Source organism: Notechis scutatus, chromosome 1, assembly GCF_049901735.1.
Source record: "Notechis scutatus isolate UNSWTSFEM ecotype Mainland chromosome 1, rNotScu1.2, whole genome shotgun sequence".
NCBI lineage: Eukaryota > Metazoa > Chordata > Lepidosauria > Squamata > Elapidae > Notechis > Notechis scutatus.
Genome location: NC_142009.1, coordinates 259,780,415 through 260,035,927, shown reverse-complemented (window position 1 = coordinate 260,035,927; position 255,513 = coordinate 259,780,415). Strand labels below are relative to the sequence as shown.

Below are 255,513 nucleotides of genomic sequence, written 5' to 3'. Positions count from 1 at the left end.
CCCAGGTGTTGTAGGGAGATCATACAGGCACGTGGAGGCCACACACACTACTGAGCCTCATTTTGACTTGTTTTAAGGACATTACATCAAAGTTGGATCAGCCTGTAGTGTTTTTTTCCACTTTAATTTTGAGTGTAACTCCAAATCCAGACCTCCCATGGGTTGCTATATTTGATTTCCATTGATATTTTTTGTGTGATTTTGTTGTCAGCACATTCAACTATGTAATGAACAAAGTATTTAATAAGAATATTTCATTCATTCAGATCTAGGATGTCTTATTTTTGTGTTCCCTTTATTTTTTTTGAGCAGCGTATGTATACCCGGGAAAAGGAAAATTGATTGTTGCAATTGATTGTTAAATAATTGAATTAACTGATCTAATTGATTTATTAATAATAGTGATAGTTATACTTTGATTAGATATTTAGGAAAAATAGTAAGAACATTAAGTATTATTTAATTAATAACTATAGAGGATTTTATATATTAATATTACAATTCATTGTGCGATCACTTTAAATATTTAATTAATCCACTCGGGGATGAATGTAATACTGTTTGTGTTTAAGAATGTTTAAAATAAGGTTATATAATACATATATTTATTTATAATATTTAAATATAGTTGGATCTGGGTATAATACTTATATATTTTTTCTATTACGTGGAAGTTATGTATAGAGGCTGAGCATTGAGGCCTTATAAAATTATATATGTGATTTAGAATTTGGATTTAAAATAATACGGTGATAATATTTTTATCTACAAGAACCTATACTCCAGTAAATTGGCAAAGAGTACAGATATCCAGATAAATAAAGTAATAAGATACCAGTCAATCCTAATATAGAGATTCTATTACTGAATGTTAATTTGGGATAATATAACTAATATACTACAACAACAGAAACAAATCTTAAAAGAAATGACTTCCACAACAACTACAACTCTGAAAACTGAAAGAAAGGTCACCACGACGTTACAACCACATCGGCAACAGCTTCGCCTATGGCACAAAAAACAATTGAAGAAACATTACCAGTGGAGAAACATGCTAACACCTCAACTGCCAATATCCAATCGATTCTGCTTACTTTACAGGAATCGATGATGAAGCTGCAAGAAACAATGATGAAAAACCATAATGAGACGAGAGCAGATATAAATGAATTAAAAGAGGAGATGGGGAAACTAAAAGCAGAAATGAAGGCGGACATCTCCAAAGTAGAGGACAAAGTTGGATTATTATAGCAGGCCTTGGAGAAAAATGAAGCAACAATAAAAGAGATAGAGAAAAGGACAGAACGAACTGAAAGGAAATTAGAAAGGGTAGATGAACAATTAAAGAATGTGAGTAAAGAAATGGAGGACTCACTGGTCTACCTAGAGATGGATAAGGCTGCTATATACTTGAGATTCCAGAATATAGTGGAATCAAAAGAAGAAGACCTGGAACAACTAATGGCAGGAATATTGGTGGGACTATTGGAAAATGATAAAGATGACATCTTGAGGGAGTTTGATTACAGGATTAGCACTAATTATGCGAGATGCCACAAATGCCCAAGAGAAGTCTATATACGATTTGCGAGAAGGAGTGTCCGGGACATCATATATAGGATGTCAAGAGATGTATCAATCACGTATAAAGGCAAAGAAGTCTTGGTTCTCAAACAAATACAAAGAAGAGTAAGAGAACAAAGACGAGATTATAATTTTTTAGCGACTTACCTAAATCAGAAAAGAATTGTATTTAAATGGCTAATCCCTGAGCGGATGTTAGTTTTGTGGGATGAGAGGAAAATAAAATAGACTCCATGGAAAAGGCCCAGGAATTTTATGAACGGTTGGTAGACCCGGAAGATCAGAGCAGTAAGGATGAACTGGAAATGAACTCCCAGGAAGATCAAGGCTATCATAAGAACAGAGACAGAACTTTAGGAAATCAAGAAAATACTCAATTACAACAGGAGAGAGAAGAAAGTAGGACACAAGGAGAGACCGGAGCAGTCATAAGACTAAGAGTGAAACAGAACTGATTAAATGGAAGAAGAAAAGAAACTACTATCAATTAATATGAATGGTTTAAACTTGACGATAAAAAGGAAAAGGATAATAGCCAAATTAATCAAACAAAATGCTGATATAGTATGTTTACAAGAAAATCATATAAAGAAATCAGATGAAAAATACTTAGAATGCCCGAAATTAGGGAAGCTATTCACCGCACCAGCAGACGCGGGGAAAAAGAAAGGGATTGCAGTGTATGTTAAAGAGGATATGAAAGCAGATTTAATATGGTCGGATCCTGAGGGAAGAACTCTGGTTTTGCAGATCTGGATTAATGCCATCCCAATTCTCTTAGTGGTAATCTACACCCCGAATGGAGATCAAAAAGAGTTTTTTAAGCATCTTTATGGAAAAATAGTAGGATTGGAAAAAAGAAATACTTGTATTATAGGGGACTTTAATTCTATTGCTGATTATCAAAAAGACCACAGTAATGGGGGAAGGAATAAAGGGAAAGAGAGAGAGATGTCTGCATATTAATGGGACTAGGAAGAAAAGTTTTTCTGCCCTCACTCCCTACAAGGTGAAGTTACCCCAACCCTATATGCCTTCCAGAAGGCCCATTAAAACATGGTTTATCAACTAGTTGTAGAGTGGAACCTGTTAGATGTACATTTTACAGGTACAACTTCCAACCATAATTGAGTCCGGAGGTACAGTGATAAGTTGCTGCAGTTCTTTTTTAAAAAAACAAATTTTATTAATTTTCAAAGACAATACACAAACAAACAAAACATAAAACATAAAAAACATAAAACATCTTTTCTGAAAGCTACTTGGTCCCGGGTTACATCTCTTCATACAGACATAAATTCAAATTCATGTTCATTTTATATATCATTCCATATCTTATTACCATTTTACATTCTCTATATAGCTTCTCCCGTCTTTTGAGTTTCTTAAATTTATTTTATTTATCTCATCTCAGTTCAGATCATTATGCTTATTATTCTTTGTCTGTTCTTTTTCCAGCTATCTATTTATCTTTTCTCTTTAAACAAAATTTCTCCTGTACACTAATTGGAGTATGACGCCTTTATCTCTTTCCCCTAAATTTATAACACTTAATATAGTACATAACTTCCATTTGGATTCTGCTTAGTACATTCTAAAGTTACACATTATATTTTAAAGAAAGAAAAAAATTATAAATATATAATATAATTAAAACAACAATCCATACCAATTCAAATCTATCATTAATATTAATATTCCTTTGAATCTTAAACATTTTACACATTACTTTTCAATTGAATATCATGCTTTTATGGGAACACTTATAGACTTTCCATAATTATTTCACCCCCACTTCACATCACTTATATTTTAAAAACATTGTATCATTAAAATGTTCCCATTCCTTCCTACTTTAATTCTCTCATTTATTTCATTGCCTTCCTTTTATTCACAAAAATTTCACTAAGTTACACTGAATATTTTATCCCACTTTTTAATCACATGTTGTTTCTAATTTTCTAACATTATTTCTAAATACAAATATAACAATACAATCTTATGTACCTTTGCAGAATCCCTTCAATTAAGTTTTTACCCATTATCTCTAAATGAATCTTGTTTCTTTACATTTTGCTCCACACCATTGAAGCTTCTCATCCCTTCCTTCCTCCCTTGCTTCTTTTTCTCCCTGCCCTTTTTACCCCCTTGTCTCTCCACCTCTCTTTCCCTCTTCTGTATTCCCCCTTTCTGTTGTTTTCTAACATTATATCCATTTTCCATCTTATTTTTCTCTTTTTTGGTTGTTGTTTTTTTAAATCTTAAAGCCTCCTTTTTCTTTTCCTCCTTTTCCCTTTCTTCCCCAAGTAAAGTTACTTGTTCATCAAAGATGGCTTCTTCTTTGTCCCAATCATCTTGTTGCGCAGTCAGTTTCTCATAGGTACAAATCGCCATTTCTAAGAATTGAAAAAGAGAGCCAAGAGAGCCCTTCCCTTCTTGTTCCTCTTCTTTGTATTTTTTGAATTTAGTTTTCAATTCATCCACAAGTGATGCCATTGTAGAAAGAATTTTTTTTTCAAAACAACCACCCAAGTGTTTTAGTCCTTCAAAGATAATTTCCAAAAGTCCCAAAGTCACCAAACAGTCCAAATAAGCTGTTTCTTTTAGCACTTTCTTCTTTCTTCACTTTCTCTTTCTGGGGTTACAGTTTAGTTTCAAAATTCCAGTTTAAATGTATCTTTTAGAAGTCTTGTTAGTATTTAATAATTCTTTAAAGTTCTAGGCAATCTCCTCCTTACTTCCAAATCCTGCTCCAATTCTTTTCCTCTCCCTTCCCACTTACAGCAAAAAAATATTTTTTTAAATGTTCAGTAATCCTTATTATCCCTTTCACATTTAGTTATCCAGTTTAGTTACCTATTAATCCAAAGCGTGTTTTTCCGATTTCTTTCTGTTCGGTGTCAACGTTAGGAAGGAGAGTGAAAAAAAAGAACTTTCTCTTTTAACTTTCATCCGCTGCTTGTAAGTCTCTGGGAACGATGTATCTTTTGCAAATTTTAAGTTCTAGGGTACCTTCATTGTTACTTTGTCCCGGTCAGCCAAAAAAACCTTTCACTTCTTGACTTCCTCCTGCACTTTCTTTCCCGGCTGAGCGCTTCTTTGTGGCAGCCATTTCTGACCGCCGCTCATACCGCTTTCGGAAAAGAGAGTTTAGCTGGCTAGGGAGGAGAGGTGTGATCCTCTCGACCCTGCCAGATCCCCCCTGTCTTCACCACCTTCTAAGGAGGTGGCTTAGCCCTGAAGCCGGATGGCTCAGGGCACTCCAGCGGTGAGCGCAGGTGAAAACCGTGCACGATCACGGATTCCTGCCTGCCCCGAAGCGCTGCAAACCGGAACTTCAAGTTGCTGCAGTTCTTAATTGTAACAACTTACCACTCTGGGTGCATGTGATTGCGCCCAATTTTATTACTTTTTTGAGGTGGTTGTTAAGCTAAAAACTGCAGTCATTAAGCTGTTTTATTTAATGGGCTTTTTGCTGCATATTGGAAATAAATGTGGCAAACCAGGAAAAAAAACATCAAAAATCATAGTCACATGATTGTGGGAAGCTGTAAAGGTGAGCTGGTTGCCAATAGCCCAAAATGTGATAATGTGACTGCAGTGTATATGCGTTCAGCCTTTGGAACTTTAAAATCAAATCATAAGTACCTTTGTGGGTGATCCATTGTATCATCTACAGTCACTAAGTGACAACTACCTGTATGACATTCATGCAATACAGTCTTTTCATGTTTTACTGCCATTATGTTTTCCATTTGTTTTCATTTTAATTTTAATTGGTTGTTGTAATGATTTTTACATAATCTTCATTATTGCTATGTAGACCAACTAGAGTCACTATATGACATAAGTGGCTATATAAATGTAAATAAAATAAATGAGTACACCCTCAATTCATCAGACCTCAGTTTAGCAGACTTCAGGTGCAACCAACAAAACCTGTTTGCTATTTCTGCATGTATAATCCTATATATTGCAATTAAAAACATGTGACTTCAAAACAAATTAATGTGATTGTATGATTATAATGTGAAGAACTTGAATATCTCAACTTAACGATGTGAGCCAATAACAAAATGATATGTTTGCATATTCTAACATGGTATAACATAGACTTACAATATTATAAAATTATCTCATATTTCTCATATAAGTATCTTTAAATATTGGATTTGCATTACTCTCGTAATCTGTGCTTGTGAATGACTAATTTGTTACCAAATTCATGCCTTTAAGCAAAGGGAAAAGATTCGAGGTAATATCCAGCTGTATTTCCATATTGCTCTGTTCCACGATCAAATATTGTACATGAACTTATTAGAATAAGTAGTAAAGCAGCAATCAAAATCATTTATCAAAACTATGAGGTTGCTTTTTGAGGAGTAGTGTTCTCACATATCCCTTTTTCTTGTTGTCCTGAATTCTTGCCAGTTGTAAATTAAATATTTCCCAATTAAGATCTTTTATTAATGCATATGAATACAGTGCATGCATTGTCTTTGATCTATATTTTACATACATTTGATCTTATTTATTTATTTAATCATATTTATATGCTCACTGTCCTGAGTGATCCTGGGCAGCTTACTATAGAGTAAAAGCATACATTTCAAAACATTAAAAATGTTAAGATTAACAATAGTTAAACAACAAGTTAAAATCAAGAGCAGATAGCATGGAGGTGGACTTTTGTCTATCATTTAATCAACCACCACCAGCATAAAACACCCTATTGGGGCCCCAAACCAACAGACAAAGCCAGATTTTAATGCTCCTCTGGAAGGCTAGAAGGGTGGAGGCAGGTTTCACCTCCAGAGACCTTTCCATACAAAACGTGCTCTATTGAGCCATAGTTCTTGCATCTAGATATATAATTATCTCTTTCATGGGATTATAATTAATAACAGACTCTTTGCTACATGATATATCCACAATATGATATGATAACATAAGAAAGCCATAGGCTGGAGGTACCAATTCACAATCAGAAATCAAATCTGGCATGTCTCATGTTAGGCATATTTCTTTTTACCTCTGCCTCATCACCTTTTAAATCCAAGCATGCTGACAACTGAAGGCTGATTTAGAATTGCTCACAACTGCCCTTAGGTATCACCGCATACCTACACTGTGGAGGGCTGATTAAGCATAGAATGCAGATGGCTGCAGATAAGCCAACACTAACATCTTCCAAATCCCAAATTGGGTGGAGGTACGTATCCTGTGTGCAGGTTGGTTAATCCAACTTCCTGTTCTGTGCTTTGCTGTTTGAGTGCCCTCTAGCCAGAATGTTACATTTGCAGAAATATAAATGGAATAGCTATGCAACTGTCCCCAAATGAAAGGCACGTACCGTACGTTCTCTTCCATGCAATTCTGGAGACATATGCTCACCCCTTGACTCAGAATGCATTCTTCCTAAAGACATAACTCAAACACTATTCTCAAGACTTGATAGTGAATAGTGCTAGTATATAAGGCTCCTCACCTCTTCCCTCAATAGATCAGGTTTCTTTAACTGATCTTCCAGTCATAAAGTGGAAAAGTTACTTTGTACTGAATATCCATCCCAACATAGGGTGAGAGAAACATGTTCAAATTTCTGTTTAGGAAGTGATGATGTTCTTTTTTACCATCATTATTTAGGCACACATGTTTCTCATCTACATAATTTACTGGATTAAAATTGTACCTGCTCCAAAGCTTAATAAGGTTTGGGTTTTTCCTTTGATAATAAACTTCCCACCCTATTAAAACCCCATAAAAGAAGAAAAGACATTCTCTCCAGGTAGAATTTGATGAGTAACAGAAGAAAAGCTAATTAAATGAAAGTACTTCCTCTGTTTACTCAGCATCTTCACGCCTTTTCAGTAATTTGGGTTTGTACACATGTGACAGATTATGAAATACTGTATATACCTATGGAAGAAACTCACAAGATGTTTACAAGTGTAGGAAAAGTACTTAGAAATATTTAGAAGAAGCAGATTTTTGTAAGACAATCCGCAAATAAAGGAAACACAAGTACTATAAAATCTGACTACTGGTATTTTCCTTCAGCAATATCTACACAAGCAGCTGCCAGAAAAACCAACACAATCTTAGGCTACAATAACAAAGAGGTAGAATCAAGGTCACATGAAATGTTAGTACCACTTTATAATGCCTTGGTAAGACCACACTTGGAATATTGCATCTAGTTTTGGTCGCTACAATATAAAGATGTTGAGACTCTAGAAAAAAATGCAGAGAAGAGCAACAAAGATGATTAGAAGACTGAGGCTAAAACATACAAAGACAGCTGCAAGAATTGGGTATGTCTAGTTTAATGAAAAGAAGGACTAGGGATGACATGAAAGCAGTGTTCCAATATCAAAGGGGTTGCCACAAAGAAGAGGGGCTCAATCTATTCTCCAAAGAACCTGAAGGCAAGACAAGATGCAATGGATGGAAAGTAATCAAGGAGAGAATCAACCTAGAATTAAAGAGAAATTTCCTGACAGTGGGAACAATTAATCAGTGAAATGACTTGCCTTCAGAAGTTTTGAGTGCTCCAACATTGGCAGTTTTAAAGAAGAAATTGGATAATCATTTATCTGAAATGGCACAGGATTTCTCTCCTTGAGCAGAGGCTTGGACTAGAAGGCCAAGGTCCCTTCCAACTCTGTTGTTCTGTTATTCAAGTGCCTAAGCTTATGAACTCATTGATTTCTGAAGTCTATTCAGAATAAACAAGGAATATTTTTAGGAAATCCAATGTGCCAAGCAATACATTTGGAACAGGGGTGGTAATCTACTGGTTCAGCCCAGTTCTGCTGAGCCGGTAGCAGCGATGAGCAGCGGAGACCGAACCGGTTCTCTCCACTGCTCTGCTGTTGGGCCCACCTGCCCGCCAAAGCTCCATACTCACCTTTATCTTCTGAATTTGAAGCACAGCTGCTTTGCGCAGCACAGAAGAGTGCCGTGTGGCAGCTGCTGAAGTGACCAGGATTGTGCAGGCTTGCAGGAGGTGAGATAGAACGCGTCTGCACCTGCGCGAATGCCTCTGCACCTATGCAAAGCACACCCACCAAGCCACGCCCACCGAACCGGTGGTAAAAATATTTGAATCCCACCACTGATTTGGAATAGCCCTTGTGTGTGCTCTCATAAAATGATTGTCATAGATCGGGGTGTCAAACTTGCATCGTCATGTCGGCGTCATGTGACATATCGTGACGTTTTCCCTTTCACTAAACCAGGCTTGGCTGTGGCCAGCGCGTGACGCACCTGGCTTGCAGGCCAATGGTTTGACAGCCCTGTCATAGATGGTATCAGAGTTCATTTATTTTAATTTAAAAAATCTAAATAAATCATATGGAGCAATTTTTAAAGAAATATACATGTATTGGTATTGTTCAGGACAATACTGCCGATCTCTGAACTACATCAGCAATATGTATTCAGGCCTGCAATAAGACTATCTTTTTCATATCAACCACACCTATTTCAGTTTTTCACAAAAAGTCCAGAAATCTTTTCCAAGTGGAAATAAAAATTTGTCAAATTTTTTCTTTCATCAAGGCTACCATTTTGCCAATTTTACCAGTTTCACCATTCATTCTTCTGTTGTAAGTATTTATAAATTCTTCCACCTAGGAGCATATAAAAATCTTGCTATTACTAAATATAAAATAATTAATTCCATAAGATGAATCCATTTGCTTGCCTATTAAGTCTAAAACAAAGACTTCTGGTTTCAATTGTATATTTTCTTTTAAAATCTTCTGCATCAAAATACATAAGACTCTGCCTAACCAACTTGTTCGGACTGAGGAAGCTGCTTCAATGAGCAGCGAAATGACTCAAATTAACAAAAATAAGTTCAGTTGCCACATGACTCAATTTTCAGGCAACCCTGGATGACCGAGAATCTTCAGCAATATATCAAAATACTTATTTATCCGAATATTTTCTAGCTTTATTACATGTCCAGGAATAATGAAAAAGTGTTCTGTCAGTTTGACTACATTTCAAGCAATTATTTGAAATCCCCTTTTACTTTTTTGACAATTTATGTGGTATCATATATCAATGGTACATCATTTATTTCAGTATTTTCTTCCACAAGCTCTCCCATGGTTCCAACTTATATCTACTTTTGCCCATTTTAATCATACAATCTTTAAACTTATTGATCCTGTCTACATTTTTGGTAAACACACACACACACACACATTTTGGGAATAAATGATCATAATTTACCTTTCAATGTAATCATAATTTTCCCCTTTCAAAGTCATAATCATAATAAGAGATATCTTAGTAAAACAGGCTCAGGGAATGTTTGCATTCCCACTGACATCACTCCAAGGGAATACCTCAACCTGGAGATGAGGAAGAAAAAAAGATTTTAAAAAAGTATTTATGACCTTTGCGACTTCCGGTGGTAAGGCAAGGACGAGCAGAGGTGCAGAAGCCCGCCCGTAGTTTCAGTTAACCTCTTTTTGCGGTTGGTGCGATCCTTTGAGGGTGCATGAGTCCTGGAGAGATCCGTGCCAGTGTGGGGGAGACTTGAGCTGCAGTGTGGGGAAGGCAACCCCCCTGCAGCGAAAAGGAGCCCTCCAGAGCCCAACAAGCAAGAAACAGCCACTCATCAATGACGGCTCCAAAGTCCAGACTGCCACCGATGTAAAGAAGCGAGTGAGTGACAGTTTGTGGGATCATTGATGAAGAGCGTGGCAGAGAAAATTAGCGGCAGAGAGGGTGATTGGAATGCTATAGATTTTTATAAGGTTGCTACAAGAGTCTGTCCAGAGCCCTAAAAGGAAGCGGCCAAAAGCGGATGCGAGGCAAGTGAAAATGAAGGGGTTTGGCAGACAGAAGAAAGATAGAGGACAATAACAAGTAAATAGAGAAGCTTACGAGGTCGGGAGATATACCACACTGATATTAATAGAGGGGAATCTAGTGTCTGGAAGGTGACTGGAAGGTGTGGGGGATTCAAACTATTTCATTCGATTTTTACTCTGAAAGACTTTATTAAATCGGAGACAGGAAGAAGATCGGAGCCGGCAGAATAGGGACAGTGTGGCGCCACAGGCAATATTTAGAAATCCTGAAGCTATTGTAACAATATAACTGATGTAAACCACATAACTGCTCTTTCGGGAGTATATTGATTTAACTGAGGAGGTGGTTCCGTCTGAAGAAAATCAGGAAAATTGAACTTAGGAATGCTAAGACGAAAAGGAAAAGTGGAAGCTTCCGAATGTGTGGAGATCCCGTGTAATTACAGTCACTACTCAGCAGTTCTTACCTCCCCACTTCCGGTGCGTTTGGAGTGTAAGCTCTTAAAACTTAAGACACACAAAGTTAAAAACTTACTTTAAAACTCCTTTCCCCCCTTCTTTATTCCCTCTTTCCTGTATACACCTGGTCATTTTTCTTTACTCCCCCCACCTTCCAGCACTATGATGAACTATCTCTCCTTCAATCTCTCTTTATAATGTTCATAAATACACTGCTCAAAAAAATAAAGAGAACACTTAAACAACACAATGTAACTCCAAGTCAATCACGCTTCTGTGAAATCAAACTGTCCACTTAGGTAGCAACACTGATTGACAATCAATTTCACATGCTGTTGTGCAAATGGAATAGACAATAGGTGGAAAGCATAGGCAGTTAGCAAGACATCCCCAATAAAGGAGTGTTCTGCAGGTGGTGACCACAGACCATTTCTCAGTTCCTATGCTTTCTGGCTGATGGTTTGGTCATTTTTGAATGCTGGCGGTGCTTTCACTCTAGTGGTAGCATGAGACGGAGTCTACAACCCACACGAGTGGCTCAGGTAGTGCAGCTCATCCAGGATGGCACATCAATACGAGCTGTGGCAAGAAGGTTTGCTGTGTCTTGTCAGCGTAGTGTCCAGAGCATGGAGGCGCTACCAGGAGACAGTACATCAGGAGACGTGGAGGAAGCCATAGGAGAGCAACAACCCAGCATCAGGACCGCTACCTCCGCCTTTGTGCAAGGAGGGACAGGAGGAGCACTGCCAGAGCCCTGAAAAATGACCTCCAGTGGGCCACAAATGTGCATGTGGCTGCTCAAACAGTCAAAAACAGACTCCATGAGGGTGGTAAGGGGGCCCGACGTCCACAGGTGGGGTTTTGCTTACAGCCCAACACTGTGCAGGACGTTTGGCATTTGCCAGAGAACACCAAGATTGGCAAATTCGCCACTGGCGCCCTGTGCTCTTCACAGATGAAAGCAGGTTCACACTGAGCACATGTGACAGACGTGACAGGGTCTGGAGACACTGTGGACAACGTTCTGCTGCCTGCAACATCCTCCAGCATGATCGGTTTGGCAGTGGGTCAGTAATGGTGTGGGGTGGCATTTCTTTAGGGGGCCGCACAGCCCTCCATATGCTCGCCAGAGGTAACCTGACTGCCATTAGGTACCGAGATGAGATCCTCAGATCCCTTGTGAGACCATATGCTGGTGCGGTTGGCCCTGGGTTCCTCCTAATGCAAGACAATGCTAGACCTCATGTGGTTGGAGTGTGTCAGCAGTTCCTGCAAGACGAAGGCATTGAGGCTATAGACTGGCCCGCCCGTTCCCCAGACCTGAATCCAATTGAGCATCATGTCTCGCTCCATCCACTAACGCCACATTGCACCACAGACTGTCCAGGAGTTGGGGGATGCTTTAGTCCAGGTGTGGGAGGAGATCCCTCAGGAGACCATCCGCCACCTCATCAGGAGCATACCCAGGTGTTGTAGGGAGATCATACAGGCACGTGGAGGCCACACACACTACTGAGCCTCATTTTGACTTGTTTTCAGGACATTACATCAAAGTTGGATCAGCCTGTAGTATTTTTTTCCACTTTAATTTTGAGTGTAACTCCAAATCCAGACCTCCCATGGGTTGCTAAATTTGATTTCCATTGATATTTTTTGTGTGATTTTGTTGTCAGCACATTCAACTATGTAATGAACAAAGTATTTAATAAGAATATTTCATTCATTCAGATCTAGGATGTCTTATTTTTGTGCTCCCTTTATTTTTTTCGAGCAGCGTATGTATACCTGGGAAAAGAAAAATTGATTGTTGTAATTGATTGTTAAATAATTGAATTAACTGATCTAATTGATTTATTAATAATAGTGATAGTTATACTTTGATTAGATATTTAGGAAAAATAGTAAGAACATTAAGTATTATTTAATTAATAACTATAGAGGATTTTATATATTAATATTACAATTCATTGTGCGATCACTCTAAATATTTAATTAATCCACTCGGGGATGAATGTAATACTGTTTGTGTTTAAGAATGTTTAAAATAAGGTTATATAATACATATATTTATTTATAATATTTAAATATAGTTGGATCTGGGTATAATACTTATATATTTTTTCTATTACGTGGAAGTTATTTATAGAGGCTGAGCATTGAGGCCTTATAAAATTATATATGTGATTTAGAATTTGGATTTAAAATAATACGGTGATAATATTTTTATCTACAAGAACCTATACTCCAGTAAATTGGCAAAGAGTACAGATATCCAGCACATAGATAAAGTAATAAGATACCAGTCAATCCTAATATAGAGATTCTATTACTGAATATTAATTTGAGATAATATAACTATTATACTACAATAACAGAAACAAATCTTAAAAGAAATGACTTCCACAACAACTACAACTCTGAAAACTGAAAGAAAGGTCACCCTGATGTTAACAACCACGTCGGCAACAGCTTCGCCTATGGCACAAAAAACAATTGAAGAAACATTACCAGTGGAGAAACATGCTAACACCTCGACTGCAATATCCAATCGATTCTGCTTACTTTACAGGAATCGATGATGAAGCTGCAAGAAACAATGATGAAAAACCATAATGAGACGAGAGCAGATATAAATGAATTAAAAGAGGAGATGGGGAAACTAAAGGCAGAAATGAAAGTGGACATCTCCAAAGTAGAGGACAAAGTTGCATTATTATAGCAGGCCTTGGAGAAAAATGAAGCAACAATAAAAGACATAGAGAAAAGTACAAAACGAACTGAAAGGAAATTAGAAAGGGTAGGTGAACAATTAAAGAATGTGAGTAAAGAAATGGAGGTCTCACTGGTCTACCTAGAGATGGATAAGGCTGCTATATACTTGAGATTCCAGAATATAGTGGAATCAAAAGAAGAAGACCTGGAACAACTAATGGCAGGAATATTGGTGGGACTATTGGAAAATGATAAAGATGACATCTTGAGAGAGTTTGATGAAGTTTACAGGGTTAGCACTAATTATGCGAGATGCCACAAATGCCCAAGAGAAGTCCATATACGATTTGCAAGAAGAAGTGTCCAGGACATCATATATAGGATGTCAAGAGATGAATCAATCACGTATAAAGGCAAAGAAGTCTTGGTTCTCAAACAAATACAAAGAAGAGTAAGAGAACAAAGACGAGATTATAAATTTTTAGCTACTTACCTAAATCAGAAAAGAATTGTATTTAAATGGCTAATCCCTGAGGGGATGTTAGTTTTTTGGGACGAGAGGAAAATAAAATAGACTCCATGGAAAAGGCCCAGGAATTTTATGAACGATTGGTAGACCCGGAAGATCAGAGCAGTAAGGATGAACTGGAAATGAACTCCCAGGAAGATCAAGGCTATCATAAGAACAGAGACGGAACTTTAGGAAATCAAGAAAATACTCAATTACAACAGGAGAGAGAAGAAAGTAGGACACATCTTCAGGCACAAGGAGAGACCGGAGCAGTCATAAGACAAAGAGCGAAACAGAACTAATTAAATGGAAGAAGAAAAGAAACTACTATCAATTAATATGAATGGTTTAAACTCGAAGATAAAAAGGGAAAGGATAATAGCCAAATTAATCAAACAAAATGCTGATATAGTATGTCTACAAGAAACTCATATAAAGAAATCAGATGAAAAATACTTAGAATGCCCGAAATTAGGGAAGCTATTCACCGCACCAGCAGACGCGGGGAAGAAGAAAGGGATTGCAGTGTATGTTAAAGAGGATATGAAAGCAGATTTAATATGGTTAGATCCTGAGGGAAGAACTCTGGTTTTGCAGATCTGGATTAATGCCATCCCAATTCTCTTAGTGGTAATCTATGCCCTGAATGGAGATCAAAAAGAGTTTTTTAAGCATCTTTATGGAAAAATAGTAGGATTGGAAAAAAGAAATACTTGTATTATAGGGGACTTTAATTCTATTGCTGATTATCAAAAAGACCACAGTAATGGGGGAAGGAATAAAGGGAAAAAGAGAGAGCTTCCCAAAATATGCATGGCAATGATGAAGGAGTCAAATTTGATTGATATATGGAGAAGATTAAATCCTGAGAAAAAAACATTTACATTCTGTTCAAATCCTCATCAAATATGGACACGAGTTGATATGGCATGGATGAATGGGGAAATAGAAAATGAGATAAAATGGATTGAAATTCTACCCAATGAATGGGCAGATCACAATCCAATTCAGATAATATGGAAGGGTAGGGAAAAACCCAAGAAAAGATGGACGTTAAATACTCAGTTAATAAGAGAGAAAGAATATACTAACAAACTCAAGGAGGAATTAAACTATTTTTTAAAAGAAAATAATAATGGAGCAACTACGAAACAAAACATTTGGGATACAATGGAGGCAGTAATAAGAGGTATAACAATCTCTTATAACGCCAAGAGGAATAAGGAAAAATACGCCCAGCAAAACAAATTACAACAAAAAATGTAGGAATTAGAAACTCAATTACAGAGTACCCCAAAGGATTCAAAATTGCAAAATCAGATAATAACTAAACATAAATTGAATTTAATTGAACAAGAGAGAATGATTATAAATTTGAATACAACTAGACAAACTTATTTTGAGCATGCCAACAAGCCAGGGAGATGGCTATCATATAGACTTAAAAAAAGGAAAGAAAAAAGATTGATTTATCAGCTAATAGATGGAAAGGGGGATATACAACAAGGGATAGAACAAAAAAAAGAAATTGCCCATAAATATTTTGAAGAGTTATATAAAAAGGAAGAAGTTAACGAAGATAGGATAAGAAACTATTTAGATGAAATGAAGGATAAAGCAATTGGGGAAGAAATGGAAGAATTATTAAACAAAGAAATTACTTGGTTTGAATTGAAATCAGCAATAGAGAATCAGAAAAACAACAAATTCCTGGGACCAGATGGGATCCCAGGGGAGCTGTACAAGGCAACAGCAGAACAAATAGGACCTCTTATGGTGGAAGTTTTTAATGATGTCTTATTGGCAGCCAGGATGCCGGACTCATGGAGGGGGGCATTGATTTCGCTGATCCCGAAGGAGGATTCGGATCCCCGATATATACATAATTATAGGCCGATTTCACTGTTAAATACTGATTACAAAATATTCACTTCTATTATAGCAAGTAGACTAAAAAGAATTTTAAATGAGCATATACATGAAGACCAAAATGGATTTCTCCCATCCAGACAAATCAGGAATAATTTAAGAATAGTATTAGATCTTTTAGGATTTTACGAAGCCCACCCCAAAAAACAAATAGCACTTAAGTTTTAGATGCAGAGAAGAATGATAACTTAAATTGGCAATTTTTAATCCAAACAATTTATAATATGAATTTAGGCACCAAATTTGAAAATATTATAACAACCATTTATGATACACAACAGGTGAATATTATAATGGGGAATATACTCGCCCAATAAAAATAGAAAAAGGAGTCAGACAGGGCTGCCCATTCTCACCCCTGCTCTTCATATTATCACCAGAAGCATTATTAACGCGAATTAGACAGAACCCAGACATAAAAGGATTAAAGGTTAAGAAAAAAGAATATAAGTTGCAAGTGTTTGCGGATGATATGATTTTTTTCATTGAAGAACCAATAGAAAGAGTACAAAAACTGATGAATGAATTAAAACAATTTGGAGCAGTAGCAGGACTAAAAATTAATAGGAAGAAAACGAAATTAATGACTAAAAATTGAACAGGAAAACAGAAATTGGAACTAGAAGAAGTTATGGGACTACAAGTGATAAAGAAAGTTAAATATTTAGGAATATGGTTGACAGCACATTGTAAGACACTAAAGGAAAACAATTATGACAAATTAATGCAACAGGTAAAGAAGGATTTAGAAACATGGGGCAAACTGCAACTTTCACTATTAGGCAGGATTGCTGCTATTAAAATGAATATTCTTCCAAAATTCCTATATATATTTCAGATTATTCCAATTAAAGTACACAAAATGTTTTTTGAAGAACTTAACAAAATAACTGCAAAATTCATCTGGCAAGGGAAAAAACCTAGAATAAACTTAAAGGCAATGCAGGATATGAAGAGCAGGGGAGGGCTGGCACTTCCAAATTGGGAGTTGTATTATAGTGCAGCCTCTTTAGTATGGTTGAAGGAATGGGTGAATTTAACCAATAATATTAATCTTAGAAGGCCATGACTTACAGAGGGAGTGGCATGCTTTTTTATGAGATATTGGGAAAACTAGCCAGAAATATTTTCACAGACACCTAATCAGAGATTCATTATTGACTGATTGGAAGAAAATATGGAAAAAACACTACTTAAAGATACCAATCTGGATCTCAACAATGGAGGTGAAGATCCACCCAAATAATCTGGATATTACTAAAATGATTAAATATAAGGACCTATTGGATACGCAAGGAAACCTGAAATCGTGGCAATACCTTCAAGATCAGGGATTAAAAATGGATCGGTGGGCATATCTTCAAATTCAAAGTAGATACAAACAGGACAAGAAAGAATTTGGAATTAATAGATTAATAGCAATTAATCTATTACCGTGTTTCTCACATAATAAGGCCGGGCCTTATTTTTTTTTGACCCCCGAAAAACCGGCTAGGCCGTCTTTTCGGGGGTGACTTAATTTCCCCCCCCTTGCATCCTCGGGTGGGCGGGCGGCGACAGCTTGGATGTTCGGGAGACCTTCCGCCACCGTTAATTTCCCTTCTCCCTTGCTGCCGTGGCGTTACAGCAACGCCGTGGCGTTTAGGCGCAGCCACGTGCAGCCAGTCAGGGCTCCTCCTGCAACCGGAGCCCTGAGGAGACACGCTTCAGGCGCTCCTGTGGCCGCCTTCCCTTTGCCTTCGAAGGTAAAGTGAATTATTTTAAAAACCTCCGCTCATCCTATCAGGGCCGCGCCGAGCCGTGCGAGCTGAGCAGAGCCGGGAAAGCAAGCCGGGGTGTTTCCTGGTTCTGCCCAGCCTGTACGGCTCTGCCGCGGCCCTGGCGGGATGAGCGGAGGTTTTAAAATAATTCACTTTACCTTCGAAGGCAAAGGAAGGCGGCCACAGGAGCGCCTAAGCAAGCTACCAACAACAAAGGCAAATCCTCAAGGTGGGCTGGAGGGAGGTGGCTACGTGCCCCCGGGCTGCTTCAATGCAAGGTCCTGACTTGCAGCATCCTGCCGTTGCCGCCGCGTCCTTTTCGCTGCTGCCTCCCTCCCGACTGCGAAACTGTGTGCTTCGCCAAACGCTCCGAGCGAGGCGAGCTCTTTCATACATAGAGAGAGAGGGAAAGACGCCGGCGTGCTCCGAGAGGCTGGCTCTTTTCTCTAGCCGAGGCTGACAGGAAGTGCCTCCAGGGCCGTGGCAGGCAAGCCGCGGGTGTTTCCTGGTTCTGCCCAGCCCGCACGGCTCTGCCACGGCCCTGGCGGGATGAGCGGAGGGCCCGGCGGGGAGGCACTCGTTGCCTTGGTGACATTTCGGGTGCCTCCGCTGCCTCCTTGCCCATCGCAGGTGGCGGTGGCGGCGGCAAGCGGCGGCGCTTTGCTGAGGGAAAAAGAAGACAGCGCAGCCACCTTGCTTGCTTTCCCACCTGCCCGCCCCAGATGGCCTCAGGAGCGGCGGCAGTGGCAGCAGGCGCGCACACTCCTGCCGGCGAAGGGAGGAGAGGCGAGGAAAGAGAAGGGAGTGCGGCAGCAGCGGCTGTCACAGTATCATCTCATAGCGGGGCAAGGCTGGCAAGCTGAGGTGGCCGCACCAGAGAGCGTCACTGCCGACCCCGTCGTGAGGATAAAGGAGTGGGATAGAGATTCAGTCAGATGTCAGCCTCGGCTAGAGAAAAGAGCCAGCCTCTCGGAGCACGCCGGCGTCTTTCCTTCTCTCTCTATGTATGAAAGAGCTCGCCTCATCCGGAGCGTTTGGCGAAGCACACGGTTTCGCAGTCGGAGAGGGAGGCAGCAGCGAAAAGGACGCGGCGGCAACGGCAGGATGCTGCAGGTCAGGACCTTGCATTGAAGCAGCCCGGGGGCACGTAGCCACCTCCCTCCAGCCCACCTTGAGGATTTGCCTTTGTTGTTGGTATACTTGGCTTCAGGCGCTCCTGTGGCCGCCTTCCCTTTGCCTTGAAGGTAAAGTGAATTATTTTAAAACCTCCGCTCATCCCGCCAGGGCCGCGGCAGAGCCGTACGGGCTGGGCAGAACCAGGAAACACCCCGGCTTGCTTTCCCGGCTCTGCCCAGCTCGCATGGCTCGGCGCGGCCCTGATGGGATGAGCGGAGGTTTTAAAATAATTCACTTTACCTTCGAAGGCAAAGGGAAGGCAGCCACAGGAGCGCCTGAAGCCAAGTGTCTCCTCAGGGCTCCGGTTGCAGGGAGGAGCCCTGACTGGCTGCACGTGGCTGTGCCAAACGCCGCGGCGTTGCTGTAACGCTACGGCAGCAAGGGGGAAGGGAAATTAACGGTGGCGGAAGGTCTCCCGATATGAAGTGCTCCACCAACGCAGGCAGCACCATATCCGGGCATGCAACAAAGTACTTCCTAACGGCAAGCCCCCCCCCGCCATTTCCCCCCCCCCATTTCGCATGTTTAATATGGGCCTTAATTTGGGGGGAGGGGCTTAATTTGATTTTATGCCAATAAATCATGCCGGGGCTTCCTATTGGTGGAGGCCGTATTGTTGGAGAAACACGGTAATTAGATAAAATTTTATTAGGATCAGGCAAAAAAATATAACAAAATTTTATAATTATTTATTAGAAGTAGAATTAGAGGAAGAAATTGTTAAAGGGAACATGATAGCCTGGAGTAGGAATATAGGACGTAGTATCACCTTAACAGAATGGGAAAAGGTCTGGGGTAGAAATAATAAAATCACAAAATTGGTAGCATACAAAGAAAATGCCTATAAAATGTTTTACAGGTGGCACCTTCTTCCTTCGAGATTAGCATAGATGCACCCCAATATGAGTCTGAACTGCTGGAAATGCAAAAAAAAGGGGGCGGACTTTCTTCCATATGTGGTGGTCTTGTACAGAAGCTCAAAAATATTGGCAGAAAATTAGAAATTGGCTGGAGGAAATGACAAGAGAACAGGTCGAATTTAAGCCAGAGTCCTTTCTATTAGGGATCTTTGATAAACAACTACCAAAAAAAGTGAAATATATTTTGACAGCGGCCAGATTGGCTTTTGCACAATGTCGGAAACAGCCTCATGTTCCATCAGAGGAGATGATTATTCAAATAATTTCAAGTTGTGCAGAAATGGACAAATTAACCTTGGCATTAAAAGATAAAGACACTTCAATATATTACGACAGCTGGAACTGGACCAAAGATAGATTTCACATTAAAAGGCAAAAGAAGATATGATAGAATCGTAGTAGTGATGTAAAGATATATGTAAGGATCAATTGTGTATATAGCATAAAATAAGGATAAAAAGGAGGTCTCACAAACTGTTGAAGATGAAAATGTTTTTAATTGTTTTCTATCTTTTTTTTTATTTTCTTTTTCTCTCTTACATTTATGTATGTGTTGTTGGTCTATTTTAATTGTAAAATCAATAAAGTGTATTTTAAAAAAAAGTATTTATAAACTCAAATCTATTTATAAATGAGATGTAATGCTGCCATGGTCATCTGAGATAACACTATATATGAAGCCTTCGTTATATTGCAGATCAGAAGTTTTACAAATTTTGGAAAGTTAAAAAACAGTCTAAGGAGGTCCAGAAGGATTTGGAATAAAAAATGTAAATTAATTTTAAAAATCTTTCCTGTGTTTGAGTTCTTTGGGAAAATAATGATAGAAGGTTGGACACTAGAGGGAACTAAACAAAAATAAAAATTACAATTAAAAGAGAAGAATACGTAACAAAGAATGGAGTAAAATAACAGTGGGTGGTTTGAAGAGCAGTTTAAATATGACAAATTGCAAGAAAAATATGAAGCAAGATGATATATCGGATATACAAATGAAACCAGGTGATGTCTTAACATTTAAAGGGGACAAACAAGTATCAAACTAGCAGAATTATTTGTAGAAGTGTTTCTTATTGGATCAATAAAAGAGATCTGTTGAAGTCTTGAAGGATTATCTGAAAAGGGATAAAAAGAAAATGAAATAAATCAATTTCTATTACATTATTTAATGGAATTAAAAACCAAGATTATTGGTTTTTACCAAGAAAATAAAAATATGAAAAATAAAACAGGGAAGGAATATAGAATTGATTTATTTCAGCAAGGTTAAAAGAGATATGAAATTTTGGGTAATCTTTAATGGACTTTTGCTGATTTTCCTGTGAATTAAATGCCATCTGCTGGACAAATGTAAAACTATTTTTCATGTCCTCGTTCTTCAAGATGCACAAGAATGTTTCCTAAGAAATTAATACTCATATAGATTTTTAACAGCTGATGTGGGAACACATTCTCTCTCTCTCTCTCATACTGTATATGATTATTATAGACTATACGGAATATTAAAAGAGAATTGAGGCATCAGATATTTTATGAGAATTTTATTGTAGAATGAGCATTATAAAAATGTTCCATTTATTTTTGTTTCAGAAGTCTGCTGTTGAGATCCATCTTGAAACAACGAAAGAAACATTTAGTCCAAGAACAAATAAATTTGCACTTAACATAATCCATCAAGTATTGTAACAATTCTTAAGGGTATCATATGAATGCAGATTTTATGTTAAAAACATTCATATATAATATTTATTTAAAATTGCTTTAATTGTTAATATTTATTTAATAAGGGTTTTATTTACTTATAGTACTGTCAGGATTACCAATAAAAGAAAGACATATATATTCTTTCAAAGAATGTAAGATTTATTATAAGAATACAAATTAGGTTTGATAGACAAAAATAAGCACAAAATTGTTATACTATTTCAGACATGCCATTTCATAGTTATCATCACAGATTCAGCATAAGTTATCTATATTGTTTTTCTTAAAGGAACTTCAAATTTAAATGCTTTTGTATTTGCAGCTAACAGTTTAGAACTTAATACCATTGTATACGAACTTTTCATAGCATAGGTAATTTTCACATTTAAACATAATTCTCCCTCAAGTACTTAGTATACATTATAGTTTTATAATGTACTATGTGGAGATTTGCTTTTAAAAAGAGTTACATTTATATAATTCTTTAAAAATGTTTTTTTATTTTTAATACTCATTTGAAAAGGATGTGTCGTTCTATCACTAAAATATATCAATCCCAGCAATTTGTGTTCTTTTGGTAAATAAATGAAAGATCAATCACAAGAATAAAACATGTTAATAAGCAAAATTAAATACAAAGTTATTATTCTTGTATATTTCAGACCTAACATTTCAAAGATATCATCAGGATAGATTCCAAATTAATGACCTATATAGATAATTCAATTTATTGTTAAATTAAAATGACACTTGGTTATATATTGCAGTTAACAGCAATATGTAAAGCTTTTCATAGCTCATTTTCCAGTTGGACGGATTTCAGATGATGATTTCCAATGTGACTGGTAATCACATGCCATTTACAGATGAGATTTCTCCTTTCCAGAGAATGAAGTTTGTGTATAAGTATGAATTTGATCCTAGAAATGACAAAATTAAAAATAGAAATAACTTGTTTTAATATAAAATTAATAACTAATTTTAGTTGTACTCATACTTCTTTAAATACATTTTAGAGAAATGGATAACAGATCATTTTCTTTACTGCTCATTGGTACTTTCTTTGCTAACTATCTGTACTATCACACAGCCATAGGGATTCTGACAGCTACTGATTTTTTATAGATATTTATTTATTTATTAGATTTGTATTGCCACCTATTTGCCATGGCAACTCAAGGGGGCATACAGCATATAAAGCCACAATTTAAAAACAATAAAACTCATAAAATCAAATAAATTAATATAGTAAAATCACCCCCCCACCTCCCCTACCAGCGACAGCAGATTACATGAGCCATTTAATGGGCTCCATACGGCTCTGGGTTCCATAGGCCTGCTGGCAGAACCAGGTCTTCAACGCCTTCCGGAAGAAAATCAGAGTGGGGGCCAGTCTAATCTCTGGGGGAATGATGTTTCAGAGGGAGGGATCCTTCTTCTGGGTCCCACCAAGTTATCTCCCTCAAGGATGGGACCCGCAATATTCCCTCCCTCCCTGCCTAGATACTTTTAACTTCACTGAAATAGAATCTACTTAATTCAATTAGGAATCCAGATATTGCACAGGTAGTCCTCGACTTATGACTGGTTGCTTAACAAGTCAAAGTTTTGATGGAGTAAAAAAAAGTTATTTATAACTCTTTCTTAAAGTTACATAACCACCATCCTTATGGTCATGAGATCGCACTTCGAGGCTTGGCAACCAGTGTCACATGCTCATGTGAATATGTTTTGCTTTTTTACCATTTTCTGACAAAAAATGCCAATTGAATAAGTTGAATTTGGACTTATGACTATGTGATTCATTAAACAAACCGCTATTCAATAACTATCGTAAAAAGTCATAAAATCAAATCTTGTCATGTGGTGACTCAACTTACAACCACAATGATTTTTAACGAAAATTCTGGTTATCAGTATAAGATGACTTGTAATAACTTGTTTGTTGTTTGTTTTCGACTTACGTTGTTCAAGATCCTCTCACTCCTCCTTTGAGCCTATCTATTTATACCATTATGACTTAATCCATTTTCAACTGCTTAATCTCTATTTACTTTCGACAATCATCTGAATTGATAATGTTTTCTTACCTTTCTTTTTGCTTTAGCATTGTGTTTATCCAGATGGGCTTGAATGCCTGCACCATAATCAGGATGAACATCCATAAAGTTTTTCACCTGGATTGAAAAAGGAAGCTTAGGTCATTTGTCTGTTTTTCTAATACCTGTTCTTATAAGGACAAGTCAATTGCTTTTGACACAAAGATCTGAAATTTCAGCACATCTGGATTGTACTTATTTCAACTACTGGTAATAGCAGAGGTACCATTTTTCAATTTATCATACATAATTGGTCAACTAATCAGGCTACAAGGTAAATATTTTTATAAGAAATTATTTACCTTTCTATGTCACATTTAACCAAGTACATGCTAAACATCATTAATTTAAACTTTAAAAGGCTATATCATTAAGAGTTTACTTTTTTTAGTCAAAGTAATATTCAACACTGAACTTGGTCTGGACTACAAACTGAATACTTATATTTTCAGTCGTTTTCAAACATAAAACATTGAAAAGGCTCCAACAAAATATTATTCAGAAAGAAACTTAATTACGTTCATCTTAAGAAAAACCTTAGGATTGCAATCCAAAGCAATTACTACTAAAGCTAATTAATTCCAACTAAAAAGTAAAAGTTCACTGATCAAGGATCTTTATACAGTTTGATATCGCCAAGCATAAGGCTTACTACTACAAATCTTTCTAGGAAAAGAAACTGGCAAATCAGAATCAGTCTCTCTGTGCTATACATTGTTGATTGACCTATCACATAAGACTTAAGTGGAAGAAGCATGCTGAATTGCATAGAAATCAATACGGATTTTTCAGCAACATGCTTTTGAAGTATTTTCTTTAAACTGTCAGCAGCTGTGAGATTTTGTACCTTCCAGAATAGGGGTCCCCAACCTGTGGGCCATGGCGCACTACTGGGTTGTGGCCTCTTGGCCACCAGTGGCTTGTCAGTGCATGCTCATGGGCATACGCACACCCCTCACTCGCGATAGCATTACTGCGAGCATCGTGCAGGCACAAATGTTGCCATGAGCATCACGTAGCGCACTTGCAGCTAGGTTCGCGCATGCTCATGCACGCGTAAAGGCACCTGCCTCTCCCCCTTTCCGAGCCTCCAACCCAGAAAGGTTGGGAAATTCTGCTCCAGAACACATATCCATTATAGTAAAAGAAACATTTAAAAGAAAACAAACACAGTGACCATCTATATTTTAAGAAATATGATATTGCAGAGAATGCATACATACATAATCCATCACACTAACTTTACAAGAGATTTGTAGATGTATATTTATATAAAAATAAGTTATGTGTAGTTACCTAATACATTTAAATATATGTATATATTCTGGCTGATAACATAGAAAATACATATGAAGATATATTTATGTTTATTTTATTCATATTTATGGTATTTATAGATATTTTTACAAAGAGAAGGCATAAGAAAATGCAGAAGCATGTCACTCCCTGAATGTGATAAATTGCTAGAACTTTGCGGTCAGAGAAAAATATCATGGATTAATTTCTTTATTTTGAACCACTCAAATAACACTTCCACTTTGAGCCATTTTATACCTCTGGGAGTAAGAACTTGAAACTACAGTAGAAAGCCTATGTTTCAACTAATGAATTTCATGATATTTCCATCTCTTTCAAAGCAGTTATTGGAATAACATATAATAATCTGAAGACATAGATGACTTTGACCTGAAGTTCTTCACTACTGAATATATTAATATGCCATGTTGTTTACATAAAAGTTCTTTGTGAGAAGTATCAAAAGATATTCTTTAAAAATCCTGTGGGGGGCAGGAGGCACAGTTCTTATGTATTGGAGATACAATTTTGTATAAGATTTTGACCCAACAATTAGAATATTCACCATTTACTCATTTATCAATTGCATTTTTACAGCTGTCCATATCACATAACAAATCTAGGAGCCCAACATAATAAAACAGTACAAATACATGAAAAGAAAAACAATTACAATGCAGCCAGATTAAATTAAAAACATGAAAAATAAAATGGTTAAAAAAAAGCAAGCAAGAGCATGCATTCCAATTAAATATCTTATAATCATCTAGAAGGCTGCCACTCTATCATAGCATGCCTAGGCCAGTTGACAAAAACATGTTTTAAGGGCTCTCCAGAAGTCCAGTAGGCTTGGGACCAACTTTACTTTGGGAGGGATGATGTTCCATAGGTCATTAATACCACTTTAAATTATAATTACTCTGGACTATCTAATTCTGTTCCAGGTTTATTTTTTGTGGCAAGATGGAGCACAGCTCTAACTAAATCACATGACAGGTCTTCTGCTAGGTCTTCTGCTATATAATTGATATTTTTCATATAATTTTATTGTCACATTGCAAAAAAGTTCCATTCTTAATTTTTTAATGTTATCACAGCAAATAGAGCTTACAGCCCATGCTGTACACTAACTAATATGGTAGGGTTGTAGAGCAATTCAGATTCAAAAGGCAGCATATGATTTGGAGGGCATGTATGTCTGCACAGAACACCTTGAAACTGAACATCTTTATCCAGAATTGTATGCCAGCAGATATGTGAGACCAAGAAAAGACACAGCTGCTTTATAACAGGTAATATATACCGTCCTTTCCTTTCTCCCTGAGCGCAAAACCGTCTGCCTTCTTCTCTCTTGGACGGACCGAGCAAGGCTAATAAGATAATAAGATAAGATCCTAAGCGCGTTGTGGAAACAGATCTGGATCTCGTTGGAGAAAGGTAGCAAATGAATGAACTGGACTTTTGGCAAGTCTCGGGGTAGGAACTCGACGCTTTCTGGAAAGTTAATGAGCAGGAAAATAGACATCCTTTCCGCTTTCTCCCAGCATGGGTATCTCATTATCCCTCCCTGTAAGAAGTAACAACCACAAAGCCAAGGGAAAAAAGGACCAGTTTCTTGTGCCTGATCAGTGGCGGCCCTTTCGCACTCAGAACTCTCTCCTTTGCGCTCGTCCACGGTCCAGCGACCGAGCCTCCCGCGTGGAAATAAGGAGGCCTTCTCTCCCCCCGCGCCCCCAGCCCCCAACGGTGAGCTGCACATGCGCCAGACTGCTCCGCCAGCTCGCCATCCGAGTGCAGCCAGAACGATGCGCAGGAAAAAGCCACAGTAGGAAGTAAAGATTTCTCCCCCCACCCTCTCTCTCTGAAATAATTAATGTCGCAATCAGTGTGGTGCACCCTTGGAGACAAATTGGTTGGGGAGGTGGAAAGATATTAAGAAACAACTCGACTGTTTTTCGTCCAGTTTTATTTTTATTTATTTATTTTCCCTGAAAAAAGCAGATCGCTCAACGGTGTCACAAAGAAAGGGAGAGGAATTGAGTGCCAGCCTGAGAAAGGTGAAGCTGCCTCTCTAAAGCATTTTGGTGGCTTTGTAAGTTTGGGGAAAGGGCGGGAGTGTCAATCAAGAATTATATCCAGAATACCCCAAGTGTTACAACTTACCGTATTTGCCGGTGTATAAGATGACTTTTTTGCCCTGAAAAACATGCCTCCAAGTGGGGGGTCGTCTTATATGGCGAGTATATAACAAACTATATTTTGAGTGGAAATGTTGGGGGCTCGTCTTATACGCCCAGTCGTCTTATACGCCGGCAAATACGGTATGTACCTCTGCATGCTCCAAAGTTAATGTTGCCCTTCAATCCGGAATCTCTATACAGCTTGAGATATATCATGTTGTTACTTACAGCTTTCTTCTGGATGAAAATCTGAGCATCCTTAAGATGGTTAGCAATGTTCTCGCAAAGCCTCATGCGCTCTTCCTCATTCAATACTTTGACAAAGAAATCCTGTACCTTTCAATAAATAGTGAAAGCAAACATTAGATATACCTTCTGCTGGCCAATAGAAATGTTCTATTTCATTAACAGTATCAACCTTAGTTATTACATAAATTTGAATAAATTGACAGCTATTTATGATTATCATGGAGTTCTCTCTGCTGTTTAGAATGTGAAAAGTTCTGCCTTCTTTGTGAGATTGTTCTTATATCTCATGTTCATATGATTGTGATCTGTGATGCTGTTTCCTGGTTTCTGGTGAAAAACACCCATTTGAAAAAAAAAATGAGTTCATTTAACAACTGTAGGTTCATTTAATGATCAGAGATTTGCTTAATGACTGCCATAAAAATATTTTAAAATCAGGTTAACAGATGAGAGTGCCTCGACTTATGACGATAAACTCGGTCCCAATTGTGTTCCTAAGTCAAGGACTACCTCTAAATATTTTTTTTATAAAAAGGAGGGGGGATATTTTTGAAAGATCAGCAGTGAGGATTGGCACCTTACTGACCAAACCAGGAAAATAATGGGACTGCTCCAAGAGACCAAATAATCTCTCTTTTATACCTGGCTCCACTTGTGGAGAAAATTGAGTAAGAAAAGTTGAGAACAAACAGGAAACCAAAGCTTAATTACCTTAGGACAAAATTATATCAAGCAAGTGCTCTCAAACTTTTGATTTCAATTAGGTGCTTGGAAGACAAACAAAGAGAATGTTCATGATAAATCTACCTTGTTTAAAAAGAGAGAGAAAAAGAAAAGGTGTCTTTACAGAGACATTTCATTTCTAAAATAAAATAACAGGGCATTTCTAATTTATTTACTTGAGAGACGTTATCCTCAACTGAACTATTAAAGCGCTGTACATCGCCTGAGGTACATATACGGCTCTCCTTCAAAGCGGGTTGATCCTCAGGGCCAGTAAAGCTATTTGGGTAATAATTTGGAGCACCACCTAGGAGAAAAAATACAATATATTAGGAGACAGACAGAAGCAGCAAAGAATGCAAGAGTTTCAGCTCTGAAAAGTATATCACAATGTCTCATAAACCAAAAATTTGTTTTAGCAAGCTAATGACCTTTATACAATGCCTGCCTTTCTTCATAGTAAATCTATTTGTAATAGATACCCAAAATAAAAAACTGTTTAGGGCCTGTTATTATCTTGACAACGTTAAGAAAAAAAGCTTGAAGGTGAAATTACTGTGTGAGTTTGGCTGCTAGGCTTACTGAATGAGCCTTTGCACAACATCCAGATCTAAACATTTTTACATGTCCATATAATAAAAATAAGGGAGAAATTAATATAAAACAAAAATTAAGAAATAGTTAAGTTGTAGTGTCAATGTAAATGAAGAAAAAGCATCTGCAAGGTTAGTTTAAATTGCCACCACAGCCTAGCTCCCAAATGTTATTCAGATTTACCTTGGTTATCACTTATGCACATAAACCCATCTCTCTGGTAGTGGGCCAATCTAGCTCGATATGGACAATTTACAGGAATTTGCAGGTAGTTCGGTCCCAGGCGGTGTCTGTGGGTATCTGGATATGAGAAAAGACGACCCTAGAAAAATATATTACAGGGGTAAAAGTGAGGAAGCAGACAACTTTTTCCCTAGGTTTATTCAGATTGCTTTTCAGTGCTTTCTGCCCTGCCTATGTCATCACTGCTTTTTTTAGAGAGAGAGAGACTATTGCTTATCCTATCCTACATGAGGGGAAAAAGTCTTGATTTCAAAGGACCCAAGAACATGGCCCAGAAGCAAACCTGTAGAATCAGATCAAAGGCATCTCTTCAATATAGCAGAAAGAGCCAACACAATTACAAGGATGTTTTTGATGCTTTCATTAATGCCCCTCCAACTCTTTAAGTACTTTACAACCTGACAAGCCCAGAGACCCTGAGACTGAAGCTGTGAAAGAGTCACCTCTGTTCACTTAAGTCCAGCTTTCACAGGACATTTTCAATGGCTTCACATATTAATCATATACATAGATACATACATATATATATAGATACATACATACATACATTGAAACAATGTAATTAAAGCAAAAAAATCTTATAAGCCCTGGCAGCGCAGTAATTAGAATGCAGTATTGCAAGCTAACTGCCCACAGCCTGAAGTTCAATCCTGACATTCTTCCAAAGACAGTAAAAGGAGCACCCAGACCGTTGGGGGCAATAGGTTGACTCTGTAAACCGTAATACCGTAATACAGATTGAGGTTAACATGTTTTCATTATTGCAAAAGTTATCTGATTGAAAGATTGAGTTGCCTAGTCTAACAATTATATAAATAGGAAAAAAAAATCTATTTGGTTACCTGTAACATTTTATCAGGGCTAGGTTCAATTCCTGGAGGCATGTTGCTTGGGTCAAAGGCCAATTGTTCCACTTCAGCAAAATAATTGACAGGATTTCGGTTTAAGACAATTTTTCCCACAGGAATGAGAGGATAATCTTTGTGAGGCCAAACCTAGAAAATATAACAGGGGTATTTGATAGGAATGATAGTTACCTAACAGTTGGGTTGGCAATATATAAACCAGGATAGTCATTTAATACTGTTGTATCTTTAAGAGAATGCTGTAATTGTGATTGGCTGAGGTTCCTCCGACGGCCATAAGATGGAGCCAGAAACCTGGTTTGTTCTCTTCTTGCATTTTCCTTGTTGCCTTTTGCCTGAAAGTTGTTCTGCTTGACTTGCTGTGAGTCTTGCAAACTGTTAGCAAACTCCATTTACTGAACTTTGTTTATGATACTGGACTTTGTTTTTTGGATTATCCCTGGACTGATTGTATTGAATACTACCTGCTTTAACCGTGTATGATTTGGACTGTTTGTTGGACTTTGTTTACCCATTTACTGGAAGTAAAACCTACATTTTACTATTCAGTGTATCTATATGCTGGTTGTGTGTTATTCAACACCACTCTCACTACATTTCCCTGAGTGCACTCATTCTCCTAACGGGGAATACCTCAACAGTATTTTATTTTACTACATTCAGCTTGGCCTTGTAAAATATAGAAATTTACCTTTTCTATTCTATGTTGTACGTTGGAGAAAAGGTCACAAAAATATACTCACCTTTGTAACATCAAAAGGATTAAATGGAAATGTCTCAGCTTGTTCAAATGTCATAACTTGAATGTAGAAAGTCCAAGAGGGGAAGTTTCCATTAGCAATTGCATTGTAAAGATCACGCAGGCCATAATCCGGATCTTCAGAAGCCAGTCTTTCTGCGTCTTTGACAGAAAGGTTTTTAATTCCTTGATCAGTCTAAAATATTGGAAAGCAATCAAAATGTTAATAAATAACTTGCTATCTATAATTATTAATGTAGAAATAGTTAACCTTATTCTTAACCCTAACCCAGTAACAGTAATATGAATTATAACAGAGCAGTTTAAAAATCTACTGTAAGAGAATGTTTATAAAGCTTCTATACAAAAAACAAGTCTAGGTCCAAAGATGTATTGTGAAATTGCATGTAGAAAAGACAGTATTATGGGTGGAAGGAGTAAAAATTTCCATATACAAAGGGAAACATAAACCTGTTGCTAAAATAATATTGTTATTATTTAGAAATCGGAACTGATATGGATGCAAGTGGCTTTGCTTAGCAATTAAAAGCATGGCCAATATAGATTGAAAGAAGAAAGATATGTGGAATCATAAGGCACAGTTGGGGACAGACTTTTGATGGCTCAACATTGAGCAGGAAATGGTATCAATAGACTATTATTACCTTTGCATGGAATTTGCAGTACACTGCATTGCCATAAGCATTGACTAGCTTAAATGTATGTGACCCATAGCCATTCATGTGACGGTGCCCATCTGGAATGCCACGATCGCTGAACAGGAATGATACCTACATGCGCCAAAATAATGTACATAGCCATCTTTAATGAGAATTGAACAACTGTCTCTTTTCACACAAAGATATATTCCAACTGTATGCATATTCCCATTGAGACCTACCCAGTATCTATAATATCGTATGGCAGTTTCATGACATTCATTCAAGAAATAAGAATAATAATGCTTCTTGTGGAGAGTGTTTTTCTTCATTTCAGCAAGAAAAACAGTGTCTGTGTCAGTCAGCAACATATTAAGGAAACAAACAATCATATACTCTGTTAAGTAAAAGTTATATAGAAAAGGCAGTGTGGGATAGTGATTAAGTCACCAGGCTAGAATCAGGAGAAGATGAGTTGTAGACCTGCCTTAGACACAAAGCCAACTGGATGACCTTGGGCCAGTCAATCTCTCTCAGCCCTAGGAAGGGGGCAATGGCAAACCACTTCCAAAAAAACATTTCTTTATATAATACATACATACATACATGAACAAGATCAACAGTACTTTTAATAGTGTCTATTATTCTATTTCTTAGAACAAACCTTTTTATTTGGATTTCTGTAATTACTATCTTAAACACTAGTGGTTTTATGGTGATGATTTTATTTGAAGAATTTATATTGCGTTTATATTTATACTGTTCCCTTGGTAAATTGTAGGAAAAAGAGCAGCACAATAAATAAGTAACACATCTACAACCGAAGCACAATTACTTTGGAAGTCTCTGAGCTGTGTACAACGAAGAGTTAAACTTAAAACTCAGGAATTAATCAAAGAAAAGTGTTACTAATATCTCCCCAAGTTTATTTTCCAGCCCAGAAATAAATGAATTGGAATTGGCTGCATGAAGCTCAGTATTTCAGATATGAGCTTATGTTGCTGAGCATTGATAACAAATTCTCATAATTAAACATTCTTTCAGTATAAGCATAGCCACATAGTGGTAACAAAGACTTTGCAAATCTTTCCATAGGGAAATTTTGCAGTTTCTTTTATATTTAAGCAAACTTTGAAAACAATCTAATTTTTTGAATGGCTTTTTTTTTTGCAAATACAGAGTATCAACAGATAAATAAAAATATGTGTTCTGCCATTTAATTTTTGGCTTTTATACATAATGTACACTACAGGGCTGGGTTGCTACCAGTTAATTTAACATCGCCAAACTGGTAGTTGCAACAACTGGCTGGCCCCACCCACCCACCCACCCCTCCCACCCATCCCAGGAGTCTCCATGCAGCCCGTTTTGGACCCCAGGTAGGTGCAGGGCCCACGCGGAGGTTCGGGGAGGGCAAAAAATGGACCTCCTGGAGGCTCCGGAAGGCCAGAAAAGATGGCCTCCGGAGACCAGGGAGGCTGTTTTCGCCCTCCTCAAGGCTCGACGAAAGCCTCCGGAGCCCAGGGAGGACAAAAACGCCCTCCCCCTGCTGTGGTGCAGGAGGCCAACTAGCCCACGTCCATCATGGCCATAGCCATGGCTACCCAGCAACCGGGCAGAGAACCAGTTGCTAAATTTTTTGAAGCCCACCCCTGTGTATGCACATTTCTAGCTCCGTATTTTACTGGCAAAGACAAACAAATGAATTTCAAGCAATTCTTAGGCATCTCCCTGTTTTTCTTCCCTTCCCTTCATGTTTGCAAGAGTGGAACTAGAACAAGAAAGGGTTAAGAGCAGCTTTGACTATTTTGGCTTTTATATAAAAAAAATCTAAAAATATCTTTAAAATACCTAAGAAAATAAAGATGTCATAGAAACTCAACCCAATTTTCTTCTTTCTTGACAACTTTTTCTATAAGAAGATATGTAATTTTATGTAGCAGCCTAACAATAATCAAGTTTTTAATTTATATCTTTGATCTTTGGCATTTCCTCTGACTAAAAGTAATTAAAAGGGGTAAAATCTTACCTGATGCAAAGACTCAGGGCGAAGACTCCAGAAGTCCCATACCATGTCTGCATCTTTTAGATGTGTCTGTGGATTCCTCTTTTGACTATGGATAAAAGATGGAAACTAACAGAGTACACAAAGAATTAAAATATTATACGTTTGCATTAGAGTTAAATCTACTGCCGATTTCCTGGACAGGTTCTGAGCTTGCTTTAAAACTATGCATTTATGAATCATAAACAATCCGTTTGAATTTATTGTGCCAGCTACTAAATTATCAGGATGCAAATAAAATGAACAAAACCCACTGAATTTTTATATACAATCATTAAGACTGTAATGATGAAGACTTTTGTTTCCTTATTTTCACTTTCAGATACTCATTTTAGTAGGAGAACTCTTGTGAATTTAAAATGTGCATCAAAATTCAGATACTTGGCAACTAACTCATATTTATGTTGGTTGTAGTGTCCCTGGTCATATTTGCAACCTTCTGACAAGCAAGGTCAATGGGGAAGCCAGATTCACTTAGTAACTTAGTAATTTAATAATTGCAATGATTCACTTAACAAATATGATAAGAAAGGTCACAAAATGGGGCAAAACTCACTTAACAACTGTTTCACTTAGCAACATACATTTTGAGCCCAATTGTGGTCTTAGGATGAGGTCTACCTGTATTGCCATACATTTTCCCCCAATTTAATTTGCCTTTTCTAGATAGGCAAACTAGAACCTCTGTATTCTTTTCCCTTGCAACATGTGGTACTTCCTATCACTATTATTGCTACAAATCTATGGAAGACTTTTATCCCATTTTGTGACAGAAAACACCCAAACCTTATAGGTTTCATTCTAAAATAAAGATTTCTTTCCCACCTCAAACTGGAAATCCTAGTTTAGACTCATCAATGACCACAATGCAGCCCTTTCTATAAGATTTATTGACTGATGGATTTATGCCCACTGCAATAAAAAAACTATAGCCATTTACAATATGCCATCAAACGGCTATAGGTGTCCAGAAGGAACTATAATGGCAGATTTCAAAACAATGGCCACATTTAATATGCTCCAAGGCTTTTGACAGAAACCTGATTAAGAACACATCTGTTCCAATTTACCAGTATTGCATCTCTAATGAAGAAGATTGGAGTGTTGTTCCCTACAAGATCCCAATTTCCATCTTCACTATAGAATTTCATTGCAAAGCCTCGGGGATCACGCACTGTGTCAGCTGAGCCTGCTTCTCCAGCTAAATAGAAAATAAAAAATAAAAATTCCCATGATTAAATCCTATGTACATAGTCTAATGCCTTGACTAACTTTGTCTATGTATTTACTTCCTGTGGAATCTATAATCTGTACATTTGACATTTAAAAGATAAATACAGGAGGTTTGGATGAAATGACTTAGAGAAATGGAAAAAGTACTTGAAGATTATCTTTTAAATTTAAATAATGTGCAGTATAAATTCAATGAGTTCCTGTAGGAAAAACCTATGTTTAAATTAATTCATTTCTGTAAATTTATTAGGGACGCTCATTTCAGGAGACTCTAGAGAGCTTATAGAATACAGTGCCACATTAGAACAATTAGAAATATAGACAAAACATAACGAAGCAGCACAAAATAAATATAACATCTAAAACAGGGGTGTCAAACTCGATTTCATTGAAGGCCGCATCAGGATTGTATTTTACCTCGGAGGGCCAGAGTGGGCGTGGCCAGAGTGGGTGTGGTCAGCTCAACATCACTCGTGTCAGGGGTGCCTGTGGTGGCCTGAGAAAACAGGCTCCTGAGCTCCGTTTTCGGCTGCAAAGGCCTCCTGTAAGTAACCCTCTGCCAATGAAAACAGAGCTCAAGAGGGCTGTGTGTTCTGTTTTTGCTGGCAAAGGCACTGCAGGCCAGTCTTTCACCGTTTCCAGGGTGGCCCTGTGGGCCAGATCTAATCACCCCGTGGGCCGGATCTGGGCCCCGGGCCTTGAGTTTGACACCCCTGATCTAAAACAAGCTGACAAATATCATTATGCAGGTAGTCCTTGACTTACAACCATTCATTTAGCAGCCATTCAAAGTTACAACAGCATTTTAACAAGTAGCTTACAACCAGTTTCACACTTATGACACTTGCGCTATCCGTGATCAAAATTTGGGTATTTGGCAATGACCATGTATTTATGATGGTTGTAGCATCCCAGGGTCATGTGATTGCCATTTGTGATCTTCCCAGATGGCTTCTGACAAGCAAAGTCAATGGAATCAAGATTTGCTTAAGGACTGTGTGATTCACTTACCACAACTGATTTGCTTAACAACCATGTCAAAGAAGTTTGCAAAATTGGGCAATGACTCATTTAACAATTTCCTTGCTGGTAACAGAAATTCTGGTACCAATTATGGACATAAGTCAAGGACTACCCATATGTCATTACTCTTTTTCAAGTGCAGGCAGCAATAAACACGCCTATGTTTCTGCTATTCATAAAACCTGTTCAAGAATACACTGCTATTAATCCTAATATTCTACTAAAAATTAGGAAAATATAAGGGATCAACATTTCATACTAAAGGTGTTACTTATTAAATGACTTATTGCCCAGTGTCAATTAAAAACAGTACATAAAAATCCATCAAATAGATTAAAGTATTGAATTGATATATAAATAAGCATGTATGTTCAATAAAACCCCTTTATGTATAAAGTAAATAAATAAGATACACTGAAAATCTGCAAGATCCTTACCAACAGTTGAAAATCGAATAGCCATTGGAGTTCTTTTGCCTATGTGCTCAAATACCTTTGCTTTGCAGAATTTGGTGATATCATGAGTCACTTCAAAAAAGCCAAATGCTCCTGTATAATTAAAAGAGGTTAGTTTATTACAATTTTAAAAAGATTGTTCCAAAGTTAATAGATTTGGAAGGAATATGTCATGCCCCTGGTGGAGACTGACTCTGAGGGAGAGGAGGAATAGCCAACAGGGAGTGGAAGTGTGGCTTCGGAGGTTGTGGAGGAGGCTGGGGAAGGGCAGAGGCCAGCTGAGCAGTCAGAGGAGGACCCAGGCCCATCCCCTATCCATCCTAGGGCATGCAGGGAGGAGAGGATAAGGGAGACGTGGTCTACTCGGGAGGAGAGGGCCTTGAACCTCTTCATGGGCTGCAGGTGTGAGAACTGCATAAAAGTTTGGACCTGCATTCTAGCAAACGCTGGAGACAAAGCGTGTTTTATTTTGGTTTGAGGTTATCTTGGTAAGCATCCTTCCAACAGACTGTGCCATTATCTCCTTGAATTTGGTAAATACTTCTCCTGTTCCGTTGTGGAAATTTCATCATTGTAGTTTGTTTGATTTTTATTTTCACCTCTATCTGCTCATTAAATTCGGCCTGCATTGCTTTCTTTTGAAGACTAGTTCTGAGTACTTTTTATCTCCAACTGAGAATTATTGAACAGTGGGGCCAAGTTGGAGGCATTAAAGGACATTTATTTACGTTTTGGATTTTGTTACGTTTCTGTTACACTCTGGGTCATCACAGAATATCAGTTATGGTAGATGAAGCAGAAGATAATATTTTCTTTATTATTAGCAGCTTATATGCACACATTTTATGCTAATTTTTTTGTTACTATAAATATAGCAGTGCCTTTTAATGGAAATCTGATTCAACAAAGGATTCTGCTAACCAAAAGGAAGGCATCAACTTTGAACGGCAAATGGACAACATATAAGTTGAATCCATCAATCAACTTTCATTGATTTTTTTCCTTCTTTTAGATAGATACATAACCTTTATTGTCATTTTTACTGTGGACACACTGGTACACATTAAAAATGAAATTCTGTTGCTTGCTCTCAAAAGTGTACACATACATAACATACATATACACATGCTATACACACAGACAGACATCACTGTCCATCTTGAATACATAACAGAATGAGGAAGCTTGAGAGTTCACAAGGTTGATACTATAAGGAACGAAATTGTGACTGAATCTGGATGTTCTGCTTCAGATACCAATAGGTTGTGAAGACGATGTGTATTGTCCCAGATAATACTGGGGACCCTGGTCAAGCATTAATTATTTGCTATGTCCTGGATAGAAGGAAGTGAACTAGCAATAATCTTTTCTGCCATCCTCACCACTCTCTGCACCGCCTTCCTGTCCGAAGCAGGAATGCTTCCAAACCAGACAGTAATACCATATGATAAGATGCTCTCGATTGTCCCTCTATAGAAAGTGGTAAGGACAGGGGGAAGGAAGATGAACTTTTCTCATGCAATGCAGAAAATGCAGATGCTGCTGTGCCCATTTCAGTGTCTCACTGTTGAGCAACCAAGCCAGCCTACTGGTTAGCTGCACACACAGAAACTTGATGCTCTAACCATCTCCACAGGTGAATCATTAATACTTAGAACTGTGTGGCGGTGCCTGCCTTTTGTGAAATCGACAACAATCTCTTCAGTTTTACCAACATTTAAAATAAGGCTGTTTTTATTCTCCATATCCAATATGGACTGAAGATCATACAAGCAGTTTAACATTACAACTCTGCTTTCTTGTCCCTATTCTTAGAAAGTCATTCAATCTGGATGGCTCATTCTTTTCCAAAACCCCAACATTTTTGAGAGCTGAAGCAGCCATAGCCAAGCAAGGTGCCACCTCTCATACATCAAGCATACCAATTATTTGATCCTGAGCCACTGCACACAAATGGACTTTCCAGATTGAGCAATGGTATTTTTGGAATATTTCTGCACGTAGCTTATTCTTTATTAGATTTGTGTGTAGAAAATGTGCATTACATGTAAGAAAAAAACCCCAAATTAAACATTAAAGCATGATATGGCTACATCAGTAAGAAGCTCTGAATCGTAATAATGTTTCTGGAGTAATAAATGCAAAGTAATTATTTCTCTAGAGAATACTTATTTCTTCATGTCCATTTAAAAATTATGAGAAAAATGTTATGAATCAATTAAAAGTTGACAAGTAAATTATGTTTATAAGTCCTTGGCAAACATAACATAATTAAGCAAGGATTCAGCAGAGTATATTTAGAAAAGAATGCACTATTATAGAACAAAGTGAAAAAAAGTTATAAAAATGAACTCTTTTTCAAATCTTAAAAAGAATGTTAATCTGATTCTAATATTTCCTGGTTACTTCTGTTTACAAATCTAAGAGCCATGCAAAAGAGTAAGCACAATTTTAACACTTAAGTTTTTTAAAGGAAAAAGTGTTATTAACTTGTATCAATTAGCTAAATAAAGGTAAATAAAAACAAGACAAAACATAGCAACTTCAAATATCTCACAAGTGGAGAGATTACAGATCATTCAAGCTCCTAATGAAGAAAATCAGTAGCAGAAATCCATGTTGCTATAATAGCAATAGCACTTAGACTTATATACCACTTCACAGTGCTTTTACATCCCTCTCTAAGTGATTTACAGGGTCAGTCTATTGCCCCCAACAATCTGGGTTCTCATTTTAATGACCTTGGAAGGATGGAAGGCTGAATCAACCTTGAACCTGGCAGGACTATCATTGACTACCCCTCAGAATATCGTATAAGCATCACAGAATAAAAATAGACTCCTGAACAGAATGATTAAACCCATACAAGACACAGTTTCAGTGTTGTCAATCACAAAAACATACCTACAGTCTGTAAGGCAGGGGTCCCCAACTCCTGGGCTGCAGCCTGTTTGAAACCGGGCTGTGTGAGCAATGGGCAGGCGTGAATCACCACTTATGTGAGTGATAAGCCCTTATGCTCACATGCACAGCTCCACTTGCATGAGCGGAAGACACTGCAGTGGAGGGTGCTTGTGCTCACACGCAAATGGAACTTCATGTGCGAGTACTCTCCACTCGTGCATGAGCTCAAGTGCTCTCCATTCATGCGAGTGGAGCTTTGGGCACTAGTGCCCGCTTTCGCACAAGTAGAGCTTCATGTGTGAGCACAAGTTTCCTCTGCTCACATGCAAAGCTCCATTGACACAAGTAGAGGGCGTATGCATCTGCTTTTCTCACCTATGGAGCTGGGAGTGCATGCATGCGCCTACCATCCACATGGCTCCCCATACTGAGCCGCCAAGGTGGAAAGGTTGGGAACCACTGCTGTAAGGGACACTGTAACAATACCACACTAACTAGGCTAAAAAGAAAGACATAATGCAAATTCAAAGACTAACCGGCTCCTTTGGCATGGACAACTCTCTCAGGAATCCTTTCTCGGTCAAAGTGTGCCATCTCGTCAGTGAAAACCACATCCTGAACCAGGAGTGGGCCTCTTGGACCAACAGTCAGGACATTCAGCTTGTCTCCCACTGGAATTCCAGCTCCTGTGGTTAAGCAATTGGCTTCCTAAGTTCAAAACAAGAAACACCTTTTAATGGTAACTTGAAAACAATCCCAGATTAATTTGATAGGTATCTGATGAAATTTACTTCCTTAAGCTACAGGAAAATGTTTATCTTGGACTTTATTATTTCATTTCATAATATGAATAAAGAGATTAGTCACGCTATATAACCCAATAAAATTCCAACAATGGAACAACAACAATGGAAGAAAACTGCACTATTTAAAAACATTCTCCTGGTTACATAAATTTCCAGATTGAAATATTAAAAAGTAAAGCAAATAGTTATTAGGGCTAGTTCTGTAAGAAAGCCAAGACTGTATTTATTTATTTAATAAATGCATAGGCCATTAGTCTTATATGCATGACTCTGGGTGGCTCACAATTAAAACAGAAGAAAAAATAATATAAACAACCAGAATTAAAAAAAAAAAAAAAAAAAAGCAGATGAGAACATTCATACAATGGCTCATATAAGCCATTTAGCAGACTCACCCAAGCTGTGTCAGGGTCCAGGCTCAACAGCAAAGCTAGGATTAGTGCTTTACAAATGGCCAGTTTTTGTACAAATGTAATTCCTAGAGGAGATGATGCTCTCAAAGACAGATACAACTGCAAAAAGAGGCTATTCTTTAAATGAAGCTATGCTGACACCAGAGAGGTGGTGTTTTTTTTCCCTTGAAAGATGTTCCTCTGAGACAGCAAAAAAATATAGCCACAATTCTTAGAATGACAACTTTTTTCAAAGATGTTTTATAATAAAAGTCTTCAGTTCAGGGGTATTAGATTTCCATGTCACAAGATTTAGGAAAGCACATTTCCTATATATACACCTTTGTAATGTTCGGTATCTGTATCCAAAGACAATAACAATACTTCAGAACCAACAATGGCATCTTGCTCTATTGTTGGCAGGCCCATAGTGGAATCGCATAGATTCTTGCTTGCATAGGTGCTTGCAGGCTCAGGAATATATGTGCTTCACTTAAGGAAGTTTAAAGGAACCCACATTACGTATCTGATATTAACACAGTTGAGAAAGTCCAGAAATATTTCATAAGAAGAGTTCTCCACTTCTCTACTCATTGCAGAATACCTTATGCCACTAGACTTGAAATTCTAGACCTAGAAAACCTAGAACTACACCGCCTTCAGTCCGATCTTAGTATATAAAATCATACATTGTAATGTCCTACCTGTCAATGAATACTTCAGCTTCAACCATTACAATACAAGAGCACACAATAGACACAAACTCAAGGTAAACCGCACCAAACTTGATTGCAGGAAATACGACTTCAGCAACAAAGTGGTCAATGTCTGGAATACTCTACCTGACTCTGTGGTTTCTTCCCCTAACCCCAAAAACTTTAACCTTAGACTGTCTACCATTGACCTCACCCCTTTCCTAAGAGGTCTGTAGGGGGCATGCATAAGCGCACCAATGTGTCCACCATCCCTGTCCTATTGTTTCTTTTTATTTTTCTTATATGTATCCATTTCATGTATTCATAACTATGTTTATACTTATACCTGTTATCTTATAATCGGTTGACAAATAAAATAAATAAATAAACATGGCAATAAGGCAATGACAGAGGGTTGCATCTTGTTGCCACCTCTGCAATGTTTCCTGAAGTCAAGTACTTTCTTGAGTAACTTTTCCTGCTTTGGAGGAAAAGTATTGCACATGTCTATTCACTCATCTCAAAACAAATGCTGCACTCAATAGACCTCTGAATTAGCTAGAGCACAATCAATAGAGCAGCACATGACTTGAGACATGCATGCATGCAAAAAACATTCAGTTGGATGGAAGTTGAATTTTCCTAATCTTTTCACATGCTTTGAAAAAAGTCTTCCCTATTTTTAAAGAGGTTTGTGAAACATTCAAACTGATGAAAGTTTAATTATAGGACCAGAGAGTGGATTAACATTGTCACTTCTGTTACATCAGTAACATGATAAATTAAGGTTCGTCAAGCAATAGGTATACAGAGAATCACTATGGGTTGTGTGGATTAATGCATATATATCAGTTGCATGTTTCAGGATGTTTCATCAGCAGCTCTCATAAAACAAGAAATATTCCCACTTCCAAGCTCTTGACAAATCTTATGACTCTGCTGTACTGGTAAATAAGTCATTAAATTATCTTCTTAGGTGGTCTCATATGTTATATTTTTGAATGTGCTTCCTGCATTTCACTCAAGTGAAGACACCATTTCAACCTAGGCTTCACTCTTGAGTTAAAGAAACATCATTGTGGAGTTGCAAATGGGATTTCTGCACTTGGTTTCATATCTTGGAAGACTCACACATGCTTCATTATTCATGATTGACTAGGGTTGTATTTAGGAAATGCCGATTTATCTAGGTATTCAAATCATCCAGTTGTTAAATGGGATAGTCCAATGCATCCCACTCAAAAATGAAGAAAGATAAGAAAGGGAATATGCAAAATGAAATTCCATAGGAATTACTAACAAACTGGAACCTACTTTTTTACCTGAGTAAATTAATTTAAAATGTATCCTATTTAGAAACAACATGGATAACACATTCTGACTAAATTTTAAAGAAGAACCTACAGTAATATTTTTTAAATTATGTTTTTAATGGAGGGCACAGAGAGAGAAAAAGTTAAAGTAATAAAATATTTTTCTTTAGTAAACAGCAACCTGAGGATTTGTTTTTGTTTTTTTTAAACAAGTTTTATTAATTTTCAAAACACACAAGTCATCATTTTCCATTACATGTTTAAACCTTTTTCCATTATAAATTTAACAAGTCAGGTAAACTATAATTCTATTTTAAACCATTTCCATATAGACATACAAAAACCTCTTATCCAATTTCCCTTTATTTCTCCTCACTCTTATTCAATTTTATTATTATTATTTCATCTGCTTCTTTCTGACTTAGTTACCATTATTCTCATTCTGTATTTCTACAAGGTTTTATTAATTTTCCCCCAAAAAAACAACATAATCACACCACTCACAAAACATATAAAAGATCTTTTTGGAAAGTAACTTGGACCCAGGTATCTCTCTTTTCATGGACTTCAATTATATTCAGGCTCATCTTACATATCATTACTTATTTTATTTACCATTCTAAGTCTTCTATATTAACTTCTCCACATATTTCACTCTTCTTGATTCTATCTTAATTAATCATCTTAATTTGAATCATTATATTTATATCTTTTGTCCATTCTCTATTATACCTTTGTCTCATTCCTTTTAAAAAGAAATTTCTCCTGAAATCACTAATCAGAGTATGATGCCTTTCTATCTCCCCACTAAATTAATCAAATTAATCTTTAAAATACCCAATCCGATTTTGCTTGGTACATTCTAACTGAATAATACATCTAAAACAATTAAATACATAGTTAAACAATAGATTAAAATATTAAAAACAAAATACTATAATGAAGGTTTTATAATAACATCAATACCATAATCTTAATAAACTCTTTAATTAAAGTTTAATATTCTGAATCTCCCTCATATTATATTTTCAAACCAATCATTATTAACATTCCAACATTTTAATCTCTTATCAACTCTCAAGCCATTTAAATTTTCTTTTTCTGATACAATACTACAATATCATCTTATGTACCTTGCAAAATCTCTTTGAAGAAATTATACTTATCCTTTATCTCTAAAAAAAATTTCTTTTTCTCATTTAATTTCAAAACTTTGTAACTTTTCTCCACCTTTTCCCTTTCTTTCTTCCCCCAACAAACCTTTCTAGCCCCCTTCTAGCCCCCTTCTTCTAGCCTCTGCCTTACTGGCTTCCCTTCTCTGTCGCATTCCTCTTCCCTTTTGTTTACCATCCTTATATTGATTTTGCACTTTGTTTTTCCCTTTCTTAAATGTTTTTTAAATCTTAAGTCCTTTATTTCTCTTCTTTTTCCTCTTCCTTCCCTCTTGGTCGAGTTCTGAGATTTATTAAAGATGGCTTCCTTTCTTTGTTCTTCTTCTGCTGTCTTCATCTGTTGTAATGTTTGTTGATAATTAATAAGCGCCATTTCTAAAAAAGGAAAGCTTCTTTCAAACCAGCTTTACCATTTTGTTTTGCTTGCTCATAGTCTTTTCTCAGTTCCTCGATAGAAGAAGCCATTATAAATCTTTTCTTTTCTTTTCTCTTACAACAGCCAGAATATTCCAAAGGAAAAATAAGACAATCCCAAAGTTCTCAGTCAGTCCAAACCAAGACAGAGATCCCACTCTCTCCTCCTGGGGTAATATCAATTAAAGAAAAGGAAAGTCCAAATCTGTTTCTTAAAGTCTTATTACAATATATTTTAGTCTTTCAATCCTTAAGGCATCTCCTCCAACAAAGTCTTAGCATACAAATATTTTTTTTAAGTCCCCTCTTTTCTCACTCACCGCTTAGAGCCAGTTTTCACCTAAAGAAAATAGGTTTCTTAATGTTCACTTTTTATTCCGTAAAAAAAGAGGGTAAGCTATCCTTTCAGCACCATTAAACTGCCGCTTTTTCCTCTTCTCGAAGGTATCATTCAGAAAGTCATGCTTTTCAGGAATTTTGTTAAATATGTCTTAGAGTCCTAGGAACCAAGAAAAACTTTCTCCTCTCAAGCACTTTCTCCACTTCCTCCTGCGCATTCTTACCCGGCTGCCAGCTTCTTTGTGGCGGCCATTACGACCGCCGCTGCACCGTCCTGGGAAAAGGGGGTTCTGCCGGCCGGGAGGGGGTCTGCAACACCCCAAACCCTTCTCCGGATCCCCTACCTTCAGCTGCCCTGCAGGCAGCCTATCTCGTACCCGTCTGGGTCGGAGCCCCAAAAACGGCTAGCGCGGCAGGGATCGCGCAGCCGCAAATCCTGCTGCCGCCTGAAGCCGACAAACCGAAATCCCCTGAGGATTTGTTGTAGTTAATAAAATAACTGCACAAAAAGATTTCTGGATTCTATTAACAAGTTACTCAATGTTACTATTTCAGTTGGAGATAAAAGAAATGTGAAAGGAACATGTAGCAATGCAAAGGTGATATTTGGACAAATTTATGCTACTGTTCTTTTGCTCCTTGTCCATTGACAAAAATCAATCAGGCGATAACTTACCAATTAATTCTATCATCCTGTAATACAATTCAAATGTTGCAGTTCAGGTAATAGAGTGCACTGTGCTACTCAGTAACAAGTGTGAATTGTTTTGAAGCACCCACACTGCTTGATATTGTCTTTTTAGACCCAATGCAAAGTGATGGACCTGACTACTAAAGCTCAACTGTTTGTATCACAATTGTCCAAAGGCAAGGATGTCAAAGTCAAGGCCTGAGGGCCAGATCCGGCCTGCAGAATGCTGGAAACAATGAAGAACTGGCCCTCAGTGCTTCTGCCAGTGAAAACAGAGCTTGTGAGGGCTGCGTGTGTCCTTCCTGAGCTCTGTTTTTGCTGCCAGAGGGTTGCAGGAGGCCATCACAGCCAAAAACGGAACTTGAGAGCCCATTTTCGCTGGCAGAGCACTTGGGCCACCACAGGCTCCCCCGACATGAATGACATCGAGCTGGCCATGCCCACCCCAGCCCCCCAAGGTCAAACACAACCCTGATGCGGCCCTCAGTGAAATTGAGTTTGACACCCCTGTCCTAAGGCATTGATAATTCTTTAACGAGACTCATGTGACTAACACAGGTTTATCCTCATATAACTAGGTTTTTTTTCTCTCTTTAAGGATTCTGAACATTAGGAAGGAGAAAAGCAGTGGAAAACAATTTATTAATGTTGCCTTGTTGTGTGCCATTAAATTCACATTTTGCCTAGCTGTCATGGAACAGTGTAATCTTTGGCACAGTTTTTCACAGATTGTTCTTATTCTCAGCATTTGTGCAGTTCAGGAACAAATGTCATACACACAGTTTTTAAACATTTCTTAGGATCATTTGACTAAAATTTACTGCGTCCAACAATATGGGAAACTTGAACAGAATTTGATCAAAATTTACTGAGAAATATTATGTTGTGATTATGTAAAAAAAAAAGTAGTCTTTCTCAGATTTCTTGACTTCTTGTGTATTTTCCCAGATAACCAAGTTGACTGATCTGTAGTTTTCTGGATTCACCTTTCTTTCATTTTATAACACTGGCTCTTTCTGCAAACTTCAGGCACTTCTACTCTCAAAGATTACAGTCAGCAGCTCCGAGATGACAACCTGCAACTTTAGCAATTTACTATCTATTTATTAACTAAAACTTCTGAGCACAGACTGCCAGAAGCACAGGGAGGAGAGAAGTTCAATGGAAGCAGAATTCTTGTTAAAGATAACCACATGAAAAAGCTGCAGAAATCTTGAAATCAGGTTATACTAAAAGTCCCTCAAGATCTGTTTTGGTTAAAAAAATAAATGCTTCTCTGAGATTTAAAATTGAGCAAAATCATGGGGATATATCTGTAATCTTTATGATAAGAACAATTCTTAAAAATAGTGTTATAATAAAAGTTTCAAACCAAGGTTGGTAGATATACTGCACTCAAAGAGTACTGAATGCATAATCTTTTCTTGCATTTTGAAAAGTAGTTTTCCAGTATAGTTTACTTCTATGAAACATTCAAAACATTGAGAGGAGCTTGATTATAGGACCGTGAGAAAATGCTCCAATGGCCAAGAAGGTGGATGATATATCTCATACTATAGTGATGTGACAAATTAAGGTGTGTCAAGCTAAATGTGCAAGAGAATTACTATGTATTAATGCACATTCTAGTTGCATGCTTCAGGGAAGTTTCATCACAAGACCTCATAAAACAAAAAATATTCCCACACTTCCAAAACTTTTGATAATATGTCTTTTATTTAATGATGTGCTGCATGGATAAGAAAGCCATTAAATCCAAGCCTTCGGGGCCACATGCAATATCAGAAATCTTTAAGACCTTTTATTAAATTGTAATTTTTTAATACCAAAATTGGTGAAAATAACTATAGCATATAAATTGCTAGAGAGTAATCAAATTAACTACTTTCAAATTTAATTGTTTAAGTATATTATTGTAGTAGTAGTAATTTGATTTGTTATGTGCTTATAAGAAAAGACAGTACATTAGTAGAATAAAACAACAAATCTAACCAAATCAGTTTTGTCTTATACAAAATCTGAGTTTTAAAATAAAAAAGATTGAATATAATAAAATATCCGATTTCTATGCATCCTCATTAAGGCAACCTTCCAAATTTGAATAGGGGACAGTAAATATTCAGCTGCAACAGCAGAAATAGATACGACTATCTTCATCTATATCACCCTCTTAGACAGGTAGCCCTTGACAGTTCATTTAATGACCATTCAAAGTTACAACAGCACTGGGAAAATGTGACTTATGATTGTTTTTCACAGTTATAATCTTTGTAACATCCCCATGATCATGTGATGAAGCTTCCAATGCTTGGCAACTGGTTCACATTTATGACTGTTGCTGTGTTCCAAAGTCATGTGATCACCTTTTGCAACCTTCTGACAAGGAAAATCAATGGGGAAACCAGATTTACTAAACAACCAGGTTACTAAATTATCAACTTCAGTGATTCATTTAACAACTGTGTCAAGAAAGATCATGAAAAGGGGCAAAACTCATTTAACAAATGTATCACTTAACAGCAGAAATTTTGGGTTTGAGGACTACTATGCTAACTGCTATGATTTCCCCTGGTATTTCAATGGAATTAATTCAATTCAATGGAATTAATTCCTACAAATTGTTTACTCTCCTCTTTTACCATTTGTCATGGAGGATAGATTAAGTGGAAGCAAGCAGGTCAAGAGTGTTAGTCACAAGAATGCATTTTACCTCAGCATGTAAATTAATCTTCAAAATAAGTTCTACGTGCTCAAGCAATTACTGTACTAAATGGAAGCAACACTTGAAATAAATTTGAATCTTTACTGAATTGAAACTTTTAATAATAGTGTATGACCTCCTAGACTTCCTAGGCTGTGTCAAATTATTTTTATCTGATTTAGAAGGATAACTTTGACAGACTGAACTATCCTCCCAAATTCCATTTTTTGCACATATTCCATATCTGCTTTGCAGGTTGCAGGCTAGGAAGGGAGCAAAAGAGAGAACAGCAGAAGAAACTTATCATACAAACTGAAGAGCAATCACGTACTGCTATATAAGCCATCTTTCATACAGTTTAGTTAGAATTATAAAAAAAATACTAAATAATGTTTGAACTGAAGAATCATCTGCTTGTTATTCAGGTTAAATCTGTTAATTATGTATCAAGGTTCCTTTGAAATATGCTTTCAAATATAACTTTCAATTTAGTAAACAAATGCAGTCAAATTATTAAACTTATTCTATTACAGAAAAACATTAGAATCAAAATAGCGTAAAATAAACAATTAGTATCTCATTATTTAATAAGTAATTTTCCTGGTTAATAAATGAAAAAATAAAAACAGAATAAAAACTGTTTGCTATCATCTTAAGTTTTCCCTAGCTATATTTATGCTTGCAGTTTATTGTATTAAAATAATAATTACTAATTGCATTCATACTTTTAGCAATTCTCAAAAGTATGACCCAAAGGACCACAAATAAACTGATATTCCCTACTTCCATATTCTAATAATTCAAAATTGAAAAATACATTTCAAGTCAGAATGAAATATATTAATTTGAGCAGATTTCCAATCAACTTAGAAAATGAAGAATAAAGTACAAACTAGATCCAGATAATGCCATAAATCACATTAACCATAATCTGTGGAATAAAATGAGTTCAGATATCACATTATACAATAAACTTTGAATTATAATCCAAGATGGTTGGTTCACAATGCTAAATTACAAACCAACTCTATTATGTCTTAGCCCAGAATTTGAACCCACCCACATCTGTTTTGAAGGCTGACAAAGTTGAGTAATGAAAGAGAAACTGAGTAGGAGAGAAGCATTCAAGCCTACCTAGATCTTTTCTGATAACTGAAATACTGATCTGATTTGAATTACTAATTAGACTTAGTAAACTGCCAACAGTTCTGCAAGAGTATACCAATTCTTCTTTAAGATTTCTTTCAATCCAACAGATACCAGTGTTCAAGTTAAGTATACATTTATTTCATTTGAAGATAAGCTTCAAAAAGCTTTAGTACGGATGGATTGCACCAGGAACTTTTCCTTTTAAGGTGGTATATATTGCATATCATTTTTGAGAGAATATGATAGATGCTGAGAAAGGATTTTCCTTTATTTTACTGTCACGAAACAAAGTCATTAAACTGCACTCCAGGAGAACATGAGTAGTACCACGGATAATATAACTACCGTTATCAGGGTAAATCCAGTTCCTCAAATGTAGACTAGGTTAGATTAATTTGCAAGAAAAGGACAAAGTGCTACTTTTTTTCAGAGTTCTCCCAACAATCCACAATATTACAGGACTCTTTGGTCAATCTTTATCTACTTGATTTTTTTTTAGCTGAATTGAACTTAGTACCCAAATAACAAACTGCTTAGCTATTGCAAAAAAAGAGACACGCAAATGAAAAAGGTACGGTATTACAAGCCCCAAGGTACGTCACAACTTTTGAGCACCCTAATGTTTGGAAATTCACAGTTCAAAAATTTGATACGCCCTAATGCAGAGTAACGCAAACAGATCACATTTTGGGCATTAACCTTAGGATAAATTATTTCTGAAACTATTCCTTATAGCCAATCTACCCTCCTCCTGAAGACCGAAGTACAGTTCCCTCTTCCCAGTTATTAACCGCACATCTCCAGTCCGTTTTCCCCCCCGGCTATCCGTTCACCCTTAAAAAAACCCACAAAAGACTCTTCTTTACTCCAGTAACAACATACTGTATTAAATTACGCTATTCCAGATTGATGTCCTCGGCCCCCTCCCCGAATGAGCTGCCCGACAGATTTTCCCGGGCGCGCCAGAAACAAGACTCTGCCGACAGACCCATCGGTACCTGCGAGCCCCGCTGCTCTTGCCAGCGCTTCAACTGCTCCTTAGCGCAATCTCGATTGTCGGCCATTTTGGGAGAACCGGAGACCCCGACTCGAGAGATGGGACGCTGTCGGCTGGGGAAGCGCTTCTATCAAAGATATTGCGAAAAGCCAAAAGTGCAATGTTCCAATCACTATGGTTGACACCCAGCTGCACCCGCCTAATAAAGCCAGCTGGTGAAAGTTCAACGCCCCCGCCCCTGTGGTCCCGCCCCTTCCTTTCTTCATTGGATAAGTGCGCCCCCATCATAAAGTTCTTTCTCTGATGCTTATTGGATGGAAGAGTGAGTCTGATAACAGATATTCTTTTCTGCTTGCAAAAGAATACTGGGAGATAGGCTTGCTGGCCAGCGAAGGGATGGAGAAGGAAAGGGCTGAAAAGAAACCAATATGGTGGGACCAGGTAATATTTGAATCTGATATTTGAATCGGTCAGATAAAACAGGCACAGTAGCGTCCCTGAACTTGGTGCTTGCCTGTTTTGCTGAAACTAGTTATCGATATTTCCAACCAACATATAGTATTTGTTTCCCATCTTGGTGGAATTCAATTTTCACTGCCCAGAGTACCTCAATCAATCAATCTTTCTTTCTTTTCTTTTTCTTTTCTTCCATCTTTCTATCTTTCTGATTACAGCGGTTTCATTTTATGGCATGTTTCTTTACACTTCTGCCTTATCATTTTTTTAAACCAAACACATTTCATAACTGACTCAGAATGCAGTTTGCATAAAGATTAAAAAACACACTGTCAAGACTTGATAGTAAACAGTACAAGCACATAGGGCTTCTCCCTTAATACATTCAGTTTCCTTAACTGACCTCAATCTTTCTTTCCTTCCTTCTTTTTTCTATCTCCTCCTTTCCTCCTCTTTTCCTTCCTCCCAAACCCCACTAAGAGGAATGGTAAAAGTCATGATTTTCTGATCCAAATATGCTTGCAAAGAAGTTCCTCAATCTGCTTCTCAGATACTCTATCCTCTCTTTCAGTAATGTAGGGATGTCCTCATCCTTGTGCTATCCACAGACGGTAAGAAATAGAGGCACAATTGCTGACAACTCTTTCCAAATATATACTCTGTGCCCCTTGTTTCATGAACTAGGTCTAAGGGAGGAAGAATGGAAGGTGATATATAGCATTATTTGGAAACTAAGCAAGGAATTCCATTCCTGCTCCCTACAGCTCAAATATCTTGGGAGGGGGAGGAGGAGATGGCTGTGCTTCAGTTTTCTGTGCTTTCAAAATCCTCAGGATACACAAAGCCCTAGAAAGCCATATCCCTGGCTTTGGGGAAGACTATCAGACAAATGTAGGCCTGACTACTGTAGGATTCTATAGAAGAAGCAATAATGGCAGGACCCTCAAATGCATGCCCTTCCACTGATGGTATGCAGCCAGTTTCCGAGGAAGAGGCAGTTGAAAGTAGGATAGCAGAGGTTGATCTCATCTAGGTTTACCAAACCTCCCACAGACTAAAGGACAGTATGGTTCCATATCTGAACAAGGCAGGCCAAGAGGTTCTGTATTCCTACTCTTACCCTAGGGTGCCAGCACAGGCCAACCCTCAATAGTTCGCTATTGATAGTACTAGTAGCAGTGTGCACTTAGATCACTGGTCTGTTTGCCTGGGAAAAAGTCATTTCTTTCTAGCACAAGATCTGCAAGATCAGTAAGCTGGCTACTACCTTACTGTTCTGCAGTAAGTGAATTTATTTTTGTTTTGGGCTGCCACCCACTTTAATTCTGTCTTAAATCTGTGAAGTCCCCAGGAAGTCAGCTCAACACAAATGACCTTTTTCTTTTCATTATTTGATTTGGATACACTTTTTCTTATCCTTATCAAGGTGATAAACATACCTAATATTCTTTCTCCTATTTTCCCCACAACAACCCTGTGAGGTGGGTTGGGCTGAGCAAGTAGAGTAATCCAACCAGCTTTCAGGCCTAAGATAGGACTAGAAATCAGTCTGCTAGTTCCTAAGCCACCAACTTATCCACTAGGTCAGACTGGCTTTTCTTTGACATTTTAGAGAAAGTATATAAACACAAATAGAAAATAGAAAACAAATTTAAAAACTAAAAACATAAAGCACAAATGAGTGAACATTTCTTATCTAAAATCAGAACAATGTCAAAGAGGTTGTAGTTGTCATTGTTTAAATTACTTTGATTAAAATCATGATTGAGGTTTAAGCAAGGATAAATATCAAGATCAAGAACCATGGCAAACACAGTACAATTCACCACATAAAATTATAAAACAGATTGAGTCAAAACTGAGAATCAGTTCTTTAAAAAAGATTGTTTTGTTTGTCCTATGTTTGTCTTAAAAAACAATAAAACCTTATTTTAAAAAAAAAGAGCACATGAAACTGAAAAATGAACTTTTTACATAAAAGAATCAGTGTTGGATGGGGTATAAATATATGAAGGTTTGGTCCAGCAATGTTTTCATTTTGAATTAAATTCTATGTCAGATTTACTTTTAAAGTAAAATTATTTTGGACATTGAAACATACTTCCCCAAGTTGATTAAAAAAAAGTTCAAAGAGGGAATTAGATCTCCTTTTCCTTAAGAAGCATATAATATTCCTGTGGTAATTAATGAGAATTTAGTTTTTAAAATTTGCTTCATTCTAATCGAATGAGACTTTATAGTTTCCTAGGTAATCTACACCATCAGTGTCAAGAATACAAGTACACTACACAGTACATAATGCATCTCAGGATAAAAAAAATAAGGCAAATTATTTTCATAGTGGTGCAATAATTTTTTGTTAGAATTCAAAAAAGGCAGTACATTTCATATTCTCATAACCATTTCATCTTTGATTCATGCCTTTCATTTCTAATGTTTCTTTGAGAAGGAGAAGTTGTGGTAACAGTAGTGATCTAGTGTAAAGATGATTTTAAATATTAACACGGATATGGCTAAGGAAAGCCCAGAGAACTTTATCCCTTATATGTGGTCCAGGAGGAAAAAGTGTGATTTGTTATATAACCCATCTTCAACTCAAGTTATTTTGTGAACCATATCTTACCTATGATTTTATGTAGAAGGTCAGATGAAACCAGGCAGGTAAGCACAGAAGAGGAAGAAAGGAAAGGTTAGTAGCAGATGAAAGATCAATGTAAATGAAATTTAGAACCCAGAGACAAGTTTCAGTTCAACCATGAATTATGTTCTTTCTCTTTATGTAGGATGACTTCAATCAGAGCTGAACAAGGATACTAAAGTGAAATGGTGAATAGTTGCTGCTTTTTAGATTCAACTATGGTGAAGGAACTAGCAGTGAAGAAATGTCATATTTTAGAATTTGGTGGGGTATCAATGAAGGCCTTCGAAGAGAGATTCAGATGTCCTAAACATGTTTTACTAACACAATTCAGAACTGTGCAGACAATTATATTCCCTGTGACACTCTGTGGAAATGAAAGCTGAACTCTGAAGAAGCAAGATAGAAACAGCACTGATGCTCTTGAATTTTGGGTGATGGAAAAGATTCCTTGGATTACCGTGGATAGCGAAGTAAACAAACAATCAGATCATAGAAGAAACCAATCCAGAGTTTTAGCTCAAAGCACAAGTGACCAGGCTTCAATTATCATATTTTGAATACATTATGCAAAGACCCAGCTCCCTTGAGCAATCTGTGATGCTGGAAAAGCTGGAAGGAAAGACAAGATAATGAACAGGAGTAAGGGGAATGAATTGAATTATGGTAGTTATGGGTACTTCCTTGGAAGACCTGAAGGGCCACTTTGGGCAAAGATAATTTTAGAGAAGATCGATTTATGAGGTTGGTAAGAGTTGACACAGATTTAATGACACATAATCAACCAATCAAATATTAGTACACATCTATCATTTCCTTTTATCTCAGACTGCAATATGTTTTCTGTGGTAAATATTTCACAAAAATCATCCAGCAGTTCTCATCCTCATCAGATATTAATCTTTTCCATACAAACTACATGCTCTACTATTGAGACATAGTTTCTTTATCTAATTATAGAATAATCTCTGTCATAAGATTATAATTAGAAACAGACTCACTATGCTAACAAAACGTAGATATACTTGTTCCTGACACTTACATTGGCCTTTAATAAACTTGCTTATATCTACCATAAAATATAAGGTATAACTTTTATTTTTCATTTATTGTTATTTTAATAGCATTGAGAGCCCATTACATTTGCTATTATGCTTGCAAATCTCATAAATTGAGCTTGAGCCAGAGAAGTCTTATTATACCAAGTCTCTAGACATACCCAGCCAAAGAGGGGACGGGAAGGGAAGGGAGGAGAGATTGGTTAGTATTTTGATGTGTCACTATCAGTAAGCTAGACTGGGAAATCTTGAAAGCAATTACAATTTTTTACCGAATTATTATCAAGGAAACTGCAGGGATTATATCCATGAAGTCATCAGAACATGATTTACTACAAATAGTAAATCCAGAAAGTCCTGGATTTACTATTTGTAGAATTATATTATATAAAATTACTAGGAGTTCATGTAGTTCAGGGCAAAGTGCTTAATTCTTAAATAAAAATCCAAATGGTGGTAAATAAGAAATCTTGAAAGAGAGTCTCTTTCTGGAATATCTAGTATTTCAGGAAGCAATCTGTATTATTATTACCCTAAAATAAAGTTCAATCATTAATAAACTTTTCTGTTTAGTTGCTTATTTTCCTGATGCTAGGATTGAGTCCTAAAAGTCTTTGTTCCTCCCTATTTTGAGTTGATCAGACTACATTCACAATAGGCTATGATAACATGAGAATGCTCTAGTTTGAGTGTGCCAATTCACAATCAGAAAGCAAACCTACAACTATACTCCACGCATCTTCTCAAATTGCCTGAAGCCAGGGTGAAGTAACAAGGTTTACTGCAAGTCATTCTAGATGACTCCTTGCCAACTCTCTTGCTATCTATTACAAATATCTGTTCTTCAATAACAGGTTGCTTCTGATTACAGCAGTTTTGTTTTATGGCATGTTCATGCTAGGCATGTTTTTTTTCCACTTCTGACTGAATTTTTAATCTAGCACATTCATAACTGACTCAGAATGCAGTCTGTATAAAGGAGATTAAAAAAAAAACACTACCTTCAAGACTTGATAGTAAACAGTACTAGCATATAGGGTTTTTCCCTTAATACATTCAGTTTCCTTAATTGACCTCCCAGTCACAACGTGGAATGGTTGCTTCGTATTGAATATTCATCCTAACATGAGATAGGAAAAGCAAATGTTTAAATTTGTTTTGGAAAGGTGATAGTAAACGTTGTTTCTTTTCACCATCTTCATCATTCAGGCATACATTTTCTCATGAATGAAGGCGAATGTGCGTGTTCCAGGATAATGTTGCAGAATCCAGTATGAGACAGTCACCGGGACCAGAGGTTTTGTCTTTCGGACTAGTCCCGGAGCCCATCTTCAGGGAATTTCCCTCTAGCAGGGCATGTGCTGTTCTGTGTGTGATATTTATTGTAAGTGCTTTTTACATGTTGATTGGGTATGTTGGTGGCTGGCTTTTAAATCATTAGCTGTCATTTGCTTGTGCAGCCCAGCTTTCACTTTCTAAATACTTGATAAGCTGATGGTAAATCAGCATTCCTGTTGATTGATGAGGGGCCTGTTTCCCAGGCTTCAATCATTTCCCTGATTGTTTTTGTGCCTGCTCGTCCAACAATCTTAGTAGCTAAAAAGTTAAATGTATGTCCTTGTTCACTACAGTGTGAGGCTACCAAAGAGTTCAGATCTCCTCATTTGACCACTCACTTGTGTCCTTACAATCTGATGGTTAGCTTCCTCCCCCTCTATCCTAGAAAGTCACAAGGGCAATCCATGCAGGGGATTTGGTAGATTATATTGGAAATATCTTCCAGCAAGTGATCTTTGCAATGTGTAATTTGTCCTCGTATAGTAGCCTCTGGGCAGTGTGTGATGCCCACTTGCACATCTCAGAAGCTATGTTCTACAGTTTCCTAAAATTTTTTGAACTATGGCAGGGTGTGCCATGTGGTTGGTCTTGTACCTTGTTTCTTCCTTTCTCTCCCAACTGTGTAGCACAGACATCTTGTGATGAATGATTGTGGGTACCCATTCTGCTTGAATTGTTCATATGGGTATCTGCTCTCCAGTTGTTTGATTTGCTAGGTACTACAGTGGGTTCTCACCATGCCGTATAGTGTTCTGATGTAACTCTTTTTGGTGGCCTTGCGATAAACTGTGGTTTCTAGGCTTCTACTCTCATCTATTGACAAGTACATCTAAAAATGACAATTGCCTAGCTGCTTCTTCCTCCATTATGAACTGTATGTCAGGGAAGATGGAGTTCAGAATGGTATGGAAGTCTCTAGGTGTATTTCTCTTGATGGTGACAAATGTATCATTCATGTAGCAGTGCCAGAATTTAAGGGTGTAGTTCTGAAATGCACAGTGTTCTACTTCATGCAGGACTGTTTTTGCAATGACTTCTGATATTGGGGATCCCATGGCTGTCCCTTTTATTTATTTATGCATTTAGCTTTTGAATATGAAGAAGGTGCATTGACAGTATTAAAGGAGCTTCATGTGTCCTGGTTAGGGTGTTCTGATCTGTGTTGTATTCTTTCTCTAGTTTTCCATCTATTACATCATATGCTAAGTGGGGACGGAGGAATGTAAATAGGGACATTACATCAAAGAAGATCATGATCTTATCAGGAACCACATTTAAGTATTGTAGTTTTGTCAGAAATTGTGTGGATGATGATTGAGGATTAGGTTAAGAAGCTTAAGCAATGTGATAGCCATTTAGACAGGTTTTATGTAGGGGTGTGTCATAGACTACAATTGGTCTGAGAGGGACTTAAATTTTGTGTATCTTGGGAAGTCTGTAGACTCTCGCTGGGGGTGCATCTGTTCCTCTCATTTTTCATCATTCTTTCTCTGCTATGCAGTTCTTTTGTTTGAATCAGCTGAATTAGCTGAGATAAGCATTCAGTTAGGTGACATTTTTCTCATCTGCACTCCCAATCCACATAATTAAAATTCTGTACTTGCTCCTAAGCTTAACAAAATTTGGGTTTTACTTGGATAATAAACTTTTCACCTATAATAATCCCATAAGAAAAAAAAATAATTTCTCTGTAGGCAGAATTTGTTGAGTAACAAAAGAAAAGCAAATTAGAAATAGAGAAAAATATTTCATCTATTTATTCAGCACCCTCAAGCTTTTGCAGTTACTTGAGTACACCTGTCATACATGAGACAGAAATTATGAAAGACTGCCTTTTTATGCTTGTGAAAGAAATCCATGAAATGTTTTAAGTGTGAGAAAAGTACTTAGAATAAGCAAGCTTACTGTCAAGCAAACTGCAAATAAATGAAGCACATGTTCTGTAAAATCTGTTAATATTCCTTCAGCAATCTCTAAACAAGCACATAAGCTTATGAACTCGTTGATTTCTGAAGTCCATTCAGAACAAAGCAGGGATGCCAAGAGACACATTTGGAATTTTCATAGTTATTTGTGTGCTTTCATGAAATGGCTGTCATAGTTGGCATGACAATTCATGTATTTTAATTAAAGCAATCTAAAAGAAAATAGTCAGATGGGGCAATTTTAGAGACATAGACACAATCATATTGTGGGCTGCCAATCTCTAAACTACATGCAGACCTGCTTAATAAGAGATATCTCAGTAGTACAGGTTCAGAAGATGATCATTCCAAGAAAACAACTCAGGAAGAAGGAAAAGGATAAACATTTGTAACCACTAAAAATGAGATGGTGCAATATACATCTGGGACAATACTTTTCTGAGACTATTATATTTGAGATGAAAAATTTTGTAAAATTTTAGAAAGTTAAAAGTAAACTTCTTTTAACTTTCAGATCCTGAGGTGTCAGGCTCAAAGCAACAAGAAAGACGCACGGAGGTTTTTCTAAGCAATTTCATGTATTGTTCCTCACCTATAAACAGAAATCTTGCCAAATTAAAGCAGACTATTTACATTATTAAACATATACTCTGAGAATTCCTAGGAGGGACTGTTTTGACTCTCTTCCTCCAAGACCATCTAAACTTCACTGACTTTTGCTCCTCTGGATTGCACTCCCTCCCTCCTGGGAATCCAGACGACATTCCCCCACAAGAAGGATTTGGAATAAAAGTTTGAAATTAATCATAAATGTCCTTCCTGTGGGACACTGGTTGTTTGAGTTCTTTGTGAGAATAAATATGATAGGATAGAACTTTGAAGTGTGGGCAATAGGGGGAAATAAAAAAAAATAAGGATTACAATTAAAGGAGAAGAATCCTTAAACTCCACATGTTAACAAAGAATGGAGCAAAATACTTTAACAATGGATGTTCTGAAGGACATTTTTGAACAATGGACTCAGAAATTAAGAATGTCTGATACTATATATAGTGTGTTAATGATGTCACAGAAGAAGAATAAGCTATACCGGATAAGATTGAAATTGATTTGAATGTGGATTTAAATATGACAAGTTTCAAGAAGGATAAGGAACATGGTATATATTGGTTACACAAATGAAACCTGTTGATATCTTCATATTTTAAGGGGTCATACAAGTATCAAGCTAGAAGAGTGATTTGGATAAGTTTTTCTTGTTGGATGCACAAAAGAGACTTGTTAACGTCTTGAAGAATTCTCTGAAAAGGGACAAAATGAATAGAAATAAAGGTTTGGATATTATCTGAAGGGATTAAAAACCAAGATTGTTAAAAATAGAGGAAAGGAATATTGTCAGCCCACCGGGTGAACAGAAAATACAATTAGATGAACTAATTCTACTTTATTGCAAGGCTACGTTAACAGAATTTTGCAAGTGTGACAGTACAAACTTCCAGCTACTGTTTTCAACAGTCTGTTAGGAAGGGTTTTTCCTAAATTTCTTCCTCTGACTTTTAAGCCTTTGGGAACTCCTGCCTTTTTTTGTCTGATTGTTTCTTGGACAGTATCTCTTCCCTCTGTCATCCACACTTTCCTTTACAAATATAGAATTTATTTCATCATAGTTAAAATAGATATTTCTGAACTTTTCCTAATAAAGAACAAATTATGAGGTTTTTATATTTTAATTTTAGTTAACAGGTGAGATATGGGATGAAGAGTATATTTGTTATATTTTAAGAGTTGATCATAAATTTTTCACAGGTGAGATATGGGATGAAGAGTATATTTGTTATATTTTAAGAACTGATCATATATTTGTGATGAGGGAAAAATTACTTTTTTGTAAACTTTTTATTTCTTTTCTACACTTTTTATTCTTTTTTGTACTTTTGCATTAGTTTTTATATCTTCTAATTGTAATTTTCAATAAAATTACAAAAAAATGAAGCTCTGAGAGGAATCCACTAATATGAAAGTAAGAACTTAGCACAGTGTATGTGTCTAGCTGCTTTCTTTTAAACCATTACATGTTTAAGGCTGGTATTGCAGTCTATCTATTATGAATGAAATGACATGGAAATATAAACTACAAAAATATTGGAAATCATGGCTTCAGATACTTACTTGCTTCCACAACTTAAAACCACATTAATTCTTCTAGGAGTTATCAGCATATGGAAAATGCTACCTTGAATAAATTGTAGACTGAAGCCAATAGTAAATTATGGTGGAAGACCAAACCTTGCTACACTATGAATGACACATTCTCCCTTGCATTCTCTACTTAATACACACAAAATTATTTCCCACTTATGACTCTAACAGATACTCCAATAATTAGATCTACCTAATGCTTTCTGATTTAGAAGTCAAACCAATTGAGCTAGCTTTTGCAACAGGAGGGGAAAAAAGAAAACAGGTTTCAATTGAAAACTTTACTGCTTATTTGAAAGTCAATGACAATCTATATTATCTGGAGAACCAACATGAGAATGTTGGACTTTTTTTTTTTGGTGTATAGAAAGAAATAATGAATGCTAAAAAATAAATAAGAGGAAAAAACTACACACAGACACACACAAACACATACTCCCGAGTAGAGAACAAGCATCCAATCAATTCAACATTGAAAAACTTGAGTGGCACTTTTTTTTCTGTATCCCATGCTTAATAACTCCACCCTTCTTTCTGTATCAATAAAATCCAAACTTTTGGTATATAATTCAAAATCACATTCACAACTTTAAACCATATTATTTTTCTAAAACCAGGTTAACAAACTTACAGGTATTAAACCAAACCAGATCATAGGAACAAGTGCTCATGTTGGATGAGTGATTGAAATTTGGCACTATATCTAAAGCAAGAGTGTCAAACTCATCGCGGCATCATTATGTATCACAACTTTTTTCCCCTTTGCTAAACTGGGTGTGGGTGTGGCCGCCATGTGATCTATCTGGCCTGCGGGCTGCGAGTTTGACAACCCTGATCTAGAGGTTAGCAACATCTTTTACCAGGGAGTGCATTTGGCCTAAGTTCCTATTTGTAACAAGCCAGCAATAGTAATTCATTTTTAAATCACTTATTGGATACTATATTTTCACAAGGAAACTATCATATACTATCATATTACCCTATAGTGCTAATAGGAAGGCAAGGAAAATGATACCACTGAATTACTTGCTACTAAATATTTGCAAATGGAGAATATAATGTGCCTTTCTTGTGTATTAAATGCCATCTGCTGGACAAATTAAATTATTCACTGAATTCCTCATTCTTCAAGTTGCATATCAGGAATATTTTCTAAGAAATTAATACGTTATGACAGATTCTTAAAAGCTGATTTGAGAATCTATTTGCCAGGATGCTTCACTTTGCATTCCTGAATTAAGATTGACCTCAATGGCTAAATAGCTACTTCTCAATTTATGCCACCTTTGAAAATGAGTTAACTTCTAACATTATTTTACTGTTTTATCTAAGCATTCATTTTGTTTGAATAGATCATTTGACAATGGATTCATTCATTTTATTAGCAATGATGTAAACACACCTCATTTTCACCACTGGAATTAGGTTTTATAGAATAAATGTTTTTCAACAGCTGAAAAAGTTGTTTCACCAATGGAACTGGAGAAACATATATTTACTTTATGGTAAACATAAACATGTTGGTTAAATCCCCTTTTTAAAGTGTGTCAACACTTTAATGATGTTGATTTTATTTTCCTTCTTCCTTTGTCCATATAAAGAATGAAAGTGTATCTCAGTGGTGGGATTCAATTTATTTTTACTACTGGTTCTGTGGGTGTGGCTTGGTGGGCATGGCAGGGGAAGGATACTGTAAAATCTCCAGTCAGAGGTGGTATTTGCTGGTTCTCCGAACTACTCAATATTTCCGCTACCAGTTCTTCAGAACTGGTCAGAACCTGCTGAATAACACTTCTGGTGCACCTCCCAAACATCACCTGGAATGATAAATGATGAGCTAGTAAGGTGATTTGTTAGCTGTAATATTATAAGGTGCCAAAATTGTGAGGAGTTCCAAACCTGAGCTGCAGCTATCAAGTGTTGCCAGAGGGTCTGGGTTGCTTCCCTTTTCTTCTTATGGAGTAATTCTTTGCATTGCCTTTTCTGCTGTAATAAATCGTTAGTAGAATACAGAAAAATGGCTTTCTTATCAGTTGTGGAAAAATGTTATCAAGGCTTTCTTAGCTCTGAGGCAATCCGATTCAAAGTAATTTTGTGAACAGAAAACCTGATTTCTATGTTTTAGGGGAACATCTGATGTACAATTTGGTTGTAATAACTGTATTAAGTTGGAATGATCATTTAAAATGGACTCACCTGTACTGCTGTTAATAATAATAATTTTGTCTTGAATTCACAGAGCTTGGAGAGGTCAGTTTTTGCCTGAAGCAGACAACCCTGCAGAAACTTGGATGCCTGGTCATAAAGGACTTTATAGTTACAATCAGAAGCCCATGGCAATCCATGCAGTTTCATAATACCACTGTTATATATCACTGGAAGCTCTCTCCCATCACTAATGCATTCTGTACCATTACACCTTCAAAGGGACATCTTCAAAGTCAGTCTCTCCACAATTCATAAATTGCCTCTCCACCCTTCCTCTCCGACTATTATCAAGTGAAATGAAGCATCTCTGACTTCCAGACTCACAGGAAAGATTCCAATATTGATGAATGAAAGAGCAAAGATGCTAATAATGTTGAGGCTTTACTCCCACCTATTTGTATTTTGATTCAGGTCCCCTCCTAGGGCAGTCAAGATAGTTTGCCTCTTATGCCCAGATTTCAAACCAATTGAATACGATCTAAAAAATTAGCTTCCTCTACAACAGAATTCAGTTGAAGCACATTCTTCCTAAAAAGGGAAGGTTTAAAACAGGGCGAAAGTTATCAATAATTACTGGTTCCAGGGAGAATCTCTTCAGGAGAGGGGACACCACCACCTCCTTCAAAGCAATAGGCATAACTGTCTTACAAAGACAGGTACTGACAATCCCCAAGATTCAGCCCCTTATATTCTTTTTGACTTTCCAGTTGGTGTTTGGGCTACAGTAGCCAAACTTCTCACAGATATTACCCTGTTCATTTCTCTGAAGTCCACAAATTGGAAGGACTTCATTCTAGCAAATATCACAAGATGTCAGCCCAGTCACCTTCTCTGAGCCCATCAATATAGAGTCAGAGCAAATTTGAGCTATTTTATTTGCATAATGTTGTCCCAAGATCTCAGCTTGTCCCTTGGTAAAATCTTCCTATCTCCCACATCTTAATGGGGGGGGGGGGATTACTCTAACATAGAGACATCATACACAATGAGCCTGTTTTGATGCCATTATTGCCATGATATAAGCATCAACATGAGGCTTACCCCTGTCTAATCCAACTTACTTCTAATCTTTTTCAGTGACTTTCAGGAATCTCTTTTGTTACTTCACCTCCAGAAGTTCCTCAGGTCCTCAGTTAACCAAGCAGCATTCCCACCTCCCACTCTAGAAGCAGTATATATTTTAATTGGCCCTTCTGTTCTGCACAGCCCTTTGACAGCAACGAGTTTCAGAATAATCAAGGAGGGATGTGGCATGGCTAGCTTTATGGCCTCCCAATTCTAGACCACTTATTAATGTTTGGAACTGAATATTAGATCTGAAGTAGATCCCTGCATGCATCAGGCCAAAGGTTATATTGTAAAACAAGTCATAAATTACTAAATTCTTCTATAGCTATCTTTCAAGGCATGACAGTTGCAATCCCTCAGCACTTAAAGCCAGGATTTACTAACTGCCCCAGGATAAATTTTAGGAGGTGAGGTCGGGACTGGCTATGCAGCAAGGTGGACACTATCTATACATGCAAGATTCCCAGATTTTCCAACTGACCCAATGACCCAAACAGACATTCACAGTCCATCACCTTTATAATATCCATGCTCTTCCATCTTCTATGATAGTAGCTTTGTCCTCTGAACTCCTAGGTCAAGTAGAATGCACATAGGTTTTCCAACAAGGAATTATTTCTCTGTATGAATGCCAGATATATAAACAAGCAGAAAACCTCATCCTCCCATGCATTCATTGATAACAAAATGTCTGCAGGAAAACAACCACGCTCAGAGAACACCAAGAATCCAATGATATACAATTTGTCCTTCTGCATCTCAGCCCAGTCTCCTGGTGTTATCAAAGCCTGCCTATGGAATTTGTGACAGCTCTTCAAACACCCTAAGGTGGGCTTCTGCCTAAGTCCCCCAACTCCAGAAGTGTGGTTCCTATTCAGAGCACTGATCTAAGCAGGAATATGGTCCCTCAAATCCCCTTGCTGTCTATGTCTCTCCCTTTGGTTATTCAATAATTCAACTAGTTACTAAAGTTTTCTACTGCTCTGTACCTGGATCCTTTATAGCCCTTATTATTCCACAAAGCAGAGACACTATGGAATGCTAGAAGCCTAGGGCAGCTCACTACCAGTAGATGTAAGGTGAGTTGGGCTAAGAGAAAATGGCTGGCCCAAGGTCACCAAGCTGGCTTTCATGGCTAAAGTGGGATGAGAACTCATAGTCTTCCACTTTCAATCCTGGTGCCTTAGCCACTAGATCAAACTGGCTCTCTTTAATCCAACTTCCCTCTCTCTTTGCCCTTTCTCCTCCCCTACCTACCCCTTCGAAGCTGGCATTTTCCATGCTGGTTGGATATCCCATTTGTTCTATAGCAAATGCGAGCATAAATGCTCTATGAAGTTGGCCACCATAACCACCCTATGCAGAAATTCCAAGACAGAGCCCAGAGTGGTATGTGACTAAGAAAGGTGCCTCTAGCATGTGAAAGGCTGCACCATGCTGCATCAGCCTCTGATCTTGGTCTGTTCAACAGAGCCTCCTTACAGGCGAAGCAGAGACACTATGGAATGCTAGAAGCTTAGGGAAGCTCACTTCTAATAGATATGCACTATGACATCCAGATGAGTGTCACTCTGCTGTTAAATCTTCAAGTGGAAGCAGACCTGGACAGTGGGATAAGTTCAGCAAGGTGAGCCCAGGCAATCAGGAAAAACAACAAAGGCATGCTTTAGTTCATTCGTCCTCCATTCCTTCAAAACATTTCTTCTACTTCATTGAGTGCCACCTTTATTTTCAGTCAAAATGGTGGTAGGTAGGAATCATCATTCTCCAGCATTCCCTATAATATTCAGAGTAATTATTTTCTGTTTTGATTACTGAAGATAACCTGTTTGTTATCATCAAAGCCCTGTTGTCATATTTTTCCTCTAGTGAAAAAGCTACTGTGATGGAATTTCCCTATTGATTGACAGCATTTATATTTGGAATATTATTTTGAGCATTATTCTGAGTGACAGTTAGAAAGAAAATGACAAAGCAATAGGATTAAGGCATTGCCATCACAGTCCTGAACTGGTTCATCTTATTACCCTGTATCTGTTTTTAAGCAAAGAAATGAGAAACGACCAGAAAATAGATTAGATCTCTTTGCATTTGTTAATCTCATCACAGAACTTTAAATAATGGATGGATAACAAAAGATTTTACATTAACTTGTCTTTTTATAAGTGCAAGAATTGCATTAAATGAATTAAAATTAATTAATTAAATTGCTACGGTGATCTGCTGTCCTTGGGGCAGAGGGTGGGAGTTGGGGAGTGATTTTTATTTTTATTTTTTCCAGATTTTGTTCTACTGTACTTTATTAATTTATTTGATTCTTTTTGTTAGCTTTTATTGTTTCTTATTTTTATTTTTGGTTTTAAATATGGTTTTACATTGTGTAAGCTGCCTTGAGTCGCCATGGGCGAATAGGTGGCAATGTAAATTAAATAAATAAATGGTGCCTATCAGAAGAAGAAACTGCTTGTAGAATGGTTTTCCATCTGTAACTCTGTAAATGTGTTTTGAGTAGTTGGGAAGCATGCAACTTTGATGATAAACTGTTTTTCTGAGGAAGAAAGTAGTAGCCTAACCCACCCCAGAAAACATCCTTTCTTACAAAATTCTCATCTCTAAAGGTGAAAGTATTTGTAGAAAATTTCAAGTGAAGTTCTCTGTAGTCAGATTAAAGGCTGAGAACAATCCAGGAATAAAACTTTTTCTTAACCAAACCAGAGCTATACTACCTGAGTTGCACAAATCTGGACAACTACTGGAAGGTAGCAAATGGGATATTTTCTGCATTTTTTCTAGAGATGTTTGCAGACCAGTTACAGCAGCCCTCATAACCCAACTAGTACAAGTATTCCTTGTTCAATGACCACAATTGGGACTCACAACTCTGTAGCTTAGCAACAGGGTTATTAAGCAAGACATCAGATGACCGCAATAGGTTTACAACCTCACTTTGCATCATAGTCATCAAGCCAATCATACACAGCCATTAAGCAAGAAACACCTGACTGCAGCTTGTGATTTTACTGCTGATTTCTCCATTGACTTTGCTTCTCAGAAGCTGGCTTTGAATCATGTAAATGGCGATCACATGACCACGGGATGCAACTATTTGGTCTGAACTGCCCAAATCTCAAGGGGATGCTGCAACCATTGTAAGTGCGCGGACCAGGCATAAAGTTATCTTTCCAGCGATGTTTTATCTTTAAACAGTTACAAAATAGGGCAGCCATTAAGGGAAGGCTACTTTTTAATTATACATTGAAGATTCTTTAGCATCTTCAAACACGGGTAAAAGACTTCTTTACCTGAACAAGACTTTGACCATTTCATTGACTGATTTTGAGATACCAAATCTCTATATATTCTTGGAATATAGATATTAATAAACCAATTTTATCCAATTATAATTTAAGAAATTAGCAGAGCTCTAGGAATGTGCTGCATGCATCAAAGTAAATATACAGTATTAGTTTTAGGAATATTCTCAAAATCCAGACATTTTTTTAAAAAGACAGTAATTAAGTTCTACACTGTAGTTAAACAGTTGATCTACAAATTATTTACCTTTGGGGCAAATTACCTAAAGTCTGTAGAGGGCCTTATGCTAACAACTTTCTCTTGTCTTTTGTATTTCCTTTTATTAGTTTAATTACAGTATAGCTTGTTTCTTAGCCAAATATTAAGATAAGAGACTTATTTAAATGTGTATTCTCGATTTGCAACCAGAATTGAGCCCAAACTTTTTGTTGTAAATCATTGCGGTCATTAGGCAAAAGTACCCATGTGACCACATCACACAACAGGTGGAAACTTGCCCTGGACTGGTAGGCATCAGTTAGCTAGGTCCACTAGTGTGCAAACCCTCTCCCTGCTCTGTTGTGGTTCGCCGGCAGCAGGTGCGGATGGCTGAGGTCTCGGAGAGCGAGGACTCAGATGAGGGGCCTGCGTGTGATGCAGGGATGGGGCCAGGACCATCAGGGAGTGGAATGCTGCCTTCGAGATTATGGAGGCTGGCAGCGGTGATGAAGAGGTCCTCAAGGAGCCTGTGCCCAGTGTGCGTGCATGCAGGACTACTTGAAGGAAAGAGCAGCTGCAGCAGCATGGACAACTCATGAGTAAGGCTGTAAGGTAATGGCCCCTCCCTTAAGAGACAAAAGCCACCTGAGAAACTGGAGTTCTTTGCAGGAAGCAAAGTTTTTGTACTCGAGCCTGGTGAACGTTCAGAGTATCTTGGTTGGTATTTGAAGACTCTTTGTATTTGAAATATTTCTTAGTAACTTTATCAAGAGTTCTTGGCAGCCTTGCACAACCTTGGCAAGGGTCCTTCTTATCAGAGACAATTAGTTTGAAACAGCCTTTTAACTGTGAAGGAATGGAATTTGTAAAGAATCATTAAAAGGTTTTGCTGTTACCTCTGTTTCGTGCTTGTTTCCTTGGAACAAGGTTTGGGTCAGAACATGTTCTGCCATTGTCTAGGTTCACTTACCATTCCATCACCTCACTCCATTCTGCACTCAGGCGCCATTCTTGGCGATGGTTTGGAAGGCTCTTTCCAAACTATTGTAAGAACAATGGCATTGAATGGCTAGTGTTTTCTCCTTTTTACTAACACTAGTAAAGCCTACGTTCTAAAAAGCTCTGCCAGATTCATAGCTGTTTTTGCCAGATTTGAGATCCATTTCTTCAGGGTGGCAACCTTCTGTCTCCTCTGTTTGCAGCCTCCTCTGACACACACACACACACACACACACACATTGACTTTCTGCAGAAGCTGGCAGAGAAGATTGCAAATCACAATCACATAATTGCAGGGTAATTAAGAACAACTGGTCGTAAACGTGAGCAGGTTGTCAAGCATTCTAAATGCATTGATGTGACCCAGGGAGGGCAGCTGTGATGTTTTACAATGCCTGGAATTGCTTTATGGATGTGGACATCATGGTTGCAATCTATCCTTAAACAACCAGTCGTTAAGTTGAGGACTACCTGTACAATAGATAAAAAATATATATGCAATATTGAGTTTACAAATCCCGCCAAACCAAGTTTTTAAACTATAATTTGTTGCACTATCAGTAGTGGTATGGCTGGCTTATTTACAAGATCTGAAGATCTATCCAAAGGTTCAGTGATTCCAGTCTTACCATAAGATGGCACTGTTACATAAATAATTATCGCAGCAAGTTACAATAAAAAGTACCTACAGAGAGAGCCAATGCCTTTTTTTTTTCAAATAGCCTACATACAGAAAGAATAAAAGAAACCAGGCATTTTTATTTCATAACTAGTTTGTCATTCAGGGTAAAAAATGTTCATCCTCCCATACAAAGACCTTTGTCAGATTTCAACATGTTATATTAACTGAACAGACTTAAAGGGAGGGGAGGGGTCACCATCAAGATATTATTGACTCCTGGTACCTGCCTAGACTAGTTCAGCAACTGGCCCTAGGTCCCACAGCTGACTTTGTACCTAATGTGGGACTTGAATTCACCATCTATAAAGCCTTATACTATTTAATACCACTCTATAAAGCCTCAGTAAGACCACACCTAGAGTACTGCATCCAGTTTTGGTCATCACACTATAAAACGATGTTGAGGCTCTAGAAAATGTGCAGAGAAGAGCAACCAGGATGATTAGGGGACTGGAGACTAAAACATACGATTAACAGCCGCAGGAACTGTGCATGGCTAGTCTAGTGAAGAGAAGGATCAGGTGAGGACATGATAGCAGTGTTCCAGTATTTGAGGAGCTGTCACAAAGAGGAAGGGGTCAAGCTATTTTCCAAAGCACCTGAATGCCGGACAAGGAATAATGGATGGAAACTGAACAGAGAGATTCAATCTGGAAATAAGGAGAAATTTTCTGACAGTGAGAGCAATCAACCAATGGAACAGATTGCCTTCAGAGGTTGTGGGAGCTTCATACTGGAAGCTTTCAAGAAAAGACTGGACTGCCATCTGTCAGAAATGGTGTAGGATGTCCTGCTTGGGTGGGGGGCTGGACTAGATGACCTACAAGGTTCCTTCCAACTCTGTTAATCTGTTAATCTCCTGCAGCACCTAGCCAATCTTGGCAGGACTCTGCAGTTAAGCAATAAAAAGATCTGAGACCAAAAATCCCAGTAATGGAAATAAGAGTAGATATTGAAAAGCCTATGTGGAAAAAGTAAAGGCAAACCTCATCTGTACTACTGCCAAGAAAAGACAGACAAACCTCTATAGTAACCAAATAAACCTGCAGTTGATTTGATTAGTGCTGCAGATATACTTAAATAAGTCTGCATATGCCTAGACACATCTATTTAATGGTTTCAAGAAGACTATAACCTGTGCAAGCCTTCACTTGTAAAAATTTATGCAATCTGACTGGAGAGAAAATTATTTTGAATGAGGTTTCTTTTCAGCACTGTAGATTGTAAATTCAATACAACCCTGTTAAGTCCCCAAAATAATTATTTAAACCTCATAAAATAACGAAGTGTTCTTTGGCTCTATTGCTAACTCTTATTATTCTATTACAAGTGAGAAATGAAAATTTAATTACCAGTCCACATTAAAAAGACACTTTAAAAAAATCTTTAAAACTCAGGGACTCTGTGTAAGGTTGAATTCATACACTGTGGGTGGTTTCCTTTTGGCCTGCAGTTTTGCCTGATTGGAATATATTGAATCTTGTTTAAAAATAAGCCATAGTTTATCATGTATGAACCCAAACAGTAGTTAATCCCCCTTTTTTGGTTAAACCATTAAGTACGCATCTAGACATACATGTGCTTATTTAAATATATCTAGTAGCACAAATCAAACCAACTGCAGCTTTATTTGCTAGAATTGGAAATCTTGGTTTCTGCTGGTCAATTTCACAAAAGAATATAAAAGTTTCCCATTAACGTAACTTTTTCAAAGACAATTTCTAACCTATCTCCTTATTTTCGCAGTTTCACAACCCGACAAAAAACTTTGCAGAATTTTGTTGACTGTAATTTCCTTAGCCTGCTGAAATCCTCATCAGTTTATTTATTTCTTCTCAATGTTGTTTCTTCAAAAGGAGAACACATAAGCTATAGATTATCTGCCTTAGTTTAAATTGACACAATTTCACTGTAATTAATTCCTTTTTTCCAAATTATGAGTCAAAAGAATGTCTGGAAGAAGACTGCAGAGAAGTCTAACAGAGCCATAAGCATTATGTTTATTGGATTTTTCTATTCCCAGAGAAGACTTGGAAGACAAGAAAATGTACAAAACTAGCTCTACAACCAGCACACAATACAAAACAGACTGGAACAACTGACTTAATGCTACAACATTTTCCCATCTCCATGTGGAAAACTGTACTATTGCCCTGTTCTATCTCTCCCATTACCAGATCTTTGTTCTTGAAATAATAATCATGTTTTTCTATTTATCACATCATCAGAGTCATTTTGCAATGAAATGAGTGGCAAATAAAGTTAATAAATAAATGTCTAGGCTGTTACATAAAATATGTGGATTGAAAATGGTGATTCCATAAAAAAAGCTTTACGCAGTACTTTGCCTGCTGTCACTTTGAAACAAAATTGCAAGAACACCATGTCCAAGCTTCTGGGAACAATAGTTTGACAATATCTGGCGGACCATAAGTTCCCATACCTTACTTTATGGCCAATAACTTATGATATTTTGTAACATTTGTAAAAACTCCTCTTTCCCTTCTTTGCCCCCAACCTAGGGCTTTATAATGTACCCTTTCCGAACTATGAGGTTATTGCAAGATTGTTGAAGGCTTAAACATTTGTAGGATCCTCTGTAATGCAATTACAAAATCTACATTGACAGGCACATTTCATTTTGTTTTATTTTCTTACCAATCTCATTTAAACCTGGGGGCGGGGTGGGGGGAGGGAATCGCAAAGCTCTCAACCGGTTTTCACCCTCATTACGTAAGAATGTTCTCCGGAAAGGCAGACAGACAGACGTAAAGGAGTTTTGAAATCCGCTTGAGAATGCATTTAATAATTTCCATTCAAAATGTGCATTTTAAGCAGTATAGACTTTATAAAGGGAGCTATTCCAACAACACAATATAAGATTTGTTGGAGCCTTATAAAACACACACAGAGAGACACCCCTTTTGGAGGTTGCTGCTTATTAAATAAATCCCCATTCCAAGTTTGCACAAGCCAGCAAAAGTTTGCATCTGCAGCACCCTTTCCTAGGAAGCAGGTCTCGTTCGCCGCTGGTGCTGGCAGTCACCCACGGGCGGGAAGGTTAGACGTACATCTGCAAAAGGCCAGAGATCGGCCCTAGGAAATCTCCAGCCTCCCTCGGCAAGGTTACCTTTACTTTTTTGGCTCGGCTCATGGTGCCCACGCAGCTCTTTTTTCCTCCAAATCGCTCGCAATGGCTCCTTTCTCTTGTCACCTCCGCTCGCCCAGCTTGCCCCACCCTCTCCGCCACTTGTTTTTGCAGCCCCGCCCCGCCTTCCTGGTTCCGCCCACTCCCCGCCCACCCTTGAAGGATGACGTAGACTTGGAGGTTGCCCACAGCTCGCATTTCAGCGGTCGGCCACGCCCCCCCGGGCTCTCCCGGAGCTCCTGATTGGCGGGCATCCCGTCGGGTCATTTGCATGTCGCCTCCCAATCGGCGCGAGCCAGAAGAGAGCAGCAAAGAGAGAAGTTCGCGCAAAGCTTCTGCGAAGTGTCTCTCGGGGTGGGACGTTGGGGAAGGGGGGGGAGCGCGGAGCTGGGAAACCCCGACAGGCAGCAGCAGCAGCAGCAGCAGCAGCAGCCTCCACAGCAGCAGCAGCAGCAGCGTCCGTTCTGGGCTGCTTTGGGTTTCCTCTCGTTCCCTCCGCGTGTCTCGTCTTCTGAATTGATTCTGGAGGACTCTTTCCCCCCCCCCCCACTTCCACCAATTAGGCGGTAGGCATTAGCGCTCCTCAGAGCTCTGCTGGATCCTCCGCATCCGCTGGCCCAAGATTTTTTCCACCCAAGACGGAGAAGAAATGATCTCACTCGGCCCGTGGAATGGAGACAGCTGGCAGGCGTAAAAACCTGAAGGCAACGCGGGAGCTCCAGCACCAACCGGACTCGCATCCCGACGCCTAAGCCCCGCGACCGTCCTCGGTCGCCTTCGCCAAACCGCGCGGGGGGGACTCAGCAGCGGCGGTGCCTCGGAGGAGGGGACCGCCGAGGTCGGTTTTTTTTGGTTTGGTTTGTTTGTTTCCCCCCGCCCCCATGGCTGGGCTATATAGCTCGCCTTTGAAGACCCTGGAAGACCTCACCTTGGACTCCGGGTATGGGGCAGGGGACTCCTGCAGGTCCCTCAGCCTCTCGTCCTGCAAGTCCAACAGCCAAGCCTTGGCCTCGTCTCAAGCTCGGGGCAACTGGTGGTACTACTCGGGCTCCATGAACAGCCGGAACAACAGCTGGGATACCGTCAACCCCGTCCTGCCGGAGGATCCCGAAGTTGCCGACATCTTCGCCAAATGCGCCAAACTGCCCGACCTGGAGGAATTCCCTTGGAGCGAGGAAGACGTGGAGAAGATCCTGAGGAAGGGGCAAGAGAAAGAGGGGACCAAGGGAGGAAGAGGAGGAGGAGGAGGCTTCAGCCCAGAAGCCGCGAGGAGGCTGTCGATGCTCCTCCGGAGGCCGCTGATCCGGATCTCTCGGGAAGCGCAACGCCTGAGCGTCATGCACGCCAAGTGCACCCGCTTCGAGATCCAGAGCGCCATCAAGCTGATCCAGAGTTGGTCCCTGTCGGAGAGTTGCGTCCTGGCCACCGTCAAAGCCCTTTCGCTGTACAGCATGAGCGCCGGCGACGGCTTGAGGAAAGGCAAATCGGCCCGCTGTGGCCTCACCTTTTCCGTCGGGCGCTTTTTCAGGTGGATGGTGGACACCCGGATCTCGGTTCGGATCCACGAGTACGCGGCCATCGCGCTTGCCTCCTGCATGGAGAACCTGGTGGAGGAGATCAAGGGCCGGGTCCTGGCCAGCCAAACCCCAGACGGAGACGGGGCGGGGAGTGAGGTCTCCTCCGAAGTTCTCGAGGCGGTGATCAACAACGACGCGGAGCTTTGGGGCGTCCTGCAGCCCTACGAGCATCTCATCTGCGGGAAGAACGCCAACGGTAAGGAGCGGTGGGCGCGCAAGTGCCTTCTGGCCCTGTTGGGCGAAATGGTTTTTTTTCTTGAGCTGTGAAGACTCGTTTTGCGTGTTTTTAACATCTGGCTCTGAGCTATTGTGAGACTCGGGGCGACAGGAATTTGCTGCAGATTGAGCATACCGCTTGGGGAAGTGTCTTGGTGGCCTATGTTTCAGAGGAACTGCCCTTCTTGATGGGGATGCTAAAATAGTGTGTAGGTCTGCGAAAGACGCAAATGGTAACGATTGGGGACAAAAGCAAAATAATATAGTTCTAAGTGATGCTGCTTCGTGCTCAGCTTTAAAAAAAATAGCCAACTACCAATGGAAGAGAATATTGGTAGCTCAGGGTTGAGCTGTGAGATCCAGCACTGATTATGTTACCTATTTGGGTAATGAAATGTCTGCAAAAAAAACAACCAAGTTCAAAGAGCATCAAGGACCCCACAAATAATGATCTGAATGGTTTCTAAAAGTACTACTTACAGTGAAATTGCAATATCCCAAACAAATGCACTTAAAAGTTTAGTCGCACTTTCTTTAGACGTTTGGGAATACATTTAGACAGAACTGCAGTCTGTTAAGCCATTCAAACTATGGTGATGTCCAAGCTATACCATACAGAATATTTAAGTCTTTGAAGGTAATCCATGTAGTTAGTATATGCTGGCCAGAATCTCAAAAACGGAATGAGATGTGCTAATTAATGGAGAGTGAAAATAAAATAAGACCAGGTCAACTAAGGAAAGTAAATGCTAGGTAGAATCAGTCAGTTCAAATAGTATATGTAATTAATTAATGTTAATTACCCAGATAATCCTTGACTTATGACCACAATAGGGAATAGAAACTCTGTTGCTAAGTGAGGCAGTTAAGTGAGTTGCCCAATTTTATGAACTTTCTTGCCAAGGTTGTTAAATGAATTACTGTAGCTGTTAAGTGAATTACAGGGTCATTAAGCGAATCCAGCTTCCCTCACTGAATTTGCTTGGAAGATGGGTGGGAAGGTCACAAATGCCCTTGACCACAGAGTGCTGCAATAATTGTAAAGACATGCTTGTTGCCAAGCACCTGAATTTTGATCACACAACTATGGTGATGCTAGGATAATCACAGGTGCAAGGACCAGTTGCTTGTTCTTTTCAGTGCCATTTTTAATTGTGAGCTGTCACTAAATAAGTTGAGGAGTTACCAGTACATCATAGAATATGATTGAAATAATGAGGATATTACAGAAGCAAAGGCTGGCTTCTAAAAGCAGGTTACAAAGGGAATTTTTTTGTATTCTTCACACTTTTGTATTAATCGCTCTTTGTTTTTAAGCCAAGATGGGTCACACATTTTTCACCAGTATGCCAAAGGCTTTGTTTCAGTCAAGGTTACTCATGGGAAAGTCCTGTTGAACAAATGGTGGGGCTTAAGCTGGTCAGAGCTAATTCATTCTTTTGATTTGGGAAGATCCTGCTTTCTTAACACAAGATTTTCTGAACAAGTTTCCTTTTCAGTTCCATGTACAGAAGCCAGATGACAGGCAGCTGTGTCTTACTTCATTACAGCAATTGGACAGCATCTTCTATTATCTTTGAAAGCTAGTTTAAAGGTTCTGATACAATTATTACAGATTTTACACAATACTCCTTCCTTTTATTTTCCTCACCACAATTGTGTCCTCTCATCACTTCCTGATTCTGAAGATTCTCATAGCACAATTCTTTTCCGAGGGATCTTTTGGAAAATAACAAGAGCAGCGACAACACTATTTTTCCTTTATTTTTTAACTGAATACTCAACCTACAATCCAAAGTGGTTCAGGACAGGCATAGGTTGCCATCTCATTTACATTCTCTATGTACTAAATCTTAAACATAAGTAACCTTAGCTGGATAAAAACCTAAATATGTCATTTTTGAGATGGGGATTCCTCTTATCCCTACTCAGAATATAACAGCAATTTGCTGAGTGTCTTTTTCTCATAATATTTATTTCTGTATGTCATAACATTTATTAGAGCCACCCACTCTAGAAGATTCTGATTGGCTGTATATTGCTACCAGCTGGTAGATAAGGTGTAGCTGCCTGAACTTTATGGAACTCACTATATCATGTCTGACTCACAGTCAGTCTTTCAACTCTCTCACCCATCCCTATGTTACATTCTGTCTAAGTTCCTGGGAGTGTAACGATAATATTAAAGAAATGTTCCTGGAAATAGTAAGGAAAAATGTGAAAATTAAACAGAGAACTGTCTGGTTTCACCTTGGTGTCACTAGTGCTGTATTGCATCAGTTTCACTTAGGGTGCTGATACGTTATGCCAATTACAGTTGTTTTATTTTGATTACACAAGTTGATAAGTAACTTTAAAGCAGGAAATGACTAAGGTCTTTCATTTAAGGCTGGGTTGTCATAAGCATATGACACCATATATTGGCTGTGAGAAAAAGCTCAGCCTGTTGACAATTCCCATTCACAAAATAATAGTGCTACAGACGGAATTTAGCCCCAATCAGCTTCTTTCCTTCGCTAGCAAAAGAATGGAAGAGTCCTCCTGGATCACACAAGATCCTTTTAGTCTCACTAGATGCCTAAGGAAAGCACAAATATAGGACGTGTTTCTCTTTCTGTTTTCCTTCTGCCTTTCTGTCTTTATTTCAAACAAGTTTACATCCCTTTTTTAAAATTCTTGTTTAGCTAGGAAATCTCTTTTTTGCTCTAACAGCTTTCTTGATGCCATTTTTAGCCAAGCTGAACAGTAATGGACATAATTTGACCTTGTTTTACCTGCAGTACATATTCTCTTGAGTTTCTGTTATTGTGGTTTTGAATAGCTGCTATTATTGAAAGCTTCAATCTGTTGACTTTCCCCATCAACTTTAGTAATTTGTTTCACTTCTTGTTCTTAAATTGTATGTTTTGAAGTTAGAAGTGGCACTTCTGGATCTGACAATCTGCCTCTGATAAATTAAGCTTGACAGCAAAGCTATTACCATGTGATCTGATGCTCCCCTATGCAGAGGGAATTGCAATGGAAGGCAACGATGGAAAGGCTGCTGGAAGGAAGGAAAAGACTGGATTGGGAAAGAAAAGATGGTCTGTGGTTACTGTCTCACTGAGGCTGTGCAGGGAAGTGAATTCCAAAACCAACCCTTGCCCATGTTTTGCAAGTTACAACAGTTTACGAGAAGCTAATTTTTCTTTCTGACTCTGTGCAAAAGCAGATGTCAGGAATTATGTAAAACTAAGCCTCTGTACTGAAATTTTTTTTTTCTTATTTCCAGTGAAACAGCTTTATTTTATAAAGTTGCACATTTTTAAGATTGATTTATTTAATTCAGAAAGATGTAAAAAAAAATAGGTGGATTGATTTTTGTCCAATCCTAGCCACACTCAAATCATTACTTTTATTGGAGGTTGTACAAATTCATTTTAAGTGGTCACTGGTCACAACAGTTGAGAACTCTTGCTTTAATCTGCTTCCATTACATTCCGGTCTGGTTGGAATGCAATATTTTCACCCTCATTCTCTACAAATGATTGGTCTTGAATTGAAAACTCCCCAAGACTTAGGTTATTTTCTTCCTGAGGTCAGCTTATGCCAGACACTTTTCAAAATTAAACTTATTATCTATTGGAAATGTACCATTTTTTAATATTTTTATTACCTACACAAACTTTTATATCACCCCTTTCTTTTTACAGTCCACTTTATTGGGAATAAAAGCAGTGAATGAACAGAAGTATCATTATCCCATTGCTACATGGTGCTGTTGGTGCACAGCTTAAAGTAGCTGGAGTGTCTGACTAACCAAGATTTAGAAAATAGCCAAAGAAAAAGATTTCTTTCTAAATGACCAAACTGAACAGACAGAGGCTTGTATTATATGAAAAGTTAAGGAGATATGAAAAGAAATATTTATAAGGATTCAAAATGTGAAGTAACTGTGTTACAATCATGAATTGGATACAAAGCTTTGATTTGTCATGCAAAGGATGGGTTTCATTTCACAGTGTTATATGCTTTTTTACATCATTCTATCAAATATATTTATTTATATATAAATTCTGACTTCCTGTGCCCACATGTGCGTTTAATTTAGTTTTAGAAATGCATTTATTGTGTTAACAAGGAACATGGAATGCAAGACACAGAGTCTGTGGAGTGCACTTGATTATTTGAACTTTGCAAAATGAAACTGAGCAAGTGTTACTTAATTGGGAAAAAATGGAGCTTGATTTTTCAGTAGAAATTAATTTATTCTTTCAAAGATAAGGTAGCAACAATACTGGATGGTTAAGTAGATTCAAATTCTCATAGCAGGAATAAAATTTGTTTCAAGATATACAAATTCTGTACTTTCGATTTGAAGAGTAAAGACTCAGGTATTTCTTAGATGGTCAATCATTTCATCCAAGCCAGTTTTTATCATCTGCTACCTGTATCCATTACTGTGTGATAGTGATTTTTCTGATAGTTTATCTCAGAAGAAGAGATCTCTGAAACTTGAATGACTGGTTCTAAGAAAATTTCTAGAAGTGACCTGTTGCCTCTTTTATTAGTTCCAGATCTTTTGAAGAGAAATATTCCGGATTTTGAGTGATAACATTAACCAGAAAGATACTCTAACCCAGTGGTTCTCAACCTGTGGATCGCAACCCCTTTGGGGGTCGAACGACCCTTTTACAGGGGTCGCCTAAGACCATCGGAAAACTTATATTTTTGATGGTTTTAGGAACTGAGCCATAATTTTATGGTTGGGGGTCACCACAACATGAGGAACTGTATTAAAGGGTCACAGCATTAGGAAGGTTGAGAACCACTGCTCTAACCTAAGGAGACTCTTTAGACCAGGGGTGTCAAATTAAAAGCCTGGAGGCCGGCTCCAGCTCATAGGGAGCTTAGTTCTGGCCTGCGGTGCTGCCCTGGAAACAGTAGACTGCCCGTGGTGTCTCTGACAGCAAAAATGGAGCTCGGGAGGGCCACGAGCGGTCCTCTTGAGTTCCATTTTCGCTGGCAGAGGGTTGCAGGAGGCCATCAACAGCTAAAAATGGAGCATATGAGGGCAACGGGCTCTGTTTTCACTGGTAGAGGGTTACAGGAAGCTGTCTCAGCTAAAAACAGAGCTTGGGAGCCCGTTTTCACTGGCAGATCTCTTGGGCCGCCACAGGCACCCCAAACATAAGTGACATTGAGCTGGCCATGCCCCTGAGGTCAAATACAACCCTGATGAGGCCCTCAATGAAATCGAGTTTGACACCCCTGCTTTAGACCAACAATACTAGAAAATAGCACTTTACACAACATGAAATTTGGCCCTGCCATATTTTTTTTAATGGTGACACTTTTCAATAAAAGCTACTATAGATTTGGGCGGGGGGAGAGAAATAGATTGTTGTTTGTAAAAGGAAGAAAAACTGAGTGGTTTTTGCATGGTTTCTCAAGTTTTTCAAAATGTAAATTATGTGTAAGTGGAAAAGTTAAATATAAAAATATAAACTTCTTTTGGATGTTGTAGAGATATCTATTCTTTGGATGAAAAAAGGAGATTGCTGGCTCAGCATTTTTCTAAACTGTATACTTCGCACTAATTGTCACTGCTTAGAATCACTGGGGAAATCTTCAATAATTAATACAAGCCTTCTGCTACTCTCAAGTCTCAGGTAAATATCTTAAAATAAATCCTGGCTGTTGGTGTAGCTTTACGCCTTAATTTAAAGGCCAAAAACAGGCCTAAAAGTTGCCAGGAAAGTAACTGCATTTATTACCCTTGGTGAAGATTACGTTGATATCCTAAAGTTGCTTTAGCCATGATTCAATTTAGGTATGACTTCACAAGGTAGGTGGTCATCAGCCATTCTTTCCTATCTCCCAGGAATAATAATGCTGATTTATCTCGCCCAAAGGGAAAATAAGTTGCCAGAAAATCATGAATGTGAAGCACTTAAAATGTTCAGTAGCATTTAATGGTATCTAGCTTTAGGTGGACTTCCTAAAATAAAATTTGAGATTCTAAAATCTGGATCAATCAATTCCTTTAAAAAAGAATACATTTAGTTGTGTAGATGCATGCTTAGAAGACTGGAACCATACACTTACTTCTTTATCAATTGTCCTTAATCTAAACAAATGTCTGAATGGTTTGAGGAATTAATGAAATCAGTAAAGATAGTACAGTCCAAAACATGAGACTGTAACACGAATACTTGTTGCACCCTTTGCCATGTTGTGAATACTTTAAAAACTCCAGTTGTGCTTGATTCCAAAGTATGACATGGATTGATATATATGTGTGTCTGTTGAGTTTTGGGCAATACAGAAATCATTTGCAACTGCTGATTTCTGGGAATATTTTTTAACTTCTCAATCTAGTTTATAGTTCTGGAACCTCCTAGTGATGATCTCTCATGGTCTTTCTTACTATTCTCAAGATCAGTGAAGCATTGCTGGAAGAAGCATAATAAGAATATTTGTAGAGATTCTCAGTCATCCAGGTCATGGTTGTCCCAAAGATGCTTTTTTCAAGAGGCAATTGGACTTTCTGGTTTTTCTTTGAAGATGTTTCGCTTCACATCCAAGAAATCTTCAGTTCTGACTGGATGGTGGGGAATGGAAGGAATTATAAAGCAAGGAGTATCAAATTCCACCCACCCCCCATCCAGTCAGAGCTGAAGAAGCTTTTTGGATGAGAAGCAAAACATCTTCAAAGAAAAACCAGAAAGTCCAGTTGCTTCTTGAAAAAAGCATCTTTGGGACATAAGAAGAATATTTTTATAGAAGTATATAATAAGGATGTATTAATCCACGGATTAGGCAAAAAAGTGATAAGTAAATAGAATTAATTATTAATGATCATCACTTTAGTAGATTACCTCTGGTTGTTTGAATGCAGAAATACTGCAAAGCAGAATTTGTTTCCGTATTGTTCTATACAATGCAAGTTCTGGTTACATAATTATTTCAAGAGTGCTGCATAAAGGAATGCTGCATTTCAGGCTGTGGAATGTTGGATTTGGCATTCAGCCTAACAGCTACTTGTTGGGTGTATAAGATGCTGAATATTTCTGAATCATTTACATCTTACAAGAGATGCATTATTTCTGTAAAGACTACAGGAGATGCCACATATTGTTTTAATTAATCATTTCCATTGAAATTTTATTGAAAAAAATGGTTGACTGTGTTTAAAATCTTTATAAAAGAAGCTGTGAACAATTGGTAAAAGCGTACTTGTTAATTTCACAATTCTACTTTATAAGAAAAGAGATGCTCTGTAGAGGACATTGGAATCTTTTGGGGGAAGCTCAGAATGTTTTGAACGGAGATGTAGGGGAAAAATTCAATGCACAATATTGGATGAATAAATAAATCTGCAAAATATGCTAGAGTTTTGAAAATCTGATTTGACAAACCATGTTCAAGTTCAAGCTTTTGTGCTTGTGAGAATCTGTTAAATATAATTGTACCATTACCCATTAAGAAGCTTTTTAAGGAAATGTTACACAGAGAAGTTTGTAGATTTGTATGGACATCACACAAACAAAAAGACAGCATTATTTACCCATGAAAAGCCATATGATGGTTCTTAACTGAGTTCTTATAACTTGGTCTCTTAACCAACTGATGAATATTATCATCTGATAAAACTAATATAATAACTTTATTACACTAAAATAACAGTTTTGTCAGTTGCAGTGGTGGATAGTTTTAAAGTGTTATAATACATCAGTGTGTTTTGTACTTTCTGAATGTATTTTGATAGGGAATGTAGATGCTTTTTAAAAAGCTACTGGAAGAGACTTGAAAACAAATGTTATTTTTAACTGGAAAATAATGACTACACTGGAATCAAGTTCTAGCATCAGTACCTTTTTATTTTATTGATGGTGATATTTTTAAGAAGTAACAACTATATAAAAAAGATGAAAACTGGATAACTTTTGTTTTAACCATAAGCTGTCAATACTCTTGAAAATATTCTGAATTGTAGATTGGAACAAGGTAACTGGAGTTTGTAATGTTCATCTATTCGTTGTACTGATTTAATAAATGCACCTGAGCTATGAATGTGGCATATATTCACCAAGCATCATACTTCAGGAAAGATTCAAGGGTTTATTTGATTATGTGCCCACTTGTATTTATTTTCCTTCTCTCCTTCATTAGTAAAGAGCATATTACAGCTTTGTTATATTCTTAATGTATAGTTTATGACTTCAGTGAAAACCCCTGGAAAGCTGTGTGTTTCATTATCATTCAAATCTATGTTCTAATTCTTTGGTGAGATGCATGTCCTGAACAGCAGAATTACCTTGTAATGGGTGTTCTGTATTCCAAAGACAGTAGCACTCTAAACAGTTGAACTGTAGTAGCCAAAGTGTTTGGAGAGTAGCTCATTAATTTTAATAAGCTATTAACTTCATTGCTGTGTTCTGTGGAATTACGTCTGCATAAGAAAATAGCTGGAAACCGTCAGGCTGCAAAAACATTGATAATCTACAGTTCTATTTGCCTGAATACCAACATTACAGTATTATAAAACAACTCAAAAAGTTGAATCAGAAGACTCAGTTGTGCATAATTGCTGGCAATAAAATGAATCATGCTTTTAGTTCTTTTGTTTGTAGGAGAGTCTGCCTATATGATTCAAGCTAATATGCCTGAAGGATTCTTCCCCAATGAAATTGAGGACTTTCCCTGATAATTACCATAAATGCCATAGGCAACCGTCATAAACATAACTGAATAGATTCCCACACAAGCTAATATTTCAATGGCAACGAATGTGTCAGGATAACTTTACATAGCCAAGTCTGTCACTGGATGACAATTTCAGGTGCTCTTTTGTTGATGCATGTCAGAAAAATACCAAGAGAAGATAATGAGAACATAATGTTTTTTTTTTAAGTCAATTTTTACATTTAATAGACTGTCTTCAGATTTAAAACAACCTAATGTGAGAAAAATAAATCATATCCTTATTTCTGTAAATTGTTTAAATCCTTGTCTCTAGCTGATGTAACACAATTAACTGTTTTTACAAGACAACTTAGAGTCTAGCAAGATGTCCAGTGCATCACTTGGAATTGAGCATGGATTCTAATCACTGACATCAAACCAAGGTTACTTTCTCTGATGCAATGAGGATTTTTCACCAATAGTCAATCCTTGTAGTCTTTTTTTTACACAAAAAATGCTCGCAAAATGCTAGAAAATATGCAGTTGTTATTCGTTTACTTGCAACAATTGTTTACATTCCCAATAACTATATAGCAGCCTGCCATTGACAATGTTTTTGCCAATACATAGATTTTCATATATAGCCTATAACCTATGGCACGCAGAGTTGGAAGTGGCATGCAGAGTCATTTCTGCCAGCACTCAAGAGGTTGCCCGGAAGAGCCCCACTGCGCATGTGCGTGTCCCCCACCAGCCAGCTGATTGCCAGGTATCTGCCACACATGCGTGGTGGGAGACGCATGCGTAGGAGACGTGCACACATGCACAGGGGGAAGGGGGCGCAGGGGGAGCATGCACATAGGTGCACGACATGGGGAGTCGCATGCGCATCCACAGAGGCACGGGGTACATGCGCAGAGGGCTATGTGTACATGCGCAGGGGTGAGGGTAGCCTTGCACATATTGCGCTTTCAGCATGCAACATGGAAAAGGTTAGCCATCACTGATATATAGTATTCCAAAGGACATTCTCCAGTCTTGAAGAATGGCAGATAACCCATATATGTGGATCAATCAGTCCTTAATTCCCTATGCTATCAGCAATTAAAACTATTTTCAAGTACAGTATATCTTTCTAATTCCAATTTAACTGAAAAGGAATTCAAAATAAAGCAACGATTCCTTCAAACTGTCTTCCATGAATTGTTTTCCACTGTTAATCTTTTGAGCAATGAATTAGTGTGTATGTATGTGTGTCAGTGCGACTGTCTGTGTGTGTATTAATATTAAATGTGGATCAGAAGTGAAGAGACAATCATATTATCTTTGTTCTTGTTGTACATAATATAGCATTCAAATAGAATTTTTGTAAATAGTATTAAATTAAGTTTAACTAAATGGTAAACTAACCAATATATAGCTAATGTGCCAAGGAAAGGAAGATAACACAGATCAGTAGACTTTTAATTTAATTTCTGGTACAAAAAGTGAAATAAGAAAATTGATAGACATGAAATTAATCTTCAAATTGGATTTTTTTTACCATTTGTTACTTGGACTAGGGACACAATAGCTTGACTTTGAATGCTATTCATAGTGAGACCAAGATCCAGGCTCACATTCTCTTTCTACTGCTTTCTCCATACAGTATGGCATGATAGGACTTATTTGTAAATTAGATTTGCCTGATTATACAAGGGGAAAAATCAGTTTTCTAGGAGGGTATAGAATGCTTCTGCACTTTGGATGTAGGGCCTGGGAGTGGAGAACAGAAAGGGATTCTTCCCTCCTCCCTCAAATTTGTCAATTTGTATTTTTCCCTGTGGACCTTCACATCCTTAAATTGTATCTCAGAGTGGATAATTTAAAGTGGGGCATTTTCATTCAAGTGGTGTTTTCTTAAAAGAATGGAGGATGGAGGAACAAGCAAATTGAGGGCAGACTGATAATCTCTGACTGTGGGAAGTTTCAGACACAGAAGCTAAGAGTTTTTGTTTTTGTTTTAAACCCTTTTCAAGTAAAACAGACATGGGATTTGAAGTATACAGCACTAAGAAGCATGTTACACTATTTCCATAATTTATTTTCTTTTTTTAAAAATGCTGGTAGGGCAGATCTGAATCCAGCCTGAGGAATAGACTTAGACCTTTGCCACACACTTTGTTTTCCCTTTCAAATATATATCTTCTAAATCTATTAGACCAGGAGGGCAGACTAATACTATATATGGCCTCCTAGCATTTTCCCTTCCCTAGTCACAGCCACTTTTAGGGATGGTTTTCATAAAAAAAAGAAAAGATTAAGGAAAAGGGGTTATACACCCTCCCCTTCTTCCTTCTCCTGTGCCATAGATATAGTCTGGATTGGTGATCTTTGCAGTTATTATTTTTTTTAATGCTAACAAATATAGCCTTGTATTATCTTGAAATGGATGATTAGCCCAAGATTTTTTGCTGTTTGAAATGAAGGCTAAAGGGAACATTTTGGGTGTATCCTGTTCCATTTATAAAGCAACTGATCAATGAATGTTACTTCAGTGCCAGCAATATTATAATTGAATTCTACTATTTGGACAAGCATAGTAAAAACTCCAGTACTTCATCCTCAAGCGTTGTTCCCCAGCTTCTGCAGCCTAAAATCATTTTACTTAATCGTGCGTTTGTGGTTGACTAACACCACTTTTAATATTGAGTTCATACAATTTTCTGAAATCAGGATTGTATGAAAATACCATGGGTCTCTACCATTATGGAGTGGAAACTAACAAAACAATAAACCCAATTCGCCCATACAGTCACACGTATAAGAAGAAACAGAGGAAAAAGTGTGTTTCCTCAAGGATGTTTCTTGTTATTGTCCATTGGCAAAAAAAGGAAAGAAAAATAAAACTATATTGAAAGAGTTAACATGCCAGAAAAATGCCTATATCTATGCTGGAACTCTTCACTGAACTCTAAATCCTGTTTTTAAGTTTTATGCCTAATGATTAAGAAGACTGCTCTGTTCTCCCAGTAGACAGGTAGGAATATTTTCTTCTTAGGAAATATATACATGACTAATTACTCTTGGCAGTCAGTATTATGGAATGACTTAAACCTGGAATAACACCTAAGCTGTTCTGTAACTCACTGGGATTTCCTATAGAAGAGTTGGGTTTATACAGTAGCATGTAGTGATTTTTCAACCAGCACTAAATTCAGAAACAGTAAATAAGCTACTTGGGTTACTTCTTTAAAAAAAGATACAATTTGCTTAATATATCCTCATGTTCTGAAGATCAGACCTTGAGACTCAAGGTAACAATATTCAGAATCAGAAAAGACAAAGAGTTGTTATAAGTGAAACCTCTACATTCCGTGAGGAAAAAAAAAATCACCTTTGTTGTTGTCAGTCATTAGAATAAGATTTGTTTAGCTGAAACTCATCAGAACAAATTGTGGTATACTCTTCTCTTCCTGCTGAGCATCTCAACACAATTTTAGATGGTTCCCCCATTTTGGCAAACTCTCTTTATATTGGAAAGAACTGAGAGCCAAGATGGTGTAGTGCTGGACTTCTTAAATTTCCAGGATATAGTTCATCCTCAGCCCAGGAAGTTCATCAAGTGTTTTTGGGGCAGATGTTGCCTCTTATCACAACCTAATTTACAGGGTGGTAGAATTGGGGAAATTAGAAATCTTGGCTGGTTTGAGGTCTCAAATGAAAAATATAAGTCAAATCAAATAAAGTGGTCTAGAATTCAGAATTGATCGAAATTATGAGAGCCTGGTGTAGTGATTAGGGCATCAGGGTAGAAACTGGGAGGCTGAACTCGCCTCACCTTGGACACAAATCCAGCTGGGTAACCTTGGGACAGTCACTCTCTCTCAGCACTAGGAAGTAAAACAATGACAAACTACTTCTGAAAAACCTTGCCAAGAAAACGGCAGGTATTAATTACTTCAAGCAGTCACTAGGAATCAAAAATTGACTTGTGGGCACACATTATTTAAAAAAAAAACAACCTCTGCATTTGACTTAGCACTGCAGTTTCTTTCAAAATCCCATGCTGTTAGAATCAGAGGATAAGATGTAAGGATATATCATCAACTGCTTTCCATAGCACTGTAAGAGAGTGAACGATGGCTATTATATTGCCAATTGTCCACACAGTTCAGATATATAAGGGTCTAGTAACGTTTAACATACAAGGGGCTTTTCAAAAGATTTAGAACATTTTATTCTTTAAGGAATGAATGCCTTGCATCATGATCCTGGGGAAAGATGTCTTTGATTTAAGTTCAAACCTGTGTGTATATCAGACCAGAATGCAGGCTTCTTGGATCCCACTAGTTGACCAGCAGGAGCCAGGAATCTATGAGGACCCATAGATTGCACATCAGCTATGTCTGGAGGGAGTCCTATATCACCTAGAGTTAAAAGATGGAAGATCTTTATATCCAGAGGGTCCAGTGAGTTTTCCTAGGATTGAACTACAATCTGTTCTTCCCCATTCAGACACTCACAGTCTCCCGGAAGTGCGGGGGGAAACCAAATGACATTATTTGAATAGTATGGGGCAAAGGTATATAATCTCATGCTAACAAAGGTCAAATAGGAATGGGATGAGAGTTGAGCCCTGAAGCAAAACAGAGGCCTAAGGGTTGACTTCTCTAACTGGAACCAGCCTCAGGAGAAAGAGGAGAACCACTGCAATATCGTGCCCCTACTCCCAAGCTGGTCCAAAAGTATACCTTGATAAAAGATATTGAAGGTCACCAAAAGGTATGTAAAGGCTTGGAGAGATAGATCTCCCGCATCCTGATCCAATCAGAGGTCACCCCCAATGTAATCTCAGTATTACAAGCCAGACCAATTACATGTTAAATCAGTCTTGCTTTTATTCTCCAAAGCATGATTTCTGGAGGTGGCAAAGAAAAGCACCAAATATGCTGTACAAAAAAAGGCAAGTGAAATGAACAAGAACAGTTGTTGTGCAGAAATACAATGCATATTTTGCATGCTATATCTGCTCCCAACATTGAACTTAATATTCTGTATGCAAAATAAACATCTTATGTTTATAGGTCTAATGTTTATTTTTATTTTATTTTAAAAAAACATGAAAACAATCAGATCCGATATAATATGAGGTTTCTGATAATTCCATTTTAATTCAGCTACTTTTTAACTTGCCTGATTAAAAATAAGTTTGTATAAATTTGTGTACCTTGACCAAATTGTAGAATTACAGCAGTGTATTCAGTAATAATGATCCATGAGAATTTTATTTGAAAGATATTTTCCATATAAAAAATAAATTTTAGGTATGATGAAAAGAACATTGAAGGAAGCAAAAGTGAATGTGTAGCTCTTAAAATTCTGAATTTGATTTCCCTGTGTGTTCAATCAAGTTCCTGTCAAATTCCATATCTATGATGGTATATGGCAGGCTGATAGAAATACTTAAGGAAATAGAGCCATTTACTGAATTAGATCAGAAGAAAGATTTTTTAAAAAAATTATCAGAATTGACAAATTTCTTCAGATAAACTTCTTAAGAAAAATCAAATCTGGAAGAAAGATTTGATGGCAGTTTCTTCTATCCTCACCCATACAATATTTTGAAAGGGCTGGCAACATCAGCAGTATTCCCAGTGCTAAGTAATGTATATTTAAGATTAGTAGGGTGTGCCTCTGTTTACTCTTGCATCATAAGAAATGCTAGATTATAGTAAAATCAGAACTGTGTGAATTTGGTATGTCACATTGCACTGTAATCCTGTAATCCACTAATGATAGGGTGTTTGGCCTGCTGGTGTTGCTCAAAATTGTGAGGTACTCTATTTATGTGCTTTAAAAAAACCATTATCCCATAATTTTTCTTGCATAGATTTGCCTTTCCAGATTTAAAACCTAGGATAAAACAGAAAAGTGGTTACTCTATAAAGAAGGTTAGAAAGTCATGTTATTTTGGCATCTATACAAATGCCATTAGCCTTGCTTCCTAGTAAGGCATATGTTAACAATAATTCTATTAGCATGCATACAAAGCCATTATTTCACTATTCTATCGGATTAAGAGTAAGCCAATTCACTGGCGAGTTAATGTTCAGTGAGTTTAGCAACATCTGATTCACATGGTTAATTCAAATATATTAGATGTGCAGATGGTTTAATTGGATAGATACCCAGGAGCAAGCAATATCATGACGGACAGGGCTCAGCCCTGAGGTCTTAAATTCAAATTATAACAGGGGCCACGGGAGGTTTTGTTCATTAGTCTGAGGGTTGCAACCCTGAAATCTTTAAATATATATTGATACAATATGAAGTCAAAAGGGAAGAGAATTGCGATATGCAACTTTATTGCAAAAAGAAAGTACAGGTAGTCCTTACAACAGTTCATTTATTGACCATTCAAAGTTACAACACTTAAAATGCCCATTTTTCACGCTTAACCCCCATGGTCACATAATCAAAATTTAGATGCTTGACAACTGACTCATATTTATAATGGTTGCAGTGTCTCGGGGTCATGTGATTTCCCTTTTGGCACTTTCTGACAAACAAAGTCAATGGGTAAGCCAGATTGACTTGACAGCCATGTTACTGATTTAACCACTGCAGTGATTCATTTAACAACGCTGGCAAGAAAGATCGTAAAATGGGGCAAAACTCACAACAATGGTCTCGCTTAGCAACAGAAATGTTGGGCTCAATTGTGGTCGTAAGTCGAGGACTACCTGTAATTTCTTGGCTTTCTACTTTTGGCCACAACAAAGGATCTGGGTTAGTGTTGCCATTGGAGTTGGGCCCCTGATGGAGCACCCTTGTGTGCAGAGCTGCTAGGAGGAACAAAAGCTGTTTGCTCTGTACAGGAGATCTTGAGAACAACACTGCAATGCAAAAGGGATGAAATCCCAGGCAGAGGCACCTCCCTGCTCCCCCTTTCTTTGCACTAGGCACGCAGATCATGCCCACCTCCCCCCATACTTGACCTCTCCTCCACCTGAAGGATGCAGAGAGAGGGACAAAGGAGCAAGGTCATTGCCATTGTGACATCTTCTCGCTGCAGCTTTATATGAGAAGCAAAGGCAGGGTTGCTGCATCCCTAGCCAGCCCCCACATTACAAAATGGGATAAAAGGCAAAAACAAAGAGCACCCTTAATTAATTTTACTTGAGTGAGCAAGTGAAAATGCCCTGGATGGCTGTACGTGGCCTCTGACATCACTTTGTGGCCCATCCAGGACATCTTCTGATTGCATGGTTGAAATTCAGCAGCCAGGTTTTCTCTCTGGTTTCACCAAAGATACCTTTTGCTGCCTTTGGCTACTTAAAGCTTGTATAAAGAATTGATTTTGATGATAAGTGTGGTGCCAAAAAAAAAAGTATTTGAGCCTTAATGAAAATATTGGCAGTTACCAACATTGGTGCACTATTATTAGTTTTATGTAAAATGTAGTGCTATGTTATATTAAGTAAATTAAAAGGATCCTGTTAAAACTTTTGAAATTGTCCTCACTCCTCTTCCCTGTGGTTGGATCATGATCTTTATGAATCCCCTACTTTCTAAGCACATGCATATACAGTAATTTAAATATCTGTTGTTTTTAGTTAGTGGTGATTACTTGAAGTTATTATTGCAATGCATGATTTATAACTCCAATACCAGCAAAATACCTTTTCAGAAAATTAATTCTAGCAAGTGACATGCTGGGGCTACCCAGAGTGCTAACTTACATCCTCCCTTTCAAAGTCTTGTCTTTCAACCTTTCTTCATTGCTCAAAAGGTCAAAGCCGCCTTAAGGCAAACAACCTCTTCTGAATTAAGATAGATTGACTTTCTTAGCAGAAAGCTAACACTTGAGGTGCAGCCAAGACTCAGCAATGGGCTTGTTGTGGAAGAAGATGCTAAACTGGCAATTTTAGGGAATTGGGCTGGCACCATCTACAAAGCAGAAGAAATTTTCCTCAGTTGCTACGGGTAGCAGACTCAGACAGAAAACCAGGGTAGGATGGAAAAAGACCCCAAACACACTGAAATAGTAGAAGGGCTTCAGTTAAAGAAGTTGAGCCTTGCCAGTGCTACTAATCAAGCAATGCCAAAGGAGACTGACTTTTCCTGCTCTCTTCATATTTACATTTCTGTTTTCAAAATCTGAATATTTTTCTCACTGAACAGTAGTTACACAGTTTTTACTATGTGTGGTATTTGCACTGATCTTCCTTTACTGGGGCACAATTCCTCTGTTCCTACATAATTTCAGGTCATTGTCATTAAGAACATTTGGATGTTTGGGAAAATGAATAAGGAAACCAGTCTTTATTATCTTACCTTCTCCAGGATTTGTAGGAATTTACATTTGCCTGCTTTTAGTGCCATTTATTTAGATCCACGCACATCCAGGGCCTAGTTTTCTCTTTGTTCACAACACACAATGCCATACAGTATGACTTGGGAGAAAGAAGGCCGTACTGTCTTGGTGTAATCTAATAGCTTCCCAGCCAGTGAAGAAGGACAAGGGAGTTGCTGCAAATGCATAATAGGTGTTCCCAAAAATCTAATTATAGGAAATAAAAATACAAATCACACGGAATGGAGTTTCTGTTGTTTTCACAATGCACAGAGAGTTTTGAGGCTGTACAGCAACCTGGCGTATCTCAATCATACCTGGTATGGAGGGTGATAGGTTTTTTTGGTTTGTTTATTTTATTTTCTGTACTGTGTTTTTACTGCTTGTAAGCTGCCTATGGACGCTGTGAGCCAGTAGGCAGCCATATAAATTTCCATAAATAAATAAATAAATTTAAATAAATAAAATGTATATTATGAAATGTCTCACTAACCAAAGTGACTCTGCACAACTCACAATGCAGTAAAAACATAAACATAAAAACATTAACAAGAATTAGATAAAACTAAGAGCACGAACTGCTGAGGTGGGATCTTCTCTATTACTTTACCAACTATTTCCAGCGTAATGCCCCACTGAGGCCCCAAGCGAAACAGTACAAAGGCAGAGGCAGGTTTTAATCCCGTCTGGAAGGCCAAAATTGTGGGGGCAGACCTCACACTTCTAGAAGCAAAATTTCCAAAGAGCCATGGCAAAAAAGACTCTTCTAGACCAGGGGTCTCTAACCGTGGCAACTTTAAGTCTGGCGGATTTCAACCCCCAGAATTCCCCAGCAAGCTGGCTGGGGAATTCTGGGAGTTGAAGTCCGCCAGGCTTAAAGTTGCCAAGGTTGAAGACCCCTGGTCTAGACCCCATCAGCTGAAATTCCTTTACTGACATGGTCTGCGACATACACTTTCCGCCAGAGCAAATGGGTCTTAGTGCCTGAATCATACTGAACCTGCTCTGTTAAATTGGAACTTGCACCAAATAAGTGATGTTCACTGGCTTGGCAACCCAGCCCCAAATGGAGGCTGGGCCTGATGAAAGGTGGCAGTGGTAAGCTGGCCTTGTGCAGCATCATAGGGGACATGAAAGAAATTACAGTCCTAGAGGTTTTCATCTGAGTTTTGCCCTTTAATACTGTAACTTTGATCCTGGATCAAAGGATCTAGTAAAATGTGACTTTCAGTTTTGCCTGTTCATTTTCACCTAATACTTGCGGACAGTCTTTCTTCTCTCAGCGTCCATGGCAAACCACTTCCGAAAAGGTTGCCAAGAAAAATGCAGGGGCTTGTCCACAGAGTTGCCAGGAGTCAAGACTCACTCAAAAGCAGAATGGATTGGGGTTTGTTCTGAATTGCAGTGAATAAGATTGTTTCCCCTGCCTTCTAGCTAGAAAAAGTAATGCTTAAGGCAGGCAACTGGGTTTTTTTTAAAGTGTAATTCATTGTTCTGTAGTTACACAACTGCAGCCTCCATGAACAAATATACTGGAGTTAATTTTCCACCCAAGCTGACAGTACTCAGCATTTGGAAGGGTGTAATCAATGTAAGTGTCCTTGAGTTTTTTTAATTTTTCCAGAGTAGTGGTGGAGAAAAAGGGAGGGAGTAGAGTTTGTTTTCCCTGCTTTACAGATAGAAGTCTGAAAATACATCACATGTTAGTGTAACTTCATGATTTATGATACTTGAACAAGACATCATTTGACTTGTTTAAAAAGTTTCATACATTCCTTGATTTTTCTTCTTCTTCTGGACATGCAGGAACTAAAGTTTCCAATTCATTTGCTGATCTCCTACAGGAATATTGAGAGCTCCTACTTTCACAATGCTTCCTGATTTTAGTTTAAAATCTCATGTTTGAATGTAATCTGTAAATCCATAAATGTTGTGAGTTGTTGGGAAAAAGCTAAAGACAAGGACTCCTTGGCTGCAAATGATTGTGGAGTTTTGTGCAAGCAATTGCAAAGCCACTAGACTTAGCCAAAACTGTAATTAATGTTTCTCTTATTGGGGGGAGGGGGGGGCTAAGGACATGCTAGAGAAGGAATTTTAGGGAGGGCTTTTTTTCTCACCAGCAAGACTCTCCATAAGGCTGCTCTCCTATTATTTATTTTGAGAGTAATTTAAAGTAATATGACTTGTTTCTAAATAAACATAGGTAGAAGGGCCTACCTGCTATATCCAAAATCATATAGATAGTCGTCATTTGGACCATAATTTGGACCAGCAACTCAGCAATTATTTTATAATTTTACATCGGACAATGCATACTAAATGACTTTAGTGGCAAACACATGATTAAGAGAGAGGAGGAGACATTGCAAAGGTCATAGATGTGGACATATGTCACACAGTCACTTTCTCAGCACAGTCATAACTGCAGATGGTTGCGGTTTTAAGCAGTTGCTAAGCAAGAACTACTGCTACACAAATATTGTTTAGTGATGTTTCCACAGATGAGGTGGGAGAGGAATATTCTAAAACACTTGTTAAAAAAATAAAATTAATGATCATTTTTAAAATTACTATTTAAATTTACATTTAATCATAGACATTTATCATGGCTTATTTAAAGTAATATGACTTGTTTCTAAATAAACATAGGTAGAAGGGCCTGCCTGCTATATCCAAAATCATATAGATAGTCGTCATTTGGACCATAATTTGGACCAGCAACTCAGCAATTATTTTATAATTTTACATCGGACAATGCATACTAAATGACTTTAGTGGCAAACACATGATTAAGAGAGAGGAGGAGACATTGCAAAGGTCATAGATGTGGACATATGTCACACAGTCACTTTCTCAGCACAGTCATAACTGCAGATGGTTGCGGTTTGAAGCAGTTGCTAAGCAAGAACTACTGCTACACAAATATCATTGCTGTTTAGTGATGTTTCCACAGATGAGGTGGGAGAGGAATATTCTAAAACACTTGTTAAAAAAATAAAATTAATGATCATTTTTAAAATTACTATTTAAATTTACATTTAATCATAGACATTTATCATGGCTTATTTAAAGTAATATGACTTGTTTCTAAATAAACATAGGTAGAAGGGCCTGCCTGCTATATCCAAAATCATATAGATAGTCGTCATTTGGACCATAATTTGGACCAGCAACTCAGCAATTATTTTATAATTTTACATCGGACAATGCATACTAAATGACTTTAGTGGCAAACACATGATTAAGAGAGAGGAGGAGACATTGCAAAGGTCATAGATGTGGACATATGTCACACAGTCACTTTCTCAGCACAGTCATAACTGCAGATGGTTGCGGTTTGAAGCAGTTGCTAAGCAAGAACTACTGCTACACAAATATCATTGCTGTTTAGTGATGTTTCCACAGATGAGGTGGGAGAGGAATATTCTAAAACACTTGTTAAAAAAATAAAATTAATGATCATTTTTAAAATTACTATTTAAATTTACATTTAATCATAGACATTTATCTTATAAACAAACTAAACTCCTGGAATAATCCAAACATCTCTGCTTTTGTAAATTCTTGCAAAAAAAAAGTTTTGTGGCAAGATACAATATTTTAACAACTGTTTTATTACTTTGATAAAACTGAAAATCATTTGGGTGTAATTTGTCACAGATCCTGCCCTCTCTAAAGTATGCTTTTAGTAAAGAACAAAATAGAACTATTTTCTTTGTACATAATTTTGTGCAATATTTCTTTACGATTACTGCAGATTGATTTCTTAAGTTTGGAGCAAGGGGAACACTTTGATTCACAGCTTGATAAACCTATTAATGTTTTAGATCCAACATTGTAACTATAAACATTTCTGTATAAAGTTCCTCTCAATATAATTAGAAAGCATTCCAGATCCAAGACCATGTCTCTATGACGGACACCTCTGGCTGAATAAAACTGGTGATTCAGAGGATCTGTCCAGTTCAAGAAATTACATGTTATTTGGCGTGAACATGAGAAGCAAGATTGGGCCAAATCACGTTTGCTTGGTGAGCTCATATTTGTCACATGGCTGGAAACATGCCTCAAATTTTCCCATTTTAAATGCAATGTATTTCTGTCCATTATTTGTTGTGTAAGCAGAAATATAAACATGTTGGGGGCAATACTATAGCTACATTGCTAAACCAAAAGTCTGCTGGGAAATTCGAATTTAATCAGCCACTCCTAACAAGTTAAACTTTTGGAGTAGGCAGTTGGCTCTGTTTAAATTAAACTTTGGGGTATTTTTGTTGTTCTTTTGATGTACTTTTTAAAAACAACAATGACTTCTTTTACAGAAAACAGGAAGATCCTTCATTTAATAGCCCACATATTCACCCACTAATATAGAAATATGATGCAGCTTTTACTTGAGTCATTGCCAGAAAGTTTAAGTCGCTTTGGCAAGATGGGCAGCATATACGTTTGTTAAATAAATACATATTTTGTTGGTCCCGGTTATTTATACAACTCAATCAGAATTAAATGTTCAGGATAATGCATTTGTTTGTCTTTACATTGGAAATATTATTTAGTTGTGCCCTGAAAAATAGCAGCTTATCAGATCCAATAGTGAAATTCAAGAACCAGCACAAAGTATCTCACTTCAGTGCAACTGACTATCAGATGATCTGATGCTTCATATTAATGTCACAACAGATCAGGGTGAAGAAAAAACATACACTGTAATCCTATCTGTGCCTATTCAAAAGTAACCTCCATTGAATTCCATTGTGAGAATCCACTTTGAAGAAAAGACAGAATAAATTTACAGGAATGCATCAGATCCCTGGGTGTATATATATCCCTGGGTGTATTTAGAAGTAAAGGTGGGATTAAAATCTAATAAATAACATCTGAATCTATTCAGTGGGATTCACTGAGGAAAGTATCTACTGAATGCAAGGTAGGAGTAAATCACTCATGACACTCTCCAGGAATGAAATGGATAAACAGCTACATAAATTTAAACAAATACCATAGAATTGCACTGCAATTTTTTAAAAAATAGTCACAGGGTGAATCAAATGGAACAATGCTGCAGTGGCATCCAGGATAGATTTTGAAAAATTTCTCAAACCGGCTTCCTTATATGAACTTGCTAATTATTACCTGTAATGTAAATGAGTATATATCAGTTTGTTCTGGACAGAAAACAATGACTTTAAATCCCTCAATATTTCTTGACCTAGAAAGGACTTAAGGCAGCTTGCTCTATTTGCTAAAAATTCCACTCAGGGGAAAGAAGAATACAGAATACAAAACTTACTACTGCAATTGTGCCCAAAATTTCCATAGCTAAGCAGGACAGCTATTAAGTGAGTTTTGCCCCATTTTAGGATCTTTCTTGCCACAGTGGTTAAGTGAAATCACTGCAGCTGTTAAGGTATGAAAACAGTTGTTAAATAAATCTGGCTTCTCCATTGACTTTGCTTCTCAGAAGGTCATAAAAGGTGATCACATGACCTGGAACACTGTGTGACCATGGGGATACAGCAATAGCTATATGTGTGAAAAATTGTCCCAAGTCCCCCTTTTTAGCCCCATTGTAACTTCAAATGGTCACTAAACGAATGGCTGTAAGTCAAGGACTACGTATGAAAGATGTTTTTTTAGTAAATGGATATTTCTGAATCTGTTCTTCCATTAACATCTTCCAGTATGAGGGGAATTATCATGCCCCTGGTGGAGACTGACTCTGAGGGAGAAGAGGAACAGCCGACAGGGAGTGGAAGTGTGGCTCTGGAGGTTGTGGAGGAGGCTGGGGAAGGGCAGAGGCTGGCTGAGCAGTCAGAGGAGGACCCAGGCCCATCCGCTATCCATCCTCCATCCAGAGGATAAGGGAGAGACGTGGTCTTCTTGATACTCTTCATGGGCTGCAGGTGTGAGAACTGCATAAGAGTTTGGACCTGCTTACTGGAAAACGCTGGTCTGAAGTTATCTTGGTTGGCATTCTTCCAATAGACTGTACCTTGTTATCTCCTTGAATTTGGTAAATACTTCTCCTTTTCCGTTGTGGACATTTTGTCATTGTAGTTTGTTTGGTTTTTTATTTCACCTCTATCTGCTCATTATGTTCGGACTACATTGCTTTCTTTTGAAGACTATTTTTGAGTACCGTTTTATCTCCAACTGAGTATTATTGAACAGTGGGGCCAAGTTGGAGGCATTAAAGGACATTTATTTATGTTTTGGATTTTGTTACGTTTGTATCCCACCCTGGGTCATCACAGGAATCTTTAGTAATCTAGTCAGTCTAGGCTAGGTTTTCTTTTTCTGTTTTTAGCTTATATTATTCTTTTCTTCTGTATAATTTATTATATAGCAGCTATATGCTCTTCTGGTTTAATTCATATGTTTCGTTTTCTGTTGTGATCTTTTGAGAGTCTTCTACAATTACAACAGAATATGCATTCGAGAGAGAGAGAGAGAAAAAAAACACAGAGAGAGAAGCACCCACACATACACAGACAAAGAGAGAAATCTGGTCAATTCTTACATTATTATTATATATTCTGTTCCAGGAAATTTATTGTAAAACTTTTAAAACACAGCAAAATATATAAATAAAAGAGGTATGAGGGAGGGGTGACAAAAAAGTAAAAGGGGTTACACAATCCAGTTCTTCTCTTCCTTTTCTGCAAGCCTCAATATGAAACTATTTTGTAGCTTTTTGTTAATATGATCCATATTACACAGAAAGGAATCCAACCACCCTCGTTTTGAGTCAAATGCTTCCAGAGGAATTCCAGTACATTAATGGAGCAAGCATATTTTTCACAGAAATTAAAAAGAGTGCCATAGTGGCACTCATTCCAATGATTGCTAATAAAATTATTGGTAAGGAGTGAATAAATTTACATAGTAAGCAAGGCTGTGCCTTTCTTCATAAAAAGCTAGCAAGGCACGAAAGTTTGAGAAGTGTCATTTCAAATACCACATGGTTATGCTTTTAGAATGTGGAATTAAAATTGAATTGTGGAATGGTGCCTTAATTCAGGTTCTGAAGAGTGATGCTAATACCCCAGTTTTTTAAACAGATGTAGCTCTGCTACTCTCAAATATATGCATGGAGGGGTGGAAGAGGCAGAATGATGATTTAAATGTATTTTCATTCTGCTTTGCATTTAGCATTATTCCCTAAACAACAATGAAATGCAATCAGTAATGAAGTATAAATATTATATCCTCACCACCATCACTAACCACCCAAGCTCTCCATGGCTTTCTGAAATAGCTTGAAATTAGACTGAGTAGTCATCTTCCTGTCAAACAGAAAATTCATGCCTTATTAGGTTATTAGGTATCAATCAACACAGATCTCTCAACTACAGATATGCCTTATTTTGAATGGAAGTGACTCTCCTAGTATAGGCAAAAACATTTGTGAGAAGTGAGATTGAGGCCTAAGATAAGCCTAGAATTCCCACAATTTTTCTGCTTCCCACCCAGGTGTTCATAGGTAGCTTGCTGAATAAACAAAACACAATCTACCACAGGAAACTCATGCAGTCTATCTCTAAAATCTGTACATTGCTCAGTTGCCATGGCACAAAACTGCACGTTTGGTCTCACATACCTTTCCTAATTCTCCCAGCTGAATTCCTCTACATAGAATGAGTTATTCCTTGCAAGATTTCTATGCATGCCTTCATTTAAGGCGGTGTCAGTTTTTCCCTGGCTGGGCAGGCATACACTAAAACATGTCAGGCTTTGCTTGTTTTGGCTACTGAGAAGTCTGTGGCTTGCAAGCTGGTCTTGGCCTCATAATTATTTTTGCCTTCTGTAAAACTTACTTGGCTATATGTAACACAGGAATAGGAATCCTTTGTATTAAAGCAATAGATGCGAAACTCGCAACTTCCTTAGTCCATTTACACATAACACTGTGCCAGTGATATAAAATATGATTCCTTGCTACTCTTCAATTTACTTTCAATTTACTCAGCTGAAAAGAAATATAAAACTCATTTCCATGTTGGGATCAATGTATTAATACGTGAAAGTCTGAAAGACTGTTGTCATTAGTTTCTAAGTTGACATAGAACTGAGCTGAAAGTTAAAAAAAATAGCAGCGTTTTTTAATTTTTAAAAAATGCCCTTGACATCAGGATAGAGAAGCTACCTCATGCCCAATTGTTCCATTTAAAAGGCTCTTTCAAAGTGATGCCTTTGGATGAGATATAATAGGCACAATAGAAGAAGATGGATTTTGTCCTGAAATTCCCACGTAATGTCTTTTGAGACAAAATCCTGATTTTACATTTAGATTTATGAATCCAGAGATGGCATTGATTAACCATTGAAAAGATTCAATGCTAGTATTTTTTTAAAAAGAAATGAAGAAGAATCACACTGATTTCGCCATGTAGATGAATTCAGACTGGATGAACTATGAATGCAACACATTTAACACATAGCTGTTAAATGAAACCCCAGTAGAAGTCATGGACCAATTGTTAGAAGAAACAACACTAAGGGTGTTATATCCTGTTGTGGAAGCAGAAGATGCTGAACTGAATAAATTCTTTGTATTCTATGGGTTTTTGTTATATTACATTTCTTAGATCTGCACTTTCAAACATGTTTATGTGTTTGTCTGTTTACACCTTCAAGTTAGTCCAAATGATGCCTTATACTGCAACAGTTTTTGAAACAAGGTACCTAAAATCTGCTGACTTAAAGAACGTGTTAAAAAAAAACCAAGACAGATTACTCCAGTGGAATTGATGTTTTACTTGCTAAATTGGGATTGTTGCAGCATCCCCACAAACCCATGACTGTGATTTCTGACATTTCCTACCAGCTTCCCACAAACAAACTCAATGGGGAAGATGGTAGGAAGTCAGAAATCTTGATCATGGGATCACAGGAGCTATATTTCTCTTGCTAGACATTTTCTTCTTTAATAAACTGATGTTTTCTTCTTTATTTTTTAAAGCAAAGTGATAGCAATACCATTCAGGAAAATTTCATGTTCATTCTGGAAATATCAGACTGCAATACATTTTTTCTCACAGGATGATCCAAGAGTCACAGAGTTGTCCAGTTGTACATAAAGCTGACAAAATGTATGACCAAGATGTCTGCCTGGTATATAGATTGCAGGCCACAGAAAACATTCTGACATGTTTCAAAATGCACAGGGACACAAATAAAGCATCCCCCTTTGTGTAGTTAAAGTCAACACATATTTTGTGAGGCTCATTCAGTTACTTTGGAAGTTGATTCCATCTGAACAACTATTTTGATGCTGGGGAAAATAGGATTTTAGATAGCATACAAAGCTATCAAGAATGATAAAATGAAAAACACAAGACACTGGCCTCATGAGCTTCCAAGCAAGAACATCTGTATTCTATTTTCCAGGCTTATTGAGCTCTTTATTATCTGTTCCATTTTTTCATTATCATCATCATTATTACTAACAGTAGTAGTAGTGCCCCTTAATAATATCATTTGCAATCCAATCTTAGGGATTTTTTTTACAGAAGTTTCAAAATTTCTTGGTAACTGGTGCCTAAGTTACTTTAGATAATTATAGACTCTGATTTATCTGTCTTATTGGATAATGAAGACTTCAGAGTGTAATAATTCTTAATTTATTTCAAAATGCAGTAAATCAACCTTGATTTCATTTAGCTGCTTTCCTGGTAAGGAAGTAAGATCCATGATATCTGCCCCAAAAACTTGTTTTGTTTGCATCACGGATTGTAATTCTTCATGGCTTTCTGTTTTAAAATGATAAAACTATGTTAAACTATGCTGGTTTGTTAATTCAGTGTAACATTTAAGGAAACTGTTTATATAGATGCCTTAAGAGAAATGGCATTAACCCTATTTAAGAATTCATTATGATGCAAGCAATCTAATAAGCTGCTTAAGTGCAACTGAAAACAAAATATAGGTGAAATCCTGGATTTGTCTAAGCACAAATATCTACTGCATAACTTTAAAAGCTGGTAGTGGTAACTTTATGCACATGGGATTAGGCATTAACTCCCCCTTCCTTTTCAGTAAAGTAATTGTAAGACTGAGCTGGGTATATTTATATAGCTAAATTCAGGAACCTGGTTCTGGTGGCTTTAATCATAGCCTATACTATGTGATAAATTAAGAGTTCTTTTTCATGTCCCTGTTTTGATTTAAACATTAGAATATGCTAGAAATTGAGGTTTTGAAAGGCGTTTGTCATTAGCATAGTAACATTAAAACGTGGCTGTCCCACGGGAGACACATTCATGTATTCCAGCTAATATTTCAAACCCAATTAAAGGCAAATCCACAATTTCCATTGGAAAGCACCTCTGTGCAGGAATTAACATGCAATCTATATGTAAGTCATCTGATTTACTAAGCCCTGCACATACACTGTATTTTATTCCTTGCTAGGACTCACAATATAATCATTGGAATTTATAGCCAAAAGCAAATTAAGAGTACAGGCACACAAAGCCAACCTTATAGATACAATTACTTTTTCTGCTTCCTTGAAGGGCTTTTGTAAATTTATGTGCATTTTCTTATCTGCAGAATGATTTTAAGTCTACATCTATTCAGGGAGCAAATCCAGCATCATTAAAATGTAACCAAACTGAATACAACTAAAATGCATCTTTAACTGCAGTCTATCAGTCCATCCCACAATTAGTCATAATCAACCCCAGTGATAGCATACACATAAAACCTATTTTTGCCTATTTTTCTGTCAATAACTGTTAAGATTACTCTTGAATTCTGAAAAATGAACAAAAGGACCCCCACAAAATGGAGGACAGATGACATAAGTCAATGTTTGGGGAAAACATTCATTTGGGAAACAAAGTGCCCTTCCTGTGTTCAGGCAGAATTATTCCAAAATAAGTATATAGGATTGGAGCTTTAATTACAAATCTGCTTTAGCTGCATTATAAGACTCTTCGGGAGGTCACCTCTGTGTAATCAAAAGTCATATTTCAAAGGAGCCTGGTAATATCAGTGGAAAATATATATGTGCCATATGTTTGTTTGGTGAAGAAAGGAACAGCAAGGAAATATCTGCCTTTCTTTGTGGCCAACTATGCGTGCCAGTTCCATAGGGTAGAAGTGAAAGGGTTTGCCTCATGGACTATGACAACTCACCTTTAAATGATCTTGGCTGAACATTTTTGCTGATCTATCTGGCTTAAAATGGACGAATGAAGGGAAATGTCTTCTAAACATAACTGAGGAATGAAGTCTTGATTTCGCCATCTTTCTCTAAAAACTGATTTTGTTGGAGTACCAACTGGAAATAAGGGGAGAGTCAAGAAATGAGGTTGTTAAGTTTTTAAACGTTATTTTCCCCGACCGTGATATAAATACATGTGTTAAGCAAAAGACTTTGTATTGATTGAAATCTTATTGCTGGAAACTCAAAATGGTCTAATGCAATCAATGATTCTAATGCCTATCTTTTTCTAATTTCAGAGTATAAGAGGGGTATTTTGTTGGTGTGGCTTTATTTTATTGTAATGAAAATCAATAGCCCTGTTGACTTTGAGCATAAAACCTGCCCTGAAATCAGTTTCTTCTTCTTTTTGGCAATTATTATTATTATATTTTTTTTGATAATGAAAAAAAGTAGACCTTGGGGGAAAAAATGCTGGGCACAATCCCTTGTTTATTTTTATTTTTTTAATTTCTGTTTGTGTGCTTTCTTAATGAAGGTAGTTTTAGGCACAATATTTATATCTATAGCCAAACGCAAATAATTTGCCTAATGTATTCCTGACTTATAAAGCCACTCAGTTCAGCCCTATTTAAACTTTGAAAGACGGGGTGCAACTCTCATGGATTACTTTCCGCATGTAAGTGAGGCTTTCATGGTATTTGATTACAAGTCACCATGCATGAGAGTCATTATCTCAGCCATTTTCATTCAGTTCACCACAGATCCATTCCAGCCACAATCTCTGTGTAACCCTTCCTGTGACAAACAGTTGCTCAACAGAGCAAAGCCATTTCTTTCTGATGGTAAACCAAGGTGGCTTCCTGTATTGGAAATGATGGGGAAAATCTCTCCCTCGGTAATGATAGCGTATCTCTTTTGGTTTGGGTGGCATTCTTACATTACTCTGACTAATACGTACCAAAACATTACTACTCCGCCCATTTCTTCTTTCTTTCCTGCAATTAGATTAAGTTGTTTTATTGTTTTAAAGGATCACTAAAGCTTTCTCGGCATACCATCAGAGTGGGGGGGAAAATCTGTGTAGATGCATATTGTTTATTGAATTTTAAATCAGTTCAGCATTAGATTTTATGCCCAGTACAGTGCAAGGTAGTGTCTACCCAGGTCCCTGAACGATTTGAGACTTCAGCTGTTAAAGAGCAGTGTAAATATTAATGCAACATCCCTGCAGAGAAACTAGTGTACGCTACATGAAACAGGCAAAGATAAATTGTAATCCGGTATTCAACTAGAGATGAGGGGAAAGCTATGTTAGTCTATATGGCAATAAGACATAAAGTCTGGTAATACTTTTAAAAGTAACAGGTATGCAAGGGAGTATGAGGGCATAAGTTTTTGTGACCAACAGCCCACTTAATCAGATGCATAGAATGGCTTTTTATTAGAGGAGTTTAATGTAGAGAATTAAAAGAGTGGGCGGGAGAAGGGAAAAGAAAATACAAGTAGATAGTTTATAGGTTTATACAATACAGTAGGTGAGATTGAGAGGAAAATCTCATAAGTGAGAATTACTTTATTGGCTAATGGGCAAAGAACCCATTGTCTCTGTAAGGCCTTTTGCAATGCTTTGGGATTGTCTAATGAACTGTTAGTCAGTTATCTCTCTGTGCAAAAGAATAAATGAACACAAACAGGCCTCAGAAACCCGAACAGTTAAAAGACAAGGACACAGCATTTTGACTTCCCAAGACCTAACCTCAAAGAAGCAGTTGTGGAACATAAACTTTGCCACCACAGAGCAACCACAATACAAGGAGAGACAATCAAGCTACAATAAGTTAGGTCATCCCAATCCATTTATACAGCAATGAGTTCTTAGTATATTATAATTTAGAAAGCTACACTCAGTCCCCACACACGCATGTCAAATCTTTCTCTCAGTCTCTGCTATCTCTGAGATAACAGGCCCTGGAGGTGGGCCCATAATTATATATAGACAACGACCCTGAAAAAGATTCTCACAAGCAATGAGAAACAATGATACTAATGTGGAGACTAGATTCTGCAAAAACCTCAGATATATACTTTACCCCCACATTAACAAAATGCCATCACAGTCACTAATAACTTCACACAAAGTTTAGAGGTGCCTTTACATGCTCATCCTCTCATGTGATATATGGTATCATCTGTCAGGAACGCCCCGTGGCGTCTATGTAGGACAAACGGGACAAACTTTAAACAAAAGAATTAAGTTTCACATCAGGACTCAAAAGAAGGACAAACTAATATCAGTCAATTACAGATTTCAAGGTGGCTATTTTAGAACAATGAAATTATTGTAGAGCAAGAGGCAGGACAATTCACATATATCAGAGTGTCATGCTATCTCAGAAGGTCTTAACACAATGGGATTTTAACACATTACAATTGCTAATTGAAGAGATACTTGTAATCTGTCTCATGTGTAACTGCACACAACTACCATAGCTTCTCCTCTGACCCCATTTCCTTTGTAAATCCTATATCAGTTTAATCACTCCATGGATCTTTTGAAGTAAACTACAGCTCACAAAAGCTTATGCCTTTAAATAAATTGAGTTAGTCACAAATGGTGCAATCCAATTTGTCTGATTTTTGGCTGCCATAGACAAACAAGACTGGCCTCCTACAATCTATACTGTTGTGTAAACCCATTAACTTATCACTTTGTTCCCTTAGTCCCTTTAATTATTTGTATTTAAAGTCTGCTAGACAACTTGTGATCCATTGGGTCATCATTTCAGAAATATTCCTTCCCTAAACAGAGAAACAGAATAACTACAAGCAGACAAAAAAGTCACTGTTGAGTAGGAGCAACGTCCTGTTGGCTTCCCCCTGTAGTGTGTGTCATTGCCTCATTGGAAGCTGTAGGCAGTGTTGGAATTACTCCGTTCCCTTCCCTTCCCTTTTAAAGTCTATCTATATCGTGAAGCCACAGTTGGAGTGAGTGATTGCTCACAAAAATTTATGCCTCAGTATTGTAGTTGGTCTTGAAGGTGCTACAATATTCAGCTCCCTATTCAGTTACAGCAGGGGTGTCAAACTCACATCGTCTTTTCCCCCCTTTTCTAAACCAGATGTGGACATGGCCAGCGTGTGACGCATCCAGCCTGTGGGACGGGAGTTTGACAGTCCTGAGTTACAGTATCTAAGCAATAATAGTACTATAATTCTGTTAATAGCAAGGGCACTTGAGACAAGCAACTTTCCAACTCTCCAATTTGAAAAAAACTTCTAGTTAAATGTCTTCTTGTTTGGCTTTGTAAAAAAAAGTTCTGTTAGAGAGTGGTATCTGCAATCCTTGCATCAGCGCAAGGACTGGAGGATTTCTCTACAGTCAGTAGGGTAGACCATATCTTACCAGTGCAAAGGTTAAGTGCAGTGGGGGAAAAAACTAAAGTTCTTGACAATTATTTATTTTATACATATTCCTAAAATATTCTGGTTTGGAATGGCTTTAAAGGCACAGCTGTGATAGCAGCTTCCAGAAGCACCAAAACCAAGACTGGCAGTAGAGCAATTATGTTTTCATCTGCTTTGGATTAGCAGGGATGATTCAGCTGGGTCACTCCAAACTAGTAATGGGCAGGCAATCTCTTCCCTTTGCAAAGACATGCCCACTCGCCTTCTTCCTTCCTCATCTGGATGTGAGTTGGATCTCTATAGTTAATTCCAGCTGGAGATATTTGCTTATGTTTGGCATGCTTGAATTTGGAATAACTGGGAGTAGAAAGCCAGAACACGATAATGTTGATCTCCAGAGTAATAAACTGATGATCTAAATAGATCAGCAAGAGGTTTTAGTGGCCCAAAATAGTACTTTTGTATCAGTTAATGAAATATTAATGGTATACATCAGGGGTCGCCAACCTTTTGGACCTCAGGGACCACCAAACTCATAATTTTAAATCCTGTGGACCAGAGACCCTGGAAAGATCCCAAAAAAAGTCTGCAGGAAAATTCCCCACCCCGTTTTCCTACTGATTGATCATTCTTTATTTGGGATCTCAGGATACCGTCTCCAGCTCCTTTCTTGGAGGGGGGGGGGGAGAGACTTTTGGCTTCATGCAAGGGAAGCAGCAGAAGTCTTTCTTTCTCTCCCCCAAACCCTGCCAGAAATGAGTCTTTGTGAGACTGGTCGCACCAGCACTCTTGAAGCAGGATGCCTTGCAGAGTCCCAAAGACTCATTTCTGGCGGAGTTTGGGGGAGAGAAAGAAAGACTTTTGCTGCTTCCCTTGCGTGCGGCCAAAAGCAGAAGAAGAAAGAAGCGGAAAGAAGCAGCCTGGTGGCCAGGCGAGGCACCTGGGGCAAGTGGAGCAAGTTTCCCCTGTCTGCCCTTTCCCCCCTCCCCTCACTTCCTCATGTTGTTTGCAATGCAAGTGATGCAAGCCTTGTGTTTCCACGGGCCATGTGGGCCTTGTGTTCCTGTGCAGCCTGGATTAATTGCTTTGGGGGGTGCTTTGGGGGTGACATTTCTCTGCAGACCACCAAAATTTTCTTGCTAGTGGGCTCTGGCCCACTAGTTGACGACCACTGGTATAGAAAGCATGCCTGCCATATTTAGACATATTTAACGAAGACTTTTATGCTAGGAGCAATATGTGAGAAGTAGAGCACACCTGAAAGTCTGCATTGCCACTTGGCACTGATACAAAGGCAGGTCTTTTCCATGGTGGCAGCTGTTCTATGGAATGATGTCAATCCTGCTGACATGCTTCAGGGATGGTTTTAAAAGGCCTTACAACTGTTCATTTAGTGATGGTTCACAGATACAACAACACTGAAAAAGTGACTTATGACCATTTTTCACGCTTATGACCATTGCAGCATCCTCATGGTCACATGATCAAAATTCAGGCGCTTGGCAACTTCACATTTATGACGGTGGCACTTTTCTGGGCTCATGTGATCCGCTTTTGCGACCTTCTGACAAGCAAAGTTAATGGGGAATCCAGATTCACTTAACAACCATGTTACTTGACTTGTTAAATGCAACGATTCACTTCCTGTGAATCACAACTGTGGCAAAAAAAGGTCGTAAAAATGGGACAAACTCACTTAAGAAATGTTTTGCTTAGCAACATAAATTTTGGGCTCAATTATGCTCATAACTCGAGTACTACATGTACTTTCCTATCTTTACTAAATAGCTGTGAGGTTCTTTGTAATAACATGATAGATAGATGGATGGATGGATGGATGGATGGATGGATGGATGGATGGGCGGGCAGGCAGGCAGGCAGGCAGATATCAGACATAAAAGATAGAAAAATATGTTCGAAAGTCCTTCTATAACGTAAAATGGCTTGCTGAGCTAGACTACGGGTAGAAGAAAACAAGCACTACTTAGCGTTCTAAAAAACAATTTGCACAAGCATTCCTAAAATATCTCTAAGCATATATTGCATTTTTAAAAGAGAAAATACATTTGTTCTACTAACTTCAATCTGCATATCCCACTTTGAAGCATGACTGCTTCTTTAATTCCAATGTATCAATCATACAGGTTCTGCTACTAAACTGTGCCCTTAGTAGTGTCAGGGTAACTTTATCATTGACTAATTAAGCCCTTGGGGAATCTTTGGGCAGTCATGTATAGATTCTGAAGCTTAGCTGGTCATTTTATTGATGCTTTCTGTGCAGGAAGGGAATAGTATCTATTGTTTTTCTCTTTTAATTGTGTCAGCATTTAGATGAGTAGAGTTGTCACCAAGGTCAACAGATTAGACTGCACATGCAGATATAGAACAAAGCCACATGGGTAAGGAAAAACTCACTTTCATGCAGTTTCCTAAAACAAAACATGAAATTATTGAAATCACATGAGGCGATGTAATTAAATATCTTGGTTTTTAACCATGAGGTTGCTGCAAAGTCTTAAGTTTAGAAATAAACATAAAATTTGGCTTTGATTTTTGTTAACTGTGATGTTCTATCAACTGCTGATTAATTGATCTTCACCACCTCTCCTTGGAAGACAATGAAACAATACATTTTTAAGTAGCATGGAATAAGCTTTCTACATCAGACCAAAAACACTCTTGAAATCAAACCCCTAACACAGATGTAGGTTTGGTTTTAAAAGCCCCAAGTGTGCAGTGAAAGTGAAATACAATAAAAAGGGTGTAGAGGTTCTGCTGCTATTAAAAATTGTCCTTCTGTTCACATCATGCAGACCATTGTATTTGTCACTTACATCAAGCAATTTGCAACAAATTAATTTTTAAAAAGATGATACCAGTAGACTTGATGGTATTTGAAAAGCTTAACAAACTATTTGTTAGTCATGCTCTTAAGTGCATCAAACCACGTTATCTCATAATCCAGGGTACAGGTAGTCCTTGACCTACAACAGTTAATTTAGTGACCGTTCAAAGTTACAAAGGCACTGAAAAAAGTGACTTATGACCATTTTTCACACTTATGACCATTGCAGCATCCCAGTGGTCATGTCATTTACATTCAGATCAGAGGTGGTATTCAGCAGGTTCTGACCAGTTCTGGAGAACCGGTAGCAGAAATTTTGAGTAGTTCGGAGAACCGGCAAAGACCATTTCTGACTGGAGATTTTACAGTATCTTTCCCAGGGCTGGGGTGCTACCGTGTCATGCCCCTGGTGGAGACTGACTCTGAGAAAGAGGAGGAACAGCCAACAGGGAGTGGGAGTGTGGCTCCAGAGGTGGTGGAGGAAGCTGGGGAAGGGCAGAGGCCGGCTGAGCAATCAGAAGATGATCCAGGCCCATCCCCTATCCATCCTAGGGCACGCAGAGAGGAGAGGATCAGGGAAAAGCGAGGTCTACTCAGGAGGAGATTACTATGATCCTCCTTGTGGCTTGCAGCTGGGAGCTATGTATATAAGTTTGTAACTGCGTAGTCAGAATTGCTGGAGTCAAAGTTTAGTGTTTCCTTTGAAAGAGGTTTATCTTTGTTGGTGTGCTTCCCATGGATTCTCCCTGTTATCTTCCTGGAATGTATGATTAATTATCTGGCTTGCTTCGGAACTCTCGTCAATGCGGTTTGTTTTGGTTTCCTTTTGCCTCATTATTTACTTTTGTGACTTTAAACTGTGCCTAATAAAACAGTGAAGTTAAGTTGAAGGCATTACCGGATTTTAATGTATGTTTTGGGGTTTGGGTTATTTTGAGAGACTACGGGTCAGCACATTTTGACTCCAGCCACCCCTTCAACTTATTTTTGCTTTTTGTGGGGTGACCATGGATCAGCTCAGAGCAGAGATTGCCCAGTTAAGCCAGCAAGTGGCTCTTTTGACTGCACAGGTGGCACAAATGCAAACTGCCCAGCGACGCCGAAAATGCCCAGTGGCAGTGCCAGATAAATTTGATGGTTCGCTGGCCCAATTTCCAGCAATTTTTGGGCAGTGCCAGCTTTACATGAGCCTTCGGCCTGAGGACTTTCCCACTGACCGGGATAAGGTGGGGGTTTTGATTAGTTTGTTGTCAGGCTCTGCAGCACCCTGGGTGATGCCTCTGTTGACCCAGCCCAACCAGGTGTTGGACAATTAAGCCGTGTTTTGCCGCCAGTTTCAGGCCACGTTTGAGGACCCTGTTCGAAGCCAAACAGCAAACAGACGTTTGAGAGAGTTGAAGCAGGGGCGTGGCTCACTCATGGATTATATTGCTAGTTTTCGGGTGGTTGCTCAGGATGTACAATGGAATGAGGCAGCACTATTAGACCAGTTCCAGGAGGGTTTGTCGTTGGAGCTCCTGGATGAGTTGGTGCTCACTGAATGCCCTCGCATCCTTCAGGAGCTCATGCATCTGTGTCTTGGTACCGATGCTAGACTTCAGCAGCAACGGGTGCGATGATGGACAGAGACCGTATCTGTTTCCAGCAAGACGGTGCCCTTGGTGGAAGTGCCTTTGGAGGAACCCATGCAGTTGGGGGCTGGCCGCCCTCGCCTGACTCAAATAGAAAAGGATAGACGTTGTCGTGATGGTTTATGCCTCTATTGTGGCAATCGATCAGTCAAACCATGTATTCTTGTAATTAAATTAAGCTGTCTTAGTAAACAGCGCCAAGTGGACCGAGACAAGACCATAAAAATTTATGAAATTGTTGAACTGAGATACCTTTTAAACCTAAGAAATGTGTGGGGTTTTTTTTTTCCCTTTGGGGACATTACATATGTTTTTAAATAATTCTGCATGTACATTTATTAAGCAGTGTAATTAAAAAGTTATTGGTATAATGCTTCAATTTCAAGTGAGCAATGGTATCATTGAACAGAAACCCATAAACTGATTTGTCCTGACTTTAACACAGGGATCCCCAACCTTTTCGACGCCGCGGCCCGGTTCCGGCGTCAGCTGGGCGCCGCCATCTTTTTTGACGAAAAATCACTTCGGTGACGTCACGGAAGTGATTTTTCGTCAAATAATGGCGCCAAGCGCTTCGGTGAGCTTTTTCGGTAGAAATGGCTTTCTACCGGAAAAGCTCACTGAAGCGCTAACGCCGCCATCTTTTGATGAAAAAATTGCTTTTTTACCAAAAAGATGGCGGCGCCCAGCAACCAGCGGCCCGGTAAGGCTTGTTCCGCGGCCCGGTACGGTCCGCGGACCGGCGATTGGGGACCCCTGCTTTAACATACAGAAAGAGTTCCAAGATAAACAATAGTAAGTGAAAGGTATAACACTCTAATATTAAAGAATATAAACACCAGAGAAGTAAGAAGCTAGCAAAAACATTTTCGAGAATGAGAAATTCCCTTGCTCGTTTCTGAAAATATCTAGATACTGAAGATATCCACTGGTTAATCTCAGCTCAAAAGTGGTGTGTTTTTTAAAAAGACAAAACTTTGACATGATGAAAAGTAAAGATGACAAATTTTTACAGGTATTCAATGCACTGTATAGTATTTATGATGCAATTGTTTTGTTACTTTCATGCTATCGGTACTGGTTGCAGGTGAAACCGAGGCTGATGTCAGAATATGTATTTAACTGGGGTCAAAGTAATGTGGTAAATAAAATCCAAAATCCATAGAGGCTAACTAAAATTCCACAAAATTCATTGCAGGGTTTTGAGTTTCAAGAAGTCATGATTAAACAAGCATGTTAGAAAAAGGTTTCCAAGAAAGAAAGAAAAAAGCCTGATGTTGGAACCATATCATATTCTTAGCTCTAATTTTGAATCCTAGATCTTCACTGATGTATAGGCATTAAGGCTTCTCACAAGTTGATATCAATAAACATAACTTGTGAATGAACTTCATGGATTATTCTGCCAGGGAAACAGCTAAAAGAGGTATGGAAGCATCTTCTGCTTTTTATTTATCCAAAATGCTTGAATCAGGCTTACTATTATTCTCCAAAGCACCTGAGGGCAGGACAAGAAGCAATGGATGGAAACTATTCAAGGTGAGAAGCAACCTAGAACTAAGAAGAAATTTCCTGACAGAGCAATTAACCAGTGGAACAACTTGCCTCCAGAAATTATGAATTCTCCAACAATGAAAGGTTTTAAGAAGAGATTGGACAACCATTTGTCTGAAATGGTATAGGGTTTCCTTCTTTAGCGGGGGGTTGGACTAGAAGACCTCCAAGGTCCCTTCCAACTCTATTATTCTATTCTACTAGTTACTCTCAAACAAGCTAGGAATTGGAAACCACGAAAAAAACACATGTTTGTTAATGCTGGATCGTTAGCAGGAAACTTTCTGGTATAAATTACCAAGTTTATTTCTGGTAAATGTTCTGTGACTGATCACCTCCACTATGATAAACATTTTGTGAAGACTGAGGCTAGTTGTGAGATCACTCTTGACAAATCCTCTGCATTCTAGAAGTGCCCTCTAATTCAGAAAGGTTTGCCTACTCCGGGTTTACTGGCAGCAGAAGCAAAGTACATGTGATTAAGGTTTCCTGCAAAAATTTATTCGCATGTTATACGAACTAACCTTAAACATTTTTAGTCACAGTGATCTTATCCTCTTGTATCTATATAATTTTTTAAAATGGATTTTAAAAATGGATAAGAAGTCAAATTAAAACAAATGAAAGAAACTTGAAAGAGGAAGAGCCATCCTATATAGAAAGATAATGACTTAGAGCAGGCTGTGTATTTGCTTACTACTTAAATGGTTTATTATAGTGTTCCTCCAAGGCCCTTCCCACTTTATCCTGGCACTCAATTCAGGAGTCTTTTGACAGTCTATATTTACAGTTGTGACTCCCAGCTGCCTCTTAGAATACTTTCATTGACATTCATAAGAATCGAGGCTATTTTTGCTTTTGAAATGGCTAACTTGCCTTATTGTGTCCCAGGTGGGATTATTGCCAGACTTTTCTTTTTAAGCAGCTCTGCCAAATGAGAAAAATTGACATGCTAAGAAATCTTGGCTCAGAGATCAGATTATTATTAAAATGTATTCTTTCAACAAAGCACTTCCGTACTTTGCACTTAATCAAGACTGAAGCATTTGGATTGCACAATATTTATAAATTTAATGGTCATAATGTCCATTTTATTTTTGGGATAATTTGATAGTTTGGTTGGTCACTCAGAATCAACATATGTTATAGTTAGTAAATATTAGAAGAAGCTGGAGTGAGCGAGTTAGATCAAAGGTATTACAACTGTGAGCACTACATGAGCTTCAATAAATGGAAATCTGGCAAAGCAAGTAAAATTCCTGATAGATACTCTCAACTGATTTTAGATTTAGAGAGGTTCTTGCCTATGAAGCAAAGAAATAGATGATTAAAGCCAGGTGACATAATTCTGTTAAAGAATATAACTAAGACAGATAAGAGCTCATAATATCACCTACCATGTGGCAGTATTAATTCTCAACCATCACTTTATCATTTGATAGCTGGGCTAGTCAGGTGAGCACAGCTGGCATTGCACAGGATATGATATTAGATTTGTAAATAGAATTCTTTATTGGCCAAATGTGATTGGACACACAAGGAATTTGTCTTGGTGCAAATGCTCCAAGAAGCAAATCATGATAAACACACAAACTTAGCGTTTACTTCTGTCAGGCTGTTATATGCAAATGGGGTTCCTTTGAAACTGTACAGTATAACAATGTCTGTTTAAGTTATATGGATACCCATTTAACATCTCTGTGAGATGTCCTCTGTCAAGCCTATTTTTGCAGTGCCATATTCTGGACCTGAAGAGGTGTAAGAGAAGAGACATGATAGGTATTTCATTTATTAGACACAGACATTTTTAGAAAGGTGGAAGCAGGAAAAGTACTTATGTGAGATGCGACTTCAAGATTGCTTGAACGAACACTTTAGAATGATGTTGATACTCACTTTTTCTTAGTGCCTTGGAAACTAGTAGATATTAAAATAATTATTTTAAGAGACATCAACTTTTTAAAAATAAAATATACCCAAGTGTTGATACTGACTTCAAAGAACCTGAGAGGTTAGCCTGAGAATTAACTATTGTGTAAATGCCATGGAAACATACCATAAAACTCAACTAGAGTTCTGTATGTCAATCTATTGGAAGTAAGTTTCATTGAATTCCTTCTTATTAAACAAATAAAGATTTGCACTCCTAGAAAAATTTGATAACCTTGACCGGTCTTTACCTATTGTTATAATAATACCTTAAATCTAAGTATAGATTTATAGATCTAAGTATAGTATAGTATATAAAATCATACATTGCAATGTCCTACCTGTCAATGAATACTTCAGCTTCAACCATAACAATACAAGAGCACACAATAGATACAAACTCATGGTTAACCACACTAAACTTGATTGCAGGAAATACGACTTCAGCAACAGAGTGGTCAATGTCTGGAATACTCTACCTGAGTCTGTGGTTTCTTCCCCAAACCCCTAAAACTTTAACCTTAGACCAGGGGTTCTCAACCACCGGGCCGCGGACCGGTCCCGGTCCGTGGAGCACTCTGTACTGGGCCGCAAAGAAAAAAAAGAAAAAAATGGCGGCTTTCTTTGCCTTCGGTGAATGCTGCTGAGATCGGGGATCAAGGACACAAATGAGAGAAGGGGAGGGAGGAAGCAACCAAAGCCTGTCCTGCTCTCTGGCTCAGCAGCTTGGTTTCCTCCCGCCTCGTTCCTCTCTCAGTCGCTCTCTCGCTGCTCCACCAGCCCAGGAAGAAACTGCTTCAAAGAAGCGGGGGTGGTGGCTTTCCTGTCGCAGCGCCTCCAAAGCACCCGTTTACCCCCACCCCGCCCGCCCGTGCGCGCTTCAATTCAGTGCTCCGTTCTGCCTGCCTGCCTGTTTGGTTGTTTGGGAGCAGCTTCGGCTGCGAATAATAACTATTCGCCTCTTTTTATCAGCCGAAGCTGCTCCGAACGAAGAAGGCAGGCAGGCAGAACGGAGCACTGTGGATTGAACCGCGGGCGGGCGGGCGGGGGGTAAACGGGCGCTCGGAGGAGCTGCGGCGACAGGAAAAGCCACCCCAGCTTCTTTGAAGCAGTTTCTTCCTGGAGCAGCGAGAGAGCGACTGAGAGAGGGACGAGGCAGACACCTGAGGGAGGGAGGGGAGACACCTGAGGGATGGGGCTGAGGAGGCAGGGCCGAGGCGCTCCTGAACTTGGTGGTTTGCTGGCAGACGCGTTTATTACCCGACTAGGTAACAACATCAGATGTTACCTAGTCAGGTAATGAAACGTCTGCAAGCAAACCACCAAACTCGGATTCTTCTCTCTCCCCGGTCCTTGAAAAAGTGTTTGTGCTTGAAACTGGTCCCTGGTACAAAAAGGTTGGGGACCACTGCCTTAGACTGTCTATTATTGAACTCACCCCTTTCCTCAGAGGTCTGTAGGGGGCGTGCATAAGCGCACCAACGTGCCTACTATCCCTGTCCTATTTCTTTTATTTTTCTTATATGTATCCATGTATTCATAACTATGTTTTTACTTATACCTATTATCTTGTAAGCAATTGATAAATAAATAAATAAACAAACAAACAAACAAATAAATAAATAAGGTTGCTGGGAAGGAAGAGGAAACAGAGTCCCCCTGTCTCCCAACATTTCCAAGCAGAATCCCTGCTTTAGGAATTCATAGGCCAAAGAAGAAAGACAGGAAATGTTTCACTTTCCCATGATCCTTAGGGCAAATTGCTGGTTTCCAATATAGAATACAACACAATTTTGGTGCTATTGTTGAAAAGGGTGGACAATCCACCTTCTTTTTTTTAACAGCAGGAAATGAAGTTCTCTGTTTCAACGAATAAGGGTGATCAGCTAGCTAGCTGGTGGGAAAAATGACAATTCATTGAGCCTTTGTGACTGAGATGCTCCCAGTCCATAAGTCAAAGTTTGCCTATACATACCACTAAGATGATTTTTTGTTCTATTCACTTATTTTAGAAAAAGAAGATGAATCCACTGCCAGGAAAAATTAAACACGATTTGTAATAAAGCTACCTACAGAGCAAGTTGTTTCCTGTCTTAAAAAGGTTCCCTTGGTGAATGGTTCCATTGAATGCATCCCTCTTAATTAAATCAGTATTTGGAATAGAAGGACCATTCACTCCTTCCCCCCCTCCCGCCGTTTCCTACTTCCTACCCTGATCCCTCAGCTGTCTTGATAGTCCTCCAAATATTTGTCTTTAATCTTCATAGGATTTTGAAAGTTTCCACATTAAACTGCAATTTGTTTAGACTTTAATTATTTTGTGTATAATGCAATCTTGCAACTTTTCTGAGATATATAAAATTGTGTTTTACCCCTTATTGGAAAGCAATTGGAATTACTGTTTGCAAATCACTTATGTGCAAAAATGAATTTTCTTTTAAATTACTGCTTTTATCATTTTGAAGAGAGATCTTGTAGAACCATGATCTATGCAGATTTGATTCCTGTCAAGTTTTATTTCAAAACAACTTCAAAGCAGTGGGATGTCCTTTGAATTCTGCATATTCATCCCTTATACCCCAGCCACCTTTTCCTCCCAAGTATTCCTCCCAGTTGATTCACCTGAACACAGCTGGTGGGGGATTTTGGAAGAGAACATGTACTAATCAAGTCTTGAAACCCTAGGAAATTAATTACCTATTCTCAGTGTATTCCAAAACAAAAACAAAAAAGAACCCATCTCAATGTATACTGAATGGGGGTTGTGGGTGGTTGTATTTTATATTTATTTATCTATTTAAAAAACTTACATGGCTGCCCATCTCAGCATGTGACTCTAGGCAGTTAACAATTTAAAACAAGAACAATACACTAATACAAATAAATAAAAAGTGACAACAATCAATAGGATGCCATGCCAGTACGGTTTGTCTCAGAACTCCCCCAAACAGGCCTAGTTCACCAAACATCCTGGCCCAAGATTGTGGGAAGTCTTTTTAACGCACTACAGAAGGCCAACATGGTTGAGTCTTCTGGATCTTAGAGGTAAGATTCCATAGGGTAATGCTGTGAAAGAGAAGGCATGTCTCTTGAGTCCCATTAGATGATACTGCTTCCTAGGAAGGACCTGGAATATGCCCTTTTAGTCAGATCTGATGGGATGAGCAGAAGTAGTTGGAAACAGGTGGTCTTGGTTGTGTTAGGGTATCAGATGCTTCTTTGCTTCCCTGGTCCCTCAACATAGCTGACAACATAGATTTCTGTTATTTAACGTGTCATGATTGCAGCAATTGGCTTTAATCCAGCCCCTTCAAATTTCTGTGTTTCTATGGTGAAATTTGAAAAGTGGGTCATTCTTGATGCCATGCTACCATTAGCATATGTTCTTGAAAGTAAAGTTTTGTTGGGAAAATATTGTGGTTGAAAAAAACAATCTTTCTGGTGCTGGAAAAAGTAGACTTATGTGCATGCAGGCCTAAGTAATTGTTTTGTTTTGTTTTTGCTTTAATTTGTCACAGATGTCAAGAAAGTTAAACCGTTAATGTATTCCCCCTTACCCCCATTCATTCCTCTCTCCAATTATCCATGTTCTCCTTTGCCTGTTCATATATCTGGTAAACTGTGCATCATGAAGAACTTCATGGGTGATATTGAGGACCTTGAATTATACCCAGTACTTACTGAGAGCCAGTGATGCTCACAATACAATGATGTCCAAATTATCCATATCATTGTCTTCTGGACCAGTTAAAACTTCCAAGTATGCTTCAAAGTAGAGTGAATTGCAATTGAACAAGCAAGATGGGGACTAAAATGTAATTAAGAGGTCCATTACTGGAGTTAACCAGCACTGAAATCACTGAACTGAATATTAAATTACAAAAGAATAGAATTCAATAAAGGGATAGACAGAACTTTAATTAAGGAACATTTTCCTTCTTGTTTTCTTGTAATGGTGTACCAATATGTCATTTTATTTAATGTCATCGTCATTTTATTAAGGCATTTCAAATAAGTTGCAACTGCAGTGTTTAAATAATCTTGTAATTTTTTATAGCACATTCCATTGGTGGATATCAAAAAGCTGCAAGCTTGCCATTTAGATTTTTAAACATCATTACAATTCTTTTATTATACACTAATCTGTGTGATAAAAGGAATATGTTGCCTCATTTCAGCAAAGGAATATATAAGCGTGGTTATGTTTCTTTTCTGCCACTATATCTGTCTAGTTAGCATTAAATGTGTTATGTGGACAAGTTCACTGTGTGAGGTCAGCCAACATCTGAAAGCTGGTCCTTTTAAGCTAAAAACATTAAAGCATCTTCTTAGCATAGAAATAATATTATTGTTATGTTAATGGCCTAGAGTGCATATTTGTGTTATAAAGTTAAACTATTCCTTGTAAGACATGTGAGTTTAAATCAGATTTTGAAGTTTGTTAATATGAAATTTATCTTGAGAGATTCTTTGACAAAGAAAACTCCAGAAATATTGTCAAAAAATGAATCTTTGAACCAGATTAATTTCCAAGGATTATTCTAACTAGGAATTGCTTTCACCCACCCAAACATTTAGTATGGAACATTGGCCTAACGTGCCTTGCAAAATAGATTATAAACTATGTGGATAATTTTTAAGAAAACATTTTTAAAAATCAGAACAATTTTGAACTGCACTTTTGACTTGCACTCTGAAATATATACCAGAAGAGTCAATGTGATCTGATAATATTTCTAATCAAAAATTAAAGCTGATTGTTTTGTCTGGGTTTATCCTCAGTAGCCACCGCTGGGTTTTTTTAAAAATATTTGTTATTGTTTTTAATGTGAAGTGGGCTATCCAGAATCACATTCCAGAGATGGACAGTTCTATAAATCGATTTAATGAAATAATTAGATAAACCTCATTGAGCTTAGTGGGATTTATTTGTAGCTGACTATGCACAAGATTTTATTAACATAAAATTCCTCTAAACCCTTGATAGAACTGTTCTGCATTAATTTATCTAGTGGCTTCCTATAGTTTTGAAAATGGGAAAAATCCGTTTTCTATTTTCCCTTGATTTTATAAAATTCAACTATTTTATAATTTTTAAGCTAAGAAGTCTTAAATATTCTAGCTTTTGTCCACTGGATAGATATTCAAACACTCTCATTTTGGGGGGATTATCATTACATATCATGTAATTACATCTCCCTTCAATTGTTGCATAGGTAACCTCCCTGATATAGAAATATTTTGCTATAGAGAGGCACCTTCATCACATGAGAGGTTTAGGAGAAATAAACTCAGAGGTAGCACTACATTTGTTGTTATGCTGCATCTATATTATTATTTGAGGTTATGCTTGAATATTCTATAATGACTGAGTTCATTTAATGTACTCATGCCCTGGAACTGTTCCTGACTGGTTTAAGTAAGCATGTCTGCTTGTTTGGCAAAACTTTGTGACTGGCTAATTCTCTTTCCTGATTCCAAAATCCCCCACACACCTGGACTCCTAAATAAACAGATGGTAATCTATGATATCAACTCTTTGTCATAACAATTAATGAGTCAGTTGGTTTCAGTGGGTCTAGTAGTTTACTCATAAGGCTTTGTGAATTCTTTCCACCCAGATAAAGTCTTGCCACTGTGATGGCTGTATGCCCACTATAACTGTGCCCAAAACTCTGCTGAGCTTTGCATTATATGACAATCAAACTTTCGTAAGATTGCCATCCTTCACTACAATAGCTTGTGAGTAGTGCTTGATCAAGATATTGTGCTCCAGGGAGGGTGCTCACATCTGCCTTTGTGAAACTCTTCCCACTGCAATATTCATCTTTGCTATGAAAGAGCCAAATCAGAAGGCTTTCGTATTACTGTTATGGATAGACAGCAGAGAAGAGGGCCGAAAGCACTATAAAAGAAGATTGCCATGGCAATTAAACCTCTATTTCAAAACTAGGCATGTTGCCAATTTTTGCACTGGTCCACTTTAAATGTTTCAGTGAATCACTTGACTCTGTCAATAGACAATGGAAGAATATTCAAAGAGTGGGCAGTATTTAAACGTGGGTAAAGAGATTCAAGCTTGTCAGCCCTTCTTATTAGACTACATCAGAAAACAGAAGTCTCTAGAAATCTTGGAATATGCATTAACGTACAATGCTGCAATATTCTAGCAGAATTTTGAAGATCTGCCAAAGTCTTCTCTACTTCAGCTTATACCTAACACAATCAAGGAAAAGTTGTTTTGCTTTTCTTTCTTACGCTTTCTACTTTCTCAAGACTCCTCGAATAACTTTTTTCTAACACATCAGCATTCTCAATCTCACTCTGAGTCAAAGTGACATTCCACACAAAGCTTTAGTCCTCCCTGAATAGCAAAACTCTATTAACAATGCAAAACTTTCAGAGTGAGCATCATTCTAATTTGGCTATTTTGAAGGGAGAAGCAAAAATTGCAATGAAATGTTATAGCTTCTTTCCTAATCAGAGAACCAGGTTGCCTGCTCAGGGTTTCAATCAGTCATTCTGTTCAACCAGGGCAAGTCATTTCTTCCTCCTGGTGTTTTCATTTCCCAACTAACTTGCAATAGTCTGTGGGTATTAAGTCTATCTTTTTAGAAGAGTTTTGTCGTGTGTGCTTGCAATCTTCAGGGATTGCCTGAGCATAAGAGGATTTCCCTCTTGTGTATGAAGTCTCTTCTTGGCAACGTCTTCATGAGTTCTCTTTTAACAAGATTATGACTAAAAGTTTTGCTAAATAAAATGTCATGTTTAAGTTAGATTCATTCCTTGGTTTAGCCAAGTTTCCAGCAACAATTGGTTATATGGACTCCATTTTAGATGTAGTATTATGCAGTATAAGGGACTTTAGAAGGAGGAAAGAACCTTTTAGAGTATGATCTTCTAATAGTTTTTTTAAAACATTTTTTAAATAACTTGGTTCATGGAACAGCAACTTTAGCAAAGAAGGGGGGAGAGAGGGAAGAAAGGAAGAAAAGAGAGCAAGCTTAATTCCAGGTGATTATATCAACAAAGACATGTAATTTTTTTTGCTCCATTGCTATTTTATTCACACTACTGCTATTTTATAGTGTTTCATAATTAAACTGTCTGTTAATTCTATTATTGCAAATTAGAATCTGTCTTATGAGGGTAAGACTCTGAAAGGCAAACTAAAAATCATAAAACATTGCCTTTGTCTCTCAAGTTAACATTCATTCAAATTCCCATTCATTAAAATCAGATAACTGTTAAAGCCTGTTAAAAGAGATAAGTTTTGGGCACTCTCCTAAATATTTGTTGGTCAAAAATTTTAAACTCCCCAATGTGAGTGGTCGCACTAAAGTGCAATTTACATGGAGACATCTACAGTAAAATAAAACCAATATAAAAATTAGGCAGTTGCAAGGAGGTCATTCAAAACTAAAATAATATGAATTAAAAGGCAATTAAAAAGCATGGGAAAATAGAAAGGTTTTCACCAGGTTGGCTCGTAGGTAGAGAAACAGCATTTGAAAACCATTTCAAATTCTATTTTGCTCTTGATGTTAAGATCCCCGGAGAGTCTTGTCACTTCTCTGCTATTCTCGCTAGCCCAAAAAGGTAGAAACAAGAAGGTCACAGTGTGTTCTCCCGATCACTTTTCCTTCCTCAGTGAACAGTGAACAACCTAACCGATTGAAATGTGTATCCTGAGCTTCATGTTTTATTCTGAACAAACTACAGTGCTCAAAATTCTCCAAGTGATCTCAGTTTACTATATTTTGGCTTCATTTGAAAGGAGCGTGATGATTTTCCTTAAAGTACCTCAGATGTCTATAGGCAGTATTTTTGGCAGGAGAAATTTATTGCCCTCAATCCAGCCAAGAGTAACAAGGGCTTCTTCCCAGAGGATTTAAGTGGTGGACGCCATTGTAACATGAATCTACTGTGTTCAGCTCTATTTTGTGAAAAGTCTAAATTCAATATGAATTAGAGCAATACATGAGCAAGACGTAGCCCATCACTGTTCCTTCCACAACTATCATACTCCTTACCTTAACAGAATGACTCAGAAGAAAGATGTAAAACCAGTTTCTAAGCCAGCGAAGTAATATCAGGAACTGAACACTTACCTTTCTCAGTGAGATCAACAGGAGGAAAAGTGCTTTATTTTGGCTGAACAGCCTGCCTTGCCTCTCTGCACAATCTAATTTAGGCCTGTATCATACATATTTCACTTAACTGAAAGTTAACTTCTTTGTCAGATTGTTATTAAAATTAAGCACTTAACTGACTGGGAGAAAAAAAAAACACGAAAAGACCAGTATATTAAGCATTAGGTCCTAGCATCAACTTTTAATCCAATAAAAGAAACTCTAGGTAAATCTGAGTTTCATTAAAAAAAATGAACAAGACTTGTTTCATGATAGAATGTTTAGGAGGAAAAAATACTGTTTTAATTCAATATGTTCTAAATGAGCTTTTTATATGCCCCATTTTTTCCTCTTAACTCGGTTACCTACCGTTGTTAAAGTTATTGAAATTGCATTAGCTAACCCAACATGTTTAATTGGGGCAACATGGGGGCAGTAGATAAGCCCATTGTACAATCTCTCTTACCCATACAAAAAAGGAAGCTAAATTTATAAGTCTTAACAGAGCCAGTCTTGTTTAAGGTTAAACTAAATCCATCCCCCGTAAACTAATTCATCCCATGTCATGCACACTACTTCCTAAAGAGTAATAAGACTGAGACAACTGACCTTCTGCCATTCTTTCTTCAGTTTCTTTTTTCCCAGTATTCATGGGATACCTGAAAGAAGGTCAGGATGTCATAGGTTGGGGTGGGCCTTCTTATGTGTCTATCCCTGGTTCTCCAACCCAGATATTTGGCTATATACTGCCTACAAGATACACATTGGAAAACACAAGGCAGAAGTAGAGCAGTAAGGACATTTTATAATGGCAGGGATGTTCCCAAAACTGCCATCCTGGGACTTCTGCAAGGATATGACTATTGTTTTAGGAAGGAAATAACTGGGTATATTGTGTAGTGAAAATGATACAAAAACTAGAACATTCATAAATCAGTTGATTACTGCAAGACATATAATAGGAGATGGTGCAACAATTCCCAACAAAATACAGTAAAGTTTTTTTAATTTGATGTCCAGGCTTATTCCTAATGAGGAAAAAAAATCATTTACAACCTTGTCCTGCTCTATTCCCATTTCCACAAAAATCCAACTGTTTTTGTTTTGTTTTGTTTCCTTTTTTTCTTGGTCCTTCAAGTCAGACTTGTTTTCTGGCAACTATCTGGACACCTCCCTGCAGTTTTCTGGCTAGATTTTCAGAAATGGTTTGTCATTGCCTCCTTCCTTGGGTTGAGAAAGAGTGGCTGGCTTAAGGTAACCCAGCTGATTTTATGTCTAAGGTGAGACTAGACCTCATGTTCTCTCAGTTTCTAGCCTGCTGCCTTAAGCACTATATCAAACTGGCTGCTTTTAGTTTTCTTTTAATTTAGTTTAGGATGTTTTCTTTTGTTTAATAAGTTGGTTAGACAGAAGTTGCCAAGTTGTGCAAGTGATTCTGAATCCATTTCCTATATTGTAAGGGAGTAGGGTAAAAAGGTAACAATATTAAATACTATGGTGGATAGGACAATTGTCCTAACATTCTCCCCCAACCTAGGTTTTTTTTTGGGGTGTGTGTGTGTGTGTTATATTTTATTCCCCAAAATGGCCAAAACTTTTGGAGGGCATCAGTGGGTGGGGTGGGGGGTTGTGTCGGGTTATTTGTTAGCATAATTCATTATGATCAGAAGTGGACATATTTTATGCTTTGAAAAACTTTGTTTTAGCTTGTAGAAAAACAACAAAATCTTAGATTGCTTTAAAGCAGGGGTCTCCAACTTTGGCAACTTTAAGACTTGTGGACTTCAACCCCCAGATTTCTGGAAGTTGAAGTCCACAAGTCTTAACGTTGCCAAGGTTGGAGACCCCTGCTTTAAAGCATTAACCATAATGACTGGAATGCATGTGTGGATTTGTTTAAAAAGCATTGATATATCTTATTTGCCCCAAATTGGTTATTTCCAGCTTACAATGTATGTGCTGTATATGTGCCGCAGAAGAGAAGCAGGAGGAAAGTGTTTAGAAATTACTATTCCCAGTATGTCTCTCAGCACTGATACAAGATGTGCAAAGGTAAGCTAAAAGTTTACAGGCAGTTAGATGGAAGCTTCAGGGGAAAGATTGGAAAGTCCTGATTTGGGGTTTTAAATACCTATTTATACAGGCAAAGCCTCAGTGGGTGGTCATAGCTGGCTGACCTTGTCAAAAGCTAAGCAGCCTCAGAAACTAAGCAGCACCTTGTAGCAGAGACTACAATGGAAGTGAATGAGAAATAAAAAACACACCAGCAGAAGGCAATTGCAAAGTCATTTCCATAGTGTTTTCCAGAAAACTGAACAGATCTGGGCATGAAGTCTCCAGAAGTAAAGCTTGACTTGAAAGAGACTTGACCTATTTTTTTCAAAATGTATCATATAGACTGTATGATCTTAACAGTATGATATTTCCTAGCAAAAAAACTCTGTTTAGACGTTATAATGCCCACAGTATTTTTCTTAACATTGCTAAGGGATATATCAAATAATTTAAAAAGAAAATAGAATTAGTATGATAAATTTAGGGTATGGGGAGCAAGGAGGAGGATTCATAGTTTAGTAGCAGAATATAAGCTGTTCATGGAGAAGGTTTTCAATGCAACTCATGTGGCAGAAGGAAGTGGGGTTTCTTAAACTATGTTTCATGGAACATCAATTTTCCTCACACTCATACTGAGCTGCTTGAAAGAGTGGGAAATATATTTTTTTTATGTTTTCCCTCACAGAATCTATGAATGAAAGACAAAGGAATAATGAATATTATTATTTTTCTCAACTGATATTATTATTAATCTTATAAAAATACTGTCATTATAATTCAGGAGTATATTTTCCTTCAAAACCAGATCCAATATGCTTTTGTGAGGGTTACATTGAAGCAACACAAACACTGAAATGTCTGTGCCTTCAGGATGATGTTAACAGTAGCGTGAAACCAAGTAGCCTTTTGCCACTTATTTCTACATGGGAATTCAGTATACTGGGTAGCTTATTATCATGTTCCTAGTTTAGATTGGGAACTCGGAAAACATCCAATAAAAAGGCAGTGACAAACCACCACTTTATAATTGCCAAGAAAATGGCATGGATTTGTCCATGAAGTTACAAGCTGGTGGGTTAAACCATCATTTCTTGGAAATGAGATAAGTTTCAAATAAAGTGTGGACAATTACTTGTGCTATTTGCTCATCCCCAACACTCCTGAAATATCAGTGGGATTTCTAAAGGAGGCTTATATCTGCTGACCTTATTTCCATGGATGGCATTGAAACCATTCAGTTCTGTAGCAACATTTAGTTGTTCCATTCAAAATTGTTCCCTCACCAAACATTAACGCAGAGATTTCATTTTCCTGGCCTGGGAAAATTGTCTATTTAAAGGCTGTTATTATATTTTGGAACAGTGCTCTCCAATGTTGTCTAGGTTTTGAAAATAGTTTTCTCTGAATTAAAAATTACATATTTGATCCCAATAACTCTTAACATTTTTACATGTCTACCATAGTTGCTTCCACTATTAATGTCATAAATCAACTTATAACTAAAAATTGAAAAGCAAACAGAAGGGGAGATGGTAGGTCCATTAAGTATAAATGAAAGCAAGAAAAGTCATGACTGACTCATCTAGGGATAATCACTTCTGTACAATATGCTTGAATGGAAAGGCCAGCTGGGCTCCAGCTATTTTCCACATTGCTGGTTAAAGAAATAAACATGGTTCTGACCATTCCCACTAGGGAGACACTGGAGCTTCCTTTAGTTATATTTAACAGTCACAGAATATTATTCCTCAGTATTACAGGACAGGTTCTAACCCAAGCCAAAATCATGTGAAAGAGAAGAGACACTGTACAATGTGATGGTCCTTTAAGTTTATAGGAAGTGTGTGGGAAGGTGAGAAGCTGGCAGGAAGAGGGGAAAATCAGCCCCCCAGCATGTCAGTTAATGGGAAAAAAGCAATATATGAATAGAAGTATTGTATTCAACTTTTTTTTTAAAGGAACCTCCCGAGAAAGCTTTAGGTTGTAAAACAAATGAAATACCTTCTGATGGCATGAGATCTCACACAACTATAGAATGATTACTTGTTCACACAGGGGTGTGCGCACGCACACACACAGACACACATTGCTAGTATAAATAACAATATTTAAAGTTTGGTATGTAGAGAAGAAAGGTTAGGTTGCATTTCCTAATGCATGCCTTTGCATTTCCTAATGCATGCATGATTTTTGTTAAATTTTCCTGTTAAGTAAGTATGCTTAGTGTTACTGTGTATGATATTGGACATTTTGAATCTTAAACATATGGATTATCTCACTCTTCTACTTAGAAATACTAATTCTTGTTTATAAGAAGTGAATAAAATAGTGGTTGAGTTGGAATTTGAGAGTAATGTGATTTTTCCCACTAATGACTCCCATGTTATGCAAGAGTAAATTCCAAATAATATAAGAATAAAAAAAGACTGAAATTTATTTTTACTATGGTTTTGCGTATATTCAAACCAAAGAGTCGATCCTGTCTGTTCTTGGACCCCTGGCCGTGCACACCAAGTCCTCTCTCCATCCCAGTTGCCCAATTCTTTCGCTGCATCAAGACACTATTTACCATCTCCTCTGCCTCCCTTCTTTTCTCTCTTTCCAAATCAGGAGCTTTTCCCACCAGTCCCTCTCTTGTTCAGTATTTTGCAAGCTCAGCTCCAAAGATAAATCTGTTATTGTCCTTCTCCAAGATCCTGATTGACGTCCAAAACTTGCCTTGTCGTATTCTGCCCGCTCGGCGCGGGGCCGGGGTGGGTTGACTCCCCCATCTGCTGCTGTACTAAGATATAAAAGCCAGCCCCGGAAGAGACCCCAGCTTTTGACTCAGCTCCTTTCAGTCAGTAGCTGTGTCTCTGAAAGCTTCTGTTAGTTAACACTCACCAGCGATCTTCAGTGCCGTTTTTCCTCATTTCAAGCAAGGTTGGGAGCAGCGTTGCCAGAGCGCTGTTCAGGCAAGTTGGGTAGCGTCTGTAGACCTCCCCCACGCCTGCGGTTTGTGCGGTCGTAAAAAGCGATCGGCAAACCGATAACAGCTTCAGCCAGCTGAGGTTCTGTAGATAGCACTCACCAGCGATCTTCAGTACCTTTTTTCCTCGCTTCAGCAGCTCCCAGGATCTGGGCAGCTGCTCTTCCAGGAGAGCAGAGCTCTTTCTCTCCTGCAGCGTTGGGAGCAGCGTTGCCACAGTGCTGTTCAGGCAAGTTGGGCAGCGTCTGTAGACCTCCCCCACGCCTGCAGTTAGAGCGGTCGTAAAAAGCTATCGACAAACCGATACCAGCTTCAGCCAGCTGATCATGTGGCCAGAGGCTGCCCTTTCCTTTGGTGACTTCACTTGGGGCTCTTTATAGCCTAAGGAGAAATTCTTCGATCTCGGAGCCTGTTTCCCATAGTCAGTGACCATCTTGGATTGAAGCCTTCCACCATGAGGTGAGTGGCCATTTTGTAAGCCCGGGGGCCAATTTATACCCTAAGGGGCTTAATACAAAAAATTTACAAACAGTTTCTTTCCATCGTAAGAGCCTTTATTCTTCAAATGGAGCAAGATAAGAGTCAGGCAGAGTCCCCCCAGTGGAACAGTCTCTTAAGCCAATAAGAGAAAAGTTGTAGCAACCCACCCAATCAGTCCAGAGGGAGGTGGCTGCTAAAATCAGAGCTAAGGCTCTAGCCCCTAAGAAGGCAACTCAGGCTGAGTTGAGGGCAGAAAAGCACAGACATGCAAACCTAGAGAGGCAGTTCAACAGAACTATTCAACAGAAGGGAGTGCAACTACAGCATGTTTCAGGTGATACCTGTGGGCCCCATCCAAGCCCTCCCAGGGGATGAGAAGTTATCTATTGAGCCTGTCTCCTGAGGCTTTTGCAGTACAATGATCCTCAGGATCTAAGCAGATCTGGGCCTTATTTCCAACAGGCTTCTGGGCCCTATGCTCCTCCCCCTCCCTCCAGGCCTCGAACCTCTTCTCAATCTAGGCCTGAAGCCACCTTCACTCCCTCAGCAGTGGGCCTTCGGCCTTCTGCCCCTACCTTTGAGCATAGACCAGGGGATATCCAAGATGTTGTCTCTTTGGCCATTAGGCAGGGATTGGCTGAAGGCTTCAAGCAAATCCTTTGACCTCCAGAAAGGGTTCAGGCCCTTCTCCCTTCTCAATCTATAAGTTGCCTCATCATCCGGATTTACACAGGCCCCAGGACCTCAGGGTCCATTCTTCTCTATCAGAATGGGAGGAGGTTGATGAGGAGGGAAGGGCTTCACCATCTGAACACAGTTACTCCTCTCGTTCAGAACATGAAGAGGGTGAGACCTTTGACCAAAATCTTTCAGAGGAAGAGGACTCTCGCCCAGAGCAGACATCCTCTGCATTGGTCTTCAATCCTTCTCTCTTCAGGCCATTACTCAGCATGGCCTTGGTCACTGCCAAGTTGTCGCCAGAGGAAGTGGCTCCCGAGCCACAAGGAATTCCCTCTAGCCAAGGAGACTCATTCTTCTCCAAGCCTGTAGTGCATGCAGGGGTTTTGCCTTCTCCCACTTTGTTCCTGGACATGGTCAAGGAACAGTGCGCTTCCCCTTCGGTTGGTCCTCACCCATCTTCTCTGGATAAGCGTTTCTACAATGTCAGCGCCTCATCATCGCCAGTTTTTCCGTTTCTGTTATCAGAATACCCATTACCAGTATCGAGCACTTCCCTTCGGCCTCTCATCGGCTTCAAGGGTCTTCACGAAGGTTCTGGCAGCATTGATGACATCTCTGCTTTCTGTTCCAGTGAGGATCCAACGCTACTTGGACAACATTTTTGATTCTGTCCTCCTTCATCCATGCAGCCCATCGGGACCTGTCATATCTTCAGAGCCACGGATTTTTCCACTCCTGTCCACTCTAATGGTTCCTGCTTCCCTACCAACGAGCAGGAACCAGCCACTCATCCATCAAGGTCCCGCTCCCGCCACAAATCCGGAGATCTCTCAGTTGGTGGTGTACCCCGTTAATCTGGAAGGGACTCCTTTTCAGGGTCTCAGACAGGCTAGTGATAACCACCGATGCCAGCCTCCCGGGTTGTGGTTCCCATATGCAGGGCTGGATAGCTCAGGACCTTGGTCCAGGTCAGAGCAGGCCCTTCCCATAAATTGGCTAGAGCTCAGAGCCATTTTTCTAGCTCTCAAGCATTTCAGGTACTCAGTGACCGGCTCTCATGTTCTAGTCCTTATGGACAACATGGCTGCCATAGCTCATGTAAACCGGCAGGGGGGGGAATGGGGTCCAGAGCCCTCATGGGAGAGGCTCTACGGTTGGGGTTATGGGCAGAGCAACACCTGTTGTCGATCTCAGCAGACCACTACTCCGGGATCAACAACTCCCCGGCTGACTGGCTCAGCAGGAGCCTAGTCGACCAGGCAGAATGTACCAGGCAGAATGGTGGGCTAAAAGTCCTCAGTACTGTATTATAGGAATAGGAAAAGTATACAAAGGCAGTTCCTGCAAGTAGATCAGGGACTGCAGTGCAATGGGGACATGACCATGTTAAAAATGTTTTTAAAAATTGAGGTTTGAGAAAAATCGAATTGCTAATTGGGCGTGAAAGGAGAATATAAGCAAGAATGGGATAGGGCATCTTAAAAGATTGTATGCTTTGGGTCAAAGAAGACAATAAACAAAGGGACAAGGAAGACAAAATGCAGCAGTGGATATTGAGACTGGCAAGAAAGCAGAAAGTGATGGTAGTGACCAGATGAGGCAGAGAAAGACAATGGCTGGTAACAGTGAAGGATGGGTTGATAATATCAACACTCAGTGACAGATTCTGGAGGTGAGATCAGGCACAATATCTGACACCTGGTCTGCAGCTTGAAGCTTGTGCACAAGGGGAAGGAAATGGTGATGCACCAAGTCAAACTATATTATTCTGCATTTTCCAGTTCTGCCTTCAAGAGCAGCAGATCCCAGAAAGCAGAAACTTTTCTCAAGCTTAATTGGAGGGGCCAAATATTAAAACCAGGATTTCAATTCATTATCCTTCCTCCAGGAGTTATCTGCCATATGCTTTTTAAAAGTGATTCATGTGAATTAATTGTGTCAATGCATTATGATGATTTGTCACACATTCAGCCAGATGTTTAGACTGCATTTGGCATTTTACCCATCTATTGAATCCCTCCCAAGGAGCTCGGATAGGCAGATGTTATTTAGTGGTATTGTTATTGTTAATGTAACATTCTTGTGGGTTTTTATAGCAAAATGTGAATTTCTGTGAATTTCTCAACTCTTGCTGCTGCAGAATCTTTGGAACCTAGCATAGTGTTAGCCTAAACAGATGAGTATCTGCACAGTATTGGGATGCATATAATACCCAGTGGCCTTTTTGAGAGTAGATGTTCAGAGAAAAAGTATAGCAGTTGTCAAAAAAGACAGGAGGCAAATTGAACATACTGGTCTGTTTGGTGTAATAACCCTATGCACATCCTTTGTTGTTATTTTTCCATTTCTTAATATTCTCACATACTTCAAAGCATACAGATTCTACCCTGGTGGTTTATGCTCAATTATTGGGCATTGGCCAGTAATTTGCTATTATCTTTTTTCTATTTTTGACAAAATATTTGTGAATGTTGCCTTAATACTGTAATGGTGGTGAAAAATCCAAGTAATCCATCCTTCTTAATTTCTTTGATTTACAAATCAATTACTTGATAGTATATATGGATTAATGGAACTAACTAAAATAATTTATGATAGTATAGGGACCAGCTTCTACAATTGGAAGTCTTTGGATGTTCCAAAGATTTGGCATGACAGCAAGCATGCACTGTAACTGTTACCATGGCAATAGGAGACAATCGTATTTTTGAACTAAGAACTACCTTGGACCAAGGATTAAGTGCTTGGATTAGATCAAGCTCTTCCAGCGGTGGTCTTTCTCATCACCTGCTAGCTGACCATGAAATTAGAAATTCTAGAGATGGATTGAGCAAGGGAATTCTTACATGTGCACCCTATGGCTTACCATTAATTGTTAGGTCTTCCTGGAAAGAGAAGCTTTTGTTCTGTTGCTGCTGCAGGAAAAGATGGATGTCACCCTATCTTGACCCAAGGGGTTGTAATTTTATTTCATTCTTTTCTGAAAATTGGCCACAGGCTCCACTTTTTGCAGCAAAATATATCAAAGTTGTGTCATCAAAAATAGAATTAGTAATAAAGAAAACCCCAAGGAACGGGTAAACAAAAGTCCAGCTTTGTGAAAAATTACCTTCATATTAAATGTTCAAAGATTGCTTGGCCTTTGAACCCAGAGAAAGTTAGCCAAGTGGCATCAGTTAAGATCGTCTATATGTAGTATATCCCCAAGGCTCTATTGCTCTAAGATATAGTGCTTCCTTCTTCTGTGGGTTTAATTTTCCTGACAGTCATTGATCTGAATGCTGGTTTACAAGTGAGATAGTTGATGGGTGGCTGAGCAAAAGACACCAACTCCATGTTCTCAGCGTAATCACTAATCCTTTGCTCTTTTCTTTGGGCTAGAATTGGAGGACAAACAACAGTAAGGACCAGCAATAGCTGTAGGATCTGGACATTTTTAGTAATGGGATCCTGCTAGGCAATGGTGAATATGCCAACCCTTTGTGTTAGGAATGGCATGGCTGCACAGGTATTGGGATGCAATTAATATCCAGTGATATTCTTGAGAGTAGAAATCCAGAGAGAGAGGTACAGATCCTGTCATTAATATTAATGCGACATACACTTAAAAACCTGCTCAAGCAATGGAATCTGTGTTCATCTAATTGTCTGTAGGTTGTAACCATTCATCTAAGGCAAAGCTGATGATATTAGTATTGTTAAAATAATGATATTGGTATTGTTAAAAGACTCTATGAGGATAGACTAAAGCACTCTTCAGATGTTTCCGATCTAATGCCATAATTCTTTGCCAGTTTAACTGAAAGATTCACTGCTGCACCCATCCAGAAGATGTTCTGCAATACATTAACTAATGATCTGCACCCTTTCTCACATTCAGTAATGTAGCTGCTAAAATGCAATCCATTCTGTTTAGTATTCAGACTGAATGATAAAGTTGTGCACAGTGTGGAATTATTGATGAGAATGTTTTATATTAGATGTTAGAGTTTCCAAAATGAGACTCTCTGCTGGAAATGTTCCAGATACATTGATATTTAAAGTTCTTTTCTCCCAGGATTTCAGGGAGAGTTGGTTGCAAAGGGTGGGAAACTGTGAATAAAGTGTGTTTGGTTCTGATTTCCCCTTTCACTCCTCCCATCCCTGTAAGGCAGATGTGAACACATTTGTGTTTTAGCTGTGCTTAGACCAGCCCTCTTGTCACACATCATTTTATTTTTCTTTAATATCCTCCTGCCCTTCACTATCTCAGCAGAAATCAAAATGTATTTCCTGTCTTTATGTGGTTCCTGAGAGGGGAAATACCTGCTTTAATTTCTACTCTTTTACAATACTCCCTAGTTTTTCTAAATGTATAGACTACTTTATTTATTCCAGGTGATAAAACTGTGTCTGATAAGAATATACATTAATTTTAAGACCAAGGGTGTGATATCAAAGCTAAATTACCTTCATCATGACTCCAGAATGGTTACTGCCTATGCATATTCTCTGTAAAAAGAAACAGATTTAAAAGTTACATGTTCTGAACTTAACATCCTTCTCAATAGCTCCAAATAAGTTATGGATAACAGCTATGCCTGTTGATGGTGAATTCTGAATGTTTTAAGATTACAACAGCTGATAAAATAATACAGTATTGCACAACAATACTATAGGAATATGGAATGGTTAGTTATTCAACCAAGATATAGATTAACATTTTTTTGGATCTAGTCTTGTCTTCTGTCAGTATAATGCATGTAACTGTACATAAAGTTGTATGCAAAGAAAGTCCCACAGAGCAAGATTAAAATAAAATGTATATGTTATGTTCCAGGCATAGAACACATTTTCTGCCCCACTGCCAAGTGCTGTGCTTCAGCAGTCATTTTCTAACTACTAACACATGTTTGGGGGCAGGGAGCAACAGCAGCAAGGAATGCTTCAAGGAGTACAGTAGCATTTTGCATTCAGTAAGTTAGCCTTAAGATAGAGAAAAGGGATTGAATTTTGAGGGAACACAGTGCATTAGTGGAAATCATGAGAACAATTGTAATGAGGTACCTGTTAGATTTAACCCAAGATGTGAATTTAAGAAACTAAAGAAACTAAGAAAAAACCTGCCTTCTGTTCCAAGACTACAAAGTAGGCCAAACCATCCTTGGTTTTGATATCATTTTTAGTTGGGATATATATTAAATGTAGTGCCATGTCTCTTTTTCCTTAATCATTTCTTCTTTCCAATCATCTTTATCAGGGGCGAAAGCATTTTCTCCGTTTTTCCAAGCTTGACCATTCATCTTATGTGCTTGGAATAATGAGCACTGTAAACAACAGAAGCAGAAATCCAGCCACTTTACTGATGCTTCTTTGAATATATATTTTCCTCGCCTTATAGATCATCATCACAGTATGAAAATAAGCCATCCCTGAAGCTGTTATAAGATCCAGACAGAATCATATTGTTCATCTCATGCTTTACAGAGCTATCAACTAGCCATTATCCATGGACTAGATATGAAATATTCATTTTCATACTTGACTCTCAACAAGTTATAATTAACTGCTTTCAAATAAAATAGAAATTAGCAATCTTTCTGAGTTGGGGACACATTTGAAATTTGGAGATTATGTAGTAGATATATTCACAGAATGACCACCATGAGATGCTGGCTTTTTCACAAGATGGCTACTATAGTGGCATGTCTAGGCACCAAACATTAATTTACCAGAAGATTAACTAGCATCTCAGAATGCTGTCTCCCATCAAAGTCAACCCGATTGGAGCGCTGAGTATTTTCCTGCCAATAAATATGATGCTAGAAGCTAATGCTTTGCTTGGCTGTGTGATATGTCGTCCTTTTTTCTTTACTTGTTTGTTAAAAGAATATTTTTTTAAAAAATCAGAGAAGACAGAGGTGGCATATATAAATACAGCAGAGCACTTGGGCCATGTCAAAATCAAGGCCCGCAGGCCAGATCTGGCCTGCAGGGTGCTTAGAACTGGCCCATGGGCCCATCCTGAAAACAGCAAAGGATGGTCCCGCGGTGTCTCTGTCAGCAAAAACAGAGCTCAGAACGGCCATGCGCGGCCCTCCTGAGCTCCATTTTCAGCCATGACAGCCTCCTGCAGCCCTCTGCCAGTGAAAACAGAGCTTGGAAGGGCTGCACTGGTAGAGGAATGCAGGAAGCCATCATGGACAAAAACAGAGCCTTGATGAGTGACATCAAGCTGGCCAAACCCATCCTGGCCAGCCCCCCCAGCCCCCTGAGATCAAACACAATCCTGATGTGGCCCTCAATGAAATTGTGTTTGACACTCCTGGGCTAGAGGTCTTCTCTCTCAGAAGCTTCTTTGTCCTTACAATCTGGGCCTCACTCTTGCAGTAACTCCCATTGCTCCCATTGCTCCCATCTGTTTTATAGACAATGGCATTTTTTCTGTATATAAATGAATTAAGGCTCTTATACCTATGCTGCCTTTCTGGCCAGTAAAATGTAAAGTGATAAAATAATTTCTAAAATGCCTGTTTCTGGACAACTAGCGCATAGATATACTCTGTCCAGGAAAATAGATGAATCTCACAGGAAACAAACAAAATCAAACTTTATTAGAAAAAAGGTAAAATAAAATATAAAAGCCCAGTCTAACCCAAAATATTATAATTTAGATAATCAATATAAATAAAAGATGTTCACATCACAATACAGGTAGTCCTTGGCTTACGACCTTAATTTAGCGCAACATTTTTGTTGCTAAGCAGAACATTTGTTAAGTGAATTTTGATCTACTTTATGTCTTTCCTTGTCACAGTTGTTAAGTTAGTAATACAGTTGTTAAGTGACGCTGATATCTCTATTGACTTGGCTTGTCAGACGACCGCAAAGAGAGATCACAACACCCAGAACACTGCAATTATCAGAAATACGAATCATATTTATGATGCCAAGCATCTGAATTTTGATCACGTGATTGTGGGGATGCTGCAAAGGTTATAAGTGTGAAAAATGGTCAAAAGTCACTTTTTTCAGTGCCTCTGTAACTGTGTCACTAAATGAACTGTTGTAAGTCAAGGACCACAATATGCAACTTTAAAAAAAACACAAAAGAAAATGCAGTGCTATAGGCAGGCTGCAACATGATGCTGATCTGCTGAAAACCCAGCAATCATAACTGATATCTCCAGAGTGGACTCTACCAAAAATTCCAAATTATATTACAAAAATAGTTTAAAGAAAATACTATTGTTTCATTTACAACCTGGGCTATGTATGCAAATGGATATACAGTGTGTGTGTGTGTGTGTTCCTAAATTTGTATAAAAAATAAAATATGATTTAGGTTTGATTTACCACCACACTTGGGGCGGGGGGGGAGGGTAAAGAAAATCTAATGGAAATGCCCCCTTCAATTACTCTGCTTCCTCATACTTTCCATCATTTGGAAAGAAAACAAAAAGTAACAATCTGTACCTTTTTGTATCAGTGCTTGTTGCCTATTTGCTCAGTTCCTCTGGCCATAGTGAGAAATAGTTGAGCAAACTCCATGGCAGATTGGTTCTCTATTTCAACCAAAATTAGAAACTTTCCAAAACAATCATTCTTTGCTTCAACTTTTGGAGGAAATTCCTTTTCAATCAGAGGCTGATGAGAAGAAAGAGTTGGAATCATTTGACATTATCCATAAGCATGTCTCTTACTTGTGAGAAAAGGAAATGGGAAATACCTGAATTTAGCCAGCTAGCAAAATAATTATATTTATAACAGTAAACAATTTGTTTCCACATAAAGGATTTAAATTGATGTCACATTTAAACACGTACACATTACATGTAAAGCTAAAATAGTTACTGAGTTCTTGGTGTTTTTTGAACTTCTATATGGTTGTTCTGATGCTTTATTACCAGCCTGGAAAGATCATGAACACATGAAGCAAGACAACAACCAAGTTCAGAGAATGCCAAGAATGCAAGACTTTAACACTGAGCTACAGATATTCTTTACTGTTTAAAACATTTGATTTGCTGTAATGCCCAAGGAACGCAAAACAAAACATTTTCCTGATGTATTAACATTCACCTTTTAAAAAATTTATTCGTTATCCATATTAATTTTCAGTCAGCAAAGGCGAGCATAATATAGAAATGGCACTGACAATGAAGAACTATTTTAATATGTATTCATTTCTCTGGAATTCATCATTGGCCATCTGTCATGCCATTGGTTAGCAAATAGAGTTTCCAAGCTGAGCTTGACTTCTAATGATTCTATGATTAGATTCCCATAATTCCGCTGGCAATAGAACAAAAGAGATTTGTCATTGCCATCTACTAGATTTTTTTCAATGGTCTAGTCTATGCTACTGCCATGAGATACCCTGGAAAGTTTATCTCCAACTATCTACTATGCTTGCCCATTCTTAGCTACTAAACTGAGAAAAGTTCAGGCAAGTACTATTACCAGTTGAGATAGTAAATCAATTAGCAAATCACTTTAATCTGCCTGACTAAAACTTAATTTAATGTATACAGTTCAGCATCAGACTTAGTTTTGAGATGGAGATAGCTTTGGACATTGTGATAGGGAACATCTTTACAAAAAGTTACAGCAGGTGGAGTATATACGTATTAGATCTGCTAAGCCTCCTAAGGATCTATGAAATCCTTTCTGACTTTTCTTTATACTAATTTTCCAGGCTAGTTGATATTGCCTGCTCATTTCCTTTAATTCTTTAATTTTAATTCTTTCATAGAATTAAAGTCTTTTTATATGACTGATACTTTGTTTTGGATGCCACATCAAGAGAGAAATATTTAACTCACTATCTATAGACAGACACTTCCATGAAATATGGAGTATCCCACGATATAAAATGATCTGTTACATGCAAATCAAATATTTCTATATGTATGCTTATGTATTTTTTAAAACTCATTATTTTATTGGAATGCATATTTTTTAATGTAGGATTGGTCAAACTGTCTTGTTTCTCTTTTTTCTGACGGAAACTTCTTTCCATTAAGTTGACCAAGTGAAAAAAACAGAAAAAGCTTTTATCCAAATACTGACTCAAAAACATTGATATTCAATCAGTCTTGCCTTGCTTAGATTGTGATCTCTCCAACTAAGAGTGGATTTTACAAAGCACACTTAACAGCTTTCAAGTAAGTCCACTAGGATAATGAAATCCAGAACATGGCAATCAATCCCCAATTCTAAACACAAAAAGCATATTTTAAGAATCCATTTTGTTGAAAACAAATCTGAGATATCTTAGTGAACCAGATTAGTATAATTTCTTAACCTTCTTATTTTTCCCATGTCAAGGACTTTGGCATGACACTGTTATATCTTGCTCTGCACAGAAGGCATTCATAGTTAGTGGCTTCTGGTTTTTCTGGTTTCAGCCAGCAATTTTGAGCATTGGTTAAGCACAGTCTATCAATAGTGCCCCCTTCAATGACTCTGCTTCCTCACTTGCCATGCATTTGGACAGGAAACAAAAAGTAGCTATTTGTACTCCTCTTGGCAGGTTTGCTCACTTCCTCTGGCCAACATGAGAAATAGTTGAATTAACTGCCAATACCTCAGTAAAGTCTGGGAACTCAAGAGTATGATCATATCAATCCTTGGTACCTTTACACCTAAGAGGCTTCATACTATTGATTTTCATGGACTATTAATTAAAAATAGTTATTACTTAATCAGATCTAGAATGAAAAAGAATTAGTGCACAGAGATGACACATTATGCTATTGACATACAAATTACTGCGGTGGCTGAATTCTAAGTTGTATTATGAATTTAGTACACGTGTAAACTTAGAGTATATATTGAGTTGCTCTGTGATTTTAAATAAGTTATTTCTTTCGGTCATGACAAATGAATTGCAAATATTACAAGTTCATTTCTAACCATTCTCAACTTAAAGGCTGAAAACATTAAAATAATGATTTGTACTCTGGATGCTTTATCATTCATTCATTGAAAGTGCATCAATGATTACCGTTTGCCGCGTATAAGACGACTGGGCGTATAAGACGAGCCCCCAACATTTCCACTCAAAATATAGAGTTTGTTATATACTCGCCGTATAAGACGACCCCCCACTTGGAGGCATGTTTTCAGGGCAAAAAGTCATCTCATACGCCGGCAAATACGGTAAGTTGTAACACTTGGGGTATTCTGGATATAATTCTTGATTGACACCCCCCCCTTTCCCCCAAACTTACAAAGCCACCAAAATGCTTTAGAGAGGCAGCTTCGCCTTTCTCAGGCTGGCACTCAATTCCTCTCCCTTTCTTTGTGACACCGTTGAGCGATCTGCTTTTTCAGGGGAAAATAAATAAATAAAAATAAAACTGGACGAAAAACAGTCGAGTTGTTTCTTAATATCTTTCCACCTCCCCAACCAATTTGTCTCCAAGGGTGCACCACACTGATTGCGACATTAATTATTTCAGAGAGAGAGGGGGGGGGGAGAAATCTTTGCTTCCTACTGTGGCTTTTTCCTGCGCATCGTTTTTCCCTTGGCTTTGTGGTTGTTACTTCTTACAGGGAGGGATAATGAAATACCCACGCTGGGAGAAAGCGGAAAGGATGTCTATTTTCCTGCTCACTAACTTTCCAGAAAGCGTCGAGTTCCTACCCGAGACTTGCCAAAAGTCCAGTTCATTCATTTGCTACCTTTCTCCAATGAGATCCAGATCTGTTTCCACAACGCGCTTAGGATCTTATCTTATTATCTTATTATTATCTTATTAGCCTTGCTTGGTCCGTCCAAGAGAGAAGAAGGCAGACGGTTTTGCGCTCAGGGAGAAAGGAAAAGAGCCTCTCACTCACGCTGCACACTGCCCCCTCCACCCCAGCAACGCTTAGGAAAAGAGTTACACAAGCATCCTTTCCAGAAGTGAATCGGGGGGATCGAGCAAAGGCTGAAACCGGGAAGAGAAAAATTCCCAAAGAAAATCGCACGAGCAGCATCCCATTCCTGGGAGAAAAACAAAAAAACAAAAACACGAACTCTTCCCGAAGCACAAAAGCAAGGATGGCGCTTTCTCAGCTTTGAGCTGCGTGCTGCTCTCCCACCCCCTCCACTCATCCCCACGTGCGGCGGTTTCTGCCACTGGGGGGTGGAGGGGATGGAAGGAGGTGAGGGATGGGGGCAAAGCTTGGAGCCTGCCTGTCGCTCGCACGAGCGGAGTGGGTGGGTGGGTGGGTGGGGGAGGAGGAGGAAGAGAGACTCCGGCTGGGCTTGAAGGGGCTTCGCAAGTTGCGGAGCTCCGCCCGTCGCTCTTGCACCGAGTGACAACAACGTATTTGCCGGCGTATAAGACGACCTTTGTTATATACTCGCCGTATAAGACGACCCCCACTTGGAGGCATGTTTTTCAGGGCAAAAAAGTCATCTTATACGCCGGCAAATACGGTAGTTCAAACCTCAGAAATCAATGTACTTAACTGCATTTCTGAATCATTCAGTTCGTGGGTATGTTTTAAAGTTGTAAGTAAACACATTTTCATTAATTATTTTCATAACTGGGAGAAATTAGGAATCTATTGATAGATCATTTAGATGAGTTCAATGGCTACTTTACATTGTTAAATTACTAGCTTGTTAAAAACAGCTTTGGATGTGACACAGGTGTTAAAAGCAAATGTTTTTCTAATTTGTAATATCCTGCACTGATAAGTGATTCTTTTAAATAATTTCTCCCAAATGCAAAGCATAACATGCATATAAGCTTGACGTTTTTGGTATAAAATGCAAAACCCTAGTTGGACTGGTATGATCAAATAATTATGTCTCAGACTAATCAGGAATCAAGGGTGGGCAATGAGAGTTATTATATACCCGTGATGGTGAACCTATGGCATGTGTGCCACAGGTGGCACGCAGAGCCCTCTCTGCAGGCACGCTAGCTGTCACCCCAGGTCTGCTCCACTGCGCATGTGTACGCACCTCCCGCCGGGCAGCTCATTTTTTGGTCTCTGCCGTGCATGCATGGGGGCAGGGGGCATGCGGGAGATGCATGTGCATGCAAGGGTGATGGAGGGGAGCATGAGGGCGTGTGGCGTGCCCCTCCATGCTTCCCATTTTGGACCTAGTAGGCCTCCCTGCACCCTCCTAGAGCAAAAATGGGCCACAGAGGAGCTGCGCTGCAACCCCCCGCGTCCCTTTTTTGCTCCCAAGAGGCTGCAGGGAAGCCTACTAGGCCCAAAATGGCATGGGCAGGATGCCCGTGCATGTGGGGGTGGGGGTGGGGAGAGCATGGGGGGTCGCACGTACATGTGCAGGGGAGCAGGGGAGTCGCATGCACGGGGGGGTTGGAAGAGCTGGAGGGGGTCACACACACATTGCATTATGGGTGCAGGCAGGCATGCGCATTGTCACACATGCACGTGTGCACTTTTGGCATGCAACGACAAAAAAGTTAGCCATCATTAGCCATCAAGGTTAGCCATACCATTAACTTATATAATAATCAACAAAAATCCCCATCCTTTTATGTTCTTTCCATTCCATGCACCTATATGAAAGAAATCCATAATCTGGATTACCAGACTTGCTTTCTTCACTAATACTAACAATAAATAGTTTTCCCTGTTGTTTTCTTGGACAGAATAATTTATTGAGCCAGTGGGCACAATTGGACTTTTGAAAGTAAATTGTGTATGTTGTTACAAAAGGACATGTTGGGCATGAGCGGTAGATTACACCCATTGATAGAAAGCAGTTTATGGAACTGATCATCCCCATTCATTCTAGGCTCTTAGAGTGCTCTTTACCTCTTAACCTTAGATTTTTTTCCAGGTAAGCAGGTAGGTACCCTTCCAAAGAATCTTCTGAGCATTCACCCACACTTTATTTTTAAGGAAAGGCTATGAAGCATAAGCAGGACCATAAGCATTCTTCTAAATAAATATGTATAGCACTACAAGATGGCTCTTAGCTTTGGAGCATCCTATCTTTTGTGTTATTTTTCACATAAAAGAATATACATGATATGCCAAGTTTCTTTGGAAAACTGTGTTGCTCGTTAACATTTTTTAAAAAAATAACGAAGGCTGACTAGCCCTTCCGAGACTGCATTCCATCTTCTCCAAACTCCTGTTGTCATCCAAACCAAATTGGGAGATGTCTAACCTTAGAATAATTTTTAGAATAACTTAGAATACTTTACAACATGCCTTCTTATTCTCACATCCTAGAAGGGCTTAATGTTGAGGTGAGCAGAGGAGAGCAGATGAGGAATCCAGACCTATAGAAATCATCATTGGCTCAGTGGCTTTTTACAAGTTCAAAATTTAAATTACTGTATACTAGGGGTGTCAAACTCAAGGCCTGGGGTCCAGATCCAGCCTGCGGGGTGCTTAGATCTGGCCTGTGGGGCTGCCCTGGAAACAGTGAAGGACCAGCCTGCAGTACCTCTGCCAGTGAAAACAGAGCTTGGGAAGGCTGTGTGTGACCCTTCTGAGCTCTGCTTTCCCTGGCAGAGGGTTGCAGGAGGCCATTGCACCTGGAAATAGGGCTCGGGAGCCCATTTTCGCTGGCTGAGCACTCGGGTCACCAAAGGCACCCTCAACACGAGTGACGTCAAGCTGGCCATGCCCACCCCAGCCCCCCAAGGTCAAATACAACCCTGATGTAGCCCTCAATGAAATCAAGTTTGACACCCCTGCTGTATACCAATAAAAATATCTGAGCAATATTTAATAATACTTATTGATTATTGTGCCTTCTGTAATGAGTAGGTTACACATTTTATAATCAAGTTTATATTTATAATTTTTAATAAATATGTCATCAGCCATACCTAGTATGCAAGGTTCTTTAGACGGCAAACTTGGATAGAAATATTATCCCCTTCTGAAGAGATACATGTCATCTAAACAAGCCTACTGTCCCACTGAAACTCAAAGTGCCATTTGATCTGGGGAGAGGGGAGCACACATTAATTCTCTATGCGCTAGTTGTGAAAGCTCATGCTGACTAGTAATGCCAGGAGAGACTCTTATTGAATTTCATCTGTTTTCAGTGCAGAGCCATGTATCATTTATTAGCTAAAGAACTGAGAAGGAACATATTTGAGCTTTTACTCCAGTCATTTTCTTATCCCAAAGAAACCTTGAAATATAATAGAGTCTTTTTCTGCTAGTTACATCTTATTTCCTCTTTCCTCTGCTCCAGCAAATACCTTAAGAGAATTATGATTTAGATGTATTCTTTTACATCAAAGGGGTCAACCTTCAGGGGAAATTGTTCTTCTCTTTGGTGTCATTCTGGGAGTTGCATTCTTCAGTACACAACAACCAGGACAAAGAGCCTTCTACGGAGGAAAAACAGGTTAAAGGACAGAAATAATGAATACATGAACAAAATAGGTGGATGAAACGAAGGCAAGAGATGTGTTTTATTCCTTTAAGTTTACATTCCATTAATTAAATACAGAATTTAATCACTCCCTGAGTATTTAATAATTTCCCTTTCTTTCACACGAAACACGGGTAGCAGTTTTTCAAAGGTTTTGGAAGCTGTAGTTAATCCTCTGGCAAGCCAGGTGTCTGCCTAAGGCTCCAGAGTATCCCTGTTCTGCGCTATTATTAGAGAGTAAGGCCCATTAAAAAGTGAGATTTACTTCTGAGAGGACATGAATTGGTTTTCATATATAAGGATGGTAGGCTTCTCCAAAGCTGTGCATACCTTTAACTTTATAAATATAAATAAATCCGGTGTGGCTTTTATATGAAAGTTGTTAGGCAAGGAAGCTGTGCAGCCTCAGGCACTGTGATACAGCTTACTCCCACAGCATATGATTGTCAAGACATTTAGAGCTTCATAGAAAAGATTGGTAGATATCGTTTCTTGCAGTATGGCAGTGTGACGAATCAACAACTTACACAAGGATACTGCCAGAGCTGAAATCCAGGACCAGCAAAATCCAACAAAATGAATGGAAAAGGAAGAGATAATTAGAGTGGTGCTGGCTTACAATATATTACATCCTTTAAAAATAAGTTTAGTAAAAATAAACATTTTTTTTGTAATGGCAACTGCCACAATAGCTCTGAGATCCAAATGTGGACTGGGCCATCTCCAAAGTATTCTTGGCCTTTGATATTAGTAAGGAATTAATTCAAGACAGTAAAACTAATTGGCTTGAACATCACACGTAATATTTATTTATATTACATGGCTATCCAACTCACAAAAATTGGACACTTTAAACAATTATACAATAGACCCCATGAATCAAGAATTATAACCATGAGCAAACTTGACACCATGCAGGACAAGTAGGTCTAACATCCTGGCTCCAGTGGCCAAGGCAGCATCCAAGTCTTCAAAGCCTTCATAAAGGCTAACAGGGTTAGATTTGTCAAATCTCACAGGACAAATCATTCCATAGAGAAGGAACCATAACAGAGAAGTCATTATTTAAAGAGTTATGTCGATAGTTAGGTTTCCCTCAGTGTTTTTACTTACTGAGTAATTGATTTCAGGAGGGGAAAAAATGGGGAAAGATTACATTGGCAATGGATGCAGAGAGCAAACATGGTGGGAATAGGTTAACATTGTCTCTTCCCTAAAGCTTCTTAGAGGCTTCAGTGTAAGCCCAGACACTCTCAAACTGCATCACTAATTCAGAGCAAAGGTTCAGTGGTAATGAGTTTTCCACTGAATTTTATATACTGAGCAGACACAGCAAACTAGTTATAGCTTCATTGGTCACAGAGCATAATCAGCCTGTCAACATGTATGTATTTTTCGTTGGATCAGGATTTTTGCACTCATTCAGTTTCTGAGGGGCCCTCAGAAACTTAATATAAATAAAATGATATAACGCTTTAAAGGTTGAGCCTTTGGGTGGGTTTGGATGTAGCAAAGCCTCAAAGATGAAAAATAGTAAATGTTAAATTAAAATGGGGAGCCTCTGCAGCTTTAGATTTGTAGGATAAAATTCATTAAGAAAAGCCTTCTGAAATCTGAAGCCAATACAGTTCACCAAATCTCTCCTTTCTCCTTTCAGCCATCTTCTCTTGCATTATACAAATCTCTAAAACTGCTACTTATTTCTGATCCCTTTTGAATATCCCCACTACCATTTCCCCCACCCGTTTGCTAATATTAGGAACTAAAAGGTCAAAACAAAATCTGCCTTGCTTATAAGCATTTATCATGCTCTGTTTTCCAAAGGAACCTCTCCTGGTACAGATATGCTATTATTAACCAGGACCTGCTGAGGCTACAAATAGAGGGCATTACAAAACTGGTTTTGTTTATCTTTTCAACAAATCATAGATTTTTATATTCATGCAACCATACTTCCTTGTCTCTCATAGAGAACCTTTTTATTGGTCCTAAAGTAAGATTTATACTGTGACACTCTATAGGGGATATTTTAAGGGAAAAATAAATATTGCAAACTGGTCATGAGTGACAAAACCCATTATGTTAGGCTTTAGGCTTTTCTCTCTGTGTTCTATTATATTGCAGCACATGAGATTTATTTAAAGCTCCTCACCGTTCAAAATTGGCATATTTTGTAAGTTACCTTGGTATATAGTTTCTCTTGGAGAATGGATGGCAATCCTAGAGAGGTGTTCAGGGGGAAGAATATGGATAGATATGTCCAGATATTTTTTTAAAGACTTCATTGAAGATGACTCAATGTAAATAAAAGGAATCATTTTCTTCTTTGGAAATCATCAGCCTCTAATGCTAGCTTCATTTATGCTTCTCCCTATATATTGGTATATGGGTCATATCAGGTATTCATATTTATTGCTAACTTCTGTTGTTGATTTCTATTTTTAGAAGAAATTTTCACCTTCTTGCTAAAACTGCAGGAGATTATTTTTTATTATCTATTATTTATCCTACCTTCATTATTTTTACACAAATAAGTCAGCAAATATAGTCAACATACCTTCCTTCCCCTATTTTTCCCAGAACAGCTCTGTCAGGTGAGTTGGGCAGAGAGAGAGTGACTGGCCCAGAGTCACCCAGCTGGCTTTCATGGTTAAAATGGGACTTGAAGATGGGTCTCCCGTTTTCTAGCCTTAATCACTGAAGCCTTAATCACTAGACCAAACTGGCTCTCTTCAGGAATCAACCTCACCAGTCTGTTCTACCATTTCAGCATTTTACTTCTTCCTACCTTATTTATCCAAATATAGACTTACATACAGAAGTCAGCTATGAGACAGAGTAGCAGAAAAAGCGTTTTGCTGATGTTGCAGTTGCATTCTTACTCACATGGGCTAGGTGAAAAGAGGACTATTTTGGTGTGCATTTTAAGTGAACCAAATATTCTAATATGGACAAGTAGTCCTTTACTTCCATGAACCCCCATTGAGAAGTCCAGAAGCTCTCCACTGTTAAATTTGCATTATATTTTCAGTTTGTATTTGTCCATATCCCTTCCATATCAATCACATGGCTTACACCCATCCAGCAATGACAGTATACAACTATATTCAAACACTGAGAACACTGTCTGAGCAGGAACTTCTTCCTTCCTGAATATCTCATTCATAGCTTAAGTCATTTGTATCTTGATCTCACACCCACAGGGTTCACTCACTACCCTTTTTGTTGTTTTGTTTCAGTTGTAATAAAAATGAGTGTCTTGGAGGTTGGTTGTGGAGAGCCTGCATGATCAGAAATGACAAATGTTTCTGGCTCAGTTCCCTTTCCATCCTCCCTTTGCTTCAAGCGAACAGAGAATGGCATTGTCCTCTCTGGTTAGAGACCAAACTGCTATGCTTCTTCTCATAATGCAAACCATATTAAGCTGTTATCCTAAGCACACTTAATTTTTTTTTTTGGTATGCCACTCAGACTTTCCAGATTAATAATCGCTTATAATAGCACATGATATAACAAAAATCTACCTGCAACAATAATTGCAGTGGTGCAACTTATTAAACAATAGGGCTAACCTTCTTTGCTTGTAAATATTCCAAAGGATGTTTGAGTGATCCTTGTTGTTTTGTCACTGGAGCCTGAACGCTGGTTAGGGGCCTCCTCTATATCTGAAGTAAGCAAATAAGCAAATTTACTGATAAAGCAGATGGTTCTGTAGCCTCAAAATTCTGCAGCTGATTTGAAGCCTAGAGCGTACATTCTATATGGTGGCACATGCAGATTTGAAAATCTACATTGAAAAAGAATCTCATATGAGTCCAACTACTGTGTGATACAAAATTTGGCCTTCCTGAGGATCTCATATTTATTAAGAATGTGTACGGATTTTATAATATTTTTTTCCTTTGGGAGTATAGTAGTTATTTAACATGTGGGTTTTGACAATTGCATTAAAAAGTAGAACTAGGGCTACTCGATTTATTCCTTATTTTAATTTCCAAACAGTTCTCCATACCAGCATTAGATTAAAAAAGTGAACAATGAGTTTTCAAAGATTCAGAATTTGCCTTGGACCAAGCGTCTTAGCAGGTGAATTTCAAAGAGACGTAGTGCCAGGATGATGAAGAGAAGAGTTGTATGCATGTCCTGTTCCCTTGCGGATATTATAGGATGATGAAGACTTTCTATTTGTCAATGCAGAAGGCAAGATGAAACTGCCAGGCAAAATGTCTTTTAGTTAGTGGACAAAGTGACAGACTGCCACCTTTGCTTCAGATAACAAACGTGGTATACCAATTTTGTTAGGGTGACTTTGTATCTTTCCGTTTCCTTCATTGGACATGATTAAGATTTTTAAAATATTGCTGTAGATGTGCAACATGACACATGAAGCTGCTATTCCAGAGAGGTTGGAACTGCAAATTCCAGATTTTTTAGTTTGTTTGGCTAGAACTGTGAGGGTTTAACACCAATACATTGGATGGGGAAGGCTGTGTTAAGGTAGTAGGACTTTCTCGAGTTGGCATTTTAAGAATAAAAATAAAAACTATGCGGAATGGTTTATGCGTAAAAAGTGCCAAATACATGCTATTGAGCATGCACTGAATTTTCTTCCCAAATATATCTATTATGGCAACTCACAGGGAGAACCCAGGGAACAAAATGTTCTTCCAGTTTCAGCTTTAAAAGGCAAAACTTTCTTCCCATTCATTCATATAATCTACTATTATAGATGTCTTCTGCATTTGACGTTTAGAGAAGCAGAATACAACAACAGAAATTTAGGATTTTGTGTGTTTGTTTTCTCAGCCCATTCAATTAACCTTTCCAGTCAGCACAGAGGGTATTTCTCAATGGGAAAAGAAACATGCTATTAGCTTTGTTCAGGACCATTTACAAAGATATAAAATAAAATTATTTCAACCTTCCCAATATTTTCCTGGAAATCTGATTCTTTAAGACCTATTCACCAAAAAGGTGAATTTTTGATTTACAAAAAGTCAGAGCAGAAAACCTTATCTGTTTTTTCTAGTATAGTGCATGTAGAATTAGAAAAAATAGATAATATATAATACATAAGGTTGTTTATAATGAAAAGCCTTTTACAGAATTTTAATTTATTTATTTGATGAAGGTTTGTCCAAAATAATTTTGTGTGCATTGTGGAAGCATTGTGGTTTTGTATTCTAAGAACATATTTCTTTTAAATAACCGAAAAGTATAATAGGAGCAAGCACTGCTTACTATATCAAATAAAGACAGTACAAGCACTGAAAAGCAATTACAGGGGCATTAAATCAAGCCAAGTTGCTGGGTTTTTAAAGAAAATAAAACTTTATCCATCAGCACTTTGCCAAAATGAGCTTCTATGCTGTACACTAGTCAAGACTGTACTACTTATGGAAATTATTCAAGTTGAATTACTAGCTTATTTCTCTATTTTATCAAGCTATGGAAATACTGAAAGGATCGCAGATAACCTCATATAAAATAAACTGTTTTTCTTCTGTTATTATCTTCAAAAATGATGACTTTACCCTGCCTTGATAAATGAATTGATTTAAACCTCAAACCTCAGATGGGATAAGTACCCCAGGAGCTAATAATAAATAAAGCTGATTTCCTAGAGTCATCAATAGATGTGGTGCCCAACCTACCATCTTAAAACTTCCAATGTGGGAGAAAGAAGAAAGAAATACTGGATTCCATTTTCATACTGCAGTGAGATTAAATTTAAAAAAGAAGATAACTGGTTTCCTAGAAAAGATTACACTAAGTACATCAGCAGGGTGACGACTGAACTGCTGTAGATAAGAAATGAATAAAAAATAGTTTGCAAGAGGAAAAAAAGGCAGAAATAAAATAAAACACATTTCATGCAAAGACATCTCCATTTGTAAAAAAAAATTCTGTAAAAATAAGCAGAAATAGAAAAACCAAACACTGAGCAAACTATTAAGCTTGTAATTGTATTGGACAGCTTTCACTGGATTTTTCCATTATTGCATTAAGGGGGGAAAAATAAAGGACGTTGACATGATAAGGTACTGTGGATGATTTAGGTAAAAAGCGTGCAGTTGTGTGGATTATGAGATGTAAACACAGTGTGGCAATTAACAAAATATTTTGAAAGCACTGTGACAAATTGCCTTTTCCAGACTTATCAACTTTCAAAATAATCATTTTCTTCTGGGAGGAAACTCTTAGAGTCTCGGGTATCACCTCTCTTTCCAGAACAGTCAACTCCCTAAAGACATCTACAATTCTTGATTCTTTCTTTCAGTGTTTTGTAAATGATTATAGCCACATGGCTGCTGAACAGTATCTTGAAACAATACAGGTGTATCCTGCTCCACCTGGTACTCCAAATTCTATGTTTTCATTATATCCTTCCTTCAAGGAACTCAGAGTGGCTCCTTAAAGCCATAATAACCCTGTAAGTTAAGCCACAATCAGAGAGAAAGAAAAACTAACTTGTCCTCGATAATTAACAAATTTGTCGATGAGAAGGATGTGAAGGAAGATGCGGCCCAATACATCTGACCGTGATTTTTCATTATTCTTCCCATCAAACTACTAGGTTTGTTCCTGGTACTCCTGGTCTCTCTAGATATTTCCTTTCTGGTTGCCATAGTTTTATCTTCCAGTTTTCTTAAAAATATTAAAGCTTGGGAAAATTATGACAGGCTGTAACCTTTTTTTGGTAATTGTTGTGAAGATAATTATTCACTGTATAATGCATATGATAAAATGTCTTTCAAGAAATCTACAGGGGGAAAAATGTCCCCATATAATAATGAGCAAAAGAAGACGAAAGACAAGGCTGAATGTTGCATGTGTTCCAATCCTTGCACTATTTTGTATTTGCTTTTCAAAAGAGACCTTCAAAATTGTTTGAAGTTTCTTTTCTGTACTGCCTTTTGTGCTGTCTAAATACAAGTTGAGCACGTTGGTTCTAAATCCTCCTGTCTTCTTTCAGTGAACAGGAAATTCAGGCTTGTAATGCAAAAGTGCTGAGAAACCTTTTACTTACTTTCCTGGGTGACATGAATTGAGATGCACTTTGCTGAACCACTGTACTTGTTGAATGAAATGGAGACATGTGTCAGGTTCCTGTTCTGGCTTGCTAGTTTGGGGCATTGACTCCTGTGTTCTCAAATGTTCGGCTATTTTATATACTGTGGGAATCTGTTTGGTGCTTTGAATGTCTTAGAGGTTGCTGAGAAGGACAACCACAAGTGGGGCCTTTCAACTGGCTATCGCTTGCCACATGCAAGTTGTAGAATTATTTCTTATGGCATGAAGTAACTTTTAATACACATGTCCTTGCTTCTGTAAAGAAAATGGATGTTTGCCCAGTTTCTGTTGCTGTATCAAATCCATCCCTTCCTAGAGTTGCCAGGACTGGCCATGGGCCCTATTTTAATCATGTCATATCTGGAAGCTGGCCTTGAAATCACAAGTCGTGAAAAATCTAGCTATTGCATGGTATGCTTTTTAAAAAGAAATTTAAAAAAACAGAAATAGGATATTGTTCTGCTAAGCTTTTAATTATTAATTTCACACACTGATTTTAGAGGTTTCAGTGTTTATTGCAATGTATTATTTATTTATTTATTTGATTTGTCAATCGCTTACAAGATAATAGGTATAAGTATATACATAGTTATGAATACATGAAATGGGTACATATTAGAAAAATAAAAGAAACAATAGGACAGGGACGGTAAGCACGTAGGTGCACTTATGCACGCCCCCTACAGACCTCTTAGGAAAGGAGTAAGGTCAATAGTAGACAGTCTAAGGTTAAAGTTTTTGGGGTTTGGGGAAGAAACCACAGAGTCAGGTAGAGCAGGGGTCCCCAACCGCCGGTCCGCGGACCGGTGCAGGGCCAAGGAACAAGCCTTACCGGGCTGCTGGTTGCTGGGCGCCGCCATCTTTTTTGGTAAAAGCGCTTCCGGTGAGCTTTTCCGGTAGAAAGCTCACCGGAAGCGCTTTTCGTCATAAAAGATGGCGGCGCCCAGTTGACGCCGGTACCGGGCCGCGGCGCCCAGCTGATGCCGGAACCGGGCCGCGGCGTCGAAAAGGTAGGGGATCCCTGAGGTAGAGTATTCCAGACATTGACCACTCTGTTGCTGAAGTCGTATTTCCTGCAATCAAGTTTGGTGCGGTTAACCTTGAGCTTGTATTTATTGTGTGCTCTTGTGTTGTTATGGTTGAAGCTGAAGTATTCATTTGCAGGTAGGACATTGCAATGTATGATTTTATATACTATACTTAGATCAGACCGAAGACGGCGTAATTCAAGGTTTTCTAGAATTTCAAGTCTGGTGGCATAAGGTATTCTACAATGAGTAGAGGAGTGGAGAACTCTTCTTGTGAAATATTTCTGGACTTTCTCAACTGTGCTAATATCAGATACGTAATGTGGGTTCCAGACTGATAAGCTGTATTAAAGTATTGGTCTAGCAAATGTTTTATATGCTCTAATTAGTAGTGTGATATTACCAGAGAAAAAGCTACGTAGGATTAGGTTAACAACTCTTAATGCCTTTTTGGCTATGTAGTTACAGTGGGCTCTAGCACTTAGATCATTAGAGATGAGTACTCCAAGGTCCTTGACAGAGTTTGGATCATCAACAAGGCCTTGACTATTCAGCTTGTATTTTATTTTCTGATTTTTTTTGGCCAATATGTAAGACAGAGCATTTATTTGTTGAGATTTGAAGTTGCCATTTGTTTGACCAGTCTGATACATAGTCAAGATCTTTTTGAAGGGTAGCAATATTGTCTGTGGTATTGAACAGCTTTACATCTTCAGCGAAAAGAACGCAGTTGCTCTTGATATGATCACAGAGGTCATTTATGTAGAGTATGAAGAGAGTTGGTCCTAGAACACTGCCTTGGGGGACACCACTATTGACAGGTACATATTTTGATAGGACACTCCCAACTTTGACCATTTGTTTGACAGGAATGCTTCTATCCAGTTATGCAGTTGTCCAGAGATACCATAAGATTTTAGTTTTAGGAGTAGTTTGTCGTGTACAACTGAATCAAAGGCTTTACAGAAGTCTATGTAGATTGCGTCTATTGTTTTGTCCTGATCGAGTTGTGTAGTCCATATGTTTTTGCAGTGTAAGAGTTGCAGATTACAGGATAGTTTTTTTCTGAAACCAAATTGTTTATTGGAGAGTAGGTTGTTTGTTTCTAAGTGGAGGATAATGGATTGGTTAATCCATTATAGTATAACAGGATGGTGTTAACACTTTTTTGGGGTAAAAAAATGTCCTCTTTTATTTTATTTATTTTGTGGTTAGTCTAAATCACCACAAGTCCTCAATAGTGGGGTGATTCAAAAGGCATTAACTAAACAAGTAAAGTTTGAAAGTGCTGATGTGTAACCAACTTGGGGTAAAAACAGGATAGGAGGGTAAAAAAAAATGCATTGATAGTGTCAGGCAATGCAAAAAAGAAAGTGCATTGCCCAGATATGCCTGTTTTTTAAACTAAGCTGAATTTATTAGATTCTGCCTGCATCAGTAATTTTTGCTTATTGTATGTTTCGTTTTGAAAGAACTTCTCGTTCAAGAAGCTTGCTTGTCCTGTATCTTTTTCTGCCAGTGAACATCTCCCATCTGTTTTGCCTTTCCAGGAGTAGAATACATCATATTATGACTCCTTCCAGGCTGCCTAATTATTAAAGTATTGAAGTTGAGAGAGATGGAGGGACCAATAGTTTTTCTCAAACCCTCAAAAGTAATTGCTATATCAGTTTTAGCACACACACTCGCATGGGTTTTTTTCAGTGCCATTGTAACTTCGAACCAGTGGTGGGATTTTTTTACTACCAGTTCTGTGGGAGTGGCTTGGTGGGCATGGCAGGGGAAAGATACTGTAAAATCTCCATTCCCTCCCCACTCCTGGGGAAAGGTTACTGCAAAATCCCATTCCCTTCCCAACCCACCCCACTAACCTGCTTTCCAGCTCCATTCTCCTGTGCAGGGCAACAAAAGAAGACCCAGCCAATCAGCTGGGACTCGGGAGGCAGAGAATAGATGGGGACTGGGCCAGTCAGAGGTGGTATTTGCTGGTTCTCCGAACTACTCAAAATTTCCGCTACAGGTTCTCCAGAACTGGTCAGAACTTGCTGAATACCACATCTGCTTCAAACAATCACTAAATGAACTATTGTAAGTCAAGGACTACCTGCATACAGACACACAGACACACTCTTTCTCTCTCTCTCTCTCTCTCTCTCTCTCTCTCTCTCACACACACACACACACGCACACACACCTATGGCTATTATTCACTTCCTCATTTCAGGTAGTGTGTGTTTGTGTGTGTACCTGTACACACACACACACTCATACGAGTTTTTTTCAGTGCCATTGTAACTTCAAATGATCACTAAATGAACTATTGTAAGTCAAGGACTTCCTGTACGCACACTCCCTCTCTCTCTCACACACACACACACATACACACCCCTAAAGTTATTATTAATTTCCTCATTTCAGGTAGTAGCATCTAGCTGATTTCAAAAAAGCAAAGCAGGTTCTGGTTTGTTCTGTACTTGGATGGGAGACTATCACAAAATGTCAGGGCTGTAAGCTAGATCAGGTTGTTTTTTAATCAAAGGTTTAAAAAAATCATCCTGGTGGAAGGCAATATTAAATTACTTATATATTCTTGCCAACAAAACTATATGGGAAGACACAAAGAATCTTCCAAGTTTATGCATTATTCATCCTGATTGTCAGTGGCCCAATGTATAATTTTCCTTATTATTAGTAGTACATGCTGCATAACTATTAAGCATGAGATTTTGTACAGGCAGAACTGTTGCTCTCATGAGCCAAACCTAAAGCTTTGTGCTCTTATCATTAGGAATCTTTAAACAATATATGGAAAGTAAACATAGCAATACAGAAAAGGTTATTATGACACACACATATTCATTACAGTTAGCATAAATTGTACTATATAAGGTTTTTGCATCAAAGAAAACAATTTATTACAGTAAACAATGTGAGAAAAATGCACCTATATTTTGTTCATCATTCTGAGAAGACAGAAAATCTAATATATTGGCATCTCAGTTATTATTTAGCTTCCATGAAGACAAAGGGGAAGTTGCTGTTTTAAGCACATGTCACCAAAACAATGTATTATTTGAGGGAGTTGGATACAGAAAATTGGTTTGAAATTGTCAGATGACTCACGAGAATAAACTTAAGTAACATGACTGAGCACATGACCTTGTTTGAGGGGGCTTTGTCCTCTGGCTAGACCCCTATTAAGGGTTGCCAAGCCAAACTCCCACAAGCCTCCTACTGGTTCTCTGTCCCACCCCAAGAACAAAGTAACACTTTCACTTTCCTGTTAAAATTCAGCAACTTTTTGATAGAACTTTATAACCTCAACCTCAAACTCATACTAAGAGCTTCTATGAGAAGTTGGAGAAATAAACCTTTGATCATTACAAACCGAACTAGACAGATATTTTTTATTTGTATATGACTACTGTATTGCTAATTTATAGAGAATAATTGTGGTTGTGGTTGTTTTCACTGGCAGCATCCTAGTTTGTGGAAGTCCTTTCTAAAAGAACCTATATTTTAAAAAAATAGAAAAAAAACTGGCAATCTGATAGAGCTGTAATTAGGTTAAGGCTTCTGGCTGTGATTTGCATGGTCCAATTTGCACTTTAGTTAATTAAAATATCTACAACATGGGTATGTCTTGCTAAATATATATTGCAGAATCCTGTTTGCATTCTAGGTCATAGATTCTAAGAGCCTTTGTTGCTGTTATTAACTTTAAAAAGCATTATAAACTAATAATTCTTCACTTTTAAAGCACAATGCAAAGTCATGAACATGTCATCTTGATTCTGCGCTCTTCAAAGATTCAGTTCAATCAGAATATTGCTAAGAAAATAGCTTTCTCTCATGTCTTTAAAAATGATTCTGCAAAAGATAAAAAAAAACAATAATGGCCATGACCATTGACATTCTTCTAAAAACAAAAGTCAAAGTGACATTGTTGTGATCTGAACTGTGCATTCAGAGAGCTATATATTAGTTGTCTGAACTACTATACAATCTAAAATAGAACTAAAATAAGTGTGGCCCTTCAGCAGTGGAGTATAAGTCATGCTTTTTGTGCTTCTGTAAATAGCCAAAGGCAAGCAGGCTAGTTCAAAACAATCTTTTGTTTCGGGTGGTATAAGCAGAAGAAATTGTAACATCAATTAACTGGAGGGCTCTGAACCCACTGCTCATCCTATGACTACAGGATCATTATTGAAAGCTGTAAAACAATCCTGCTTTTCAGAAATAATTTCAGTATGTATAGTGTGTTGTGGTGTTGTATGTGTAATACAAATTCATATGAATATGATCACTAGAAGGAAGATGACATCACAGCTAAAGTTATCTGCTATGACTAGTAGAACAATAATGGAATGGGAAAAGACTTCACTGTGAAATGGGAAGGACACGGTGCAGAGAAGTAAACCATGGAGAGCAATATTTTATGAGAGATCTGTAATACAGAAGAGGCAGAATGTACATGTAATAAACAAAATAAATAAAAGGACTTTTCCACTGGCCCAGCTAAATCAATATCCTGGGCAGTATGGGATAGCAACCCTTCACAAAAGGCTTGGTTGGTAGCCAACTTTGAATATTAAAAAGCATTTACTTAAAAACCTCTAATATTGGAGCAACCACTGATTTTGCTGGTTTGTATCCTGGATTTCGCCTCTTAAGAATGTAGATCCTGCTTATCAGTGAAACCAAAGTTGTTTTTTTAAAAAAAAACCAAGACTTTCAAGTTTTGAAGGGCATTTGAACTCCCTCCCATTCTTTTCATTGCATTCTCTGTTGATGTAATTGTTTCTTCATTTGTGTTTGTTGTTATTGTTCATTGAAATCAGTGGACCAGCAAATGGGACTGGGCAGAGAACCCCACATACTGAAATAGCTGAATTCTGTCTTCATTGACTGGTTGCTAATAATTTTAACAAAGCTAGGCTCCAAATGTATGCAGTCTGAAACAATTATCTTCTGTTTAAAAGACCCTGAGGTAATAAAAAGATAATTATTGTCTTTTTCATATGTATGTGTGTGTGTGTGTGTGTGTGTGTATATTTTCTTAAGTTTGCGGTACTTCATGTATGGCCTTCAGCTTTGTTCAGGTATTTTCCACGTCATTATAGTTGTGCTTTTAAAGTTGTAGCACGTTTCAGCAGAATCTCATCTGCCATCATCAGGCTTCTGTATTCAGACGGACACAATACAGAAGCCTGATGATGGCAGATGAGATTCTGCTGAAACGCTGCTACAACTTTAAAAGCACAACTATAATGACGTGGAAAATACCCTGAACAAAGCTGAAGGCCATACATGTAAGTACCACTAAAACTTAAGAAAAAAAATATATATATATATATATATATATATATATATATATATATATATATATATATATATATATATATATATATATATATATATATATATATTTTTCTGAGGTTCTCGGGTATTTGTATGTGGATCTTTGGTTATTCACTCTCCGCGTAAGATTCAAAGTATCTAGGCAACGTTGGCGAGGTCCCACTCGCCATCTTCAGGCTGGTGCTTCGGCTTAGTGCCAGTGCAAGCAGTGTGTGACCGGAGCTGCCATCTCTCTATATACAAGTGGTGGGGATGGTGTGCTGGGCTGGTTGGCTGTGCTGCAGCCTCTTGATTAGTTGAAGGAGTTGATGTTGGTATAATGGGCTGTGTAATGGCCTTTGTTGTGGAGATATCCTGGATCTTGTGCTGTCATCTCCTGGGTCGTTAGCCTCTTGTGTTTTAACGGCTTGGGTAATGGGTTGTGTGATGGGCTTGTGAGTTCTTTTGTTGTGGTATCCTGGGTCTTGCGTTGTAATCTCCTGGGTCGTTTGTGTTTTGATCTCTTTTCCATTAGCCTCCTGTGTAGTAACAGCTTGGGTAATGGGTTGTGTGATGACCTTGTGAGATTTATTGCTGTGGTATCCTTGGTCTTGTGCTGTGATATCCTGGGTCATTTGCTGTGTTGTGACTTCTTGAGTTCTTGAGGTGTAATTTCTTGAGTTTTCTGATGTGATGTCCTGAGCAGGTGGCTGTGATGTAGCATTTTGGGTTTTTAATATGGCTTTGAGTTTGGGGTCTGGGTCTGTGTTCGTTTGGCTTGAGTTCGTGGTGTGCCACATCTTCATGGTGAGGGTCAGTTCGCTTCATGTATGGTTCAGAGGAGTTTGAAGTGGGTAGTGATGCAGCTGCAGTGCGGCTTCTGGTCTGTGGTCGTGTCTCATCTTCTGTGTGGGTGTGAGTCTGATTTTTACGTGGAAGTGTGGTGGTGGCATCTTGTGTGGCCCTCATGGGTGTGGGTCTGGTGTCATTTATCATGTTGGGTACCATTTGGAAACCCGCCCTCATGAACAGACGAGTACCCAACATGATAAATGACACCAGACCCACACCCATGAGGGCCACACAAGATGCCACCACCACACTTCCACGTAAAAATCAGACTCACACCCACACAGAAGATGAGACACGACCACAGACCAGAAGCCGCACTGCAGCTGCATCACTACCCACTTCAAACTCCTCTGAACCATACATGAAGCGAACTGACCCCCACCATGAAGATGTGGCACGACCACGAACTCGAAGCCAAACGAACACAGACCCAGACCCCAAACTCAAAGCCATATTAAAAACCCAAAATGCTACATCACAGCCACCTGCTCAGGACATCACATCAGAAAACTCAAGAAATTACACCTCAAGAACTCAAGAAGTCACAACACAGCAAATGACCCAGGATATCACAGCACAAGACCAAGGATACCACAGCAATAAATCTCACAAGGTCATCACACAACCCATTACCCAAGCTGTTACTACACAGGAGGCTAATGGAAAAGAGATCAAAACACAAACGACCCAGGAGATTACAACGCAAGACCCAGGATACCACAACAAAAGAACTCACAAGCCCATCACACAACCCATTACCCAAGCCGTTAAAACACAAGAGGCTAACGACCCAGGAGATGACAGCACAAGATCCAGGATATCTCCACAACAAAAGGCCATTACACAGCCCATTATACCAACATCAACTCCTTCAACTAATCAAGAGGCTGCAGCACAGCCAACCAGCCCAGCACACCATCCCCCACCACTTGTATATAGAGAGATGGCAGCTCCGGTCACACACTGCTTGCACTGGCACTAAGCCGAAAGCACCAGCCTGAAGATGGCGAGTGGGACCTCGCCAAACGTTGCCTAGATACTTTGAATCTTACGCGGAGAGAACCCGAATAACCAAAGATCCATATATATATATATATATATATAACATTTATATATGCCTTCATATATAATCTTTATTAAACAAAATCATGTTAGTAATTGGCTCAGAATTCACACTCTTAACCATTACATTATACCAATTCAGTTTTGGCTGACCAGTTGGAATTTCTTATTATCATGAAGTTAGAAAGATTATTCAGAATTATTCAGGCATTATGAAAAAAGTATTTTACTTTGTTGCAAATAACCCAGCCTACTAAACAGTTCCAAGTGTTTATCTGAGAACATGGAAATGAAGCAGCAGATGGCTTCTTTTTCCAGTGCACAAACTTACACGGAGCTACATCATTATTCAGATTATAATAAAGAGTAGAAATAACACTGTCAGGAGATAACATGAATTTTATTTGCAACACAAACATTTTTATTTGTTAATCTGATTAATCAAATGGTACTCCACAAAAACTAGTATACCATATCAACCTTATCTCCCTGGAAACCTAATAATTTTTAATCTTTGGATTTTTAAAAATAAGCTGTTAACTCTAGCTTTTATTAATGTTTTAAAGTATTTAAGTTTCTGTATACAGGTGAAACTCAAAAAATTAGAATATCTTGCAAAAGTTCATTTATTTCAGTAATGCAACTTAAAAGGTGAAACTAATATATGAGATAGACTCATTACATGCAAAGCAAGATAGTTCAAGTTGTGATTTGTCATAATTGAGATGATTATGGCTTACAGCTCATGAAAACTCCAAATCCCCAATCTCAGAAAATTAGAATATTGTGAAAAGGTTCAATATTCTAGGCTCAAAGTGTCCCACTCTAATCAGCTAATGAAGCCATAACACCTGCAAAGGGTTCCTGAGTCTTTAAATGGTCTCTCAGTCTGGTTCAGTAGGAATCACAATCATGGGAAAGACCGCTGACCTGACAGTTGTGCAGAAAACCATCATTGACACCCTCCATAAGGTAATTGCAAAAGAAGTTGGATGTTCCCAAAGTGCTGTATCAAAGCACATTAATAGAAAGTTATGTGGAAGGGGAAAGTGTGGAAGAAAAAGGTGCACAAGCAGCAGGGATGACCATTCAAAAGGGTTGGAGACTTTCACAAGGAGAGGACTGAGGCTGGAGTCAGTGCTTCAAGAGCCACCACACACAGACGGATCCTGGACATGGGCTTCAAATGTGGTATTCCTCTTGTCAAACCATTCCTGAATAACAAACAGCGTCAGAAGTGTCTTACCTGGGCTAAAGAAAAACAGACCTGGTCTGTTGCTCAGTGGTCCAAAGTCCTCTTTTCTGATGAGAGCAACTTTTGCATCTCATTTGGAAACCGAGGACCCAGAGTCTGGAGGAAGAATTGAGAGGCACACACTGCAAGATGCTTGAAGTCCAGTGTGAAGTTTCCACAGTCTGTGTTGATTTGGGGAGCCATGTCATCTGCTGGTGTTGGTCCACTGTGCTTCATTAAGTCCAGGGTCAACGCTGTTTGTAGCACTTCATGCTTCCTTCCACAGACGAGCTTTATGGGGATGCTGACTTCATTTTCCAGCAGGACTTGGCACCTGCCCACACTGCCCAAAGCACCAAAACCTGATTCAATGACCGTGGGATTACTGTGCTTGATTGGCCAGCAAACTCGCCTGACCTGAACCCCCTAGAGAATCTATGGAGCATTGCCAAGAGAAAGATGAGAGACATGAGACCGAACAATGCAGAAGAGCTGAAGGTCGCTATTGAAGCATCCTGGTCTTCCATACCACCTCAGCAGTGCCACAGGCTGATAGCTTCCATGCCACGCTGCATTGAGGCAGTAATTGCTGCAAAAGGGGCCCAAACCAAATACTGAGTACATATGCATGCTTATAACCTGTTTCTTCAACAATACGGCCTCCCCCAATAGGAAGTCCCAGCATGTTTTATAGGCATGAAATGAAATTAAGCCCCACCCCCCAAAATTAAGGCCTATATTAAAACATGCGAAATGGGGGAATGGTGGGGGCTTGCCATTAGGAAGTACTTTTGTTGCACACCTGGATATGGTGCTGCCTGCGTTGACCCCGATCCGAAGTGCCCCACCAACGCCGAGGTCAACATCCAAGCCGTCGCTGCCCGCCCGAAGATGCAAGGGGAATTAAGTCACCCCAAAAGACGGCCCATTTGTTCGGGCTCAAAAAAAAAAAAGACCCGGCCTTATTATATGAGAAACAGGGTGCTTTCCAGAGGTCCGATATTGTTCTATGCACAATCCTTGTTTTATTGTTTGCATGTAATATTCTAATTTTCTGAGATTGTGGATTTGGGGTTTTCATGAACTGTAAGCCATAATCATCACAATTATGACAAATCATGGCTACTCTTGCTTTGCATGTAATGAGTCTATCTCATATATTAGTATCACCTTTTAAGTTGCATTACTGAAATAAATGAACTTTTGCACGATATTCTAATTTTTCGAGTTTCACCTGTATTTGGATGGATGGATGACAGATTTTTCAAGGAGAATTTCACCCCTGAAGTTGCTATATGAAACTTTTAAGAAATAAAATTATTAGTTATAAACCTATGATATTTGTAGAAATGACACAAAGTGGCAGGATTTCTAAGACTGACTTTAGCCCTATTCAGTTTTTTATACTAATAATGGTTTGTTGAATTAATACTGGTTTGGGTAATTTTCTTTACCCAAAGAATTGCATGCACAGTGCTATTAATAAGTAATTGAAAGAAACTACTTTTTGCTTGTTAGTGTAAAATTGCAAAGGCGCCTTCCCATTCGCTGTCCGTTTAGGCTTGTCCTTTGCTCCAAGCAGGAGAAGAGGGAGGATTAATGGTTCCCCACTGGCATACTATATGTCCAGGATTGCTCACATAAGGCCATGTTTTAGACTATAAATTCTCCCTCGGGCCAGGAATCCATAAATACTGTAACCAAAATGGTTTCTTTCCCCTGTTTTCTTCCTCTTTCTGAATCTGTACAACACCCATCCCTCTCCTGTCTCTCTATTCTTTATATTTATCCTTGTTCTCTGTTATTTCTTTCTACTTTATCAGTCCACCCGCCTCTTTTAACTCTACCCAGCCATCATGCTTCTTCCCAACCCTGTTCTTTTTATTTCCCGGCTGCCCTCTCCCCACCCTGATTGCCAGCTCTGGCTATCCTCACTTTTTATCAAGAGCTACCATTCTTCAGTCCAGAATTCTAGCTTTCTTACCTGTCCCCATCAACCTAATATCAAATCATCCTGCTCCCTTTCTTGCTATGCAGTCCAAGATCTAATCCACCACTATATCTACAAGTGGTGCATAAGCACACAATCGTGCCTACTATCCCTGTCCTATCGTTCCCAATTATTAGTTCCTATTTCTTATGTTTAAACTTATGTTTATTCTGGTGTCTGTTGTATTGTAAGCTTTTGACTAAATAAATAAATAAAAATAAATAAATAAATAAAAATAAATATAAGATAGTGATGTAAGCAAGAACTAAGGAAAAATTTCCTAACAGTGAGAACAACTAACTAGTGGAACGACTTACCTCCAAAAATTATGGTGCTCCATCATTGGAGGCTTTTAAGAAGAGACTGGACAGTCACTTGTCTGGAATGGTATCGGATCTCCTGCTTTAGCAGGGGGTTGGCTTAGAAGACCTCAAAGGTCCCTTCCAACTCTGTTATTTGTTACTATCACTAGAGGAGATGACAGCAAAGAGGACAGGATACAGGAGGAATTCAGCAGGGATATGGCTGTGTGCTATGCTGCCTGTCTATAACTATTTCAGTGCTGAACTTTTCTTAGGAATATATGTGTATATGAATGTTTTTGTGCCTAACTTCATGAATTTAACTGGGAAACCCAAGTTCAAATCTCTACTTGATCATAGAATCCTTGATGCATCCTAAACCAGATATTCTGTCTGAATCCAACTCACTTCATGGGAGGTTTGCTATTATGGAGATAAAATGAAGGATGACCTTGTTGTAGGTTGATTTGATTGAACTACAATTAAAACCAAAACTGATTTTTAAAATGTTTTTCTGAATATAGAAAAATAATTTTTATAAAAAAGAAACAGACATTCTGTGCTGAATAGTTTGTCTGAATTGTTGACTCATTCACTAAAATTTTAACAATTGCTTAATATCCTGTCTCTGTCATATTCTTACAACAGATTATGACATCATTCATGGCACTGAGGGAGTTACATAACTTTGGGAGGAACATTGCAAGATCTTAACTCTTAACTTAGTAGCTAAGTAGCGATCTTACAAATAACCTATATATTAATAGGAATTTTTCATTCATGACATGTAAAGGCAGAAGGGTGCATTACATGCACACATGAAGCGTTGGGACAATCAAAGATCTTTCAGAAGAGAGCCCTTATTGCTGTCACTCAACAGACAGCAGGTAATTATTTCCTGCTTGGTCATTTGCTTTTGGATAGTTAAAATAAAGAAATAAAGACAGATAAAGTAAGGAGCAGAATAGTGGTAAATATCTGTAGCTCGGGTATAGGATGAGGGTGAAGGTTCATTGTCTGAGCTTATGGATTGGTTTCAGAATGTTTCATTACCAGACTAGTTAACATCTTCAGCAGAGTTTAGGGGATGTCAGTGTCAGTGCTTTTCTGTTTTATAAGGGCCACACCTGAAGCTGTTATAAACAAAAGAACACCAACGCTGACATCCCCTAAACTCCACTGAAGATGTTACCTAGCCTGGTAGTGAAACGTGTGGAAACCAACCCACCAGCTCGGAGAACAAACCTTTACCCTCAGATATCAGAATGTTACAGTGGAAACATCTGCAAAATTTTGTGAAAGACACAGCAATATCACCCTCAAAATATTTGGAAATTCCCTGATAAGTAACTATTGCTTGCTTGACTTTATGCAGAAAGGACCAAATAAATTAGCGCTGTTTTAAGGCTAAAAGGTATGCCTCAATACATGCCATTGAAAACTATTGCTAACGTAGATGTTAATATTCTGCTCCATTTAATAAAGAAGCCTTTATTTGCAGAGAAGATTGGGTTCATTGAAGGGCTGTTTTCTAAGGAGCCAGATGTGTCTTCAATCTAGGATCTAAGCCAGTGAAATTTTTTTTATGAGTAGACATATATAGAGTCGCAAATCATGGAGCAGCAAACTAAAAGGTGATATAAAATAAATATAGTAAAGAACATAAAGATCATTCTTTTCTGTCTGAGATGGTTTACATAATCAAGTCAAACCCATACCTGGCAAGACAGCCATTTATAACACTTAGGTCTATCCCTCCCCCCCGGAAAGTCTGTATTTTGTCAATACAGCTGCACTGAAACTTATAGACAGAAAACATCTGATTGCAATATGGAACCTCTCTTTGTTACTGTTTTGTATCCTCATTTTCATTTCTTTGATATTATTCAAATGATAATTGTCTAAAAAGTTGTAATCAATGTAATTATCACTTGATTTAAAGAACTTACACAGAGGAATCAAAATCAAGATATCATTTATCAAAGATCAAATCACTTTTTCCAAATTTCCATACTAAAGCTGTATTACATAAATCAGCTTGAGTTTTCTCTATACAAGATGTGGAGAATCTCATATATTTAGTTGAATTACAATTCCAGCACCCTTTTCTATGCTGGTATGTCATCTGGAAAGTTGTACCAATAACAGCAAGAAGAACAAGATTTGCAGGAAAGCTATGTATATAGTCTTAATTTTATATATATACGTGTGTGTATGTGTGTGTGTGTGTGTGTGTGTGTAAAAATAAAATGCCTGGACTTTTAGATTTTTATAAGATTTCATTAACTACAATTGAAATTTCATCAGAGTTCATAAATCTACCAGAGTTTAAGTATTTGCTTGAGAGAATTCCCATGGAGGAAGGAATGAACTCCAGGAAGTGGGTTTGATGAGCAGGTGGGGTTTCCTGCCTCAGGACACAGTACTGAATTAGTATTTCAGCATTTCAGAATCGGCTAGTAGGACAATGTGCTTTTGGTGTGATGTGAAAGGCACATGAATGGAAGCTCTGACCATTTGTGGTCTCTTAAAATATTTTGGCACACTTTGTATAAGGGTTTCATTCTTGATGGTTTGGCCAAATTCCACAATGGAGTTAAATTTTCAATTGGATTAGAATATTTTATTTGCTACAAAAAAATTCCTGCTCTCTGTTAAATAGCACTACCCAAAGCTCACTTGTAAATGCCAGCATATAATGATCATCTTCACTTCTCATCTGGAATATTGAACATGTATTTTCAAGATGAGTATAATCAACAGTGGTTTGGAGGCCATTGAGACAAACAGTTGGAAGGTGAAGCCATCACATTGAGGAGTATCAACTGTCCTTCAAGTAATAATCCTAAAGACTAAATCAGAATTCCAATATAAGTGTTAAATTCATAGAGGCTGAAGGAAGAGTGGCTGCTTAGGATGAGTGATAAGTTTAAAAAAGCAGCAGACTACAATTGTTCTATAAAATATGTTGGACTAAAACTTCCATTATCATAAAAAGGTACGACTCTAAGCTGTGGATTATGAGAGTGAGAATACTATACAGATCAAATTAGGTCAGTTCCTTGTACTGCGCATTTTCACCTTTTGTAGACTATTGATGAAATACAAAAAAAATTAGTATGTGTGGGGGTTCCTGTTTCTTGTCGTGACCAACTCTAGGCAGCAGTGCTCCTCTTGGTTTTCTAGCCAAGGAAGCCAGCATTGTCCAAAGGTCCCAAAGATGCTTTTTCAAGAGGCAACTGGACTTTCAGGTTTTTCTTTGAAGATGTTTCACTTCTCATCCAAGAAGCTTTTTCAGCTCTGACTGGATGATGGGGAATGGAAGGGTTTATACTCCTTGCAGACAGCTGGTCATTTGCATTCTTTTAGAGAATTGTTGAGGCCACTTGGAGGTTTGTCTGTGCCCTCAGGGTCACCTGAGTAGTGCAAATGGCTATGGAGCCTTCTTGGGACTGTTGAAAGGACTGTATTGTGAAGATGAGCTTTCTGCAGGTTGTTTTCTGCCCTGTGTCCCTTCACTGTTGAACATAGGCACGGGTTGTTGAGGATGAGTCTGTGTTGTTTACATCTCAGACTGAAACGCAAATGGTTCTTGTACTCTGCAATTTTTCTGGAAATCCATTCATACTCCTGCACCATTCAAAGGATGTTCATCCTAAAGTGCATAGCTAAATGTCTATGGAGATTCTCAATCATAGCTTCTTGGATGAAAAGCGAAACATCTTCATAGAAAAACCAGAAACAACCATGACCTGCATGACTGAGAATCTCCATCGACATTGTATGATGATGTTTCTGTGGTCATATGGCTGACATGACTCTAACAGCCTAGAACATCTTCCCACCTATTGGGATATATTTATCTGTTTGCATTTGCATGCTTCCTAACTGCTAGATTGGCAGAAGGTGGAGCAAGAATGGAAGCTCACCCGTCACATGATGCTTGGGGCAGACCTGCATAAGCCATTACATAAAGCAATGGTTTTCATCCTTGGCAGATTTAAGATGTATGCTGGGGAATTCTGGGAGTTGAATTCCACACATCTTAAAGCTGCAGAGACACTGACATAGAGAGAACGTTTGGATTATGCAGACTTAATTAACAAGGAACTTACTAAGACTTGTATTCTCTTGCTGATATTAATCTGTAAGGTAGATGACTTCTGCAAAACAGAGTTACAGATGGTGTAAAAATGTTGAACGATAATTACCCAAGACAAACCTCAGAGCCCTCTGTAGTTATACTGATTGTATTTCACTGGCTGCCATTTAAATTGTCAGGCACAATTCAAAGTGCTGTTTCTTACCTACAAAACCTTTGGACAAAGGCTGTCTAATGTCTTTACTTTATGTCCTGACATTCATCTCAACTACAGGCCTTAACAATTTCTTTAGGCTGGTGAATACAGTTGGAATACTAAAGCAAATATATTTGAGAATAGTGTGAATTTTCTCATAAAATGGCTGCTATGGGTGAGTAAGGGAGAGAGTTACCTGTTTATAAAATGACTCCAAGACGTAGCTATTTCCCCAAAGGCCAACTGCTCCACATTCCCTCTAACCTTTGGATCTTTTCAATCATCCAACATTGCATTTTTTTTCTTTTCTTTTTTTCTGAGCATGCAATTACACTTCTTGATTAAGCACTTTTCTTTGAATCTCCCCTCCCCCCCGCTTTTACTTTTCTAAGTCTGTTTATAAGGCATATCCTTGTAATTCTTGTGCATAGACAGTCCATAGTCTGCAGACCACATATTGTCCATAGGCTTTCTGCATTTATCCCCAGTTAGCTGGCAGAGGTAGCTCATCTTCACAACACCTGCCAACCCCTAAGGGGTTGAAGGCTAAAATATATGATACATGTTTTCCCGAACTCAATATGTCTAGTCTAACAATGAGAAGTTCTGATAGCAGTCTTTCAATATTTGAGGGGCTGTGACAACCTAAACCTAACCCAAGGACAAGAAGTAATTTATGGAAACTTACCAAGCAGAGATCCAACCTAGAACTGAGGAGAAATTTCCTGACAATGAGAATAATTAATCAACAGAACGGCTTGCCTCCAAAAGTTATGAATGCTCCATCACTGAAGCTTTTTAAAGAACAGACTGGACAGCCATTTATCCAGAATGGTATAGGTCTCCTGTTGGATTAGAAGACTTCCAAGGTCCCTTCCAATTCTGGCATTCTGTTTTCTGGGAGATAGTGATAACTTTTAGGAATAACCAGTAGGGTTATCAGCTAATACATCATGCCCATGTATTAGCTTCAAGAAAGAGATTTTCATCAGGACAACAGTATGGAAAGAAAAAATTAAATGCACTCTCTGCATCTCTAATTATCAGTTCACACATGAGAAACATTTTACAAAACTGAAAATTAAATGTAAATATGCATTAATGTTTGCCTCTTAAAATGAAACTGCTGATCCCAAAGGTACGGAATAGTTCGCTTTCCCTCAACTATATTTCAAGCTCTTTATTTGAAATAACCGAGTATAGTACTGTTAAAAGAGAAGAACGTTACAAAAAAGGGGAACCCATTTTTTTCTTCCCGCTGAGCTGATTTTGGCTAGGAAAATGGAAACATGTTGGCTGTTTTAAAAAGTATCACGTTGTATGCAATTTTATTGTACGCAATTTTATTTTTTAAAAAAGCTAAATCATTTCATTTTTTAAAATGGGTTATTGGAAATCCACTCTGTGCACATGTTTTTTTACGTATGCTGGAGAAAGAGTTTCATGAACAGGTTTCTTATATTAAGATAGAATAAACATACTTAATTCTCAACTGCTATTTCAAAGGCTTTGGGAATTGCCAGAAAGTATTTTTGCTCCATGTAGTCTTGATGGTGATATTACAGAGATGTACAATATGCTGTATACAGATATTGCTTTGTTAATCATCAGTTTAAATGATACATTTATAGCCAGAATCGGTGGACCTTAGAGGAGATGTGAGAGATAACAGAGCACTGCTGGCATTAGTCTGGATATGAAATGTGTAGTAAAAATAACCACAATCTAACACAATTTACAGCCCTCGGGAACATTTCATTCTGTGCTGTATTTTAGTCAACAAATTCCTTCACAGTACAATTTAGCGTAATTTATGAATCCACTTCTGGTTGGCACTAGTACTTTTTTTAATTTGATAATGCTGTTAAGGGTAGAATTTTGAATGACTTTCTCTTGAAAAAGAACATATTCCAAATATCCCAAAAAATCCGGTGGTGAAAAAACTGACCTAATATAATTAATATAATATGTTAATATAATTTCTATTAGTTGGAGCAATACACAATTGTAGCCACAATCTAGATGAGGTTTTTTGCCCCTATTTGGTGTTATGAACTTCAGTCTTAATCAATAAATAAATCAGTGCATTTTTATTTACCTGGTTCATTTGAATCTTCCCCATTTGGCAACTAGCAGTAGATTGTCACCAGTGCTCTTATCTAATTGCAAACAATAGCCAAAAAATGTGAATTGTTAACCGTGTAACTTTGTACAATTGTAATCTTGATCATTGGGATATTTTTGTCGGATGTGATTTGATAACCCAAAAGGGAGCCATGGCAGCTCTTCTGCATGTTGACAGAATGAAAAAGAAGTAGGCCCCTTACTAATCATCTGCTAAATCTATGTTCCCCCTCATACTTCTAACTTTCTGTGTGAGGGGTAAATGGTCCATTTAAAAGCTGTGTCATCTAAACTTCGGGCAAATTATGAAGAACGGATATGCAGAACACATATAGGTACCTAGGAATGATAACTCAATTAGTAGTTCAAGGTTCATTTCTCACTTCTGACTTATCTTCAGTGTCCTCTGAAGTTCTACCACACCAATTGTAAAGCACACTTTAAAACAATTTCTACTGAATTCAGCTGAGCCAGCAATAAAGCTCATCAATCTGACAAAGATGGTACTGTTAGACAAATTAAGTTAACATCCCTCATATCTGTTATGTAAGTTTGAGGTTTTCATGACTTTGACTCTGACATATTTTAATCAGGTTCTGAGGCCTTGGCTTTTTCCCCACCAGGTTTTGGGCTAAGATGGCATTTAGGCTCCCTTTTTTGAGGGATATTATGGGCTTTTAATGGATGGTTTGCTTCACCTGAATGACTTTTCCCCCCTCTGATGTTTGATACCTTGATTTTAATTATGTACATCACCCAGAGTTGTTGATGAATTGGGTAGCATTATAAATATATGATAATTACATACATATAGAGTTATGCATATTGGGTTTTAACACATACATACTTATGGGATTCTTTCCCCCCACTCCTGTATTGTTTCTATCCATTCTATCCAATCAGATACCATCAAATAGGAAGTATTGTCTACTGGGGACCAGAATGAGGGCCTTTTCTGTTGTAGCACCCACTCATTGGAACAGCATTCCCCTCAGATTAGATTGGCCCCATCCCTGTTGGCCTTTAGTAAGGCCTTCAAAATTTGGTTTTGGGCTTGGGCTTGGGCTTGGGACTGTAGGTATGGATTAGAGCTTACTCTTGGTTGTATGGATGTTAGGTTAGATCATATCCAGCTGCTGTGTATTTTTATTTTTGTTTTATGTTACATGTGTTGTATTTTTATTTGCTTTATTCTAAGATGTCTAGAGTCACATGAAAGTGAAATGGGTGGCTATATAGATCAGATAATACCACATAATGGCAGAAATCAAATGAAAGGTGTAAAGGGTATCCTGGTTCAATTAGTTGAAAAAACTCAGAAGCATGAAACAAAGCCAGTCCATTAAGTCTCTATAAAGGAATTGTTCTGTGGTATAAGCCCTGGCAAACTCAGAATCCCCCTTTTTAATTTTAATAAAAGTAAAAGTTTAAACATTGCAATAACTGTGTAAAGCGCTGAAAGAAGAGCTTTTTGTAGCTTGTTGGCCAAGCAAAGCACTCTTCACTGAACTATTGAAGCAGCATCCACTGGCAGTTGCAGAGGTCTCGTGGGTAGATGCACACACATGCAAAGGTAATCCAGGAAAGCTCTTGCAGACGTGCCAGGTATCTGGATCAATGGATACATATGGCCTCTCTGCTTAGAAAAGGGATGTTTCACTTATGCCAATAGGCTTCACTGAGTGTTTCTTGGGATGCTCTGTAGAGCCCCAATAAACATAAACCCATGGTTTTATGGTTATCATGAGACTCAGAGTTACAAATGTTAATTAAATATATATTAACAAATGTTTTTATATATATATATATATATTTTCAGCTTTGTTGGGTGTTTTCCTTTGTCATAGTAGTGGTGCTTTTAAAGTTGTATGCAACGTTTCAGCAGAATCTCATCTGCCATCATCAGACGAACACAATACACAAGCCTGATGATGGCAGATGAGATATGCCGAAACGTTGCTACAACTTTAAAAGTACAGTTATAATGATGTGGGAAAATACCCGAACAAAGCTGAATACCATACATGTAAGTACCCGCGAAAACGTAAGAAAACAAATATATATATATATCTCCTTGGAAACTAATTAGTTGGGGCATTGGATTTACTTGAGAATGGCAGATGAGCATGGGTATCGCACTGGCTAAGGGTTGCTAAACTTCAGAGACACTGCTCTGCAAGTCAATTCTGACCATTGTCTGCATGTATTACGGAAGTCATGTAAAACTGCATTACATTTTCAATATACAACAAATGTATTTATTTTGTACTAGTGTTTTTCCTAATAGGCCCGTTTTCTCTGGCTTTTTAAGGTGTGCTTTCTCTGCCCGCCTACTTCAGCCCTTACAACGATGGATCGATATGCAGCAATGGAAGAGCCGATGCTTATGCCCAGCTAGAACTTCGGACTTTAGAACAATCTCTCCTGGCAACCTGCGTTGGAAGCATCTCTGAACTGAGTAAGCAACATAAGCGTCAATGTGGTATTAATTTACACAGCATATGGGACTTTTCATGAAAACATTTTGCATTTTACCTTTGTTTTGCATGTGATGACACTGGAAAATACGTTTCAGGATGTTTTTCAGGAAAATAAAATCGTCTTGTTGGATATTTCAGAGTTTAATACAGTGTCACAGAGATTAGCTTCTATCCCCATCAGATTATTAAAACTGTCATAATTTATTCAGGGTTATCAATAAATATGGTACTTTATACATGAAGCATATTCTTGCACCAAGAGATTTAGAATCTAGAATTCTGTATGTGGAAAGCAACAGAAGAAAAGGAAAGGTAAGGGTACTTTCAAGTGAAACTCACTTCTTAGAGTCTGCATCTATGTGGGGTTTTTGACAGTTCTGCAGAGATTTACTATTCACTTCCTCTGTATTGTTGTTTCAACATCACATGGTGGCTAACAGCCAGTGGTGTATTAACCATTAAGCAGACTAAGCATGTGCTTAGGGCACTAGGCCCAAAGGGGCAACTTTTATGTAGCCTAAGCTTGGCTTTGTTTGTATAGCATGTACAAAGGAGGGGGACACCAAGATTTGTCAGTGCTTAGGGCACCAGTGAGCCTTAATCCGCCATTGCTAACAACCCTAAAATTCCAAGGTGCCCCCAAGTTCCAATCAAGGCCAATCCTGCCTAAGTTCTGAAGTTCTGACCAGGTGCTGCCAACGGGTAAAGTAAGCAATTCAGTAAGAAGAAGAATGAGATGTAAGAAAGAATAGTGTTGTCAAGATATTAGAAAGAACATGCCAAGCAGAGAGAAATGGATTATCCCAGGGGAAGAAAACATAAAAGAGTAAAAACTATCAAGGATTTTGAAGCCAAAGATAAAAATCACAGCATATTCTGTACACAGTCTAGCAATGGATAGGAATCCATTAATTTCACAGAATTGGAGATATTTAAACATTTAATGATTGATATCAGCTGTATGCTGAAACTGTATACCTAGCAGGAGTGCCTGCCACCTATTTTGGCACCAGTACAGTACTACAATTGTTTTGATAAGTAACAAACTAGTTGAAATGGACATCTGAAAGTAGCAACTGTTTATGCTGCATTTGCTTTGCCAGCCATAGATTACATCCCACTTAATGTTTGAAGGACCAGCTTGTTTTCCACTCCTGCTGAAAATTCCAGAGAGGAACTTGTGGGCCCCAGTATTTGGCTAACATGCCACATCCATCCTAAAGCCCATGAATTTGGCAAATGGATGAATCATACTCAAATGCCAAAAGGCAACTTTCCAGCCTAAGAGCCAGTTAGCAAAAACGAAATAAAACGAAATAAATCAATAAAACTTCTAATGTGTGTTCTGTGTTTTTTTTTAAAAAAAACACAGACATAACAAATTTTTATATACAAGTAAGCTATGAAAGTCTGTTTATATTTTGATTAATGTAAACTATGTTTTAGGGTGTACTGTATACTACTTAAAGCAGAGGTGGTATTCAGCAGGTTCTGACCAGTTCTGGAGAACCAGTAGTGGAAACTTTGAGTAGTTCAGAGAACCGGCAAATACCACCTCTGATTGGAGATTTTACAGTATCCTTCCCCTGCCACGCCCACCAAGCCACTGCCACAAAACCGGTAGTAAAAAAAAATTGAATCCCACCACTGACTTAAAGGATGCTTTGTAGACTTATTTCCCCCCCGGAAAATGTTTGTCTTAGCACATCTCCTCTTGTTTATCATCATCATCTGAATGGGACTATCAGAAATCAATCCATGCCTTACAGGCTTCAGCATTTATTTCATGGCCTGCATTAATTTGAGGTTTTATTTAAAAGGCTTAGCACATATGTACAGTATATTCTGCAATGCAAGAATGTTCTTAGGGCATCAATCCATGATTAGATACAGCTTTCTTGGTTTCTATATCTACTCCCCTTCCAGGTGATTTGGTCTCACGAGCAATGCACCACATGCAGTGTTTGACTACCCTTCGTCCTGGCATGAGCCCTGTTCGGCAAACCAGACAACAGCAACCACCCATCACCTGGTCCCCCGACGCCCTCCATACTCTCTACTACTTTCTACGCTGCCCTCAGATGGAATCCATGGAGAACCCCAATCTGGATCCACCAAGGATGGCCTTGAGTAATGAACGGTAGGTCTTCCTGTTTGTGCTCCAAAATGACGTTTCAAGTTAACAGAGCTTCACTTTGCAGAGCATTTTAAGTCTAGTTTGCTCCGTGAATTCCACAGGATCAGCCTTCTCCAGTCGTTTCTGTAGCTTAGCCAGGACATTTTCTTAACTTGGCTAACATATTGGAACTGGAACTAGAGTGTTACAGAGGAATGGCCGGAAAGAACAGAAGTTTTATTTTCTAGTGTTCCAGGGTTTGTTTGCTTTTTAATGTTTGTTTCTCTGTTCCAGACATGTACAACTTTACTTCCCATAGTAAAGTTCCTAGCAAATGTTTAAGGTGCATAAATAGCTAATATTTTTATAAGAAAACTTTGTGGATCATTTAAAAAATGAGGATATTTTCACAGATTCAGTACTTGTTATAATTTTAATAACTGCTCATTTGTCACTTCTAATTTCTAATTTTCCCCTCTTGCATACTGTTGAGAGTTGTTGATCTAAGCAGATTTTAGATACAAATATTAGATTTTAAGCTTCCCTGAAAAACTCTTCTTTTAGTTGGAGTTGAAACAGAAAGAGGAGAAGGCTTAGTTTGTTTTTTCAAACGGGGTCTCTGGAATATTCCAAAATCAATATATATGCTGCAAAAATATTGGTTGTTTTTAATAAACGTGATATGGAGAATCTTTAAAGCAATGCTTAAAATGGGCATTGATTCAACAGATCAAGTATAATATAATTGTGGGTGTCTTAAGAAAGCACTGTTTCAAAGCATTAATTCTACTTATGCTGATCAGAGCAGGCGCATGTGGGAGTGCATTGAATGTGCCCACTGTTCTACTTCCAAGGAATGGATCAATAATATTCCTTTTTTCCTTGTCTGATGTTCTTGGCTCCTGATGCACACCAGAGAATTTCACATGCAGATCCATTTCTCATCTACATGTGGAGCCCTTTCTACATGCAATATGATTTTTAAGCTCAAATACACGTGTAGGTAAATGCAAGCTGGAAAGTAACAAGTTCAGAACAGCATGACTGTTGCTGAATAAAAATCTAACCAGCCTTTGAAAATGGTTTTTAAAAAACCTGTGCTTTTTCACAATAAATCCCGTGCTTTCCATTTGATGTGGCCAGTGGGATATATATACTGCAGAGGATACTATATACACAGATTTCTGTTTGTTTATTTCCAGCAACAGGAAAAAGTAAATTGAGGTTATTTCTGAGTATGCCAGACCCGCAGCATGCTGCATAAAGGCACTGATTCACATACCCTTTCTTGGCAAGGCTATAAGAGCCAGCCTTTTCTTTTTTAACTCTTAGTGCTAAATCAGCTGCAAATTCTGCATTACTCCATTGTGCCTCATTGAGCTTATGAAGTATGCTTTTGAAGGCATTGCAAAACTAGGGGGGGGGAATCTCAGTTTTAAAGCAAAGGAAATAACACTGAAGATCAGCTGCGCTGTGATAGTTTTTTTTTTTAGATGCCTGTGAAATCTATTAATGATCAACATTAATATTAATGAACATTAATACAGTCATTTTAAACAGCAAGAAAAGTGATGCACATTTTTGCCATTCCTATCTTTATTTTAACTGGTGAGCATTAGAACAAGCTTCCCCAGTCTGCCACCCGGCAAGGGTATTGGGTTTCAGATCCTGAAGCCTTTCAGAAGCCCAAGACTGCTTCTGATTAATTTTGTGAGAACTTGCTTGCTTATTGCTCTTTCAGTTGGTTATTCATCTTCAAATTCTTTTCAACCTTTTTTTTATTATTTCAGACAGTGGTGCTACTAAATTTGAGGAGAACAGGCAAAAGAGGCCATTAATTCTCTTCTTTTGTTCTTTCTTTTATTTTAGTCTCCTCCTTTTCACCGATTCCAGATCTTTCTTGCTGCCTGTAAAATGATTTCTGTGGACATCTTATCTCTTATCCTTTCCTCTTCCTCGCTAGACACACTCATACACCCTTTGGTGCCCAAACACACAGTGCCAGTTTGAGAAAATAAATATAAGTGACTAAATATATAAAGCCCAGGCTTTATTATGCTATTTAATTGTTACTGCATGGAATCACAGGACTTTCCTTAACTATCTTTTATATTGGAAATGGACATTCTATGTTAAAATCTTCATAAGTTTCGTTAAAAGCCAGCATGTTATAGTAATAAAAATGGCCAAATAAAAATTGGGAAATTAAGCTTTCAAAGCCCCATTCAATCATGAATTTCACACATCCCACTAAGACCCAGTTTGCAGGTCTAAGCCATACTTTGCAAAGCCATGACTTCTGAATTCAAATGTAATACTAAATGTCAAACGATAGTTTGGATGAATGACTAGGGTGACTTCATCCAATAAGCAAAACAAAGAATCTACATTTTGTTTAATGCACTATGAAAACCCAGCCACCTAATAACTTTCCATGAAATGCATCCTCTCAGCCTGCTTTACTTCACAGAGTTATTGTGAGGATAAAACTGGAATGATGAAAGGACCACATAAAGCATCTTTGGCAAAAAGACAACTTTTTAAAAAATGTCATAATCATGCCGGACATTGGTTAATCCCAAGTCTTGTATTTGTTGCATTCATACCCCATCTTTCCTCTAGAAGGTCTTAGTAGTATTGTACTGTATAATCACTTTCAGTTTCAAAATTATATTATGAGATATTGTATATACAGAAAGAGACCATAGTCATCCAAAAACCTCCTAAAAGTGGGGATAGATTTCAATTTTGAACTTCCAGCCCTGAATTTCAAACTTTACTGATGTAGCATATCTACTCACTTCTTATTCCCACCTAACATTGACTTTGTCGTGAACCAAATGGTCTGAGAAACATACATCTGAAATCATGCAGAGTAACTCTGTTTGTAATTGCTGAGATGGACCTTTTATTTATTGGATTATTTTGTTAAGCAACTTAAATAAGATATATAGGCCTTCACTCCTCAAATCCTTTGAGCTCATTTAGCATAAGTGCTAATACTAGTTACTGAGCTTCATGGCTAGATTGATATTTAAACCATTGCATTCCCAGTTCAACCACATTGTCTTCCATGTCACTGGACCATATATGGAAAAGTTTCTGAATATAGGGATGTGTTAATTTAAGCACAGATACTAAGAAGGCTGTCTACCACTATGGCTTGTACTCATCTGGAGTGGTATTTTGCAACCTGCTGGAATGCTGCACCTGTGTGCTAAAATGTGACCCATTGAACAAGTCCCTTCTGCCTAAGGGTAATAATATATATAAGGTCCCATCATCAAAGAACATATGTTGGCAGAATCCATAGGTATATGTGTTTCAGTGCCTCTTTGATTTCACAGAGATTCATTACATAGCGGTATATTTTAATATACAAAAAGCAAACAGGTGTAGTTACATCATTCAGTAATTTTGTTACTTTTCCATCACTAATTTTAGCATTATTACATTCTATACAAAAAGAACCTGAATTCATTTTAGGAAATACCAGAAAAGGAAATCCTGTTGTTTTCGGAATCAATATTGACAGAAGTTTATGAGCTATCCAGTTTGACAGTATCTAACTTATGTTGTACTATAATCCTTTATGGGGTTCTATCAACAGCAAAGAAATAAGACAAACAATTGTAAGCATATATTGATCTGACTTGATACCCATTAGATTGAGTGGACTGATTGATAGATGGATGACTATAAGCATTTTGTGTTAGGACTATAAGGAACTGTGCCATCCATCTAGACATACATTGCAAAAGTCAGAAAATGCCAACTTAATAGAAACAGAGCGTAGGATGGAAAACCAAGCAGTGCTGCAAAAAAAGGGAGGGAGCATCTAACTTGAACAAAAGGAATCTTGTTCTAGTTTTCAGACACAGTATGCGTAAGGTTTTGTGGCAATCAGAGTATGGGTGAGAAAGCTGCAAAGCACTTTGATTAGTTGTTGGATCATTGTACCAAATGCATAGTGCAGATTATTGATCTCATTTTTCTTTCCTAGCTTCTGCCTTTTTTTAATATGATGGGACAGTTCCCGTTTGAAAGAGAAGGCTTCCTCTTATTCTTATAACTTTGGTAAAGCAAAACTTGAAAAAAATCTGAGAGACTCAATGTCTTATGGTCGTCCAATAGGTCATGGACCTTCCAGGATCCTTATCCTATCTGAACATTTATATTTTAAAACTTTTTTTTAAAAAAGTGTGAAAATTGGCAAAGCACTGGTTTCTAACATCTTAGTCATGAACAAAAATTCTGTAAGCTGAAAAGTTTAATAAAAGAACAGTTGAAATCCAGTTTAGAAATTTGTCTATGTGCCCAGAAAAAAAAAAACCTAAAGAAAAGCAGGACCAGTAGCAGGATCATAACTAGTTACAAATTGGAACACTTTGATGATTAATATTTCATATGGCAAGACATGACTAGGCAAAGTTCTCCAGCAGCCATTTTGCAAAAGACCCACAAAAGGCCCATCGGCCTAAGGAAGTTGGAGACGACTGACTTAAGGCCTGCTAACTACCGAAAAAGCATTTAAATATACAGTTTAGGTATTAATAATTTATTTTTAAAAAATTAGGATTTAACTGAGTTCAAGGGACAGTAATACTAGTTTATATTCCAGGATATTATGTGGCTTTGAGATAAAAGCTTTAAGCTAAATACAGTAAAGCTATTGTAAAAGCATCTTTTTTTTACTTTTCCTAAATGGCATCCTATTAGTAAACCATCGCTTTACTTTAAATATGTACATTAAGTTGCACTCAGTGCTTCAAGGAGCTATTGAGATCTTCTACTATATCCTTCTAAATAAATGAACAAAATTCGGGAGAAAAGGAAATCCTTTGACTTTACATAATCTCATTGGTTTGATTAGCATTTTTTCTTTAGAGAGATGAATCTGTGCACAGTTTTAACATATGATTGTTTTGTGACATTATTTTTATTTTTAGAAGGAATCAGGTAGTCACCTTTAGTGACTAACAATTTTTATTAAAAGGCATAAGCTTTTGACAATTACAGCTCACTTCTTTAGATAATTGAAGTAACTAAACCAATCTAGGATTTAAATTGTGATTTATTTATTGTTATTATTCATTATAAAATGTATTATTAAATACAATGTCAAATCAGGCATGCCTGTGAAGTTGATTAATACAGTTAAGAGGTCAGTATCCCTCATTTATTATTACTCTTTAGCCTCAAACAAACTTCCTGCAGGCCACATACAACCTGCTGAGGTTTGTTTGTTATGAGGCTCATGATGACTTACCTGCAAGGTACTGCTATCTCAGCTTCTTCATCCATCTCTATTGTGTGCATTTGGCCAAGCACGTAGAATAATTTGTGATCATACATCCCAGCTGATCATATGTTCCAGATGTTTGAGCCCCACGCTCCTTTTTCCATGGTCTCATTGCCCATGGAACCAGTTTCTCTTCCATAGTTCTGGCTTGTGCAGGGCACTGCCTTCGCTTTTCCACCACAATGTCAGTTTATGCACCTTCTGCTTATTTGAATCATCTAATTCACTGGTCCCCAAACTTTCTGGCACCAGGGACCAGAAAGGTCTTGTGGAAGACAGTTTTTCCACAAAGCGGGGGTGGTGGTACGGTTTCATGTACAACCTAGATCCCATGCATGGCAAATAAAGTTTTGCTTGCTCACCTGCTGCTTGTGCAGCCCAGTTCCCAACAGGCTGTGGACCGATACCAGTCCACAGCCCAGAGTTTGGGGACCCCCAATCTAATTCATCCACAGACCAATGAGATGAAAGGCCCGAGTTAGAAATGTCAGAGGTGAATGAATTGAAATCCAGAGCACTTCTGAGAGTGATGTGGCACTAAAATGAATAAATGATAACACTGTGTAACATATAATTGTTTGAAATATTTATTTTTTAACACTCCCCACTGCCCTTGCTTTCCATTCCATTTTTCATTTTTCAGTTCATTTTTAATATTTGTTGCACTTACTGTATGCACATGGGAGTGACTACCTCAGAATCATCTAGGCTGTTCCATAATGAAAGACAGGTTTAAATCTGGTTCTCCCAACGGGAAGTTTCAGTTACTGAATCAGTCAGTTTCTTGAATAAAGAGCAGGCTAACAAATTAAGTTAGATAAACCTCATCAACATTAGAGCATAGTTGATTAAACTGTGTTGAAAGTAGGACTACCTACCTACTTACCATTGGCAAAGACATGATAAAACAAGGGATACTTTTTAGTCATCACTGCCTACCCCAACCCATTATGGTTAAAATAATTTTCCATTAGAGTAAATTAGAGACACTGGGATAAAGGAATCTGTGGTTTCTAAAAAAATGATGTGGTCAATTCTTATATAATTAAGTGGTACTAAACATAAACATATGGCGTGTACACACACACACACACACACACACATACATACATATACATATACATATACATATACATATACATATACATATACATATACATATACATATACATATACATATACATATACATATACATATACATATACATATATATATATATATATATATATATATATATATATATATATATATATATACCGTGTTTCTCATATAATAAGGCCGGGTCTTATTTTTTTGAGCCCCCAAAAATGGCTAGGCTGTCTTTTGGGGTGACTTAATTCCCCCCTTGCATCTTTGGGCGGGCGGGTGGCGATGGCTTGGATGTTGACCTTGGCGTTGGTGGGGCACTTCGTATCAGGGTCAATGCAGGCAGCACCATATCCGGTGCGCAACAAAAGTACTTCCTAACGGCAAGCCCCCACCATCCCCCCATTTTGCATGTTTTAATATAGGCCTTAATTTGGGGGAGGGGCTTAATTTCATTTCATGCCTATAAAACATGCTGGGACTTCCTGTTGGGGAGGCCGTATTTTTGGAGAAACAGGGTATATATATATATATATATATATATATATATATATATATATATATATATATATATATATATATATATTCAGCTTTGTTTGGGTATTTTCCCACATCATTATAGTTGTGCTTTTAAAGTTGTATAGTTGTGCTTTTAAAGTTGTAGTAACGTTTCAGCAGAATCTCATCTGCCATCATCAGGCTTCTGTATTGTGTTCATCTGTGAGTCAGACTTTCACAGCCGTTTCTGTTTTAAATTTGGTGCTATATATATAAATATATATAAATCCAAACTAAAATAAGTAACCAGAAAAATATCAACCATACCTGCCTTAGGATGGGAACGCCAACTAACCCAGCCCCAAGCCTATTCCTATCTTTCTGAAGGATAACAGGGAATTAGAAAAATATAACAGGAATTGTGATGACCCAGGGTGGGATACAAAACAAACACAGTCACATAAAACAGGTGAAGCTCCTTTTATTCCTTCACTTTGCTTCCAAGCTCCGAATATCTTTGATGGAAGATAAAAAAAACTCCTACACATGAAGAAGGAAAAAAGCAACACAAACCAGGCAAAATAAGGGCTAGAGGATGTCCACAGATAACACCCACTGAGAAGGATGCCAAACTCAGAGAGGAACTAGAAACGAGAGATATTGACACGCTTTGTTTCCAGCGTTCGCTAGTACGCAGGTCCATACTCTTATTCAGTTGTCACAGCTGCAGTCCATGAAGAGGATCAAGGCCATTTCCTCCCAAGTAGACCACATTTCTCCCTTATCCTCTCCTCCCTGCATGCCCTAGGATGAATAGGGGATGGACCTGGGTCCTCCTCTGACTGCTCAGCTGGCCTCTGCCCTTCCCCACCCTCCTTCACTTCCGCTCCCTATCAGCTGTTCGTCCTCTCCCTCAGAGTCAGTCTCCACCAGGGGCATGACAGGAATCCTATCTTCTTCTGAATAGTATTCCACACTGGACAAACATTTCTCTTCATTCAGAAACTTTTGTACTCTGAAAAAAGTTATTATTCATTTACTTAGTAAATTTATTTATTTATTTATTTATTTGATTTGTCAATTGTTTCCAAGATAATAAGTATAAGTGTATACATAGTTGTGAATACATGAAATGGGTATATATAAGAAAAATAAAAGAATAGAGAAACAATAGGACAGGGACGGTAGGCACGTTGGTGCGCTTATGCACGCCCCTACAGACCTCTTAGGAAAGGGGTGAGGTCAATGGTAGACAATCTAAACGTTGGTCTTTTGATTATGCTCTGTCATATCCTCATTCTTGCATTAAGGAACTGTTTCCTGAGTACCCCAATACACTTTTTGTCTTTATTGTTGCATATTGTTCTCCATAATTCTACCCATCTCATTCCTTGCTACTGCTTTACTGTTTCCTGTACCCATGCAGTTGGTACTATACTGTATCTTCTTCCTCCTTCTTCTAATCATTTGCTAGATCACTGTTGGAAAAATGCCCCACCCCACCTTTTTTCTTTTTTTTCTTTTTTCATTCATAGCCTGCTGTAGGTCTTCAGAAATAAAGTATTTGCTGTGTATTGTAAATATTAGACTTTTTCACTTGCAGAGTTCCAAGTGAAATGACCTCTGGAGCCCTTCACAGACAACAGCTAATTATCCTCTACAAACACTCAAATGCACATACAGACACACATTCTAATTTAGCATTCCACTAAGAAAACACTGGCATCAACTTCAAATGGGAATTAAGTTATATACAAAGTCTGCATGCTCAGCAACAACAGATTGTGCACAAATGCAGCCTCAATCAAATATTGTAGTTCAAAAAATAGATTTAACTCAATTCCAATAGTAGCCAGCCATTTTCTCTGAAAGTTCTTCTTTTTTGTCACTGTCTATGGCTTATTAGAAATTTATTTTGCTACCTAAATACATTATTGGCCAAATTAGGTTGTTGATAAAGTTACAGCTCAATTGTTACAGCTCAATTCCCTACAAATCTATAGTGCTAAATTAGTAAAATACACTGAGAATTTTCGGAAACAGTTCTCTTATCAGTTACCGATGCTTAGTTTTCTTGTTCTTTCTTGAAGTTAAGCATGTTTACTTAGAAAGGAAAGTTTCAGCTGTAGAAAAAGAGTTTCTCTCCAGCATTTTCTTTAAAAATGGCGATTGGGTAGAATTTCTCAAAGGAACTATGATGTGATATAACACAACTCATCATATGATATGATATGATGTGATATATGACAAAAATGCAATTCATGCCTGCTTCATTTCAGTGCAAGGTACAGCTCCTTTTACACATAGCAGTACAAGTTTAATGTTGAGCTACTGCAATAAATAAGAGTAGGTGAATAGGCTTAATAATGGAACTTGGGGAAAACATCTCGATCCCACAACTTCAGAAATTTTCTTGACTAGAGTAACAGGTTTTGTATACTAGAAGAGGGGTTGTTTGTTTGTTTGTTTGTTTGTTTAAATTTATATCCTTCCCATCTTTCTACCAAGCAACTCTGGATGGCTTACGATTCCTCAAAAATAGAACAAAACAGTTACAGGATTAAGACATTAAAACATCAGACATTAAAAGTTAAAACATTGAAATTAATATTAAAATGGATAAAAAGAACCAGTGTGTAATACGGTATAAAACAAAAAGATGTATTTCTTTTTTCTTTGTTTGCCTTATGGGTCTCTATTGCTTTAAAGAGGGTGCCATAATTGGGGAGGGGGGAGACAACCTTCATATACCAAACCAAGTCTTACTGCAGCTTAGGAAGCTATGCTGTGCACCCTATTATTATGCATATCCCCCATTGCAAAGGCTTAGCTTCATTTACGTTAACCGATGAAAAGTGAGTGGAAGCAAACATAAATCTTCAATCTGTCTGTAATCTCTTACAGTCTAACTCCTTTTACTTAATCTGCATCTTAACGTTTCGTCCTCTTCCTGAACAAATGAATAAAAAGCTTTTAAAATTAAAATAAACATTTCGTGGGAGAAAAGTGTTTGGTAGGAGAATGTTTGATACTAGAATGTGCACACGTTTTTATGAGCGGTTTTTATCCTGTCTTGCGTTCTTTAGATTTAATTTTAGATAATGCGCAGTAATGGAACGGGTGGCAATGCTGGGATATTTGTCATATAATTTGTCATTTAATTTTTTAGCAGGAGGAAATACGTCAAGGAGTGGTGGATTATAAAAATATCAAGGGCACAATATAAGCAAACCTGAATCCAGATTTGTGTCTAAAGGATGATTCTTTGTATGCTTATTCAGAAATGAGATTCCCTGTTTTCATAGGGACTCGTGTCCAATTCCAGGAAAGTGTGGACACAAATGCATATTTAGCTTCTGATTCACAGCGTTCCCATAAGGTTCCCCTTTGTCCAACTTATGCCATTTTCATCATGTCATAGCAGTTCCTAAATGTCAGTGGAAAGAATATCTGCTATTAAAAAAATACCAATCTATGATTTAGGGCTATGGGAGCTCAAACTCATCTTTCCTTTCCTCCTCTCCTTTTCTAACATTGGTCAAAGGTGATTAAAAGTTTCCATTTAGATTGATCCTAATTTAACGTGTCATTTGAATTTTTAACCAATAACTCATCTTAATTAGTGCTAGCTGAAATCGTGAATTGTAACTATTGGCTTATTTCACCTGAGATTCTCCCCAATTTAATGCTTGGAATTTATATCAATATGCAGGTAAGATTTTTAAAAATGGCAGCAAAAGTTTCCAAACTCTTCTTCACTTTGGAAGAGGGGGATTTATGAGCAATTGCAACATTCACTGCTGCTCATTCTTATGCCAAACCATAATAATCTCAGTATTATGTCCAAATGCAGCCTCCTGTTTTAAATCTAGAAGTATATGGATCCAACTAAGCTGGATGTTTATGATTTTATTTTGGGGAAAATATGAGGAAGATATTAATAGGATGAGTTTATCCCATTGTGCAAAAGTCATTATTTGCAAAAGTAACCACTGGAATAATAAGACCTTTGTGCCAGATGACTTTTCACATTGTTATGACTCTACAGGTTGTTCAGTCAAACATAATGTACACTTGTAAATGCTTCAGGTGCAGTAGTTGAAACTGAACATCATGTTACTTTCATGAAGGGAAGTATTTGCAATCAGATATATATATGCACATACAGAGCAGCTGTCAATCTAGATGCAGCAAGCATATGCTGATGAAGGATGAATAGGACACTTCCCTGTTTCTCAGGAACGGAATTGTCCCAAACCAATTCAAAGATATTTAATTTTCTGAATCAAGTCCAGCATCTTTATAGAATGGTAATGACATGTTTCTTGAATACGACAAACAAACATCATCCCGACAGATTATCTTTCTGTTTACCTTCCTCTCTTTTAGTTTAAGAATTAAACAGAGGAGTTGTACATTTACTGACGAGCCTAAGACTACGAAGACTTGGAAGTAATACTGTTAATATGTACTTATACACCCCCATTTTCTGCATTTTGTCACTAGCATCTCTGGTTAAACTGGTTTTCAGGTTTCTGTAGTGTTTCCAGCAGTACTTCAAGCCCAAACTAGTTTTAAATTAACATTTTAGCAAGCAGTGGCTGCACATATCCAGCTGTTCAAATTTATATGCATCTACTTTTTATTATGCCATTGAAAAAAGCACAATACAAGACTATCCCCAACAAAGTCATTGCATACTAGGCGTGACCTAAAGTAAGAGAAATAGATTTCTCTTTGTATTATTTTACAATCAGTTGTTTTAAGAACCACTCATGCATGGTTTCCATCCCTTAAGTCTCATTAGGATGACTTTTGCATGTGCCAGCTACATTTTATATTTTGTCATGTGCCTATTTTCAGAGCATTTGCAATTCCACTCAGTCTGTGTAATTCCGAAAAACGGTTAATGGCCTTTGCCCCCTGATGATCCAAGAGGCTTCTGCAATTCCGAAATCACTGTTGTAAAGCCATCAGTTGGCCAGTTTGTTTCCTCTTGACTGTTGCAGCCCAACAATCATTTCCCTTAACAAGACCAGAGGAGAGATATTGAAACAGACTTAAGTAATGACCCATTTGCACATTATATTTTTTAACTGGTATAATTTCAAGAAACTCTAGTATTTGTTCTTGTTGCACTGTATGTATACTAAATTACTTTCTAGAATATGTCACCTTGAGCATTGTTAGGGGGAAAAAAACTCTATTTCAGTCACATTTAGAGCCATATCTTCTCTGAATTTTATTTTCTTGAGTCACCAACGACCTTTCTATTGATGTTTCATACATGCATGGAGAACTATATGTAATCACATCTTCCAGCATATCCCATGCATTTCAGATGGATACTGGCATTGAGAAATGGTCTTCCAATTTCTCCCGTATAGTTCTTGTCATTTGTCACGGACAGGTGCTGCTTATAGTAGATCTGCTGAGCATGGTCCTCAGATATGGGCTGAGTTCACCTATCTTGCTAAACAAGTCGTACTCTGAGACTGCTTCTTAAATTAGATTAAGCAGCTATAAGAATCATTTTGTGATTAAAGTTAGTTAGATGTTGGAATAACTTTATTGCCATTGTACAAGTACAAGTATTCCCAAGGATGGGAGACCTGTTTCTAAATCAATTGATTTGTTACTTGTGAGGTTGTTATAAGTCATACAGCACTTTAACAATACTGTTTTGTGGGTTGCTGTCTCAGCTCTTCCTCCAAAACCTTACACTTTTTCACTGTGGATAGAACTTGATTCCTAGTTATGCATTAGATACATAAATCCAATTTTCTTGGCAACAAAATGAAAAGGGCTTGCCATTATCTTCTTCAGAATGGTGTGTGTGTGTGTGTGTGTGTGTGTGTGTGTGTGTATCTGCCATTATAACCTACTTCTAATTTACATTCTACCTTTTCATTATTATGCAAAGTCATCTTGATGTTGCTGCCTAGATGGTGGAAAAATAAATGGAACCAAATAGACATATGCTGTTTTTGTTGTAATGGCAGTGGCAATACTTTGGACAAAATGACTAGTGAAGCTGTGCTGGAAAAGCGTGAGTCAAAAAGATTAACTTGACTAGTTGAATGTCTAACAGGCAGAAGCCACACAGTTATATTCAAAAGGCAGATTTGAACAAAACATGCCTTTCTTGTGGCAAAATAAGCATAAGTGGTGGGCTCCTGATGAGCAGAAAGTTGAAAGGCTTAAAAAGAGGGCTCCAGTCATAGATGTTATTATTCATCATTATTTTTAATGTGATTTGTCTTTCATGCTATCAGCTTATTTTCTTAATAGCCCTCTCATTTTTATACATACTGTCACAAATGGGTTTTTATGGATGTTCAGAGAAATATGAAAGGTATTGAAGAGTCTCAATACTGATTAATGTTTACCAAGGTTCTGTGAAAAATAAGTCAAAGAGGTGTTGTTTTTTTTTTTTACAGAATTGATTTGCCTGTGCCTAGCTACTAACTTAATAGCTGAAGCAATACGTTAAACAGATTAAGCGAACTCCCAGCTTGTAGCACATTCTCTTGCTATCTCAGTTCTCTGTAAAGTGGATATCAGATCTTCTGCCTTCTACCATTGGAGCACCTAGTGTGAACCTCAACTTCCAGAATGTTCAGCAGTGGTCATGCAAATTAAATTCTGGAAGTTAAAGTTCACACATTTGGATGGTTGTCGAGTTGCAGAAATCTGATGCATGAGACATCATGTGCGAAATTGTTTTGCATCTGGAAAGATACATTTGATTGTTGTGAAATATATTTGATTGTTGCGAAGTGTATGAAATGGCCATGGAGACAAAGTCATGGAGAAGTGGGCAAGAACTTTAAACATGCCCACCTGAGACTTCTTTGATGTGTTTCCCAGAGAACAGATGGTCCTCAACTTATGGCTGATCGCTTAGTCATTCTTTGAAGTAACAATGGACCTTCGCATGGTTACTTATGATCCAGATTCTAAATTCTCACAATCACCACCCACACAGTCACATAATCACATTTTGGACCCTCAGCAGTTGGCACACATTTATCACCATTTGAACATCTTTTAGAACATTTTTTTCCGAAAAACCATGTTTCGTTCCGGTTTCTGGCAAAAAACACCTATTGCAGACAATGGATTTCCACAACAACCGTTGTGCTTACTTAATGCAGTTCACTAATGATGCCCAAAGAAAGGTTGCAAAATTAGGTGTGGTTACATGGTGACCCACTTAACAACTGGCATGATTTAGGACTATAATTCCAGGCTCAATTATAGTTACAAATCAAGGATTATGTGCATATACGTCTCCCATCCAGAAACACAGTGAATGCCTCCTTCCCTGCAGTGGCAAGTTTGGAAGATGTCCTAGAGGCGAAATTCCACTTTTTATGGCACTGGCATAACATTCATTATATGCAAAGTAGATCACTCATTACTTACTTTATATTTTAGCCAACGTGTCCTATGTGACCATGTTTACTAAAGAGGACATGATGACTTCAAAGTAGGCGCCACTGATATAATTAAGTAAAGTTCTTTTGAAATAAGAAAGTTTGGGTTTTGAAAAAGTTGCATGATACATGATTAATATTCCTAGATAGAATGGATCTTAACATGAGGTGTGATGGATATCTTCTTTTTTCTTCAGGCCATTCATGCTTCTGCCCCCTCTGATGGAATGGATGCGAGTAGCTATAACCTATGCTGAGCACCGGCGCAGTTTAACTGTAGACAGTGATGATATCCGACAGACAGCTAGGCTGCTTTTACCTGGATTGGACTGTGAACCTCGGCAATTGAAGTAGGTTGTGTACATTTAATATTCCACCTACATTTAATCACAATATATTCCAATTAAGGCTGCTGTTTTTAAACACATTTTATGTACACATGCCAGAAGACTGATTTGTTCACAATGAGAAAGCCATCTATGTCAGTACCATGTTTCCCTGAAAATAAGACCTAACATGTTTTCTGCACGTGCACCCAATACAAGCCCTAGCCTCAAAATAAGCCCTACTTAAATGCCTGCCCAGTCTGTCTGGTTGCTTGCAGTGCCATTGGCACGAGGTGAGGTGAGGAGGGGTGGAGCTGCCTCACACATACATCGGCTTATCTCAGGGTCCCCACAGCCAGGTCATCCATGCTCCGATAACTGCTTCACGGTGGCAGCACCAGCAGTCATGTGCAGTAGGAGCCCACATGGCCATCACTTCTTCCAGCACTGGCACGGCACCAGAGCAGGAGGCTGACTGATGTGCTGGTGTCGTGGCCATGAGGCAAGGCGGGCAGGTGGAGCTGCCCTATGCACCCTGCACCAGCTTACCTCAGGGCCACTGCAGCCAGTCCATCCACACTCTGACAACTGCCTCACCTTGCGGTGGTGTCTCCGATAGCCCCATCCAGCAAGACCCCACCTGGCCTCCAGCCTACTTCTGCTTGCTTGTGTCTGCAACAGAGCAGGAAACTGAGCGACACACCAGTGCCACGGCCATGACGTGAGGCAGGTGTTGGGGCATAGGTGGCCTGGCTGCAGGAGCCCTGAGGTAACTCTGTGTGGGGCACATGAGGAGCTCCAGCCCACCGCCTCACAACAGAGGCACTCAAATGAAATAAGACATCCCTGAAAATAAGCCCTAGTGCCCATAAGAAAATAAAACCAGGTCTTATTTTTGGAGAAACACAGGTGTTATTTCTGAAGGGCACATAAGATTTACAAACTTTAGCATTTTTTTGGCAATTAAAACAAAACTACCAAACCAAAAATAATAATAATCTTAATGGGACAAGCTCCTCCTTGGAGGTATTGTGAGTGACTACATGTGATCCCAAAGGTAAATCACAGTTTGTTCAAGAAAACTGAAGGACAGTATTTTTAAAGGTGAAATGATCAGGCACATAGAAAGGGCATCAAATAGCTTCTGTGAGGTAAAATTAGGCCACAATAACCTTTAGAGTTTTTTTCAGAGTATAAAAAATGTACAGAGGAATGACCTTGAAAGAATAGTTAACTTGGATTTTGAAGACGTTTTGACCAAATATAAAAAAACTATTGAGCAAACAGAGCAGTCATAAATAAGAAAAGATTGGTAAAGATTAAATAACAGAAATCAGAGAATAGGATTAAGTGAACAGTTCTTGCAATGGATGGACATAACCACTATCATCCTGAAGAGTCTGCATCAGGATGAATATTTTTATTCTTTCTAATCCAACAGAATATTGGAAGGAAATTATATCAAAGAGCTTGGTACCATCTGCCCTCTGGCTATCTGGCTACCAATAGGAAAACTCTCACAAATCAGAACAGGACAGGGCAAATTATCTATGACAGAAACATGCAAAACAATGATTGTGCGTAGTTTTTTTTAATAGGCTGGATTTGATTGGCACTGCAGAGAAAAGAAATCTAGGAAAAAATATATATCCCCCAGTGCATGTTAAGAGAAGCAGCTGGAAACAGTAACTTAGAAATGCTGCTGTTCTACTTTAAACCCCCACTTTTCTGGTCACATGACCCAGTGCAGAATGTGTGCAGCCTTCTCAATACTTCTCAGGGCACACACGCACACAAAGCAGAAACACACGTTCATAGCCTATTAGTTTGTTATGCAGGAGAAAGTAAATATGCCCTCTGTGGCCAAGCAGTTTGTAAGCAATTTATGAAGCCATGCTCTGTATGCTTTCTTTAACTTATTTATTTTACTTAGCTCACTTTCAGCCAACGTACCTCACAAGGGGGTTATATATTAAGCAGAATGGTAAGAATGTCTGGAGAAACTTACGGATAATTAAAACTATAAAATCCATTTCCACAAAATGAATCAGCGGCTACTGATTTTTAAAATTGTTTGGCCAAATTCATGAACAGTAAAATGTTAACACAACAACAGAATATCCACAACTATGTATACACTTATACTTACTATCTTGTAAACAATTGGCAAATCAAATAAATAAATAAATAAAAATAAATAAACAACAGAATAACAAGAGTTGGAAGAGACCTCTTCTACTCCAAACTCTTGCTCAAACAGAACATCCTATACCATTCCAGGCAAGTAGTTGTCTAGTCTTCTTAAAAGCCTCCAGTGATAAGCAACCACAACTTCTGAAGACAAGCTGTTCCACTGGTTAATTGTTCTCCCCGTTAGGAAATTTCTCCTTATTTCTAAGTTGCTTTTCTCCTTGATTAGTTTCCATCCATTGTTTCTTCTGGTGCTTTGGAAAATAGTTTGACCCCATTTTCTTTGTGGCAGCCCCTCAAATATCAGCACACTACTATCATGTCCCCCTTAGTCCTTCTTTTCACTAGGCTAGCAATACCCAGTTCCTGCAACCGTTCTTCATGTTTTAGCCTCCAGTCCCCTAATCATCTCTGTTGCTCTTTCCCAGTGCAATGTGAATTGCACTGTCAACTGTCAGGGGCTGCCAGTCATATTATGACAGGATACCTACATGAATCATAAAGAGTTGGTGCTATATGAATGAAAGAATGAATGAATGGCATTAAGTATATAAAACAGGAGTATGAACATATATTCCCTCCTAAGTATGCACAGCTTATGAAACCCATGCACATGGTAAAAAATCAGGTGCACACAAAATGATTTAAATTCAACAACAACAACAACAATAATAATAATAATTGTAACCACCTCTCATCATAAAATTCCAGACTAATGACTCATAAGTAATCCTGCTCAAGTTTGTGGTCTCAGCTTACCTGCAGCAGTGAGAATTGCTCGGTGCTCCCACAGCACGGACTGAGCAGGAGCACCACCTGACAGATATTCCCTCTCAGTCTGTGTTACAGTACTGCCAAGGTACCCTCACTGCTGCAGTTAAGGCAAGGTGGCAAGCTTGTGCTTTTTGCCCATGATAGCCTTGTAAATGGTAGCCAATTTGCTCCAGGCCCCAGTGTACCTCTCCCCCCGCCAAAAAAACCCACCCTTTTATTTCCCTCCTCCCTCAAAATATGTTTCATTTCCCTCTTCCTTCCAAAAAAATTAGTAATAATTCATTGAAAAAGGCTTAATTTTCCTTATCCCTCCAAGAAAAGCTTTAATTTATTTCTGTCTTTCCTTCCCCCAAAAAACCTTAATTTTCCACCACTCTCCAATAAAGGTTTAATTAATATCTGTGGAGTTACTACAGATCCATGATTATTCATGATTGCTAGGATACTTGGATACTAGCATCCTAGTGGTTGCTAGCTTGACCATTGTGGTTGACCATCGTGGAAACAAAAAGCTGCGTTAGTTGGGCCTTCCATGTTATTCAGTACAGCTCTTCTTAAGATGCTCTGCTGTTCTTTAAAGAACCTTCAATATTACGGCATGGAGTGTTCTATCAGTTCTTTCACAGTCCAGTTGTTATATATTCTACCGGTTTTGCCATCATTGTTTGATGTCTTGGTGTCATATGTTTATCATATTAATCTTAAAATACCACTTGAAAAAAATCAATATTTATACCTCTTCAAAATCTCAATATTTATAGGCAATTATTTTGAGGATGAGACTAACTTTAGCTTATGGATACTCACCTTTGGAGTATTACTGTACATAAGTATATTTTAGGCATGAAAGGTTTCAGTTAAAATCTTTAACTCTTTCATAATCCTGTATGGCTTCAATTAAGTACTCTCAAGGATCTCTGAAAAACTATCAAAAGTAGTTATTATAAGAAGAAAAATGCATTGAAGTGGAACAGTGTTTTTTATTGAAGAGTCAGTTGCAATCAGGTGGCATCAATATCAAACAAATAAATAAATTAAATTTTAAGATTGCTAAATTAAATTCATTGAACAGAATATTATCATTTTTCTTTAACTGCTCAGAAATGGGCTAACAGTGCAAAATTTCTTTCTTCCAAGTCTTTCAGTCTAGCATTTCCAAAAGTGCTGAATCTAAGTAAATGCTTTTTAAGAAACAAATGGATTTCTGTCAAAAGTTTAGAATAAACAAAAGTCACACATTGGAATTTTCCAATCTGCTTCTCTTGGCAGCAGCACTCCATATTGTTTTCCTAACCTCAACTGCTTTATCTGATGCAATCAAAAACAAAATTAGTCATATGCAGCACCAATAATTAAAATATAAGTACCCTATCTGTTCAGAGAAAGAAAAGCTTTGATAATTTCATCCAAGTCTCTCAGCGGGGAGAAAGGACCAAACATCTTTGATTTACACATACAGAAGAACGTGCCAAATGAATCTGCTAAACTGTCCATATAAAAGACCTATTGGGAGACAACCACACAACAAGATTAAAGTTAATTCACCAATATGGGAGACAACTGTAGGTTGACATTAAAATGTGCTGACTGCACTTCCAACCCTTATTCTGCCTGGGCATCGAAACAATGCCCACTGTCTTCCAGAAGCCTGCTGGACACCAGTAAAAATTGCTCATACCCAACCATGTAGATCAACTCCTACTAATCGATCTGTAGTTTCAATCTGACAACCGATGCCTACGGAGCAATTTTCTTTCCATTTCCTTTTTCTGGACAGTTCTTTGCAACTGCATAGAAAACCTCAGTAAGATAGAAGAACTTGTGCCTCAAGAACCCTTCCCCATGCTCACATGCACGCACGCATACAGACTCACTCAATGCACACATAGTTCTCTTGCTATCTCACCCAGCCTGGCAGCTGCACAGTTACTTGCCAAATCTGGTAAATAAAATGGGTGTCTGGCACAATTGGATTTTCCTGTTGCCAAAAGATTGAAAAATAATGGTTAAGGACCAAAGGGGTAGTATGGTCACAGTGGCTTCAAATGGGCAATAGGAACAATAGGACCCTAATCTTTCTGTAATATGTGCTATAGCATCTACATGATCAGAAACCTTCTGGAGATGCTATAGAGCATTCACCTGATGACCCCTTCTCCTGGTGGCTCACTCCCTTTAGAACATTATATCCATGGAAATTAGACTGGCCCCCACTTTGCACTCTTTCTCAAGGCCCTGGGAACCTGGTTTGGCCTGGGGAACCCAGAGTGGGAAGGAGCCCATCAAGTGGCTTGTTAAATTGATTTTTTTCATTGCCTGGGAGTTAGAGTTAAGGTATTTGCATATTGGGCTTTTATTTTTGGTAAGCTGCCAGAATCGCTGAGAGTGACAGCCATATAAATTCTCTAACTAAATGAATAAGTCCCTGCATAGTGGGACGAGTTGAAGACAAGGTCATCTGTTAACAAAATGGTTAACAAAGCGTTTGTCTTTGGTCTGATCTACCCATGGTCAAGTGAGATGAGCATGAATGATAGGATTGTAACTTTTCAGCCTGCAAGAGGAATTGTGTCTGTTTGTAGGAAATTTGAGTTAGAAATATCATTTAGAAAGATATCTTTATCTGAAGTCTGTAATTATACAATCCTTTATGCCACCTCAGATTTCTGCCATATCAAATGTAAAACAGTCCTCAGATTCACAGTGAGGAAGACAAATACTTTAGCAGGAATGATATGAAGTAGAAATAATTCTAGGTCTTTTATTACATCTGTTTCTGCCTTAGTGAACTCAAGATCACAACATGCTGGGATACAGGATCCTAGCTGTAATATTAATAACAATATTAATAAACTGTGGTTTTATTGTTCCACAGGCCAGAATGCTGCTTTAGTTCCTTCCGGCGAATGGATGCAAAGGCTGCTACTGAAAAATTCCAGCAGGATCTGGGGTTTCGAATGTTGAACTGTGGAAGGACTGATCTGATTAACCAAGCTATAGAAGCCTTAGGACCTGAAGGTGTTAATGCAATGGATGATCAGGTATATAAAAATCAGTTCTATAACATTCATGATATAGATGAGCAAGATTAAAATCCAAAGTCCAGGTTATTGCAATCATATAAACTTATACTCTTCTCAAAATCAGCATGTAAACCTTTTTACTACAGGTTGACTCAGGGCTGCTCTGATATTCTGCATCATTCAATACCAGGAGTTCTTAACTGACTCTAGTTATTGGATGTATGTGTGTTTCTTTTCCTTTTCATTAGAAATGTTGAAGCATCATCCTGTTATTGGAGACTTCAGTCAATAGAAGGCAGTAACTAAATTTATTAGAGGAAATACAAGAATTTCAGATGCTTCATTAATCTGACCGATATCATGAAGGCATTGTAAAGTTTTATAGACAAAGTAAATTTGTAAAACAAATACAGTAGCTATAAACCAATATCGTTTCAGTGTTTCATAGCATGTCTTCTGGAGTTCACTTCTGCCTACCTCTGAGGCCACTTCATAACACAGTGTGTTATGTTGACATGGGAATTTTGTGTTATTAACCTGTGTTTATGCTTTCATGTGTTGTGTGAATGGGTTCATTTTATGTCTCACAGACAAAAAAGAGAAGCAAAAGAATCATGTGCAGCCTTTAAGCATTTCTACAGGAGAATCAATATAAATTCTTACACTGAAATCAGTTCCATGCCTAGTCTACTTCCAATGTTTATAAGAAGAAAAATATTTATGCCAAAGTATATCATACATGGATAACACACATGTATCATAAAGTGTAAGGAAACAAATGTGCATATATAGAATATATAGAACCAAACATTTTGTTTGTAATCTTTGCTTTTTGGAAATAAAATAACTGGCTGGGTACATTGTTCTTAAAGGGTATGACTCCACTCATGTATGCCTGTTCTGCTGGAGATGAAGCCATGGTGCAGATGCTGATTGATGCTGGAGCAAATCTGGATATACCAGTAAGTGAAAATCAGCCGCAGAAAGGGAAATAGGTAAATGGGTATGGATTCTTATTTAAGAATTGCAAAGTGAAATATTGTATTTTGAGGTTCATATAATATATTTGCTGAACAGATTTGGAGATAAATTTCTTTCTTTTTAGAAATGATGGTGATAGTGGTACTTATGGATTCTACAGCAACAATACCTGCCGTAGGTTAATTACAATGCAAAGGAAAGCAGAAATTGAAATAATAAATTCTTTTCCCTCTGCAAGAACAACCTACAACCTCTAAACTAAACTAGCAGATGCATTTTAAACCAAGAAACCAACCAACCAGTCTAAAGAATTAAACACACCGATTGGTATTGGCAGAATTTTCAGAGTTATGTCAGCCTACAGATTCCAAGGATTGCAATTTATCAGGGTTGTGCTATTTTCAAATGCATTTTAGGAGCTTAACAACAAGAAGAATTGCAACCAATAAACATTTCTTCCTTTTTCCCAGGTTCCTGGAAGTTCATCTCGATACCCATCAGTTCATCCTGATAGCCGACACTGGACTGCGCTCACTTTTGCTGTATTACATGGCCATATCTCAGTCGTCCAGGTCAGCAAAAGACAAGTTGTCAAAGTTTCACATGCAACCTGAAAAGAACGTGATCAGAGATCCATAACACATCACTAACAAGATGAAAATCCATTCTGCCTGGGATTTTGTCAATTGCTTCAACATGTCTGGAAGGCACTAGTCTGCATTTGCTGCTGAATATGCCTCTATTTAGAAGTATATTTGTTCTCACTAGCAATGAGAGCCAGCTTGGTCTAGTGATTAAGCCAATTAATCTTACTACCCAACAGGAGACTCAACAATCTAGTCCCACCTTAGTCATCAAAGCCATCAAAGGCATTTTGGGGCTGGTCATATATTTTATCCAATAACTGACCTTGGCTCATTCATTCTCTCTCAGCCACCTCACACATATAAACCAGAGTTATCGTTGTAGGGAAAATAAGAAGAGGATGCTTTATTCGATATGTTTCTCACCTTCATATACTTGTAAAAATAATCAGATGGATACAAATAATAAAATGCCTTTCTCAGATTTTTCCAGAGAAACTGAAAGCTCCAGGGTTGACACTAGCAACAATTCATAAATGCAAATTTAGGAGAGAGGTAGCACCACTAATTATTTCAGAAACAAAGCATTCCTTTCATACTCATTTATTTTTGGATATTTTCACTGGGGTAGACAATGTTTGCAAGCTGGAAGGTACATAATGTGCCAAGGTACCTGATCAGGCACATTTATTGGCATACATTTGTGTATACGCTGAAAGGTAGAACTGTCTCCATGCATACAAAACATACAATCTTCAGACACTTATTTCACATAGACACAGGCAACTGCATGCAAAATCTATACAACCTTGCACTATTGTGGATGAAAAGCCAGGTGTATACATAAACCAACCTTCCCTTCTCAAAGCAGTTTTAGTTAGAAGGAAGTAGGAAGTTGTCTTTAATTCCTTGTAAAAGAAATCAGAAATTGCTTAGCTTGGAAAAATGGGGAAAGGGGTACAGGGCTGGAGACCTTGTGAAAATGTTGTGGGTACAGATACAAAGCTCCCTATGGGCATCCTCATGCAAGCACTTCTCTCAAGCCAAAGTGGTATACATATATAAGTAGTAGAGCAGCCTCTGCCTCAGACAGTTCAAAAGACAAGGGACACAAAACAGAAGGGATTGAGATGGAGGAGGACAAAAACTGGTGCAGGCTGTTCCTTTCAGTTACATATCTTATTATAATGGACTGATTGGAAGAGAATCCATCCAAATAGCTTTATGGAATGGTGCTCAGCTAGTGAGATTTGAGAAGACAGAAACAGTCAGATGCCATGAATCCAAAAATAGATACAATAATTTAGGAACAATTCTGAATTCTAAGCATATTTCCAAATGATTTTCCATATTTGCTACTTTTTCAGAAACAGCTGAAATGTTATGTTTTCATGCACCTGACATTGTCTCTTTGAAAATTACCAGAGCTTTAAAAAACAGACAAAGAGAGAAATTTTTAGAGTTGGTAAATTAAATTCCAAAAGTGATGTATGTTAGGTCTATCAGATCTGGTCTGCAAAATTCCAGATAACCACTAGTGAGTAGCAGAGGCTTACAAAATGTTATTTGCTGCCATCTACTGACCATCTGGAATGTTGCAGTCCACATCTGGTAACCTTAGTGTAGGTCTTACCACAACGGCAACCAAGGAAAGTACCGTAGTTGCCATGATTAGCAGTCTCTCTGCCTGCATTTCTTCTTCAAATTCCTTGTTGTTTTTCACAGTTGCTGCTGGATGCGGGGGCCCACGTTGAAGGTTCTGCTGTGAACAGTGGAGAAGACAACTATGCTGAGACACCACTTCAACTGGCCTCAGCAGCAGGCAAGTCTCAGCAAGTGTTGTATTTTCATCCTAATAACATTTAGAGATTTCTCCACGTCAGCAATTTCATCTCCCAGTATTGGCTGACTGTGGAATTCTAGGACTTAAAGTTTTCATACCTTAAATTTGTTGAAGTTGAGAAATATTGGAGTAGGTACATAATCTTAAAACAATTGCCTCCTTTGAGTTTCAGTCTGACTATGAAGTGTCAAATTTGAAAGAAACGATATTTTCAGAGGTGCCAAATATTTTTTTATTTAATATAGTCATGCAGTTCCTGACAGACTGTTTGCAGTGGGGCACTGAGACTATGTAGGATTATTAATTGATGAAATGTACTTAGTACTTAGTACACAAGATAATATGTGATTCTAGTGTATGCACATAGATCCACTTGACATGATTTTTGCTCCCTTTTTGTGCAGTGGAAACTATAATAGAAAATAATGGTATGCATATAAATATCCACAAACTTTTGCACATTATTGTATATGCACAGGGAGATTTGATCCCCACATCTTATCAAATTTACAGGATCACTATTACAAATTAGAGGGAAGAAGAGGAAGGGAGGGAAAGGAAGGGAGGAAGGGAAGGGAAGAAGGGAAGGACTAACTGCTATCTTACAACTTTACAAAAAAACCATCAATACAACTCTTGCATTTCTAGGCAACTATGAGCTGGTCAGTTTGCTGCTGAGCCGAGGAGCTGATCCCCTTCTGAGTATGCTGGAGGCCAATGGGATCTCCTCATCGCTTCATGAAGACATGAACTGTTTCAGCCATGCTGCTGCTCATGGACATAGGTAAATCATAGACATAGGTTGGTAAGTGTAGACAGGTGTGCCCCATGGATGATAGGAGAAGAGGTGCCACCTCTTTTTCCTTCTGTGCTTTCTATCAGCATCTGGAGCAAGGGATTTGCTTGGGTTCTTTCACAAGACATTATGAAAGGCAGGGGTGGGATTCAAATTTTAAACAACCGGTTCTGTGGGCGTGGCTTGGTTGGTGGGAGTGGCTTGGTGTTCGTGTGACTGGGTGGGCGTGGCTTGGTGGTCATGTTATTGGCTGGGTGTGGCCAACTCAATATCACTCACATCGAGGCACGCATCTCCTCACCTGGCCTCTCATGACTGTGGGGATGCTGCAAGAGTCGTAAGTGTGAAAAATGGTCATCAGTCACTTTTTTCAGTGCCATTGTAACTTTGAATAGTCACTCCACACAAGCAAAGTACCAGCAAAGGAGGGGAAAAAAACTCCAGAGAAGTTCCAGAGACAGGAAGTCTACTCCTGCCAAGAATGTAATAAGGGTTAATGGAGAGGGAGTTTCTGTAAGCAACACAAGAATGTTTACTTCCTGCCTTCCTTACAGGATTAGGCTAGTAATTTCTTCTAACAACCGATTCTCCGAACTGCTTAGAATGTTAACAACTGGTTCTAGTGAATAGGTGCGAACTGGTAGAATCCCACCCCTGATGAAAGGCCCCTGGATGGTTCAATAACATTGCAAAAGGACACTGTGGATTATGGACTACAGTGCAAGCTCAGAGAATAATGGTCTGTCCTTTATTTTTTCATTTATTGGGTGTCACATGATAGAAACAGTAGTTTTGCCAGGACATTTCTGCAGCCTAATTCAATTGTATTCATCAATGCAATAATGCATTTTTAATCATTTTGTAAATATCAGCCAACTATTCATATTTTTGCTACCATCAAGAGAAAAATTTATATTTCCAAATTAGTAGCTTTTGTTGTGTTATTTTTTTATGGTGAACCATTGGCCCAGAAACTTCAAATAGTAATAGAAAACACCCAAATTACCAAAAATCAAATAAATTAATAAAGTACAATAGAACAAAATAGTACAATAAAACAAAAAAAAATACTTCAGTAATCAAAGTCGAAAATAGTTAAAACAGATAATGTTGCTAAATTCCACCTTTGCGTTTCTCTTGCTTGTCTAGAAAGATTCCTTGGCATCGTCAAAATTATTTTTGTGGGCGTAGGCATTTACTAATCAAATTACCAGAGTAAACTGAGTTATCTCATAGTTTCCAGATCTGTATAGCTCTCCTTTGGCTTCTACTTTACAGAAATGTCCTGCGCAAGCTGTTGACCCAGCCACAGCAGTCGAAGGGAGATGTTCTCTCACTGGAAGAGATTTTAGCAGAGGGTGTGGAAAGCGATACTTCCAGCCAAGGAAGTTCTAATGAGGGCCAAGTTAAGTTATGCAAAACCAGAATGAAAGCGTTACAGGAGGCCATGTATTACAGTGCCGAGCATGGCTATGTTGATATCACAATGGAACTGAGGGTACTTGGTAAGATTTTGTTTTTGACTCTCCTTATCATTGTAAGACATGGAAAATTTCCTTAAGTCACTTGAACGTGTCCGTGTGTGTATTAAATATATATATTTAATGCTGGATTTATTTTAAAAGGCTACCTGACCAGATTGTAAAAATAAATAAATCGGACTATTACTAGATGCAAAGGCTTCTGTAATCTCTTTGCTGCCATCTAGTGATTGTCTGGGTTTCTGCAGGCAAGATATTGCAAACTAATGGTAATTACCTGAGCTACTGAGCCATGGTGGCACAGTGGTTAGAGTGCAGTACTGCAGGGTACTTCTGCTGATTGCTGGCTGCCTGCAATTTGGCAGTTCAATTCTCACTGGCTCAAGGTTGACTCAGCCTTTCATTCTTCTGAGGTGGGTAACCCAAATTGTTGGGGGCAATATGCTGACTCTGTAAACAGCTTAGAAAGGGCTGTAAAACACTGTAAAGCTAAGTGCTGTTGCTATTGCTATTGCTACTGCATTCTGAACAAAATGGCTTCCTCTGATGGGCACCTTCACATAAAACTTTATGGCAGCAGTTTAGGAAGTGAACAAGGCAGGGCTTGTTTTGGTATAATTTTTTAATTAAGAAATTTTAAAAGAAGATTAAAAATAATAAGTCTAGTGGTTAAGGCACCGTGCTAGAAAGCAAAAGACCAAGAGTTAAAGGCCCGTCTTCTTGGCCATGAAAACCAGCTGGGTGACCTTGGGTCGGTCACTCTCTCACAGCCCAACTCACCTTACAGGGTGGTGGTTGTTGTGTGGAAAATAGGAAGGGGAAAGTATTCTGTATATATTTGCCACCTTGAGTTATTTGTAAAAATGATAAAGGTGGGATATAAATAAAATAAAACAAAGAAAAAGGAAATAAAGAAAAAAGTAAAGAAAAAGAATGAAAAGAAATAGAAAGTAGTAGCTTATATTCCTACTTGTACGCTAATTCTTGCTGCAAAGAAAATAAGAAGCTACATTAAGGCAGAACTTTTTGATCCATTAGTAGATAATGTATGTTGTAAAAAATTTAGTTGCATTCTAATTTATTCCAGGAAGAATGTTTGGAAAAAGCTGAAGAATCAGTTTTATTATACTGAATTAATGCTATAGACTGTGCTGTAAAATATACATTATTGGTGAAATAACTGAACTACAGTAATAGGGGAATACTTTGGCAATAAATAAACTTCAGCTTTGGCACTGATACCATTATCCTGAAATAAAGATATATTGTCCTGAAATAAAGATTGACTATTAAGAAACAGTCACATGCGCTTCAATCCTCTTAAGTGCTGGAAAATTGGTTCTTAAAACTTTGGAGAGTTTGAATCTTCCTCTTTAAGGAGGAGATCAGACCTTTTGAAAATGCATTAAATGAGCATTAAAATGAAAGAGCCATCTCATTATTAGGGCACATGAGCCGCTCAAATGTTTTCTGCAGTTTAAATGAGATGCGGTCCAGTGCAAGATCTTTTTAAATTAAGTTTGAAAACATTAGATTAAGAATATTGGACTAATCCGAGATGAAGATCAGATTTTTCATTTAAACAGCTATATAAAATGGGTCATTTGGTAACAAGCCATATTTGATTGGGTTTCTTCTGTCTATTTTCTCACTTAGGTAGATAGAGGTTCTGCCCTGCCTTGCATTCTTTCCTTAGAACTGAAATGATGTTTAAGAAGAAGAAGAAAACAGCAGCATCTGAATTCTAATCTTTATTCTTGTATGAAAAGAGCTACAAAGCATTCTTGCAAATTTCTCATTTTAAAAGCAGGCATTCTTTCTTCACCTTTCATTTTTGCTGACAAGCCGAGGAAGCAAAAGAAACACTTCATTTTAGTTCTGATTAAAGAAGCAGATTTTTTTTCTTGATTCTATGTTTCCCCCATATTGTTCTGTAGTAACTTTATTTGCTGATGTACCTGCCCTTGGGTTATAGTTAGAATTGGAGCTAGGGATAGGGAATCCAACTATATTCTGGTTAGAATAATTCTCCAGTTAAACCAGCATGGCTTTGCTTCATTTAATCCCTTGAGACATGTTGGAGATGAACTTCCATAAATGCAGGCCAGATACGCTTTTATGAAGTCCAGTGCGGTTCAGACTCTTGGATTGGGGAAGACTGACAAGACTTATTGATCATGATTTTAAATAAGAAAATAAAAGCACCATTAATATTTTTTCTCAGCACTCAGTGCTACTGTACAATCTACCAGCTAGATATGGGATATTCAGAAGCATGGACAGCAGAGAACTTCAACAGCAGTTGCAGAAAGTGGGATTAAACCTACCTGCCTACTTTCTTTGGAAATCATGTATAGATCTCCAAATGGATAAAAAAGAAAAGAAAAAATAGAGCAGCTCACTACTTAGTTGAACTAATGTGTTATCTGACCTTGAGTAATTCCTGCCAATCCTGTGCTATGATTAGAACAGTCTTGGAGTTGCTCCGGTACCATGCCTGGAAATGTCTTCAAATTCTTCCTACATAACTAAGAATAGACTGCACAATTTTGTGCAACAATGGAGATGTCTATTCATTAGCAGATTTGTGGCAATGGAGATAAATAATCATACAATCCACCCTGATCATTTGCATAGATAGTTTCACAGTGACAGCAGTGTGGGAACTGTTGTCATGCATCCATGATATTAAGCATATCATCCATGCGCATAAAGATAAAACAAAAGCAGGTTCTTAATTGTGTTAAGATCTGTTATTTTTTATAGTAATCCTTAAAAGATAATCACATCACTTATATATCTATTTGGAATCTTGTACCTCCCTGTGCCACCCTGTGTCATACTCTATAAAAAGTTTCTAGTACTATTAGAACATTAAACTAAACTTGATTTGATACAGAGTATGTATTTGCCTGTTGCCGGTTGAATGTCCATGCTTATTAGTAAAATTGCATTTCCCCTTTCTTTTGGAATGATTCCAGGAATCCCATGGAAGCTGCATGTATGGATTGAGTCACTACGAACAACTTTTTATCAATCTCGTTACTCAGTAGTACAGAACCTCCTACGGGAATTTGTCACTATTAAAGAAGAAGAATACAATGAAGAGCTAGTGACTGATGGACTGAAACTAATGTTTGAAATTCTCAGAACCAGCAAAGTAAGCTATTTTAAAATTGTAAGCATCACTTCAGCTCCTTATCCTCCTTTCCTAACTTCATTCTTGATGCAGAAATCCAAGGATCTCAAATGCTTATATGATTTTGATGATCTTTGGCCTAGGCAAGACATGCCAATAATGCACTATATAAAGAAAGACCTCTACTGATACTAGGGTAGATCTCAAAGATACCAATTATCAAGAGTCATCTACCATACCCTTATTGCTTGTTAGGTTGCTTGCACTTCCTAGTCATTCATTCATCCATCCATCCATTCATTCTGCAGCTGGATTTGTTGACTTTTTTTCTTCTGAAGTTTCAAGCACTCAGAGGTAGAAATCCATTAAGTATCCTCCTCCTCCTTGATCAACCTTCAGAGCTGCATATTTCTGACACTAAAATGATAGTTCAATCAGAAATGTGAAAGAAGTCAAAAGGCTGAACAATCTCACAGTTCACAATCACATACAAGAGGAAAATTAAGCCAGTTAAAATAAACATACCATCTGGATTAAGCTTTCCTGAATGTGAATACAGCAATCTCACTGAGTCCTTATTCTGGAGAATATAACAAAAAGACAGCTGCACATTTCACATTAGCATGTTTGTCTCATTAGTTATTCTTATAGAAAATGGATGTGAAAGCAGAGAACTAGGTTTAAAAGAATGGTTGGGTTTTGAAACTCAAGGCTCACCTTTGCTTTGTACTTAAGTTCTTGGTGCAGTCCCTTGCTTTTAGCCTCACCTGTCTACTTGTTGAGAAAAAACTGTTTCGGGAAAGGGTAATTTTCTTCTCGTCTTAACCGTTTTGATAAGATATTTACAATGAGCTCTAAAATTGTAACCTAACCAAAAAGAGTTTAAGCTATTGGAAAAACATAATTAGTTCTAGATGTTTCACTCACCTCAGCTATATTTATTTATGCTTGTTTACTGGCAAAAAAAAGCTCTCTTTTGCAGTAGAAACCCTAATTCTAATAATAACTTAAATCATCTGTTGTTGTCATCAGCCACTCAATCATGTCCCATCCTCGGCCACTCTATGGTTCAGCACTCTCCATGCCCCTTTGTCTCTCACCACGTCCTTCAGATGTGCCATGGTCATCCCAGTGTCATCTCCCTAACCTCTGGTCCATGAATTGGCATCAGTCCATGGCATGAAACTGGATCATGCAAACAAGTGAAGCCCCATCCATGGGATGCAGGCAGCACAAAAAAAACTAAGCCCCCATCCCCCGGTCCACAGAAACAGTCCCTAGCGCCTAAAAGGTTGGGGACCACTGCTTTATAGGGCTACCCTAGTACCCAGATAATGGGTACTAGCGTGGCCCCTTCTCCTTTTTTCTCTGTGGATCCTAAACTGGGAGATTGGCTCCAACAGTTCCCAGGAACAACCTCAGAGCTCTCTATCCAAAAGAGGGAAGTACCAGGATCAACAGAGATACTGTGCAGAACCCTCAAATTCATGGGCCTTTGGTAAAAACAGATACCACCCGTAGGGTTGAGAAAGGAATTTTATTTATCTTAGATATAGGTATAGGTATCAGTGCAGATACAGCTATTCTTCCCTCTGTGCGTAAGGCATTCATCCTTGGCAAAGAGATGAATTCAAATATCTTTTGCTCTCCTCTATATAATAAAAGCAGAATAATGTGTTTCTTTAACTTGTCTATTCACAGAATGACTCAATCAGCCAGCATCTCGCAGCTATCTTTACTCACTGCTATGGAAGCAGCCCCATCCCCAATATTCCTGAAATCAGAAGGACACTGCCAGCCCGCCTAGGTAACTTAGTTAACCTTCAATCAGCAGTTATTCGGTGGATATTGATTTCTTACTATGTTTCTCTACAATGAAACCTAATTAAACTTCCCTCTTTTTCTCTTCTATGCAGATCCTCACTTTCTAAATAACAAAGATATGTCTGATGTGACATTTCAAGTGGAAGGAAAACTATTTTATGCTCATAAAGTTCTCTTGGTTACTGCTTCAAATAAGTGAGTTTCTCCCTCAGCGAGTAGTACTTGGTACTGAATTATGCAAAGGATCTCCCAGTTACAGAAAATGGAGGATACCTTATTCTGTACCAACAAAAAAATTTTTTTTAGGAGTTGCTTGTTAGGTGTTAAAGAGGACTCAAAAGAGAGCAGAATTCTAAGAAACCCTGCAAAGTAGGATCCTCAAGTTAGGTCTCCCCCCACTAACACTGAGGGGAAAAGGCCATAGAAGAGGGATAATAACCATCCCATCGTGTTTTCTCCTTTAATACCTAGTATTAGAAGGATACTATAATTATAACAGCAGAAGCCACTGAGAGATCAAGGAAGGTTAGGATAAGTGCACCACAACCATCCCAATCCTTCCAAAGGACATCTACAAGTGCAATTAACACCATCCTGTGCTGCATACAACAATTATACCCCAATCCCAAATTCCAAAATTGCACAGGCAGTAAGGGATTGTGCTTGGACCCAGGTCAGAAAACTGACAAGAGTGAGTCCACATCACTCATAAACCATTCAAGAGAATAGATTTATAATATTTACCAAGCCCAGGATAGATAAAAAGAAACTTTGACCTCTGCTTCCAGACAGAAACATGGAAGGCTGGAGGTCATAGGTTAATTTAAAAGTTTGCCCTTTTAAAATAATAATAATAATAATGATAATGATAATGATAATGATATCATAAGCCTGAAAAGTAGTAGAAAATGAGCATGCAAAACTACTGTGGGACTTCCGAATACAGACTGACAAAGTTCTGGAACACAATACCCCGGATATCACGATTGTGGAGATAAAGTGTGGATTATCGACACTGCCATACCTAGTGATAGCAGAATCGACGAGAAACAACTTGAAAAAGTCACCAAATATCAGGACTTGAGAATCGAACTGCAGAGACTCTGGCATAAACCAGTGCAGGTGGTTCCAGTGGTACTTGGCACACTGGGTGCTGTGCCTAAAGACCTAGGCAAGCACTTAAAAACAATTGGCGCTGACAAGATCACCATTGGTCAGCTGCAGAAGGCCACCTTACTGAGATCTGCTCGCATAATCCGCCGATACATCACACAGTCCTAAACACTTATCTAGTCACTCCTAAATAAATCTACCAAGCACAGAAGATGTAATATTATACGTCAGTTCCTACAGATTTGTGCAAAATAGAGTAATTGCTGGTCAGGATCCTGTAGTTGAAACAGATTATTTGCAGTTTAGATCTGGATTTATGTTAGTGCTTTGGTGAACAGCTTTGCTGAAAGAAATGGGAGGTATTATGTGATTGATTACCTTCTGTTAATCTCATTACCTTGGACTGCGCAAGATTAGCCTATTTGATGCTGGTAGATAGTTGCAGTTATGCCATGGAATTTCCTAGGATTCTGCTCATCTATCTTTCATGCTGTACCCCATTTCTAATAAACCAAGAGATAGCTATAGGATTTTATTTCATAAGATGTAGACAGGATGTTTGAATGAGATATACTGTAGCAGTTGGGGTGTGCTGCAATATATCTCATTCAAATATCCTGTCTATTGGTTTCATGGCAGACAATTTTTCCACAGACTGGGAGGTGGGGGGATGGTTTCCATTTTGCACATTTATCCGCCACTCACTTCCTCAGCAGGGATTGGAGACTCCTGATACACTGTTTGGGATGAAGACCAATAAACTGAGATTTGACTCTGATCAAACAAAGATATTCTTAGAACATTGTTCATGTTCCATCAAGCCATTTCAATCTGGTTTGAAGAGGACTATACTCTTATTAAATATCAGATCCATAATGTAGGATTTGATCCACCACTGTTGGTGACTTTTAATAAGCTTAGACTGATATAATAACTGTGATGGTATTTGAGCAGAGAAAATCTTTTTGTCGTTATCCCACTTCAGCTAGCCTAGCCTGCTTAGATTGCTGCCAATAACTGTAAGCTTTCACCATTATGAGATGACAAAAATGTAAAAACCTAGGGTATGCATGGTACATCCAAACTTTAGGCAAGATTACATCGATATTTGTTCTGATGTGTTTAGAATTTCACTCTTGGGATAGTACACAAAACAGTTTAACAGTAACACAACGCATATATTTGGGGTGGGTGGGAATTACAATGTTGTTTTATTGTAGTTAACTAAAAATCCAGTTTACATGTGCCCAGTGTTAGGATATCATACAATCATTATCCTGGTTCCTGTTTTTCAAGCTAGTTTCAGATTAAATCTGAACTGGATTCCTGCAACTACTTTTCTGCGCTTGAAGAAAGTCTGGTTTTCAATGTCAGATAGTTAGAATCAGAATTCTCCAATAAGTTGAGAGAATACCTCCTAAGTTTGGTTTGCTTGGTTTGGTTTTTGTTTTGTTTTGTTTTGTTTTGCCTGGCCTGGAAGCTTCTGCTAGGAAGGCTGATGATCCTGAAAATTCAAAGGATGAGTTGGGTGGGGTGGTGCGAAGGTATTTATACTTCATCAGTTAAAACATAGTCCAAGCAAATAATCTTTTAAAACTCCTAAGAAATCACCTCTGCTTATTTTCACAGATTTAAGACACTGATGACCAATAAAACAGGACAAGACAGCCAAGGCAATAAGATTGTGGAAATTAGTGACATGAGATACAATATCTTCAAGGTGGGTTTCAAAGAATAGTTCAGTTTATTCTTTCAATTGTCCAACACTGAAATGTGGAGCTGTGACATTTATCTTCTGATGCTTAGCACATTTGAACAGTAAGACAGCAATGATTAACTCTGAGTAAAGATAGTGGTTTATGCTTATGTCCATGGGGTGAGGCCAAATCAGCAGCAACAATAAAAACCCTGCCAGTTTTTTTTTTCATCAGATAGGCCAGATCCACCCAAAGTTCACTTTTTCCATTATAAGTGTTCCTGAAATGCAAGCACATACTGAAGAATAGTCATTTTATTTAGCAAAAGTATATTCCATAGATAGTAACCAAAGCTTCCCAGGCATAATTTTCATGCTCTGTTGAACAAATTAAATATGAATAGACCAAAAAATCTTGCTGGCTTTATATTAAATCCACTTAAGCAATTGAAAGCTTATGAGGCTTTCTTGTAAAAACAAAACTTGAATGTGGAATATTTTAAAATAGATACATAACCTAGGATGTGGAAAGTTGTCAAAAGGCAATAAATAAAGCTGACTTTGACATGGAAAAAGTAAATCAGTAAAATCTTAATACACAGCAGCATATTTCGCTCTCTAGTTTTGTTTTTACAGAGCAAGCTGAAAATATGTAAAAGCTAGAAACCCAGAAAAGATTATATTGAAAGACTATCAAAAGAATCAGTTGGTTTTCTTCAACTCTCAGTCAATTGTATTTATTTATTTCTTTTGGCATTTAATTTTATTTATTGATTGATTGATTTGATTTATATTGCTGCCTATTCGCCCATGGCGACTCAAGGCGGCTTACACAATGTAAAATCATATTTAAAACAAAAAATAAAAATAAAAAACAATAAGAACTAACAAAAAGAATCAAATAAATTAGTAAAGTAAATGGAACAGAATTTGGGAAAACAAAAACAAAAAACAACTACCACCCACCCCCATCCCGACGACAGCAGGTCACACTAGCCATTTGGTGGGTTCCATCCCTCTCTGGGTTCCCCAGGCCCACTGGCAAAACCAGGTCTTCAATGCCTTTCGGAATAGTATTAATGAGGGGGCCATTCTAATCTCTGGGGAAATGATGTTCCAGGGAGATGGAGCCACCACGGAGAAGGCCCTTCTTCTAGGTCCCACCAGGTGTATCTCCCTCAGGGGTGGGACTCGCAATATTCCCTGCCTCCTCGCTCTAATGGGTCAGGTAGATGTCACTGGCAAGAGATGTTTCCTCAGATAACCTGGACCCAAGCCATGAAGGGCTTTAAAGGTGACAACCAGCACCTTGAATTGCACCCGGAAACAAGTTGGCAGCCAATGCAGCTCCTGCAGGAGAGGTGATACATGTGCACACCAGGGTCTGCATAAAACCATGCGGGCCGCTGCATTTTGCACCAACTGGAGCTCCCGGATGCTCTTCAAGGGCAGCCCCATGTAGAGCGCATTGCAATAATCAAGACGGGAAGTGACCAGGGCATGAGTGACTGTGAGTAGGGACCACTGATCCAGGAAAGGGCATAACTGATGCACAACCCGCAGTTGCACAACAGGAGTCGTGAGTCCAGGAGAACCCTCAGATTACACACAGGGTCTGTTTGGGGTAGTGCCACCCCATCCAAGACTAAAGGTGGCAATTCTCTCTGATCCAACAAACCCCAGACCCAGAGCCAATAAGTCTTGCATGGGTTTAGTTTCAGCCCATTCCTCCCCATCCAGCCCCTAACAGCTTCCAGGCATTGCGAGAGGGAGGACACAGCAACACTTAACTTGCCATGGGCCGAGGCATACAGCTGAGTATCATCAGCATATTGGTGATACCTCAGTCCATGGTGACAGATGATCTCACCCAGTGGTTTCATATAAATGTTGAACAGGAGTGGAGAGAGTATCCAGCCCTGTGGAACCCCGTAAAGCAGCGGGCGAGGGTTGGATCTCTCTCCTCCTATCAACACTGACTGAGAGCGGCCGCAGAGGAAGGAAATGAACCAAGACAGCACAAGTCCTCCCACTCCTATCCCCCGAAGCCGTCTCAGGAGAATCCCATGGTCAATGGTATCAAAAGCCGCTGAGAGGTCAAGTAGAGCAAGGATGGATACACTACCCCCATCCTGCTCCCGCCAGAAATCATCCAAAAGTGCAACCAATGCTGTTTCTGTCCCAAATCCAGGCTTGAATCTTAATTGGTAGGGGTTAAGATAACCCATTTCATCCAGAAACCTCTGGAGCTGCTGCGCGACCACCTTCTCAACAACCTTCCCCAAAAAGAGAAGATTGGAGACAGGTCGGAAATTATCCAACCGGGTGGAGTCCAGCGATAGCTTCTTAAGAAAAAGGTGGACCACAGCCTCCTTAAAGTGCTGGGGCACTGTCCCCTCCTGTAGAGAAGCATTAATCACTGCCAGAGTCCACCCACCTGTCACCTCCTGGGAAGCTTTCACAAGCCAGGAGGGACATGGGTCTAAAATACAGGTGCTCACGCGCATCCTCCCTAGGATCCTGTCCACATCCTCAGGAGCAACAGGGTCAAACCATTCCCACATAATAGGGCAAGAACCTGCCACAGAAGCTTCCACCTGATCAGCAACCACGCCGGCATCTAACTGGGAACGAAGTCAAGCGATAATCCACAAATTCCTCACCGCACCCCTTCAAGTGGACATAATTATATGTCTATGGAGATTCTCAATCATCCAGGTCATGGAAGTCCAGTTGCCTCTTAGTTATGTTGCAATGAACTAGGTGAAGACAGAAGCGTTTAGGATTCTATTGACCAGGGTTTGTAAACTTTACACCAGTCTTTGCAAGCCAGATCTATCCACCATTAGGGTCGATCTTTTTTTAAATTGATTTATAACATAAAAAACAAAAAATACAAAAGAAAATAGTAGGAAAATAGAGGAGGGAGAAAGGAAGGGAAAAGTGTAGGGAAAAGTGGAAAAATAAAGAACGTTGACTTCCGACTCCCTTTGGTGCAGTAGAATAAGATAATAGCACCAACCTCAACTTTTTACTTTTACATAATAGTATAAACTAGCCATTTCTATAACAACAAACCTTTCTGATTGGTAAAATCAGTTTCATTTTTTTTTTCCGCCTCAAGCACAAAGTCCAGAAGTGGTTTCCAAGTAGAAACGATAGTATTTTTTTTCTTCAATCAAGGCAATCAATTTAGACCTCTCTGCTAACTCCATCAACTTTTGCAGCCATTCCATCCATTGTGAGAATCAAAGGGTCCTTTGATTTTTGTGCATAAAGTAATCTTGCTGCCGTCAACATACATAATATCAAATGTTATGGTTCATCTTTGAAGTCTTTATGGGAGAGTTAATGCTGCATGTTGCATTTGCTTTCATCTCAGTAGTGGAAGGTTTCTGTCGGTTCCTGTTACAGACTTTCTAATGCTCTACCTTTCTTCTTTTAGATGCTGATGCAGTATTTATATTATGGAGGAACGGAAGCCATGGAAATCCCCATAGCTGATATCCTAGAGGTGAGCATTTGCCTCTCATTGACTTTTGACATATGTCTAATGTGTCTTCATTACCAAACTGGTGCTAATTGCAGGAACACTTATCTGCACATTGAGTAAATGAATTCTAGAGTTAAAACTGTTTATCCAACCTGTGTGCAAATCAAAACAGCACAAACATTCCTTTGATTGATGGGAATATGATGAAAATATTCTAGACTAATTTTCAGAAATGTATATTGAATAAACTGCATCAATGCGTGCCCAGAGAGATTCTCTGGGTAGAAAAAAAAACAGGTTATAAATTGATGCGTGAAAGAATATTGCTTTTCGTCTACTTCAACTTTCTCCAGCTTGCTAAAGTTTGTAATTGTTATCTCAAACCATTCATTACTGCAAATGATGGAGCTGTCAATTTGTTTGGAGATAGCCTATAGTACTGAACTACCTGTGGGACAGTCAAAAAGAAGAAAATGGTGCAGTAGTCAAAAAAAAAGGAACAATCTGGCAGCTTTGAGATTAACAGGAGTATTATAAAATGTAAAGTGCAAAACAGAGAGGATTAAAGATAAGCACCAAGGCTAAAATAATGACAGATATTGGGAATAATCAAGTAGAAATAATCTTGAGAAAAAAGATAAGGAAGTTAGTCTTCATCATGCTGAGATAAGCAACAAGGATGAGACCTCTGAGTCAGGCACGTAGGTGTAGACGTAAAATCTTGGGACTTGTGGTTGAGCAACACAATTACAGCTTGAAGAGCTTAGTTAAACTGCAGAGTTTCACATACATACAAAATGCAGCCATCACACCATTGCAATATCTTTGTAATATCTCTGGGGATTACTAGTTATCATGGGAATATTTTTACGCTTGTTGGAAGATTGGAATTGTTTTACACATAGTATCAAGAAGGAGATGGTTACGGCACCAGACTAGAAACCAGGAGATTGTGAGTTCTAGTCTTGCCTTAGGCATGAAAGCTATCTGGGTGACTTTGGGCCAGTTATTCTTAGCCCACCCAATGCACCTCACAGGATTGTTGTGGGGAAAAGGAATATTGTGTACATTTGCTTAAATTGTTCCTAAAAATAATAAATGCAGGAAATAAATAAATAACAACATTGGTGACCTTTCAAACTGGATGTTTTTAATAACTTATAGCATTGACTAGCCTTTGTTTGTCTTGAAAAATTAAGGACAATGAATTATAATAGAACTATGCACTTACATGAAGGACCATGCAAAAATTATAGGGCTGCAATGGAAAGGTGAAAAAATAGCCCAAAAGGCAGCAGTGACAAACCACATCCACATACAAATGTGAGCATATCTAAGATTTCATGTTGATCTGAAAGAAACTATATGTTATCATATAGAAAGCTTCCTATCCCAGCAACCTTGGACAGAGACATTATTAGGGTATATTATTCCTCAACTAAGCATTCCAAATTTTCTGGAAAAAATGCAGTTTGGAGGTATTGCTTAATCCCTCATGATTACTAGTGTATCTCTTGTGACTCAGATGCCTTTAACAATTTGAATTGATAAATCAGGACAAAAGCTATTGTGCAAAGGCAACTTTCAAAATAGTCCCCAAAAATTTATAGGGCTGCAAGATTTCTCCTCCCTTGTATTCCTACATGAACACTGACATCCTTTTGAAAGGCCTCTTTCAAGTGAGATTACAATAAATAAGATAGTGAGGCTTATTCTGCATTTTCTTCGATTCCTGGTAAATACGTTTAGTTCTAAAAATTCATTTATTATTTTTTAAATACACACTGATATTTTTCATTTTTAAGGTGTGTTACATTTTAAGCATTTTGGGGGGGCATGTCACCCAAAGGACTTCAGTTCAGGGGTGACCTAGAAATATTGCATGTCAATGGAATGAGCAGAATGTTAAAATAATGCCTTCTCTTTCATCCTGGCCAGTTGCTGTCAGCTGCAAGTTTATTCCAGTTGGATGGCCTTCAGCGCTACTGTGAGATACTGTGTGCTCAGACAATCAATACTGAAAGCTGTGTTCACATCTATAAATATGCCAAGGTAAAGATGACATTTTCGTCAACTTCCATGTATAAGATGCCAAATCTTAGGAATTAGAAAAATGGCCTTAAACGCATCAGAAGCTGGAAACCAGGAAAGAGGTCTTATAGAAGGACAGCATTAGGAGAGATTCCCCCATCTATGTGGGGAAACCCAGTATTGCAAAATAAACAATTCCATGGGTGGCAGCTGAATATGAAGAACCCAGGCTTGGGAACCACTTCTCCCCCTTGAATTTACTCAGTGGTGCGATTCAACTGGTGTAACAGCCGGTTCGCACAGCATTTAAAAAAGCTCATTTTCAGCTCAAATACTTAACTTCTACTGCAGCCCCTGTGAATAAAACATCTGAGGCGTGGCAAACCTCTCTGCCACGTGAATCAGCTGTGCTCTAAAATAAAATGAAATAAAGCACCGGAACTCACCGAAACTACCAGTTCACCTGAACCGGTCCAAACCGGTAGAATCCCACCCCTGGCTTTACTTCAATAATTCCTTTCCTTCGTAAGACCCATCTTACATGCCTCAAATTTGCTTGACTGTTAAAACTGGAACCTGCTCTTTATTCTGCCACATTAATTGCAGTGTCCCATAACCAAACAGGTGCAGGTAATCCTTGTTTAACAGCCCCAATTGGTTGGGCCGACAACTCTGTTATCTGTTAAGCAAAGCGGTTGCTAAGTGAAACCGTGACTCTGTTTTATGAACTTCCTTCAGCTTTCCTTTGCCCTGTGAAGGTCATCAATTGTGAGAATTGGTTGTAAAGTTGCTTTTTCATTCCTATTGTTACCTGTGAATAGTTGCTAAACAAGTACTGCCTATATTAGCCTGGCAGTTTCACTGACCAGTTGCTAATTCCCTTTTAAGGCTTCCTTTACTTTGGCTGAACAAGTAACAGGGAAAAAGAGGGTTTAAAGGGGAGGGGGATTTTAACCACTTTAAAATATCCCTGTGGAATAGCCACAGAGAAAGTGAGTGGACACACACACACACAAAATAGATGGTACTTTTTAACCACAGAATGAAAATGTTCTCAGGCATTTGCTATTAGGATGAAGCTGTCTTTGGAGGGAGGAGGGGGGATAATTGACAGCTGCCTAATATGTATTTTATCACAGCTTCTCTTTGTCTTTTATAGATCCATAATGCCCCAGAGCTGGCCTCTTTTTGCGAAGGCTTTTTTCTCAAGCATATGAATTCCCTGGTGCAGCAGGAATCGTTCAGGCAGCTCATCTATGGCAGGAACAGCAGGGTTCAGGGCCTGGATCCCCTCCAGGATTTGCAGTCCACTTTGGCCAGCAGACTTCATTCCGTTTATGTAACTTCAAGAGTGTAATTGATAAGATCCGCAGCCCTGCTGTGAAGGAAAGCACCTGCTCATTGAACTGCACTGAAATGGGATCTTGGCCCCATTGTGGTTGCTTCATCCAGCTTTTGGAGACAGTGCCTCTTCCACCACCTCAGCAAACTTATCCAAATGCAAGAAAAATAACTCTGCACATGCCACAACAGTTTTACCTGAAAACGGATGAGCAGAATCTGAGGTGGGATGCTGCTATTCTGCTAGGTACGCATCACAAAGGAGAACTCAGGGGGAAATTCACTTCTAAGTGTCCAAAGGTTTGCTTAGAAGAATGCACAAACCATAGTTGGCATTTAGCTGGAGAGTGGACTGTTTAAAAAATGGCTATGAATGTAGAAATTCCAATTTCTCTCAACTTTGACTACCCAAACTGTCTAATATTGGGCTACCTGATTCCACCAGAGTGCCATACTGTAAACATCTGGCTTTTGCTTTGTCCACTGAGACGTGCAGGTTCAGTAGGTGCTAAAGCTAAAAAAGAAGCTAGTTTTGAAGATACAATAATATGCTACGTAATAGATTCTAGGTTATTTTGGCCTCAGTTTTTAACTAGCTCTGGCTGTCCATTTTTGTATTTAAAAAAACATAACCTGGTATCCCTAATATTTACAGCTACCCACGTCTGTGTGCAAATTATTATCGCTAAGACCATCACACTGTGGTATCTACGATACTGGTTGTTACAGATAGAATTTCTCTCATTTCTGCAATATAGTTGTATATAAAGGTTGGGGCTTGCTTTGTCAATGCTATATTATAGCAAAAATTGTCTGAAATGCCTGATCTGGGACTTATGATCTGGACCACCGTCCCCCTGGGAATTATGTGCATCACACACAGAAATACGACTAGCCAATTCCGACTAAAGAGATCTCTGTATAGAAAGATTGTATATTTGTGCATATCATTTTTGGGACTGGAAGTTGCAAGCAATAATCGACCTCCATGCAGACTACACATGCTGCCTGAATCATATGATTTCGAATGAGAGCCACATTTAAATACTGCTACTGCACCATTTGCTGCATGTGACAGCATGCTGACTGACTAAACTGGATTTCAGCTAGTGTAGGTGAATCAGGCCTGGCTGGGTTCAAATTCCAATATTAAATCATTGTAAGTAATTGAACAAGGACTTTTGCACATGTCATCTCACCATTTGAGTCAGAAAGTCAGTATGACTGGGACAAATTATTTTCATTTCCCTCCACATACGCTTCAGTCTCCATTGAAATTTAAGGGTTGACCTGGGAAATATTTGAAATAGGAACATGCTTCCCCTCTTTCCAATGCTCAATGTTTTACTTCTACCTTTGAATGGACTAGAAAATAGTAACTTAGGCTATCGTTTTAATAATTGTGTATTAACAAAGGGATTACGGTTACCAGTTGGGGAAATATGCATAAATCAAATATTTTTTGAAGGATAGATTGTCAAACTAATCAAGGGGGAAAGAAGTCAAGTCAAATGGGAAGGGCGCTAGGCATGTGCCACAAGAGTTTTTATGGTGTTCCAGGGAAGATAATGGAAGAGTAATGGAAATCGTGTAAATAGATACATAGATGTTTCAGAAGCAAGAGAGGCTTTCCCCATAATTATCTATTTCGGAGTTTAATGTCCTCACCGTAAAAATCTTCATTTTTAACAGAGAGAAAAGCATTCAATACAGAATGAACCGCATTTACAAATATTACATTTGGTTTAAGGATATAAAGATTGAAGCAGTTCAGCAATAACACAAGCCATAATTGTGACTGAGCCAGCGGGGTTGGGTAAACTAACTGAGGAAAAATTATTTTTCTCGGGTATCTTGCTCCTTTATCAGTTACAATCTGTGCCTAAAGAGTTCGGTACGTTTCCATAATGCATGTAAGTCACATGGTACAAAGGCAATACCTAAAATATTTATAAATGGATCAAGAAAGAAGTGAGATAGATGGAGAGGAATCAAAACATGAGAACTGTATGAATTACCTACACATTTCAACTCTTACTTACAGAATAGCCCTACATATTAAAAATGATAAGCTATAAATCTTTTATTTTTTTCAAATCTGGATCCGCAAAACAAACACAAGCTCCTCACATCCTCCAGATCACGGAAAAATGTAAGATTTCTCATGAAGTAGTTAGGAAATACCCCAAAGTTTGTCATTTTGGAAAATAATTTTCAAATAGCTGATTTAGCTACCTGTACAAAAATCTGTTGTATTGTGATAATGTCTGCTATATTGACTGTACATTAATGTTGTCATTTATGTAAATGTCCCATATTTTATTAACATGACACTTGGTTAAACTTTTCAGATGGTGTAATGCTTAATAATTTAAAATGGTGTAAGAAAACAAAATGGGCTATATAAGTACGGTCTGTCTCCCCCCAATTTCTATGCTTGTTGGATTGCAAGGAATACAGGCAAAAATACTGCCTTTAAAAGAGTGCCAGTTTAGTGTAGTGGTTAAAGCAGAAGCCTCCAAACTTAGCAACTTTAAGACTTGTGGACTTCAACTCCCAGAATTCTCCAGCCCTGCTATGCTGCTGGCTGGAGAATTCTGGGAGTTGAAGTCCACGAATCTTAAAGTTGCCAAGTTTGGGGACCCCTGGGTTAAAGCATCACCCTAGAAACCAGAGACTGTGAGTTCTAGTCCTACCTTGAGTATGAAGCCAGCTGGGTGACCTTGGGCCAATCACTCTGTCTCAGTCCTAGAAAGTAGGCAATGGAAAGCCACTTCGGGAAAAACAAAACAAAACCCTGCCAAAAGACCCTGCTGTCCTGACAATCTCCACGAGTCAAAAACTCAGTGAAAGGCCTGCCTGCATATGCACGCATGCTTTTTAAAAGGCTTTTGCGAAATTAGAAAATTTTCAGTCTCAGCGTTCTTCACTTGATGCTCTGAAATTGTATATATTCCCAGCTCGTGGTTTCAGTCCAAAATACTGTTTTTTCTCTGTGCAGCATGTCTGAAATAAAATAATAAAATAGGAGCTCCTAAGCCCATAGAGGTTCCACAATTCCAGGGCAGCACTAAAGAATGTCTGAACACATACAACTTTTTAAAGGTTTTCTGCCCCTGAGAAACCTTATTTGATCGTGGATCAAATTTTTCGTTTTGCTTTGGACGGTGGAGGTGATCACAGTCAGGAGAATCATCAGTGGTCAACTTTGCACTTGCACCAAACAGAGGTTAATTACAAAAACTGTTAAGCACGGACAGGAATAACGGCCTTTCTATGCCAAGTCAAATAAGATTTCTTGGGTGCAGAATACCTTTAAAGAGCGTTCAGTTGTAAAGGTTCAAACATATTTTAGTACTGCACTGAAATTAAGCCATGTAGAACCTCTATGGGCTTGTGGGGGGGGTGTGTGTTTCTATTTTATTTTAGTCAAAAAGCCCCCAAAACCTAAATTCATAAATTGTCATTTCACTCTAGGCCTGCAGTTACAGGACCACAAAAATGCATCTCTCCCACCCATGTAGCTTGACTGAGGGCTGCCAAGAAAGTTGCACCAAGGAAACAGCTGCTGCAGTTAAAAAATGCAGAGTTCAGACATGTGAATTACAAGTGGACACAAGCACATTGAGAAAATCTGTAGTTGGTATTTGTTGATTTATTTATTTGGGCAAACAACTCTCCCCGTTTTCTGAAATCCATGCTGATCTCTTGACAATAAGAAACTTGACCACAAAGACGACCTCTGTGACCAGGCACCCACCACTCTTTGGGTTCTAGCCACTGCCCATCCCATTAACCGCCTTCTTTAAAAAAGGCAACAAAAAAGATTGCCACTAGCATCTGCTGAGAAGTCACTCCCCGACCGAGCTGAATGCACCACTTACCCTCCTGGGGCCTAGGCTGTTACTACAGTTGGCAGCACTGGATGAACTTCCACTGCTGTGCACATCCCCTAGGCAACCCTTTCCTCCAGATCCTTACAAGCCTAGGACTTGAAGTGTAGAAGTGTAAGCAAATATCAGGCTGCTAGTAGCATCAGGGGAGGATCTGCTTTGGGACCTATGGAAGGGAAAGAAGCTAATCCGGGCAGATCGGGCCTTGTTGCCACGAAAGAAGTTTCCTATTAAGCAACCAAAAAAAGGGCTTTACTATATCACACCCAACCAGTACAAGTTAACATGAAAGCTGCCAATGTGCATTTTTTGGAAGGTATAAAAAGCATAAAGTCTCTCGTTTAGTGATTCCTAAATCAGGCGTCTCCATCCTTGGCAACGTTAAGCCTGGCGGACTTCAACTCCCAGAATTCCCCAGCCAGCAAAGGAATTCTGGGAGTTGAAGTCCACCAGGCTTAACGTTACCAAGGTTGGAGACCCCTGTCCTAAATGACCCAAGTGACTGTAGAGTAGTTCTCCTGGGCATGTCCAGAGGTACTAAGCTGGTGCAAAACAAACAAAACCATCTCTGCGGACCATATTAAAGACTAATGCACTCATTTGTGCTGATCTCGTTGGGTGAGAGCCAGTATCTTACTCATGTTCTGTGGATTAAGGTAAAGGATAGTTAGGTGTGCATCAAACAATTGGGGAATTTAGCAGAAGTTCCAGATATAAAGCTGGTATGAAAAGATCATTCTCCCCCAGTCTCCACTTCAAATACCCAAGGCTTGCATCAGAGAATGAAAGACTGAACAAATGATACCATATTTTCAGAAGTTTTACCAGATGCATTCCTCCAGCTCTGATGATCAGGCGCTCTCAACTATACAGCCTTCATCTTAAGGGCATCCAGTCTGTAGTGCACTCTTTCTAACAAAGACCTTTCCCAGCCAGCAAGATAGGTGCTGTCAGCTGTCAGAACCATTCAAGTATTTCTGAAGCAGAGGCACAATCACACCTGACAACTAGGTCATACCATCTCCTTCCCCCTACAGGGAACCGTGGCAGCCCTACATAGCTTTGTCATCGTCCTCTAAATCAAAGCATGCTCAGACCCACAAGGGGAAGTGGCCACTTCATTCGTCTTTCCTTCAAAGATGCCCTGGATGCAGATAGTGACCTCACCTGGGCACGCAATCTTTAATATTCAAAAGCGAACCTTTCTGAAGAAACGATCATTGCAGAAAGAAAAATGCTATGGGACGACTCAGGTCTTGAAAGGCTTCTTAGCATGCAGATATAGGGAACCATTTAGGACAGGGTGGCCCAGCTGAGGGGGGGGGGAGAAAGGGGGGGAACTGGACCGGGTGACTGATGGGCTGGTGCACATGCATGCACATATACAAGCTTTGCACAAGTGGCAGGCTGGCACACACAGAGATCAACTTGCAACGAGCAGTGGGGGCCCCCTGGCCAGTTGCTCCAAGCTGCTCATGCAGCCTAATTCCAAAAAGGCCACAGCCCGGTACAGCCAGGGATTGGGGACTCCTGTTTTAGGACATCAGAGTTCCTTCTGCTGGCAGACTTGCCAAATAATTTGGAAGAAAGACAAGTTTCTTTTCAGGCAGATTTCAAATATTATGCATAAAAATTCTATGGATTTCTATTTTACAGCAGACACCATAAGGACATACAAAGACAATAGGGTGAACTCCTAATTAAGCGTGCTTGAAAACCAAGCAGCACTGCAAACCAAATGTATGTCAAAAGGGCACATGTGTAGCGATGTCACAATACAACTTCGACCCTCGTGTCTTTGCAACCTGACGTTGAATGCAATTATTGAACTCTCACGACTAAAAGAGAGCCATTAAATAGTCATTGCTCCACTTCTTATAGATTTATATCCATAATTTGGTAAAGGCATGTCGTAATAGATTACCCTCTGTCGACGTTGATAAAACTGTTGGCTAAAACAAATGCAAAATTGTTTTTGCTTCTCTGCGACAGCGATCTCTATATTTTGCCAGAATTTTGTTCTCAAAGGGTTTTGTCCTATAGTCTTATGTTACCTTTTCAAATGTTTTATTCCATTCTAGAGGAAGTATACCACAAAACCAAAGTATAAATGAGGGTCTAACTACAGACCAATTTTCTAGCACTTGAAGGAATACAAGCTGGTTTCCCAATTTAGCTAGAGCCACATATCAATTATGGTCAATTTTGAAAAGGTTATCTCTACTGTGTGCTGTTTTGAAACCCCTCATTCATGGGTTCCCCAGTGTTCCTTTTTTATTTCTAATGCACTGTCTTCCAACACTATTCTGAGATCAGTTAATGCCGGGTCATCTTGATAGGCCTTCTTGATGTCAAGACGACAGTCTCCTTGAATAATAATTTGTTTCATTCACTATCTGTTCAAAAAGCAAAAAGGGATACAGAGCCAAAGAATAAAGAGCCAATTAAGCATATAGAGCTAATTAAATTTGACTATAGACAATTTCTGCTGTATCAGGATTCTGAAAAGTGCTTTTTTTTAAAAAAAAAAAGCACCAAAGTTTACACAATTCTTTTTTCTTCTGTTCTTTGAAATGAGGTAATTTTCCCTTGCACAAAGGAAAGGTGATTAGTTGTTAAGAGCATGTGCTTCAAGACTAGGCTTCTGTCTTCAAATGAAGCTCATTTTAAGAAGCTTATTAGGTAGCAATGAAAGAGCCAGTGTGTGGCAGAATAGATCTTATGTGAAGACCATGGAAGTTCAAGTCCACCTGGAGCCATGGATACTCACTAGGTGACTTTGGGCCAGTCAATGTCTTAGTCCATCTAAGTCACAGAATTTCCCCATGTAAGTTATCTTAACCTGCTAGATAAAAAAAACAGGTTATAAATATTAAAAATAAGTAGATGAAGTGGTCATATCCAAGCTGAAAACTACAAGTTACCAATCCATTTCTATTCGTACCTTCTGTATTTAACTCAGTCACTCAAAGAAGAATTAGGGGCAACATGATAGCAGTATTCCAATATTTGAGGGGCTGCCACAAAGAAATTATTCTCCAAAGCACCTGAGGGCAGGACAAGAAACAATGGATGGAAACTGATCAAAGAGAGAAGCAATCTGGAATTAAGGAGAAACTTCCTAACAGCGAGGACAATTAACCAGTGGGATAGCTTGCCTTCAGAAATCGTGGACGCTTGAGCAGGGGCTGGACTAGAAGACCTCCAAGGTCCCTTCCAATTCTATTCTATTCTTCTTGTAGCAGTCATGCAACAGTTTGGAATTAAGCATGAGATGGCAGTGGTGGAAGCAGAAGACAACCCTAATCACTTGGAAATCTTACAAATACAGGTAGTCCTCAACTTAACTTTAGTGACTGAAATTACAACGGCACTCAAAAAAGTGACTTGGGACCATTTATCAGACTTACAACCGTTGCAGCATCCCCATGGTCATGTGATCAAAATTCAGGCGCTTGGCAATGGGCTCATATTTATGACGGTTGCAGTGTCCCGGAGTCATGTGATCACCTTTTGTGACCTTCTGACAGGCAAAGTCAATGGGGAAGCCAGATTCACTTAATTATGTGATTAACAACTGGAGTGATTCACTTAACAACTGGGGCAAGAAAGGTCATAAAATTGGGCAAGAGTCACTTAACTGTCTCATTTAGTGACATAAGTTTGGGACTCAATTGTGGCCGTAAGCCGAGGTTGACTTTAAACAATAATGATTACTAGCCGATAACTTGGCATTGCCGAGGTATTTATTTATCCCAATCCAGTATTAGACAGGAAAATCCTGTAGTCGGGACTCAGGCTGTTGTACTGTCTCTCATGCAGCATCGCAAGTCTTTTATTTCTCTCCTCAGGAGTTTCTTGTCTATGCTGGTGTTTCATTTTTGTAGTGTTGGCCAATCGCCTGACATTTCCTTGGAGGGTTGAGAGAGAGAGAGCGCCTTGTGGAGTACTGTGAAGCCCTTACCATGGCAAGTCCACTGTGCTGTACAGTAGAAGCCATTTTAAGGCGCACACACCCCCAATGGGTGTCAGGGGTGTCTTACCCCCACAGTATTTGTTTCCAAAGGGTAAGTCATCTGTGTACCAATTGCTTGGTACACACACACACACGTTTTTTAATAAAGATAGAAGAACCAGATATAACTATTTTATACTAGCTGTTCTTAGAACTGCGTTTCATTATTTTACATTTCCCTCCTATTAAATCAATCTAACAGTGGACGTTTCTAACCTACCCTTTATACGCAAGATGTAACCCAGAGAGACACCTCCTACTGATCTAAACAGACAGGCAGTTATGCAGTCACTAAAATGAGAACATCTGTGGACGTCTGTCCTTATGCTCTGTCGAGGCTAATGGATGCATTTGGAAGCAATTTAAAACTCTTGCTACCTTGGACTCAAATTGCATTAAGGCAGCCTGAGTTACTCACTCCCAGCACAAGCTCCTTTACCTCCCGCTGCTGTTCCGCCACCACCACCGATTCGATCCAACAGACATGAATGAATGAAGCCACTTACAAAAAAGGCTGCATTAGATCACTACGGCATCTATCTGTATCTGCGGTGACTGGCAGCTGCTCTGAAAATTACACCCAGGCATCTCTCTCTCTCTGCCCTACTTGCTCCCTGGCTGGAATACTTCCAGCCAGTAGGAATCTGAGCCGCATTCAAAGCTGCCTCCATTCCCTTTAACAACAAACTCACCAGGTGAGCCCTGACAAGACGGATCCAAGATAAGCCAACAAGAAACAAGAATGAGGGATCAGTATGTTCCATAAAATCCTGGACTTTGCTCAAAGACATCTTTATTTTTAAATTGTTTTGAGTAAAATATGCCAAACAGCCCGTGAGTTTTGGATGCTATTTAGTACCAAAAAAAAAAAAAAGAGGCAAGAAAGGAGAAATTTGGTCAGACGACAGAACAGAGCATCAGGAAGAAGGTATGGCTGGCTCTGTGCAGAATGGGTGAAAAGTGCAACACTTTAACCCCTTTGTTGGCACTCCCAGAAACTCTGAAAGTACTCAATTCCTCCTCCATTCTCAAAATATTATCCTCTGCAACCCAGCAGGAAGAAAAAACTCCCTGTCAAGCTGCCTGGAGTTCCACAAGGAGCTGCAACACAATCCTTCAAGTCCCACTCTGTGCTGGAGTTCCAGCATAGTTGGAACTCCAATTCAGGGATGGGATTGGAACACTTGAGGGCTGTTGTCATCCCTCATCTTTTGACAAATCAACTGTTCGCTGTTGGCAAGGCAGACCTCAAACCCGAAATGATGATGAAGGCCACACAAAAGAAGCTCAATCCAAGCTAAAATAAGTTGCAAAGTAAGCTTTAAATGTGTAAAGGAATAAGGTAATGTTCTGATTGAGCTAGCTAACAAAAAGAGGGAGGGAGGGAGGGAGGGAGGGAGGGGGAGGGAGGGAGGGAGGGAGGGAGGAGAGAGAGAGAGAGAGAGAGAGAGAGAGATCCGTAAGATGAATCTTATAAGCTCAGTAAGGAAGATCACATAGATTAAGTCGGTTTAATATATGATTGTAAAATATGATTGGGAAAGGAGGCTGCAAAAGAGGGGAGAACAACATCCATGGAGAAGAAACGGAGCCAGGGAAATCAAGTGTACCACTTAAATCACACACTGTTAAATGTTCTCAATTTGAACTTTAGAAATCGCATCAAATGGCACTGAAATACAGTACCTTCCAGCTAATGTCCAGAGTCATAATGATGAAAAGACTATATACTGGAAGTTTACATAGCACCAGTGGTGGGATTCAATATTTTTTTTTTACTACTGGTTCTGTGGGCGTGGCTTGGTAGGCATAAGGGGAAAGTTACTGTAAAATTTCCAGTCAGAGGTAGTTATTTGCTGGTTCTCTGAACTACTCAAAATTTCCGCTACCAGTTCTCCAGAACGGGTCAGAACCTGCTGAATACCACCTCTGCATAGCACAACGTTCTGAAGCAGCACTTGGGTTTATACACTTCTCTCTGCAACATGCAATGCGTGAAAAGTCAAGTCTCAGGCAATCACCTAATCCTACTTGTTCTCTTGCGGTGGAAGATCTGAGCCCTGATGTAATCACAGAGTCAATTTAACCGGCAAGTCCCCATTCACCTGCCCACATCATAACCACTGGTGGAGTAAAAGAACTGACTTCAAGCATTAAAACAGTAGGGAAAAACTCTCAGACCAGTAACTTTATCATCAATAAACAACAATGAATGACAAGCATCTCAAGTACTTTCAGCAGTGTAACATGGAATGCTTTTTAATCCCACCGTATTTTAAAATATCAGGATTTTTTTTTAAACAGCTTAACATTGAATGCCAGCTTTTCTTCAAATCTCCAATATGAACTCAAAGGGAAGAACTGCATAGGCACACATGTGCCAAGAGAGAGAGAGGGAGAGAGAGAAAGAGAGAGGGAGGGAGAGGGAGAGAGAGAAAAACCACCAGATTTTATAAGGCAACATTGAAGTCATAATTCCTGGTAATAATCCAGTTTGCTGTTCTGCAGTCTCTTTTAATGGAACACAAATGCTGAGCTGGCAGCAATAAAAATATCTTCCAAATGGTGTTGCTTGAAGGCTGCTTTCATATTAAGCAACAACAATAATAAAAACTCCTTGAGGCTTTTCCACTCCTGAGGTAAAGTTTCCTCATAGTTTCAACTCATTTGCTTGGCAAACGGTATCAGGGTTTCACAAAACAGAAAGTCCAAGTCCATATGATGGAGGCTTTCCCTCCTTCTAATCATTTCTTCAACTTCAGCTTTGGGTTTTTTTTCTTAAATTTCTTCTCCTGTCTTGGTCCTGTGGTGACTTCTGCTTTTCTCTTCTTATCACTGAGGTAGAATACAATACACAGGTTATACGATCCATACACTGGGGCCAAAGTATCGCTGAAGCTAACTTTAAAAAACAGGTAAAGATGGTAGTATAAATGTCCAAGATTCGCAGTCTTAAAAAAAAACCTATGCCAAGAGCTTCTCTCTGTTGGTGAGATAATATCTGCATCTCTCCCAACAGCCAAGAGCAGGTCAACAGTAAGACTGTATTTCTAATTTCTTACTTTCCTAGAGTCAGAAAGAATACTACAGGTAGTCCATGATTTATGACCACAACTGGCACCAACACTGCTGTTGCTAAGCAATGCAGTATTAAGTGAATCACATCCAACTTTACAACCTTTTTCGCCACTGTCAATAAGTGAATCCGGCTTCCCATATTGAATATGCTTGTTGGAAGCCCCCCAAGAAGAGGCTGTAAATTGTGATCCTATGACCCCCAAGATGCTGCAACTGGCATAAATACATGCTGGTTGCCAAGTGCCCGAATTTATGTAATTGTGGGGATCCAACAACAGTTGTAAGTACAAGATTCAGTCATAAATCATGTTTTTCAACACCGTCATAATTCCACACGGTTGTTAAACGAATAACCCTAAGTCAAGGACTACTTGTAGTAGATAAGAGCCGTGGTGGATGCAGTGGTTAGAATGCAGCACTGCAGGCTAATTCTGCTGATTGCCAGCTGTCAGCAGTTCAGCAGTTCGATTGTCACTGGCTCAAGGTTGACTTAGCTTTCCATCCCTCAAGGTCTGTAAAATGAGGGCCCAGATTGTTGGGGGCAATAGGCTGACTCTATAAACTGCTTAGAGAAGGCTGTAAAGCACTGTGAAGTGGTATGTAAGTCTAAGTGCTTTTGCTATAATAGGTCTCCGAGATGTGAGTGCCCCAACACTAACCCCTTCAGGCTGACCACAGATGCATCCTGTCCTGCTTTACTCAGCACTTCATTCCATTCTTCATCATCCCCTCGGATAATGTACCTAAGTGAAAAGAAAAGCACTTTAAATATAAGGGCAACCTGGTCAGAAAATAGTAACCTCTGCCATACACTCACATCAGAATTCTGTGCAAGCATCATTCTCTGGCCCTCAAAAATCTGATTGACTCAGCTGAAAAAAAAAATATGAAATTCCTAAGTGCAAAGTTGCACCTGCGCTTTAAAAGAGCGTGATTTATTCAGCTTTGGTTGAAATATTTATGTCAGTAAAAATGAAATTGGCCCATCCATCCTATACAGTCCCCAAAATTAGGGAAAGGCAGTCACACTCAACACATAATCATTATTAAAGGAAGGGGGAGCAGGTCAGGCATCAAAAGGGAAAGGAAAGAATGCATAAATCCAGGGTGTGCTCTTTGTCCCTTACAATTAGTACCCAAGGGACCTACTCCTTATGTTATAAAGCAAAAATATGCATCTGATTTGGCCAAAGCCAAAGCCACTTCAGAGAGATTCTCTGGCTCATTGAAGCCAAGCAAATATCTTTCAAAGCAAACAAAACTGAATTTTAACCTTCCTGAGGCCTCAGGAGAGGGCTGGTCTTTTGGAAGCCCATATAAAGGTAGGTTTTTTTTCTTTCTCTTTTCTGAGAGAGCAAAAAATATGGAGGGATTCCTTGTTTCACTACAGAACCATTTGCAGGGGGAATTCTAACGTCAATGCTTTGGCCAAATAGCTCAAATCATTTAATTTTCCTAGAGTTAGTTTGTTCATTTGTTACAGGGACAGGGGAAGGAGAAAGAACAAAAAAAATTACTGTGAAAGATCCAGGTCTTTTAGCTTCCCAATCTCATTCTTATGTTTTTCTTGAAATTCTTTGGCTGCTTCTTCCTGCATCCGAAAATCCACATTATAAATAACAGGCACTGTACATGGTTATTTAAAATGAATGCATATAGTACAACTCTCAAACCAAGGACAAAAGCTAATCAATGATCTAAAGAGCCTGGTGTTTCTTAATGCATCTCACATGAGATAGTACACTTATTCATTCTAAGCGGGAAGTGGAATTCCCAGGAAAATCTGGTTTTAAACACATGATAATATCATACATTTACACACTTGGTCAGCTGAACATGTATAAGTATTGCAGAAATTATCCCAGCTTTTGAAAGCAGAAGATAATGCATCTGTCTTCAGAAGTGACCCACTGGACACTTCTGAGAGGTCAAAAGTTAGATTTGAAGGCACCAGTTTTTGTTTGCTCAATTTCCAGTATTCATTGGCAAATGAATGAGTGAATGAATGAAATACACATTTGTATATCGTGATTCCATTAGATATAGCCCCAAAAATAATCAAAGGGGAGGGAACTGTAAATACTTAACACCAACAACTGAAAAGCTTATAAAAAGATAGTTACCAAATCTTCATTTAAAGATTTCAGGGTTGGTTCCATTACAACTTCTTTCATTACTGCCATTTGCTCTTCTACAGCCTTCTCCTGGACACTGTTGAACAACTAAGGAACAAAGAATGGTGGGACGGATCGCTTTTCCACCCAAAAATATTTCTATGAAGATACTGCTATCGCCAAAATATCATTCCTGTTTATTTCCTTTTTTAATTAGAAAAATATTTTATTAAGCATATTTTCACAAATACAATAAAGCCAAACAGTCCACTTATCACAACGTGAGCAAGTGTTCACTCAATTTGACGTCTCTCAAATTATGTAGAATAATCATTCCCACTTATTACATTAATATATAACACAAAGTTTTATCTAGTTATATATTACAAATGTATATCTGATTGCATGTGATATTGCTAATTTCCATCATGCCTTCTTATTTGACTTTCTTTTGTTCATTTCATGTCTACCTTCCAACCAACTGTACCATGAATTCCAAATCTCATAGTACTCTGACTCCTCTTTTGTTTTTGAGTTCCATTGACAACCTGTCCATTTCTGCACATTCCAAAGTTTTCTTTATAATCATAAAAGTCGGGGGGGGGGGCATATTTTCGCATTTCCAATTTTGGGCAAAGGCAAGCCTTGCTGCTGTTAATATGTGGAATATAATATATAATGATTTTTTTACTAATTTTTTATTTAAAATTCCTAATAAAACATCTCTGGTTTCAGATCAATTTTAACTTTTTTAATTTCTTCTAGCCAATTTCTAATTTTTTGCCAATATTTTTTTTCCTATTTATTTCCTAATTTCCCTCCATTGAATTTCTAAGAATCACAACTGATATAAAAAGCATATTACATACTACAAAACACACTGAAGACATTTCCATACAAAGAATCTGTAATAGAAGCTTGGAGTATTGTGTTTTGGCATATGATTCATCCTGTTAAATGCTGCCCCCAAAGGGCATTACCTGAACAACTTTGCGGATAGTCCTATTGAAGAGGCCCATTAACTGGCTACTAGGCAGCCCTATCTCTTTCTCCAACTGGTCCATGGATTTGTGCTGGAGACCAATTCCAAGAAGAAGAGCCTGACAAAAGAAAAGGTTACTTTGCTTGGATGCAGCAGAATGACAAGTTTCATCTTAGGCAAGCATGGTATGACATTAATATCTCATCTAGCCAATTTCTGTATTAGCAAAACTTATAGAGGTGAACATAACTCAACTGCAAAGGCCCATAACACACGTAATGCATACACAGCAGGTACAGTTTTCTCCATATCTCTGTCTTCCCCACAAGCCTTTTTTTAGTGTTCCATATTTTCTATTTCCTATTCATATCTACCCACGTCACTTCTTCGTTTTCTCCTTGCTCTGGTTTGAGCCTCAGAATTCATCTACTCATCCTTCTACTTCAAACACCAGACAAGCCATGCCTTGTGATAGTCTGTTTCAATACTTAATAATAGCTAACAACTACAGTATCTACGTTTCTGATATCTTCTGTCTGTTTTTTGGCTCTTTTTGTATCTTGATTGGCTGGCAGCATTGTGTTACTTTAATGGAGGTCTTTAGTGCAGCTTGGCTTCGGGTAAATGGACGGCTATCATTAGTTAGGAAGCTGGGTTTCATCTGGGTGCCTGGTTGGGGTGTGTTTGAGCTGGAGGTATCAGGGGATCTGTTTGTGCCCAGGTGTTTGCCTGGCTTGTGGTGTGGAGATTTTTTGTTTGTGAGTGCAGGTTTCCAAATGATTGACAGCCTGGTGGAATCATCTCTTCTGTTCATGCTTTCTGGTCTTTTTCAATCTCTATGGCTTCTCTGATGACTCTGTGGCTAGGGTTTTCCATAGTGGCCAGGGTGTTCTTTTAAAGTTGTAGCAACGTTTCAGCAGAATCTCATCTGCCATCATCAGGCTTCTGTATTGTGTCCGTCTGTGGGTCAGACTTGTACATGTAAGTACCGCGAAAACTTAAGAAAACATATATATATATATATATATATATATATATATATATATATATATATATATATATATATATATATATAGATGTCTCCACCTCATTGTACAGTTGAAGCCCCTGCAAAAAGAGCTCTACAAGGCCTGAGCAGAGGGCAATGTGGTGAAGGGACAACACCTGCCTTTTTAAGAATCTTTTCCTTAAAAATCTTTCCTTTTTAAGGTACTTTTCCTTAGTGCCTGTTGATTTTAAAGGCTGCACTGATGAGGGAAGAAGTAGAAAATGGCGGTTTGAAGGTGGATGCATTCTGGTGACAGAAGAAGCCTAGGCAAAAGAAACTGCTTCTGGGCTCCTCTATCCAAGATTGTAAAAGGGAGATTCCCCCTTTCACCAAGGCCTTTTTAGAAGAGAACTGATCCATTCAGGGCAGGTGGAATGAAAGGGAGCTAGTTATTGTGAAGGACAAGCACTGCCTACACTTCCTCAGCTGAGGCTGGCAAGTCAATATTGTTCCTTGGGAAGAGAAAGAGTAAAAGGATATTAACTGCTACTGCTTGACATCTCATTTCCTGAGTTAATAGTTTGATTGACTTAAGTTTCAAAAGAAGCTGTTTTTGCTTTAAGCCTGGATCCCCAAAGATCTGAAAGTAAGGTGTGAATAAATTTAATCAAACTCCCTACTCCTTTGGTGCTTGCTTTTTTGGCTCCAGCAACTACTAGTAACGGTAATTATGCCAACTCTCTCTAGAAGAATCACTACTCACAATAATTTATTGTCCAAGTGAATTTGATCGATAGTTAAGCTCAGAAATTTCTCAGAGATTTAACTATTTGATTCAGAGACCGGAACTAAATAAAATCTGGAAGCGTTCATGATTCCAAATAATATCTGGTTGTACCTGTAACTCCAAAGCTAATTAGACTTCATCTTAAGAAGCTTCTGACTATGAAACCATCCAAAATCTACCATTGGATTCCAGAGAATATTAAATGACATGTGTAATAAAGATTTGGGGCTTTTGACACGTTTTGGAAACATATCAAGGGAAAAAAGATGCTAGTGAAAAAATTAAGGTTATCAATTGAAGGCCCATTGGAAGGTCATCAATTAATTCAACAGTAGCTAGATAAGTAGTACGTACAGCCTGAGTAGCAGAAAGAGACATATCTCCAAAGTTGTTGAGAAAGTACATTCTAGAAATAGTTGGGATCATGTCCATGATCAAGTGATAGTCCACCATGTTTCTTGAGTACATCTCTAGCCTCTTCAGGTCATAAGGGATGAAGACTGCTTCTAGTTCATTACGGCTGAGAGCTGAGCAAATTGGTGATAAATAGAAGAAAAAGTAAACAGTTATGCAAAAATAGGATCTGAGGTCATTTACCATCAGTAGCTCACTGTGTACACTAATTTTAATCAAGCTGCATCACTCTACATGCCTTTATCCCTGGCTCTTATACTCTCCAACCAGCCTCCTTTGGGTAGAAGTTAGGCATTTGCACCCCATTTGCAGAGCACAGCAGATTATTATGTCATCTAGAAAGTATGGGAGATAAAGTGAAACACATCTAAAGAACATTAACATGGACAAAGCTAATCTATATATACTTTTTTTCTTATTATGTGTTAGATTAGGGAGGGAGAACACAAGATAATGTATCATGCATGTAATTAAGGAGTAGAAAACCACTTAGTAGGTTACTTCTAATTTGAAACAGATTGCAAAGAGTTACTCTAACATGACATAAAAATACTAGTGTTTTATGCCTAAGGAGCATGAATTATTTTGAAAAATATTTGTATGCAATCAAATAGTCAAAATCAGTATTACTAAAGTGTATTGCCAAGTTTCATTCATTTTAAAAGAGAAGGATATAAGAGCGCATTTAAAATTGAAGAAGAAAGAAAAGGAAAAGTGGATCACAATTTTAAAAAAAGAATAGGGCTTAAAAGTTCAGCCTATTAGAAACAGAATGAAAATTCTTCATTCAACAGCCACCTTTTTCCTGGATTTTGTTTCAGTTGTTTTATGAAGTACCCCCTGGCAGGAGCTTGCATATACTTACCAGATTGTGATTGTTGTTTGACATTCCTGTTTTGTAATATATTCAAAGCTAATGATGGGGAGAAAATGCTGAACTGGTAAGACAAGAGAGACAAGAATCTCCTCCTGAAATCTGTAGAGCAACGAGAAAAAAACAAGGGACTATCATGTAACACAATATTTCTCAATCTAAGCTATTTTAAGGTGTGTAAATTTCAACTCCAAGAATTCGGCAGCCAGCAGAAACATGGATGAGGGATCCTTGGTGCTCTTTGAGCTTGCCCGTTTTCTTGTAGACATTTCATTTCCCAAACTAGGTACCATCCATCAGTGCATCAGGATTAGCACTGATGATGTTATCTAGTTTGGGTATGAAAACATCTGCAAAAAACACACACACAAGCTCAGAGAGCACCAAGGATCCCCCATGTCAACCCGGAGCTACAAATATTCTCCTTTGTTAGAAACATGGATGTAACAAAAAATAACTTGCAACTTTTGTTCACTCATCAATTGTGAAAACCGGGATTGTCAAAGTTAGTCAACAGCTTTCCCTGTTATACTGAAACTTTCAAAGTAGCACCACGGACATGGTGCCATTTTTTCCAAGTTTCCCCAAGCATGTAAGGCATGTAACTTTAAGACAAAGCTTTGCTGACTGAGGAATTCTGGGAATTGAAGTCCACAAGTCTTAAAGATGCTAAGGTTGGAGACCCCTGATGTAAGGGATTATTGAATCAATCACAAAACGTTTTAATTAACTCACCTTTCCAAAAAGCAGTGAGCCAGCTCTCCTCTGTGTTCTCTTCTTCTTCATTCAGCATCTTCAGCATAATGCATGAGTGTTCCCCAGTCAGATCATTCTGGACACAAAGCCACCAGGGCTGTTAGCACGCTATGTTTTCAACAAATAGCAACTATTTGTTTAAATTAAAGTATTTTTTTTATCAACAGAAATAAAAGTTAGCAGGGATAAGAGAATATTTCCTTGCCATGAGAACGGAGTCAGCACTGGCTCAAATTAACCAAACATTTTGATTAAATGAGCTAAATTAAGAGCCCACATTCTATAATTGAATATAAGGTTGGGAAGGAACCTCAGAAATCATTCCATCCAACTCCATATAATGTCTCTGGCAGATGACTACCCAACCTCTGCCTTATAATTCCCCACCACTACTTAAAGCCCTAATTAAATAAATGAATCACCATTTCTAAAGTAGGATATTTGCTCCAAAAATCTTCCCCTTGGCTATATCTCACCAGTCCATAAATGGGTGGGTAAAAAAGAATTTAGAGTTCTTTATCTAAGATTTATGGGGTTAAAGAATGATAAATAGCAAAATAAAGAACACTTGGATCAAATAACTAATAAATACACTGTATTTCTTTTCTTAAAATACCCTTGTAAAACCCTTGTAATTTGGCTTATAACACCGTGAGAGCATGTTTCTGGTGGCTATGTCAGACTTTGAATCGGTACAAATGTGAGATTTTACTACTACTACAAATAAGCGTAAATAATGCTTAATAATAACTGTATTCTGAGATTCTGAACTATGAAATAAACAGGGGAGCTTTGGAGCATCTTGAATCTGATGGATCTATACACCCAGTAATCCTACCACTCAAGTGTATGATTATGTCCATGTTTGTTCCTCTTATTAGCTTTTATTCCACCCGTCTAGTAAAGAAAACTTACTCTGCCGTTTTCTGACAAAGAAAAAAGGAATTATTTGCCAACAGAATTTCCCCTCCTCTCTTGATATTCAAGAAATAATCACAGAAGTCCTGTTATGGCCTTGGACTATGAAACAAAACTTACTGGAGTTTGTCTCAAATAGACCGGCACATATCCACCCCGTTTCCAAAATCTGGGAGGAAAGAAAAACAATTAAAATTAATCCATGAACAAGAGAAAGTTCGTTCGTCATTTTTCCAATTTAAATATTGGATTCTGTATTAGAAATAAATCCTCAAGCAATATGGTAAAATATAAACCAACTGGGGGACATGTCTATCTAGCTTTAAAAACTGAACATTTTCAACCAATACTTCATAATACTGTCTTTCTCAAGCAAGATCTTCACATAAATATTTTATTCCCTTTATTTCTCTTCTCTCAAGCAGAAATGCCATAAAAGCTGCTCGTTAGGACAACGTCACCAAAATGGATGAGAAAAACTTTAAAATGTCTGTCGGCTGAAATAAAAAGATTGTTTTGATTGGAAAAAATTGAAAAAGTAGAATTATTGCAACAGAAAATCGATGCAATACCATGTTTCCAATAGAAACTGCAGAATAGAAAACACACACATTCCATAGAATCCATAAGCAGCAAGTATCCTAAAGAACAGTCAGTTCCCTTACTTCAGGGGTGTCAAACTCAAGGTCCATGGGCTGGATCCAGCCTGCAGGATGCTTAACCCTGGCCCGCGGGGCTGGCCTGGAAATAGCAAAGGTCCGGCCAGCACCCCGTTTTGGCCAGCAGGGTGCTTCAGGAAGCAGTCCAGGCCTAAAATGGGGCACATGGGGGCCGTGAGAGACCCCCTTGCACCCCGTTTTGGCCAACAGGGTGCTGCAGGCCATCCAGGCCAAAAACGGGCACGTGGGGGCCGTGGGGGCCGCATGAGGCCCTCCACATCTGATTTGGCCAGCAGGGTGCTGCAGGTGGCTGTTCAGACCAAAAGTGAGGTGTGTGGGGGCTGTGTAAGGTTCCCCCCATGCCCCTTTTGACCAGCAGGGTGCTGCAAGAGGCTGTCTAGGCTAAAATAGGGTGCGTGGGAGCTGCATGAGCCCCCCGCCCACTCCCTGCAGGGTGCTGGAGGCCGTCCAGGCCAAAAACGGGTCACATAGGGGCTGCATGAGGTCCCCTGTGCCACATTTTGGCCAGCAGGGTAATGCAGGAGGAGTCTGTCCCATCTCCTCCACCCACTCTCCCAGCCAGCCCATGGAGGAGAACTACAATACTGATCCAACCCTCGAAGAAATCCAGTTGGACGCCCCTGCCTTAGTTAGACCCATTGTTAAGATCATGTCTGGCAAAAATACACTAATACACAATAACTAAAATGAACCTTTCCCATTGTAATACACGTTTACAGCAAAATGCTTACTTGAGAAGCCTTGGCGTCAAGCCGTAAGAGACACCAAGGTAGTCCAGATTCTCAGCTTGCCTCTCACTCAGCTTGAGAAGCAGAGGTGGCAAATCTTTCCGAGGCATCACAGCTTCTTCTAGTAAGCTGACAGCCTGAAACAATGGAGAACAGCTTAACAAAAGAGGAAGAAGAGTCAAATAAAAGCTTGTGGGGGTTATTGGTGCTCTTTGAGCAACACCCAAGCTCAGAGAGCCATCAAGGACCCCACAGTTTCAACCCTGAGCTACAAATATTCTCTTCTATTGATAAATTATAGCTTGAAATTTGCTTATTCACTGCTGCTCGGATAGGCAATTAAAGAACTCCAATGAAGCTCTGTGCCAACTTGATACCAGCACCCATATAGAAAACTTCATACCTCACTGCTCACAGTAGCAATTTCTCTTGGCTTCTGAATAACCTTTTCTTCCAAACAAGGAAATTTGCCTTCATAATACATCTGGAGCAAACGCAAAGCTCGACTACCATAACCCATCTACCAAAATCAAGAAAGATTGAGAAGAAAGAGCATTAGAGGAAGGTGCTTAAAAGGCTCTGACTCTTAAATGTTTTATTTTATCGGTTATTGCACAGGGTGGTTAATTGTTGTGATAGTATTTAAAACAGACTTTCATGAGTATGCGTGGTTATACAAAGTAAGATGATCTTGACAGAGATCAAGGCAATAGGGGCTAAAGCATTTTTAAAGCCCAGAACATCAACATAATTTCAAAAGCAGCTCAGATTGATACCTCCCTAATTCACTGAATTATAAGAAGGAAAGGAAGAATAGTACAATCAGACTTGCAAACTGAAGGAGCAAGTTAGGGACAAATTGTTGTGGAGAAAAATCTATGTGGTCACCAGAAGATGAAACTGAGTTGATGACACATACTCAATTAATCAGAATCCTTTAATAATTATCTTTTTTTTCTTTTCCTTCTTAAAATAAAATATTTTCAATCTTTGCAGTAATAAACAGTAGATTAATAAATCTGGGTCTCTCCAATGCCAGTTGAGAGCACCATAATAGCTGGTATAGTTCAGTTTTAAATGGTTATATTATATATATATTTAACAAAGAGAAAAGAAAACATATATCTTCAGACTAAACAGAACTAGATTTCCATTTCATGTTATGCAATTAAATTGTTAGCATTTAAATCAATTTATCTAACAATAGAGGAACCATGAAAAATAACCCTGTAAACAAATGCAGGCAGTCCACATGTATCCTGCTTTAAAATTGATTTATAAATATAATTAGACCGTTATTATTTTGTCAAAACAAGGCACATTTTATAATTCAATGGAGAATTTAGGCAAGGCCTAGCATCCAAAGGTACATTAACTGAAGATATAAACAGAATGGCAAATCATGCTCAAATTGGATAAAATAAAAAAAAAGGAAACTAATATTAACTGAATGGTATTCCTAATGTAAAAAAAGAAAAAGAAATCAATTAAGATTTAAGTTTGATCCTCAGCTCTAAGACTGTTTTAACAAATCTTGCAAATCAGTCATTTACATATACTTTGCAATTATTTTAACCGAAATAATGTTTCATCAATTATCACTAAGGTGTATTTTGGTCAAATTTAAAATAAATTTACCGCTTGATAATCAGGATGGACTGCAATGCGTACAATTCTTCCACCAGAAAGGCTCCCAAAGTCAGGATCTTGGAACTACCAATAAAAAGGAAGTAATGAATAAATGATTTTTAATGGGAAAGTATTCAACATTAATAATTTCTTAACTGATTAGTCTTACAACCATATCAAGAAAAGAAAAAGAAATTATATGATCCGATTCCAGGACAACATAGATAAAAGAAAATACAGTGATAAGATATAGCAGTGGTAACATAGCAATCTGATAAAATGCATCACATTGTTCAGTGTATCGGGTTCTTAGTTCAACTTCCTTAATTATAAACTTAGCACTTCTGCTTACAACAGGGGTCTCCAACCTTGGCAACTTTAAGCCTGGAGGACTTCAACTCCCAGAATTCCCCAGCCAGCAAAAAGCTGGCTGGGGAATTCTGGGAGTTGAAGTCGTCCAGGCTTAAAGTTGCCAAGGTTGGAAGACCTGCTTACAATATATACCGTATTTATCGGCGTATAACACGCACTTTTTCCCCTGAAAATAGGGGCAAATGATGTATGCGTGTTATACGCGATATATGTAAGAAGCCTTCGGTGAATGCTGCTGGGATCGGGGATCAAGGACACAAATGAAAGAAGGGGAGGGAGGAAGCAACCGAAGCCTGTCCTTCTCTCTGGGTCAGCTCTCTCAGTCGCTCTCTCGCTCCTCCACCAGCACAGGAAGAAACTGCTTCAAAGAAGCGGGGGGCTTTTCCTGTCGCCTTTCTCCCCCACCCCGTCCGCCCGCCCGCAGTGCTCCGTTCTGCCTGCCTGCCTGCCTTCGTTAATGGTTGAATCGGAACAGCTTCGGCTGAGTAAAAGAGGCGAATAGTTATTATTCTCAGCCGAAGCTGCTCCCAAACAACCAGAAACTAAGGCAGGCAGGCAGGCAGGCAGAATGGGACACTGTGGATTGAAGCGCGCGTGGGGTGGGAGTGGGGGTGAAATTTCCCTCTTAAAATGAAGATGCGTGTTATACGCCTGTGCGTGTTATACGCCAATAAATACGGTACATTAGGAGGAACCAAGACAAGCTATGTGATATTTAATATGTTTAAAAGATTTAAGTACAAAATCCATTACCTGCTCTGAGATGTTCCACGGAATGAGATCTCCTGAGGCTTTTTTCCCTCTAGACAGGCTGTTCATAATAGATTGTCGTGATATCTCACCCTCCAAACATACCTGCAGGAATAAAGGGAAGATAAGTTTCAGTTCTTCAGTGGTACATTATGTAGCATTTTTTTTTAACCAAAATTGTGCATCAGGTATAGATTACTTAAAAGAGTAACAGAAGTACCAGAAGGTATAGATTAATAAAAAGAGTACAGGAAGTACTATAATTTTCTATTAGTAGCTAGAAAGACTAATCCAATCTCCTGGCCTACTCTGTTCCCTCAAAACAGAGGTAGAAATTGTTGGTAACAAGAGTTTTGATTCTGACATGTTTTACAATTCCAAAAGTATTAATGAAAGTCTACCTTAATTGAGAAATCAGTAACACATATGCTTTGGTTTTAACAACTCTGAAACACTGTAGCTAAAACAGATTCCCAATTCTTTGCTCACACGATGGATAACATGACAAATTTCTTCCCTGGAACCAATGAAGAAAAGATACAAATTCCCTAGAGAAAGATTCAGAGTCTTTATTTATTGATTTCTCTAGTTCTGCTTCTTGTCTCATTAAATTAATTACTTCGGTTACTTGAAAACATCCTTCTTACCTGGACCACAGCAAGGACTTCAGGCAAGGAATTTTGAGTAGGTGGCACCGGTGGCAAAAGGCAAAAAAGATGATGGGCTGGAGCATCCGAAAGCATCTGGAGGTCATTAGGAGAATTCTGGAAGGTTGCAACCACGTTAGAGAATTAGATCTCGGTCATTCAAGCATGCTTCATTAATTCAAGGTATCGGTTATGATACTTTCTTTATTCAAAGTGATACTTTCTTTATTCAAAGCCCCATGACTTTGAATGAGACTTTCTTTATTCAAAGCCCCATGACTTTGAAACACTCTATTATTCTCAATTCATTCCCATAAGCCGGAAGCTGACCAAAAAATCATGCTGTATGTTCCTGTATGACCCAATGTGGCCTCCATATTTAACATTATCTTTACTATGCATTCTTCTTTCAAATCTTAGCAAACTTTATTTCCTAGAATCATATACAGGTAGTTCTTAATGTATGACCACAATTGGGATTAGAACGTCCGTTGCGAACTGATGCGGCCATCAGGTGAGTCATGCTGTTGTTAAGCAAATCTGGCTTCTCCCATTTACTCGGCCTCTCAGAAGCTCCCTGCAAATGGTGATCCCAGAATGCTACAACCATCATAAATACACACTCAAATTCTGATCATTTGGCTCTTGGGACACTGTGATGGTTGTAAGTGCAAGGACTAGCGAAGGCATTAGAAACCAGAGGACAGTTATTTCAGTCCAATCTTGGGGAGGAGGAGGAAGAGGAGGAGGAGGGAGTGACCCCACCATTTTTCTTCTAAGTCCAAGCTGAAAATAACACATGATCACTAACCTTGTAGTGAGAAGCCACATACAGGGACATTAATCTCTGAAGAAACGTTTCTGACGCTCTGTGATAACAGAACAGAGTGTCTCTGTTCACATAGTATCTGAGGGTCATCCTTGAGTTAAGTGACAAATTCCTTATTTGTCTTTGAAAGCTAGAAGGAAGCCAAAATTTTCTTCAATGATGACAGACTGCCATTGTCCAAACACATTTGCTAATGTCCAACACACTTCATAGGCAGTGAAAAGCAGAGGAAGTAAATAGCTATTGTTACCAATTGTGTTTCTAAGTCTGTGTAAATTTTTAAGATCTGCAAATATTGGTAGAAAGGTAGTAGGTACTATGAAGCTTGTTGCCCCAAAATGAATGAGCTAAGAGTGCATTTACTTTGCTGCATGGAAATGAGGGACTGGGTATGTCAGGAGAAGCATAAGAGTTGAATGCAATGGCAATGGGACATCTAAGTAGTGTAGGCGATAAAACAAAAGGCAGAATCAAGAATGAATAAGTGTTGAACAAATGAGCTAAATGCAAAAATGAAGGATCAACACAAAAAAAGGTCACATTTTTTAAAAGAAGTGAGGAGTTTAAAGAACAAAAGGTAACTAATGAATTCACATATGGAAGATGTGGAACCAGGCACAAAAATGTAGGAAGAGTTACTGTGAATGGTACTGTGAATAGTTATAGCTACCGTTTCTTTTATTTTTCTTACTTCGTGTTATTCAATTTCTTTCATTTACTACTTCTTGCTCCTTTTCTATCCTTTGCATAATGTTTTTCCTAAACGGGAACAGTGTGATGGGAATATAGATATGACCACAATAGCTGCACTTAAGTTTGAGAATTAGCACAAGGATACAAATCACAGGTTTCAGGCAATGGACAACCAGATATAATTCTCGTGATGTTGAGACAATCCAAGCATAGCAAATCATTCAGCCACTTTTCCACTGGATCTCCCGGAGCATATCTAATGGATTCCTGAAGCGAAACTTCATGCAATGTACGGGCTGGGGAGAGATGATATACAAAAGGTCACATACACAAAGATCTAAACATCTCTTTTGTCGGGAAAAGAAAAAAAAGTGGTCAGAAAAACAAGACCTGTAGCTGGTGCAGGTAGTCCTCATCCTACAACAGTTCAAAGTTACAACAGCACTGAAAAAAGTGGCCATTTTCCACACTTACAGTCATTATAGCATCCCCATGGTCACATGAATGAAATTTGGATGCTTGACAACTGACTCATATATATGCCCCAGGGTCATGTGATCATGTCCAGGTCAATTGGAAAGTCAGATTCATTTAACAACCATGTTACTAGCTTAACAACTGCAGTGATTCACTTAGCAACTGTGACAAGAAAGATTGTCAAATAGGGCCAAATTCACTTAACAAATGTTAAGTGTTAGCAACAGAAATTTTGGCCTCAATTGTGGTCGTAAGTCGAGAACTACCTATATTCTGTAGAATTATTCCTAGCCTTATCCTTAGCCTTAAGTGGCACATTATAACTATTCATGCTTTAACCTAATGACGGGTCACGTAGATTAAGTCACAGTGTTTAAGAGATAATTTAACTAATCCACAATTGATTGGTTTGATACAACATGCTAAACCATAAACTCTTTGGGTCACAAACCACAATGCCTGGGCATGCACAATCTGACAAGTCAAAAGTCTAACTCTTCTACATTACATCAGTAATGTGTGGAACCGTAACCTCAATAGCTGATGGGTTTGAAGAAACAAGAGACCTGTCATCTCACAGAGAAAAAACAAGCCCATCAACTATAAAAGAAAGCAGACCCACCACCCAAGATCTGTTCAATTGTCATGAAGGTTATCTAAGAGCAAAGACAGCTCATGGAAAAGTGATAGTTTTCTGTGATTCTCCTCAGTTACTTTCTCCTGTATATTCTTTTAAAAAATGTAAAGCTCAGTTAAGCAACACAGCCATGATCGTACTGGAGGTTCTAGTTTCAGAGAGATACCTGAGGACAGTTTAGCTGCAGTGGTTATTTTGTTCTCTGCAGTTATGCTGGCTTGGGCCTGTGCACTCTCTTGTCGTAACTGTTGGATCAGTTTCAAAGACAAGGAACGGCCGGTGCCCTCATATCTATTCAAAACAACAGACAGAACAGTCAGATGGGAACAGATAAAAGAACAAGCACAGCAGCTGTTTAAATTATGATATAAGCAGATTAATCCAAATACTGTTCTAAAGATGTAATATTTCTGGAAATGTTGAAATCATAGGGACAAAATGCCAGATTTATTATTGTTCTGTTTTTAAGACTGAGAAAGGACAGAAATTCTTTAAAAACATTGGAATGAATACAACCTTTCAGTCAAATGTCAGTCTATCTCACAATATAGAAAAAAATAAAATGCATCATTCATAACTTTGCCCTACAATTGTGTTAATCTGCTTCCAAAGAAAATGGTGGACCTAACTTGGGATACAATAATAAATTAATCAATTAAGAAACTCTGGAAAGTTCCCTGATTGCAATGCCAACTGGTCAATTCTTTGCTTTTTTTTCTATTCTTCTCCTGTCAAACATCTAATAACACTTCACCTCTTGTTTTACCATTACCAATTCTGAAATAAATCAGTGTCGAAATAACATTCTAAAACCTTTCTTTTAACTCAAATATTTAGTATTTTTTTCTTAACACTAAAACTGCAACTACTTACATAAGTGGTGTGTGTGTGTGTGTGTGTGTTTGAACAATAGTAAGGAATAATGTGAAAATAACCATGCCAAATAGATAAAACAATCCCTTATTACTAATGGGCCAGACATTCACGAATGTTTATTATTTGTTGATTCTATTACCCAATGGCAACTGCATGTGTGTGACTCAGCCATAACTGACTGTCATCAGAGACAGGTGTTTTATATCACTGGATATTAATTCCAGTACAAAATATTTAGAGAAAGGAGTTCACTAACTTAACAGATGAAGCATAGTATTTTCCATCTGAGATTCAAAAAACAACAACAAAAAGTGTATTCTTCATAATTTTCAGAAACAGTGGATCAACAGCCTTTGGAGATCACTTTAGCCAGTAAAGCTTACCCATTGATTGTAGAAGCCATGAAGACCAGATAAGGGCCCAATAGGTTCTTTACCAAAGGAAGGGGAATGGCAGCAGCTTCATCAATTACCACAAGTTCAGCCTGCCCGAGTTTCACAGCATCGGCAGGATGGATATACTGGGGGGGAAAGGGAAAGGGTAGACATCATAAACTGCCTTTCTGAGGGTGTCTCGGCAACAAAAATAAAATAAACTCTTTTAGAGCCCCTTAAATTTCTCACTTTGCTTCGTTCCCTTTATCTAAAGCAGGGGTGTCCAACCTTGGCAACTTTAAGACTTGTGGACTTCAACTCCCAGAATTCCTCAGCCAGCTTTGCTGGCTGAGGAATTCTGGGAGTTGAAGTCCACAAGTCTTAAAGTTGCCAAGGTTGGACACCCCTGATCTAAAGTAATAATAAATGAGCTATACCTGCAAATCAAATGGATTAGCTAACAATACTCTGCAGCTCATGTTCACATGTAGTAGAAAACCAGATTTAAAACAAATAGAACCATCATTTTTCATTCAGTTCCATGAACCCTTCCTTATTCTTAAAGTGGTTTCCAATCCTGACCTGTTCAGAAGCCCTCCCCGCATTGCTAGAAACTACAGAAGTGGCTTCTTTCATTGTTGAACCAAAGCAGAACAGCAACATTAGAAGAAAACACCCAAACGCCCAATTCTCTAGGCCGAACTATTGGTAAATACCTGTATTGTCTGTCTATGTTCTCGAAACACATTGACTCTCACAACTGCTTTGCTGAATTCAGGATTGAGAGACTGAATGATCTCATAATCCAAATGTTCCTGAAAACAGACATAACAATGGGACAATATGAAAAATTAATTAAATATTACCCATCCTAATAACTGGCATACTTTACCTATTATGGTTGGTCGCACAGCCAGCCAGATGTTGAGGCTGGATTTGGCATTTTTAGCTACCTAATGAATCCTTCCCAGTGGCCTGAGAAAGGTGTTGTTTGATGGTGTTAAGAGGTACTGTCAAAGGATGGAAGCTGCCTGGAGTAAAGAGCAAAGTGACGTGGAACAGAATTTCACATCTTGGGAAATTTACAAATCACAAGCAGCCTATTCATGATGATTGAGTTGGGGTCTGCAACCTGGCACATCTGGAGACTGCTGGGCTTGAGAAGATCAAAAATCAATGACATATACACGCCATGCCAAGACAGGGAGGAGAGCCCAGTTGGTATAGTGGTTTATAGGCACTGGGCGACTGAAAACTCGAGGCCCACTTTGTGCACAAAGCAAATTGGGTGTCTGGGCCTCAGAGCCAGGACTCAAGATGCTGGCAGATCAGATCCCACTGAATGCTGCAACCTACTGATTCAACTTCACTGAATCCAATACGAATACCTTCCCAGGCCCCTTCTCAGCCAACACTGATCCTTCTTTAGTTAATATGGATGCCAAGAAGCCAGGCAACTTTGCTGGCCTGGGAATCCTACAACCACGGCAAAGTAAGTGCCTTGTGAGAAAGTGGAAAAGATCGCTCATTATCATGCCCCAAAAGTGCTTTTTCAAGAGGCAAATTGGACTTTCTGGTTTTTCTCTGAAGACATTTTGCTTCTCATCCAAGAAGCTTCTTCAGCTCATTATCATGCCTTATCTTTGGCAACTGCTGAGCAGGGAAAGCTTCAGCTGTGCACGCTCAGTGGGGAGAAGATTTCATCTGTGCAGGAACTGCCTTCCGTTGCTAGAAGCAATGATGGCATCCGGTTTTGCGATCAGCAAATTCTTCTTTTTGACTTCTGCTTCATTTTAACCTCTGCATGTTCCTGACCAAATTCTCTGAGTCATCCCCTGGTACTTTTCAAACTGTTGTGTGGTATTGGATTACTGACAATCTACTCGAGTTACACTTTCTCCTCAGCCTCTAGTAAGCTGTCTGTGCACAAACACTCTCATTCTCTTGCTTCCCCAACTCCTCCACTGTTGCTTCCCTCCATTTATCTGCTCCTATCTCTCCAAACAAGTCTTCCTGACATTTTCAGAAGTCAAGTTTTCTTTCTTCCTACAAGTTTTTTTTAATATGCTACTCCTAAATGCAGTGTTTGTATTCCCACCCAGAAACTTGACAAGCTCATCACCCACAAGCTCCCACAACCTGCCCAAATCTTGCTTGCCTACTGCATGAACATTTTCTCCATTTGCTAAAGCCAGGATGTGAAAACTGGGGGATTGACCTTGGGCTAATCACTCTCTCTCAACCCTTGGAAGAAGGTGGCAATGGGCAAGCCAATTCTGACAAAAGGTGCCAAGACAACTGCAGGGACTATAGTGCAGGCAGTTGCCTAAAGTCAAAAACTGATTTAAAGCCACACTTACCATAAAACAAACAAAACAAAGATGGGGTAAGAGAGAAATTGGCAGAAACATATGGCAGAGAAAACACTTGGCAAGCTGAGATACTCTAATGAAAATCATCTATCTCTTTTATGATCACTTGAAAAGAAGAGAATATCTGTACCTCAGGGTTGAACTGTGGAGTCCATGGTGCCCTCTCACCTTGGTTGTTTGTGGGCAGACATCTTTTTACCATATAATGAAATATCTGCAAGCAAACAGTCCAGCTCAGAGAGCACCAGGGCCTCCACAATATTGCTTCATCTTACCTGGTACTGTAGAGCATCAAAGCCTTTAAATACAAATTCAAAGAGGGTGTGAAGATTATCTGGACTTGGAGATGTGACAAAAATGTTGGAATAGCTGTAAAAAAGAAAAGACAAGAACAGATGCTACAACTTCCCCCCCACCCTCTATTATAATGTCAGAAACAATTTCTAGCGTATCCCCATTGAAACCAACAAATCAATTAAAAATATGACTTATGATACAGTGCCCCAATTGTTAAGAGACAGTAGAACAATGTTTCAAGTTTTGAAAAGGATGCACAGTTTTGTCCCGTAAAGAAAGTCAATCCAGGCTTTTCTTTGGAATGACAGATACAGAAGCTGAAGTTCAAATACTTTGGACACCAAATGAGAAGAGAGGACTCCTGTTTCTTTTTCCTTTTTCCTCCTTCCCCCTGGTGGTCAGGAAAGATTGAAGGCGAAAGGAGAGAAGGGGGGATGGCAGAGGATGAGATAACCATCTCATCCTCTGCCGTCCCCTCTTCTTTCCTTTCGCCTTCAATCTTTCCTGACATATTGGACAGTTGGCATGAGTTTGATCAGACTCGGGGAGACAGTAGAGGACAGGAAGGGCGTGGTGTGCTATGGTCCATGGGGTCATGAAGAGTCATACACAGCATAATGACTGAACAACAACATTATAGCCTGCCAGTTATTGTAACAATAATTCTCTTACAGCATATTTATGGCTATTGTTTTTCATATTTTTGGAGGAGGGTTGTTAGGATTTTTTATTTGAAAGGAAAAAATAATAATAATTACTTAACACTGTAGACTGACCACAATCTTTGGAGTGATATTTGAATGAACAAATGTGTATGTACAAATATACAATAGTGCAGAAGCAGCTCAGTGGCGCAACAAATCTGTCCTAATAACATGATTTAAGATTGTATGTGATGGACCACTGTGTCAAAACCTGATAAGGTACCCATTGTAAGCTACTATTTGCAAATTGAAATAAAATAATCCATAGATTGCATTCTACACCTCAGTGAAAACTTATACTACTGAAATTCACTTGTATTCCAGGCTGACAGTAATAAAATAAAATAAAATCCTCATTGTAGCAATTTGCTGAATGAGTAATTGGAATAAAATTGTCCAATAAAAAATTGGATTCAGATATGAACAGACAACATTAAGCTCTTCCTTAAAAGAAAAGTTTGAAATAAGTTGTGACTGTACACTACAGGTACATCCATGTTATTTTCTTGACACAAAACCCGAAGAGTTTGCTAGTACGTCCTTCTGAGAAGTTATGCCAGCTTCCCCGTCTCCCTGGAATTTCCTGGGGGTTTCCCACTAAATATTAACTAGGTCTGATACTACTTAATTACTGTATGCTAAGATCAATCAAGGTTGGTTAGACGCTGCTACCTACTGGAGACCAAAGGGACAGTATCACTGACATGCATTATTGGAGTATATTACCTTTTTGCACTTGCCCAAAAGGAATGATATACAGCAGTGGTCCCCAACCTTTTTTGTACCAGGGACCGGTTTCAAGCAGAAACATTTTTCAAGGACCGGGGGGGGAGGAGGAGGAGAGAATCCGAGCTTGGTAGTTTGCTTGCAGACGTTTTCATTACCTGACTAGGTAACATCTGATGTTACCTAGTCGGGTAATAAAACGTCTGCCAGCAAACCACTAAGTTCAGGAGCGCCTCGGCCCTGCCTCCCTCAGCCCCATCCTCAGGTGTCTCCCTCCTCAGGTGTCTGCCTCTGCTCCTCTCTCAGTCACTCTATCGCTCCTCCAGCAGCCCAGGGAAGAAACTGCTTCAAAGGAAGCCGGGGGATGGGGTTGTGATCAAAACCCCTCTTGGAATATCTAGGAAAAACTTACCCAAAAGCCACTGCTCCCGCTATTGCCAGTCCCAAAGCAGCCGACTTCCCACGCCCTCTAGCTGCTGTTAAAGCCACAGTGCTTCTCAGGGTCTTCTCAGAAATTGCTTCGATGAATTTGAGGACTCCTTTTGCCTGTCAGGGAGGAAAGAAGCCACCAAGACACAAGATCATGGATGGAGAAGGACATCAACGAGAACAGACATAAAGCAGGGAAAGAGAAAGTATTAATAGGAATTATACAACATTAATTTAATCCCAACATATTTTGGCTTTTCTAAACAGTCTGGATTCTGCAAAACTAATGGGGACATTATTATATCTGCATTATATCACGTATTTTATAATACAGATAAAAAGAGATGGTTTGGTGTAGTAATTGAGGAGCTGGCCTAGATACCAGAAGATTGTGAATCTGGGCCTTCCTTCGTCATCAAAACTGGATGAATGACCTTAGGCCAGTTATTCTTTCTCAGTCCAATCCACCTCACAAACTTTTTGTTGTGAGGAAAATAGGAGACAAGATATTTGGGATGTTCACTGCCTTTAATGGATCAAAATCAATTTTTAAAGGGTGGGATAAAAATACTAATCTGAATGTAAGCTTACCTGATCCAGCGTTTTACAAACATCAACCAATGTGCCAACCGGTTGTGTGTCCTGTAAGCTCTCCTTTAGCTCCTTCAGTTCCACATCACGAGGACTTTGGGTCTCTTCCTAAAAGAGGAAAACAGCTGTCTGAATCCAAATCTTTCAGGGAAAAATGAGAATAATATACGGAAATCCCAGTTATGTTAAACATGAGCTGAGTCAAAAGGGAAAAAGTGACCTTATTGCAAATGCTTCCAAAAATTTTCAATTTCAATTTTGGGATGTTATTCCAAAAGAGGATGATCCAACTGTACTGTAAGTGTGGCTTCTTGATGGTGGGTTTGTTTGCCCACAGCCAAACCTGCAGAGCAGGATGTAAGGATGACTAGATGGTAACCAAGTGTTGTAATGCTCACAAAACTATCCCTAAAAAGAGAACAGTTCTGCAGGAAATACAGGAATAAAAGTCTATGGAGATTCTCAATCATCATCGCTTCTGAAGAAGCTTCTTAGATGAGAAGTGAAACATTTTCAAAGAACAAAATCAAGAAAATCCAGTTGCCTTTTGAAAAGCATTTTTGGTACATGAATAAATAGTAAGGTCTTATTTAACAGAGAGTTAAATAAGAGCAGCAACAAAGGAAATTGAAAAACAGGAATATTTTTACAAATAGACAAGAAATACATCAGTTTCCTCAAAAATTTGAAAAGCAGTTCTAGAATTAAATTGAATGTTTAGTCAGATTTTTAGAATGAGAGTTGTCTTTTGTGGGGACTGTAATAATTTTCTTCTAAATTAAGTCATGGTGAGGATACTCAGAGGCATTTTTAGTTTTATTTGCTATAATTTTTCTTACAATTTTTTTTCCAGATACCACTTGGAATTCAAATTCTACTGAAAAAGCAGCTTCCAAGCCTGTGGTTGGAATAAGGAACAGCAGTGTGCTGTCCTAGCACAGAATTGGTTAAGGAGGCTAATAGGAACACCTCTATTCCTTTTAAAGTCTACTTCTACTGATATTAAATATCCCAATTAAATACAAATCCAAATAATTACATAGTTTATATGAGAGCCTGAAGCACTGGTCATTATCAGGTAAATATACGCACCTGTGACCGAGGCGGCAGAGCTGAAATGTTTGCAGCATGACTAGAGATGGGGAGGATATTCAGCTGATCATCAACAACTACACAGGTTTTACAAGAGACCAGAGAGAGGATGAACCTGCAGGAGACAAGTGAGAAAATAATATTACAACAGAAGCTGGCTTTTCCTCAACGAACAAAACACTTCTCCTCTTGCAGCCCCTCTGAGCATCATCCTGTGGGCCAAGTGGCTCAAGATATCTTCTATGTTTCAATAGAAGTAATTTAACCGCCAAGAAAACCTGTAGAGATAGGAGTTCCTTTCAACATGAACACTTCACTCATGGCCTTTGACTCTTGGATGGTGGCGGAAATTGGTTGTGACTTGTAAGGCCCTATATGGATTGGCCCCAGAACACTTACAGAAATGTCTTCTGTAAGTGGCCCGTTTTTTACATCGTGAAAGAAACTGATGATGGATCCCCATTTTCACAAGGCAGAATAACCCAAGACTCACAAGCCTTGCTTTTCCATAAGGCTCTTGGACTACAGAGTTGCCTCCCACTGGAAATTCAATTGGCCCTCAGGATGATGACATTCTATACATTTCTAATCCTAAATTTTAGGGAGATGTTGAAGTGAGAAATGGTGCCATTGGGTGTTTTTTTCTCCCTATGGATGGGATTGTTTCTTTTGTTGCTTTTTATTAGCACAATGCTAATTTCATTCTGTGGATGTTTTACTGAAAGGTTCTATTCTGAACACCAAGTCTCTTGACAGTAAGGCAAACAAGCCCACTCAATAATCGATCAATCAAATGGAATTTAATACACACATTTTGAATGTTACCACTAGAGGGCAGCAAACATTTTGAAGTGAAACCACTTCTTATATGAGAAAAATGTTCAGTTCAAACAACACATAAAACAAATAGATTAAATTTCTAAATTGCACTTTTACTAACTTGTATGAGTGCTCAACTTACCTTTCATTAAATCTGCCAACCACATCCTGATGTGCCTCTGTTCTATAGCGGGAATGAACATCCTGGAAAAAGAAGAGAATCCCTTTGTGAAACCTGAATAGCCATTTACTAGCCATACAATTTGACCCAGTAGAGTTATCAAATATTGTGTAGCCTCTGGTTGCCTGCACTACATTCCATGATCCACATCTCTCTAACAGCTACATTTCTAAAATTTTACGTTTAGCCCTTTCCAAGGCTTTGGGGAAAACAATAAATCAATAATGTATACGCCTTATTCACAAGAATACACGTGTACTCCACCCTGTCCTTCCCAAATACTCGGGGGGGGGGTAGGGGTGGAGAAGAGCTCCCCTAAACAACCTGGCCTCCCAAATATCCTATAGGAAGGGAAAACACCTCCATCCCTTCAGAGAAGCCTTGCCTTGAAACACCTGCCTTCCCTGAGAGAGAACAGAGCTACTCCTCAAATAAGATTGCCAAGGATTTAGGGAAAGGGTCTACCCAAACCTCCCCAGCTGATACTGGCATTCTGTGACAGGAAAGAGTAAGAGCCATAAACTGCAACTACCAAAAGAATGCATCTCTTTAGCTGGACATTATAATCCAATGTTTCTCAACTGGAGCAACTTTCTGATGTGTGGGCTTCAACTCTCAGAATCCCCCAGCCAGCAAGATGAGCCCCACAGTTCACCACCAACCAAGTTTCTCTCTGCCATGAAATTTGAACAAGGGCATCAATACTTATTACAACAGGGAGATTATATAAAAGAACAGAAGTTGGGGAATAAAGCTTCTAATAAAAAACAAATTAAGGTCTGGCGGCAGTTCATTTATTTCCCTTTCTATACAGCAACATTAATACAATTTAACAGAATGACAGGCCAGTTTATAAACCAAAAATATACCATGGTCATTGTATAAAGCTGCTTCAGGGAATTCATTGTCCTCAGAAGAATAGCGATGATACCTCCCCCTTCCACAGTTTCAATTGTGCGAGCAAGGAGATTTGGAGTCAAAGCTTCAAAGTCCTGAAGAAAATGATGGAGGAAATTTACTTATTGTTTCCAGGTGTGCTCAGATTCTATCAACACCATACCCACTGCAACCAAGATAAGGCTTTTTACCCATCAGTTTTGCAACTAGCAATCTATTCTAGAGCAGAATGAACCAGAAACTCAAGCACTTTTGAGTTTATGTGGACTTGAATTTTCTCCCTTCTTTCACTTTTTTTGTGTGTTTCCTTATTATCTTTACAAACCTTATTTTCTCTCTGAAAAATATATACTGCTCCAACACCTATGAGTACAGATTTTCATAACAGTTTGGGTGAGGACGAAAGTGAAGCCTGTGATCAAGAGATATATCAGTCAGCAATAGGGACCCTGTTATACCTATCACCGTGGTCCAGACCAGACATAGCTTGTGCAATAAGCATTTTGAGTCACTTTACTGCTGCACCAACGCAATTGCATTGGATGGAAGTAAAAGCATATTAAGTTAATGGGATTTATGTCTTTTTCAGTCATGAAGGGAGGAGTGTCAGAATATTCATGAACTGGCAGAGACATAGTTAACAAGGTCAGCCAATGAGAGCTGAGAATTGGAAGCTGAAACTTAAGAGTCTGAGCAAGGTTTATCTCTGTTCTGTACTCAGGTCTAAAGTGAAACTAACTTGATTGCCTGCTAAACTGAAAGTAATCTGTTCTGAGCTCCTGAGTTGCTGTTTGTGTTTGCATTATGTTATGTTGGAAGAAACTACTGGTATTTGTAAACTTTACTTCAATATGTTATAATGTATATAAAGAAGTTAATAATCCTGCTGAATCAGTCATCTGTGTGTTTTCTGGATTTGAATTTCTGCTGCAAAATCTCACAAAACAGGTAACCAGGCCAACTGATTTGTAGCAAGGACACTCTTCTTACCTGGAGTACACACATGCCAAAAGTATTCCCAAGAATTTTGTGCGTCTCATTGTAGTAACAATACCGAATGTTTGTGGCTGCTATGAACAATTCAAAGGGGTCATCTTGCTTTAGATCTAACATTCCAGATTTAATTTTCTTCTGCAACTGTCGCATTCTTTTTTTACGGTGGCTGAAAGCGAGAAAAGACATCACAGTAAAAGTTCTTAGAAGGATTAGATTTAAACATGCCTAATTCTATGCATGCTTACTTAGAAGTAAGTTCCACTGTGTAAAATAGGGTTACTCTAATGAACGATGCAGAAAATCGCAGCATTAAGGAGTCTAAAATTATCTGAACTTAGTTTTAATCTCATGATGCATGACAGATTGCAATGCTGCTGTGATTCAGGATGAAGGCTGAATAAACTTTCAAAGAGCATTTTTAAAAAATGAAGAAATGTTGGGATATGCATTCTGATTATGAGTTACAAGCAAAGCAAAATCAAGTAGGCCATATTATCTAACATTAGGTGCTTTACTTAGGTCCTACAAAAATGAAATAAGTGATGAAAATTAACATTAACAATATGAGAAGCATCTTAAATAGTACATACTGCAAGGACATGAAACTGTTTTTCATTGCAAGCTCAGCATTAACATCATCAAATTATGATGTTATGCACATTCTTATTCTTAATAGAAGGAAAAGAAGACAAATCACCTTTGAAGGCCTGTGACATAGTGGAAGTATTGGGTCACTCATTACATTTGACAAATTCATCAGAATGACATACATCAAATGTTGCTATCTGAAAAAACACTCTACATAAATGGTAGCCTTCGGCTTACCAACCATCCAGAGTTATGGCAAACCTCCCCAGAACTACTGACAATCTAGTTTCAAATTTCTGACATTCCCACACACACGTGTGTGGTCACGTCATTGAATTTTGGGCACTTGGCAACTGACCCACAATTATGACTATCTGCAATGTCCCTTGCTCACATGACCACAATTTGTTTATTAAATTTATATGCCACTATCTCGCTATTCAGAGCCATCCTGATTTACTTTTTTTTTTTTAATGAAAATCACCATTTACTTATGGTTTTCAGGAAAAACATCCCTTGCATACAAGGGGCGTTTAACCACCCCAGTATTCATTTTACGATCATAGTGCTTGCTTAAACGTTTGCTTAATGATCACGGTACTTATCTAATGACTATGGCATTCATTTAATGGCCCAGCATTCCCTTAACAACCACTGCAAAAAGGTTGTAAAACTAGGTACAGTCACATGGTGGCCAGCTCAATGACCAGCACAAGTTATGAATGTAATTTTTAAATTACAGTGGTAAATCAGGGTCTACCTGTACCAAGAGAAATCGATACACTTGTAAAAATACATACTGAAAAGGTATATAAGGGCCTTATACAGTCAAGGGCAAAATAATTTAAGCAAGCAGTAATGCTACCTTGAAGAAAATGGGAATGTAATGCCCTTGATGCAACCGTGAGCATGAAGAAACACTGTGCATCTTTCCAGAGATTTATAGATTAAAGCTCCCAAAGTGAAAGGAAATATAAACAACTTTACCTGCTAAAGCCCAGCTCTTTCTTGTAACACCACAGCACAGTGGGTCTAGCCTTTACAGCTGCTTTAGACAACATATGATGAAGTATGACCACCTGCCAGGTGACAAAACCAAGAATGATGCTTATTGCTTCTGCAGGAATACAGGTTTGTGAACTGAATCAGAAAACCTCAATGATTTGAATTATCTTTTCATTTGGCAATTAACCTCCATGTGGCAGCCATGCAATCTCAGCATAAGGCACACCTGGTTGAAAGAACTGTGGATCGGTTCATGCAGTGGTGGGATGCTACTGGTTCTGCCCGGCTCTATAGAACCGGTAGTTCTGAAGAGCAGCAGACACCAAACCAGTTCTGTGTTTGCTGCTGTTTGGGCCACCCGCCCTCCTGGGCTCTTACCTGTCCTTTATTTCCTGCTTTTTCAACCTCAGCTGCTTTGCACGGCACAGCTGAGGTTGAAAAAGCAGGAAAAAAAGTGGCTTTTCAAACACTGCGCACCCATGCGCAGCGATTTTCAGCTGTCTGGGCGGTACAGCTTAAGGTTTTTTACACACGTACACAGCATGCATCAAGCGCACAAAGCATGCATGTGTGCTCAAAACATAGTCACCAAATTGGTAGTAACACTGGTTGGATCCCACCCCTGGGTTCATGCCTTCATTCATTGTGAAGCATCTTTTTATCTTCCGCATCACCCAATTATCCATAAGCCAGCTTCAATAATAAAACTGGTTTGAGAAAATTAGGGTTCATTTAACCACGATGAAGCATGCTATCTCTCAGCCCAAGCTACTCCGTGTGGTGGCTGTTTCAGGATAAACAGTAAGCTATCCCTGCATACACTGCATTGAATTCTCAAGAGGAAATTCAGGATATCCCATGTAATTTAAAATAATACAACTCAAAATCATTTCTGCCACTAAAACATCGTCAAGCAAATGAATTAGCAGAATGCAGACCGATCTCAATACTTGCAAGGCTTTTAGACCTTGTACAGAAAAACAAAGATGCGACTCACTGCACATATTTCCTCTACATGAACAAATCCATAAAAAGGTGATGTATAGAAAACAGTTCTAGGAAATAATCCCTGCATTTAAATGTAGCCTGATGTAGCCAGGATTGAAAGGGCACCTGGAAGGAGGGAACACTGTGTTTTTATTCAGACCAGTAATCAAAAAAGGCCACTACAGAAGGCTCTGCATCAGTAGTGGGATTCTACCTGTTCCACTACTGGTTCAGTGATCGTGCGCATGCAGCTTTCCACACATCAGCTGAGAAGATAAAGAAGAGAAAAAAGTAGAGGCGGGTGGGTCGATGTTGGGCTCTTCTCTTCTTTCTCCTCTGAGCTGATCCTTCCAGCCTTTCTTTCCTCTTCTCAGCTGATCGTCGGAGGCTTTTTTTTACTACCAGTTCAGCTGAACCGGGCCGAACCGGTGGCATACCACCACGGCTTTGCACCAAACATAGAAATGCTGCTATTAGGAGCCAATGTCAAAACGCAGCCTCTCTATCCCTTTTTGGTCAGCTTGCAGAAGAGCTACCCGGAGTAGGGGAAAGAACAATGGTTAGCAATGCTGGCAAGCTGAATTCCACATGCCTTGTTATATGATTGAAAGCATATGACCACTCCATGTGCCCTAGAGGCAAATCAAGTTTGTTACCCTATCCCTATAGGAATAAGGATTCCCACTCACCGCCACCAATTGAAAAAAAAAAAAAAGATGTCTTATAAATGGGTGAGGGGGTCATTTTACATTCACTGAAAACAGAAGATTCTACTGAAACTGGGGAATAGATGAATAGGAGAAATAGAAAAGACTTCTGCTGCTTGTGAATGTTAACATTTTTTATGGTATCTGAACAGGAGGTATCAGGTACCATCTTTCTCCTTTGCCCCATTTCCTGCCGTCATCTCTTTTTGTCACCTCCTCTCCACGCAGTAACCTCTTGTCCCTCCCAGCCATCAGCTACTCTCTTTCTTTCTTCTCCCCATAGAACAAGGGGAAGTAGTGTTTGTGGGTTTCTATATGTCAAGTAGCAGTGTTTGTAAGTGCTGATGAATTGTATAAATGGGATAATTGCTTTATAGTTGACTTGAGAAATTAGTAATTCATTTCTTTCTTTTACAAACCTGTACCCACATGTACATGCATGGCCACAAACATATATAGAGGGATCTCCAAAACTGATTTCAGCTGAAACTGGCAAAGTGTACAGGGGTCCCCAAACTTGGCCACTTTAAGATTTGTGGACTTCAACTCCCAGAATCCCTAGAAGTCTTAAAGTGGACAAGTTTGGAGACCTCTGATGTAGAAGAAGAAAGCAATGAATGTGATCGTTTTAAAGGATTTAATTTTCTGACTTTCTATGTCATTTTCTGACTTTTTCTTTCTTGCTGGGAGAGGTTAGTCTTTGATTCAAGCTCATCTTCCTTTGGTATAAACACAATGCACGTCTAGTTCATGGCTATACATCACCTGATCTTTGCCACGGTCCCCTACTATAACAAAGAGGGTCCTATGTCGCTCGGCCACTCCATTCTCTATTTGGATCCGAATACGATTATCCACTTTCTTGCGCTGCATTTTCAGCGACAGCTCCTGTGAAGTTTGTAGAAGTTAAAACAAATTAGTCTGCATACTATCTCAATTGAGACAGTCCGCAACGGTCAGCGGTAAAATGTTTCTTGTTCAAAGAGTTCATTAGCTGTGCACATTTCTATTCATCCAATCAGTTCAAAGGCATTCTAGTGGGGCTTGTTTTGGACTCATTTTAAGGCAAGGATAATGTGCTCCCTATGTATGTTTCCACCCAAATAAGTTCTCATTTCTAATGGAATTTTTTCCTAGGAAATGTATTTATATTCAACATCTTGCTGTTGCAATGATCAAGAAAATGTTTGGGAACAAAAAAAAGCATGAGGCCCTTGAACAGGGGTGTCAAACTCAATTTCATTGAGGGCCACATCAGGGTTGTGTTGGGGGGAGGGACATGGCCAGGGTGGGCGTGGCCAGTTTAATGTCACTCATTTATTATTAATTTATGCTCTGTAGACTCCAAAAACGTTTGTTAATTTCAACAAATCTAAAATTATTATACCCTAAAAAGGTAACCCAGAATTCATTTGGTTGTCTAAAGTATCTTTTTCTCCAAAAATGTGTAACTGAAAATAGTCAATATACTTTGCATTTCAAAACAATGTTTGTACCTAAATACTCATGCATACCATTAATATTTTGACAACTGTATTTGAACATAATCTGTCTCCTTTGCAATATAATCTACAATTTGATGCATTTGACTACATTTACTTTGAAAAAGGACTAGAGCTTTCACCAAATTCTCAAAGAGGTTCATGGTACAAAAGGTTAAGTGGCCATGCCCTAGATATTATAGAAAACATATTATACAGTATTTATAATCAGTCTAAATCTAAATTATTCTGTCAGAAAGCAAAAGCAAAAGCAAAATTTGTACAATTAATCCAGAAAGAATTATTAAAAATTATAGTACAGGAAACCAGGCTGGCCTATCTTTCTGTAAAGAAGCAAGAATTACCTGTATTTATCAAGCTACATGTCAACTAATTTTAGCTGCATTTACCCTTTTCATTTATCTGTTAATTTATTTTGCTGATTTTTCTCTATATTTCTGTAATGTTTATTCTCAAAGGGAAATAAGAATTGGTCTACTGATGTTACACTGCATTAAACATATTTACCAGCATTTAGAGGTAAGTATCCACTGTTTACCCAATGTTTAACATGCCAACTTTTGATGTTGTGCCACTGTTGTGTATATCTTTCCTTAAAACAAATCCCATTGATTTTAAAAGGATAGATAGATAGATAGATAGATAGATAGATAGATAGATAGATATAAAAACTCAAACCCATGAGATTCATGTCATGACAAAGAAAGCACCTTTAGTAAGCCTAAATATTTGTATCATAACACATTAATTCATTTCATTATATGATTATGACTCTTAACTTTCAGAAATTAAATCAAGGTATCTATGTGACTGCAATTAGAAATCCGACTGTAATAAACAGCAAACATTAAACATCCAAGTTATATGTCTTAAACTCACAGGCTGTCTATGACTCACAACGTCTATGACTGCAATCCTATACGCCAACCTTTCCCAATCAAATTGCATTTTAGATATGATGGGTTGCAATTCCTATCTGGGGAGCACCAGAATTACTCCATGGGTAGGACTCGGGGGGAAAAATTGGTAGTAAATAGTGGGGTGAAATACGGTAAAAATGCTGGTGAAAAGTTACTCTAGCAGTTCTAAGCTTAAAACTGAGGTGGAAGATCTCCATGGCAAAGATTACTGATGCTACTACACAAAGCAACGTAGAAATCAGTCATAGTGAAAATAATTGATCTTATTTTCGAAAAGAGATGTTATAACTGCTGGCTAAAGAAGACACAATCTTATCTATCTATCCATCCATCTATCCATCTATCCCACCCACCCCCGGGATACTGGATTGGGAAAAATTCAGTAATCTTGTTTCTCAACTCATCTGAATACTCTCCAGATCCAGCCGCAAACCCAACACCCGTTTCCTCACCGTTCCCAATTCTCCCTTTCTCACTCCAGTTTATGCGCGAAGGGAATCCGGTCGATTATGGAAACTCTCGGAGCAGCTTCCCACGTGCAAAAAAAACAACAACCATGTGGGGCTGTGCAACGCACTGGAAGGATCCTGCAGGATGGCCCGCTCAAGACGAAGAAGCAGGGCTAGCTAACGGGCGAATCCGGGTAGTGGGAGAGCAGGAGGGCGACGGAACCAAAGTAGAGCTTCGTCTGCCTTTGGATCCGGGCTGCAAAAAACAAAACGAGGATCTCTCCCCACGCCTGGGGAAAGCTTTTCCGCCCGGACGCTGCCTTCCGCCAGATGCTTAAGCGCCGGAAAGGGAGGAGCTTTGCTCAACTGCAGCCTGCTGGGGCGGTGATGGGATAGAGCTGTGAAGTTACGGTTGACGGAGATCTGACGTGGAGGCTTGGTTTCCTTTGGCAGATTCTTCGTGGTTGTCTACCACTCAAAGGCCGAGCGTCTCGGACCTCGCATCGCTTATTTCAAGATGCATCCCAAGTGCTGGATTAAAACTGATTCTAGCCGATTGATTGATTGATTCTAAGCGAGGCTTCTTTGCGGAGACGCGCGTTTAAAGTGGTGGCCGTCTCTCACGCGCGGATATTTCATCTGCATAAAGCAGCTTTGTGCTGTGCGCAATATGATTTGATTTTGATTTTTGAGGATGACGATTCCCGCTAAATGTATATCGCGTGCATGTTTCAGCCACTTCCCTACATGTTCTTTTCATTAAGATCTAAGGAGTTGCCCCAAAGAAGAGGGAATCAACCTATTCTCCCAAAGCAGCTGAAGGCGAGACAAGAAGCAATGGATGGAAACTAATCAAGGAGAGAGGCAAGCTAGAATTAAGGAGAAACTTCATGTTAGAACAACTCATCGGTGGAACAACTTGCCTCCAGAAGTTGTGAATGCTCCAACACTGGAAATTTTTAAGAGATCGACAACCATTTGTCTGAAATGGTACAGGGTTGTTTCCCTGCCTGAGCAGAAAGGAGTTTGGGCTAAAAGACCTCCAAGGTCC

The 255,513-nt window shown here is 38.5% G+C and overlaps 3 protein-coding genes and 1 long non-coding RNA gene across 10 annotated transcripts; 1 reads left to right on the top strand and 3 right to left on the bottom strand.

Moving 5' to 3' along the window:
- Positions 1 to 21,411: 21,411 nt before the first annotated feature.
- On the bottom strand, positions 21,412 to 70,933 carry CAT (catalase). Of its 5 annotated transcripts, none has more exons than XM_087951202.1 (13): positions 70,801 to 70,933; positions 39,454 to 39,625; positions 35,996 to 36,106; positions 34,373 to 34,503; positions 33,267 to 33,371; positions 31,244 to 31,369; positions 30,583 to 30,774; positions 29,816 to 29,968; positions 28,914 to 29,052; positions 28,313 to 28,443; positions 27,393 to 27,500; positions 23,680 to 23,766; positions 21,412 to 22,509 (listed from the first exon to the last, which is right to left on the bottom strand). In XM_087951202.1, exons 1-13 carry the CDS (start codon positions 70,822 to 70,824, stop codon positions 22,450 to 22,452), a joined length of 1,539 nt encoding a protein of 512 aa, XP_087807328.1. In that variant the 5' UTR covers positions 70,825 to 70,933; the 3' UTR covers positions 21,412 to 22,449. The 5 variants fall into 5 exon arrangements, with proteins under 5 accessions (XP_087807328.1, XP_026520490.2, XP_087807327.1 ...); XM_026664705.2 differs by lacking the exon at positions 70,801 to 70,933 and adding an exon at positions 49,588 to 49,839; XM_087951201.1 differs by lacking the exons at positions 21,412 to 22,509; positions 23,680 to 23,766 and adding an exon at positions 26,077 to 26,291 and having other exon boundaries at positions 27,314 to 27,500; positions 35,996 to 36,103; positions 39,450 to 39,625; positions 70,801 to 70,920.
- Positions 70,934 to 71,115: 182 nt separating this feature from the next.
- On the top strand, positions 71,116 to 214,039 carry ABTB2 (ankyrin repeat and BTB domain containing 2). 3 transcript variants are annotated; one of them, XM_087951196.1, is made up of 17 exons: positions 71,116 to 72,591; positions 168,444 to 168,590; positions 170,539 to 170,752; positions 185,252 to 185,404; positions 191,220 to 191,385; positions 192,240 to 192,329; positions 192,819 to 192,920; positions 194,658 to 194,754; positions 195,424 to 195,559; positions 196,850 to 197,076; positions 200,034 to 200,212; positions 201,893 to 201,998; positions 202,108 to 202,210; positions 204,758 to 204,848; positions 208,270 to 208,338; positions 210,256 to 210,369; positions 211,508 to 214,039. In XM_087951196.1, the coding sequence occupies exons 1-17, from the start codon at positions 71,700 to 71,702 to the stop codon at positions 211,703 to 211,705; spliced, it is 3,084 nt and encodes a 1,027-aa protein (XP_087807322.1). In that variant the 5' UTR covers positions 71,116 to 71,699; the 3' UTR covers positions 211,706 to 214,039. The 3 variants fall into 3 exon arrangements, with proteins under 3 accessions (XP_087807322.1, XP_087807321.1, XP_087807323.1); XM_087951195.1 differs by having other exon boundaries at positions 71,126 to 72,591; positions 200,034 to 200,230; XM_087951197.1 differs by lacking the exons at positions 210,256 to 210,369; positions 211,508 to 214,039 and adding an exon at positions 209,517 to 209,641 and having other exon boundaries at positions 71,126 to 72,591; positions 200,034 to 200,230.
- LOC148133341 (uncharacterized) lies at positions 85,474 to 89,823 on the bottom strand. Its single transcript, XR_015746686.1, has 2 exons — positions 89,598 to 89,823; positions 85,474 to 85,687 (listed from the first exon to the last, which is right to left on the bottom strand). It is a non-coding gene; the product is annotated as an uncharacterized LOC148133341 (long non-coding RNA).
- Positions 214,040 to 221,829: 7,790 nt separating the features above from the next.
- On the bottom strand, positions 221,830 to 254,814 carry NAT10 (N-acetyltransferase 10). The gene is made up of 29 exons (XM_087951194.1): positions 254,466 to 254,814; positions 252,357 to 252,479; positions 249,880 to 249,971; positions 248,299 to 248,470; positions 247,281 to 247,403; positions 246,373 to 246,434; positions 245,412 to 245,526; positions 244,320 to 244,427; positions 243,712 to 243,845; positions 241,848 to 241,941; positions 239,917 to 240,015; positions 239,210 to 239,346; positions 238,117 to 238,241; positions 236,982 to 237,132; positions 236,126 to 236,222; positions 235,315 to 235,431; positions 234,671 to 234,772; positions 233,555 to 233,629; positions 232,320 to 232,436; positions 231,920 to 232,053; positions 230,629 to 230,677; positions 229,570 to 229,666; positions 228,826 to 228,936; positions 227,901 to 228,073; positions 225,770 to 225,889; positions 224,799 to 224,897; positions 224,193 to 224,266; positions 223,335 to 223,418; positions 221,830 to 222,432 (listed from the first exon to the last, which is right to left on the bottom strand). Exons 2-29 carry the CDS (start codon positions 252,462 to 252,464, stop codon positions 222,342 to 222,344), a joined length of 3,060 nt encoding a protein of 1,019 aa, XP_087807320.1. The 5' UTR covers positions 252,465 to 252,479; positions 254,466 to 254,814; the 3' UTR covers positions 221,830 to 222,341.
- Between the last annotated feature and the right edge of the window lie 699 nt (positions 254,815 to 255,513).

Excerpts from the sequence above, each read along its gene's own strand:
- CAT (XM_087951198.1), bottom strand. The coding sequence starts at position 49,653 with ATGGCCGACAATCGAGATTGCGCTAAGGAGCAGTTGAAGCGCTGGCAA. Across the intron at positions 36,107-39,453 it reads TGTCCATGCCAAAGGAGCCG|GAGCATTTGGCTTTTTTGAA; the intron begins GTTAGTCTTTGA and ends TTAATTATACAG. Across the intron at positions 33,372-34,372 it reads TCATTAGAGATGCAATACTG|TTTCCATCTTTTATCCATAG; the intron begins GTAAATTGGAAC and ends GTACTCTGTTAG.
- ABTB2 (XM_087951195.1), top strand. The coding sequence starts at position 71,700 with ATGGCTGGGCTATATAGCTCGCCTTTGAAGACCCTGGAAGACCTCACC. Across the intron at positions 185,405-191,219 it reads TGTGAACCTCGGCAATTGAA|GCCAGAATGCTGCTTTAGTT; the intron begins GTAGGTTGTGTA and ends ATTGTTCCACAG. Across the intron at positions 195,560-196,849 it reads GCTGCTGCTCATGGACATAG|AAATGTCCTGCGCAAGCTGT; the intron begins GTAAATCATAGA and ends TCTACTTTACAG.
- NAT10 (XM_087951194.1), bottom strand. The coding sequence starts at position 252,464 with ATGCAGCGCAAGAAAGTGGATAATCGTATTCGGATCCAAATAGAGAAT. Across the intron at positions 225,890-227,900 it reads CTCTTTCTGCTACTCAGGCT|GCTCTTCTTCTTGGAATTGG; the intron begins GTACGTACTACT and ends TTCTTTTGTCAG. Across the intron at positions 222,433-223,334 it reads TCTGTGGTCAGCCTGAAGGG|TGATAAGAAGAGAAAAGCAG; the intron begins GTTAGTGTTGGG and ends ATTCTACCTCAG.